Source organism: Brachypodium distachyon, chromosome 5 (assembly GCF_000005505.3).
Source record: "Brachypodium distachyon strain Bd21 chromosome 5, Brachypodium_distachyon_v3.0, whole genome shotgun sequence".
Lineage (NCBI taxonomy): Eukaryota > Viridiplantae > Streptophyta > Magnoliopsida > Poales > Poaceae > Brachypodium > Brachypodium distachyon.
In genome coordinates this window covers 16087329-16365963 of record NC_016135.3, presented here as the reverse complement: position 1 = coordinate 16365963, position 278635 = coordinate 16087329, and the positions used below count along the sequence as shown (strand labels likewise).

At 49.5% G+C, this 278635-nt stretch overlaps 22 protein-coding genes, 5 long non-coding RNA genes and 2 pseudogenes across 42 annotated transcripts in view; 17 read left to right on the top strand and 12 right to left on the bottom strand.

The window, feature by feature from the left end:
* The window catches only part of LOC104585355, a 4933-nt gene extending 1265 nt beyond the window's left edge, over window positions 1-3668 (top strand). The window contains exons 2-3 of one of the 3 annotated variants that reach the window (XR_002960757.1): window positions 1-124; window positions 3654-3668. The exon at window positions 1-124 is cut by the window's left edge and continues 692 nt beyond it. This is a non-coding gene — a long non-coding RNA (uncharacterized LOC104585355). Of the gene's footprint in view, window positions 959-3653 lie in introns of those variants that run through there. The other 2 variants (XR_002960758.1, XR_733096.2) reach the window with 2 other exon arrangements.
* Window positions 3669-54329: 50661 nt separating this feature from the next.
* On the top strand, window positions 54330-58313 carry LOC100825885 (annotated as a pseudogene).
* Window positions 57141-58042, bottom strand: LOC106865633. Its single transcript, XR_002961172.1, has 2 exons — window positions 57943-58042; window positions 57141-57456 (listed from the first exon to the last, which is right to left on the bottom strand). It is a non-coding gene; the product is annotated as an uncharacterized LOC106865633 (long non-coding RNA).
* Window positions 58314-61853: 3540 nt separating the features above from the next.
* Window positions 61854-62593, bottom strand: LOC112269379. The gene is made up of 3 exons (XM_024456055.1): window positions 62463-62593; window positions 62258-62358; window positions 61854-62176 (listed from the first exon to the last, which is right to left on the bottom strand). Exons 1-3 carry the CDS (start codon window positions 62558-62560, stop codon window positions 61854-61856), a joined length of 522 nt encoding a protein of 173 aa, XP_024311823.1. The 5' UTR covers window positions 62561-62593.
* Window positions 62594-64014: 1421 nt separating this feature from the next.
* Window positions 64015-67594, top strand: LOC100828953 (DNA-directed RNA polymerases II, IV and V subunit 12). Its single transcript, XM_003579878.4, has 3 exons — window positions 64015-64057; window positions 64197-64289; window positions 67352-67594. The coding sequence occupies exons 1-3, from the start codon at window positions 64015-64017 to the stop codon at window positions 67372-67374; spliced, it is 159 nt and encodes a 52-aa protein (XP_003579926.1). The 3' UTR covers window positions 67375-67594.
* Window positions 67595-68280: 686 nt separating this feature from the next.
* On the bottom strand, window positions 68281-73802 carry LOC100828653. 2 transcript variants are annotated; one of them, XM_010241700.3, is made up of 7 exons: window positions 73546-73801; window positions 72399-72538; window positions 71815-71861; window positions 70954-71711; window positions 70157-70237; window positions 69614-69676; window positions 68281-68696 (listed from the first exon to the last, which is right to left on the bottom strand). In XM_010241700.3, the coding sequence occupies exons 1-7, from the start codon at window positions 73591-73593 to the stop codon at window positions 68637-68639; spliced, it is 1197 nt and encodes a 398-aa protein (XP_010240002.1). In that variant the 5' UTR covers window positions 73594-73801; the 3' UTR covers window positions 68281-68636. The 2 variants fall into 2 exon arrangements, with proteins under 2 accessions (XP_010240002.1, XP_010240001.1); XM_010241699.3 differs by lacking the exon at window positions 71815-71861 and having other exon boundaries at window positions 73546-73802.
* A 22416-nt stretch (window positions 73803-96218) lies between these two features.
* On the top strand, window positions 96219-98906 carry LOC100825264 (MEIOTIC F-BOX protein MOF). The gene is made up of 3 exons (XM_024456156.1): window positions 96219-98193; window positions 98288-98446; window positions 98548-98906. The coding sequence occupies exons 1-3, from the start codon at window positions 97045-97047 to the stop codon at window positions 98803-98805; spliced, it is 1566 nt and encodes a 521-aa protein (XP_024311924.1). The 5' UTR covers window positions 96219-97044; the 3' UTR covers window positions 98806-98906.
* A 685-nt stretch (window positions 98907-99591) lies between these two features.
* LOC100824962 (CRM-domain containing factor CFM2, chloroplastic) lies at window positions 99592-106397 on the top strand. Of its 6 annotated transcripts, none has more exons than XR_001404873.2 (14): window positions 99593-100233; window positions 100806-101583; window positions 101671-101801; window positions 102927-103223; window positions 103329-103482; window positions 104050-104342; window positions 104431-104490; window positions 104579-104689; window positions 104779-104886; window positions 104984-105088; window positions 105307-105389; window positions 105468-105598; window positions 105686-106043; window positions 106152-106397. XR_001404873.2 is itself a non-coding variant. In XM_014896078.2 (13 exons), exons 1-13 carry the CDS (start codon window positions 99622-99624, stop codon window positions 105875-105877), a joined length of 3108 nt encoding a protein of 1035 aa, XP_014751564.1. In that variant the 5' UTR covers window positions 99594-99621; the 3' UTR covers window positions 105878-106377. The 6 variants fall into 6 exon arrangements, 3 of the variants coding, with proteins under 3 accessions (XP_014751565.1, XP_014751564.1, XP_010239997.1); XR_001404872.2 differs by having other exon boundaries at window positions 99595-100233; window positions 105164-105389; window positions 105686-106014; XR_001404871.2 differs by having other exon boundaries at window positions 99595-100233; window positions 105164-105389.
* Window positions 106398-110548: 4151 nt separating this feature from the next.
* On the top strand, window positions 110549-113182 carry LOC112269485. Its single transcript, XR_002961328.1, has 2 exons — window positions 110549-111297; window positions 111612-113182. It is a non-coding gene; the product is annotated as an uncharacterized LOC112269485 (long non-coding RNA).
* A 5509-nt stretch (window positions 113183-118691) lies between these two features.
* On the bottom strand, window positions 118692-120771 carry LOC100824659. Of its 2 annotated transcripts, none has more exons than XM_024456283.1 (2): window positions 119571-120771; window positions 118692-119062 (listed from the first exon to the last, which is right to left on the bottom strand). In XM_024456283.1, exon 1 carries the CDS (start codon window positions 120672-120674, stop codon window positions 119679-119681), a length of 996 nt encoding a protein of 331 aa, XP_024312051.1. In that variant the 5' UTR covers window positions 120675-120771; the 3' UTR covers window positions 118692-119062; window positions 119571-119678. The 2 variants fall into 2 exon arrangements, with proteins under 2 accessions (XP_024312051.1, XP_024312052.1); XM_024456284.1 differs by having other exon boundaries at window positions 118692-118993.
* A 2769-nt stretch (window positions 120772-123540) lies between these two features.
* On the bottom strand, window positions 123541-128116 carry LOC100827538 (plant UBX domain-containing protein 4). Its single transcript, XM_003579873.4, has 4 exons — window positions 127833-128116; window positions 125483-125771; window positions 124215-124310; window positions 123541-124132 (listed from the first exon to the last, which is right to left on the bottom strand). Exons 1-4 carry the CDS (start codon window positions 127997-127999, stop codon window positions 123755-123757), a joined length of 930 nt encoding a protein of 309 aa, XP_003579921.1. The 5' UTR covers window positions 128000-128116; the 3' UTR covers window positions 123541-123754.
* A 145-nt stretch (window positions 128117-128261) lies between these two features.
* Window positions 128262-161583, top strand: LOC100824356 (annotated as a pseudogene).
* A 3253-nt stretch (window positions 161584-164836) lies between these two features.
* Window positions 164837-169805, top strand: LOC100826926 (betaine aldehyde dehydrogenase). The gene is made up of 15 exons (XM_003579871.4): window positions 164837-165145; window positions 165289-165431; window positions 166316-166396; window positions 166483-166631; window positions 167065-167157; window positions 167228-167351; window positions 167497-167562; window positions 167700-167769; window positions 167954-168030; window positions 168107-168220; window positions 168542-168619; window positions 168692-168843; window positions 168924-168984; window positions 169093-169199; window positions 169413-169805. The coding sequence occupies exons 1-15, from the start codon at window positions 165031-165033 to the stop codon at window positions 169501-169503; spliced, it is 1521 nt and encodes a 506-aa protein (XP_003579919.1). The 5' UTR covers window positions 164837-165030; the 3' UTR covers window positions 169504-169805.
* Window positions 169806-171437: 1632 nt separating this feature from the next.
* On the top strand, window positions 171438-175963 carry LOC100824044 (pentatricopeptide repeat-containing protein At4g39952, mitochondrial). Its single transcript, XM_014896062.2, has 3 exons — window positions 171438-174159; window positions 174275-175095; window positions 175220-175963. Exon 1 carries the CDS (start codon window positions 171438-171440, stop codon window positions 173757-173759), a length of 2322 nt encoding a protein of 773 aa, XP_014751548.1. The 3' UTR covers window positions 173760-174159; window positions 174275-175095; window positions 175220-175963.
* Window positions 175964-176479: 516 nt separating this feature from the next.
* Window positions 176480-178998, top strand: LOC100826612. Of its 2 annotated transcripts, XR_002960970.1 has the most exons (4): window positions 176480-176772; window positions 176890-176956; window positions 177261-178576; window positions 178778-178998. XR_002960970.1 is itself a non-coding variant. In XM_003579870.4 (3 exons), exons 1-3 carry the CDS (start codon window positions 176710-176712, stop codon window positions 178178-178180), a joined length of 1050 nt encoding a protein of 349 aa, XP_003579918.1. In that variant the 5' UTR covers window positions 176480-176709; the 3' UTR covers window positions 178181-178998. The 2 variants fall into 2 exon arrangements, 1 of the variants encoding a protein (XP_003579918.1); XM_003579870.4 differs by having other exon boundaries at window positions 177261-178998.
* A 1815-nt stretch (window positions 178999-180813) lies between these two features.
* LOC100826300 lies at window positions 180814-183079 on the bottom strand. Its single transcript, XM_003579869.4, has 4 exons — window positions 182804-183079; window positions 181958-182282; window positions 181804-181876; window positions 180814-181724 (listed from the first exon to the last, which is right to left on the bottom strand). The coding sequence occupies exons 2-4, from the start codon at window positions 182264-182266 to the stop codon at window positions 181108-181110; spliced, it is 999 nt and encodes a 332-aa protein (XP_003579917.1). The 5' UTR covers window positions 182267-182282; window positions 182804-183079; the 3' UTR covers window positions 180814-181107.
* Window positions 183080-188145: 5066 nt separating this feature from the next.
* On the top strand, window positions 188146-191446 carry LOC100825988 (anthranilate synthase beta subunit 1, chloroplastic). The gene is made up of 8 exons (XM_003579868.4): window positions 188146-188325; window positions 188406-188581; window positions 189795-189865; window positions 189969-190006; window positions 190080-190190; window positions 190279-190378; window positions 190847-190982; window positions 191085-191446. Exons 1-8 carry the CDS (start codon window positions 188214-188216, stop codon window positions 191193-191195), a joined length of 855 nt encoding a protein of 284 aa, XP_003579916.1. The 5' UTR covers window positions 188146-188213; the 3' UTR covers window positions 191196-191446.
* Window positions 191447-193382: 1936 nt separating this feature from the next.
* On the top strand, window positions 193383-196287 carry LOC100825674 (vacuolar iron transporter 1.1). The gene is made up of 4 exons (XM_003579867.4): window positions 193383-193755; window positions 195411-195496; window positions 195593-195707; window positions 195872-196287. The coding sequence occupies exons 1-4, from the start codon at window positions 193523-193525 to the stop codon at window positions 196170-196172; spliced, it is 735 nt and encodes a 244-aa protein (XP_003579915.1). The 5' UTR covers window positions 193383-193522; the 3' UTR covers window positions 196173-196287.
* On the bottom strand, window positions 194694-195997 carry LOC112269371. Its single transcript, XR_002961222.1, has 2 exons — window positions 195855-195997; window positions 194694-195787 (listed from the first exon to the last, which is right to left on the bottom strand). It is a non-coding gene; the product is annotated as an uncharacterized LOC112269371 (long non-coding RNA).
* A 171-nt stretch (window positions 196288-196458) lies between the features above and the next one.
* LOC100823734 (putative pentatricopeptide repeat-containing protein At1g09680) lies at window positions 196459-198591 on the bottom strand. The gene has a single exon (XM_010241691.3). It carries the CDS (start codon window positions 198524-198526, stop codon window positions 196721-196723), a length of 1806 nt encoding a protein of 601 aa, XP_010239993.2. The 5' UTR covers window positions 198527-198591; the 3' UTR covers window positions 196459-196720.
* A 2027-nt stretch (window positions 198592-200618) lies between these two features.
* Window positions 200619-205544, bottom strand: LOC104585354 (protein FLOURY 1-like). 6 transcript variants are annotated; one of them, XM_024456273.1, is made up of 5 exons: window positions 204161-205544; window positions 202727-203869; window positions 202101-202202; window positions 201216-201528; window positions 200619-201091 (listed from the first exon to the last, which is right to left on the bottom strand). In XM_024456273.1, exon 1 carries the CDS (start codon window positions 205477-205479, stop codon window positions 204460-204462), a length of 1020 nt encoding a protein of 339 aa, XP_024312041.1. In that variant the 5' UTR covers window positions 205480-205544; the 3' UTR covers window positions 200619-201091; window positions 201216-201528; window positions 202101-202202; window positions 202727-203869; window positions 204161-204459. The 6 variants fall into 6 exon arrangements, with proteins under 6 accessions (XP_024312041.1, XP_024312040.1, XP_024312037.1 ...); XM_024456272.1 differs by having other exon boundaries at window positions 201641-203869; XM_024456269.1 differs by having other exon boundaries at window positions 201216-202202.
* A 20892-nt stretch (window positions 205545-226436) lies between these two features.
* Window positions 226437-229233, top strand: LOC100824756 (probable inactive receptor kinase RLK902). The gene is made up of 2 exons (XM_003579865.4): window positions 226437-228191; window positions 228286-229233. The coding sequence occupies exons 1-2, from the start codon at window positions 226829-226831 to the stop codon at window positions 228972-228974; spliced, it is 2052 nt and encodes a 683-aa protein (XP_003579913.1). The 5' UTR covers window positions 226437-226828; the 3' UTR covers window positions 228975-229233.
* LOC112269344 lies at window positions 229156-229790 on the bottom strand. The gene is made up of 2 exons (XR_002961106.1): window positions 229441-229790; window positions 229156-229329 (listed from the first exon to the last, which is right to left on the bottom strand). It is a non-coding gene; the product is annotated as an uncharacterized LOC112269344 (long non-coding RNA).
* A 6952-nt stretch (window positions 229791-236742) lies between these two features.
* On the top strand, window positions 236743-238124 carry LOC100825059 (prohibitin-3, mitochondrial). The gene has a single exon (XM_003579866.4). It carries the CDS (start codon window positions 236927-236929, stop codon window positions 237782-237784), a length of 858 nt encoding a protein of 285 aa, XP_003579914.1. The 5' UTR covers window positions 236743-236926; the 3' UTR covers window positions 237785-238124.
* Window positions 238125-240937: 2813 nt separating this feature from the next.
* LOC100824452 (dynein light chain 4, axonemal) lies at window positions 240938-244620 on the top strand. Its single transcript, XM_003579864.4, has 2 exons — window positions 240938-241622; window positions 244260-244620. Exons 1-2 carry the CDS (start codon window positions 241245-241247, stop codon window positions 244416-244418), a joined length of 537 nt encoding a protein of 178 aa, XP_003579912.1. The 5' UTR covers window positions 240938-241244; the 3' UTR covers window positions 244419-244620.
* A 12171-nt stretch (window positions 244621-256791) lies between these two features.
* Window positions 256792-260187, bottom strand: LOC100824144 (14-3-3-like protein GF14-B). Its single transcript, XM_003579863.4, has 6 exons — window positions 260039-260187; window positions 258865-259314; window positions 258704-258782; window positions 258427-258549; window positions 257322-257438; window positions 256792-257234 (listed from the first exon to the last, which is right to left on the bottom strand). Exons 2-6 carry the CDS (start codon window positions 259272-259274, stop codon window positions 257175-257177), a joined length of 789 nt encoding a protein of 262 aa, XP_003579911.1. The 5' UTR covers window positions 259275-259314; window positions 260039-260187; the 3' UTR covers window positions 256792-257174.
* A 4476-nt stretch (window positions 260188-264663) lies between these two features.
* LOC100823837 (lysine histidine transporter-like 6) lies at window positions 264664-267334 on the top strand. Its single transcript, XM_003579862.4, has 7 exons — window positions 264664-264873; window positions 265010-265137; window positions 265252-266035; window positions 266327-266432; window positions 266507-266598; window positions 266693-266761; window positions 266889-267334. Exons 1-7 carry the CDS (start codon window positions 264844-264846, stop codon window positions 266985-266987), a joined length of 1308 nt encoding a protein of 435 aa, XP_003579910.1. The 5' UTR covers window positions 264664-264843; the 3' UTR covers window positions 266988-267334.
* Window positions 267335-272167: 4833 nt separating this feature from the next.
* On the top strand, window positions 272168-274012 carry LOC100823433. Its single transcript, XM_003581270.4, has 5 exons — window positions 272168-272594; window positions 272976-273069; window positions 273165-273202; window positions 273281-273416; window positions 273491-274012. The coding sequence occupies exons 1-5, from the start codon at window positions 272286-272288 to the stop codon at window positions 273901-273903; spliced, it is 990 nt and encodes a 329-aa protein (XP_003581318.1). The 5' UTR covers window positions 272168-272285; the 3' UTR covers window positions 273904-274012.
* Window positions 274013-274080: 68 nt separating this feature from the next.
* Window positions 274081-275000, bottom strand: LOC100823127 (non-specific lipid-transfer protein C6). Its single transcript, XM_014896125.2, has 2 exons — window positions 274604-275000; window positions 274081-274448 (listed from the first exon to the last, which is right to left on the bottom strand). Exons 1-2 carry the CDS (start codon window positions 274977-274979, stop codon window positions 274216-274218), a joined length of 609 nt encoding a protein of 202 aa, XP_014751611.1. The 5' UTR covers window positions 274980-275000; the 3' UTR covers window positions 274081-274215.
* Window positions 275001-278635: the final 3635 nt, after the last annotated feature.

Here is a 278635-nt window from a genome sequence, read left to right as displayed (position 1 = left end):
CAGATTTCTGAATATTTCAGTTATTGTTTCAATCTGTAAAATATCCATGCGGGTTGTTGCAGATGCATTAGCCTTGTTCTGCCGGAGATGTTGCACGGCCTGAATCTGTATATCAAAATACTAGGTAAGAATAGCATAAGATAAATAGAAGGAACAAAATTACTTGAGCCAAACTACGTAACTAAACAGAGACGGTAGGCGTTTCACAAAAAAAGATGATAGGCCGAAGATTACTGCCATCCTATCAAAGATACTAAGAACAGCATGTAAGACAAGAAAAGAGAACCATGTAGCTTTTTATCTATCAAAGATAATGTAAAATGTTTGGTCTATGTTCAGAAGAAACGAGAAGTAGTGTAAAAAGTTTGATAGCCTTTTAGGGAAAATTTTGGTCTATGCACCTCATGCATTCAGCAGTACCAAAAAAAATACTGATTTAACATTTGTTAATGTTCTCTTCGCTAATGGTTATCAAGCTGCTTTGCCTAAGCACAATGACTCGCAACCCGCTATGAAATCTACTATTTGATCAACTAGTGGATTCCCCGCGCGTTGCCGCAGAAATCTAAGAGTTCCTCTATTTTCAAAAAAAAAGAAATCTAAGAGTTCCTTATGGCTGCATGGTTAGAAGTTAGAAACAAATAAGTCACTTGTCTTTCCGATCAAACTGATATGGGTATACAACCTGGCATTAACAATATGATATTGGTGTATGTACACATATAATTCAACACCTGAGAAACGATGACTTTCAGAAAACATTCATTAAAATAGACAAAACAATAGAGATTTTTACCAATCTCATTACTATAGGTGGTTTGCTGTTCGAGGCGACGACTCTTTCTGGCTTATTTTCTTAGGAAGCTAGTTTGGTTGGTTAGATCATCTTCAACAACTTTTTTTTATATTTGGTCGTATATACCAAGATATCGACAATAGTCTAAAAGGCTTCCTTGTCAACATGTTTCAATTTTCGGCAGTTTGTCAATGTACATATTGTATTCTCTCCCATATTTTAATAATATATTATAAATATCAGTCCAACTACTATTTTAATGATGAGTGCATACCATCTACAAACCATCCATGGAGACATAGCAGTATGCAATAAAAAAAAAGCTTTTCTCAGAAAAAGCAGCAAAGAAGCAATGCCTCACGTTACCATCAGGGGCTCGAGATTGGAGACCTTTGCCCGGCTACACTAGCTTAAAGAGGCACGCTGCCGCAGCGTCACCCGTGGGTAAGGCGCCATCGTTTCACGGGTAGAACTTGCGTAGGTGCTCAATATTCCAACTATTTGGCACCGGCAAGCCTTTTTCGGTTTTCAGCCGGAAAGCCACCGGTAAGGTCACCCGCACTACTTGGAAAGGGCGTTCCCAGTTTGGAGTCAATTTGTTTCCGGCCTTCGTTCCTTGTATCCGGCGCAGGACGAGGTCTCCAATCTCCAGCCCCCGGGGATGGACTCTCCTGTCGTGGTAACGACGGAGCCCCTGCTGGTAGCCTGCGGCTCGCACAGCAGCCCGGCATCGAATCTCCTTGATGAAGCTGAGGTCGTCAATCCTCTGCGCGCGTTGGCTGCCGTCGCCGAACGCGCATACCCGAGGTGACCCATGCTTGAGCTCGAGGGGCAGCACAGCTTCTGCCCCGTAGAAGAGGGCAAACAGAGTTTGGCCCGTCGCCCGACTTGGCGTGGTCCTAATCGACCACAGCACGGGCTGGAGTTCTTCGACCCAGTTCTTCCCGTGGCCCTTGAGCTTGTCAAAAGTTCTCGTCTTGAGCCCCCGCATCACTTCTGCGTTGGCGTGCTCCACCTGCCCATTGCTCCTTGGATGAGCGACAGAGGCGAAGTGGATCTTAGTGCCCATGTCCTCGCAGTAAGCTTGGAACACCGCACTAGTCAATTGTGTGCCGTTGTCGGTGATGATGCTGTTAGGCATACCAAACCGGCACACAATGCCCTTGAAGAACTTGATGGCCGCCTGTGCCGTGACAGCTCTCACAGGCTCCAGCTCAACCCATTTTGAGAACTTATCGATGGCCACGAGAAGGTACTCGTTCCCGCTGACAGCTCTCGGCATCTTGCCGACGATATCCAGCCCCCAGACTGAAAACGGCCATGAGGACGGAATGACCTGCAGGGCTTGAGCTGGCTGGTTGCTCTTCTTTGCGTGAAACGGGCAATCTTCACAGGTCTTGACTAATTGTTTGGCGTCGGTTAATGCTGTTGGCCAGTAGAAGGCGTGTCGAAATGCTTTCCCAGCCAGCGCCCTGGAGGCCACATGATGTGAGCATGTGCCTCAGTGGATATTCTCCAGCAGCGTGCGCCCTTCCTCTTGGGACACGCAGAGGAGCATCACTCCATTTGGACGCCTCCAGTAGAGATCCCTGTCCACCAGAGCGTACATCTTCGCTTGCCGGGCTACTTGCTCCGCGGCAATGTCTTCTCCCAGAAGGGTTCCATCCTTGAGGTAGCGAACGATATCTGCAACCCAAGGTGGTGGTACCCGGCTCAAGCATGCCACGAGTTGGGTAGCATGGTGCCCCGCGACTGGAGGGTCCCCTTGAGTTGCTGGAGGGGCTTCCCAGGCAACCGACTTGGGATCGACAGAGGGCTTTTGACGCACCTTTTGACGCGAACCGTTTTCTTTTTGGTGCACTGTAGCCCCTCGTCGCCGTTCACCCGAAGCCCGCCGTCGCCGCCGCCGCGTCCCAAGGAGCTAGGCGCCGTCTCTGTCGCCCCCGAGGAACACCGCCCCCGTCATCGCCTCCGCCTCGTCGTGCCGCCCTCGCTGACGTCTTCCCCAACGCCCGAAGGCCACATGAGCACCCCCCGACGCCGGCCACCCGAGCCACGCCGCCGTCGAAGCCCTTGCCGGAGACCTAGAGGCCGCCGGAGGTGAGCCCGACGCCTCCCGGCCGTAGGATCTTGGCCGACGGCCGAGATTAGACCACTTAAATCGAAGGGGTATCCTTAGATCTCAGACGTCCATCTCATTTAAATGAGATCTGACAGTCGCGTTTTATTTTCACCCCGAACCGGTACCGACGAATCACAGGACGCCACGTGTCATGTAATAAAATGTAAAACTTATTCTCGGACGAATTTAATGGTAAAATTACAGAAAAACCCCTGTAACTTCAAACGCTCATAACTTTTAAAACGTTTGGCGAAATTTGACGAACTGTACCTTTTTGGAATCCTCATGCCATGTACAATATTTTGGCACAGTTTATTTTCAGTTTTGATCAACTGGAACAGGACCAAATTACAGAATGCTTGACTCTGGACCTTATTCCACAAAAATTGATTTATAACCATTTTGGACTAATTATTCACTTATAAAATTACCTAGTTGTACCCTCTATCCAGTGGAACCAGGAAAGTAAATGTTTTTGTATAAAAATGCATGTACCACCAAAATTATCTTGTTCTATGCTTTCAAATGGACTAAACTGACATTGTTTATGCTTTTCCTTTCTTACACTATAAACACTATCATAATATTCATTACATGGTTAAAATCACTAGACATGTTAAATAAAACCAGAAATCAAAATAGGAGTGCATCATGTGCATAGCATCATGGCATATTTCCTTGAATGTTTTGTGTTTGGTGTGGTTGTTTATTTGTTGCTATACGCTTGTTTGTTAGATTGTTCGGAGTGCGAACCCTGTCATTGTGAGGAGTGTGAGAACAGTAACAACTTTGGACAAGGCAAGTTTCATCTTGATCATGACTTCCTACTATCGTACTTATTTTAAATCTTTATGTATTAGTGTTGTTTGTAGAATGCATTAGGATTAAATTATTGTATTTATGGTTGCTACGTTGTCCTAGTAGTGTAGATTTTCCTTGCCATCACATTCTCTACCAGTAGCCACCGCAGTAGTTGTACGCTTAGCCATGCTATGTCAATATACGTGGGAGGGAACCACTTCATTCTAAAATATTGTTGTCGTAAAAGTTATTTTTGAGGTATGGCTAAAAACAACTAATAATGAATCATCCTGGGTGGGCGGCTTTGAGTATTTTGGATGTATGCGATGTCAGATCCATTTCTGTGGGTCCATGTCTACGAGTCGTCTCTCCATATCTGTGGGAGCGCCTGCGTCGCAATTGTGGAATGCCACCCAGGGTAAGCAGAGACTAGACTAGGTTCCTGTTTATTTGCTTCCAGTACAACCACATGCTAAATGGGCTCTGGCGAGAATAGAGTAAGTTGTATGAACCTAGACCCGAAGAATTTTATTGATGTAGCCGTGTAGGTGGGAGCGTGATTCTTTCGTGGTCTAGGGAATTACTTCTGAAAATCTCGTAATCGACGCCGTTGCTACTCTACCCCGAGGACAGCAATGGATTAACCCGTCGGTTTCTTGTGGGTAAAGTGTACAACCTCTCGAGAGTGTCAAAGTAAGTACTTAGCCGTGTCTCCGGCTATGGACAATGATGAGCAGCTAGATTTGAAACTGTAAGGAAGGTCTCGCTCATTCAAATTTCATAATAAAATTTAATGGGATGAACTTGGGTTAGGAGCATTGGTGTGTCTATCCGGTGTCCAATAGATTAATAGGAGCGTCGGTGTATCTACCCGATGTCCAATAGATTAATTTTATCTTAACATCAATTGTAGTAGGATAAAATTATGTTATGCTTCCATGCCAAAAAGCTTAAACTCCACCTAGCCAGATACTGCATATACTTGTTAGGTATTGTTATAATCCTCGGTGAACTTGCCAATGCATTCCATGTATTGACCCCTAGTGGCTGCAACCTTTAAGTGTTGCAGGTAATTCCGACGATGAGTAAGGTTACGTTGTGTTGGGTCACGAGCCTGCATTCCAACATGCTCTCTTTGTGGTGTTGAATTGGCTCGTATTTTCTTCGTTTCTGCTGTCGAACAATTTATGTTATTTTCAAGGCTAACTCGTGTGGTTATGTGAAGTTGTAAGTACTTTAAAGTTCTGGATAAAGACGATGTAATAAATTACTTGACCTTTGTTTCTCGATATTTCATCTTTAACTGTGTGTGCTAGTGAGTCGATACAGGGACTAGCACAATAAGCAAAGAGTTCGAACCCTATATGGGCGCGGTCGCTTCAAAGGGCGAGCTGGACGCCGCCCGGAACGATCTTCGTCAACTTGACGAGGACAACTCAGAGAAGGTGTCGAAGATCTCCAAGCTGAAGGACGAGCTCAAGAGCCAGAAGGCCGAGACTGAGCTCACCCGCCGGAACCATGCGAAGCTCGGGACCCAGCGGCAAGAGAACATGGCCCTGCTCGAAGATGGGGAACGAGTCGCTGTCGAAGCTAGGGGTACCCCTGAAAGCCATCGACGGCAGCGACGTCAGCACCCTCATCCCCTTCTTCGCAGACTTCGTGGGGAGGTTGACGGGCGTGGAGGACCGCATCCGCCGCTTCGGGGACTGGCAAGTGACCATTGCTGCTTCACAAGTTGCCGATGCCATCCTGCCGCGGGTCCACCAAGCCCACCCGGACTTCCCTTTCGACACCATCTTCAATGAATTGTCGGCGGAGGAGAGCAAGGAGGGGCATGCTAGCGCTGTCAGCCGCTTCATCAACAAGATGGTGGCACGGATGACAGGGCAAGCTGGCGCCGATGGAGCCGAAGCCATGGAGGAGACCGTCGCCGAGGAGATGCCTGCCATTGAGACCACCACCCCGGAAGTGCCCCCTGCTTAGCCATTCCGTGTATCTTCTGTTCTTTTTGTTTTCCTTCAAGTGGCGCGTGGCGCCTTTTTAGTCCCTTTTGTGTGAGTCTGGACTATGTTCTTTGCTCACAACTGGGTTGCCGGGTAGTGTTACTCTGTTCTTTACGTGTTATTCTTTTTGTTTCTGGGGACTCGTTAACTGCGTGTCTAGCCGGACCCACGGTGCCGACCTGGGGCCAGGCAGCAGCAGCCAGCCACTCCGCCTACGGGTTAACTACTCCCAAGCACGTAGCTCCGGGACGAACCCGCGAACTCGCATGAGGAGTGTACTCTCCCCGCAAGCGTCCTTCTTACACTCCGGCCACCTAATGAAACGAGCCTACCTCGCTCAAGCGCCTGAAAAGAGGAAGCTAACAATCGCTTGGCGAAGTACTTAGCTCTCGGTCCCTTGTGGGTGTCTTCGCTGTAAGGGAAACCCTCGGTGGCGCATCAGCAATCTCTGCCTGACTACCAAGGCCGTCAAGCAAAAGATTACTGATGCGTCGCCGTGACACCCCTTGCTTGGTTCTTGAATGCCAGTTCTGATAAGGGAGAGTCTCAACGCCACACCAGCAATCTTCGCCTAAAGATCGGGGTCTTCAGGTAGAAGATTACTGATATGTCGCCGGGACATCCCTTGCTTGTTTCCAGCATGTTGGTTCCGGTAAGGGAGAGCCTCGGTGCCACATCATCTGCCCCGAAAACAACCTTCCACGGCATCATCCCAGGCAAAGCAGCTACGTCGCTAGGCAAAGTGTCGGAGCAAGGGTCTCCGGCAACGGGGATGCTGGACACCCCCTTGCTGTTCGGTGGAGGGCTAGGAGATTGCTTCGGCGATCGCCGGCGTGACCAAAGACACGAAGTGTCGACAAACAGATTTACCCTGGTTCGGGCCAGCCGAAGGTGTAACACCCTACGTCCTACCCTTCGTTGTATTCATGAATGAGTATGCTTTACAGGTCGCCCGAGGGGTTCCCGGGTTGGCTACTTGTTCCTCTAAGGAACTCTGCTATGGGTGAACACAATGTTGCTTACTACTGACTAGGGTTGGAACCCTTTGACCGGTGGCATTGGTCCTTCTTTTATAGCTAAGGGGATACCACAGGTGTCAATGCATGCAGCGCGACACGTTAGCTATCCGCGTGTCATTGCCACAAAACTTACACTACTGTTGGTCCACGCTGGGCGTCATGCAACGCTCAGGCCACTGTACATGGGAAATAAAATGAATTATAGGGTAGCCGCTCTACCCTTGCTGAGCAAGACTAGCCCTGCCGATGTGACCCCTGTCGGTGCATTAAATGCACTGTGTCCGCTGTCTCGTCCTGTCTTCACTGTTCTGCGGGCCCCATTTGCATGCCCGAGTGTGGGTTGTAGGGAGCCCCTTCCCGGCAAGCGCGCCTAGCTCGTTGCCGGGGCAGCATGCTTTCCATTTCCCGAGACCAGAGTCCTCGGGTACCCGCCGAAGCGGGCGCTTCTCCTGTTCTAGTTCTCAGCTTTGTCTTCGCCAATGACTGTCTCTTTGGGGTGAGCTGTCGGGTCTATCCTTCCTGGGAGGCCAACCCGGTGGGGCTTCATTAGTCGCGACCCATGCGTCCCGTATCAGTGGGACTCCGTGGGTCACTGGTACGACAGTAGCCCTCGGGCGTGGGCCGGCAGCCTTGAGGCCCGATGTAGCGCTATCCTCGGTCGGTTGCCGGGCTACGCCCCATCCGACGCGTGGGTCCCAGGAGAGCATCCCGATCCCCGGCCCTGTGGGCCACACTTCTAGTTCCACTCTTCTGAGCGAAACGGTCGGGCGCACGATCTCTTACCTTACCCCCCATAATCACCAGGGAGTTAAGGCCACGTCGCGCAACCCTATCTTAATTCCCGATGCTTTAGGAAAATTTATTGTTGATCGTGGGGGTGTCCGTTGCAGCCCGCCAGCCCTGATAAATACCCAAGGCTGGTGGCGGGCACCCCCCACTGTTTCCTGCCTCCGCCATTGCGTCCCAAGCTCTCCGCGCCCCAACTCTAGCCAAACTCACTCCCCACTCCCGCCAATGTCTTCCAAGGGCCCGAGCCGACCCAAGGGGAGCCCCAGCAAAGGAGAGAAGCACGAGAAGGCCAGCAAGAAGGGGCTGTCAGGACAAGCACGGAAGGATGAGGAGCTGCGGGCCAAGTTCACCTTCTTCTCCCCCGGGTACAACTGCGAGGGGGTGGAGAAGCTGACCTTGGCGCTCACCACCAAGCACAACGGGTACGGGCCGACGCGAGTTCTTCCCGTCGGCGCGGAGCGCGACCCGCAGTACTTCCGGATATTTGGGAGGTTCATCCTAGCCAGGTTTGTGCCGCCGCATTCTTTCTTTCTTTCTGCAATCATGGAGTCGTATGGGCTCATGATGGCTCAGGTTAACCCCATGTCGTTCTTCACATTGGCGGTCTTCCAACACCTCTGTGAAGCGTTCGTGGGAGTGATGCCGTCAGTGGCTCTGTTTCGCCACTACTACTACCCGAGGGTGGAGGTGAAGTCTCCCCTGTCCTCGGGAGTGGTTTTCCGATTCCACGACAAGCTCAAGTCGGAGTTCATCCAGCTGGGAAAGAAGAAGATTGAGAATGAGTGGTGCCGCGGCTGGTGCTGGATGCGCACCGACGAGCTCCGGGACTTCCAGAAGGAGCCCTTCGGCCCCCAAAGGGCTCCGGGGACTGCACGCTCCGCGACCCGAAGGACGAGGAGCTGGCCCCGATCTGTGCCAACATCAAGGCGCTCCGTGATGTCGGGCTCACAGACACGGATGGGGCGCGCCACTTCATTGGGAGGCGCGTGGCTCCCCTCCAACGGCGCTCACATCTGGCATGGATGTACACCGGGCCGAGCGACCGTACCCGGCTGCAGCACAAATAACTTGCGCTAGACGAGATTCAGTTTTGGGTGTGAGGCATCACCGGCGAGGACGACGCCTTCCGGCTAACGCCACTTGGAGCGAACCCGCTCCACGCCGAGATCCCGAACCCGGGAGCCTGGGATCTCCCACTCTGCGACGAGTGGGGGATCGTGGAAGACCCCTCGTCGCAGCCAGATCTCGCGCCGGCAAGGAGCCGGCTGCCGAGTCGGGGGAGGGTGGCCAGGACCGGGGCTCCGCCAGGTTGGAGGACTCGGACTTCGACGACTCTGCTCTAGGCATCGGAGGAGACTCCGATGATGACGATGATGACGCTCCCCCGAAAGCTGGCAGGGTCGCGCCAGAGGGGGATGATGATGAAGACGACGCCCCCCTGGTGAGTCGGTCCGCCGCAGTGAGAGTGAGCAGGCGGGAGGCCAGCCCGCAACCTCAGACGCCTCACATTGATGCGGGGACCGTGGCCTCCGCCGGCAGCGGGGCGGCTGCGGCAGCCGTCCCGGCTACCCCGGCGGCTCCGCCAGTTCCCCCCGCACGAAGTGGCCCCCGGCGAGGAGCATCCTGGCGGACAGGGTGCTCAAGCTCAACTCGCCGGGGTAAGTTCGTCGTTACTTTAATCATTTCAGTTTTCACGAATTTTAAATATTCTGCTAATTTACTTCTGCATTTCCCAGATCTTCGAGGAAGAGGGGGCAGCCCAGCACTTCGCCGGCGGCCCTGGCCGAGAAACCCCGCCCGGCATCGAGCGGTGGTGACAAGGATGCCGCTGATGCAGCTGACACATCGCCGGCGGCTGCCGCTGGGGACACACGAGTCCCCGACCCAATCTTGCAGGGTACCGGCCCGGCAGCAGGTATGCCCAGGCTCGAGTACTACCTATTCTAACTGATTTTCTCTGCTGCTTTCTGACACTGAATTCCCCGCAGGGTCTACGATAGCCGGCGGGAGCGTCCTGGCAACTGGCGGGGATGCGGTTGATAGAGCCGCACACTAGGCCGATGACGAGACACGGCCAGGTACCACTTCGTTCTTCATAGTGTTTCTTTCGTCCATCTGCAGTGCCGACCTGAGGCCAGACGGCAGTGGCCAGTCACTCCACCTGTAGGTTAACTACCCCAGCGCACACGCCTCCAGGGCGGACCCGCGAGCCACGTGTGGGGAAGCGACCGCCCCCGTACAGGGTTCGATCTCTGTGCTTATAGTGCTAGTCCCTGGATCGAGTCACTAGCACACACTGTTCAAGATGTAATATCGAGAAACAAAGGTCAAGTAATTTCTTACATCGTCTTTATCCAGAACTTTAAAGTACTTATAACTTTGCGTAACCACTCGGGTTAGCATTGAAAAATAACATAAATTGTTCAATAGCGGAAAACGAAGGGAAAATTGAGCCATTGCAACACCACAGAGAGCGCATGTTGGAATGCAGGCTCGTGACTCAACACAACGTAACCTTACTCATCGTCGGAATTCCCTACAACAATTTAAAAGTTGCAGCCACTAGGGTCAATACATTGAATGTACTGGCAAGTTCACCGGAGGTTATAACAGATTCCTATGAAATATATGCAAATATTGGCTAGGTGGAGTTTAGGCTTTTTGGCGTGGAAGCAATAACATAAGTTTATCCTACTACAATTAAATTTTACCGGAAGATAAATCTATTGGACACCGGGTAGACACACCGATGCTCCTATTAAAACTAAGGACTTTGAGTAGACACATCAATGCTCCTAACCCAAGTTTAAACCATTCATTTTATTCAGAAGTTTGAATGAGTGAGACCTTACTTAGTTTCCATATCTAGCTGCTGATAATTCGTCCATAACTGGGGACATGGCTAAGTACTTAGTTTTGACGCTCTCGAGAGGTTGTACACATTTCTCACAAGAAACTGACGGGTTAATCCATTGCTGTCCTCAGGGTAGAATAGCAACCGCGTCGATTACGAGATTTTCGGAAGTAATTCCCTAGACCACGAGAGAATCACGCTCCACCTACACAGCTACATCATTAAAGTTCTTCGGGTCTAGGTTTATACAACATACTCTATTCTTGCAGAGCCCATATGGCATGTGGTTATACTGGAAGCAATTAAACAGGAACCTAATTCAGCCTCTGGTTACCCCGTGTGGCATTCCACATTTGTGACGCTGGCGCTCCCCGAATCCACAGAGAGACGACTCAGCGGGCGCCATAGAAATGGACCTGACGTCGCATACAACCATAATACTCAAAGCCGCCCACCAAGGATGGTTCATTAGTAGTTGATTTTAGCCATACTTCGAAAATAACTTTTACATCAACAATATTTCTAGAATGAAAGTGGTTCCCTCCCACGCACATTTACATAGCATGGCTAAGCGTAACTACTAACGAAGGCTATTGGTGGGGATATAACGGCGAGGAAAAATCTATTCTACTAGGACAATATAGGTAGCATAAATGCAATAATTTAATCCTAATGCATTTCTACAAACAACTCTAATGCATAAAGGATTAAAATAAGTGCGATAGTAGGTAATTCATGATTTAGGTGAAACTTGCATTGTCCAAAGTTGTTGCTGTTCTCACACTCTTCACAAAGACATGGTTCGCACTCCGAACAATCTAACAAACAAACGTATAGCAACAATAAACAACCACACAAAACATACAAGCAATCAAGTAAAATATGCCATGATGCCATGCACATGATGCACTCCTAATTTGGTTTCTGTCACAATTAACTTGTTTAGTGATTTAATCTCTGTGATGGAAAAATTAGGATCACGTTCATGGTGTAAATAAGGAAAACATTAAACAAAGTCAGTTTAATCCATTTTAAGCTAGATTAAGCTAACTTTGGTGTTACATCCATTTTTATACAAAATAATTTTTCCTCTGGTTCCACTGGATAGAGGGTGCATCTGGGAAATTTTAAGAGTGGATAAATCGTCCAAAATAGTTTTAAATCAATATTTAAGTGATAACGTTCATAATTAAGCATTATGTCTTTTGGTCCTGTTTCAGTTGTCTAAAACTGAAAACAAACTATGCCAAAAGATTCTACATGCCATGAGGATTCTAAAAAGGTGCCGTTCATCAAATTTGGCCAAACGGTTCAAAAGTTATGATCGTTTCAAGTTACTGGGGTTTTTCTGCAATTTTACCATTTATTTCGTCCGGGAACAATTTTACATTTTTATTTACATGCCACGTGTCTTCACGTGATTCGTCCGTACCGGTTCGGGGTCCAAATAAAAGGTGACCGTCGGATTTCACTTGAAACGTGATGAACGGCCGAGATCGAAGATGCCCTTCGATCCTAATCTTCTAATCTTGCCGTTGGGCGAGATCGAACGGCCAGGGAGCGTCGGGCTCATCTCCGGTGACCTTAGGGTTTCGGCGGTGGCCTCCGGCGGTGGCGACGTCACGGGCGGGCGGCGCGCAGGCGTCTCGGTGGCCTCCGGGCGTGGGGAAGACGTCGGCCAGGGGCGGCACGGCATGACGAAGACGGTGACGGGGACAGCATTCCTCGGGGGCGACAGAGACGGCGCCTAGGACGGCGGCGAGTGGCGGCGGTGACGGTGAAGCTCCGGCGAGCGATGAAGGGGAGCTACGGAGTACAAAAAGGAGAACGGAGCGCGTCAAAAGTTGCGCACTGACGAGAAGAAGAAAGAGAAGCAAGTCCCGTCGGGTCTTACCCTCTCGGTCAGCGGCGACGACAGGATGAGCGGCGACTCCCGAAGCTTTTTCGCTGAGGAATTGCAGCGGCGTGGGCACGAGTGGAGTGAGGGGGTGTGGGGGAAAACAGAGAGGGGAGTGCCCTTTATATAGTGACGGGAGGGAGCTTTAAGATGGGGCTTCATGGCGCTCTAAATCGCATCTTCAAAGCTCAGGCATTAAGGCGCGTTTAGGCTAGATTCTGCTCTTATCTCTTTGGGGAAGAAGCACCTGACAGGTAAGCCCCACCTGTCAGTGGCTCAGCTCGGGCGCGCGGGCTGGCTTGTTGGCTGGGCTGGTCGTTCGCGCGGGGTGACTGGGCCGGTTCGGCCCATTCGGCCGGGCCGGTCCGTTTCCTTTTTTTTTGTTCTTTTCTTTTCTCCTTTCCTTTTTCTGTTTTTCCTTTATAACTTTTGATTTTGAACTCCAAATGAACTCATATAAATTCCAGAAAATTTGTAGAATCATATACTTATATGATTCAACTCTTGGGACTAAATTCCCTTCAAAATAAAATACTTGAAAAATACTTTTGTCTATATAATTGCCTCTAGTGCAATGTTATTTAAATACAAAATAGTTTTTCAACTGTAAATTAAATACCAAAAATTATGGGGTAGCTTATCTTATTGCAATAAACCCCTTTCTATTGTCAAAACCCTATGGGTTTGCAAAATTCCAAATAGATGCAAAGTAGAGATAAAAGGTAAAAGGCTTAATAAAAGGTTTTAAATTTTAAAATCTTTGGTTTAAGAGTGTTCAAGGTGCATAAAATGTATGATGCTCATGAGTGCAAATGCATGATGCAATGTTTGGAAAAAATTGGGATGTTACAGGGGGGCGTCCTCCCCCCGCAAGTGTCCTTCCTACACTCCGGCTACACGGGAACTGAGCTTACCTTGGTAAACCAATGCGATTAAAGGAAGAACTAAGGACTCGAAATGAAGTACTTAGCTTTTTGTTCTCTCAGCATTCTGAGAACCCTTTTGAGAGTCCCGGCAAGGACGCGGTGAGAATGCACCCTCCAGCGACACGCGCGGAGGGATGCACCACCGCCGCGTCTTCGCTACGCCTCTCGCCTTTGGTGTTTCCATCTCTGATATTCTCTTCCAAGAGATGTGGCAGGGCCGCGATGATGGGAACACCCTCGGCGACAAGCGCAGAGGGATGCACCATCATCGCCTCTCTGCGACATCACTTGCCTTCGTGCTCGTTGTTGGTATTGCACTTGCTCCAGTCTTTAAATAGCCGATGCGCTACCCTTGCCGCCACGCACGCGGAACCACCGGTGGACGCATGGAGGCACTGGCCCTGTCTCAGTTTCCTGCATCAAGCCTCGAAGTTATTGCCATATATGTAGAACTTACTCGTAAGACGACGACACCCGTGACCGCCCCATGAGCATCACAGTGTGCCTTCGTCCCCGTCTTTACCCTGTATGTCAGATTCTTGCAGCGCACAAGGTGCATAGAAAGAAATTCAAAATGCCGAAAAACAGCACAAACTCGATAACCTCCTCCCTCCCAGCTCCCGGGCACAGAAGAGTCGACCTTAGACTTGGGTGTGAGCATTTTTACTATTCCATGGTGCCTTGCTGGCACGTAGCACGTTGTGAACAGGTTCAGCAACTTCTAGGCCTCGTTCCGGGACGTCCCGGGAACGAGCTTGGTTTTCAAGGTTCCGGCAGCCCCCTGCTCACAGCCAAGGATGAAGAGACAATTCTGTGCACCTAGAGCAGGAGACAGAGGCAAACATTAACAGGAAACACAATATTCATTGAAACTACACTTATCTTTATTCATCTTTGTGCTAGTGGTTTACAACCGGGCCTTGCCCGGCTACACTAGCTTAAAGAGGCACGCTGCCGCAACGTTACCCGTGGGTAAGGCGCCACCGTTTCACGGATAGAACTTGCACAGGTGTTCAATATTCCAGCTATTGGGCAACGGCAAGCCTTCTTCGGTTTACAGCCGGACAGCCCCCGGTCTGGTCACCTGCACTACCCGGCAAGGGTGTTCCCAGTTTGGAGTCAACTTGTTCCCGGCCTTCGTTCCTTGTATCCGGCGCAGAACGAGGTCTCCAACCTCGAGCCCCCGGGGATGGACTCTCCTGTCGTGATAACAGGAGAGGCCCTGCTGGTAGCCCGCAGCTCGCACAACAGCCCGGCATCGAATCTCCTCGATGAAGCTAAGGTCGTCAATCCTCTGCACGTGTTGGCCGTCGCCGCCGTACGCGCGTACCCAAGTCGGCCCATGCTTGAGCTCGAGGGGTAGCACAGCTTCTGCCCCGTAGACGAGGGCAAACGGAGTTTGGCCCGTCGCCCGACTTGGTGTGGTCCAAATGGACCACAGCACGGGCTGGAGTTCTTCGACCCAGTGCTTCCCATGGCCTTTGAGCTTGTGAAAGGTTCTCGTCTTGAGCCCCCGCGGCATTTCTGCGTTGGCGCGCTCCACCTGCCCGTTGCTCCTTGGATAAGCGACAGAGGCAAAGTGGATCTGTCGTACCAGTGGCCCACGGGGCCCCACTGGCACGGGACGCGTGGGTCGCAACTGATGGGATCCCGCAAGGCCGGCTTCCCGGGAAGGGCGAACCCGGGAGGCTACCAGCTCGCTTCCCCGCAACTTGCCGGGCAACGGTACCAAGGCGTTTCCGGGGACCGGGGCTTCAGGAGTCGCAGGTGGGGCCGGCGGAATAGTGGAGACAAGACCTGTTAGCGGGCGCAGTGCATTTAATGCACCGACAAGAGTCACATCGGCAGGGCTAGTCTTGCTCTGCAAGTCTAGAGCGGCTACCCTAAAGCTCATTTTATTTACCACGTAAAGTGGCCCGAGCGCTGCATGAAGCCCAGCGTGGATCAACAGTAGGGTAATTCCTGTGGCAGTGACACGTGTGTACGAAACGTGTCACACTGCATGCATTGGCACCTATGGTATCACCTTGACTATAAAAGGAGGACCAACGCCATCGGTCAAACGGTTCGAACCCCAGTTAGTAGTAGCAAGGAGTATTGCTCCTATTCATAGCAAAAAATCTCTTAGGAGAACAAGTAGCTCCCCCGGGAATTTCCCGGGGCAACCTGTAAGGACACACACACATTTTTCGTGAATACAACTCCAAGCAGGAGGTAGGGTATTGCACCTCCGGGTGGCCTGAACCTAGGTAAACTCACGCGTCGACACTTCGTGTCTTTCGTCACGCCGGTGATCGCCGGAGCAATCGCCTCGCCCTCGACCGAACCAAAAAAGGGGTGTCCAACATCCCCGGTGCCGGAGTTACGTGCTCCGACATCTGGCGCGCCAGGTAGGGGGGCGTGCAGAGAGGTTCGGGTGGCCGGCGGTGCCATCGTCTTCACCACCGGCCTCTTCATCAGCGACATCGTCCACGACTAGCTCGCCATGCCACCCAAGAAGGTAGACGAGCCCAGGGTCGACTTGCGTGACACCCTCGCCATGGGCACTCGATCCCACGATGGCACACGTGCGTCGCAAGGTCAACGGGACCAGGGGTCCCCTCAACGGTAGTATTAGCAACCGCAGCTGCCACCCCCACCTCCTCGGCCGTCGACGGACAACCGTACGAGGGGGCCTGCGGCGCCCAGCGCCGGAGCCAGCCGCGCGAGCGACCTCAATGTCACACGCGCCAGCCACTGCGCCACGACCACAGCGCGTCACGTGCGACACCAACGGAGTCTCGGCCCTCACATCCAAGGGCACCGGGCGGAAGGTAGCTGGTCAGAGAATCGACAGCCTCCCGCCCAAACCCCGACGGAAGCTATCATCGCTGCGCGTGTCATGGTGCGCTATGAGCCACCGCAAGGCACGCCAGCGCATGACGCGTGGAGCGCGGAGCTGGACGCACTCCTCGCGCTCGCTGCCCAACAGCCGTAAGGTGAGGGCGGCCCGGCCGGTTCGGCGGGGGACAGAATCCGGGACGCGGAGACACGCCCCGCGTCTCGGGGCATGGAGAGAACCCTCCACTATCAGAAGGACAAGGTGATGAGGATCCTGAGGGCTACTCGGACACGTCACCGACCGTCACGCCAGGTGACGTGCGAGGCATCCTGAACGCCCGCGAGCAGGAAGATCTCTGCCTGTGCTTGCAGCGTCGGCGCCGGCGCGAGGTGGAGCGCCAGCGTCCAGAGGAGCAGAAAGATGCTCCCATGGGCGCCGATGACGGCTGCGCCGCGTTCACTCGCAAGCTGTGCCGGGTGACATGGCCCCGCAAGTTCCGAGCGCCAATGCTCGGGACGTACGACGGGACCGTGAATCCCAAGGACTTCCTCCTGACCTACACATTGGGCATGCACGCTATCGGGGCCGACGACAAGGTCAGGGCCAACTGGTTCCCGATGGTCCTAAAAGGATCAGCGAGGACTTGGTTGCTCAACCTGTCCGCCGGTTCCATTGCCTTCTGGGCTGACCTGCGCGAGTATCCTGAGGGCTACTCGGACTCGTCACCGACCGTCACGCCTCTGGGATGGAGTAGGAGAGGCAATGGACCCGGCGGACAGGTTCTCCAACCTCTCCTACTCCATCCTAGAGGCGGAAGTAGCCGCCATCATCAACACTTACGCCATCAATGTCCGTGGCCCGAAGATGCGTGAGAAGTTGAACACGCACCGGATCCGGACCACAAGGGATCTTTACGCTCTCGCGTACAAGTGCGCGATGGTTGAGGAAGGACGCTTAGTGCCTGAGCTTGCCGCCAAGGCGGCGGCAACCCCACCCGAGGGCTCCGGGAAGAAGGGCTCCCAGAAGCGCGGCGGGAAGCAAGTGCTTGCCGCGGAACCGGGGGTCCCCATAGGCCCACCAAGAAGGCGGCATCGGTGGGAGCACCGGGTAGCAAATCGGCGTCAGTCGTGCGCTGCCCCATCCACACCAACGCCACCCACGAAGCGCAGGACTGCTGCACTCTCTAGACCATCAAGGAGAAGGGCGAGCAGCGCCACGAGGAGCACCACGCTGCCGGGGCTTGCTTCAACCGCGGGGATATCGGGCACCTCTCCCGAGATTGCCCAAACAACCCCCGCAACGGAGCGGGCCGGGGCGCAGTCGGCAGCGACAAGGGAGAACCCGCAGGGGGTTGCGGTCAAGCCCGCGGTGGCAAGGACCGGCCTCCCCGGGGACGCGACAAGCCTCACGCCGAGCAGCGCGAGGACGACTGCAGTGACGATGCCGACGAGCCTGGCTTCCAGGAGCCCCGCGAGGTCGCCTACATCCACGGGGGAGCATACGCTCTCACGTCTCACGCTGCTGTGAAGCGGCTTACGTGTGAGGTTTGCGCTCTCCTCCCTAGCGTGGAGGCGCAGCAGCCGTTGAGGTGGTCGCATGTGCCGATAACCTTCAACTCGGACGATCACCCGATTCGTCCCTTGGGATCAGGGGTGCTCCCCCTCGTGGTGTCACCGATCATAAACAATGTGAGGGTGACCAAGGTTCTGGTGGACAACGGGACGAGCCTTAACCTCTAGTCCGCTAAGCTGGTGGATAAGTTTCAGCTGCCTCTGGAGCAGAAGAAGCCCACCGACTCGTTCTGGGGAATCAACCCCGGAGTGGTGCAGCCCATGGGGAGAATCACGCTCCCTGTGACCTTCGGTTCTCGGGAGGCGTTTCGGACTGAGCACGTCGTTTTCGACGTAGCTCACACCCTGTTGCCGTAAAACGGGATTATTGGTCGGCCGGCACTGATCAAGTTCATGGCGGCAACCCATTGTGCCTACGGCATGATGAAGATGCCGTCAACGTACGGTGTACTCTCCAGCAAGTGCGACCTGAAGGACGCTGCTTGGTGCGTGGGCGAGGTCATAATGGCCTCCGCAGTGGCGGATCCCGGCAACTACGACGTTGCTGGGAACGAGGATCGACTTGCGGGTGAACAACCCGCACAGAAGAAGGCACGAGCCGCTCCCGAACAGGACACCGGGGGCAGCTCCAGCTCCAGCCCGCGCGTTAGCAAGGGCGCGAAGATGAAGGAGGAGGGCACCAAGGTCAAGGAGGTGACCCTGCATGCCGGCAACAAGGAACGTACCGTTTCCATCGGTGTGAGCCTCGGCGACAAATAGGAAAGCGCCCTCGTCGCCTTCCTCCGGGAGAACTTTGACCTGTTCGCTTGGTAGCCGTCAGATCTTCCTGAGGGAGGTGATCGAGCATCGGCTGGAGGTGCGGCCAGATGCGAGGGCCGTCAAGCAAAAGGTTCGCCGCCAAGCACAGGAACGCAAGGACTTCATCCAGCAAGAAGTGGAGAAGCTCAAGAACGCCAGGGCAATCAGGGAAATGTTGTACCCTACTTGGTTAGCAAATCCTGTTGTCGTCCCTAAGGCTGGAAATAAATGGCGCATGTGTGTAAATTTCACTGATCTCAATCATGCATGTCTTAAGGACCCCTTCCCTGTACCCCGGATCGATCAAATAGTAGATTCTACAGCAGGTTGTGAGTCTTTGTGGTTTCTGGATGCCTTCTCCGGCTACCATCAGATTAAGATGGCGGTTGAAGATGAGGAGAAAACATCGTCCGCCTGAGCCACGTGCGAAGGGGGAGTTGTTGCCGGTGATCCCCCTAAGTCACGTGCGGATCTGCTCCATCGTCCGCCTGCCTGGCTGCAGCCTCATCCGGTCGTCTTCCCCCGAGTAGGTCCAGACCGGGTGAGTCCGGTGCTGCAGTGTCGCGATATGCCTCGCGATGAAGCTCCGGGCCACATCCAGATCCGTGAGCCCCGAACGCCGCAATGCCACGATCGTGTCGCAGATCGGCGTCCCTGGCGTCACGATCCCGCCAGTTGCGAGACTTGTTCGGCAACACGGTGGGCTTGGTGTAGGCCTCGTCGTGCTCCTCGATGTAGAGCCAGCACCAGTCCGTGCGCCATTCCGCCTCAATCTTCCGGTCCTCCGTGACGATGAACTCCGATTTGAGCCCATCCCGAAACCGGAATGAGACCTCGGAAGACATCGCTTCGCCATTCTCGACACGAGGATAGTAGTAGTGGTGAAACAATGCCACGGACGACATCACCCCCAGAACGCCTCTCAGAGGTACCGGAAGACGGCCAGCTTGAAGAAGGAGGTGGGATGGATCTGCGCCAGCTGCCAGCGGTATGCATAGAGGATGGCATGGAGGAAAAGGGACTGCGGCGGCACGAGCCCGGAGAGGATGAACCTCACGAACACCCGGCAGTAGTGCTCGTCGGGATCCGACCCAACGGGCAGGATGCGCGCCGGGCCATGCTCGTTGTGCTTGGTGGCCACCACCAAGTGCAGCTTCTCCACAGCCTCATTGTTGTAGCCGGGCTTGAAGAACGCGAACTGAGCCCTCTTCTCCTTGTCCCTACGCTCTCGCTCCGACATTTCTTTCTTGCCGCTCTTCTCTCCCTTGCTGCTGACGCCCTTGGGACGTGCTGGGCCTTTGGGTGCCATCAGTGGGGGGAGGGAGGAGAAAGGTGAGAGGCTTCTCGAGAGTTGGAGCACAAAGGGGGCTTGGGGGAGGCAATGGCAGAAGCTGTGGCGGAGGGGAGGCCCTGTGACGCGGCCCCTGGGTATTTATATCCGGCAGGCGGAATTGCAACGGGCGCCCCCCAATTGCTAATTAAGTGCCCTAAAGTTTTGGAGCGATCAAGGCAACGTGCACGACGTGGCCATAACTCCCTGCTCGCAGAGGGATAGTGGGGCCAGAGATCGTGCATCCGCCCCTACCACTCCGATGGGAGGAGGCGTAACGGCGGCCTACGTGGCCGGGTTTCCAGCTTGGCCTGGGGACCCACGCGTCGGAAGGGCGTAGCCCGACAATCGACCGAGAACGATACTGCCCGGGAGCTCAAGGTTGCTGGCCCACACCTGGGGGCTAATGTCGTACCAGTGGCCCACGGGGCCCCACTGGCACGAGACGCGTTGGTCGCAACTGATGGGATCCCACAAGGCCGGCTTCGCGGGAAGGGCGAACCCGGGAGGCTACCAGCTCGCTTCCCTGCAACTTGCCGGGCAACGGTACCAGGGCGTTTCCCGGGACCGGGGCTTCGGGAGTCGCAGGTGGGGCCGGCGGAACAGTGGAGACAAGACCACCCAGCGGGCGCAGTGCATTTAATGCACCGGCAGGAGTCACATCAGCAGGGCTAGTCTTGCTCAGCAAGTCTAGAGCGGCTACCCTAAAGCTCATTTTATTTACCACGTACAGTGGCCCGGGCGCTACATGAAGCCCAGCGTGGATCAACAGTAGGGTAATTCCTGCGGCAGTGAGACACGTGTAGGAAACGTGTCACGCTGCATACATTGGCACCTGTGGTATCCCCTTGACTATAAAAGGAGGACCAAGGCCATCGGTCAAAGGGTTCGAACCCCAGTTAGTAGTAGCAAGGTGTATTGCTCCTGTTCATAGCAAAAAATCTCTTAGGAGAATAAGTAGCTCCCCCGGGAACTCCTCGGGGCAACCTGTAAGGACACACAGACATTTTTCGTGAATACAACTCCAAGCAGGACGTAGGGTATTGCACCTCCGGGTGCCCCGAACCTGGGTAAACTCACGTGTCGACACTTTGTGTCTTTCGTCACGTCGGCGATCGCCGGAGGAATCGCCTCGCCCTCCACCGAACCAAAAAGGGGGTGTCCAACATCCCCGGTGCCGGAGTTTCGTGCTCCAACAGGATCTTAGTGCCCATGTCCTTGCAGTAAGCTCGGAACACCGCACTAGTGAATTGTGTGCCATTGTCAGTGATGATGCTGCTAGGCACACCAAACTGGCACACAATGCTCTTGAAGAACTTGATGGCCACCTGCGCTGTGACAGCTCGCATAGGCTCCACCTCGACCGATTTCGAGAACTTGTCATTGGCTACAAGGAGATACTCATAACCGCCGACAGCTCTCGGCATCTTGCCAACGATGTCCAGCCCCTAGACTGTGAACGGCCACGAGGACGGGATGACTTGCAGGGCTTGAGCTGGCTGGTTGCTCTTCTTTGCGTGAAACTGGCATGCTTCACAGGTCTTGACTAGTTGCTCGGCATCGGCTGAGGCTGTTGGCCAGTAGAAGCCATGCCGGAACGCTTTCCCAGCTAGCGCCCCGGAGGCCACATGGTGGGAACATGTGCCTCGATGGATATCCTCCAGGAGCCCGTCCTTCCTCTTGGGGCACGCAAAGGAGCATAACTCCGTTTGGACGCCTCCGATAGAGATCCCTATCCACCAGAGCATACATCTTTGCTTGCCGGGCTACTCGCTCCGCAGCAATGTCTTCTTCCGAGAGGGTTCTGTCCTTGAGGTAACGAATAATACCCGTAGCCCAAGGTGGGGGTACCCGACCTAAGCATGCCACAAGTTCAGTAGCATGGTGCCCCGCAGCTGCGGGGTCTCCTTGGGTTGCCGGAGGGGCTTCCCCGACAACCGACTTGGGGTCAACACTGCCTCTGTATGAATACCCCAGGAGGCACTCTGCTGCGTTCCGCTGCCCATTTGGACAGTTCATCCGCAACAAAGTTATCCTAGCACTTCCTGTGCTCAAACCGGAGCCCCTTGAACTTGGACTCCAGCTTTCGCACTTCTTCCACGTACGCTGCCATCTGGGGGCAATCGTAGTCCTTGTTCATTTGATTGATCACGAGTTGGGAATCCCCACGAACAACCAAGCGCTTGATGTCGAGGGCGATCGCCGCGCGACCCTAGCAGCCCTCGTACTCTGCTGTGTTGTTGGTGGAGTTGGCGAAGTCGAGCTGAATCACAAACTTGAGTTGATCTCCTGTGGACGACTCGATCAATACCCCGGCACCGGCACCCTGCAGGCTGAAGGCGCCGTCGAAGTACATGACCTAGTACCCTTCATCTAATTTGTCGGGAAGGCTTGCTTCCGGCTCTTCTTCTTCTATTCCCGTAGACGTCCACTCCGCGACGAAGTCGGCAAGAGCGGCGCTCTTGATGCTCTTGGTACTCGCGAAAAGTAGCCCGAACTCCACTAGCTCCATCCTCCATTCGGCCACCCTCCCGGTGGCTTCACGGTTGATGAGGGCCCGCTCCAAGCAGAAACCCGACACCACCGTGATGTTGTGTGCCTGAAAGTAGTGGCGCAGCTTCCGTGAAGCGAGCAGGATCCCAAGCAAGAGCTTCTGGACTTGCGAGTCCATACCCGGGCATCCCGCAACACCGTGCTGACGAAGTAGACGGGGTGCTGCACTAGCCGCTTGCGGGGGACAGCCTGAGTGGGCTGCCCCTTGGCTCCCAGGGCAAAGGCGGTAGCCGGGTGTCGTCGCTCGGTGCTCCGACACTGGGGGCGTGCAGCCACGTCCCCCTTTCAGGTTCGGTAGGGGCGTCTGGGGTGGAGACCAGATGATCGCCGGCACGGCCGACGAGGCCCTACTGGGCCGGCGAGGCAAAGTGCTAGGGGTACGTGCTAGATCCAAGAACAGACGTACACACGATTTTTCCCAGGTTCGGGCCACCCGGAGGTGTAAAACCCTACGTCCTGCCTGTCTGAGCTGATTTTGATTACGGATCAAATGTTCACGGCCTACTGGAGCCACTAAGCGTCTATCGAGCGAGCTTCCTCCGAACCAACTAACTGACCAACTGGCTAACCCGTCAAAAACCCCTCTCCCTAGACCGTTTGCATGGGTCCTCCTTTTATACACAAGGGGATGCCACATGTGCCATGGTGCATGGGCTACAAGTGTCAACGGGGAGGCATGCGACTCTCCCTGGTGAGTTAGTGGCATGCATGGGTGCCACCTCCGCTGCTAGGGGCCTAAGACCCTAGGGTAGGATTGGACAACCACTGTTCTTTCGACCCGACGGGTAACTACCCGTCGTTCGGCTCGTTTACTGAGCCGCGCACCTTACTCCTTGCCTTGGTGGGACCGCGCGTTCCGCGCCCGCCACGCGACCGTGTGGCGCTGTCCAGCGGGCCCCACGACCCGAGGCGGGGGCACGCGTCCGGGAGCCTCCAGTCCCCGCAAGTCGGCCCGGGAAGCACCCGGGCCCAACGCGCCCAGGAACCTCCTCCCGGGAAGCAGCTTCCCGGGAGGTGCCTAATCGGGAATATTCCGGGAAGCCCCGCTAGCCCATTTCGGGCTGGTAGCTTGCCGGGAAGCTCGTTGGCGCTCCCCGGGATGAGACCTTCCTGGGAACCCGGGGGAGGGGGCCACGCGTCATGCAGCGATGGTACCTCGGGTGCCACTGGTGCGACAGTAGCCCCCGGGCGTGGGCCGGCATCACCTATCCCCGGAAAGGTCTCTTCCTAGCCGGTTGCCGGGCTACGCCCTTAACCGACGCGTGGGCCCCCGATCGGTTGCGGGCCCGCGTCCCTTCGCTGCCCCGTGTACGGCACCGCCAAAAGCGGAGTAGTGGGCGCGAGATTTCCGCCCTAATCCCCCCCCCCCTAAATGGGGTAGTTATGGCCACTCCGCGCATTCTTCCAATGATTAGGAGTTATCCCCGCGCACCCGTAGGGTACGGAACCGGCCGTTACCAAACGACCGGGCGTCATAAAGCTTCCACTGTTGGCAACGGGGAACAACACTTTGCCCTTTCGCCTTCATCCTTTTTCGCATCTCGCATCCCTGCGCTCTTGCCAGCTTCCACCCTCGCTCCTCATGGTGCCCCCCACCACCAGAAAGGGGAAGGAGGTCCAGTCTTCGAAGAAGCCTGCGACCAGCAAGACCGAGGCGGCACTCAAAGCGGCCGCCGTCAAGGGCCAGAAGAGGCGGGAGATGCGTGCGAAAGTAGCCTTCTTCCGCCCCGGCTACAACGGCGAGGCGCTAGGGAAGCTCCGGCACGCCGTCGCCTCCAATTTCAACGAGCACGGGGAGACGCGGATCTTCCCGGCGGGCGTCGAACACCAGGATAACGACTTACGGGTGTTCGCGCGCTTCCTCCTCTGTGGCATGGTGCCGCCCTTTTCTCTGTTCCACCACGCGCTGATGGAGTCCTATCAGCTGCGGGTGGCGCAGCTCCACCCCACCTCGCTCTTCCTCCTCACCACCTTCCAGTTCCTCTGCGAGGCGTTCGTGGGGGTGATGCCATCGGTGGGGCTCTTCCGGCACTACTTTTACCCGCATATCAACAATGCGAAGGCGATGTCGTCGGGGGTGGTTTTCTGTGCCCGCGACCAGATGAAGTCGGAGTTCATCGTCCGGTCGGGGAAGAAGATCGAAAAAGAATGGCGGGGCGACTGGTGCTGGGTCGGAGTGGAGGACCCCCAGGAGTTCATCCAGCCGCCGACGGGGCTGCCGGTGCCCCAGATCGGCTGGCAGGATAGGTACCACCGCGACGCCGACCTCCTCCCCATCGTGGAGAAGATCAAGGCGTTGCGGCTAGCGGGGCTCACAGATGTCGACGTGGCGCGCACCTTCGTCCTTCGGCGCATAGCCCCGCTGCAGCTGCGTTCCCGGCCCGCGTGGATGTACACGGGCTCCGGGGACAGGACACGCCTGCAGGCGGACGGCATGGACTTGGCGTCCCTCAAGACGTGGGTGAAGGGGATCTCCGGCGAGGTCTTCCAGTCGATAGAGTTCCCGCCGGGGGTCTCCGCTCTCCACGGCGGCGTCAAGGCGCTCAGCGACATCGTCGGCGCCTTCCCGCCCTGTAACGAGTGGGGGCTGAAGGACGACACCCCCACCTGTGTCCCGCAAGCTCCCCCGCAAGCACCCCGCAGGAAGCAGGTGCTCGAGGAGAGCAAAGGCGGGTCCGAGCCCAGCGGGCCCTCCCTCCAGTCGCTGGACGACGAGGCGGGCCAGGTGGCTGCGTCCCCGGAAGTCGTCGCCGTGGAGGACGACGACGAGGAAAGCAGCGACAGCGTGTCCCTGATCCTGAGAAGGTCGAGGGCGTTCGCGGCGGCCGCAGCCACTTCCTCAATAGCGACGTCTTCCCCGGCAGCGGCCCCCACCCTGGCGGCAGCCGCCGCTCCTAGGGCGCCCGCTGGTACCACGATGGCATCCGCGGCAACAGGGGCCGCGAGTGCCTCAGCGGCGGCCGCCGGCTCCGCGGCGGGAACCGGCTCCGGGGTGCTCGACGGTACCCCGGCAACGTCAGCACCTGCGGGGGCCTTCGGCGCCCCGGCGACGGCCTTCGCTCCGGTAGCGGGGGCCTCCGCGAGCTTGGCGCCCGGCGGCGCGACGGCATCGCCATCGACACCTGGACCTCTCCGAGTCACGACGACACCGCGGGCGCCCACGGCGCCGCCCGCCCGGGGGGTCTTCCGGGGCTTCGCGCTCCGGCGCAACCCTCCGAAGTCCTCCTCGCCGGCGGGCGCAGCAAAAGGGCGAGGAGTGATTCTCCGACCGGCTCGCCAAGCAAGAGGACGCGCGCGGACACTGGCGGCGCCACCGACCCCGCTGCCTCGGGGGCCAGCGTCGGCACGGGCGCGCCCCTCGGCGACCCAGCCCAAGCGGAGACAGGGCCGGCACCAGGTATCTCTTCGTCGATTCCTTGCAACTGCAATTCCTGCTAGCCAAATTCACAAACATGCCTTCTCTTTCTGCAGCGAGCGGCAGCTCGCCCGCGGCACGACCCTTGGACGCTCCTGCTGGCGCAGGCGAGGTAGCGGAGGCTGCATCGGCAAGCCCGACGGCCGCACAAGGTAACCGCCCCTATTCGCCCCTATTCGCCTTCGATAACACCAACCATCGCCGACCCTCATGCTTCTCCAGGGGTGTGGGCACAAGCACGCCGGCGCCCGGAACGGGCGCGGCCGGGGTCGACCCCGACACGGTCGTCGGGGCCACGGGGGCGGAGGTGGAGTCGGAAACGGCTCCCGTGTCCGCCCCCGCCGCGACGGACACAGCGGCAACAGTGGGGACCGCCGCCGCCGCCGCGGCACCCGGCGACGGGCTCACCCGCCGTCCAGCAGGGGACGACCCCGGCCGGAAGCAGGGAACCCTCTCCAACCCCGGTGTCCCGACCTCGGCACCCTCGCCGAGGTCGCTTGGAATCCTCTTACCTGGGATCCGAGCGTCTTCGAGCGGAGGCACCGGTTCCTGGACGCCGTCCGGGACCAGCAGTTCGCCTTCGTCACCTCCTATAACGAGGTGAGGGAGCGCCACACCACCGCCAAGAATCAACTCGGCGAGGTGCGGGAGGCCGTCGAGAGAGAGCGGCGCGAACTCTCCCGGCGGCGCGAGGAGACGCGCCTCGCCGAAGAGGAGGCGCGGCTGGCCCGGCAAGCCCTGGAGGCTGCTCGGGAGCCGGTAGTCCCGGAGGCCGAGCTCCGTTGGCAACTGGAGGTCCAGCGCACGGAGCTCCAAGGTAGGCTCGACGCAATGGCGGCAACCCTAGAAGCTTCCCGGAAGGAACATGCCGAGGTGCTCGCGACGGCCCAGGCGCGGCTGGACGAGAAGAGCGAGCTGATCGCCAACTACCGTGGCGAGATCGAAGGCCTCCGCGTTCTGCTGGAGGTGCAGGTCAAGGCCGCCGAGGGCGCGGCGAGAGCGGCGACTCAGCACGAGGCCGAGCTCAACTCGGTTAAAGGCAAAGCGGCCGGGCTTGAGGACGAGTTGGCCGCCGTCCGGGAAGAGCTCGGCAAGGCCGGCGAGGCAACCGCGGCCCAGGCCTTAGAGCTTGCGAAGCTGGAGGGCCGCGTCAGCAAGGCCAAGAAGGCCGCGCAAGACGCCCAACTCCATCACAGCACGCTGATCGGGCAGCGGCAGCTCGAGACGGAGAAGCTGGCGAAGATCGCCGGGTCGCTGCGCGACTTGCTGCCCAAGTTCGAGCTGCAGGCGGCGAAGGTGGACGACACGGACGTCACGACGCTGATCCCCTTCTTCTCCGACTTGTTGGGGTAGCTCGGAGCGCTCGACGTCTGGATCGCCAAGTACGGCGCCAACGAAGTCGCCAACTGCGCCCGGGAGGTTGCCGGGACAATCCTCCCGCGGATTCATCTCCGGGACCCAGAATTCCCCTTCGAGTCCCTGCTGGACGCTTGGTCCGAAAGCGAGGACGAGGCCACGCACACCCAGGCAGTGCGCGAGTTCATCGATGAGGTCGTCGAGCGGATGCAGATGAAGCCGGAGCCTGAACCCCCCATCGACCCCCCGACCGAACACGACGACAACTAGCTGCCGCGGCCCCTGGCTATACTCGTTGCTTCCCCTGTACCTCTTTCTTGTTTGCTTTACCTGCAAGTATGGCACTTAGCGCCGTTTGGACAATGATCATTTGGTTGGTCCATGTAACCACTCGACACCTAGTCAATCAAGCTCGTTAGTTTGCTCAATTTTTGTCCTTTATTCCCGAGGCCGCCTCGTGGGGTGGTTCCCATAGCCTGTGCGTGTCTTGCCTTGTGTTGCGGGGGGACTCGCACACGCCTCACCCTTGACCAGACCAGGGACCCGGGACGGACCCGCGGTGCCGACCTGGGGCCAAGCGGTAGCGGGGAGCCACTCCGCTTGCGGGGTAACCACCCCGAGCCGTGCCCTCCCGGGGCGGACCCGGGAGCCACACGGGGAGCGCACTCCCCCCGCAAGCGTCCCTTGTAACACTCCGGCTACGCGCGGGATCCGGGACCGCACCCAGCGGGGCAGTGCTCAGTTTCGTTCAGCTCTTAGCGAATTCAGCGTTCATGTTCAGATACTTAGCTTTCCGTTTGGTCGAACGTTCCGCGATGCTCTGCGGTAGAGTGCAGACGGGGCGCCACCTCGGTAGGAAACCATCCGGGGTACCTGTTCAGGGGAAACGATCTCGGAGACCTGGGTTTTCTCTAGGGGACTCGCCCAAAGGGATGCGACGACCCTTGTTACCCGGGAGCTAAACTGCTCGAGGGCCGTGGCAGGAACGCGGTGATGGGCCGGAACGAGCGACGAGCGCCGGTACCGGCGCCATCACAGCGTCCTCGCAACGACCCGCACCCAAAAAAGACTCTCTCAAAGGGAATGCGGCCGGGTCTCTGTGGTAGTGCACCCGCCGGCAAAAGGCACGGATGGCACGCACTACCATCGAGTCTCCGCGGTCGACCCTGCTCCCTGCGGAGGTGTCCTACGGAGGGGGGCGACAAGGGCACTGTGGCAATGCACCACGTCGGCGCCGGACGCGGACGGGACGCACCGCCACAGTGCCTCTGCGGCGACCCTCGCCCCGGAACCGCCCCTTTGAGGAAGCGCAGCAGGGGCACAACGGCAGTGCACCTGTCGGCGCGGGACGCCGATGGCACGCACTACCCCCGTGCCTCTGCGGCGCCCCTCGGGGTGGGCTCGATGGGGTGGGCGGCAGAGGCGCGATGGCGGCGCATCCGCCGGCGCTAGGCGCCGGCGGGAAGCGCCACCTCCGCGCCTCTGGCGCACCACCTGCTTTCACGGCCCCGAACCCAGCTTCACTCTGAGCAATTCCGTGGTTGGGGCGCGCCTTTTATAGGCACGGGGGGGGGGGGGGGGGGGGGCTTGCCACCGCGCGTGACGGATCCGCACGGCACCGTGGCGCCTTTTCCCCGAACGCGGCGCCGTTTCCGCCGCCACGCTTACCGGGTAACCACGGCACACGTGGCGGCCAGCCGACAACCCAGAAGCCTCGGAGTGCGGTGAACCCCTTGTGTTGCGGTCCTCCTGCACCACAAGGCACCGGCGTATGGTGCTTCCCGTGGGCAGCTCACGGGCACCACAGTGTACAAGATTCCTCCCTTTCCTGCAGGTTAGACTCTTACCAGATCCGAGGTGCTGAAATTTTTTCGAAACTTATGAAAACAAGTAACACAGGTAAATCAGATAAATCTCATTTCTCCTGCATCCCAGCCCCCGGCACAAAGGGGTCGATGCCAAACTTGGATGTGAGCATTTCCTTCCCGGGCGCAGCGACTGCGCGGTGCGGGCGGCGGGAGGCCGAGCAACCGCACGCCTAGTGGTGCACGTTGCGGGAAGCGCGCCAACGGCACGACCAGTGATGCACCTTGCGGGAAGCCCGCCAACGGCATGTCCAGTGCCGGAACGATCCGGCAACGGGTTTTCGTTTCGGGGCCACGGCAGCCCCTTGCTCACAACCAAGTAGGGAAAGACACCTTTGTGCACTTAAAGCAGGAGGCAAGAGGGGGAAACAAGCGAATGAACAAGGCAAGAACAAATCTCAGGGGTGAAACACCTATCTTTATTCACAGTTAACTAGCGTTTTACACACGGGGGCTGCCCGGTTACTCTAGTTCGAGAGGTATGCATCAGAGGCATCACCTGAGGGTCGGGCTCCGCCGCTTCACGGGTAGAACTTGCGCAAGTGTTCAATATTCCAGCTATTGGGCATCGGCAAGCCGTCTTCGTTTTCCAGACGGACAGCCCCCGGCCCGGTCACCTGCACTACCAGAAAGGGCCCCTCCCATTTCGGAGTCAACTTGTTCCCGGCCTTCGTTCCTTGTATCCGACGCAGGACAAGGTCTCCGTTCTTGAGCCCCCGGGGACGGACTCGTCTGTCATGATAACGACGGAGTCCCTGCTGGTAGCGCGCGGCTCGCACAGCAGCCCGGCACCGAAGCTCTTTGATGAAGTTTAGATCGTCGACCCTTTGCTCGGGTTGGCTGGCGTCGCCGTACGCACGTACTCGGGGAGATCCGTACTTGAGCTCGACGGGCAGCACCGCTTCTGCCCCGTAGACAAGGGCGAAAGGAGTTTCGCCCGTTGCCCGACTAGGTGTGGTCCGGACGGACCACAGCACGGGCTGGAGTTCTTCGATCCAGTGCTTCCCGTGGCCTTTGAGCTTGTCAAAGGTTCTCGTCTTGAGCCCCCGCAGAACCTCTGCGTTGGCTCGCTCCGCCTGTCCGTGGCTCCTCGGGTGAGCGACGGACGCGAAGCGCAACTTAGTGCCCATGTCTTCACAGTAGGCGCGAAACGCTGCGCTCGTGAATTGCGTGCCGTTATCGGTGATGATGCTGTTGGGAACCCCGAACCGGCACACAATGCCCTTAAGGAAATTGATGGCTGCCTGGGCGGTCACCTTGCGCACTGGTTCCACCTCCACCCATTTGGAGAACTTGTCGACGGCCACAAACAAGTATTCGTAACCGCCAACCGCCCTTGGTAGCTTGCCGACGATGTCTAGTCCCCAGACCGCGAACGGCCATGAGGACGGGATGGCATGCAGGGCCTGGGCTTGTTGGTTGCTCTTCTTCGAGTGGAACTGGCACGCTTCGCACGTCCTCACCATCCACTCTGCGTCGGCCAGGGCCGTGGGCCAGTAAAAACCATGCCGGAAAGCCTTGCCGGCTAAAACCCGGGAGGCCACATGGTGTGAACATGTGCCTCAATGTATGTCCTCCAACAGTGCACACCCTTCCTCCTGCGGCACGCAGAGGAGTTTTACACCATTCGCACGCCTGCGGTAGACGCTGCCGTCTATCACGGTGTACATCTTGGCTCGCCTCGCTACGCGCTCCGCGGCGTCGTCATCCTTCGGGAGGGCCTCCCATTTCAAATAGCGGGCGATCTCTTCCGCCCAGGGAGGAATTTCTCTGCCCGTGCATGCCGCCATATCAGCGGCATGGACCCCTGCTGCTGCAGGGGTTCCCTCGGTTGCCGGAGGGGCGTCCCCGGCAGCCGTCTGGGGGGTGACTGAAGGAGCCAGTTGCTTCTGATAGAACACCCCCACCGGAGGCTTTCGGCGCTCTGCTGCCATCTTGGCCAGCTCATCAGCAGCGAAGTTGTCCTTCCGCTTGACGTGTTCGAAGCGTAAACCCTTGAAATTCCGTTCCAGCTTGCGGACCTCTTCCACGTACAGCGCCATTTGAGGGCAATCGTAGTCCTTGTTCACCTGGTTGATCACAAGCTGGGAATCACCGCGAACAACCAGGCGCTTAATGTCGAGGGCGACCGCTGCCCGCAGCCTGGCAAGCAGGCCTTCGTACTCCGCCGTGTTGTTGGTGGAGTTAGCGAAGTCGAGTTGGACGGTGAACCGCAGCTGGTCCCCTGTGGGTGACTCGATGACGACCCCGGCTCCCGCTCCCTGGAGACTGAACGCACCGTCGAAGTAGAGGACCCAGGGGCCCTCGTCCAGCTTGCCGGGAAGGCCGGTCTCCGACTCACTTTCTTCTACGCTCGTGGACGTCCACTCCGCGACGAAGTCCGCCAGGGCCGTGCTCTTGATGCTTTTGGAGTTGGCGAAGTGGAGGTCGAACTCCGACAGCTCCATCCTCCATTCGGCCACTCTCCCGGTGGCTTCACGGTTGGTGAGGGTCTTCCCGAGGCAGAACCCGGACACCACCGTGACGCGGTGCGCCTGGAAGTAGTGGCGCAACTTGCTGGACGCAAGGAGAATCCCCAGAAGGAGCTTCTGTACTTGCGGGTATCTTGTCCGCGCGTCACGCAACACCGTACTGACGAAGTACACCGGTCGCTGCACCAACCGCTTCCGCGGCGCCGAGATTGCCGGCTCTGGGGTGGTCCCTGGGCTTGAGGTGGTTGCCGGAGGCTGCTCAGCCACCTGCCCCGCTGCCCCAATCCCCGGGACGTCTTCCTCCCTCTCGGCAACCAGCACCGAGCTGACCACCTGGTCAGTCGCCGCTAGGTAGAGTAGCAGCGGCTCGCCCAACTTGGGGGCGACGAGGATGGGCGGTGACCTCAGGTATCGCTTGAGTTCCTGGAGAGATGCCCGATGTCGCCACAATTGAAGCAGGCGCCGGCGGCGCAGCGCTCCTCGTGGCGCTGCTCCCGCCGCTGCTTGATCCCTTGCAGGACGCGGCAACTCTGCGCGTCGTGGGTGGAGTTGTTGTGGATAGGACAGCGGGACGCGTCGCCCTGCTTCCCGCCAGATTCTCCCCCCAGCGAGGCCTTCTTCGTGGGCCTCGTGGCAGGAGCCCCCGAGTCCGCAGCGAGGACTGGCTTCCCGCTGCGCTTACGGGAACCCTTCTTCTGCGAGCCCGAGCCCGGGCTCGCGGCAGCCTGGGCTGCCAGCTCGGGCGCTAGGCGCCCCTCCTCGGCCATGGCGCACTTCTGCGCCAAGGCATACCGTCGTCCGGATCCGATGCGTGCTCAGCTTCTCACGCATCTTGGGATCGCGGACGTTGATGGCGAAGGTGTTTATGATGGCGGCGGCCTCCGCCTCCGGGATAGAATCGGAGAGATTGGAGAAGCGGTTGACGAAGGCCCGCAACGTCTCTCCCGGTTTTTGCACGATGGTGTGCAGCTCCGCCATGGTTCGCGGGCGCTTATAGCCGCCCTAGAACGCGCTCACGAATTGCTCGCGCAGGTCTGCCCAGGTGGCGACGGATCCGGCAGGCAGGTTGAGCAACCAGGTTCGCGCTGATTCCTTCAGGACCATCGGGAACCAGTTCGCCCTGACCTTGTCGTCGGCGCCGATGGCATGCATGCCCAGCGTATAGGTCAGGAGAAAATCTTTGGGGTTAGCAGTCCCGTCGTACGTACCCAGCGCAGGCGCTCGGAACTTACGGGGCCACACCACCCGCCGCAACTCGCGCGCGAACGCAGTGCAGCCGTCTTCTGGGCCCAGGGGAGCATCTTCTTGCTCCAGTGGGTGCCGGCGCTCCACCTCGCGCCTGCGCCGGCGCTCCAAGCGCCGGCGCAGATCCTCCTGTTGTCGGGCATTCAAGATGCCACGCGCATCGCCCCCTGGGACGGTGGGCGATGAATTCGAGGACCCCTCCGGGCTCCCGTCTACCAGGCCCCGCTGAGGAGGGGGCGGGTTCTCCCCCTGTCGTGAGGCGGACGGCGCGCCTTCGCGCTCTAAGTTTGGCCCGTGGCCGGAGCTTACTGGGGCGCCCTCGCCTTGCGGCTGTTGGGAGGCCAGGGCGAGAAGCGCCTCCAACTCCTCGCCCCACGTCTCGTGCGCCGGCGTGCCCTGCTGCGGCTCATACCGCACCATGACGCGCGCGGCGATGATGGCTTCAGCCGGGGTTCGCATGGGGGGCAACCGGTTTCCTGAACGGCTGCTTCCCGCCCTGGCCCCGGACGCCTCCGGGCGTGCAGGGTGCGAACCTCTAGGAGTCGCTCGGGACGCGGCGTGCTCCGGGTGCCGCTGCCGCGGGGCATCCTCGGGTAGCGTCTCCACCCGTTGGCTGGCCCGGGCGACGCCATGCGTGCTCGCTCGACTGCCCCCAGCGCGGGGGGCAGCCGGTCCCCTTGGCCGATTGTCGGTCGACGGTCGGGGAGGCGGTGGAGGCAGCTGCGTTTGCTGCACCCTCGAGGGCTCGGGATTCTCTTGAGCTCCCGATTCGGGTCACACGTCGTGCGACTGCGTGTGCGCCGCTGGGGCCTCACGCGGGTCTATGCGTGAATCACCAGCCCGCTTGGAGGGCATGGTGACAAGGCTCGTCGACGAAGAAGAGTGAAGCCGATGCCGATGGGAACTTCCGCTGCCGGCGATCTCCGGCGCCGTCCACTCCCGCGCCCCCTACCTGGCGCGCCAGATGTCGTCGCTCGGTGCTCCGACACCGGGGGCGTGCAGCCACGTCCCCCTTTCAGGTTCGGTAGGGGCGTCTGGGGTGGAGACCAGATGATCGCCGGCACGGCCGACGAGGCCCTACTGGGCCGGCGAGGCAAAGTGCTAGGGGTACGCGCTAGATCCAAGAACAGACGTACACACGATTTTTCCCAGGTTCGGGCCACCCGGAGGTGTAAAACCCTACGTCCTGCTTGTCTGAGCTGATATTGATTACGGATCAAATGTTCACGGCCTACTGGAGCCACTAAGCATCTATCGAGCGAGCTTCGTCCGAACCAACTAACTGACCAACTGGCTAACCCGTCAAAAACCCCTCTCCCTAGACCGTTGGCATGGGTCCTCCTTTTATACACAAGGGGATGCCACATGTGCCACGGTGCATGGCCTACAAGTGTCCAACGGGGAGGCATGCGACTCTCCCTGGTGAGTTGGTGGCATGCATGGGTGCCACCTCTGCTGCTAGGGGCCTAAGACCCTAGGGTAGGATTGGACAACCACTGTTCCTTCGACCCGACGGGTAACTACCCGTCGGTCGGCTCGTTTACTGAGCCGCGCATCTTACTCCTTGCCTTGGTGGGACCGCGCGTTCCGCGCCCGCCACGCGCCCGTGTGGCGCTGTCCAGCGGGCCCCATGACCCGAGGCGGTGGCACGCGTCCGGGAGCCTCCAGTCCCCGCAAGTCGGCCCGGGAAGCACCCGGGCCCAGCGCGCCCGGGAACCTCCTCCCGGGAAGCAGCTTCCCGGGAGGTGCCTAATCGGGAATATTCCGGGAAGCCCCGCTAGCCCATTTCGGGCTGGTAGCTTGCCGGGAAGCTCGTTGGCGCTCCCCGGGATGAGACCTTCCCGGGAACCAGGGGGAGGGGGCCTCGCGTCGCGCAGCGATGGTACCCCGGGTGCCACTGGTGCGACACCGGGGGTTCTTCCGGATTTCCGGGAGCCCCTTGCCCTACTGCCTCAGCCCCGGCACTTCCTCTTCTCTCTCGGCAGCGAGCACTGAGCTCACCACCTGATCTGTCGCTGCTAGGTATAGCAGCAACGGCTCGCCCGATTTAGGGGTGACGAGGATCGGCGGCGACTTCAGGTACTGCTTCATGTCCTGGAACGCCGCTTTTGCGTCGAGTGTCCAGTTGACTGGGCCCTTCTTCTTCATCACCTTGAAGAAAGGCAACGCTCGCTCACCCAACCTTGAGATGAAACGCTCGAGCAACGCAATGCAACTGTTGAGGCGCGGGACATCTCTGACCTTGCGGGGTGCCTCCATCTTCTCGATCGCCTCGATCTTCTGTGGGTTGGCCTCGATTCCCAGGTGAGATACCAAGAAGCCCAGCAAGTGCCCTGAGTCCACGCCGAACGTGCATTTCTCAGGGTTAAGCTTGAGCTTGAGCCTGTGGAGATATCGAACGTCTCCTGCAGGTCGCCGACGAGCGAGTCCCCACGCCGCAGCTTGATGACGATATCGTCCATGTAGGCCTCGATATTGCGACCTATCTTGGGTCCCAGACACTCGCGCAAAGCGCGCTAAAATGTTGAGCCCGCGGTCTTCAGCCCGAAAGGCATGCATGCATAACAGTAGCAGCCAACCGGGGTAATAAACGTTGTTTTCTCCTCATCTTCGACTGCCATCTTGATCTGATGGTAGCCGGAGAAGGCATCTAAAAAGCACAACGACTCGCAACCCGCTGTGGAATCTACTATTTGATCAATACAGGGTACAGGGAAGGGGTACTTAGGGCATGCACGATTAAGATCAGTAAAATCTACACACATGCGCAATTTATTTCCAGCCTTAGGGACTACAACAGGATTTGCTAACCAAGTAGGGTACAACACTTCCCTGATTGCCCCGGCGTTCTTGAGCTTCTCCACTTCTTGCTGTATGAAGTCCTTGCGTTCTTGTGCTTGCCAGCGAACCTTCTGCTTGACGGGGCGCGTCTGGCCGCACCGCCAACCGATGCTCGATCACCTCCTTGGGGACTCCTGGAAGATCCGTCGGCTCCCGAGCGAACACGTCCGAATTTCCCTGAAGGAAGGTGATGAGGGCGCTTTCCTATTTGTCGCCGAGGCTCGCACCGATAGAAACGGTGCGCGCCTCGTTGCCAGCTTGCAGGGGTACCTTCTTGATCTTGGCACCCTCCTCCTTCAGCTTCACGCCCTTGCTGACGCGCGGGCTAGAGCTGGTACCGCCCCTGACATCCTGCTCGGGGTGGCTCGCGCCTTCTTCTCTGCGTTCTGCTCGCCCGCAAGTTGTTCCTCGTTCTCGGCAACGTCGTAGTCACCGGAATCCGCCACTGCGTAGGCCTTCACGACCTCGCCCACGCACCAAGCAGCGTCCATCAGGTCGCACTTGATGGAGAGTACACCGTACGTTGACGGCATCTTCATTACGCCATAGGCGCAATGAGTCGCCACCATGAACTTGATTAGTATCGGCCGACCAATGATCCCGTTGTATGGCAACGGGGTGTGAGCCACGTCGAAGACAACATGCTCAGTCCGAAACGCTTCCTGGGACCCGAAAGTCACTTGGAGCGTGATTCGCCCCATGGGTTGCACCACTACGGGGTTAATCCTCCAGAACGGGTCGGTGGGCTTCATCTGCTCCAGGGATAGCTAAAGCTTTTCCACCAACTTGGCGGACATGAGGTTAAGGCTGGCCCCGTTGTCCAGCAGAACCTTAGAGCGTTTCTTTTCCAAAAGTAAAGCCTTCACAAGAAGGCAAGGTTACAAGATTACAATTTAGAGTCCGGTCACTACTACAAACAGTCACAACCAGACTCGGGGGCTACTCCCACCGGGAGCGCTGGTCACGCACCAGGTAGAACCTACTCTACAACAACTTACAAGTTACTATCTACGTGACCTGCCACGCCAGAAGATGAGTTCCTCCTCTGCTGTATCCTATCGCTGGATCACGTGCAGAGGTGCTGCCGGCACTACTTCTAGATATGGCTCTATATCATAAGCTTGACCAGTCTTAGCACCCTTCACAAGTTGAAGCCGTACTAGCTCCTTCATTTTGTCTTCGCCGTGGAACTTCACCATCAGACTCCCCAGACCTGGAGGCACATCTTCTAGGGGCCAGAAGGCTCGATGAGTCGAAGCCAGCATATCCCTGCATGAAGCAAAGTATCTCTTGACTTGTTCGACTCGATCGCATAACAGCATCAGGTCATATCCCCTCGATCGGTCAGACCAAAAAGACGAGTGATCGAGGGCCTGACGAGCATGCAAGGAAGTGCTCCCCTATCTCGCTCGGTACGAGGATCCCAACGGATATCTGTAGATCAGATTGAGAGCATGATTTTTCAGAATGAAAAAAAGAGCAAATCATGAGAAGTAACAAAAACACTTACATTGGAGTCGACTACTCAAGTCACGAAGTTCTTCAAAACTAAATTCCTCTCGATTGACTGCAGCCTTTAATTTGGCCTTATTGGTTTGGGCGTCACCCAGAGCGTCACGCTTTAACTTTGTCATTTGAGTTTTAGCGTCCTCCAACTGTTTTCGCAGAAGTTCTAAGTCGACTTGAGTTCTTTCACCCAAACCGGCTTGGGGTTCACTGGAAGGAGCAACCTTCGCAGTCAAAGTCGAAGAATTCGGTACTCCTTGTGGTTTCTGCACAAGAGACCCAGGTCACTAAAGTGCTAGCGAGTCTCCTTTCGTCGAAGTCGATTCACAAAAGAATTTTATTTCATTTCAAAAAGCTAAACCGGAGCAGTTCTTTACAAAAGAAGAAGAAGTTTACAGAGGAGAAAGAGAGCTAAAAATTCCTAAGGAAGAACCGCCCACCTCTGGGTCACCAGATAAGACCGAGCCTATCTCCTCGATCGGTTTGTTCGGTTGCCGCAATGAGATGTCAGCTAGTTCCTTGCTAGTCCAATGAAAGGCTTCAAGTTGATCTCGTCGCCCCCCTCCGATCGAGTCGATTGAGAAGTGACTCGGCGCAGGACATCCTCTCCGACATCATGGTGAGAGCAATAGCAAAAAACGACTCCGCATTAGTAAGGGCTTGGACTTGGTGGAACCTTTCTAGCGGGTCCAGGCTCGAAGTAAAGAAGTCAACGAGGCCGTCTAGCGACTCCGGCATTGGCCCATCAGGAAACATTTTCTTGATCGGGTTGGTCAGCACCTTCGTCACCTGGCGAAGTTTGCATTTGGCCTCAGCGCTGACACCTTCAATTGCCTCTAAAGCCTCGATGAAGGTTTTGCTTCTTCTACCAACTTGGACTTCAACAGAGGCGTCAAGTGTTCCTGTAAAGAAAGGAGCTAAATCAGCACTGATTATGGGACAGAGTTCATCCCACATGACTAGATCAAGTGCTTACCAGCAACAGACCGAGCGGCCCCTTCAAGTCGCTCGGTCCACACTTTTTCTCGCTCCTTCTCTGCAGAGAGGCAGGAGTCTGCGGGTTTTTGAAGACGGCACTTCTCAGCAGCCGCTTCCCCGAGTTCATGACGATATTGGTCCAGTTCTGCACGGAGACGATCGCGTTCGGTTTTCGTCTTCTCAAACTCCCTGTGAAACTCGTCATGGAAAGAATGATCGGCTGAGAAAATTGGCATCTCAAGTCATTACTTGATTATCACTCCCATTGGCAGATCAAAAGCAAAAATTATAAAGACTTCTATGTTGACTCGAAGCCGAAGTTGTCGCCTGAGGGTGAATCGACTCATCCGGTCGACTCCCTCTGCTCATTTCAGGGGGATTAACTGCTGAAGCTTCCCCGGGTTTGGCCGTCTTGTCGTGAGTTGACGGGCCTGATCCTTTTGGGTCCAAACCGGAGACTCAACTGCTGGAGCTTTTTTGCTCTCGCTTGAGCCACCCGTATGGCTGATGATATTTTCAAGAATTCAGTAAACTCCTAGAATGCTGAAGCAATTTGGCAAAATACGTACCTGCTACGGTCGAACCGAGCGAAAAGGCCATAACGACGGGCTGCGACGGGTCCGCCCGATTTGGTTTGGTTCTCTTCATTGCTGGTGTATACATTGAAGGCTCTACGTTCGGGTCCTTCACGCCAATCGATTGGGTATGTACCCGCGGAAGATTTTCTTCTCTGCCGTGCTTTGTCGCCAACGGTGAAGCATCGAACCCATCAACCACCTCGGTCGAAGGGAATTCTACTGTGCTTATATGGGTCGAGTCGCGAACTCGTTGATTGTAACATCCCAAAATTTTCCCATTTTTGAATGTTAATTAATAATAATTATTTTATCTAATTTTTTTGATTTGAACATATTCTGGTTGAGAATTTTTGAGGATTTTAAATTTTTCAGGACTTGTTTGAATTTTTCTCACCATGTTTGAATTTTATAACAAAAGAGTGGATTAATATGACTATACAAATTATATCACATGGTTGAAAGATTTTTACCAATTTAAAAGTATTTAAGTTGGATCCATTTTTGCATCTTATGTTGTTGTATGGGATTTCAAGAACCAAAATGAATCCTATTCCTTTTTAGGGATACTATCAAGGATTTATGGTATCCCAAATTTCCAACTTGGATGCCATGACCATTCGAGAGCATCATTGGAATTTTTAAATCAATTCAGAAGTTTCCCAACATTTATTAAATGATAAAGAGAGGGAGAAATATGACTTTCCCCAGTATACAGTTGGAAAACGTAATAGTTTATTTTGGTATGTTCGTTTCATTTTCCAAAGTAAATGATCAAATAAAGATGAGAGGGTAACATGACATCCTCGCGTGAAGATGATTTTCCGACATTTATTCAAGAGTGGGAATAACATGACTTTCCTAATCCTATAGTTGGGAAAACATTTTCAAAACTCTGCATGTTCTTGGTTTCAATTATATGATATTTTTTCCAACACATGCCTATTTGTTAATGAGAAGGAATAATGTGAATTTCCAAATTATAAAGTTGGAGAACATTCAATTTGGTACACCTAAGCTTTATTTTGGGTTACATACCCATTTGGCAATTTATTGGAACGTAGATATATTTTTCTGGATTTATTTGGAATTTATTTGTGGTTCATGTGCTATAAAACCTATTCAAATATTTTATTCCATGAGGAAATTACTTTTCTTTCGTTCTAAACAGTTAATTAGCATTCCTGGAATTTTCTGGAATTTTTCCGTATCCGTTTGTTATTTTATTTGCCTTATGTGAATTTCTGACGATTTAGAGACCCAGAAAAGCTATTTCTTTATTTCATTTTCTATTTCTTCTGCGGAGTACGTTCTCTCTACGAGGAGGCGTATTCTACTGAAACCCGTCTCCACTTAAGTGTACCGAAGAGGTATCTTCTAATCCTAGCCATCCATATCTCATCCAACGGCCCATTTCTTTTCTCTTTATTTTCTTTTCTTTTCTCTTTTTCTTTTCTCCTTTTTCTTTTCGCCTCTCTTTCTTCTTCCTCACGCACGGCCTGTTCTGGCTGCAGCACCATGGCCAGCTCCGGCCGTTGCTGCCGCTCGCCCCGCAGCCCGCCCGCGCTGCCCCTGCCACGGCCGAGCCCGAGCTCGAGCTCGAGTTCGTCGGCGTCCATGGCCGCCCCACCTCGAATTCCACCCTCTGAACCGTTTTTCTCCGTGATTTCTTCGCCAATTCGTGACCCACACGGCAAGGAATCCATCCCAACAAGAATCAAACCATCCCGGACTCTATCTCGTCCGAATTTTAAGCAAAATCAATCCTGTTCAAATCTCACCCGCCGCCGGCCTTATCCCGAGCGCCCCGCGTCCTATAAAAGCCTCCAACCGGATGCCCTCGAGAGCCCCGACCTATCCCTCGAAACCTAGTTCGAAGCCGCTGTCAATCCCGCATCTAATTTCAAGTTTTCGTTGCCGTTTCCATGCGAACTCCGGCGAGCAATTCCTACCACCTCGCCCCAAATTAGCCCGAGCCATCACCACCACTAGATCCTTCTCAAACCCTAGAACACCATCCACCACAGCCTCGCCTTCGGAAACCTCTTTTTCGCCGAATCACATCAACTCCGGCGAACTTCATCTTCTCTGGTGAGCTGCAGTCTGTTTTGATTAGCCTGCTTCTGTAGCTTGTAGATTATCGACCGTATGTCCTTTTTAGCCGATTCTTTCTGCTATGATTAGATCACGTCGTGCTCTTCATATTAGATCAGTTTGCATGCCCCGTATGGATTATCTTCAGTAGTTAATCTTTATCTGAAATTGCTATTCACAGCATCCTGCTTCTGGATTAGCCATGTTTCGAAATTCGTGTAGAATATTCCTTAGATTCGTTTGGTCTCAAACCTTCGGCAGATTATCAAGTTCTGTATCATCTACACTAGTGCATCGTCAACCGAAGTTGCTATCTGTTAACACTGTTACATGCTATCCGTGTTGAAACATTGATTAGCTATATTCCGAAGTCCCTATCTTTTGATACATTGCTCCAAATTAGATGATTCTTTCTGTTTTGACAATTATCCATCCAACCCCACATTCTGAACCTCTTTGTGCACCTTTTCATCTTCATCTACAGTATCCCATGATCCATAGAAGTTTGTATCTGTTAACAGCCAGAACTTCACCGTTTCAACTCCAATTCAATCCTAGCCTTTTGTATTGATTTCTAATCCAAGTTTCTTATTTCTAATCCGAGTTTCATTTGCATCTATCACATGCATAATCTGATAAAACATGTCCTTGTCTTCAACTCATTTAGATTACTTTTCCTTTCTCTATTTTGTCCCAAACAACTTAGAGATTCTTTTCTAATCTTGATTATCATAAACTCTAGGTTCTTTATCTATCTTTTCTAGGTCTGGGTATCACTAAAGTAGTTTGTTTTAAATCTATTTTCGTACCTATAAATTGCATCATGAGGTTTATGTCATAACTAGCCTTTGCATGTTAATAAGCAACAACTAATAAAATTAACTCTCATGTAGCTTTATCAATTTGCATTGATAAATTAAATGTATAGTTGTGTTTGCATTGCATAGATGCATTCAAATTAATTAATTTAACTAAATAACAGCAGCATAGCATGCTAGAAAAACAATTAACTTGATGCTTTCTATTATCTATCATGTTCACCTAAGATGCATAGTTTCCATGATAGCTTTGTCATAATGTTGCATATCTTGCCATAATTTAGTTGAATCGTGAGATGTGCATTGTTCATGTTTTCATAAATAAAACATGCGGGATATTAAGGGCTTAGTATTTATTCCTTAGTTATAATACCTATCAAACCATATCCATTCTTTCTAAAACCCTATCCTATGCTTTAGCAATAAAGATAATCGTTGATTATCACTTTTGGTTCTTCATTTGGATTTATTTGGAGTTATCGAACAATGTGGTTATTGTTGTTATTTGTTCTTCACGATAGATGATTCGGAGTGCGATTGTACCGAGTGTCGTGAAGAAGAAGTTTGTATCAACACAGGCCAAGGCAAGTGATACCTTTGATCATCTAGAATCCTATATTTTTGCATATGCTACTTTGTTCTAGAAATTGTAAGAATGCATGTGTAGGTCTTATTCTCTATAAAGTATTTTCAAAATGCGTTTGCAAATTATTAGTTATGACCTATGTAGTATGCCTACAGGTTGTTTGCCATCCCACCAATTACCCTAAGTTATTACTTGTATGTTTTTACAAAGTGCTTGCTACATTATTGTATCCGGAGGGACCCAAAACTATTTTCAAAATATTAAATGCTCAGTTTGAGCCGGTATATGTTTGGAAAAATATTTTCGAAATAAAACCAAAAATGTTTTCCACTGGACGGAGTGGTATGTCTGAGACCATTTTTGGTTGTCGACAAGGGCAGCATCCAGTTTGGCTCTGCAGATGCTCAGGAATTCGGTGGGGACCGCCGTCCAGAATCTAAAAGTTCAATTCTTTTCCAATGGAACCCAAAAGCTTACATGTACAACCACCTGCTATTATGGCTCTTGCTTACTCGAGTAACTAGCGGGAAACCCTTACTTGGGTATCGTCATCTGGAGAGGGGCCAATGTGCTCATATGGGGCGGGCGGTGCCAGGATTAAGTATAGGGGGCTTCTAGTGAAAGACTTCGTTACAATCTTTACCTGTTGCACACGCTTGTCGTTAGGCAACACTTTGGACTGATTGTTTCTGGTGGGTAAAGTGTACAAACCTCTGCAGAGTGTCAATCTAATCGATTAGCCATGCCCCTGGTTACGGCGAATTGAGCTACTAAGTCTGGTCAAGAGGAGATCTTCTAGTTTTGCTTTAAAAAAAAACTATTTTGACTCGAAGGTATCCACAGAATGAGTTTCTACTCGATGGAAGTATCCACATAGTCAGAGGGTTACTATGTGAGCGTCAGTTTGACCCAGAATGCATAGTAAGGGAAAGTTTTGTGAGTCATCGAAGCACTGATGACAGATCAGAGAGTTAAGTCTTGTGGTGCAGATTCCACTTGACATATTAGTTTTCAAAAACTATTTTCTACAAAATTCTAGAGTTAGATTTTTCCAAAGAAAAAGTATTATGAGTATTTCAAAATCCAAAACTGGCTTGTTGCAAAAGAAACCATAGAAGCCTATTTAGGACTTATCTTTAAGCATGTACTTGCATTTCTCCTAACCACACAGGTATCTACTTGCAAGTACATTCAATGTACTGACCTGCACCTACCATGTGCAGATGTTGATGTATGAAGAAAGGTTCCGCAGGGTCGCGGGTCTATACTCAACAAGCCTGTGGTGTTGATGGACTCATTGGTGTTCAATTTGATTTTCCGCTGTGTATTATAAAATAAGTACTCTGGATTATTGTTTATCGTTAATAAAAAGACATGTGTTTTTGGTATTTCATCTTGGACTGTGTGTACTAGCTATTGATCCAGGGACTAGTACAGAATACACAGAGATTCCGGATCCTTACGGGTCTGGGTCGCCACATTGATATGCCCACATAGGGTGAGCACGAGCCTGGAGAGGTTGGATTCTTCTTCTGATGAAGGCATCAATAAGATGGATTCCCATCACCTTAAGTTGAGGAGTCTCCATGAGGTACATGACTTGGGCCATCAGAGTCTCGGCCTCTTTGTCCTCTGCCTCACTCAACTTATACCTCCATGCTGTCGTCTTCTTCACTGAGGATGATGTGGAGAATTCAGGAAGACTGAAACTGCGCCCCTTGACTGGTGCATCCATGACATAAAACCACTTCGATTTCCATCGATGTGGCGGTTCCTTCTCTCGAAGGTCTAAGAATTTTGCATCTGCGTGGACTTGGATATACACGTAGCCGATTGCCTCCTTTCCTTGGCGCTTGATCATGAACATATTCTTCCAGACCCAAATGCGGGCTTACCCCAAGAAACCATTCACAAAGCGTCACAAAGCACGCGATGTGAAGGTAAGAGTTGGGAGAAAGATTATGGAGTTGCAGCCCGTAGGCCAACAATAGGCTGTGAAGAAAAGAATGAACTGGCAAGGCTAGCCCTCGGGTGATAAAATCATAGAGCACCACTGACGAAGGGGTGACTTCGACAATGTCCATATTGATAGACTTGTATCTAGGAAAGATTTCGAGTGTGTGTGTTGGCAAACTCGTCGGTTAACAAGAACATAGGGAACACGATTTACCCAGGTTCAGGGCCCTCGATGAGGTAATACCCCTACGTCCTGCTTGTCTGATCTGTATTGCAGAGTCAATTACAATGGGGTGCCGCAGAGGCTAGATGCACAGATTCGATCTAGCGAGTGCGTCTAGGCGACTTCTATCTAAGTTGGGCATATTCCCTTGGCTCCCCCTCCTGGTCCTTTACATATGCAGGAACTTAGGTCTCAGGTAGAGTCCAAGTCGGTTACAATGAAGCAATATACTCTAATTAATCTTCCTTATCTTGCGTCGCAAGATTTGGTATGTAGACTCCTGGAGTCATAGTAGGCTTCCTTGTGGGCCCCCAGCTAGGCCGTAACGGGTATACTCGAGTCGAGTACGTGGTTAGTCATAACCACGTCAGTAGCCCCAAGTGCCTAGTTGAGTCGAAGACTTGACTAGGGACTTTCCCCGTAAAGAATGAACTCATTTTGCTATTGAGCCAATCACATAGTGCTGCAGACTTAGTATTTCATCGATTTGTACTTCAAATGAGAAGTATTTCGACTCAGAGAATGACTGAGCCGATACTTTAGTGTTCGACTGTTAAGTAACAGTTTCACATATTATTTTGATAGCGGATCAAATCAAATGCAATGAGTAGGGGTCATAGGGATATATGCTTAATGTGCCCAGATACTCGAGAAGTCGAGTCCAGTTAATGGGTCTAGGGCGAATACAACACTAGCTGTCTTCAGTCTTCGAGTCCCCGGGCTCGAACCTGGCAACTGGTGAAATTCAACTTAGCCTGCCGGGGTCTTATAGAATCGAACTCCAATTTTTCAGTACTCGACTCGTTCGTCAAAATTGTATGTACTGAAAATATGCAGCCGGTACGTTTCCAGGCCCTATAGGAAGCCTACGGGTCTTATCTTCATGTAATGAACATGGTTGTAGGGAGCGACCCTTAAGTGAGAATTATTACTGGATGGACGCAGTCGATGCATATCCAGGCCTACTTTTTAGGGCTTACCTTCATACAATGAGTATGGATTCGACTGGAATAACGTGGCTGGTACAATTCCAGGCCCGATAGAAAACTCGGGTCTTATTTTCATGCAATGAGCATGGATTTGCTGAAATAACGCAGCTGGTACGATTTCAGGCTCGATGAAATGATCCATGAGACTTATCTTCATGCAATGAGCACGGGTAACTAGAGCGACGCAGCTGGTGCGGCTCCAGGCTCTGTGGATGAAATCCACAAGACTTATTGATATGCGAGTGAGCACAAACAACTGAGGTGACGCAGCTATGAAACTCAATTGTGTCGACTGTACGAAATCGACTGTTTTATGTCAGGATTGTTACCCTGATTTTACTAGTCTAAGTAAAAATAAACAATAGCTGACTGTATGAAATCTTTCACCAATATAAACCAACGGTTGGTTAGTTAGCGACTTGAATGAGAGTCCTTGTATTCACAATGAGACTCAAGACGAGTCTCAACATTTTTATGGCAAACTCCATCATCCTGTATGAAAGATAGTTTCGAGTCATGATATTCGAGTCAGACTTCGTCATGGATGATGTACCTGTTGAAGGTGAAGAGCCGTTTGGTCAGCCGATGTGACTGGATGCTCAGTCTAGCCTGACAGCTAGGCGCACTGTTGGCACGCGTCAGTGGGAAAACGATCACACTTCGCGCAGTAAATAAGGCACTGTTGGCACGCGTCGTTCCTATTTTCATCGTTTTGTGTCCCGATCGATGTGGGACACGTGGCCAAGATAAGGATCTTGCGTCACGGATTCTTCGCCCGGGTTCGGATTATATAAAAAGGAGGGTGGAAAGGGAATGCCTTTTTACCCTTCTTCTTCCTCGCGACCCAAGCTCAAGTGCTCAAGCTCTCTGCCTCCACAGCCAAAGACTTTTCGCGAGTTTCCCCAGCGGCCAAGAAGCTTACACCATCCAGAGATGGGCAAGACAAAGGCCACGAGTTCGAAGACCGACGCTGGCAAGGGAGATGCTGGCAAGGGAGCCATCCCCTGGCCGGGCATGGCTGACCATCGCATCAAGATCCTGGAACTTCAGGATGAAGGCTTGCTGCCGGGAGGCCCTGACGGGGTCCGCTTCCCGGAAAAGGAGTACCCGCGACCTCTGCTAGGTGAGCGAGTTATCTTCATTGACTACGTGCTGTGGGGACTTTCTTTTCCACTTCACGCCTTTATCCGTGCCATGCTGTTAGCCTATGGGCTGCAGCTACACGATCTTCCCCCCAACTCTTATTTGCACGTCGCGTGCTTCATCACGCCGTGTGAATGTTTCTTGGGGGTGAGCCCACATTGGGGGCTCTGGAAGCGGATCTTTATGATCAAAGGCCAGAAGGCGGACGCTGTTGGGAGCATCAACTTCCAGGTGAGATCCGACGCCAAATACTTCTCCCTCCAGCAGCGCGAATCTGTGCAAAGCTGGAGGTCGAAGTGGTTCTATGTCCAAGATGATGCCTCGGGTGCCGACTCGAGTCTTCCTGCCTTTTCAATCAAGAAGAACGTAAAGAAGACGGCGGCATGGAGCCATGAACTGACGCCTGCAGAGGAGTCGGAGGCGGCCTCCCTGATGGCTAGGATGCACTCCCTTATGGGGCAGGGGCTGACAGGTGTTCACCTCATGGCTCTGTTCCCTAGGATGAGGATCCAGCCGCTGCAACGTTGCGTTCACCCGATGTGGTCCTACGAAGGACTCGGGGATCCCACTCGAGTGAACGCAGAAGAACTATCGCCAGACGAAGTGGAGTCGCGGGTGTGAAGGTTGAAGAACCGGACTGATGCGGACGCGGTTATGGCGATCTTTCGCGATACGAAAGAAACAACAAGAACAGCAGAAACAACACTCAATATTCGATGGTGGATAATTAGTTCGGTTTACAAAAGACGCAACCCAAACTATAGTACTTGTGAACCTATGAAGAATCACAAGGGAGAATCACCAGGATCCTATCTAGATCAAAGGACGTACTCTTCAATCCACACACGAAAGCTAATGCTCAACGAACACGATTGCTCTCAGCACATGCACAACCACACGTGGGTGTCTACAACTCTCATATCTGAACCCCCTCTTAAGTAGAAGGGTCGGGAAATTTATACCAGGAACATCCCTCCTAGTTAGATGTGAAAGCAACCCAAAATAAGATTCAAAAAGGTGTGGCTCTGCCTTGGAATGGAGGAAACTTGTGGAGCCTCGCGCAGCAATCAATTCCTGATCACCTTGCATTGGAACTCTCATATCTTTTCACTTAGGCCTTCAAATCATGCTCCGTTTGTTGCGCCTGCAAGCTGACTTCAAGTACTAGTTATTATTGCGCTCTACACATGCTGGACCCTTCCGGAATGGTGTGGCAAGAGGTGGAAACTTGGAGCAAGAAATCTGAAGTGGTATCACTCCAATGTAGACAATTGTGGTATCCTCCTTTGGCTTTTCTGGCAATGTGACATCGGTAAGTACATGGTTTGCGACATTATCTTCCTTGATTATTACTTGGGCCATATCATCCTCCCTCCCTTCAAGCAAAACCATCCTCGGTTTTGAGGTCTTCTTGGGGGGCTTCCTCACTTCAGGAAAAATTTCAACCTTGATTTTCTCTTCCACCATGGCCTCTAGGACATGGTTCACTCCATGATGCATGAATGAATATTTATCAGACCTTCCATGATGAGTGGCATTATGATCAAATTGCCAGGGCCTTCCTAGAATAAGATGACAAGCTTGCATTGGAACCACATCACAAATCACCTTGTCCACATAAGTACCCACTGAGAATGGCACTTTAGCACGATGGGTAACCTTTAGCTTGCCAACACCATTTAGCCATTTCACATAATGGGGTGTGGTTGTCGCCATGTGGACAGTCCCAAAGCCTGCACAAGATCATTGCTAATGATGTTATTGTAGCTTCCACCGTCAATGATTACCTTGCAATCTTTGTTCTTGATCTTGCAAATGGATTGAAATACATTGTGCCTTTGTCACTTCTCAGCAACCAGAGTGTCATCACGAGCCATTTTGCGAACCATGAGATTGACACCATCTCCTTCATCTGAACTCAAAGGTGTACCGGTTTCAAATCTGCAGTGGGCTGGATATTTCCCCTCAGTTTCAGATTCATCACATGAATCAGCAGTGGCATAACCATCTTTGTGAGCAGCACTTTCTTCGCATTGGGACAATCCTTCATGACATGCCCTCTGCCTTTGCACGTATGGCACTGAATGTCGCACCAGTGGCACCAGGGGTACCACCGTTGCGCGACGCGTGGGTCGCGTCGCCGAGTTCCTAGAAGGATTTCGCCCCGGGCGGCCACTGCGGGCTGCCCGGCAAGCTACCAGCCCGGAAGGGCTAGCGGGGCTTTGGGGAATATTCCCGCCTGGGCACCACCCGGGAAGTCGCTTGCCGGGAAGAGGGGTTCCCGGGCGCCAGTTCCCGCCCGGCAACCTCCCGGGAAGCCACTTGCCGGGAAGGGGGGTTCCCGGGCGCCGGTTCCCGCCGTAAGGGCGGGGCCAAGCGAGCAAAGCAGCGGCGCCACGTGGGTTTAGGGGTAATACCCTTTGTCGTCTCACTGATCATCAGCAACATGACGGTGACCAAGGTGCTGGTGGACAACGGAGCGGGGCTCAACCTCCTGTCCGCCAGGCTGGTGGAGAAGCTCCAGTTGCCGGTAGAGCAGCTGAAACCCACCGACCCATTCCGGGGGGTGAACCCTGGGATCATGCGCCCCCTGGGGCGCATCACGCTGCCGGTGACCTTCGGGTCTCGGGAAGCATTTCGGACCGAGCACATAGTGTTCGACGTGGCTCACACCCCGTTGCCCTACAACGGGATCCTTGGTTGGCCTACGAATTACGCCTACGGCGTGATGAAGATGCCGTCCGTGTATGGAGTTCTCTCCATCAGGTGCGACCTCAATGACGCGGCTTGGTGCGTCAGGGCCGCCGCCGCAGCCGACACCGGTGATGAAGACATCGCCGTGGACGAAGGCTCGCCGGGCGATGGCCCGGCAACGAAGAAGGCCCGCGCTGCCCCGCAAGAGCTTGCCGGGGGAAGTGCAGGCTCGAGCTCGTGCCCCTACAAGGGCCAGAAGCTCTGGGAGGAGGCCGCCAAGGTGAAGAAGCTGCCCCTCCAAGCCGGCAACAAGGAACGCACCGTCACCGTCGGTGCGAACCTTACTGCCGAATAGGAAAGTGCCCTCATCACCTTCCTCCGGGAGAATGCCGACGTGTTCGCTTGGGAGCCGTCGGATCTTCCCGGAGTCCCCAGGGAGGTGATTGAGCATCGACTCGCGGTGCGCCCGGACGCCCGCCCCGTCAAGCAGAAGATCCGCCGGCAGGCGCAGGAGCGGAAGGATTTCATCAAGCAAGAAATGGACAAGCTCAAGGCTACCGGGGCTATCAGGGAAGTTCTGTACCCCACTTGGTTAGCTAACCCTGTAGTAGTACCCAAGGCGGGGAATAAGCTCCGCATGTGTGTAGATTTTACTGATCTAAACCGTGCGTGTCCCAAGGATCGTCTCCCTGTACCTCGCATTGATCAAATAGTCGATTCCACTGCTGGTTGCGATCTGCTGAGCTTTTTGGATGCTTTTTCGGGCTACCATCAAATCAAGATGGCAGTCGAAGACGAGGAGAAAACAACGTTCATCATCCCGGTTGGCTGCTACTGTTACACATGCATGCCTTTTGAGTTGAAGAACGCGGGCTCAACATTCCAACGTGCGCTGCGCGAGTGTTTGGGACCCCAGCTAGGCCGAAACGTGGAGGCCTACATGGACGACATCGTCATCAAGTCCAAGCGTGGGGACTCGTTGATTGATGACCTGCGGGAGACGTTTGACAACCTCCGCAGGATCGAACTCAAGCTGAACCCTGAGAAGTGCACCTTTGGTGTGGACTCGGGCCAGCTTCTGGGTTTCTTGGTTTCTCACAGAGGGATACAAGCCAACCCGCGGAAGATAGAGGCTATCGAGAAGATGGAGGCTCCCCGCAAGGTGAAGGATGTCCAGCGCCTCAACGGTTGCGTTGCCGCGTTGGGCCGCTTCATCTCAAGGCTGGGCGAACGCGCCCTGCCTTTCTTCAAGGTAATGAAGAAAAAGGTCCGGTTGACCGGACCCCCGAGGCCGAAGTGGCATTTCGGGAACTCAAGCAGTACCTGAGGTCGCCGCCCGTCCTCGTCGCCCCCAAGCCGGGCGAGCCGCTACTGCTCTACCTAGCAGCGACTGACCAGGTGGTCAGCTCGGTGCTGGTTGCCGAGAGGGAGGAAGACGTTCCGGGGACTGAGGCTGCTGGGCAGGGGGCTGAGCGGCCCCCAGCAACCGCCTCGGACCCGGGGACCACCCCCAAGCTGGCAACCCCAGCACCGCGCAAGCGGCTAGTGCAACACCCGGTGTACTTCGTTAGTACGGTGTTGCGCGACGCCCGAACGAGGTACCCGCAAGTGCAGAAGCTCCTTCTGGGGGTTCTGCTCGCGTCCCGCATGCTGAACCGCTACTTCCAGGCGCACCGCGTCACGGTGGTCTCGGAGTTCTGCCTGGAGCGAGCCCTCACCAACCATGAAGCTACCGGAAGGGTGGCCGAATGGAGGATGGAGCTGTCAAAGTTTGACCTCCTTTTTGCCAACTCCAAGAGCATCAAGAGTGCGGCCCTGGCGGACTTCGTTGCGGAATGGACGTCGACAAGCGTGGAAGAGAATGAGCCAGAGACCAGCCTGCCCGGCAAGCTGGACGAGGGCCACTGGGTCCTTTACTTTGACGGCGCGTTCAGTCTCCAAGGAGCTGGCGCCGGGGTCGTCATCGAGTCACCAACAGGGGGCCAGCTGAGGTTTGCTGTCCAACTCGATTTCCCGAACTCCACCAACAACACGGCGGAGTACGAGGGTTTGCTCGCCGGGTTACGGGCAGCGATCGCCCTCGACATCAAGCGCCTGATTGTTCGCAGGGACTCCCAGCTCATGATCAACCAGGTGAACAAGGACTACGACTGCCTGCAGATGGCACCGTACGTGGAGGAAGTCCGCAAGCTAGAATGCAAGTTCAAGGGTTTGCGGTTCGACCACGTCAAGCGGAAAGACAACTTCGCGGCTGATGAGCTGTCCAAGATGGTAGCAGAGCGCCAGAAGCCCCCGGCGGGGGTGTTCTGCCAGAAGCAAGCGGCTCCTTCAGTCGCCCCCAAGCCAGGGACAGCGGGGGTCCATGCCGCTGACATAGCGGCGTGCGTTGGCAGGGAGACCCCTCCCTGGGCGGTGGAAATCGCCCGCTACATGAAGGGGGAGGCCCTCCCGGAAGATGTCGTTGCCGCGGAGCGAGTGGCGCGGCAAGCCAAAATGTACACTGTGGTGGATGGAAACCTCTACCGCAGGCGTGCGAATGGGGTCAAGCTCATCTGCGTGCCGCAAGACGAAGGGCGTGTGCTGTTGGAGGAGATTCATCGAGGCAGATGCTCCCACCATGTGGCCTCCCGGGCCCTAGCCGGCAAGGCGTTTCGGCACGGTTTTTACTGGCCCATGGCCCTGGCCGACGCGGAGCAGTTGGTGAAGACGTGCGAAGCGTGCCAGGTCCACTCGAAGAAATGCAACCAGCCGGCGCAGGCCTTGCATGTCATCCCGGCCTTGTGGCCACTCGCGGTCTAGGGGCTGGATATCGTCGACAAGTTGCCGAGGGCGGTCGATGGCTATGAGTATTTGTTCGCGGCCATCGACAAGTTCTTCAAGTGGGTGGAAGTGGAACCAGTGCAGAAGGTGACCGCCCAGGCGGCCATCAAGTTTTTCAAGAACATTGTGTGCCGGTTTGGTGTGCCTAACGGCATCATCACTGACAATGGCACGCAATTCACGAGCACGGTGTTCCAAGCCTACTGCGAGGGCATGGGCACAAAGTTGCACTTCGCGTCCGTTGCTCACCCGAGGAGTAACGGGCAAGCGAAGCGAGCTAACGCCGAAGTGCTGCGGGCGCTCAAGACGAGAACCTTTGACAAACTCAAAGGCCACGGAAAACACTAGGTTGAAGAACTCCAGCCCGTGCTGTGGTCAACCAGGACCACACCCAGTCGGGCAACGGGCGAAACCCCTTTCGCCCTTGTCTACAAGGCAGAAGCGGTGCTGCCCCTCGAGCTCAAGCACAGATCTCCCCGAGTACGCGCGTACGGCAACACCAGCCAACACGAGCAAAGGGTTGACGATCTAAACTTCATCGAAGAGCTTCGATGCCGGGCTGCTGTGCCAGCGGCGCGCTACCAGCAGGGACTCCGTCGTTACCACGACAGGCGAGTCCGTCCCCGGGGGCTCGAGAACGGAGACCTTGTCCTGCGTCGGATACAAGGAACGAAGGCCAGGAACAAGTTGACTCCGAAATGGGAGGGGGCCTTCCGGGTAGTGCAGGTGACCAAGCCGGGGGCTGTCCGGCTGGAAACCGAAGATGGCTTGCCGGTGCAAAATAGTTGGAATATTGAGCACCTGCGCAAGTTCTACCTGTGAAGCGGCGGTGCCCGACCCTCAGGTGATGCTGCCGATGCATACCTCTCGAACTAGTGTGTCCGGGCAGCCCCCGTGTGTAAACCACTAGTTATTGTGAATAAAGATAAGTGCTTCTCCCTGAATTTTAAGGTTACCTTGTTTAGGTGAGGCGCCACAGGTGCTGCGCTGATCCATCGCGCGCGGTGGCAAAGCCCTCCCCCCACGCCTATAAAAAGGGCGTCTCGGCCATGGAACGACTTAGAGCGCAACCGGGAAAAGGAAGGGAGTAGTTACCCCGTAAGGGGAGTGGCTCGCCGCTACCGCTTGACCCCAGGTCGGCACTGCGGGTCCGTCCCGGGTCCCTGGTTCGGTCAAGGGTGAGGCGCGCGAGTCCCCGGCAACACAAGGCACAACACGCAAAGGCTAAGGGAGCCGCCCCGCGAGGCAGCCCCGGGAACAAGGAACAAGAATTAAGCAAATTAAAGAGCTTGATTAACTAAGTACTGAATGATTACATGGACTAATCAAAATGTAATTGTTCAAACAGCGCAATGCATTACACTTGCAGGACAAGAACAAAAGAAGATAAACAGGAAAGCAGCAAGGACCGGCAGGAGGCTGCGGCAACTAGTTGCCGGCGTCCTCCGCCGGGGGCTCCGGGGACGGCTCGGGGTCCAGCTTCCGCTGCATCCGCTCGACCACCTGGTCGATGAACTCGCACACCGCTTGGGTGTGGGTGGGCTCGTCCTCGTTGTCCGACCAGGCATCCAGCAGGGACTCGAAGGGGAACTCCGGGTCCCGGAGGTGTATCCTCGGGAGGATCGTCCCGGCAACCTCCCGGGCGCAGTTGGCAACCTCGTTGGCGCCATACTGGGCGATCCAGACGTCAAGCGCCCCAAGCATCCCCACCAGGTCGGAGAAGAAGGGGATCAGCGTTGAGACGTCTATGCCGTCCACCGTCGCGGCCTGCAACTCAGACCGGGGCAGCAAGTCGCGCAGCGCTTGGGCGATCTTGAGCCGCTTCTCGGTCTCTATCTGCCGCTGCCCGATCAGCGTGCCATGGTGGAGCCGGGCATCATGCGCGGCCTTCTTGGCCTTGCGGAGGTTGCTGTCCAGCGTTGCAAGCTCCGCGGTCTTGACCGCGACATCGTTGCCGGCCTTGACAACTCCATAGGCGCCATCACCGCTCGAAACAGCAATGCCGACCACTTTTACACCACCGGTGAGCTCAGAAGTTCCATCAACGCCGGTGGATGACGAAGGGGCAGAGTGTTTCACTTTATTTAAATTAGATGTTATTTTGATCACCGAAACTTGTGATAAATTTGGACGATTTGGTGATTTGGTCCAGCCTGTGAAGTGGCGGCAAAACTTTATTTGAATGGTATTTTTTGAGTGCTGCCGTTTGTGCGGTGGTGCGGCTAGGTCGCGACGGGGCATCAAACGAGCGTCGACACCCCAATATGTCCTAGCGTCGGACGCAAAAAAAAAAGGTAACGTGCTAGTACTAATAACTATTAAGGCCCTGTTTATTTGGGCTTCTGCTTCAGCTTTTAGTCTTTTTAGCAATCTCAAAAGCACTTCTCCCGTTTACACATGAAGCTGAGAAACACCTCCGGACGTGCTCTAAAAATGCGGGAGAAGTGCTTTTGAGATTGCTAAAATACCGAAGGAGAAGCCCAAACAAACGTCACCTAAGACCGACCGGCGGCAAAGAATCCCAAATCCAACTCCCAAATCGAAGACCAGCTGATTCCGAGATCTGCCGGTAACCTGTATCCATGGCCGCCGCCGACTACCCAACCATCGAGCCCACATCGTTCGATGTAGTTCTCTGCGGCACCGGTCTCCCGGAGGCCGTCCTCGCCGCCGCCTGCGCGGCCGCCGGCAAAACCGTCCTCCACGTCGACCCCAATCCGTTCTACGGCTCCCTTTCCTCGTCCCTCCCGCCCCTTTCCGTCCCTTCCTTTCTCATCGACTCCTCGTCCACAAACCCATCAACCACAGAAACCACCATCATCCATCTCCAGCGCCGGAGCTTGTACTCGGAGATGGAGACCTCGGGAACGGTTCCCGAACCAGGATCCAAACGCTTCACGGTCGACCTGGTGGGTCCCAGGGTGCTCTACTGTGCCGACGAGGCCGTGGACCTTCTTCTCAGGTCAGGGGGCAGCAACCATGTGGAGTTCAAGAGCCTCGACGGGGGCACCCTTATCTACTGGGATGGTGAGCTCTGCCCAGTTCCGGAATCGAGGGAAGCCATCTTCCTGCTTCAGGACACCGCACTCAAGTGTTTAGACAAAAAACAGTTTTATTTACAGAAGTACTACCTGAATGCCTTCTTCAAGCTTGTAGAGTCGCAACATTACCGCCACGTCAGTGTCCTGTAATGATGACATGGAAGCTTCTGCTGGCAAGAAGATATCTGAGGAGGACCTCAATCTCCCATTCATTGAATTTCTCAAGAAACAACACCTTCCACGCAAGATGATAGCGTAAGTAAGAGCATTTTCAAGTGGTCTCTCTATTGTCAGCAGTGGTGTGACTAAGACGGGCTGCTGCATATTATTTACAGGGTTATGTTATATGCAATTGTGATGGCAGACTACGACCAAGATGCCGCAGACTCTTGCGAAAAGTTACTAACGACGAGAGATGGAATCAAGAATGTAACTCTTCATTTCAACTCCACTGGGAGGTTAGTTTGCGTCTTTCAGCCCTCCTTGGAAAGACCATCTATGATGTAAAACTTTATAAACTTTATTTAGCTTTAGTAATATGAGTAGTCTAACACGTGGGAACTAAAATCAGTGCCATGCTGGTACAATCTTTTTACATATACTTATTATCTTTACTATATAGGTTTGCTAATGCACAAGGTGCTTTCATCTACCCTATGTATGGGCATGGTGAGCTGCCTCAAGCGTTCTGTCGTTTTGCTGCTGTTAAGGGTGCCCTATATGTAAGATGATGATACCTTCAAACTATAACTGGTTCTGATCTTACCTCTAATGTTGGCTTATTTATTTCTGTGTTAATGACATAGCGGTGTGTCAACTTTCTATGACCCATGATTTTGAAGTCTCTTTCAGTCTAATGCCAACCTATCATTTGGTAACGACGGTTTGACACCTCTCTACAGGAATGGCTTGCACTCATTTGTAACAAAAATATTGGAGAAACTACCCTCTAAACTATTATCTTTTATGATCCTTTTGTTACTTATCATCGGGCAATCTCTCTCTTCTGTCAATCAGGTGCTGCGGATGCCTGTCACAGGACTTCTAATGGATAAGGTATGATAAAATCTATGCTCTATGCTGGGTATGTTCTTGTGGTTATTTGTTTGCCTTTACCGAATAGATCCTGTATTGTGTCTTGCTTACTTTATGTACATTTCAATCAATAGCTTTTACTGTCCTGCTCAAACGCATGTTAGAAATCGGCATAGAATTTAGGAAGCTCACTTGGTTCATCAGAGATAGAAAGGATAATATTAGGAAAAATCTCTTATCACCATTGAATTTAAGAAGACAAGTTTGTACAGAGACGAGGTATATTTACATCTATTGCTCATGAGCTCAAGGCAAGACAAGAGCAATTCTCGGAAGCCTTTGTACCGCTAAGGCTTCATGAAGAGCATGGTTAGAAGTAGAGGCATGGGAGCTTTCTTGCGTAGGATAAACTGGTGATGGGTCTGGTTGTAGATTTCAATGCTCTAGATCAATTACCAGTATCAGCAGAAGAGTGATCGTTTTGTTTCTGTTTTTTTATATTCCACAAATGAAAGATGTTTTATGCTTTAGTGTTTTATTGCACATGTCTGTAATTTTTGTAACCCTTTGTTAGCAACCTCCAATAATCATCACTCTTGATCAGAAAAAACAGCACTGTATAGGCACCAGGTTGGCATCTGGTCAGGATATTCTGTGCCAGCAGTTGATACTTGATCCGTCATACAAAATTCCTTCCTTGGATTTGCCATCTGACGCTTCAGACTCAAACCCACCAAGAAAAGTTGCTAGGGGAATATGCATATTTAGAAGGTCTGTGAAACTGGGTTCGTCCAATGTTCTGGTTGTTTTTCCACCAAAATGTAAGAAAAATTGTTTCCCCTCTGTGTTTATGTTTGCGGTCCTTGAACTGGTCATGGCTGATTTTTTATGCCACCTGTTTCCTCCATTTCAGCTCTACAAGAGCAGCAGGTTGCAGCTCTTCGGGTGTTTCAGTTGGGCAGCAATGTAGCAGTATGCCCTCCTGGGATGTAAGTTATTTCCTATCAATCTATCATTACCGGCTACCATATGCAACTTCCTACACAAGACAATCTCACTCACAGGTTTATAGTATATCTGTCTATTCCCTGTGCTGATGCCTTTATGGGAAAGCTCTGTATAAAAAAGGCAATAGAGGTTCTTGTCAATTCCAAGGCTTCAAATGGTTTAGAAGGTCCATTTGGAGACAACCAGCAAAGATAATGAGGATTTGAAGCAAGTGCTAATCTGGAAATGCATTTATGTCCAGGAGATCACAGAGGTACATTTCTTTCATAATCATTATGGACTGCACTCACAGTTCAATACCGGTAAAAGAACTTTCCTGTTCGGATACGCGCATTTATGCCTTTCCATCACTAGCATCTGCTTTCCTGTCTTCCAACACCAGGGAACATCTGGCTCTGTATTGTCATGCCCCATGCCTGATGAATCTCTGGACTACAGAAATATACTGGAATCAACAAAAAGGGTATGCATTCTGTGATGTTGCATTTTTTTATTCTCGACAATCATGTACCTGCATCTGCATTAGAAAGTAGGTAAGTAGCAATCTTATTGAAGTAGGGAAATGATGGCGGTAATAAGCATGATACTAACTGTCCAAACCGTTTCTACGGCTCTACCAGTAACACCTCTCCTTTTTGGATAGATGTTTTTAAGTGCAGACAGTGTTGTTAAAACGGTTTATTTTTGGAATGTTGGTAATGGACAGCGGATTAATTTTCCGCTTGAGCTGTTCTGCCTATATCCAATGAACAACACATATCTTGTCTGAGGTTTGGGATGCTCATACATTGAAGCTTACGTTTAGGAGAACATTTAGACTTATGGACCTTTGGTCGGAATTAGAACATAGTGTAGACGACTCCTGAACGTGTATTGTTAGTTTACATCGTGTCAGCTGGTACTAGAATCTTCAGATGCCTAGGCTATTACTCCAGCGCCCGCTTGCCGCTATCCACGGATCATTACAGATCAACCCCGGAGGTTAGTATTGTACTATATATACCTTGATTTTCTTGAGCAGGTTGTAGCCGGTCATCTCCGGCATCCAATAGTCCGTGATGATCATGCTCACGTTCGGCTCCTGGATCCAAAACGAAGTTTGCAAAATGTCAACAAAAGAAGGTTCGATACGAAGAAAATGATCCAGTACGTCCAGAAGAAATAACGGCAGATCAATGTGTGTGTATACCGAGTCAAGTATCTCCAGCGCCCGCTTGCCGCTATCCACGGCAGTTACTGCACCTAGAAAGTTAAGTTAGCACGAACTGTCTTAGTAGAAGACGAGACTAGAAAATCTGGAATTTGTGTTTCTCTAATGTTGCTAATCTACTCTCTGAATGAATGGACGAAACAATGCTTTTGCATGCTCTGTTTTGTTGCAATCCTCAGTTTGTAGGCGAAAGAAACAGGGGACGATTTTGTCGCTACGCACGGCAGCGCATCTGGGGACTAGTAGAAGTTCGTGGTACCTTTGTACTTGGATCGGCGGAGCAGGGCGGTGATGACGGCGCGGTCGACGGAGCTGTCGTCGACGGCCATGACATACGGCACCACCTGGGCCATCTTGGCACTCTTCTCCTTCGCCTCCTTGCCGCCGCCTCGGCAGCAACAAGCCTCCTCTTCCGCCGCCGCCGCAGCCCACCGGCGCCGACATGTCCATCGATGAATCTACGTACGCGCTCTGTCTCTCTGTCTTGTCCCTCTCTCCCAGATTAATCAGCACGAAAGCAAAGCATCCGACCTTGACACGGCGGTGGCACCATATATATAGATGGGCAGCAGGATCGCCGCTTCGGGCCCACGCACGTGCCTGCCTGCTAACCCGCCCACAGTCCCTCTGCATCAACGGAGGACGACCACCCAAGGCGTACAAGGGTCAGCAGGATATTTCACGATGATTTTAACGGGAATTTCAGACGATCTTTTTTCAACGGATTTGATTAAGAAGTCGACCGATTTTTAGTTAGAGATCAAACCTTTAATTTAGCGATATCATGTGGGAGAGAAGACGGGTTGGCCCTCGGATCTTAATCCAACATACCTTTTACTTAAAAATCAAGCAACTGAGAAATTGCCACACACTTTTTTAAAATGTATATGTATCTACAACATTGTTTTGGTTGCAGGATATAAATATATGTAGTAAGAGTCGTGTAACTTAGGCACTTAGCCCCGGTCTACGAGTACAGCGGCCCTAAATCATGCACTGACCTGCGCGAAGGTAGCGCATGAGATCGGAACGAACCCTTGTCAGATACTTGGAAGGTACAGTATGGGTCTCACTCGTCTTGTGCCAGGAGACCTGTACTGTGTGACATGGAGTCATACAAACATAAAAAAAGTAATCATCATACCGTTCATATGAAAAAGTGGTCACGGGTCTGCGCGGGAGAGAGAGAGAGAGAGCAATCAATGCATTGCAGAGCGTACAATCTACATCACATTGAACCCGTCGGTCAGTAGACTCGCTTGGACACCCCCATTGTAAACACTTTTCTATTTTGAGTTCCCGATAATATAACAAGACAATGGTACAACTGTTACCCAATCGAAGAGGGCTGAACCTTGGTAAATCTCTATATTGCCTGAAGTCTCCCCACATCTAAACAAATCGCGCATGAGAACAATACCTATCGAGGTAACAATCTATCACCCCTTGATGGAACAAGGAACCAATCACTTGTTTGCAGAACCGTGGACCAATGGGGAGTGAAAGATAGGAAAAAATGGTTTTTATCGTCTTGCACTTGCTTTTCTTGTTTGTTTTTGATCCATAGCATAGCAACGAACTTATGATATGTTGGTATAGATAGATGTTAGAAAGACGTTATGATCCATAAAATTTGAACTAAAATAACGACAGTAATTTAGAATCAGAGTGAGTGCTATATCAGTGTTAACATTTTTAGTGGTTTCTTCACATTTGGAGAGTACTCCCTCTGTTTAAATACTCCTATAAAAAGTTCTAGCTTCATCCCAAGTTAAATTTCTTATCAAATAAGTACACTGTGAAAATATATATCGTGATGTGTATTATCGAATTAAACTAATTTGAAGTTATAGATAATTTCCTATACACTTGGTTAAAATTAAAATAGTTTGACTTAGAACAAAGACAATTTCTTTACATTCAGGAAGAAAGGGAGTAGTGTACTTCGGAGCACCGGAGCACCTAAGTCCGGACTATTGAAATACGTATCTTCGGCCTAGAAAGGATCCACGAAGACTGGTCCGGTATGGACCAGATTTGGGTATCGCGTGCATGTACCCTGACATGGTCGGCAGACTTACATATTGTTATTGCCAAATAAGTAGAGTAATGGAGAGCAGCAGCGTGTGGCACTGCTTCACGAGCAGATCAAGAAGTGCCAAAGTCAGTTCAGTGTCTTCCAAAAAAATTTGTCTTCCCGATTTAATAACTACCTCCGGTCCGAATTAACTGACGCAGCTCATTATATGAAGAGTGGCTGCTCCTCCGATCCATTTCGTTCCATGTTTTATTTCATGCGAAAATGAAAAACCGAGGGCCAGTCCCATTCGACAGGTTTCAGACCGTAGTACACACCCCCTGCGGCAACTGGCAAGCTCCAAGCTCGTTTTGAAGGCCGGCAGATCTGGCAGACTGGCAGCAGATCTCATAGGCCAGTGGCCAGACGGTACTTCCCGCTGCTTCCTGGATTTCGGACCTTTCGGTACCCTGAACGCAATCTACGACAGACAGTCCAGCACGGCCGAGCAGGCGCAGTCGTTAACGCCGCTCCTTTCATGGCACCGGCCTGCATTAAGCGGAAGGCGGAAGCAGACCCTGCAGTGCAACTGGAGCCGATCCTGCACGGCTGTAACCTGTGTGCCCTAGCGCCATGCCCCGGCGGCCGGCAGTAAATTATAAGCGCCACACTGCCACCGGCCCGCCGCAGCAATGTGTTCCTAAACTAAGATGTATGTTTTATTTTTACTTTTGGAGAAAGTGTCCCCACCAGTCTTGGTCATTCTGTACAGTGAGTCTCGAGTGACCCGACAGCTGAGGCAAAGGCCTTAGCTACGAAGCAGTCCCTTTGTCCTAGAGTTGTTCTTAATAAAACTTCGATCAAAAAAAAATATTCCATCCGTTACAAAATAAATGATGTGGATTTTATAAAAATTTATACAGATTCACACGTCACTTATTTTGAAAATGAGGAAGTATATGAAATATGTGACTCTAAATTATTTTGAATAAATCCATATATATTTTCATAGCAACTGCCTTAGCTACGAAGTACTCCTTTGTCTTAGCTTTGTTCTTAATAAAAGTTCTTAAGCTTTGTTCAAATTTATATATAAAATGTGAAATCTGTGACTCTAAATTAGTTTGAGTAAATTCATATGTATTTGCATAATATATTTATTGGATATTCTACATGTTGATTGGTTTTTTATAAGTTTGGTCACCCTTAAGAAGTTTGACTTACGATAAAACTAATGTTTCTTATATTTAAACAAAGGTGGTATTTATGTAAACAAGTAGTCCTAAATTCTCTTTTGCTTAAATGTATAGAAACCGAGAAAGTCAGTTCGGGCTCGTAACTCCTATTGAAGAATCAACCCGGTGGACTTCCTCGACATAGCAAAAGTACATCTACTTCAATACTACATTAAGGACCCGATTCTGAAGTCCCACAAGCTGCTCTCTTCCAGTTTTCTAGAAAAGCTGAACCCCAAATTTGATTAGGCTCCCAAACTGATTTAGGCTAAACTATGGACATTATTATGCCCGAGGACCTTGGAAGCGGTGTGTCATCATTAGAGATTCAATGATGGTACCGTTCAACTTGGAATTTCTGAAATTTCCTTGGTCGCTACTCTAGTGTCGAGGAGCCCGAGCTGATAGCCTGCATGAGTGGTCTCCCATTGCATTTGCCATACTCCCTCTGTTCAACAGGACAACCGCCGCAGCCTGTCCTTCTTCCTCTCCCTCACCGACGACGACCCCTCTCTCGCCCTGCTCCGCCTTCTCACGCTCCTCCCATCATCAGCATCGTCGTAGGAGTCCTCGGAGCCCTCTTCTTCGGAGCTCGATCCGGCGCGTCGTCCGCGGTGCACGCGCTTGGTGTCCCGCAGCTTGCGCCAGAGGAAGCAGGACGAGGCCCCCAGCACGCGGCAGCAGGCAGAGCACGCCGCCGCCGACATCTTGCAGCCCTTCTTCACCACGCACTGGATGATGCCCACTTTGCACATCAGGTACGCCAGCAACAGCACTGCCACAAAACAAACAAAGAATCCATTCTCAGCAAGAAACTCATGCAAGAGTTGGTGTGTGTGAGGCTGTCGACGCTTACTGATGTATGAGAGGACCAGCACCATGAAGAGCCTGGCTAGACTGGACACGCACAGGTGCTCCAGGAAGCAGGCCACGTCCCACGTCCCTGAACAAACGCCCCTTCAATGATTCGAGACAGAAATTGGTGTCAAACTCAAATCCATGCTCACTGCAAGGAAATCCACTAGAGACTGTAGATCGGGCGTTTTGATCATGGGGCTTACTCGCAGGACGCGCCGAAGAGACTCCTGAAGGGCGCGGTGAAGGCGTTGCCGAGGAACGTGCCGATGCCGTTCGCCGCCGTGCCGACGACGGACCCCATCTTTTAGTTTAACCAACTCCCATCAGATGCCTGAAAGGCGCTCGCGCACGGTTAACTCCCTCCCCGTGGCGGTTAATTAGTCGAGGGAGAAAGCGCTGACTCGTGGACATACCGTAGTGAAGTGAATCTTACATTATATTACTACTTAAATTTAAAATCGGTTAACTCGGAATGATCAATCAGCATTAGAAAAAAGTTTAAGAACATCAGGAGGAAGAAACAATATCTTACGGTTACAGCTCTCAAAAGCAAGTCTCTTTCTAGCGCAGAATCGAAAATTGTGTGTTCATTTTTTAAAAACAACGATCTGCCTTTATTTCATAAAAAAAAGTACCCTTTCCATCTCATATTAAGTGACGAAATATTACATGTATCTAGACGTTGTTTTGATATAGATATATTCATATTTGGGTAAATTTGAGTGACTTAATATGAGACAGAGGGATTACACTAGATCGGGTACAATCGACAAAAAACAAAAGTAACGAAGATCCTTTCTAAACCAAAAGCTTCATCATGGGCCTTTGAAATCAACACCACTAGACCCGTCATTCACATCTTGATATTCCTGCAGGTATTCGATTACGAAATTGCAAAACATCATTTTTGCACAAGCTGGACTAACCTTATGGGTTTTGAGAAGCCGCATGAGTCGACTATCTCAAACACTGAAAACCTTAGACCGTTGAATGTACCATAATTGGAGACACACACTTTTTTTTTGAAGTGAGAGACACACCCCTTGCAAGAGACAAGTTGTGAAACCGTTGTTTTATCGATGAATCGATAAAAAAGACCAAAACACAAAAGGATGAACCACAATAACAACTAACTTCAAGAAATAGACTGCGATGCCTCAGGACATCAATCTTCTAATGACATCATCTGCACGTCAAGATGGCACCGCAAAAAATATACAAACCCAATAAGAAAAAACAAGCTAGATGCCATCGAAACGCATGTAACTGGACTGGCGCTCATAATTTAAAAAAAAACTGGACTGGCGCTCAAACTACTGAACTAGGCCAGCGAGGTGCTTATTTACCAGCCCAGAGAAGAGGCCGGCCTGGTAACCTAGGTGGGTAGCAGCTCTATATAATAAATCTTCTTCTTCCCCTCTTCCCGTAGCTACACACTAACCAAACCCTAACTCGTGCAAACGGAAGAAGTCCACATAACCCCCTCACCTATGTCAAACCGGCTACTCCACCCCCTCAACTATAAAACCGGGCACTTAATCCCCTAATCTTTTCAAAACCGGCTTGATTTGGCCCGAGGGGGTGATTTGCCCGATTTTGAAAAGATTAGGGGATTAAGTGCCCGGTTTTATAGTTGAGGGGGTGGAGTAGCCGGTTTGACATAGTTGAGGGGGTTATGTGGACTTCTTCCTCGTGGAAACCCAACTCCAGCCGCCGCAGTAGCTTCTCCCTCTCCGTTACGAGAAATCCTACCCGATGGATCCGCAGCAGCCGGAGCCCGTCAGCTATCTGTGCGGAGGTTGATCTCTCTCTCTCTCTCTCTCTCTGGTGGTCGTATTGAGCTTCTGAAGAGAGGCAGTTGGTGTTAACTTCGCTCTTCACTGGATTCCTTGTTGTTATGCAGTATAAACAATCGAATTGATTTTCGTTATTTTCAGATTGCGGAGCTGAGAACACGCTAAAGTCAGGAGATGTGATCCAGTCCCGTGAATGTGGCTACCGCATCCTCTACAAGAAGCGCACCCGCCGAAGTATTGCTACATCCCTCTTCTGTACCGTTTTTTTGTTTCCTCTTCATAGTTTATTTTATTGTCTCTGCTGTTTAAATTGTAATCTAGTGGTTGCATGATGATAATGGTCATATGGGAAAATGCCTTCTACTGAGATTTTTTCCAGCCTAGTTGAGCCAACCTGCTACTTTTCCTAAATCATTTTAGAAGAACAAGTTATGGGGTGCATCTGGCCAGTTAAAATTATCTTAAGGCTGATCAAAATATAAACCTTATACATGCTTCCACTTATTTCTGCAGTAGTTATGCGATGCACATTAAATATCGTTAGTCAGTTACTGCTACACCTAGTACAACGTGTAGTGATGCGTGCACATTGGATGAAATATGTGCAAGTTGGATGTGCTCATAGAAGTGTATATAAACCTTGTACATGCTTCCATTTATTTCTGCAACAGTTCTTGACTTAGGATAGAATGAAAAGAATATTTTTGAAAAAGTCTACATAATTTCATGAATCAAAGTGAAAAGCCGCCTAACAGCATTAAATTGTATTTTGTTCCGCTATACCAAAGTTTTGTTCTACAATTGGTGTAGAATGTGCAAAATAAAGTTTAAGATGTTAGGCGGATTTTTCTCTAAGATTCATGTGGTTATCTGGACTTTCGTAACTTTAGCATTATGTATTTGTGCTTACTGGTTTCGTATAGCTGTTGCACATTAGATGAAAGTATGTGCCAAGTTATATGAGCTCATTGAAGTACATATGAACCTTATACATGCTTTCATTTATTGCTGCAGTTGTTATGGGATGCACAGTGAATAGTGTTAATCAGTTTTTGCTACAACCTGTGGTAATGCAAGCACATTGGTGGGAGCATATGCAAGTTATTTGTGCACATAGAAGCGCATATAAACCTTGTACATGCTTCCATTTATTTCTGCAACAGTTTTGACTTACGATAGAATGAAAACCATATATGTTTCATAAACTCTACATAACTTCGTGAATCTCAGAGAAAAGCCGCCTAACAGCATTAAATTTAATTTTGTTCTGCTATACCAAGATTTTTTCTGCAATAGGTGTTGAATGTGCAAAATAAAGTTTAAGATGTTAGGCGAATTTTTTTTCTAAGATTCATTTATGTGGTTATCTGGACTTATAGTAACTCTAGCATTATGTATTTGTGCTTTGCTTATTTAGTATAGCTGTTGCAAATTAGATGAAAGTATGTGCCAAGATATATGAGCTCAGTGAAGTACATATGAACCTTGTACATGCTTCCATTTATTTCTGCAGTGGTTATGGGATGCACATTGAATAGTGTTAATCAGTTATTGCTAAACTTAGTACAACCTGTGGTAATGCATGCACATTGGTGGAAGCATATGCAAGTTATATGTGCTCATGGAAGTGCATATAAACTTTGTACATGTTTCATTTATATCTGCAATAGTTCTCGACTTAAGATAGAATGAAAAAAATATGCTTGAAAACGTCTACGTAGCTTCGTGAACCTTGGGGAAAAGCCGCCTAACATGGTTAAATCGAATTTTGTTCTGCTATCCCAAAATTGTTGTGGTACAGTATAAGGTGCAGAGTAAAGTTTAAGATGTTAGGCGGATTTTTCACTAAGGTTCATGTGGTTATCTGGACTTTCCATAACTCTAGCACTACGCTTGCTATATTTAATATAGGTGTTCCACATTAGATGTAAGTATGTGCCAAGTTATGAGCTCATTGAAGAATATATGAACCTTGTCTATACTTACATTATTTTTTTATTAGTTGAGTCTAGATAGAATGAAGAACCATACATAAATAGAAAGTTTGAAAACGTGTACATTATTTCTTGAACCTGGTAATAGTCACATAACTTCATTAATATTGAAAACTGCTATCTCCTACCCCAAAATTGTACTTACAGTCTGTAAGGGTAGGACGCACGGTTTGAAGTTGATGATGTTATGCAGATTTTTCACCAAAGTTTATGTGGTTATCTAGACTTTTCATAAGAACTTCAATATAGTCGATGTAAGCAGGTGCAAGTTGTGCTCAGTGTAGTTCATATTTTCATCGTTCATTAGTTTAATGACTTACAATAGAATGGAGAACTTGTTGAAGGACTTCGAGGACCTTTAGTACAGATTTGTTATTGCTTAATTTAGTGAAATGTACTAATGCACATTAGGCCCAAGTATCTCTGTGGTATATGTGGTCTCTGAGGTTCATATAAACCTTGCACATGCTTCCATTTATGCGTGCAGTAGCGCTTTCTACAACCTTGAATGCTATGGATATTGGAAATTTGAATCCCTGAATCTAGGGAAAGCTGCCTAACACTAAAATTCAAAACTGGTTGTCCTACAACCATGTGTTGCTTTGTAAATTAGGTTTGAACTTTATGGGGTTAGGTGGATTTTCCACCAAGATCTAGGGTAGTATCTTGAAAAAAAATTCATATGAACTTGACTATTACCTGTTAAAGAGTAAAGATCAGCTATGAAAGTTGAAATTGTTGAAACTGCTGACTATGCTTTTGTTCTCAGATGATGATTTGGTTTTGTATACATGAGTAAAAGTAGAAAGGCGGCGATACACACCACCTTACCTCACTGTTGTACTTTGTCATGCCAAGCAGTTCGGTTTAATGGCCAATGAACTACTGTTTTTGTTTTAAATAATAATGCATACCAAACAAGGACTGCACCCTTACGAGAACAATGTATTTCTCTTCTATAGATGGAGGCAATATAGGTTAGCAGGCATCTGATTTTGTCAGACATTCATTTGTTTTGTGTTCCCAGTGTAAAGTTTACTGTTTATCACTCATTTGTGCATTTTATTTTCATGGCATAGTTAACTTGATCCCTGAGAATTTTATTTATGGGTCAACAAACATGACACAAAACCACTTTGAACTAACTGTTATTCATGTAAAAACGTTGAGAAAGATCTGATGTATTCTTGATGTTCGCAGTGGAGTTAACATTTTCTAGTTGTTAATTCCAAACTTGATTTTTTTTATTCAACATTCAATCATTGTTCAATTTTTAATCAATCAATCTTCTCTTGTGGGCAGTTGTTCAATATGAAGCGCGTTGAAGACAATCTCGCAATGCATTTAGTGCCCTGAGACAAATCTACAATGGTGGAATGTATAAAGTATTCGTAGGTTGTACCTGTCCATTTGACTTTGGCTTGAAGTTGTAACACTTGCTGTATTGAGTTGTGAGGTTTGACCAATATATCGAATTGTTGGCATCCTTTGCCAAATCATATCTGCTGCGAATTCATTACAACTTTGAGTATATATCTTGCTACATGGTAATTTGAGTAGTGCGCTACATTTGTCTTGGTTGGGCTCCGATACTAGCTTTTCATTCTCCCGTTACCAGACTCTAGGTTTGAAATCTCGTGAAGTTCCTGTGTTTTTACTGAGGACTCTTGTGCGTTTTATATCTGGGCAGCTGCTAGTCATGTTCTAGGTAGGTACTCTGGCTGTTTGAATGACTGCAGTTGACACGGTAATTCTATAAGCCGGAGGCCATGTTTTTTTTCACGCAACCTAGTGAAACACTGTCGGCAGGCCTGCAATATGCCTGCCTCAGCTAAAGTGTATTCGTATTACTATTTAGTTCCCTGTAAAAAGATTATTTTTCATACATCAGCCAGTTGTACTTATCAATATACGTGTGAATGATTTCGTTTGAAAATTGACATTTTCTGCAGGACTAAACGTGTACTGGATGGTCATTTGGCAGAGCCAGCTAATCGGTCTCCCCTCTGCTTGATTGGACCGTCGGTTGCACAGGATAGCGTGGCCGAAGACCCTCTAAACACTGTTGGAATTTGGAATGCACTCAACTAATTGGAAGCTGTTGTACTACTACTAGCAACACAGTGGATCTAACTGAGAAGCAGATGAACCAACTAATTGAGAACATTTTGGACCATTAACGTAACAAAGGATGGCACTGCATTCGACGCAGTCACGCAGGAGCAGTCAAGTTGGTAGAACCAAAAAATATGCTTCCTCATTCATACATGGATTGGATTGGATTAGTCGTCACCCATATAGTCATATGTTCCCAAAAGACAAATATCCAGAATGATAATGGTTCTAAACCATGTGCATCCACCTGTTTCAAAGCCTGCTACTCTTAACAATTACAGCAGGGCAGCAGATCGTGAATGGTAGAGTTGGGAGCATCAGCTGATAGATATACATGTCGATCTTAATCTATCAGCGAAAAAGAAGGTTAACTAAGACAGACTACCAGTGAGGATATACAAGATCCGAAATGGAGTTTGCTCACACCAATAAATTGCAGTTCCAAAATGTTCCAGGTCCCAGAGCACGGTGCTCACCTTTGCCGTTGTTTTGCATATGGTGCCGCCGCAAGGAGAATCTTCTTCCTAGGGCCCTGATTCATCACAGAATACCACACTAGTTAAAACTACTATAAGCAAGTCCAGGAAATACATCCTAAATTCTAGAAGACTAGAAAACAATACTCCCTTCGATCCTAAATTGTTGTTGAAATATTACATGTGTCTAGACGTTTTTTAAGAGTAGATACATTCATATTTGGGCAAACTTGAGACAAGAATTTAGGATCGGAGGGAGTATTTACTAGTACTCCGTACTACATTTCATGTTTGATTTGAGATGCTGTTTCTACTTTCTGATAGTAAGAGAAAGGCCTTCAATCGTGCAGTTTCAATTACAGAAGCATGCTAAAGAATTTACCAGGAGAAGGCAAAGCATGTAATGTCTCCCTCCGTTCCTAAATATAAGATGCTCTAGTTTTGTCCTAAGTCAAACTTCTTCAAGTTTGACCAAGTTTATACAAAAATCTACCAACATACATAACTCTATATTTAGGAACGGAGGTAGTACTAACTATTCCCGACAGTACCCAGAATGGTGGACCTATCAAGTTGGATTGTGCTGCAAGCCTGCAACTAATGTTACCAGCATATAATCAGATCAGTTGCTACGAAATGCCAGGCAGCAGCACATAAATCATCATGATAAAGATGTTTCAGCAAGAAATATGCTCAACTGACAAACATGAACGGCTTCTATGCTTGCAAGGACAATTTCTAGTGCATGATAAAACCCAATATCATTAAGATGAGTGCTGGCGCTAATTTCCATTAAATAATGAAATTATTTTCCTGACAGAAATAGTAGGATTTAACTTCTTGAAATAAAAGTTATGGCACTTTATTGTAATCGATTAATGACTAATAATCAAGTAAAGGAAAACAGAAAATATACTCAGAATAAGAACATCACTGTATCATGTAAAGGCGACAATTGAAAGACAAATACTACCATTGGTACTCCCATATCCTTGAGGTCACTATCTTTCATCTGACTCAGAGCTGCCATGTCCACCTGCAAAAAAGTGAATACAAAGGAAGAATGAACTATCAAACAATCGCTCCATAAAGCATACATGCATGTCTCATGAACTCGACCGTAGGCTCATATGGGCTGACACACGTTCTGGATCTTGGCAGAGAAAGACGTTGATGGTAATACAGTACTTAAAACATCCAACGGTGTGTCGCCAACAAAGGATTAGGCTAAGGTATGAAAAATCATAAAAAAAATTATTGAGCACACGAATAAAGCTTGTAATGAATTATCCAGTTAACAAAAGAACCACTAGAGCTCTTTTAGGAAACACAAATTCAGAACTCCATACAAAAGACCAAATATAGGCATCCAAATGCTAATATATTAGCCTCTGGGTAGGCCGTAGGCGATAGATAACAGATAACCGTTATTGACATGAAAACTTGAAAGAATGTCCATTCATCCATAGAAAAAGGAATTAAAGTTGGAAACGGATCAATAAGTACTGGAAATCACCTCCTCGGCCTGAAATAGGACAACATACTTCTCAAGTCCCAGTGAATTCAGTAATCCAGTAACTGTGAGTGGTACTTCTGTCTGCAAAATCGCATAGAGCAACGTCAGGAAATTCCAGAGTAAATGGTAGTTCTAGAGTTCATGACCAGAAACTGGCTAATATAATCGGAATAGCTTCCACCTCGAAAACAATTTACATGATGATGCTCAGCTTGTGGTCAGCATAATCAGATGTTGAACTCTCACAAACTATGTATGGGCAGAGTGAACAGATATTCAGTTTTAAGCCTGTAATGATTGTATATTTGGAAACAGGTTCCTTTGTCTGGTAATAACAAAAGTATCCTATGTATCACACGTATGTGACGATCACTTTTTAATGATGTCGACTTTAGAATGTTTATGTCATTTAGGCTCATATTGAGCAGCAACAAGCAAATACTCCCTCCGTCCCATATTAAGTGTCTAAAATTTGCCCAAATATGGATGCATCTATACCTAAAAGGCGTCTAGATACATGTAATATTTCGACACTTAATATGGGACGGAGGGAGTACATCACTGGAACCTAACCAAAGTGCAATATAAACTTTATTAGCAGATATGGTTCATAATTTCATTTTCAATTATAGTAGCCATGGCTCATAGCACCAACATAATTATAGGACAAACAATAGATGTAGTTTTGGGCAAAACTGGAACTGTAAATCACAGAATAAAGCAGTAAATTTTGCTCCCAAGAAGAAAAAACTCAGAAGCATGACTAAGTTCAGATATAGTATGAGAGAAATACAAACCATCACAGGGGCTGTAGGAAGACGTGGGCCAGATGGAGTGATTCCATTAGCTGGTTGTAGTGTATCATTTGAAATGGTAGATTTGCCTTCATAATGCTGATGGGTTCTTAATGTGTCAGGAGATTCTCTTGAGATATGACTTGAAGATCTTGTGGTACCGACAGATCTCAGGGGTGGAATGGACCTTATCTGACTGTAAGTTCCTGGGGGAGACATGCCTCTTCGAACACTTCTTGGGGGAGACATGCCTCTTCGAACACTTCTTGGGGGAGACATGCCTCTTCGAACACTTCTTGGGGGAGACATGTCTCTTCGAACACTTCTTGGGGGAGACATGTCTCTTCGAACACTTATTGGGGGGGACACGTCTCTTCGAAAGCTTGGGAGCTTGTCTGGGGACCTGCCCCAATCAGCATTCCATGACGGATAAGGTTTCCCAGAAGAGTCCATCTTGAACAGATCATCTGCACTTCTTGCAGAAGTCATTTCACTTCCAAGAGTAGATGCTCTTGACTCTGGAACTCTCTCCCTCAAACCATACCTAGATCTTGATTCTAGGACATCTCTCACGGCATAACTAGGCCTTGATTCTTGATCACGTCCTCTTGCTTCATATCTCAGTAGATTCTTTGAATTCCGGGAAAGCTTTTCACGGAGATCCACTCCATTCTGTTCTGTGTCACCATTGCTCTTCTTTGACAAGCCTTTCTTCATTAGCTTCAGCCTTAAATCATCCCTGCCAATCTGGCGAACTTCAACTATTATGCAGCCCAACATATACAAGAAAAAAAATGTCAGACAGACAGCTCACTATGTACATCCTAGCATATTGGACAGTGCAAATGAAATGTGTATCATCACCCAAACTATCATCTCCAAGCTGTGAGCTATTGCTTTCTGTTTGCCGTCTGCGAAAGAGCAACATAAGAAAGTAAAGTTCTAAGCAACACTTCCAACAGGTGCTCAAACTGAGGACAAAACAGAACAGAAACGGACATACAGAGAGCTAAAGCTTGGTAATGAACCGGAGAACAGTAAATGGACTCACAAATGCTATAGAAAGTGCTTTATTAGCGAGACAGGGTAAAGTAGTAGACAAATTGAAAGATAATTGCAAACTGAATTTAATATTCAAAGGAGAGACAAGCAGTGCAATGTACTAATTGAATCAAACAAGCCATGCAAGCACATGAAAGAAAGAAGGTAGTAGCTAGACTGATGGGGTTCTACTTCAAAACAAGTGACAATAAGATGCATAAAAACATAAACTATGGATAGTAAAACTAAGCCATGATACTGAAAACTAGCATCATAAAAGGGACTCAAGACCATCTGAATCATCTGAGTATCTGACATGCAAAGACCACTTTTATATTACAACTAGTTAATAGCTTTGTAACACTGGTTTCAACAAAGAATGGATATGATAGATTGATGAAATATACCTTTTGCTTCTCGGCTGCCCACCAAACGAATCAGAATCAACCACATTATTTCCCAATCGCTCTCTCACAGGCCTCTTTCTACCTGATACTGGCACTTCATCATCATTACCAATATCAGCAATAGCTTTCCTTTTGACGACCTACAGTAACCAAGATTAAGGTAAGGAAGCTAAAATGATATAATACATTAAGCATTCTGAAGACAAAAAGAAGAATAAATATGCAAGCAATATAAGAAATTGGCTTCCATACTAACATACACTCAAGGCGGGATAACTTAAAAATAGTTGCAAGCACCCCATTATGTCAGAGAACCAGTTAACACAACGAGGCATCAAATCAAGAGGTACACTGAGTTGGTCAGCTAAAAATTGCAAAAAGTGCAAACATGGACGAGATGGAACTAACATGCAATAAAGCACCTTGACATTAATATTGATACAACTCGACTCAGGATGTGCTATAATAGTAACCATCACTACAACCAACATATAGCAATGAACCACTCCTCCCACTAAAAAATGTGGTATAGCCGTATAGGCATAGTCACCCAAGTACAATTTGTCTAAGTACATATTTAGCAATGTAAATTGCGTAATTAATCTGCACCGACACATTCCCACTCAGCATTTCATCTAGCCATTCACTCGGCACAACATTCCTAGTTTCATCTCATTTCTCTCAGGGGACACCAAGGCAAAATATCACTCCCTTGTAAAGAGATCCAAAGACTCCTCCCATAAATCCCATATAACACTGGAACGCCCATAAACATCATGTCTGCTCACGCATTTGACAACAACAAACTAAGAGCTGTACACTTTATTCACAAATAATTCAGAAAATCACGACATCCCTACGTTGCAGCACTCACTTAGAACCTTCAGCGGAGATGAAATCTGAAGGAAACAGGGTGTCCCCTGCTTGACGCACCAAAATCGCAGCTATCAACACTTGAAACTGGGCATCTACCCGCGCACACTGCAGCTAAGGTTCGACTAACGCTGTACTCCTACATCCGATCATCCCTTTCGTTTCTAATCAACCAAAACGGCAGCAAGGCTACAGCGGCATCGAAAACGAAGAATCAAAACACAGCGAAACCGCACGGGCACTGGAGCCCGGGGGATCCGGAGCGAGGGCTCACCTGACCGCTGCGCCCGAGGGTGATGGTGACCTTAGCCGAGGACGCCATCACCGCCGCTCCGCGCAGATTATAGCTTTCGCCGTTGCCCTAGAAGGTCGAGGAGGACGGCGGAGCGACGGTGGAGTGGGGCGGCTAGGGTTTCTGGTGAATGGAGATTGGGGGCGTGGCGAAGTATACCGGCGCTTGAGAAGGGAGGGGGGTCGATTTGGTGGCACCGTGGCACAGAGGTGCGGGCTTCTTTTTTGCGCTTTGGGATTTGATTTTTCGTGTTTTTTTTTTCTTCGCCGAATTCAATTCGCTTCCTGGTGTTTATTGTTTGCCTTCTCCGTATCTACGACGTGTCTGCGGACGGTTGTGGTCTTGTGGCCAAAGGGATCGTGGGTCAGGGGCCCGGCAACGATTGAGATTGGTTCAACCCAGAATCAAACGGTCGAGGCGGAAATAGTCATGGAGGAAAAGACTACGCTAGATGCAGTTCACATGAATTTGGGAACGGAATCCACTACGTCACGGGAGGACGCACAGCAAAGTGCGTCAATTTGGTTTCGAAGTGCGTTAAAATTATATTCGTGTCATTTTAAAAGTGTTGAATATACTCGCGTTGTTAAAAATATTTGACATATTTTTATTGGCAAATCTGCGGTTGAAGTGCTGAAAGTACGGTTAAAAATCAAAATTAACTACATTCAAACAAAGTGCGGCTAGCATAGTGCGGGCAAATGTCTACCGTGAGATAGTGTTGGAGAAGAATCTCCCGTCTGGCACCAGGACAAGCTGACGTTCATGGAATAGTAAATCCAGCATCAACGTGGTCTGGCCTCAGACACCCAGAATGGCTCCGGGCAGTGACGTGGTCTCTATTGGGCCCGATCGGCGACACAGGGACTGGGATGACGTCGATGGAGGGATGCGGTGTATTGCGAGGGAGGGAGGTGGTCTCCGAGCATTGAGGGCGGTAGTGCGGCCAATGGCAGTGTCGGGGGGATGACCCCGGGTAGGGTCATGACGACACAACTTTAGCCGAAACGATGGAGCAAAGCCGGCATGGTTATGTATGCCGGCATCGTAAAGTCAACCTAACACTAAACCGGCATCCTAGATGTATGCCGGTATGACTATATTGTCTTATGAGCTTGCAGGATAAGGACAAGCACCTTGATCTCGGCCCACGCCGAGATCTCTCAACGGTCTTATCCTGAGCACGCGGCAGAGGATAAAGCAGCGTCATCATTATCGTGGAAAAGGCAGTCGCCGCTTACGAACCGATGCCAGGCGACTGCACAAAAGAAGCACCGAAAGAGAATCTCTGACGAAAGCCGGCAGAGGATAGCGGTACTTGCTGCAGGGTACCAGGGAAAAGTAAAATTGTCTTGTCCCCTACGGTGCCACTGGGAGGGAATCAAGCCGTGTGCCCGGGGGGGCCCAAGGAAGGTGACGTTAGGACTCGGCCCACATGTCAGTGTGACATGGGCGGTCTATAAATAGAACCTTACCCCTCTGTAGAAAGAGACGGAGCGGCATCTAGGGTTTCCCCTTCTTCTTCTTCCTCAAGAATACAGCTCAAGGAGCGCCATTGTAGAGCTTGTTTATCTCGGCTAATAACAAAATAGAAGTAGGAGTCTTACCTCGGCAAGAGGGCTCCGAACCTGGGTAAATCTGTGTGTGTTTGTGTAACATGTGCGTGTTTCCCTTCACGTCCTCCCTCCTCCGGTTCCTCCTTCGTCCATCGGCCCCAAGTTAAGCTATCCTATGGCATCTGCCGTGACACCACCACGACAGTTGGCGCCCACCGTGGGGCCAGCAGCGGCGCTGGCTGGAGTTTTCATCCGGACGGGAAGCTTTCTTGCCACCGGAGAGCGCGTGGTCTCCGGTTTGATCCAAAGATTCGGTTCTCTGGGCTTCATCGACAGGTTGCTTCAACGACGCACCGCTTCCCTACGCGGGCCGCTTCATCACCTTCGGCATGCACGAGGTTTATGTTACTGCTGACAGCCCCTGCAGGTACCCAGAGCAGGTGGTGGTGGCCGAAGACACCCCCCCCCCCCCGCCGTCCGCACGGTTCGCGGCCGGCATGTCGACTGCCCGCTGACCATGTGGAGGTCATGTTGACGGCTCATGGTGCCGATGCTGGAAGGGACTTTGCAGGAAGTGGCGCGGTCCCAACCAAATCCGGCAGAACGGCAAAACTCCCCTTGGAGAAGCCGGAAAACATCGCTGCTCAAGCCGGCACATCGGCCCTGCCGCTGAAGCCGACTCAACTCCAGGCCTCCATCGAATGGCTGACCGCGCCGGTGGCATCGAACGCTAACCCGGCCCAGCTGCAGGCGGAGTTGGAGTTGAAGCGACAAAAACTGCTGAAGGAAGCTGTTGACGTCGCTCACACGCGGCAACAACTTGATATTTCGCTCCGTGAGTATAACAAAGCCCATGGTCCTAGTTCTAGTGCAATTACTAACCCTAGCCGAGTTGGGGAGTTGCGTAACCGTGGCAAGAACTTGAATGCCGAGATGACTAGAGATGGCAGGGGTGTGCCAGCAGTGTCGGCAAGTTTTGCTTCAGCGCTGAAGCCGAAATACAATACCCCTACCAAAAATCTCAGAGCTGCTGAGGCTGCGGCCGAAGAGCTGCCGAATCTTACAGGAGAGGCACTCTAACAGCAGCAGCTGCGCGTGAAAGAGCTGCTCCGCCTAGCTAATGAGCAGAATGAGGCATACATGAGAATTCATGGCAAGCCCGGTGCATCTCAGGTAATTCACTCGGCAGCAGATGCTGGTGGCCGAGTTGACAAGAAAGCGTCCTCACCTGGTGGCAAACGGGACAAGAGCGTTAACTCTGGCCGGGATAAGCAGCTAGAGCGTTATGACCCGGCCCTGGCCGAGAAACAAATGGTCAGGAGGGTTGCTGACAGCCAAAGTGGTCTGCGTCCCGGCAATAATCGCCAAGACCAGCAAGAGCGTTACTCGTTTGATCATGCACACCGACCTCGGGGTCCGGCACCCAATACTGCTGCAGGTCAGCAGGGTGTTGGGCGCAAACCCCTGTATCGAGGTGAAGATCACCGGTATGACCGTTACGATGACGGATACTCAGCCATGGGTGACGAGGGTTATATCAGGCGAGAGCGTGATAATCTCGGCCCGCTCGGAGCCCGAGTTGGGAACAGGCAGGTATCGTCCCTGGATGCCCGACATCGGCTTGACAGAATTTATCTGTCCGAGCTTCTGGAGGAGCAAGGCCCTCCGGGACCGCGTTGTTTTGCGCATCGGATCATGAGGTAGAGACCAGCCCCGGGTTTCCAGCTGCGCAGGGGTACGATAATGTATGACGGCAGTACTAAGCCGGAAGATTGGCTGGAAGACTATGTCACGGCAGTGAGCATGGCAGGCGGCAACCGTAGATGGGCAGTACGTTATGTACCCCAGATGCTGGTAGGGCCGGCAAGGATATGGCTGAACAACTTGCCGGAAGGTAGCATCAATTGCTGGATAGACTTTGAAAAAGCTTTTGTCAGCAATTTCACTAGCACTTACGAGAGGCCAAATCGTCCTCAATAGTTGTCCATGTGCAAGCAAAGAGATGGAACAATCTCCGCAATTCCTGTGAAGGGATAGTGGAGTCGCAAGCCATAGCGTGGTTTGCCCAAGGATGTCGGCACGGCAGCATGTTGTGGCAGAAGCTGCAAAGAGAGATGCCGGCCACTCTATCTGAGATGATCAGAATCGCCGACATGTATGCGCTGGGTGATCCGACTCAGCCATCGCTGATGCCGGCAGAACCACAAAGGGAGCAGCCGACATACAATCCTGCTGGAGCATTCCGGAGGAACGATCATCAAGATCATCGCAATAAGAGAAGGGATGATAGCCGGATTACCGGTATGGGTCAGCCCATGTCGCCGCAATTTAGGATCAACCTGATGCCGGCTCCGGCCAGCGTCAGAAAACAGGAAATCAACAGTGGGTCAAAAAGGGAGAACAAAAGAAGCCCTGGCAAGATAAGCCAAAGTACATGTTCGAGGTGATGTTGGATCAGCCTTGTCGTTTTCACACGACTAACCCCAACAAGCCGACAAACCATACAACGCGGCAATGCAGCTGGATGCAGCGGGCCGAGAAGGGTGAGGCAAGTCGGTTACCCCCTCCTCCACCGCTCACAGGTACAAACGCACAGATCCAGGGACCCCCTCAATCAAGCAATGCTGTCAACCAGGTGGAAGACCAAGATATCCCGAGAAATGCCGGAAGAAATGAGTAGAAGGAGCATCACCAAAGCTACATGATATTCATCACTGAGCCGACTGATAAGCAAAATCAGCGCAGGCGAGAGATGGAGGTCAATGCAGTAATGCCGGCTATTCCAAAGTTCCTGTACTGGTCGGAGCAGGAGATCAACTGGAACCGGACAGACCATCCTAAGGTTATGCCCAACCCCGGCGGATATGCTCTGGTGGTTGACCCGACACTCATCGGGCCCAACATTAACGTCAAATTTACTCGGGTCCTCATTGATAACGGGAGCAGCATAAATATCCTGTACCGGGACACAATGCTTAAGCTCGGCATTACTGATAACATGCTTGAGCCAAGCCGGACTACCTTTCATGGTATTGTGCCGGGAGTGTCTTGTACCCCAGTAGGTAAGATCCGAGTCGATGTCTTATTCGGCACCCGGGAGAACTGTCGGACCGAGAACCTAGTGTTCGAGGTGGTGGACCTTACCAGTCCATACCACGCGCTGCTAGGCAGACCGGCACTCGCCAAATTCATGACGACTACTCACATTGGCTATCTGAAGATGAAGATGCCGGGATCCAATGGTACCATAACCATCACTGGCAACTACAAACGTTCAATAGAGTGCGCGGCGGCCGGGTCTGCTTTGGCCGAGTCACCGGTCATTGCTGGCGAAAAGAAGAAGCTACAGGAGGCCGTCACGATGGCTCAGGCGGCACAGATTGGTTTGCCGGCTATGACAAATCCTCATGGAAGTGTGGCTTTCCAAGCAGCCAAGGAGACGAAGAAGATACAGATTGACAGCGAGTTCCCAGACCGCACCATCATCATTGGTGCCGGTCTGGGTGAGAAATAGGAAGGCGAGCTCACCAGCTTCCTCCGTGAGCATCGGGACATCTTTGCAAGGTCGAATCAGGACCTACCGGGTGTGCCGAGGGAGCTGGCTGAGCACTCATTGCATGTCAGACCAGACGCGAGACCGGTGAAGCAACCCCTTCGACGCTTCGCCGACGACAGAAGGAAAGTCATCTCGGAGGAAATATCCCGGCTTCTAGCTGCCGGCTTCATCATGGAAGTGTTGCAGCCCGACTGGCTGGCAAACCCGGTCATGGTCGAGAAGAAGAAAGACGACCCAACTGCTGCCAAGCTGTGGCGCATGTGTATCGACTACACTAGCCTAAACAAGGCATGTCTCAAAGATCCATTTCCGTTACCTCGGATCGATCAATTGATCGACTCCACTGCCGGGTGTGAGTTGCTGTCTTTTGTAGACGCGTACTCTGGTTTTTACCAGATACCACTGAACCCTAATAATCAAATAAAGACATCATTGACCACCCCGTTCGGGGCTTATTGCTATCGCACTATGCCGTTTGGTTTGAGAAATGCAGGCGCGACTTATCAAAGATGCATGCTTGCACGATCAACTCGGAAAAAATGTGCAGGTATATGTCGACGATGTCGTCATAAAAACCAAGGAGAGCGCCACGCTCCTGGATGATATCCGGGAAACATTCGCAAATCTGAGGAGATTCTGAATGAAGCTGAACCCGGCCAAATGCACGTTCGGTGTGCCGGCAAGGAAAAATTCTTGGCTTCCTGGTATCGAGCCGAGGTATCGAAACAAATCATGTGAAAATTGCCGCCATAGAAAGGATGAAATTGCCGAAATGCCTCAAAGATGTGCAAAAATTCATTGGATGCCTAAAATTGGTAAGTCGTTTCGTTAGTCGGCTAGGTGAAAAGGCTACGCCCTTATACCAGCTAATGAAGAAAACCGACAAATTTGTGTGGACGCCACAGGCAGGCCTAGCTTTTCAAGAGCTGAAGAAGATGATCGCTACGGCACCGATATTAGCCTCGCCAATGGAGAAGGAGCCGATGTTGTTATACATAGCAGCAACCAACCGAGTTGTTAGTGCCGTCATCATGGTGGAAAGAGATGAAGATGGCAAGTCGATGCAAAGACCGGTATATTACTTGAGCGAGGTGTTATCATCGTCCAAGCAGAATTATCCCCACTACCAGAAAATGGCATACGGCGTCTATATGGCGGCAAAGAAGCTAAAGCATTACTTTGATGCGCATAATATCCGAGTTATATGTGAGATGCTTGTCTCGGAAATCATGAATAACAAAGACGCGAGCGGTCGGGTAGCAAAATGGGCTGTTGAGTTAGCACTCTATACACTGCAATACGATAGACGGGATGCCGTGAAATCTCAGGCTCTGGCGGATTTCTTGGTGGATTGGGCCGAGATGGAGTATGAACCACCGCTCCCAGAAACTAATTACTGGAAAATGCATTTTGATGGCTCTAAGATGAAAAGTGGGCTAGGTGCCGGCATAGTTCTGACCTCGCCAAAGCGCGATCAACTTAGGCACGTGTTGCAAATTCACTTCGCAGCATGCAACAATGTTGCCAAGTATGAGGCGCTCATGCACAGACTGAAAATGGCAAAGGAAATTGGGGTTCGCCGGATTCAATGCTTTGGTGATTCCGATCTGGTAGTCCAGCAAGCTTCCGGTAACTGGGATGCATTGGACGGCAATATGGCATTATACTGGTTCCATGTTCAGAAGATCAGTGGCCACTTTGAAGGGTGCAAATTTCACCATATACAGCGGGCGGAAAATGAGGCAGCCGAACACTATCGAAACTCGGCTCAACGCGACAGGGCATTCTGGCTGGTGGGGCATTAGAGCATTTACGCAAACCATCCATCAAGCCATCACCAGAATCGGAGTCGATATTTATCCCGGCAAGCTCAGAAGCCGATGTCACCCGCATGGACATTGACAGTGGCAACGGTTCCAGTAACCCGGGGATTGAGCGCCTTAACTCGATAGAAGCAATGGCGATTGAGCGAATAGAGATAGACGTACCGGATGAGCCGATTTTCACCACTTGTCCTGTGCCGGCTTGGGCGCAATCGATAATGTCCTACCTCAAAGATGGGAGTCTCCCGGAAGAGGAAGTGTCGGCAAGACAAATTCAGAGAAGGGCGAAAGCGTACAGCATCATCAATGGCGAGCTATACAAGAGGAGTGTCACAAATGTCCTGCAGCGATGCGTCGAGCCGGAAGAAGGGCAAGAAATACTCTGGGATATTCATCAGGGAGAGTGCGGCCATCATGCGTCTTCACGAACGCTAGTGGGCAAGGCATTCTGACATGGTTTCTCCTGGCCAAGTGCACTACAGGAAGTGTAACGGCTGCCAGAGATATGCCAGGAAGATTCATATGCTGGCATCCGAGCTCAAAACTATTCCAATCACTTGGCCGTTTGCTGTTTGGTGTTTGGATATGGTGGGACCGTTCAAGCGGGCGCGAGGAGGCATGTCGCATATCTTGGTTATGGTCGACAAGTTCACCAAGTGGATTGAGGTAAAGCTGATACGAAAGTGTGACGGCAAAACTGCGGTATCATTCCTGAAGGACAGTATCTTGAGATATGGGTACCCGCACAGTGTCATCACGGATAATGGAACGAACTTCGCGGAACGACCTTTCGCGCGATTTTGTGCGGACAAGAAAATCTGACTGGATATCGCTTCCGTAGCACATCCTCAATCCAATGAACAAGTTGAAAGAGCAAACAACATGGTTTTAGCCGGCATAAAACCTCGGCTAATCGAACCATTGGAACGTACTCCGGGATGCTGGCTGGACGAACTCCCGGCTGTTCTATGGAGTCTCAGGATGACTCCCAATCGCTTCACAGGCTACACGCCATTTTTCCTCGTATACGGGGCGGAAGTTGTCCTACCAGCCGACATTGAACATGACTCTCCACGAGTGACCATGTATACAGATGCTGAGGTAAAAGAGGCTCGAGAAAATGATGTCGACCTACTCGAAGAAGCACAGGAATTGGCTCTGTCTCGGTCGGCTATCTATCAACAGCACCTAAGGCGTTATCACAGCCGAAATGTCAACCCGCGGGTATTCCGGGAAAGGGACCTCGTTCTCTGACTTGTGCAGCGCACGGACGGCATGCACAAACTGTCACCCCCATGGGAAGGACCCTTCATTCTGAGCAAACTGCTTCACAATGATTCATACTATCTTATAGATGCACAAGATCCCAAGGCGAACAGGATGGACCGGTCAGGTGAGGAGACCAAGAGGCCATGGAATGTAGCTTTGCTTCGTCCGTTCAATACTTGAGAGATGAGTATTTGTATCGTTTTCTCTTTATGTTGAATGTTTTAAAACAATGAAATTATCCGCCGGGTTCTTAAAAGAAACTCGAGGACTTCCATGTCATTTAAATGTTGTATCGCAATTATCTTGCGTATGACGGCGTGGCTTAGTTGTGTAATCTTATGTCGGTTTAGTAGTGTATCAGTATTGAAAATCCCCTCTACAACTTCGCTGCTATCCGCAACCCGGCTTCATGGCAAGTTAGAGATAGGTACGAGATAACCAAACACATGAAAAGCGATTGCGGAAACAAGCAAAAAAGCGATCCGGGATGCGCATTGTCTTAACCCGGCATTTCTTTCCTAACTCGGATATTGCCAAGCAAATTCGTCGAGGTTATTTTTTCCAAAAGTGTAGTTTCATGACTTTGCGATTCATACGTCGAACGCCGATAAGGCAGACAAAGAACTGAGATCATAAAAATTTACTAAAAGGAAAAATAAACTCGGGGACTCGGTCGGGAATTCGATAAGCAAAAGACTTATATGAAATAAAAATACGATGTCTTAGAAACAAAAGTATATTATCCCGGTTACATATGTACCCGGCATCCCGAAGATTTTATAATTCTAAAGTTCTTTTTTCCGGCATAGCTAAGAAGAAAGAGAGGGGTTGTTGGCGCTGGAACTCGGAGCATCCGTTGCGGTGGAGGCCGACTCGACGACAATCTCCTCGTCCACTGCCTCTTCTTCATCTCCGTCGGCCATCTCGGCCTCAGCTTCGGATGTTGGGCCCTCCACAAACGTATGCACGTCGGCATACTGGATGAAGGAATAGGCCCGCTCCTTGCGCTTGGCAATCAGCTCAGGATCCGAGAGATAGGGGAGCCGACACGCATCGACTGCAGCACGTCGAGGTTGATGCCGTCGTACTAAGATAGTACGAATGTCGCACCAGTGCCACCCAGGGTACCAACACTGCATGACGCGTGGGCAACCTCGCTTGCTCCCCGGAAGGATCGCACCCCGAGCAGCTCTGCACAAGCTGCTCGGCAAGTCACCAGCCCGGCAGGGCTAGCCGAGCTGCGGGGGTTGCCTAGAAGGGCAACAGGAGAAATCCCGCCTGGGCGCTTCCCGGGAAGTTTACTTGCCAGGGAGGGTGTTCCCGGGCGCCACGTGATGCTCCGCAGGCGCCCTGTGCGCAGGGTTCGTCAGGACGAGGAGTGAAGCACACGCCAGTATTAAATGCTCCGACCAAAAGGGGATTCCCCGTCCTTTCAGCCTACAGTGACCCGCCTGGGGTAAATTTCAGGCGCCTAGACCCCTAGTTGCAGGGCTGCTCAGTCTGCATGCAAGCCAGCACACCGAGGAGGAGCTACCCTAGCTCTCTACTCGCAATTTGTCACCCATGCACCGTGGCACCTGTGGCATCCCCTTCGGTATAAAAGGAGGACCCCTGCCAACGGTCAAAGGGTTTGGTTCGTTCAGATTCACACTAGCTCACGCCAAGAACAGCAAGTAGCACTTAGCAAAATAAGGAGAGCACCCGGGGACTCCCCCCGGCAACTTGTAGTTCACTGGATAATAGGAAATATAGAAGAAGGACGTAGGGTTTTACACCTTAGGGTGGCCCGAACCTGGGTAAACGATCCCGTGTCCATTCCAGCTAACCCGTGAGGTTATGCGAGTTGTAAGTACTTTTAAATTCTGGATGATTCATTGTAATATTGAGACCTTGCTCTATGATATTACATCTTGAAACTGTGTGTGCTAGTGAGTCGATCCAGGGACTAGCACTAAAGCACAGAGATCGAACCCGTGTACGGGGGCGGTCGCTACACCCTTGATCTTCGCACGATCAGGGGCGCGTCGTCTTCGTCGTCCTCCTCCTCCTCCACGAGAAGGGCCGCTCGGACCCCAGCAACCTGGCCCGCCTCATCGCTAGAGGACTCCAGGTCGGGCCAGCTGAGCTCTGATTCTCCCCCACTCTCCACGAGCGCCCGGTTCCCATAGGTTGCCGGTGGAGGGGGACGCGGGGCCCGGGCAGAGGAGTCGGACATCATCCCCCACTCGTCGTAGGGCGGGTAGGAGCAGATGATCCTGTGCAGCCCCGGGACGCCGGCATGGAGGGAAGGAGCCCCTGGTGGCAGCTCCGAGACGGGGGCGTCCTCCCCGGTGATCCCCTTCACCCACGCCTGAATGGCCTTTGGGGCCACGTCCCCGAGCTGGAGGCGGGTGGTGTCCTCGGGCCCCGTGTACATCCACACGGGGCGGGAGCACAGCTGCAGCAGTGCTATGCGCCGGCCAATGTAGGTGCGCGCCACGTCGAGGTCAGTGAGCCCTGCTAGCCGTAGGGCCTTGATCTGCTCGACGATGGGGAGGAGTTCGGCGTCGCGGCTGTAGCGGTTCCGCCAGGTATCGTTGGGCGCCGGCAGCTCGGTGGGCGTGAAGATGAACTCCTCTGGCTCCTCCACGCGGACCCAGCACCAGTCCGCACGCCACTCTTTCTCGATCTTCTTCTCCGACCGGACGATGAACTCCGATTTCATCCGGTCGCGGGCGCGGAAGACCAACCCCAACGACATTGCCCCCGCCTGCTCGACGCGCGGGTAGAAGTAGTGCCGGAATAATGCCACCGACGGCATTACCCCCACGAATCCCTCGCAAAGGAATTGGAAGACAGTGAGGAGAAAGAGGCAGGTGGGGTGGAGCTGCGCCACCCGGAGCTGGTATGCCTCCATGAGCGCATGGAGGAACATGGAGTACGGAGGCACTAACCCGGCAAGGATGAAGCGAGCGAACACCCGGAAGTCATTTTCCTGGTTGTCGGCGCCGGCGGGGAAGATGAGGGTCTCCCCGTACTCGTTGAAACATGAGGCGACGGCGTGCCGGACCTTGTCCAGCGCCTCGCTGTTGTAGCCGGGCCGGAAGAAGGCGCACGAGGCCCTCAGCTCCCTCCTCTTTTGGTCCTTATCCGAGACAGGCTTCTGGGGAGTCGTCTCGCTCCTGCCGGCTGCAGGCCTCTTGGAGCCTTTCCCTTTCTTGGGAGCGGGGGGTGCCATAAGAAGTGTGGGCGAAAACTGGCTGGAGGCAGGGGTGCGAGGAAGATTGGAGACGAAGGGGGAAAAGATGTGTGGCTAAGTGTTTGCTCTCTAGCACAGCGGCAGGGTCTTATAGCGCCCCGCGCTAAGCAACGGTCGCATCCGCACCCTACGGGTGCGCTGGGATAATTACGCCCTACGAGGGGATAACGCAGGGCGTGGCCTTAACCACCCGTGTTTAATGGGGAGGTTAGGGCGGAAATTCCTCACCCACTACTCTGCACATAACGGCAGAGCCCTTGAAGCAGCGCATAAGCAAGCCTTGAAGCGGCTCGAGACCCACGCGTCGGTTAAGGGCGTAGCCCGGCAACCGACCAGGGAAGGTTCTACCCGGGAACAGGCGTTGCCGGCCCACGCCCGGGGGATACTGTCGCACCAGTGGCACCCAGGGTACCACCGCTGCATGACGCGTGGGCCACCTCGCTTGCTCCCCAAAAGGATCGCACCCCGGGCAGCTCCGCACAAGCTGCCCGGCAAGTCACCAGCCCGGCAGGGCTAGCAGGGCTGCAGGGGTTGCCTAGAAGGACAGCAGGAGAAATCCCGCCTGGGCGCTTCCCGGGAAGTTTACTTGCCGGGAAGGGTGTTCCCAGGCGCAAGTGTCCGTTACAAGAGCAGGAGCGAGCGGGAGTAACAGCGGCGCCACGTGGCCGCTCGACGGGCGCGCTGCGCGCAGGGTTTGTCAGGACGAGGAGTGAAGCACACGCCAGCATTAAATGCTCTGACCAAAAGGGGATTCCCTGTACTTTCAGCCTAAAGTGACCCGCCTGGGGTAAATTTCAGGCGCCTAGACCCCTAGCTGCAGGGCTCCTCAATCTGCATGCAAGCCAGCGCACCGAGGAGGAGCTACCCTAGCTCTCTGCTCGTCATTTGTCACCCATGCACCGTGGCACTTGTGGCATCCCGTTCGGTATAAAAGGATGACCCCCGCCAACGGTCAAAGGGTTCGGTTCGTTCAGATTCACACTAGCTCAGGCCAAGAATAGCAAGTAGCACTTAGCTAAATAAGGAGAGCACCCGGGGACCCCCCCGGCAACTTGTAAACCTTTATTCACTGGATAATAGAAAATATAGAAGCAGGACGTAGAGTTTTACACCTCAGGGTGGCCCGAACCTGGGTAAATGATCCCGTGTCCATTGTGCTCCGACGCTTAGCATTGGCCTCGCCAGCGATCGCCGGAGCGACCCCTGTCGCCCGCTGCCGAACCTAAAAGGGGGTGCCACGCATCCCCTGTGTCTGAGCCCCGTACTACGACAACGAACGACAACACCTCGTCGGCACCAATGCGCGCGGCTGACTCTCGCCAATCACTGAGGAGATCCTCCACCTCCAGCAGGCGCTTTGCCAGTTCCGGGATGTCCGTCAGAGCTTCTTCTCTCGGCCACAAATCTCGAAAGGCCCGGATGCCAGCATTCAGCATGTTAACGCCGAACGACTTCAGCGGCTTGACCCGGCTTGCAATGCTCACCAGGTAAGTCACCAAGTCGTACTCATACGGCACCGCTGCTCCGGCCGGATCCCTCTTTCGGCGGGCCTTCCGAGGGATTGGGGGAAGAATTCTGACAAAGGCAGGCAAATAGTAGTGAGTCTCGGCACCCTATTGCTATTACTCGGACAAATGATCAGATGAACAAATTTGCACCATGGCAACTTACTCGTCAGCATGTTGTCGATCTTGATGAGCTCGTGCCGGACGACCTTGAACAGCCGGGTCTTCTCGGCATGCTCTTTCTCGGCGGCAGTGGCGCGGGTCTCAAGTTGGGCGACTAGACCCTTGCACTTCTGCACCTTGCTTTCCAGGCGGATCTTCTCATCAGCCCGTGTAGAGAGGGCCAAGGTGAGTTTACCCACCTCGGCTTGCGCTACAATCTGCGCCTGCAGCCGGGTCACTTCTTCCCGATGCTGCTCTGCCAGCCGAGTCTTCTCATCTGTTTAGCAGACATATATCACAAAGGCTGAAATTTAATATGGATGAAACCGGAATAGGGATGAAGTGATACCTTGGACCTCGGCGACGCGCTTCAGGAGCTCCGCCACTTGAGCATTGTCCCCGGCTGTGAACAAGAGCAAGTGTTAGTTTTCGCAGAGCATTGATATTCGGACAAAGGTTCCATGCCGGTAAAATCTACTTACTCTGGCTCTGACGGTCAGCTACCAACGCCTTGTGTGCCGCTGCCAGCTTGTTGTATTTGGCTGACAACCCCTTGAAGGCGGCGGCGCGCTTGTTCATGCAAAGCTACAAAACAGCGATTCACAGATAAGTCTACTGCAGCAGGAAATCAACGGTTATAAGCTTCAGGCCGACTATTCTAAAACCCGGCCCGAATCTCGGGAAATAAGTGTTTGAAGTTTTTAAGCTTCAGGCCGACTATTCTAAAACCCGGCCTGAATCTCGGGGAATAAGTGTTTGAAGTTTCTAACCTTCAGGCCGAGTATTCTAAAACCCGACCTGAATCTCGGGGAATAAGTGTTTGAAGTTTCTAACCTTCAGGCCGAGTATTCTAAAACCTGGCCTAAATCTCAGGAAATAAGTGTTTGAAGTTTCTAAGCTTCAGGCCGACTATTCTAGAACCCGGCCTGAATCTCGGGGATTAGGTGTTTGAAGTTTTATGAGATAAGCTTCAGGCCGACTAATTCTTACTCGCCCTAAACCTCGGGGACTAGGAGTGTGGATACTGTACTGGGATTAGAAGTAAAGGTTTTTTAAGGAATTCTTCGTACCTCTGCAGCTCGGCTGGTCTCAAATAAGGCCACCCTTGCTTGGTACATCAGGGCCGACACCGACTCTGGAGTCGCTGCAGGTGGAGGTCCCACCAGGGGGCTTTGCCGAACCGACTGAAGGGTGCTAGAGGTCACCTCGTAGTTGTCGGCCCTGTTCCAGTCCATTACTAACTGGCCCAGCAACCCCTAGCTGTGCCCACTGGTCGTCCGGAGGGGAACTCCCTGGTGCCTTTCGGAAGGCTGCAGGCCAGAGGAACCCGGAGGCGCCGATCCCGCCGGGGTTGCGGAGCTCTTAGCCTTCTTGGCCCTTGCGGCAGCAAGTTGAGCGGCTTCCGGTTGTGGTGGTGACGATGGCGGCGTCGGAGTCGGCTGTGGCCCTTGGGGTTCTTGGGGCCCCGTTATCGGCTGTTGTGGTATCTCCGTGACCTGCGGCTCCATCGATATCTCGACTGTTGCCGAGGAAGGAGCAGCCTCGGCTGCCGAGCTCCTGGTCGCGGGCATCCCGGTTTGGTCGACGATCGTAGCATCGACGCTCGGGCCGACATCTCGGCTCGGAGATGTCGGATCTGCGGCAGTATCGGTCTCACCCGTGCCCTGGTTTGCAACCTCGGCACGGGGAGATGAAGCCGCCGGGATCTCAGACACAATGCACGTCTGAGATTGCGTGGCCGTCAAAGCCGCCCTATAGAAATAAAAGTTAGGCGTTGGCATGACAATAAAGAAGAAAACCGACATCAATGATTGAGGTAATATTGGCCTTACCCAGCGATCAGGGGCTTAGGTTTGGGTCCACGTGCCGCAGTTTTCTTCCGCTTCACGTTCTGCGGAAGATCTTTTTCGGCAGCGTGCTTCGAGACTGTGCATCTCTCCCGGACCGGCGCCACAGCGGCAGCCGGTTCCGATGCCTCAACAACAGGCTCGCCCGAGTCGGCTATTTCCGGGATAGAGGAAGATAAGTACTTTGGTGACGAATACTATAAGGACTGCGAGAAAATGTTGGAGACCCTTACATTCGACACGACGAGGGCCAGCATGGGCAATCGGCATAAAATCCTCGGAGTCCGGATCTTCGGTGTCAATGGACCTGCGCGGGGCTGCGAAGCGTTTGTCCGGGGAATTCCCGTCTTCGTTACGCTGAAGAGAGAACCTCTGCATAAAGAAATCAGGTTGAGCCGAGATAAGCCTTCGTCAGATAAATGCCGGCATAACCATGTGTCGGATATGAACAGGAGTTAAATGAGAACAAAAACTTACCGGAGGAGCGCGACGATCCCGGCGGTATGCCGGCATGCCCCATGTCCATCGCTCCGAAATGCTCGTCTTGGCGATCGCCTTGACCCGGCGCCGAACTTCAGCATGAGTGAGCTTGAAAGTTGACACTCTGTCCGGGTCAAACTGGCCACCAGAAAAGCACATCTTGTGTACTCGGCGCTGGAGCGGACATAGACGCCGGTATACGAAGGTGGCCAACAAGTCGTCAGCCATCATCCCGTTATCCTTGAGTTCGAGGATGCCGGCGTGGATCTCGTTGACCTCCGGGAGGGTTTCCTTCAGATCGTATGTCCAGTTCCTCTTCTCCTCCGGGGGGCCGACTTCGAATCCTGGCAAGTTAATCTTGTCGGCTTCAGAGGAGTTCTTGACATAGAAAAAGGTCTTGAGCCACTTTTTACAGGACTCAAGACCCTGAATCCAAGGGAAGGCCGAACCTTGGCGAGGTATAACGGTGGCGGCGCCACATTTGGTCATCGGCTTAGCGGCGCCGGGATACTCCTTGTCGAGAAGAACCTGGGGCCGGAACATGAAGTACCTGGCCCACAGGTCAATGGAAAGCCAGAGGCCGAGATAGCCCTCGCAGCAGGTGACGAATGACGAGAGAGTAAGGATGGCATTCGTCGGAAGGTAGTGCGGCTGGAGGCCAAAAAAATCTAGGAAGTTCCTAAGAAAATCGCTAGCCGAAAGAGCGAAACCACGTTCGAAGTGAGCAAGGAAAACGACATGCTCACCAAGCTCCGGAGTCGGCACGGTCTCGTCGCCGGGAATCCAGCATTCGACGTCCTCCGGAATCCGCCGGGAGCGGGGGAGCCACTCGATGTCCGCCGGAGTGACATCGGAGCCCTCCCAACCGGCTCGCTCCGAACCAGTCCTCTCCTCAACCTGCTGAGCAGCAGGGTCGATGGCGGGGTTGCGGGAAGAAGAAGCCATGATTTGGGAGTAGATCTAGGGTTTGTGTTTTCGGTGAGGAAGGCACTTGCGCGAGGCTCGGGCAAGCAAAGAAGTGCGGCGGAGACCCAAGCGAGTGCGAGCGAACTTGCGGTGGCGAGCTCGGTGGCGGAGAGCAAGAAACCGCAGTGGCGGAGAAGCTCGGAGCTAGCTGCGGCGGCGGAGTGCGCAAAGAGCAGAAGAGCAAAGGAAGGCGAAGAAGAGGAAGAGTGCGAAGGGATTTTTACCCTCACCCTCCCCCTTCTATTTATACTCACGGCGCAGTAATGGGGCGCGGATCCCCCGCGCCCACTACCTCTGTAGCCAACGAGAAGAATGCGCACGACTTGAGGGGCAGTTATTCCCATCAAAGCGCATACGCTTGGTTACCGCGCGGTGTGGGACAGAGAATCCCGTCGGATCCGGGAGGATAAGTGTCCGTGTGGGAACCAAAATTCCCCTCTTAATGGCTCTGTCGGCTTTGCTGTCCGATGGAACACTGTGCTCGCCTCAAAAAGCGCACCGGCAGTAAATCGGACCTTACCCTCCTGTTAGTTTAGAGGAGTGCAGAGTCCAAGTCACGGGTGACGTCAATATCGGCAGAAGTAAGTTTTCAACTGTCGGCCATGGAGAAGAAAAGAATCTCGGCTAGGGGTTGGATAAGCACGCCGACCCGGAATGTCGGAATGAATTGATCTTGGCTAGGAGAACTTGGGGCTGTCTCGGCATACTTTTCGGCTAAGCCCTAGTAGGCTTTGGTGGTTTGTCTATGGGAAACTGTCGTGGCCCGACATTCTTCCCTGCCGGACCGCAACAGTTTCAGGGACTAGTGTCGGGGGAATGACCCCGGGTAGAGTCATGACGACACAACTCTAGCCGAGATGACAGAAGCAAAGCCGGCATGGTTATGTATGCCGGCATCGTAAAGTCAAGCTAACACTAAGCCGGCATCCTGGATGTATGCCGGCATGACTATATTGTCTTATGAGCTTGCAGGATAAGGACGAGCATCTTAATCTCGGCCCACGCCGAGATCTCTCAACGGTCTTATCCTGACCACGCGGCAGAGGATAAAGCAGCGTCATCATTATCGTGGAAAAGGCTGTCGCCGCTTACGTACCGGTGCCAGGCGACTGCACAAAAGAAGTACCGAAAGAGAATCTCTGACGGAAGCCGGCAGAGGATAGCGGTACTTGCTGCAGGGTACCAGGGAAAAGTAAAGTTGTCTTGTCCCCTACGGTGCCATCGGGAGGGAACCAAGCCGCGTGCCCGGCGGAGCCCAAGGAAGGTGACGTTAGGACTCGGCCCACATGTCAGTGTGACATGGGCGGCCTATAAATAGAACCTTACCCCTCTGTAGAAAGAGACAGAGTGGCATCTAGGGTTTCCCCTTCTTCTTCTTCCTCAAGAATACAGCTCAAGGAGCGCCATTGTAGAGCTTGTCTATCTCGGCTAATACAACAAAGCAGGAGTAGGAGTCTTACCTTGGCAAGAGGGCTCCGAACCTGGGTAAATCTGTGTGTGTTTGTGTAACTTGTGCGTGTTTTCTTCACGTCCTCGCTCCACCGGTTCCTTCTTCGTCCATCGACCCTAAGTTAAGACATTCTATGGCATCTGCCGTGACACCACCATGACCAGCAGGGAGCGATGTTAGCAATAGGACCAGAGAAGTGGACAGAGACGGCAGGGTGGTGCCCACTAGGTTTTCTAGACGTCGCTGGAGTCTGCGGGAGGAGGAAAGACGAGGCCAGAAGAAAAGAAAGGAGGGACTTATGGGAAATTCTAAGTGCAATATAGTAATTTCGTGTAAAAAAACCAAAATTTTCATTTTAGGCCACATAGTGTGTTGTAAAAAATGTACCACGAAATTATAATGACATTGGTCAAACACATAGTCTGACGGACTGGCCGAAAAATAACGGTATCCCTCGACCAGTTTTTCCCTTAAAAAAAACTTCGGACCATCAGGTGAGGCTGCCTAAGCAGCATGTAAGCCCCGAACTTAATACTTCGATCCGTACATAATTTTAAACGGTTAAGATGGAAAAGCAGCCCGCTTTTTCGCTTTCGTTGTCAGATCCTTTGGTTAGCTTTTTCTGTTTTTTTTCAGCAGAAGCAAAACGTCCCTAAGTCAGCCCTGTCTTCTCACGTCTCCTCGTGGCTGTTAAGGACTTCGAGTTCTCAATCTCGAAATAAAATGAAAATCTTGGTTTGCGCTTGACGGGTCACGCTATCTGACGTACTTGGTTACGACAAACCACGCACTCGACTTGAATATATCCGGTACAACCCAGTTGGGGCCTCACAAGGAAGCCTACTTCAACTCCAAGAGTCTACATGCAAAGTCTTGTGATTCAAAATAAATAAGATTAATTACATTGTATCATCTCATTGTAACCGATTAGGACTTTACCTGAGACCTGAGTTCCTGCATATATAAAGAACCAGGAGGGAGAGCCAAAAAGATATCCCAACTTAGATAGAAGTCGCCTAAACACACTCGACGACTCAGTGCATCTAGACTCCGCGGCACCCTATTCTAATCGACTCTTCAATACATATCTGACAAGCAGGACATAGGGGTATTACCTCATCGAGGGCCATGAACCTGGGTAAATCGTGTCCGGCCATGAACCTGGGTAAATCGTGTCCCCTGTGCCCTTGTTAGCCGACGAGTTCGCCAACACACACTCGAAATTTTTCCTTCATACAAGTCCATCAATATGGACATTGTCGAAATTACATCTTCGTCACTATCAGTGGTTTGCAAGACTTCTGTTTTCATGCTCATGCAGCCATCACTGAGACCATCCCCAATGGCATCCGCCAAAGTTATCACAAATGTGTTATTTGGGGGATATGGACATTTTGTCTTCAAAATCATCTCTCAATGGCATCTCCTAAACAGATAAAATGTCATGTTTGTCCAGACACATTCCCTAAACTTGCCCCAAATTTGGAAGAGGTTTGACGTGTCCGGATATTGTCCGGTGCTCTCTTTTGTGCGCCTGGCCCCACAACAAGTGATGGGAAAAGGAGAAGAAAACGTGAAAATGAGAGGAGAAAAGGATAAAGAGAAGGAAAAACTAATTTGGGAGAGAAATTTGAGAGGTGTGGTTGGGTAATGAGAACGTACATGGGACGAACACATGTCCACTTGCTCTCCCAAATGACCAGAAAATGATGCTCCCTCCGTCCAACAAATGATGTCTCAAATTTGTCAAAATTTGGATGTATGTAGGCATGACTTAATGTATAGATATATTTAAATTTAATCAAAATTGAGACATTTTTTATTGGACGGATGTATGGTTGGGAAATTTTCGGACCCGTCGGATCTGCCAGGTCCGGTAATGCCAGACCTGGACCCACGTACTCGGATAGCCGCTCCTTACTCTGTCTGGACCCAATCTACTACCATCCATACCATGGAGGAAAAGGAATTTGGCCCGGCCAATTTACCCCACAGCAGGCAGCAGCCCACAGCCTCCCGATTCCCGTCCCGATCCACTTCCTCTCTCGGTCTCTCCCCAGTCCCCACGACCCCTCGATCCTTTCCCCTCTGTCCGTCTCTCCCCACGACCCACACTCCCGATGGACTGAGATCCAGTGCCTTGCCTCTGGCAGGGCACGGCGTGCCTTGCTCTATCATATCCACCGTTCGTTCAAATCAGACGGCTAATAGTGATTCACAGGCTGCAGGCCCCCACTCGCAGCTCTCCCGCCGCCGCCGTCGCGGAAAAGGGAAGGGAGCAAGCTCCGGCGGTGCGTGGAGCAACCTGACGTTCCACAACAACGCCGGCAGGGTGTTGGTGACGTCGCGGCTGCCCTCCTGCAGATCCCGGGCATGGTAAAGGCTGCGGCGCTTGCGGCCATGGCGTTTCGGCCGGTGGTGTCCGCCATGACCTCGACCAACAGCCGCCCGGAGGCCGCGGCATCGTCGTTCGCTGCCCTTCGTCAACGTAGCATCGCACGGTCGCCATTGTCCGCGAGCACTACGCCGCCGTTCTCAACCAGATCACCTCCCGAGGCTACCTAGTACCAGCGCGTGGTCCTCCTATGAGCACATCGAGGAAGTCGGCCAGCCGCATTTTGTAGAGCACCGACCTTGCGAAGCAGCTCGACTCTCCGTGAACTCTAGGAGCCATTGTCACCATCTCCAAATAACAAGCACGGAAGGAAGATGAAAGGGAAGATGGGGAGCGGAGGGAGCCGCCAGAGGTGGAAGAAGGGGGGGGGGCGTAGGAATGGGGTGGAGGGGCGCCGTTTTCTTTACTGGTGTCCGCCGGAGCTCCCTCCCCTCCCTTCCCCACGGCGGCGGCAGGGCAAGCTGCGCAATTTCCTCCGAGAGGATCCTACCTGCGCTCGTTAGAAAGGCTAAGGGGAACGAGAAGAAGACGAAACAAAGGGGATTAGTTGCTGGCCGTGCGATTTCAATGAACGGTGGATATGGTGCAGCAAGGCACGCCGTGCCCTGCCAGAGGCAGGGCACTGGATCTCAGTCCACTCCCGATGCCTAATCTCGGCCTCCGCAGCTTTTCTTCGCCTCCCGCTTGCAGCCGCCGCAACCTCCCCTCGCCTCCCACCTGCAGCCGCCGCCGCAGCCTCCCCTCGCCTCACGCCTGCATCCGCCGGCCCCGAGCGGAGCTGCCGCCTCGCCTCCCGCCGCCGGCCCGCACGCGCTGCTGCCGCCGGCCTCGCCTCCCGCCGCCAGCCCGCGAGAGCACCCCTCCAAGATCCGACGACGGCTTCGAGCGGCGGATTCCTCTCGAGAAATTTGTGTATGCGGGGGATTTCTCTTGAGAAATCTGTGTAATTTTTGTTCATTTTCTGAGAATTTTTTGTTCATTTCTGTCGGGTCGGATATACCGACGGGTACCCGAGACCCGATCGGGGCCGGGTCTGGGAAATTTTAGACCCGCTTCCGGGTCCAGGTCGTGGGACGGGTGGCCGGGTCCGGGTCTGGTATGTCCTGACTCGGCCCCGAAACTGCCGGGTGCCATTCATAACCGGGCGTCTGTGGCTGCAAGCGACAAGCAACATGGTCTCAGGGCTATCGTTGGTTGAATTCAAGTTGTGACGTGTTGTGCAAGCTCACTAGTACACCAAAAGCAAAAAGATTCACCGTCCAAGAATTACATGCTTTTAGAAAGCCATCTCATACTGCCCTAAGACTTCATGCGAACAGCGAGGATGCAAGTTGAGATAATTGGTTAGGGCCATTTTAATTCAAATTTTTATCGGAGTTCTGAATTATATTATTTATAAGAATTATATTAGTAACATTTTTAAACTTGAATTCTGTGACAGCTTGTTTGGTTTAACTTTGCATTCAGTTCTATTTTCATCGAGTGGAGCTTTTTATGAAAAAAAAATCTCTTTAAAGTTTATAGTTGTGGCATATTACTGCACTTAGGGCGACTCCAACGTGACGACTCATCCGTTTCAGGCCGGACGGACAGAACGCCGGCCCAGCACGACCCATTTTGCTCTGCGTCTCTTTTTCGGTTCGGCTGGACCCATTTCCAACCCAAATACAGGCCGGGTTTGCGTTTCCATGGACAACGAACGGACCAAGCGTTCCATCGAGTCAAAACTTTTCAGCTTCCTGGCCCAAATCTGGGCCAAGGTTTGCGTTCCCACGGACAACGAATGTACCAAACGTTCCATCAACCCCTAACCCGATCTTATCAAATGGGGACCCCGTCGTCCCCATTTCCCCACCCCACACCACTCGCTCCCGGTCCCCCAACCTTAGGGATCACCGCATCCTTTCGTCAATGAGCACTGTGGCCATGAATCCTCCTCCGTCGCCTCCTTTCGCGTTCTCCACGAACGTGCGCAGCCTCGATGCCCGCAAGATTCCCTATCCCGCCAGGGAGCAGTGTCTGTTGTCCGAAGAGCTGTGCCCGCGGACCGTCGAACTTGTGTAGCCCGAGGCACAATGCGGCCGGCTTGCTGACGCGTCGTCGCCTAGAGCCTGAGATGGAGGATGAAGAGGCGAGAGATGGGGATCGAGGAGGGAGGAAGCCTCGCACTGCTGACCCTTCCAGGAGCTGCATCGGAGAGCTCCCTCGCTCCCCGCGTGCGATAACGTTTTTGAGCGCGTGGATCCGACGAGCAAGAGGAGGGCTTGGTTTTGTACGCCTACAAGGCGTCGCTGAAGAACAGCGCCGATGAGGCCGCCTGTTGGGTGGTATTCAAGTCGAAAGGATTTATAGAATTCGCCCCTGTGCTCCTCCCCCCCCCCCCCCCCCCCCTCCCCTCTCATCTTCTCTCTTTCCATGGCGCCAAACCCGACCACCCTCACCCTCGGCTCCCTCCCCTCCATGCCTCTGCCTCCCTAGCGCCGGAGCTCCTCGCTAATTAAGTGTGCGTTCCGCATTTTCGGTATCTTGAAACATCCCCCGAGGCCCGAATCCGGCCCAGGCCCTAAGCTAGGGATTTTGATTTTGCTTTCAATTTTTTCGCCCCTGAACGAAATTACTGGATTTCCAGAAAAAAAAATCGCACGAAAAGTGCAAACCAAAATTTGAAATTTAAATTTCAGAACGGTAGTTAAATAAGCTATCGACTACCTAACAAACAGAAATTTAGTGGCTAGTAGCCGGTACTGTGTTCGAGTATTGCCGTTGAAAATTACTACTCGTATAATTTTTGAAAATTACAGGTATATCCTTATATCACTGTACATATGCATTGGCTTTGGATGTGTCTATGTTTCACATATTAGCGCACTGGCTTCTGGAAGAGGAAAGTGCGATCTTCCAGAAGTTGCCGCCGTGATACTAGCACTCATCTGGAAGTAATCCTTCTCGAAGTAGGAGTAATCCCTTCTGCGAGTATTTAGGTCCGATATCCACCGACCCGCTCACCGGGCATCGCGCTCGCACACTCCTTTGCGGGAACGGACGGCTGGATCCGTCTCGGGAGCCGGGAGGACAACGGACGGTTCCCATAATCCCATACAAAGCAACTACGAACGGACGAGCACCTGCTTGATCGAGGATCCAAGATCACACGCCGCCATCAAATTACCCCCAACCCCAGGCTCCGATTTGATACGAGCGGACAGTGTAGACAGAGATCCGCAAGCGCAACAGATGGAGAGGGCGGCCTATTCGATACGAGCGGATAGTCTGGACGGAGATCCGCAAGCGCAACAGATGCAGACCGAGGCGGCGGCGGCCTCCCCCACCGTCTCCCTCAAGCGCGACCGCGGGGACGCCAGCACGGGAAACACGGCCGCCTCCCCCATCGTCTCCGTCCGCAAGCGCCCCCGCGTCGACGTCGGCACGGGCACGGGCACGGACCGGCTGGGCGATCTGCCGGACTGCCTCCTGCACGAGATCCTCGCCTACCTCGGGTCCCGGCAGGCCGTGCAGACGTGCGCGCTGTCGCGGCGGTGGAGGGACGTCTGGCGCTCCGTGCCCTGCGTCGACATCGACCAGCGGGAGTTCCCCGCGGGCGGCGTCAGCAGCGCGGCCTCTTCCTCCGGATTTCGATTGGACCGTGAGAGGTTCGAGGATTTCGCCGACACCATACTGTCGTCGCTGCTCCCTCCTGGCGAGGCCCCGCCGCCGCCTCTGGGCGCGTTCCGCCTGCACCTGCAGCCTCAGGTCGACCGCTTCACCATGCGGACGCACTTCGAGAGGTGGATCCGCCGCGCCCTCAGGCGCCACCCGGCCGCTGTCGACCTCCACTGCATCCGGGACAGCGCGATCGAGTGGCCGCTGCCCTCGACGTCAGACCTGGACCTGGGCTCCGGCACCGGAACCTTCAGCCGCCTGAGGAGCCTCCGGCTCTACGAGGTGTGGCTACGAGACGCCTGCTTCGGCCAGCATCTTGGCGTCCAGTGCCCTGTACTCGAGGACCTGCGCATCGAGAGGTGTGTCTACTGGGTCTGCAGAATCGCCTCGCCCACGCTCAAGACCCTCGCGATCATCCGTAGCCGGAGCCATTACAGGGGCGCCTCTTCGGCCATCGCGGCTCCTCGCCTCGCGTTCCTCGAGCTCGTCCTCATATTTAGCAGCACGCCCGGCAGTCCTGTGATGGTTGCTCCAGAAAACGACGCACTGGCGTCGCTCGTCAAGGCGTCCATCTGTATAGAGGATGCGGACGACTTGGTGGTACGTGCCGCTGCGAACCGACGGCCGAATAAGCACAAGCAGGAGTTCCTGAAATCAATGTGCAGCTTCCTTTCCCGACTCACCAACGTCAGGACCCTAGCATTGTCGGGGTTCACGACGACGGTACGTAAGCATTCTTCGACTTGTCTCGACTGCTTTTTTTAGCAATCCAGTGTTTTTAACAATCTTATACGACTCCCTTCTTTCTGTATTTCAGGCATTGCTAGACCAAGAATCCCAAGACTTTCCAGCGTTCAAAAACCTGGAAACCTTGCTTCTCGACGGCTGCGATATTGGAGTAGAGAACTTTCAGGTGTTGACGAGAATTCTTGCAAACACTCCTAATTTGGAGACACTTGGATTGTACCAATGCAAGGTATGCATTACTCTTTAGAGAAAAGCCTTTGTTTACTTGTACAATATACATTAGCTCTTTGTTTTGACACATTGAAACCTTATTATACTACTGTACAACAGTTTTTAGGTCGTGCAAGGAAGAAGAAAGGAAAGGCCGAGGCGAATAGGAAGTCTTCCAAACAACGTGAACCGTCACTCCTTGCACAGAAAAACCTGAAGTCAATAGAAATCAAGTACGTGCCAAATGATTGTGATCACTTCATAAAGGCTTTCAAAACAATTCGTGATGGAATGCCAGGGAAATTGCAATCGTGGCGGCTTTTAAGAAATAGGGATACTGAGAATCAAAGATTATTACGATTAGTTAGAAAGGAATAACAGACAGACTCTGTGTTGACCTTTGTTTCTGAAAAGGAAAGCATCTCCGGACTCTACACGGTCAATGACTCAATGTAAACATTGCAAAGTATTACACGTCATGTTGAAAACTCCAGGGCTCTCGCGTTTTCCCTCTCGAGCGGCTTGAGAGGGCGACACCGCTGCTGCTGTCGCGTACCCGCCCCCCCCCCCCCCCCCCCCCCCCACCCCCCCGCTGCCCCAAAGGACGTGGCTGGCTAGCGTAGCTACCGCTGATGACGAGGGCGGCAGGGCGGCAGGGAGCAACCCGCCTGCGGATCTAGCACCAACCGTTTCCCTCCTTTATAGGAGGAGTCTTGAATTATATTACTTCATAATTTTTTGATCGGATCTCCTTTTGACTTGAATTTTGTGACAGAGCTTGTTTGGTTTGTAGGACTGAAACTTTGCGTTCAGTTCCAATTTCATCGAGTCGGTCTTCATGGATTTTCTTTACAGTTTATTTTCCAGTTCTATCATATTTCTGCAGTAATATATTTGAGTATCCGCAAAAACTAAATAAAAATAAAAATAATACTCCCGTCGATCCATATTAATTGTTCCAAATTTGATCAAACATGAATGTATGTATGTTTAAAAAACGTCCAGATACATGTAATATTTTGACAACTAATATGGATTTGAGGGAGTAATACATTTGAGTATTTTTCTGGAGTGCCCCTACTGCACACATCTCAAAGCAGCACTGTCCTTCTTCGTCCACCTCCAACGCCTTATCCTCTCGCCCCACGCAGTTAAACCCCTCTTGGCTCCCACACACCCCGCCCAAAATCCCAAATGCTCCCCCTGTCCTCCTCCCTCCTCCCCTCCCCTCTCCTCCTCTCTCTTCCCATCGCCACCTCCAAACTCTGCCACCCTCACGCTCGGCTCCCTCCCCTCCATGCCTCCGCCTCCCAAGCGCCGGAGCTCCTCGCCAAGTCCGCGCTCCGCCGCATCTCCGACAAGCTCCGCAGCCTCGGCTATCTCGAAACATCCTCGGAGGCCTCGACTCCGGCCCCGACCCAGAGCTCCGATGCCCCGTCCCCTGGAGAGATCTTCGTGCCCACCCCGAACCAGCTTCCTCGCCACCGCGTCGGCTCCACGCTAGACCCGAGCTGGGCCACGGGCGATGGCGAGGCCGACACAGCGCGGCGCAGGCGGAGAGGCGGGAGGGATGCCGCGGTCCCGTCGCCGCCTTCCGCGGCGGAGCTGACGCTTCCGCGGGACGAGCTGCGGCGGCTGCAGGGTGTCGGGATCCGGCTGCGGAAGAGGCTCAAGGTGGGGAAGCCCGGCGTCACGGAGGGGATCGTGAACGGGATACACGAGCGGTGGCGCAACGTGGAGCTTGTCAAGATCAGGTGCGATGACGTCTCCGCCATGAACATGAGGCGCACCCACGAGATCCTCGAGGTGAGCACTGACCTGTGCAACCGTGTTATGTGTTTCCAAGTCAAGTTTCCCCGCTAATTCCTTGCACAGGTATATCTTTATAGCACTGTATGTTTGCATTGGCTTGGATGTTTCTGTGTTTCACATATTAACACATTGAGAAAATTTGAATTTCGATGCCGGAAATCGGAAGAGTGCTACTTTATGTTCAATGCCACTGTGCACTGTATGTTAGTATTTGTCTTTCCAAACTGTGATAGGATAGTATGCTGCGTGTATACATGATTACACACTCTTGGTGTGAAACTAGCAAGGGGAAATGTACAGAATGTTAGGACGCAATGCTGCTCTGATAACTGTGTAATCATATGATCAAGATGGGAATATGTTATATGGTACGGGTTTGAATAAACTAATTTGACAGTGCACTAGCACATGCTTTGTTATTATATACTAGTGTTTACTTGTAAAGTGGTAATTCCATTTCACAAACAAAAGTCTATAACAAGAGAATGCTGTATAGTTGGACCTATTTTCATCTCAATATTATCTCCGACTTGTAATTTTCATGTTCTCTATGTTTCATTTGATAGAGGAAAACTGGAGGCTTAGTTATTTGGAGATCTGGAAGCACCATCATACTGTACAGGGGAACCAACTATAAGTATCCTTACTTCCATGACCAGAAGAGCAATTCTGAAGATGGCAAAGACCTTGGTATAGCATCAGTGCAACAAAGTAGTAGTGAAGAGGACGCTGAGAATCATGCATCACATGATAGTACTCTCGAGGAAGATGAGGAAGACGATAGTTTTGGCATAGTATATGGAGAACAGAGGACTATTGCAGAGGAGGACAAGAATCATGATGTAGTGTCTATGGAGCAGAGTGTCATCAGAAAGCAAGATGAAAATCATCCCACAATATTCTCTAAAGAGCCTGTTGTTGATACAAAGGAGGTAAATTTAGTCACTAGATCTACATTGAAAAGTAATTATGGAGCTGCAAACAAACATCATGCAAGATTTCTTGTAAGAACTAATGCAGATCCTCTTAGTGAGGTCAGAGCTCCAGCTAGGTCAACCTTAGTTATTGGTGTTGGTTCTCCGAATAAATTTCGGTTACAGTTACCCGGAGAGGTCAAAGTAGCAGATGAAGGTGACAAATTATTAGATGGGTTGGGTCCACGGTTTTCTGGTTGGTGGGGGTATGACCCCCTTCCAGTTGATGCTGATTTGCTGCCAGCTATTGTTCCTGGATTCCGTAGGCCTTTCCGTCTTCTTCCTTCTGGTGTCCCATCTAAGTTAACAGATAGGGAGATGACTATCCTTAGGAGACTAGCCCGTCCTTTGCCTTACCACTATGCACTTGGTAATGTTCTAATTTTCTATTTACCATCATCTTGCTTTACTTTTGATAAGATCTCTGTTATTAACTTTTGTGGTTTCTACTGTCTAGGAAGAAGCAGCAACCTTCAAGGATTAGCTGTATCCATGATCAAGTTATGGGAAAGATGTGAGGTCGCAAAGATTGCAATCAAGAGAGGTGCATACTGCATTGATAGTGAGCTCGTTTCTGAGGAATTAAAGGTAGGTAGGTGTTGTCGATTCATTGTACGTAGTTATGCTTGCATTTTATTCTATAGCACCTTTATATTTGTTTGACGGTATTATAGGTTTACCATATGGCATGCAATGTTTTTGGAGATTTAAGATGTTTATCCGTGTTCTATCATAATTGAAGTTGAACTGCTGCAACCTCAGACTTCTACGTGCTGAAAAATAACTGTTTGTACTCTGAGGAAACTTTTTGTTCCCAAGAAATTGGCAGGAGCGCTGCCCTTCAGTTAAGTAGAATTGGTTCTCCGAGGGAACTTAACAATTCCATCTTCATGACTTCATGGTGCATTACTTTTTCTCGCGACGGGGTACAGTTGATTATCACCGTAATCCTTGTTGGTTGGCAAGTCAGTAAACGAGTTACCAAGAGGCCCTGGGATCAAATTGCAGTAATCCACAAATAAGCCCACCTGAAGTGTAATTAATGGTGCTCGAGTCACAGCCACCAGCCACAGTTAGAGATGCCGTACCAGTCTGACGAGCCATCAGTTGTCTTCTCATCACCTTGTTATATGCTAGACCAATTGTGGAGGAACAACTCATACTTTGCTGCTGCAAGGTGGATACCACGGTTGTTGAAGATAAGGGTGTTCATTTCAAACTAACACTACTGAGCATCCTTTCTCGGTTTGGCCAAACTGACAAGGAACACCCGTAGTCGAAGACTTGAAGGAACCACTTGGGTTAAACTAGCACCCCTAGTGGCAGGAACCACTTTGATGTGTTGCACAACCATTACGTCTGTTTTCGATAGAAGATGGGTCTTTGAACCATTTTCTAATTAAAAAATAAATTTGCTTAGCTAGACATTGCCCTAGAGACCTAGGAATGCCAAAAGGGCAGAAATAGTTTAATCCAAATATCTGATAATACAAAATGGCTCACCAACATCAGCTAATACCAGAAATTAGAAGTGAACCAATGGGAAATTGGAATTTTCTTCTAATGTTTTGACATTCCATCATCAGCATCAGCGAAGACCAGCTTTACTATTCTCTACTATACCCTTGAATTTCCATTACAAGGCACCATTAAGAAGAATCTTCATCTCAGATCAGAATGATAAGTTACACTGTTACGTTTTGATTCTTGCAGGGCTTGACTGGTGGGACCCTTTTATCAAGGGATAACAAGTCAATTGTATTTTACAGAGGAAAAGATTTCCTCTCCCCAGCTGTCTCTCTTGCAATAGAAAAGCGCAGAAAGCACAGCAATTCTACAACCGGCAAGCTCAAGCCTGAAACTGAAGAAAGCACATCTACACAAGATGCTTCTGAACTCAAGATGACAAGTGACGCCTCAGTAAACGGACATGAATGCCATGAAGAGAAGAATGAAGGGGAAACTTCTCTTAATACAGTTGCACAGAACGTGGAGATAAGGTTATCTCAGGTATAATTTTTCCTGTAAATTTTGCGGTTACCATCTCTTGGCAATTTATTGTCTTTTTTATCATTTTAAAAATCCCTTCATGTGCACATAAAAAATATTTTCCAGGCTATAGTGGAGAAAGAGAAGGCCGAGAAACTTCTTGAAGAGCTAGAAAAGGCATCTCAGCCTTCAAAAGCTGAAACAAGAGAGCACATCTCAGACGAGGAGAGGTACATGTTGAGGAAAATTGGTTTGCAGATGAAACCATTTCTGTTGCTAGGTGGTTATTCTTCTCAACCTTCCATTACAACACACACATCTGTTCTCAGCATTACTTCCTTAGATTATCTGTTTTTGGTACAGGAAATTGGATTCTTAGATTGAAATGACATGCATAATATTTTCTACAATTGTCATACATGTTAATGGGGGGAGACGTATGTCGGTTTATGTCCCTTGAAATACACAAATTTGGAGTTGTTCTGTCATCTCTTGCGTCTAGAAAAACTTTTCATTTAGTACTCCGTACCATTTTATATCTATCCATGCCTTGGCTGTTACTTTTTAAGTATACCAACAACAACAATAGTCTGAATACTGGTTTGATAGAGAAGTAATAAGATTCATTGCTCAACTTGCACAACCTGCAGTGATGGTTTGTTGAAGCACATCTGAAAGATGTGAATGGCTAGAGAACATGAAGTACAGAGATCTTTTTATTTTTAGATAAGGTGTGTATTGCGTAGCTTGGGAAATGGAAAGGTTCTTCATAAAAAAAATCCTCACCCATTTCTGTCTTGCATTTTTATTATCTCTTATAATATCCTTGTTTTCTATTGATTTGCAGGAAGGAGAGGAGTTTTTGATGGAACTATTGAAAATATGCACCTTCACTGGAAGTATCGAGAACTTGTCAAGATTATATGTAAAGAACACAGCATGAAAGATGTTGAATATGCTGCTCGAACACTAGAATCTCAGAGTGGTGGTATTTTAGTAGCGGTGGAGAGAGTGAGCAAAGGACATGCAATCATAATGTATCGAGGAAAGAACTACCACAGGCCATCAACTCTCAGGCCAAAATCTTTGTTGAATAAAAGGGATGCTCTGAAGCGTTCTGTGGAGTACCAGCGTCAGAAGGTGAAACTTAAATGCACTTGTTCACAATGGTTTTTTCATACATATATTTTTAAAATCCTGAAATAATAATACCCCTTGTTTATTTTAGTCCCTGAAGCTTCATGTACTTAATCTATCCAAGAATATCGACTATTTGAGGGGCCAGATGGTGAGTTTTAGTTTGCTTCTTAACGTCTATCAATTTTGTCATGAGTGTCGTTAACTTCTTTTTAACTATAATAATGCAACGTGTTCAGCAAACAGAGGGTCATCCTGTGGCTCGGTCTGATCTGATGAACTCAGTCCATGAAAACAAAGGCATAAATGATCTCAGCAACAGCTCTGGAACATTAGAGGAGAAAAGTGAAGTAAACAATTTTCTAACTTGAATGTAGTTCCATTGCTTCCTAGTATATTCTGTACCCAATATTTATTTACTTAAATGTACATGGTCAAGGAAGTTGCTCCTGAGGGTTTCGACTCAGAGGGTCAGGATTCTACTTCAAGTGGAACAGATGGAACCTTGAATTTAACCAAATCTGGAGTTCCTCTGGATGATAGACAGGTCAAGAGTCACCCTTGCTAATGAAAACTCTATGTTGTAGTTTGGTCATTTCAATCAATTTATGGCGAACTAATATGCACTCACATGGTATTTGCAGAACAAATTATGTTTCAACAAGCATAAAGATGATTCTTCTGAAGCTTCAAGGCCATGCCTAAATGAGAGTTCAAGTACAGTTTCATCAAATGATCTGATCAAATATGTGAGTTGTTAATGTTGTCTACCCATTTAATGGCTTTTTTTGTTCCCTGCTGATGCTGTCGGATTGCTGCTGCAGCAAAATCGACTTAGCTCTGCCATAGCATGCCATTCAGACAATGATAGTGAAAGCTATTCCAGAGACGTTGAAATCGTTAAACCTTGCCAGGCACTAGATGAGCCAAAATTGGATGAAAAATGTACTCCTTACTTGCCTTTCAGAACCGCACCGCTATCAAATCGAGAAAGGCTTATGCTAAGGAAGCAAGCTCTCAAAATGAAGAAACGGCCAGTACTTGCCATCGGTATCATCTTAGTCTAATCCTCTGTGTAGTTTACAACGGCTTCAAGTTACTATGCTTATCATTTGATTCCTGTCACAGGGAGAAATAATGTCATCACAGGAGTTGCAAAAACGATACAAACACACTTCAAAAAGCACCCTCTTGCTATTGTGAATATTAAAAACAGAGCTGATGGAACTCCAGTTCAACAACTGATATCAGAACTAGAGGTTTGTAATCTACAACCGAGTATTGCTATCTCCCACTCCAAGTACTCTGACTTAATCTGAGTTCTTTTTGCTGTCCAATGGGAACAGAGGGCAACTGGATCAGTTCTAGTGTCGCGAGAACCAAACAAAGTGATTTTGTACAGGGGATGGGGAGCAGAAGTGACCCAGAAAAGCTCCAAGGAAAACAGCACAAATGAGGTAGAGAAGGAGGTGATATCACCTCAGCTCCTTGAAGCCATCAGATTGGAATGTGGATTGCACTCTGATGAATCACAGTAGCTGGATCCCGGTTAACCTCTCACCGACATATTTCGAGAAGAATCTTATCATCTCCACCCGTGATACGTGGAGAAACGGAGCAAATTTGTCTGGCAGATGTGGACGCAGCGAAGCTGTGCATCAATCTAGCCATCAAGGTGTGGAACTGTGCCGTGCAACCATAGTGGTGATCAACTAATCTTGCTTGTGTGCAAAATTGTAATTTTATCTACATGAATCATGATGCATCGAACTGATCTTTATTTTTTCTTTACTCTCTCTCTTTTTTATACAGGTCCCAGTTGAGCCTCTTATGTTGTTGAGATACACACGGACATGTTTCTGCATGCCGTGCATTCTTATCTCCCTCTGTAAATTTTACACGTTCGAGAGTCTGTCTGAATGAACTTTGCCATGAACCCAAATAAGATGCCACGGAAACTCTTGGTCGCTATAATCTGAAAAAAAGAAGAGGAAGAAGCTGGTGTTGTTTGCTGGAATTCAGCAAATTTGCAAGTGAAGTGACTGAGCAATTATCAAACCCATTTTCTCTCATAATTTGTCATGTTTAAAAATGTTTTTGCGGCTGGCCTACTACACAGTTAAAAATGCTGCGACCAAAAAGCAAAGGATTTGCCTGTTGATTTGTTTCAGCACTACCGACATCTAGCTTTATTGATAGATCGATGCCAGATGCCTAAAGCTCTCGCCCTCCGCAGGTTGCGTATTCGACTATAAGCGACTTCCAGTTTCTCTCCACAAAATCCCCCCTGCAAATCATCCGCTGCAAAGTGCCCTTGCATCTTTTCCTGCTAATTGTTCAACGTCGTGGCAACAGCATTCGGTTCTTCCTCGGTACTCCGTCGATGACATCACCTCACAGCGATCGCTGTTTCCTTTCATCCGCGAGGAGAAGACGGTATGAATGCAGCCGCGAGCTTTACCTTAGTGCATTGGCACTTCGCAGTCGTATCTCTTTTCCTTTTGACGCGAACGCACAACAGCCGTATTGAGCCGGAAAGAAGAAAGAAGAGCACGGCTTTAGCCTTTTCCAACCTCACCAACCCCAATGGCCAAAGCTTTACACATTGCAAGACGACAAAGACACGCCTTTTGGCTCTCTCAGCCTGCGTGGCAGCAGCGCCCCTGGATATACTGCGAGTACCTGTCTCCGACATGCAGGCTTGGAATCTTGGATGCAGGAAAAAGAGATGAAAAAAACTTGTAAAAAGAAGGCACCTTAGCGCAGAATTACCGCTTTGTTTGGCACACGCTTTATCGGTAAAGGGTAGAAGGAATCTACGCTCGTGTTGAGTTTAACTCCGTATAGCTCCCGCCTCCCGGCGGTAACTTTGCAGGTCCGAGTTTCACAATGAAAATTCGACAGATTAAATGCCGCCAGGTAAATATACAATACTTTGCGTACGCTGTAGCTTTTGCTTCAAATAACTCCGTCTGGTTTTCCGTCAAGAAATATAAGTACTCCCGTCGTCAATCGCTCGACAAGTTGACATGGGAGATGGAGGAACATCATGATAGCAGAAACAAAAGCAGTTTTATCGCCAGAAGGCCACATGATAAAATGAACGAATACTCTCAGTCTGTTTATAGTGTCATCTCGAGACACACTGAATTTACAGGTGACAGGACCATGGGCTCATGTCCATCCATTGTTTTCGCTTCACAGTAAACATCGGTCACACTGCTGGGGACTCCCCAAAAATTACACCGGTTCATAAAGAATCTCCCCTGGATTAATCCTACCTACAGTACTTCTGCTGCTACGTTGGAGTACGTCTGGAGCGTCCCCGCGTAGGAACGAGTCGCGGTTAATAAGATTGTCCTCTCAGATATGTAGTGTTCAAATGAAGGCCTCTATGATGCTCACAAGGATGTGTGGCACTGAAAATTCAAAGATCTCTCAAGATCCTTCGGTATCACAAAACAGACCATGCGAGGTGAGTCTGACAGGTGCGGCTTTTTTGACATTTCAGTCAGTGTATGATTTTTGAGATTCCACATCATCACCAAAGGGAGCCGGGTGAATTCATGCAATAGATTGACAGTGCCACCGCTACCCGGTGTGCAAGAAAATGCTGCGGGAGAAGAGAGACGGGCAGGCCTGTGGCAGTATTTTTTACCCCATGTGTAGATGTCAATTGGTGGATCTGTATGCCTTTGACTATAGCAAGCGTAAGATTTGGCGAAAAATGACAAAAATAACCTAAAGCTGAAAGAAATTTAAATAATTAACCTAAGGCGAAAGAATTTCACTGATCTAACCCTTTCGAATAGCATATGTCCCAAGAGCGCTAAGCTATGAAGAGTAACGCCTCTTCCTAATTAAGGCGCTACACTACTGCCAGCGTGGCAAAGCGGAGCCCGGCCTAGCCCCACCCGCTGGTGAAATTAGCCAGGGAAAGGCACAAAGGCGATGCAGTAAGGCTTGAAGCCTTTCTCCCAAGGGTGCTATGCTCTAAGGCTTGAAGCCTTTCCCAAGAGGGAGCTGCTTGAAGCCTCCAAGAGGCCTAACCATCACTGATCATGTTCCATATGTGTAAGGAGAACTGGCATTTTGAATAGAAGGTGTGTGGCAATCTGGTTCCCTCTTCACAACTGGCAGAGGTCACAATTCCACCAGGACGTACGTTCAAGGCTATGATTGATTACAAGCCAAGCAAAGAATTCGCACTCATCGCTTAGCTCCAAGCATCTGACCTTGATCGTTGTTCGTCATTAATCCAGTCGATTGCGCTTTATCTGACGGTCGAGACTGTGGAGCCAAGACTCGAAGCGGTGAAGCTAAAGAGATCTCATATGGGTTTCCCTCGGTAAGATGCATGCATGCCTACGAGGACGGACTAAAGGGAGCAAAACACCTGAAGATGCCGCATAGACAAGCCAACAACAATGCCGAGGTAATCTCTCAAGAGATGAAAGAGAATCCTGGAGATGCCATTCTAAGGAATTTGCATTCTTTAAAAGAGAACTTACACTTCTGCGCTTCAAACACCGCATATGTAATTAAGTTTTGCACCTAAATCAGAAACTTGAAAGGCTAGCTAGCTAGAGACTCTTTCAGACATAGAAAAGCTAAGCCCTTCATGCAAGGGTGTGCTAGCTAGACCGAACATCTGTTCCACACACACGTTGTCTAAGTTTTGTCCTAGTGAAACTGCATACACCCGCATACCATACTGGCAATGCTTACCCGCATGTTAACGCCTAGTTCACCATGCCAAGGGAGGCTAGACCGACGACCCAACGAGCATTGCCAACCGTATTATTAAAATGAGAAAGGCTGAGGATGGGAAGTGGTGAGAGACAACAACATCTTGGCCCTCCTATTGAGATTCAGTTGCGTGGTGGTGCAATAAAAGTGACCCCCCCTCCCTACATCATCGAGTGTTAGTAGGGACAACTGATAAATAAGGACTAAAACATATCGTTTGGGCAAGGTATATAGGAGCTACGACAAGACTAAAACTAAGAAACCTCATCTCGCTAAAAGTAAATACATATAGTAAACCCACCTACCCACTTCCCCCTTAGTTTATTTCTTTAAAGAGTAAAAATGTTAGTTTTTTCTTATGCATACTTTTTCAAAATGAAAATGTTTGTGTCGTACTATAGTTCTTCTCTTACTTCAAAATTTCACGGATCTTATCCAAATTGCAACTTATAAACTTGTAAATAACAATGATCCTAGAATATGGAGTAGTACTATTAATTTCCACCATATGTTTTCTTGGATTATCTATTTCTAAGTTGATTAAGAAATCCTCACTCCTAAGTCGACAGCCAATATCTAATTAATGAAGATTGGAACATAGCAACACTTTAGAAATATGTGAAACTCTAGTTTCAGAATTGTAAATTCTGGTTTTAAAAATGTGGAAAAATTGTTGGTTATCTATTCTTACACTTGAGGTTGTACATTTTCTTTAACACTCTAGGTTTTTATAATGTACAAATGGATCGACAACATAATATTTTTTTTTCTTTGACAACTAAAACCAACAATTTTCCGTGTCATTGTACTCTCGTTGGACCCAAACAGCAAACCCATATTTTTCTCCTTTGTGTTTTTCTTTTAACGGGTCCCAAGGGAAGCGCCAAGCTAAAGCCAGGCCATAAAATGCCCTAAAACCTACATGACTACATCACCATCCATCCAGTACCGTCACCATCAGAGCAGGGGGAGAGACAGATAGAGAGGGGAGGGAGACCCCTGGGAAAGAGGATGAAGAGCCCAAGAAACCACGAAAGGACGTGTGTGGCTTGTGCCGATGGCCTTCATCATTCCACACCATGTGATTGCAAGGAGAGTCTCCCCCTCTCGTCCTCTGCCCCTAGCTACTTCCAAGAAGCAATCATGCTGCCTCGAGCTGCTTGGGCCCTTCGCCATCATCACCACCACCACCACCTCCTCCTCCTTCTCTCACCTCCAGCGCGTACTTCCAAGAAGGAGAGGCCGGGGGAGCTATAGTTCATGAGGAGAGGGAAGAGGCCAGCCAGGGGGTGAGGTGTGTTAGAGAGAGACGATGGTGTGTACATGCTGATGATTTGGTCGGGTTCTTCTCTAGTACTCCTCATCATGTGAGTCGAGAACCCGTCGTCAAATCGCTGCACCGTACCTGCTAGCTGATCTCCTTCCATGCTTCATCTCCCTTCCTCCTTCCTCCAGATCGAACTTCGCTGTGCACTGCCATGGGGAATCAAGCGACTTGGTCCGAATCAACGTCCGCACGTACTGTGTTCTTTTATAGGGCTCTCTACTTAGGCAAGACAAGATGATATCTGCTGCTAATTGCTAAAGTATGCCATTTCGTGTTATGTTATGTGCTATATCTATATATATTGATTGATCTTCTATTATATATTTCTGTTCATATCTCCCCCTTATGATTTGTGCCTGTTCGTTTTGATCCATTCTTTGGAGATCTGATATATAGATACATGTGTGTGTTCTTCTCTAGCTTTTCTGGATCTCTTTCTCGAGCTATTCACATAGGATTTCTAGATCGATTTGGTTGGCAATTAATTTCGATGTGCTTCTTTGCTTCTTGATCCAAGGCATCGACATATGGCATCATCTGTTCCTCCTTTTTTTTTACTTCATATTTTGGTTGTGTACATAGATGAAGAACATGAAATGTCTCCATTATCTAGCTAGCTAGCACAAAACTCATGCTTCCCATTTGTGAAAAGGCGAACTACATTCATTATCTGCATGGCTCTAGCTTTAGTACTCGCACCTAGACACGCATTAAAGCTCAGCCACACACACAGCGGCGAAGATCAAGACCTGGCCTGTGAGCAAGATATATAGTCTGGCTGACTCAAATCTCTTGGCCGTTGCATCTTATAGCAAAGCTCGCTATCGCTCTGCGTGCCGATTGGAGTAATGTGCAATGATAGCTTGTTGGCCAATAGCTGAGGTAGTCCCATCTAACTTCACATGTTACCTCTTTCTTTTTTTCCAATGCAATCCTTTGTAGGAGTACGTTTTTTAAACAAATTCCAATTGTGACGATTAAATTCAGCTACATTTTAAAGAGTTATGTGCCGCACATTTTTTTTAATCTAGGGTTGGTAGAAAATATATGAAGTTAGTACAAAACATGGAGCATCCCTCAGGTTCCCTATATCTGTGTTCATAGACTAGAAACGGTACCTAGCTTGGTTCAAAGCATTGTAGTAAGGTTACAAATTGAAAATATAGCAATATCATAAACTTAATTTTTTTTAATAGACAGGTATTAATTAAAATTTGGTTCTTCTGGAGCCAAGGACGTCATTTAAAACGGAGAAAGTTTACTTATAACAGGTACACTTATTTCTAAGTAGGGATCCACCTGCGAAAGTCCCACTTCTAGTTCATTTCTCAAATCTTCTATTCAAAATTTTGCTCAAAATTAGAATAGGAGATTTGAAAATTGAACAAGAAGCGGAACTTTCACGGGATCCCGTTTGCATCCCTATTTCTAAGTCTCTTTTGTATACTTTCTTAATGTTGTAATAATATGTGCATTTTATAAGTGCATTGATACAACAAGTCAAATTAAGTTATGTCTTCCAGACCATATACATATTAGAACCACAGGAACCGTAAAACATGGGAAAAGGAATCATGCATGATAGGATGCCATGACATGTTGAATCATGTGGGTGAGAACACATGAATCAACAGTAGAAGTTGTTTTGTTGCACCACAGGAAAATACAGGAGTTTTGCATAGAGACTAGTGTATGTCATAATTGTCATAGACAAATATGAATTTTCAACCTAGAGGTCTCTAACCTCTTGTTGAATCCCTATCGGATTAGACTGTATGAAAGCAATCCATAGTAATTATGGAGGGCCCATTTCTTTCAATCAAAGAGCATGTGCGATTTTTTTTAGAATCCTACAAAAAATATGCTTTAAATTCCTTCGATTCAAAGAGACCATTATCTGATGCCCGAAGGTGTACATATATGCACCAACTAGCTAGTATTCATACCGCAAAATAGGTTAATTAGGCCTAATTTTGTATAGCCTTTTTTACTTCTCATGCATAGATTGGAGATCACTTGCCTTAGGGGAGTTGGGATTTAATTAGGTCTACCGTATTTGTATATATGACCATTATTTTAGTGCGTGAGTACGTAGGAGCTATCCTTAATTTGCAGATGGGTAGTTGCATTTCAAAATAGTGAATATCTATAGTTAAAAATAATCAACACTCTAGTTTCCAAAGTACTATGGTTGTGTGCATTGATCGATTCAGAGGCTGGAAAGCTTCCCTCCTTTTCGATTTTTTTCCTCCAAAGTACTCCAGTTCAATGTCGATACAATCGACCTCTGTTCAAGAATATATGACGTCTTAATAAATGTGCAATCAAACTGTTCAAGAGTATATTTAATCATCGGGTAGAACTTTTGCATGTTCTATATCTTTGATTTTGAGATTGGTGACCGTGCCTACACCCCTCCGTGTGTTTGCATGTCCTACATCTAGTAACATACGTTTTGTGCATATATAATCAACTTTGTTTCTTCTTTCGTAGTCTAAATGATATCGATGGGTACCAGTGACAAGAATGCACTTAGCACATTTTGATTTTCATTGTTCTGTCTTTTTGTTTTGCTTTGTCATTTTATCTGCTGTTAAAAGCCTGCTTCTAGGCTTAATCCCCATGCAAGAGCATTAGATCGAGGGTGTACATGTCATTCAACTTTTGATCTTTATAACTTCACCTGGCTTCTGCATTTGGCAGTGCAGTGCATGCAAGAGATATATTTTGAGATAATGGAAGAGAACGCTGAGTTGATCGCCTTTTACTTGCGCCTATTTTAGCTAATGCTTTGCTTGTACAATTTCATAAAAAACATCAAGGGAGATGGTTTTTATAGATATATGAGGGGACGCGTAAAACCCCAAAGTAAGCGCCTGGGGAGGGTTGTCTTAAGCATGATCCAGTTCTCGATAATAACTAGTATTCCATCCTTCTAACTTTACAAAGGTAATCATACGTTTCGAGAATTAACTCTGAGCATCAACTAGATAACTTATAAATGCGACTCAATGTTTTTTTTTTCATATAACTACGTTGCATTGGTCAAACTGACGAGTTCAAAGTTACTTGCTCTGATCCAAACATTTGTATATGCAGTCTTTTTCAGACCAAGTAAGTTAAAGGAAAAAAAAATATGTTTGATTTTCTATTGACATTTCGTAAGCAATTAATTTTATCATTCATTTAATCCTGCTCCAATTTCTTCTCATCTCCTCCTTGTCTTACCCAATACGATGATGTCATTAAAATTGTCTGGCTAAAAAAAATGATTAATTATCTAATGAATTAGGTTTTCAAAATTCAAATGTACAGATATTCTGAGAAAACTTGTCCCTAGATATCAAACTGGTTAAGCAAATTATAAATTGAGTAAGAAGGAGTCATGAGCCAGTTTCATTTGAAAAAGAGCATCTACGATATAAAGGACCTACATACATGAAAAGCAGCGGCGCTGCCATTCATTGATTAAGCAAGAAGAATACAGAGAGATAACGGACCTAGCTAGTACATATATATTGTCATCATGGATGTCGGGTCCAGCGTGACCTGCGCTGCTCTGATCTGATATGATCCGATCGATCAGTGTCAACCCCGGTCCAGCCGTCCAGGTCTGGGGTAAGGCCAGCCTTGTCGCCTGCTATTCCTATCCATCTCCCCGTTTCCTGGCTCGTAGTAGATGAAGTCGCCGGATTCCCTGTGTGCATTCATATCGTTTCTTTGTTCTTTAGCCGAATTGCCGTACGTTTGCCGACGAGTTAGCCGGCGGGGCAGCAGTTTCTGCCAGTGCCATCGTTTATTTGCAGGGAAATGGACCTCTCATAGCAGCTGGTTGCTACCTTACTCATGCACATGCACATGTCATGATTACCTTGCACACGAGAAACGAAAGAAACTACGTACTGCTAGCTGGCTGGCTCTGTTCGGATGAATGCATTCACGATGATGGATCGTCAACTAATTACAAACTTACCTTTTAGGCTTTGTTCGTTAATCTCATCCCTGTCTTAATCCAAGGAGAATGAAAGGGGTTGGAAAAGATTGTAGTACTCCGTAGTTCATTTCCCCTGAATCTCTCCTAATTTCGCTCAATCCCTGTGTTCTTGATGTGAGCCAAACGAAGCCTTACCAGTGATCTTGCGAGAAAAAAAAAAAGCCTTACGGTTACGGGTGATCGAGTACCTTTCAGAGAAAGAAAATAAAATGAAACAAGAGGGCAATGGATAGCGCCTGCAACACCGATCGACGCGAATTTCACGGAATACCACCGGGACGACACGGTGGGGAGGACGGCAGAGGGCGAGGGAACAGCGCAACGGCGGAGCGGGCGGAAGGCCCATCTCTCCATTAACTAGTTTCACACGTCGGCGCCGCCTGTGCGGCTGTGTCCGTGTGTGTTGCATTGCACGTACTAGTACGTACGGCGGGGCCGGCACGCATCCATCCACGCACCACGAAGAACCCGGCGCGCCGCGCGCGACGGAAGGACGGACCCAGCGCCTGCAAGTCTCGATCTCGCGAAAATTTATTACGGCTAAGAAAGAGTTCACCGTAGAACAGTTCAGCGTGCGGTACCTACAGTAAGCCGCCGCCGGCCGCCGCACCGACATAGCAAAGCCGCAGTATGCGCGGTGTGGTTCGTGGGACCTGGCGCGCATCGATCCGTTGCTCCCGATCGAGTCCCCACCTCACCGCGGTGTCAAATTTCAGCGGTTTACTTTCAGTCCACGGCCATTGAACTGTTCTACGGTGAACTCTTTCTTAAGGTACCACGATCTCGAAAAATATTACTCTATCGGATATATATGGTAACCACCTACAAAATTACACTAAAAGTAATACTAAAACGCTACACTTGCTACATATAGTCGGGATATCTCTCTTCTATTTTTTGTTGGCTCACCAACGGTTTCCTGTCAATTATTCAAAGCAGACAGTCAGAGAGCGAAACATGTTAACAGAACTCATTTAAATTGAAGGTGAAGTTTTAAGTATTAAACTTGCAGATTTTGCTCACACGTTTGCAAATTTGATCTTCTTTTTATGAAATTTTACAAGCACATAAAGATTGACTTCACATTTGTAAGATACACTTTACGTAGTTTCAAATTACTCTACTTAAAGTTTTTCATGAACCGCATAAGGAGGGCTACGTGGTTTTGCATTTCGAAGAAAAAGGAGAGAGTTAAGCCTCTTGTTCAAAACCATGTCAGAAAAAGTACTTCCTCGGATCCATAATAAGTGTCTCAAATTTTGTACTCCTTCCGTCCAACAAAAGATGTATCAACTTTGACCAAATTTGAATGCATCTATACACTAAGTCATGTCTAGATACATCCAAATTTTGACAAACTTGAAACATCTTTTGTTGCACGAAAGGAGTTCTAACTTTGTACAAAGTTGTACTAAACCAACAATACTTATTATGGATCAGAGGAAGTACAAAGTTTTGTCAGAGAAAAATCAGGTCAAAATATTGCCAACAACAAACTACCTAAGGGAAGGTATACCTACACTCCTGCGGTACAAACACAATGGCCGTGTCAGCAAAGACGAGCCAACACGGACACACAGTTTCGTTTTCAATAAAAAATTACACCAACTTTTGGAAAAGAGTTATGTGGCCAGCAAAAACTGCTAAATTTGGCTACAGGATAGTGGGGGATGGAACTAAAATCAAATTTTGGAAAGACTTGTGGTTTGGTTCCTCCTCTCTTGCTGTCCAGTTGTGGCCTCTATACATCATTTGTAATGAATGCGATGCTACTATTATTGCTGAAATCTGGGATGGACACACACTTAAGTTCACTTTTAGGAGATTTTTTTCCCAGTCCATGATGGAATCCTGGTATGCCCTGTAGCAAGTTGCACAAAGTATAATGCTTAGGGATGACACTGATTCCCTTATCTGGCAATGCAGAGCTTCAGGCCAATACACCTCTAGTTCTCTATATAGCATTATTAATTTCAGAGGGGTGAAGACCTCCCTCTGGTCTATTGAAACCCCACCAGGGTTCAGGTTTTTCTATGGCTGGTCTCCCATAACAAGATTATGACCAGAGATAACCTGAAAAAAAGGATGATTGAGAAGCCTGAAGACTGTGTCTTCTGCACTGAAAAAGAGTCTGTCCATCATCTGTTCTTTGACTGTGTGGTTGCTAGAATGATCTGGAAAACAGTCTCCCTTTATTTCAACAAACAGCTAGGCGCTGATTTAGAATTTATAGCCAGATTATGGCTTTCCAATAAGAAACATGGGGCTCTGAATTCTATATGCTTTGCAGTCCTATGATGTATTTGGAAATTTAGGAATAGCTTTGTTTTTAATAACGCTGTTTGGTTAAGCTCTAATCAACTCTGGTGGCTAATCCTTCAATCTATAAAGAAATGGAGAATTATCTTCAGGCATGAGGATTTGGGGCAGGTAGAGGATTTATGTACCCTCCTTCGCTCGGTGCTGAAGGCACCCCCTCTCTTGGGCTGGCGTTAGCAACAATTGAATCTACTGGAGGTATGATTTGCCCGCTGTCGCTCCTGAAGACGACCTTTCGGGAGATTATGCAAGGCTCAAGATCTCTGACGCGCTCCAGTTGTCCCCACCCAAATGCACTGAAGCTCGCCGGGCCCCTCTGCTGAGCCCGATGTCTCCTCTAGACGTCGACGGATCATCCCCCCAGCCATCTCCCATGAAGAAGAAGAAGCTGGCGGTGCTCCCATGCTCCACTTCGATGCCCTGTGTGGCTCCTTGATTGCCGCTCGCCGGCTTGTAATAGCTATAGTTCCTTTTGGGCTTTGCAAAGATAGAACTAGGAGTTTGGTAGCTTTTGGCCTGATAATTGTTCCGATACCTCACATTTTGCTACTCTGTTCTGTCTGACCTGTTGGGTCTCAATGAAAAGTTGGGGCCAGGGGAGATGGTCCCTGTTCATCTAAAAAAAAATATTTACTGTTATTTCGCCTCTGTCCGTGAAAGGCATACTATGAGTACATCTGTAACTACTGGTCTCCGTACAATTAAACTTCACCAACTTTGACTCACAATATGTAATTAAAATTGGATAATAATTTGTATTAGATTTGTCATGGAAAATATATTGTTAATACTGTTAACTTACAAACATATTCATGCGGGGAAAAAATGGTCAAAGTCACATGTTAGATATTCTGGTTATTTCTAGAACATGTAAGGAGGGAACAAATATATAAACATACTCAGTTCAGAAAAAAAAAACATATTGTCCATCCGATGTCCAAACCAAGTGTCAACAATGATATTAGAAATTCTGCTGCACTAGGTCCAAATACTCAGGTTGATTGCTCCAAAGTTCCTAGAAATTTGTCCATCCGATGTCCAAACCAAGTGTCAACAATCAGGCTAATCAAGTTAAGGGTACATCAGTTTCTAACTTGACCAAACTGTTTGGTATTGACTTCTCTCCAATGCTATGGAAACATATTTCAAAAGAAAGACGCCAAGATTGGTTACGTAAATCCTCGAAAGCAACGCCAAGCTCTTGTGATCACATCTAGACCTCAAGAGACCATCAGATCCAACAGCAATGGCGATTCAGATTATCGTAGCCAATAATGTTCGTGCACAGGCGAATCAAGTGATTGTCAAGCGGCAAAGTTGGTCACGGTCGCCGTCTGGCATGGTAAAACTTAATGTTTATTCGGTATTTTTTTCGAATCGGAGCTACTCCCCATTTTCCATTCAAACGAGAACGGAAACAACATTGTTTGATACAAAGAAGGGGGGGGGGGGGGGGTAGGTGAATTATCTTTATTCGGTATTTGATCGTGATAATTTCTCGGAACCGGAAATGTTATCAGAGACAACTGGGTGTGTTGGTTGCAGCTTCAAATCGTGGGTTACTTCACGCAGCTGATCTCTCAGAGGAAGCAATGGCACTGTATCACGGCCTCCAGCTTGTTCAGGACAGGAGATTGGGCGCAATCGAGTTATCCAGGCTAAGAACCACGGCGGACAGAGTGCAGGGACGGCTGTGGCGATTTTTGAGGATTGCAATTTCTGTTTAGCACAGAGACATGGTGAAGGCATCATTTTTTAGCATCGTGAGTTGTGACAGACAAGAGAAGCAGATTGTGTCGCTCATACTCTAGCAGGATTGGTTAGATCATCTCCCTCGGTCTGGTTAGACAATGCGGCGGATTCTATTGTACCTCTCCTGGTAGAGCCGTAGAGGGTATAGCAAGTGTTTCAAATCCAAGGGTGCCTAGCATCACTTGGTGTACACAGAAAGGCTGCACGATTCTAATTAATCAATTGGTGTGCATTTTAACCTCATTCCGATTCTTATATGAATCGATAAATATTAGTACTAGCCTAATGCAAACAAGGAGACAAATTTTATGCAAAAGCAAGGTTTGTTATAAAGTTTTCAAATAATCTAAAGCAACACTCTCACCCAGCATCACTTCTCGCGAGACCATCAGACTGTTTTGCAAAATCACCACTCAGCATTCAACGACCAATACGACAGCCCTCGAGATCCAACTCCAGATTCCACCATGGTTTCCCCTTCTCCAGCTTCCAGCATGGTTTCCCCTTGTCATGCTGCGGTGTCAATCACCCCATGTGGTATGAACAATGTATCACTTACTCTATGTAGTACTCCCTCCGTTCCTAAATGTAAGATTCCATAGCTTTGTCCTAAGTCAAACTTCTCAGGGTTTGATCAAGTTTATAGAAAAATCTACCAGCATTTATAACTTTAAATTAGTTTTATTGAATATGTCATATATATCTTCATAGTATACTTATTTGATATTGTAGAATGTTAATATATTTTCTATAAACATGGTCAAATTTGAAGAAGTTTGACTGAGGACAAAGCTAGAATATCTTATATTTAGGAACAGATGTAGTATGAACAATATTTCAGTAATATCTAGGCATTTAGCTATTGCCGTGATTTGAACACAAAATTTGCACCAAACAAGTCTAATGTTTCATGTGGATATAATTGATCAAGATTGGCTATATAAGTTCAAATGATATAAAGCAAAGCTCTTGCACAGCATATAACATCACCTCCTAGTCTCCTACAAGACCATCAGAGAGATCAGACTGAAACAAAGATCTCCACCCTATGGAATTACTTCTAGAGGTCTAGTACATGCAAAGAGATTACCTTGATCTTATGGCAACACTGTGTTGCATGATCTACAGTTCTTCTGATCTCCCAAGCAGAAAATGAACAAACACTGTTATGCAAAATTACTGGTCAGACGGTCAGCACTCAACCGCCAGTGCACGAGTCCTCGCCATCCGACTCCAGCTTCCACCATGGTTTCCCCTTCGCACTTCTGGCCAACTTCTCTGACCCATCGCCGTCACCATCCTCCTCAAACACCACATCTTCCTCCTCGTCCTCCTCTTCATACCTCCACTCCAACTTCTTAAGCACGTCCCTGTCCCGCCATTTCCCGGACATGGACGGTGCTGCCTTCCTGGCTTTCCCGGCGACCACCTCAGCCCAGCTGAACCCCACGTCGGCCCACCTTGCCAGCCCAGACTCCCCACCAACCACCACAGACCGCACGCCCTTCTGCCTAGCTAGCCGCAGCAGAGGGGCGAGCTCCTCGTGCGCCGAGACCAGGATCAGGCACCCCACGGACCTTTGGTCGAGCACCTCCTGGGCGCGCTCCAGGAGGGACGCGGACGGGGTCCGGGAGAGCTGGGCACGGACTCCGGCTCGACGGAGGTCGTCGGCGGGGGAGCCGGGGTTCGCCGCGGCGGTGAGCTCGCGGGCGGCCTTGGTGTACTTGGAGAGCTTGAGGGAGAGGGACGCGGCGAGGCGCACGCGGCGGTCGCCGCGGGAGGAGTCGATGCGCTCGAGGCGCTTGGCGTGCTCGCGGGTGTGGATGGTGTCGAAGTGGTGCAGCAGGGTATCGCGGGCGCGGAAACGGCGGCCGCAGACGCGGCAGAGGTGGGTGGCATCGGCGGACGGGTCGGGGGCGGGGAGGCGGTGGGAAGGGTGGAGGAAGGCGGCGGAGAGACGGAGGCGTCCAAAGGAGGAGGCGGCGAGGTGGAGGCGGACGGCGGCGTCGTAGAGGGCGAGCTTCGAGGGGGGGCGGGAGGCGGCGAGGTCCCAGAGGACGTCCACGGGGGTTGTAGGGGAGCGGGTTGCCGGTGTGGGACTTGGGGTAGTGGAGAGGTAGCGCAAGTGTGTCGAGAGGAGTTTGAGGGTTGCGGCGAGAAAGCGTGGCCGGAGGTTGGAGAGCGGCGGGATCATGGGACGGGAGATCTCACCTGGGAGAAAGGGGCGTCAGCGGCGGCGCGGCGCTTCTTATCGGTGGCTTCCAGTTCCACTTCCACAGGGCAAAGGCATCAAGCACGTATGGAAAACATTTTTAACAAGCATGTAATTTTTCCTTTTATTAAACGAAGACATCACAGTTGACCGAGAAAAAGTTGACAAAAAATGTGGATAAACCGAAAGCCACAATGACATTTCTTCCATGTTAACTCTCTAGCTTCATCTTCATCAACTCTCTAGCTTCATAATTTGGACCTTGATATTTCTCTAAGTCATTGGTGAAGAAATTTAAGAACACCAATCATATATAGAATTAACTAATCTCTCGGAACACCAAACATATATAAAGTTAACTAATCGTTTTGGATAGCTGTATAAGCTATCCGATCCAAAAGATAATTAGAGATTGTTGAATGTGTTGGGTTGCGAAAATACATGTAAGAATAGTTGTAAAACGGTTTAATTATCGTCACATAAATAAGAAAAAAATACCAAAATAAAAATCATAAGCCAATAGATGCATTGGTTCCATCGGGTAGATCATAATGGTGATGCCGAGATGGCACGGGAAGATGAAAGACCTTTATTTTGTGCTAAGCCATCTCCGCTGCTAGGACCCATGCACAGAAAAAAAAAGTTTTTTTAAAAAAATAGCCCAAACATCAGCTAATTTTTTTAAATAATATGAATTATTTAATCATTTTTTAAAATAATATGCGCTTTTAAAAAATTACAAAACTAAGTCGCCCTCGGCATGGCCCATACCAATTAGGGCCAGTCTGCCTGGCCCAAGCCGATTAGGGGCAGGCTTGGGCGAAGCTGATTAGTTGCGGTTGGCCTGTGCGAAGCTGATTAGTTCCAGTTGGTGTCGTCCAAGCCAATTGAAACTAATTAACTTCCCCAAGTTACTTAGCTGCATGATCAATACATATTTAAATGGACCTAGCTTGTGTTTCGTCCACAAGCCTAGCAATCCGACTGAAATTAATGCACGACTGAAATTAAGAGAGCAAATTAACAGAAGCTGTTACAGAACTGAGGCACAATTGGAGTGAAATGGAAAATTAAGAGAGCAAATAGTTCAATCGTGCCTTAGTTCTGTAACCAGCTTATGTTCAATCATGCCTTAACTTCAATCCAATCGTGCCTCAGTTCTGTTAATTTGCTCTCCTAATTTCAGTCGTGCCTTAATTTCAGTTGAATTGTTGGGTTTGTGGACGCAACACAAGCTACGTTTATTTAAACATGCATTGATCATGCAACTAAGTAACTTGGGAAAACTAATTAGTTCCAATCGGTTTGGGCGACACCAACTGAAACTAATCAGCTTCGCCCAGGTCAACTGGAACTAATCAGCTTCGCCTGACCGACAGGAGCTAATCCACTTCGGCCAGACCGATGGCGTATTATTTTTGAAAATTCTGAAAAAACACGTATTATTTTCAAAAATAATTATTTAATTCGTATTATTTTAAAAAAATTAGCCAAACATCGATCCATGGTTGCACACACCTCTCAGCGACGAATCAGTGATGTAAGGCTTATGCAATTTCTTAAAAAAAAACTAACTTCGAAACATAACACGAGAAATCCAAGGCAACCGTTTCCGAACATGACACGAGAAAGTAAAGGCGAATGTTCAACCCTAGGCTTACGACATGGATTAAGATGATTTGATGCCAGGAAAAGGGTGTCAAACGGGGCGCCCCGAAGAGTTAGAGGCACGCTTTGCTTGCTGGGCATGGCAATGACGCCTCTACCACCGAGATTGAGCGATAATAAAGATACTCTCTCCGTTCAACAAAGGATGTCTCAATTTTGACTAAAGTTGAATCCATCTATACACTAAGTCATGTTTAGATACATTCAAATTTTGACATACTTGAAATATCCTTTGTTGAACGAAGAGAGTATAAGAGAGAAACGAAATGAGGAGAAGGTGGATCTGCAACAGAGACATGGCACTTAGCTAGGCATAGCATGTACAAAAGAACATGGTCCTCCTACGCGTCCAGAGTTGTATCCTTATCTGAGGGATTGATTGTAATATGTTACTGAGTATTAAATGTTACCGTACATATTCACTCCATTCCAAAATATAAGGTGGTCTTGATTTATCAACTAATTTTATAGAAAATCTACCAACAATTATAATTCTAAATTATTTATATCAAATTCTTCATGATATATCTCCGCAGTATGTTCTTTGATGTTAGTAGTATATATTTTTATAAATTTGGTCAAACTTCAATAAGTTTGCATGGCAAAGTTAAAACATCTTACTGGAAGTATCGAATTAAACCACATGCTCCACCGCTTGTGCGGGCCCTCATCAATTCCTTTGAGTTTCGTTCTTGCGAACGCACTCCCCAGGCGAGATACTTAACGCGTTAGCTACAGCACTTCACAGGTCGAGTCGCGCTACAGCACTTCGCAACTTCACAGGTCGAGTCGCGCTACAGCACTTCACAGGTCGAGTCGCACAACACCTAGTATCCATCGTTTACAACTAGGACTAATGGGATCTCTAATCCCATTTGCTCCCCTAGCTTTCGTCTCTCAGTGTCACCAGCAGAGTGCTTTCGCCGTGGTGTTCTTTCCGATCTCAATGCATTTCACCGCTCCACCGGAAATTCCCTCTGCCCCTACCGTACTCCAGCTTGGTAGTTTCCACCGCTTGTCCAGGCCTGAGCTCTAGGATTTGACGGCGGACTTGAAAAGCCACCTACGGACACTTTAAGTCTAGGTGCGTGGCCGTTGAGGACACTCTACTATATCTACAACAACAACAAAAACAAATGACTCAACCAATCCACTCTCATTCCTGACTTAATTCGGCGACTGAAGAATGGAAATTACGCATAGAATTTCAATGGCACTTCATTAGCAACAGTATGCGGGTGCAGTGAATATCGACAAAACAACCGGTGTACTCTGGTAAATTGCAGGTTGCACGCAAGTGCAGTATCAGGTGACATGATAAACCGTTCGACACTACCGAGTTTAAAGTGCGGGAAAGATGATTCTGTGCGATGAGTCCCAGCTTGGTGAGAGAACTACATCTTCTGCATGATAACGGAGTTTGCAAGACCAGCTTGCCCAACAGTCTGTGTTGGATCAGTCAGCTGCTTGGGTGGGAAGCCAGTCTGCAACTGATATGGCCGCGCAGCTCCTGGCCGGGATGCATCGATGAAAGACCTGATGTCACCCACGGTGTGGTGAAGGTTAAACCGAGCCACCATGCGAGTGCCGTCCGCCAACCTTATTGTTATGGATGCAAACGGCTGTGAGTCATCCACAACGAAACCAATTGACCGGGGAGCACTCTGAGGCTCTTGAGTGACAGGAGCTGGTGCTGGAGTGTCATCTGCTGAAGATCCACCACCGAGGGTTCTCCCAACACCCTGGAAAAATGAGCGAGGCCTTGCAGGTTCCTAGATGAACAAAACCACAAACAAGGTCATGTTTAACTAAGTGCTGATATAACACAAACGAAGTAACCCATGAAAATCTTACCTCGTAATCTCCATATCGCTTTATAACGTTAACATGAACAGATGTCCTTCGATCAGCAGGCTCCAGCTCTTGGGGGCACTGGGACTTCTTGATGCTCTGAAATCAAGCATGAGATAAAATTAGTGGCAATTGCTTCAACCACAAATAATTCAGTGTTCACTTCCTCATGATCACATGTTCCACTGAAGGATCAGAAATTAAACAGTTGGTGGTTGCCCCAGTTATCATATATAAAACATGCAAACATGACTAAGCATCTACGGAGTGGATGAAATCTAGATAAACAACAAACTCAATAAAATCCATGTCTCACAAACATCAGCTATAAATAAGGAAAAAAAGTTGGTGACAAGAAATGGTATGAAAAAAACTAAGAACCTGAGGAAGTACATGACCAGTTCTTAATTTTTGTTTTCAGGTAAGAGTTGATATTTGGCGCAGTGAATCGCAATCTACTACAAGTTACAGTGTGGGCATAGGAGTGACCCAGACTGCAGCTTAAGGTTCCAACTAGAACCTGCTCTGTCCATAACTGGCAGAAACTAGTACTCCCTCCAGATGGAGTTTCAGATGTTACAGCTAGAACCTGCTCTGTCCATAACTGGCAGAAACTAGTACTCCCTCCGTCCAACAAAAGATGTCTCAAGTTTGTCAAAATTTAGATGTATCTAGACATTACTTAGTGTATAGATGCATTCAAATTTAGTCAAAGTTGAGACATCCTTTGTTGGACGGAGGGAGTACTAGACTACCAATGGCATAATAAATACTGAATCCAAAATAGTCTACTCATGAAAATTTCAGATGTTCTCGGTCCATAGAGTAGTACTCCCTCCATCCCATATTAAGTGACTTTCTATTAGATGTATCTAGACGTATTTTAGTATATAGATACATAGATACGTCCATATTTAGACAAATTTGAGTCACTTAATATGGGACGGAGGGAGTAGTTAACAACTGATGGAACTGAAATTTCGTCATGATAGACTTGCGAGTTATTACGAGTAAATGGTGTGATTTTGACATCAGAGGGACATATAAGCACTAAAAGCATAACAGGCATCCTTAAATATAAACCTAAATATAACTTAAACATCAAAACTCATGAAAACATAAAGGTGGTATGCAGAAACGTAGGGTAGTGCGCAAAAGGATTCTGACTTTGTTACATGACAACTTAAAATAGCGCAGAAATATCATGTTCTCTTGGTACATGACAACTTAAAATAGCTCAAAAATATCATGTCAAAAAGAGTCAGAGTAACCTCGATGAAATCTGCATTTTCAGGGTCATCATAGCCTCTTAGTGGACCATCATCTATAGTGAATCCATTGTTCCAGAAATGTATGTTGTGAAGTACATCCTCTGGTGGTTGAGGAACAGATGGTGTTGTCTCCCCTGAAAGCAGCCGACCAGTTCCCACAAAGCTTCTTGAGCTCGAAGATTGGCCCTCAAAAGGAAGTGGTGGAACTTGCTGACCACCCATCTCTCTAGCTTGTTCAAAGATTGAGTCTACATTATTTCTTTTTGTTGGATCTTGAACAAGCATCCCACTGCACGTACATGAGGACAGATAGAAAAAAAGAAGTTATTTTGAGTAAGAATGTAAAATCATTAAAAAGTGCTTGAAAATCCTGAACTGAATATTAGTGAGATCTGCTTGATACTCTGCATTAACTCCAGGGGTCAAGAAAAAGGGCCAGAAGTATAGACCTTAAAACGCTAATCCTGAACTGAATGTTACGACGATTTTTTCGTACTACCGGGTGTAGTTACTCTCATGTACTCCCTCCATCCCAAAATAAGTGACTTGGATTTGTATAGATTCTTATAGAAATCCACGTCACTTATTTTGGGACGGAGGGAGTATATTTTATAAGAATTAGGGAGTATGTAGTGCGATGAGGAGTATGTAGAATGTAGTATGGCCAACAAGTTCTTCTTGTAACACTGAGTATGGCCATTCTTTTCTTTTAATGGGACTCGCTATGAAATCTGAAGTAGTCATATGAAAAACTTAATATAGTGTAATGCTCCAGTGCTACTTGGCATACATGATCTATGGCATTGGACCTACTGACCCTACATGCTAAGAGAGGTCCGGCTCAAAGAAGTCTAGATGGATGAAAAATAGAGAAGGGGCTAAGGTCAATAGTCTAATACTATGGAGTAAATGGCCAAAGATGAAGCAATGTAATATCCAGTTATTGGGAAGGAATGCTAGCAGATGTTCAAATCAGGCAACCACACTATTATAATCTAGGATTATTTCAGAGTGCTCTCTTATAGTGGTCAAATAGATCCAAAATTTACTGTATTGATACAAAGCAGGCCATGCAAACTTGAATAATTTCCAAAATTCTCGGCAGAACTATACGAGCTGTCATCGATCAATGTGGAGTCATGAAGCTATTGAGTGACTGGTACTGCCATTCATAATTGTGAAGTACCTTGAGACCAAAAATTGTGAAGCTGATGGTTGCAAAAGCATACACGATGAACCACTACTTCACCAGTAAACTGCCGAAGTACTACATACAGCAGCTGTAGTGCACAAAGCAGTTTCTTGCTGCTGGTAACAGCAGGGGTATGGTAACATCACAAACTGATGATAGCATTGGAGTTTCAGATAAAATGGTTTGGAACGAGGAAAATTGGACAACCTATTGATTTCATCAATGTAATTGACTAATGCGATGGTATTTTGTGCCAAGTCATGCAAAAAGTGGAGTTTACCACGTGCCAAAAGCAAAAAATTCAATCTCTAATAGGGATGTTTGGTTTGAGGGGCCATCTCAACATAGGACAGGTTGGTCCATCATGGTATCATGATCATCATCATTTGAGAATTTCGAGACATTATGTCCATGCTAACAAGAGTTGATGGATTGACTAGGTCAGGCACCCAAATTATTCTATACATTAAACCAGAAAAGTATGTTAGTTTCAGATATATGATGAGATACCCAATCATTACAAGGTTTGATAACGCTCTACAGATTGATTTATAACAGGCTACTAATTGAGAACTTAAGAAGTGCTAGCAGAAGTACAATAAACTGGACTGAATCGGTTTGCGTTATTTCTCTGGGTAGATGTTTCACACATGTCACCATATAAATTTTCCCTAATGCTAATCTATATGCCAACTCCTAAACTTCATCAACACCAATACATAACCAAAATAAGCTAATCCGATCATGAATAAATTCAGTGCGAAAAGTAACACCAATACATAACCAAAATAAACTAATCCGATCATCAATAAATTCTGTGCGAACATTAACATTAGGAAACTCCCAGGAATTCGTAGCGATCAAATCCGAGTAGCATTGAACACCACAGCTACCGCTCAGTGCTCGGTGGTCGGCACTCACCAGCTTGACCTGTATCTCGCACTGTGCGCAAGCCAAACGCATCCAATCAACGTAAGCCGCGGATCAACCTCTAAACAAATCTAAATCCAACGATTTACGAGGAGGCCGCTCTTCAATCTAACCACTCGACCTAACCAGCCGATACAACTAGCAGGCGGGGATTCCGATGTCCGCCCACGATCGGCAACGAATCTCGACCAGATGATGCTTAGGCTGCAAAGAGGGACATGGGGATACCTCTTCTCGCCGCCCGTGTAGTACTCCTGGGGCTCGTCGGAGTCGCTGCCGCTGCCGCCTGCGCCTGGGAATCCGGAGGAGCCGCGGTTGATGTCGGCGAGGGTTCGGATGGTGGGACCCCCGCGCCCGCCGGACGCCGGCTTCTTCCCGGCGTTGGAGGAGCTCATCGCCGACGTGGTCGCGGTCGAGGTCGCGGTAGGGTTTGGCTGAGTCGCAGGTCGCCTCGCCTTCAGTTTTCTGTACTCGCAAGTCGCGCACTGCTTTTGCGTCGGGTAGGTTCGGAATATACGGAGCTGCGGTTGCGGAGGTAGCACGCAATAAATTGGGCAGAACAAAAAAGAAAAAGAAAAAGAAAAAGGGCGATGCCATTTTATCGTGAAACGTTAGGATTTAGGCCCATGTATGATCCAAGGGCCCTCGTTCGCTAACATGGCCCTCCCGGGTAGAAGCTCAAACAAGTACAGAGCGTCCGTCTTGTGCCTGTCTCGTTTCCTTCGTCGATCTTTTTGGAAGTCCGTTGGGTTCAGGTACATCTCCGGCTCAAAATATGCTCGTCGCCGCCGTGGACACGCACCAGTCGCGTCGACGGCCTGCCGTGACAGCAATCTCGCTCTATGCCTCTCTCCGCACCGATTTAAAGTTTCTGACCAAGTTGGATCGTTAATCGTTTAACCAAGTCATCTTTGATCAATTATTCCTTTGCGTTACACCAATTGTTAGAATCTCCACAACGTCAGGCCTCGTGGAATCTTTTCTCTGTGACAACTATGAATTGCACCTAACTATTTTCAAGTTTCAGTAAAAAAAATATCCAAAAAGTTACTAGTGCACATTCCTGTGGTTTGAATCAATTCCTACATAATTCTATATGGCACTGTACCACCGTAGTCCACCGTTTTTTAAATCACATGTGAAACAAAAGGGTACTCTTAACCTTTGGGTAAAATGTACCACCGTAGTCCATACATTTTCTCTCTCTGTTCCAAAATGCAGTTTGACCAAACTTTAGGATAGCAAAAAATATCAACATTTACAGTGTCAAGATATTATGAAAATATGGTTCACAATGCATCTATATTTGACACTGTAAATGTTGATCATTTTTGGTATAATAAAGTTTGACAAGCGACAAAAGTTATTTGTCTTGTTTATTGAAACGGGGAAGTACTAGCGAAGAATAAAAAGAGAACTTCTTAAAATCGTTTGCATTTTTCTCACCTCACCAGAAAACAACGCGCAAAGCAGAGAAAAAGGAATGCCATAACTAGAAAAGAGAAAGAAACGCACGGAAATCCTCCCAAACACGCTATAAAATCCCCACTTGCCCAACCTACGAACACAACAGCGCACACTCGGGCCTTCTTAGTCTATTCTCGATCGGCTCCTCGCCCGCGCGCGTCACAACATGGCAAGTGCACGCATGCTAGCTTGTTGGTGAAAACTTGGGGCAGTTGCAGTGAGTGGGTTTGGTTAATTGGTTTCGATCTTCTTGCAACCGTATGAGTGCACGTGCACGTTCTCAGGTTTCTGCCGGCGGCTACGAGTGGCGCCGACGACGGTCTAGTGGTGGATTTCAGGGGCAACCCGGTGGACAAGTCCCGCGTCGGAGGATGGCTCGGCGCCGGCCTCATCCTAGGTACACATTTGACACACTCATCATGTTGCAGAGTGTGATCGATCTCTTTGAACTCTTCAAAGAGATCGATCACGCTGCTGGAGTGTTGCCGTGATGCCGGCTCCATGCATGGTTTGCTCATGTCTGCATGTGTCAGGCACGGAGCTCGCGGAGCGGGTGTGCATGACGGGCATCTCGATGAACCTGGTGACGTACCTGACCGGCGACATGCACCTCTCCGGCGCCAAGTGGGCCAACATCGTGACCAACTTCATGGGAGCTCTCAACCTACTCGCCCTCCTCGGCGGCTTCCTCGCCGACGCCAAGCTCGGCCACTACCTCACCATCGTCGCCTCCGCCTCCGCCACCATCGCCGCCACCGTACGCACTACTACCTCCGTGCGCACACACGTTGCAATGCATGCACAATCTGCAGTAATTCTCAACAAATTCGACCGGCCTGGTCATTTATATGTGTAGGGCGTGAGCCTGCTGGCAGCGAGCACGCGGTGCCAGGGATGCAGCCACCACGGTGCGGCGCCGGCACAACCAAGTGCGTGTCGGCGAGCGGCGGGCAGATGACGATGTTGTACGCGGCGCTGTATACGACGGCGGCGGGCGGGGGCGGGCTGAAGGCGAGCGTGTCCGGGTTCGGGTCGGACCAGTTCGACGGCGCCGGGGACCCGAGGCCGGGAGGGACTCCTAGAGTTTGCGCGCGGGAAGCTGGCCCCTAGGCCATCAGCCGGAGGCCGTGAACCGCCTCCTCAGGGTGCTCTGTATGGAGACGACGAAGGTGCGTACCGCGGCTGCCGCCACCGCCTCCGCCCCCAGGGGGGGGCAACAGATGAGGAGGATTGCATCTCGGTATCGTCCTCTTCCTCAGAAGGCCTCCCGGTGGGGGATGCCCGCCAGGTCATTAACGAACGGGGCAACATCGATGCCTAGGTGAGCATCGAGCAGCAGCGCCACCGGCGTCGTGCGACAGCAGACCGGTAGCCAGAGCTGCCTCCGCTCCCGCCCACTGGATATGGCCACGGGTGCGTCACTTTCACCCTGGAGCTGCGCCAGGTGGTGTGGCCATGCAAGTTCTGGCCCTCTCTACCCCCGGCGTACGATGGCACCACCAACCCCAGCAGTTCTTGCAGTTGTACTCATTCGTCATGACATCCGCCCGAGCGAGACAGAAGCTGATGGTCAACTGGTTCCAGCTGGCACTTAAGTCGGGCCCGAGGACTTGGCTGATGAACCTTCCGCAGGGGTCCATCGGGTCGTGGGCGGAGGTGTGCGAGAACTTCTGCACCGCGTTCCAAGGCGGCTACGAGCACCCCGGGACCATGGCGGACCTGGACCGGTTAGTCCGAGATGTTGACGATGGCGTCGTTTCTAGCCCCCGTAATCCAGCGTCTGGGGGAGATGCTGCACAGTTTTATGCAGCGCTTCTCTCAGGAATGCTGCAAGATTACGGGGGCTAGAAACGACGCCATCGTCAACATCTTCCGGATCAACGTCCGAGACCATAGGATGTCAGAGAAGTTAGGTAACCGGCGGATTCGGACGACGCATGAGTTCTACTCGCTGGCGCACAATTGCGCCATGTTGGAGGAAGCCCGGCTGGTGCCCGCCGTGGCTGCGCAGGTGTCTGCGCAGCAGGAGGACGCACGCGGGCCCAAGGACAACCGCAAGCGTGCAGGGAAGGAGGTCCTCGTCGCCGTCCAGGGGCCTGCCCCGGGACCGGCGAGGAGGGCGAACGCGAGGGGGGGGGGGCAGAGGAGCTGCCGCTCAAACTCCCATGCCCGCTCCACCCGGGAGGGGACCATGTCCTGCGGGTCTGCCCGCTCCTAGACAGGACGATGCTAGTCCCAAACTACGCAGACTGCCGGGCCCGGGGTGCGTGCTTCCACTGTGGCAAACAAGGCCACATGTCCAAGGACTGCTACATCCCACAGGCCAGCCAGCCCGAGCGCTGCCGGCAGCTAGAGCTGCCTCCGCTACCGCACGCTGGTCGCTGGATATGGCCACGGGTACGTGGCTTTCACCCTTGAGCTGTGCTAGGTGGTGTGTCCAAGCAAGTTCCGGCCCTCTCTACCCCCGGCATATGATGGCACCGTCTACCCCCAGCAGTTCTTGCATATGTACTCATTGGCCATGACGCTCGCCCGCGAGAAGCTGATTGCCAACTGGTTCCCGTTGGCACTTAAGTTGGCCCCGAGGACCTGGGTGATGAACCTCCCGCCGGGGTCCATCGGGTCGTGGGCAGAGATGTGCGAGAACTTCTGCGCCGCGTTCCAGGGTGGCTACGAGCGCCCCGTGACCATGGCAGGCCTATACCGGGTAGTCCGGCGTCCGAGGAAGACGCTGCGCAGATTTATGCAATGCTTCTCTCAGGAATGCTGCAAGATTCCGGGGGCCTCCACAACGCCATCGTCAACGTCTTCCAGATCAACGTCCGAGACCAGAGGATGTTGGAGAAGTTAGGTACCCGGCGGATTCGGACGACGCATGAGCTCTACTCGCAGGCGCATAAGTGCACCATGATGGAGGAAGCCCGACCGGCGCCCGTCGAGGCTGTGCAGGCGTCTGCGCAGCCGGAGGGCGAAAGTAGGCCCAAGGAGAACCGCAAGCGTGCAGGGTAGGAGGTCCTTGCTGCCATCCAAGGGCCTACCCCGGGACCGACGAAGAGGGCGAACACGGGGAAACAAGAGATACGAATTTTAAGTGGAAACCCTTGCAGGAAAACCAAGGACGCACGAGCCGTCTTTAGATGTGACTACATGGAGTATATATAATAGAGCCCTGGTAGTATAAGGAAAACGAGTTCAACTCATATACGTCGGTACCAACACAAAACCCAAACACCTACTACGTCTAGTAAGGGTTGGTAACGGATTCGGATCACTTTTCAACAGTGTAGCAAACCATCTTTAACGAATTGAAAATCAAGAAAGATAACTGTCAAATGAATGATAGATTCCCTGAAGAACAGCTAATGAAAATCTCTATTAGGAATCGACGCGTCCCGCTGTCCTATCCACAACAACTCCACCCACGACGCGCAGAGCTGCCGCGTCCTGCAAGGGATCAAGCAGCGGCGGGAGCAGCGCCACGAGGAGCGCCGTGCCGCCGGCGCCTGCTTCAATTGTGGCGACATCGGGCACCTCTCCCGAGATTGCCCGAACGACCCCGGAGCAGGTCCGAGGCCGGCCGGCGGGGGTGCCGGCAGGGTCGAACCCCAAGGAGGGCGCAGCCAGCCCCTCGCTGTGCGGGAACGCCCTCCTCGCGGGCGCGACAGGGTGCGCGCCGAGGAGCAACGCGAGTCCGACCATTCCGGCGGCGACGAGCCGGGCTTCCAGGAGCCTCGTCGCGTCGCCTGTATCCATGGGAGATCTTACGCTCTCCCATCCCATGCCGCGGTGAAGCGCCTCACCCGCGACGTGTGCGCGCTGTTGCCGGATGCGGAGCCACAACAGCCGCTGAGGTGGTCGCACGTGCCGATCACCTTCTGCGCCGACGACCACCCGGTGCGACAATTGGGTTTCGGAGTAATACCCTTCGTCGTCTCGCCGATCATTAGCAATATGACGGTGACCAAGGTCCTGGTGGACAACGGAGCGGGGCTTAACCTCCTGTCCGCCAGGCTGGTGGAAAAGCTCCAGCTGCCGATGGAGCAGCTGAAGCCCACCGAACCGTGTCGGGGGGTGAACCCCGGGATCGTGCGCCCGCTGGGACGCATCACGCTGCCGGTCACCTTCGGGTCCCGGGAAGCATTCAGGACCGAGCACATAGTGTTCGACGTGGCGCATACCCCGTTGCCCTACAACGGGATCCTTGGCCGTCCGGCGCTGATCAAGTTTATGGCGGCTACGCATTGCGCCTACGGCGTGATGAAGATCCCGTCCGTTTACGGAGTCCTCTCCATCGGGTGCGATCTCAAAGACGCTGCTTGGTGCGTTGGCGAGGTCATCCGGGCCGCTGCTGCAGCTGACGCCGGCGACGAAGTTGTTGTCGAGGACGACGCCCTGCCGGGTGACGCCCCGGCAACGAAGAAGGCCCGCGCCACCCCGCAAGGGCTAGCCGGAGGAGGGGCGGGCTCGAGCGCGTGTCCCGGCAAGGGGTGGGGGCTCCGGGAGGAGGCCGCCAAAGTGAAGAAGCTGCCCCTCCAAGCCGGCGACAAGGAGCGCACCGTTATCGTCGGTGCGAACCTGACCGCCGAATAGGAAAGCGCCCTCGTCACCTTCCTCCGGGAAAATGCCGACGTGTTCGCCTGGGAACCGTCGGACCTTCCCGGAGTCTCCAGGGAGGTGATTGAGCATCGGCTCGCGGTGCGCCCGGACGCGCACCCCGTCAAGCAGAAGATCCGGCGGCAGGCACAAGAGCGGAAAGATTTCATCAAGTAAGAGGTGGGCAAGCTCAGGGCTGCCGGGGCGATCAGGGAAGTTTTGTACCCCACTTGGCTGGCTAACCCTGTAGTGGTGCCCAAAGCGGGGAATAAGCTTCGCATGTGCGTGGATTTTACCGACCTTAATCGTGCATGCCCCAAGGATCCCTTCCCTGTACCCCGTATCGACCAGATAGTTGATTCTACCGCTGGTTGTGACCTGTTGAGTTTTTTTGATGCTTTCTCCGGCTACCATCAAATCAAGATGGCGGTCGAGGATGAGGAAAAGACAACGTTTATCACCCCGGTTGGCTGCTACTGCTATACATGCATGCCTTTCGGGTTGAAGAATGCGGGCTCCACATTGCAGCGCGCCCTGCGAGAATGTTTGCGGCCCCAGCTAGGCCGCAGCGTGGAGGCCTACATGGATGACATCGTCATCAAATCGAAGCGTAGGGACTCCCTGATTGATGACCTGCGGGAGACATTTGACAACCTCCGCAAGATCAAGCTCAGGCTGAACCCGGATAAGTGCACCTTCGGTGTCAACTCTAGGCAGCTTCTGAGTTTCTTGGTTTCACACCGGGGGATACAGGCCAACCCGACCAAAATAGAAGCCATCGAGAAGATGGAGGCCCCCCGCAAGGTGAAAGATGTCCAGCGCCTCAACGGCTGCGTTGCCGCGCTTGGACGCTTCATCTCCAGGCTGGGCGAGCGTGCCCTGCCTTTCTTCCGGGTAATGAAGAAGAAGGGTCCAGTCGACTGGACTGTCGAGGCCGAGGCGGCGTTCCAGGAACTCAAGCGATACCTGAGGTCACCGCCCATCCTCGTCGCCCCCAAGTTGGGCGAGCCGCTGCTACTCTACCTAGCGGCGACTGACCAGGTGGTCAGCTCGGTGCTGGTTGCCGAGAGGGAGGAAGACGTCCCGGGGATTGGGGCTGCGGGGGAGGGGGCTGAGCAGCCTCCGGCAACCACCTCAAGCCCAGGGACCACCCCAGAGCCAGCAACCTCGGCGCCGCGGAAGCGGTTGGTGCAGCGACCGGTGTACTTCGTCAGTACGGTGTTGCGCGATGCGCGGACAAGATACCCGCAAGTACAGAAGCTCCTTCTGGGGATTCTCCTTGCGTCCCGCAAGTTGCGCCACTACTTCGAGGCGCACCGCATCACGGTGGTGTCCGGGTTCTGCCTCGGGAAGACCCTCACCAACCGTGAAGCCACCGGGAGAGTGGCCGAATGGAGGATGGAGCTGTCGGAGTTCGACCTCCACTTCGCCAACTCCAAAAGCATCAAGAGCACGGCCCTGGCGGACTTCGTCGCGGAGTGGACGTCCACGGGCGTAGAAGAAAGTGAGTCGGAGACCGGCCTTCCCGGCAAGCTGGACGAGGGCCACTGGGTCCTCTACTTCGACGGTGCGTTCAGTCTCCAGGGAGCGGTAGCCGGGGTCGTCATCGAGTCACCCACAGGGGACCAGCTGCGGTTCGCTGTCCAACTCGACTTCGCTAACTCCACCAACAACACGGCGGAGTACGAAGGCCTGCTTGCCGGGCTGCGGGCAGCGGTCGCCCTCGACATTAAGCGCCTGGTTGTTCGCAGTGATTCCCAGCTTGTGATCAACCAGGTGAACAAGGACTACGATTGCCCTCAAATGGCGCCGTACGTGGAAGAGGTCCGCAAGCTGGAACGGAAGTTCAAGGGTTTGCCATCAGCCCCCACTCGTTGCAGGGCAGGAAGGCGCCGACGATGTCGCTGAGCGCCTTGACGCCGGCATGGAGAGCGGAGACCCCCGGCGGGAACTCTATCGACTGGAAGACCTCGCCGGAGATCCCCTTCACCCACGTCTTGAGGGACTCCAAGTCCATGCCGTCCGCCTGCAGGCGTGTCCTGTCCCCGGAGCCCGTGTACATCCACGCGGGCCCGGAACGCAGCTGCAGCGGGGCTATGCGCCGATGGACGAAGGTGCGTGCCACGTCGACATCTGTGAGCCCCGCTAGCCGCAACGCCTTGATCTTCTCCATGATGGGGAGGAGGTCGGCGTCGCGGTGGCACCTATCCTGCCAGCCGATCTGGGGCACCGGCAGCCCCGTCGGCAGCTGGATGAACTCCTGGGGGTCCTCCACTCGGACCCAGCACCAGTCGCCCCGCCATTCTTTTTCGATCTTCTTCCCCGACCGGACGATGAGAGGAACAGAGAGAAGGGCGGCACCATGCCGCAGAGGAGGAAGCGCGTGAACACCAGGAAGTCGTTATCCTGGTGTTCGACGACTGCCGGGAAGATCCGCGTCTCCCCGTGCTCGTTGAAGTTGGAGGCGACGGTGTGCCGGAGCTTCCCCAGCGCCTCGCCGTTGTAGCCGGGGCGGAAAAAGGCTACTTTCGCGCGCATCTCCCGCCTCTTCTGGTCCTTGGCGGCGGCCGCTTTGAGTGCCGCCTCGGTCTTGCTGGTCGCGGGCTTCTTCGAAGACTGGACCTCCTTCCCCTTTCTGGTGGTGGGGGGCGCCATGAGGAGCGAGGGTGGAAGCTGGCAAGAGCGCAGGGATGCGAGATGCGGAAGAGGATGGAGGCGAAAGGGCAAAGTGTTGCTCCCCGTTGCCAAAAGTGGAAGCTTTATGACGCCCGGTCGTTTGGTAACGGCCGGTTCCGTACCCTACGGGTGCGCGGGGATAACTCGTAATCACTGGGAGTAATGCGCGGAGTGGCCATAACTACCCCATTTAGGGGGGGGGATTAGGGCGGAAATCTCGCGCCCACTACTCCGCTTTTGGCGGTGCCGTACACGGGGCAGCGAAGGGACGCGGGCCCGCAACTGATCGGGGGCCCACGCGTCGGTTAAGGGCGTAGCCCGGCAACCGGCTAGGAAGAGACCCTTCCGGGGACAGGTGATGCCGGCCCACGCCCGGGGGCGACTATCGCACCAGTGGCACCCGGGGTACCACCGCTGCGCGACGCGTGGCCCCATCCCCCGGGTTCCCGGGAAGGTCTCATCCCGGGGAGCGCCAACGAGCTTCCCGGCAAGCTACCAGCCCGAAATGGCTAGCGGGGCTTCCAGGAATATTCCCGATTAGGCACCTCCCGGGAAGCTGCTTCCCGGGAGGAGGTTCCCGGACGCGTTGGGCCCGGGTGCTTCCTGGGCCGACTTGCGGGGGCTGGAGGCTCCCGGGGGCGTGGCCATAGCGCGCACACCACGCGGTACTGTCGCGACCGGCGGGGGTGCAGCTGCATCGCGCGGAGCGCGGCGCACAGGGCACGTTGTGCGGGGTGCGGCACAGGCGCGGTCTGGTCACGCGCGAGACGGAGCGCCGAAGGCACCATGGGCTTGAGCTGGGTCAGAGCTTGGGGAGCGGGGCGAGCCCAGGGCGTCGGCCATTTGGCCGAACGCCTCGCGGGCATTTTCCCGTCGGCCTCCCTCCTCTTCTTCTTCCTCTTTTTTTTTTGATGGCGGTCGCGCATGGCCTTGCGACGTAGACTTTCCCTAGCCGCTTCCTTAGGAATTTTTGCGACTTGTACTAATCTTTTTGGCGTCTCCTTGTAGGTGAGACGGCGGGATTCGACGTGGAGCGTCGTGACGGCGCCGGCGGGAGCGTCGAGAGGGAGGCTTCCCATGGGAGCGGGGCCGAAGCGCGGACGTCAGGGGGCAAGCTGCGGAGGTCGAAGAAGGTCACCCGCCCGGAGAGAGGACCTTGGCCTGAGCCGTTTCCGGCTATGCAGGGACGGGTTCCCGACAGCCTTTCGGCGTCGATGACGACCGAGAAGGACTTGTCGGACCTCATGGAGGCGGGCTGCTTCCGCAAGGGCCTTGCCTCGCTTCCCGATGAGAGTGAGCTTCGACTGGAGCCGCAGAGGCGTCGAGGGCACATCGTTGTGTTTACCAGCTGGTTCCACGCCGGACTGTGCTTGCATGCGCACCCATTCTTCCTGGAGTTCCTGGATACCTATGGTATCGAGTTGGCGCAGTTGCTTCCTTCGGCGATCCTGCGCCTGAATGTGTTTAGGTGGCTTTGCGAGACCGCCTTGAGGGAGCCCCCGACGATGAGGTTGTTCTTGTTGCTGTTCATCGTCCACGTGGAGGAGCGTCGCACCTCCGACGAGAGTACTTGGAGTGCCTTTGGGTCGGTCGCCGTGAGGCTTCGTCCTGGCTTCCATGACGAGTTCCCCTGATGCCGGCGAAGAGTGCGGTGTGCCTGTTCGACGGGTGGGACTCGCAGTGGTTCTTCCTTGACATTTTGGAGACGAGCTTGCGTCACTCCGGCAGGCTCCCTCAACACTCTGGGCCTGGGGGGCTTCGGGATGTCGTCCGTCCCATGGGCACGTCCTTGGTTGAGGAGTGGGAGCTTGCCGGGATCAGGTCGGCTCGTTCGGAGCGTAGCTTCCGCGACCTTCTGGAGGAGATGGTGATGGCGGGCCGCTTCATGATGAGGGCGCGACCACAGGCGGAGCTGGGGATCCCTGTGGCCTTTCGTCACCCACGCCGCACGGCTAAGTGTGAGTTTCATGATGCTTGAGTCGTTGCCTCAAGTATTCTTGTTTGCTTGACACTAACCCTGGCTAGTGCTTGTGCTTGTTTTTCAGCGGCTTTTTCTCGAGAGAGGGTGGCTGAGTGGGCTTCCCAAATGGTCGGGCCGTACGACTCGGTGGAGCATCGGGCTTACGTCGATACCATCAGTGAGGGAGGATGCCACAACGTCGTGGCGGCGTGCTTCAATGACTTGGTACCGATGTGCCCGGATCCTAAGTTCGGGAAGCTCATCAAGGTCGGCGAGCGGTACTCTCGTCTTGCGTCTCCGTCGATGATCGTCGTTGGTTCTCACCTCAGGGATACTTGTGGGAAGGTGAAGCCTCAGGTCGTGCTTGGGTTGGGTGTGCCGGTGGCCCCAATGCCCAAGATCCCTCGTCCTCCGAGTTCGCGCAAGAGGAAGGCCCCTTCTCCTGACCTAGCTGACGTGGCTGAGTCGAGGTCTCCCTTGAGAGATTCCATGAACATGCACCTAGCCGGGAAGATCGATATTGAGAAGATCCTGCTCCGTCGCCTCACGAGCGTGCAGTTTTCACCCAGAGGACCAGGCTTCAGCTTGCGGTGGATACTTCCTCGGAGGCCAGCAGAGCGGGCGTTCCGGTGTTCTCCTTGACTCGTGGGCCTTTGGAGGAGGAGCTTCCCGTCACTGGTGAGTGCACGCTTGTTGAGCGTTTTAATTCCCTTTTGGGAATGTTCTCACGGGGTTTTCTTGTCTTGTTTCAGGTACGGAGCCTGCGGCGCCTGATGCTTCCGGGGCTGAGCCCCCGATTCTGGAGGAGGGAGAGGCGCTTCCGAGGACCGAGGGAGGGGCGAGAGATCCGCTCGAGGCGTTGGAGCTTGTGAGTCTGCTCTCCTCGTCTCCCTTCTTGCTAGGTCCATTTTGCCGGCCCGCGCTCATGATTCTTCTTCCTTTGCCAAGTGAGAGGCTTGGTCGAGACCGTGGGCACTCTTCCCGCCCTCAAGGCTCAGGTTGGGGTGCTTTCGGCGGCCTTGGATGCCGAGGCCTCGAAGGCTACCCTTGCCTTGAGTGAGCTGGCTTCGGAGAGGGCCCGGCGGGAGGCCGTTGAGGCTGAGCTTTCACGGGTGTCGGCGGAGCTTGCGGCCATGGAGGTGAGGGCTCGCCTTGCCGAGGAGGGCCAGGAGGATGCGATCGCAAAGACCCGTCGTGCCGAGGAGGAGTTGGTGGTGGCCAGCCTCAACGTGGAGCACGCCCGAGCGGAGGTCGCTTCTCTCAAGGCGGAGTCAGAGGGTGCCGGGTTCGGACCGCTGTTCGCTCCTCGTGCACGCGCCCCTTTGGATAGCCGCCCGGAGGTGGTCTCGCTCCTGCTTGCCGAGGTTTCGGAGATTCGAGAGATGGTACTCTGTTTGAAGGGCTCCCCTCAGCCGGATCTTCCCCCGTGTCGTACGATGGATGAGGCGAGTAGCGTGCTCACTTCACAGGTGGAGCTCCTTGAACCCGCCGTGAAGAGGTGCCTTCTGAGTACGGGTGCCCGACTTGTTTCGTCGACAGTCGCGGCTGTCCTGGACGGCGGTGCCGGGACGAGCGGTCTTGAGGGTGAGATGACTCACGGGGCGAAGAAGTTTCTGGCAGACCAAGGAGCTCCTCTTCGCGCTCTGGCTCGACGCTTCTTGCGTTGCCTTGAGCCTGCTCTTCAGGAGAGCGAAGGTGGGGCTTGAGTCTTGTTGCCCTTTGAGGCGACAAGGTACCCCAGCTGCTTACTTATGCGATGTTGCATATCCACTTATGACATAGCCTCATGACTTGCATGTTCTAGGCTTAGACATAGAGGTTGTAAGGCAGCCTTTTTGATGTGCTTTATGCTTTGCTATGTAGCCAACATTGTCAGGAATGTCAACTTAGCTCGGCATGTGTTTTCTTATGTTTTTGCCATGTGGTCAACATTATCGGAAATGTTAACTTGGCTCAACATGTGTTCTTTGGAGTACTCTATTTCCTTCTAGTGAAGTATTTTATTTCCTTAGTTTATACAGCTCGCGATCGTTCGCTATGATCACACTTTTGCGTAATCAATTGCTGTCGCCGTTGGGATACGACTTGGCTTCGGCGCCTTAGGCCATGGTTACGAGCCATGGATCCTAGTACCCTGGTGAGGGTCGCTATCGATATGCCGGTAGTGATCCGGACACTTTGACTTGCCGTTCGAGGAAATTCATGCGGAATTCCTCCTCTTCGGACTTCAGGAAGCTATGCTTTCCCGCGATTATTATGGAGCATTAATTCGGTTACTATCATGCAGGCCCGTGTGCGACGTCTCGCACGCGGGTAGCACGGTTCTCTGAGGCAAGTAAGCTCATGCATAACTCGCTTATTTACGGTTCCCCTTAAATGCGTTTTAAGGAGCCTCCGGCCCTCGGGGGACTTGGTTCTACTTGGCGGATAGCCTCGAGGCATGCTAGCATCCAGTAAGGAACGGGTCGCTGGTGGCGACATATGTCCGGAGACATTTTTGGGTGGTGTCTGAACCAACGTAGGCCCTTCGGCGTCCCTTGGCGAGCGGCACTAGGGCAGCAACTCGGTTTTGGGGATCGTTCCTTCGTGACATTGCTGTTCGACGGGGTTCCCTTTACGACGGTGGGTCGTACGAGTGTCGAGTGTCACTCTTTATCAAGGACTTGTTTTTATTGATCCCCCGCCTGCTTGTCTTAAGGTATGGCCCGATAGGCACTTACAAGCCTTAAATAGACGTGCCCTCGTTGGCGCTTACGATCCCTCGAAGTTTCGCAGGGAAGTGGCCGGTTGGGCGCTGATAGTCTTCCTTCGGGAGTGGCGAGGGTCGTCCTTGAGATTCCTCCTTAGGCGTAGAAGCGTCGGAGTTTGTCACCATTCCAGGCATGGACGAGGTTTTTTCCTTCCATGTTCTCGAGGTGGTATGCACCGTTGCCCAACACCGCGGTAATGCGGTATGGTCCTTCCCATTTAGGGTCGAGTTTGTGCTGGAGTTTTGGGTCGACGTTCTTTTTCAGCACGAGGTCTCCTTGGGAGAAAGCTCGTTCCCGCACCCTCGTGTTGTAGAAGCGTGCGGCGCTCTGCTCGTAGACGGCGTGCCTCATGAGGGCTTTGTCACGAGCTTCTCCACAAGATCGACGGCCGTCTTGTGATGCTCTTCATTTTCGATGAAGGCGAGTGGAGTAGCTTCTTGGAGTCTTTCGACCCGAGGTGAGCGAAAATCTACCTCGGCGGGAAGAACCGCTTCGGCGCCATACACCAAAGAGAATGGTGTTCGGCCCGTGGAACGGCTTACGGAGGTGCGTAGGCCCCAAACCACGCTGGCAAGTTCGTCCCCCCATGCTCCTCTTGCCTTGTTGGCTGTGTGTTCTACCCTTCGGCGGAGTCCTTGGAGGATTAGTCCATTGGCTCTCTCGCATGCGCCGTTGCTCTTGGGTAGGCCACGGATGCGAAGTGCAGCTTGATCTCGAGACATTCGCAGAATTTAATGAATTCCGCACAGTCGAATTGTTTGCCGTTGTCCATGGTTAGTTCTCGTGGGACGCCATATCAACATATGATGTTTTCCTAAAAAAATTCTGGATGGCCTGTGACATGATCTTGCCGAGTGGCGCAGCTTTTATCCATTTAGAGAAGTAATCAATCGTCACCACGAGGTACTTGCAGCCCCCGATGCATGCGGGGAAAGGCCCAAGAAGGTCCATTCCCCAGCGTGCAAATGGCCAAGTTATTAGAATATTCTTCAGGGTCGTCACCGGCGCGTGGATGGACTTAGCCATTTTTTGGCAAGCTTCGCATCTTCGCAATATCGTGATTGCGTCTTGCACCATGGTGGGCCAATAAAATCCCTGTCGTAAAGCCTTCGCCGCGATGGCTCTTGGCACAAGATGATGGCCGCACACTCTGGAGTGGATCTCCTGGATGAGCTCAGCCCCCTTGTCGGGGGTTATGCACTTGAGTAGCGCGCCTGCACCCTTCTTGTAAAGGATGCCGTCGAGGAGGACGTACATTTTTGCTTTTGCAAACAAAGTTTTGGCGCTCGGGCCTTCTGCCTCCTCATCCACCTCTCCTTTCAGGGCGCGGATAATTGGCGTCATCCAAGAGGGTGGATTGTTGATGACCATGCTAGCCTTTGAAGTTTCGTTAGAGTCATCGGCTTCTTCTCCTATGGAGGGGGCGCGGATCACCTCGAAGAATGCGCCGGGTGGCAAAGGTTCCTTGGAACCGGCCGTTCGGGCCAATCTGTCGGCGAGGTGGTTTTCTCCTCGTGGGATGCGTCGCGCCTCCATGCCCAGGAAGTACCGTTCCATCTTGCGAACTTCTTCAATATACTTCTTTATCCTTTCATCAAGGCATTGATCTGACTTGTCCATTTGGTTTATCACCAGCTGGGAGTCACCTTGGATGAGAAGGCGTCGAACACCCATGGCCTTAGCCAACCGGAGTCCGAGAAGCAGCGCTTCGTATTCCGCCATGTTGTTGGTTGCGTTGAAGTTGAGGTGGGCGGCGTACTCTAGGATCTTCCCTTTGGGGCTGACGAGTACGACTCCAGCCCCGGCACCGTTGAGGCGCTTGGAGCCGTCAAACCTCATTATCCAGTGCGGTTCGGGGGGCTCGGCCTTGGGCGACGTTTCTTCGGGCGGGGCTTGTGGCGCATGCCACTCGGCCAAGAAGTCGGCGAGGACCTGGGATTTTATAGCCGTTCTCGCGGTAAGCTCCAGCGAGAAGGGAGCCAGTTCCGTTGCCCATTTGGCGATTCTCCCGGTGGCTTCCTTGTTGCTGAAGACTTCTTTGAGGGGGAACGTCGTCGGGACCATGATGGTGTGGCCCATGAAGTAATGACGGAGCTTTCAAGAGGCCATGAGGAGCGCGTATGCAATCTTCTCGATCTGCGTGTATCGACCCTTTGCTCCTCACAAAGCTTCGCTCACGTAATACACCGGGTGTTGCGACCCATCTTCTTCCTTCACGAGGGCTGCACTAACGGCGACTGGAGTCGTGGCGAGGTACAGGAGCAAAGGCTCTCCCTACTTCAGGCTTGTCAGGAGTGGAGGAGTCGACAAATAGGCCTTGAGTTCCTCGAACGCCCTTTGAGCTTCGTCGGTCCACTCAAATTTGTTGAGGCCCTTTGGGACTTTGAAAAAACGAAGATCCTTCTCGGCTGATCGGGCGACGAATCGTCCTAATGCCGCCATCCTCCCTGCTAGGCGCTATACATCTTTGACGGAGCGAGGGGGCTCCATCTCCAGGATGGCCCGGATTTTTTCCGGATTGGCCTCGATTCCCCGTTGGGAGACGAGGAAACCCAAGAGCTTTCCTCCTCAGACTCCGGATGCGCACTTCTCGGGATTGAGCTTCATGCCGTATTTGCGGAGGTTGTTGAAGGTTTCCTGCAGGTCTTCGGGATGGGTACTCGCTGCTTAACTTTTGATGACGGCGTCATCAACATAGACTTCGGCATTTCTCCCCAATTGCTCTTTGAGGATAAGGCTGACGAGGCGTTGGAAAGTCGCACCGGCATTCCTCAACCCAAAAGGCATTCCTAAACCCAAAAGGCATTCCGCGATAGCAGAAGGTGCCAACGGGAGTGATGAAGCTGGTCTTCTCCTCGTCTTCCTTCGCCATGTGGACTTGGTGATACCCTGAATAGGCGTCCAAGAAGCTTAACCTCCCGCATCCCGCCGTGGAGTCGACTAGCTGGTCGATTCGCGGGAGAGGATAGTCTTCCTTGGGGCATGCCTTGTTCAAGTCGGCAAAGTCGACACACATTCGCCATTTGCCGTTGGATTTCTTTACCAAGACCGGATTGGCCAACCACTCGGGGTGCCAAACTTCTCGGATGAGTCCGGCCTCGGAGAGCTTTGTAATTTCTTGCTTGATGACCTCGCTTCGCTCCGTGGAGAGTTTTCGGAGTTTTTGCTTCACGGGTGCCTTGTCGGGCCTTACGGCGAGCCGATGTTCCATGACGTCACGTGAGACTCCTCCCATGTTGGAGGGAGACCAAGCGAAGAGGTCGGAGTTCTCCCGGAGTAGGTCGATGAGCTTCTTCTCGAGTTCGATCGAGAGGTCGGCTCCAATCTTCACGATGCACGTGGCGTCGTTGTCGGAGACGCGTATCTCCTTAAGCTCTCCCTCGGGAAGAGGCTTAGGGATGTAGCGTTCCGGGTGATCGGATTTGGACTCCCCTGCTCCCGAGAGCATGTGGACGCTTCTCCCTTCTCGGCGCACTTAGCCTCGTGGCGATATAGCGTCTTCCTATGGAAGGATTGTTCGCCACGGACCGTGATCACGCCTTTTGGGCCCGGGATCTTCATGCATAGGAAGTTGTGGTGGACGGCATCGCAGAGGCGGTTCAGGGTCGTCCTGCCGAGGATGGCGTTCAAGAAGGCCTCCATGTCCACCAAGTCGAAGCGTACGAGCTCGGTCCGATGATTAGTGGCATCCCCGAACGTCGTGAGGAGCTCAACTTGGCCGAGCGGCCGGATGGACTTGCCGGGGACGAAGCCGGTTAAGGGGTAAAGCGACGGTTGCAAGGAACTGTTCTTGTATCCTCCTCACGACTCCATCAGTTTTTTTTAGCGTGCTCAGGTACAAGATGTCGGCAGACCTTCCGCCGTCCACGAGTATTTTCTTGAGCTCGCAATTTGAGACGATGGCCGTCACGAAGAGGGCGTTGTCGTGTGGGAAGCATATCCCCTTAGCGTCTTCTTTGGTGAAGGAAATGGGTACACTTGCCCACTTGGGCGGTGGTGTCGGAGTGAAGGTTCCGACGACGTTGACTTCGCGCGCATACTCGTTGCGCTGTCTCTTTGACCCTCGGCCGGTGGCGGAGCCCCCGAGTATCACCCCGACATGGTGAGCGGGTTCTTGAAATGGGAGGTTCTCTTCCTTGGGCGCAAGGTCGGCAAGGATGACGTTGGCGGGGCGCGGGGCCTCGGGCGCCTTCTCGTCCTTCCGTCGGGCCTGCATTCGTGCTTGGAACTCTTCACGGGCTGCGATGAGGGTATTGCACTCTTCGGTGTTGTGGCTCACCGAGTTATGGATGAGGCATCTTCCGGCGCCTCCCTCGGCGGGGCGAGGAGGCTTCTTGGGCTGCCAAGTCTTTTGGGACGAGTTTTTCCCTTCGACGGCAAAGATCTTTCGAGCTTGGTCGCCTGGCGCCTTCTTCCCCCGCCTCCTCTTCCTCCTGGAGGGTGGTGCGGACGCCTGGGGCTGATCCGACGAGGGAGTTCCTTCGGGCGCGCCGCGCGGCGCATCCTTCTTGGCGATGTCTCCATCTTCGCCCCGAGCGTATTCTTGCAAGACTCGGTAGAGCTCTTCGGTCGTCTTTGGAGGATTGCGACTTAGAGCGCGGTTACTTCTCCCTGGAGAAGGCCTTGCATGCAAGTGTCGATCACAGTTGTTGACGGTGGGTTGGCGATTTGGCTTCGGACCTTCGCAAAGCGATGGAAGAAGCTTCGGAGGGACTCTCCCGGCCTTTGTTTCATGGCGTAAAGCTCGTGAGTTTGCACGGGTTCCTTGAAATTTCCCTGGAAGTTGGCGATGAAGACCTCCTGGAGGCGCTCCCACGAATGCACGGAATTCTTCCACAGGTTATAAAACCAAGTTTGCGTCATCCCAGTGAGCGCGAGCGGAAAAAGGTTGCACATCTCGGTGGGGCCTCCACCTGCCGCCCGTATGACGGTGGAGTAGACGTCCAGGAATTGAAGAGGGTTGGATTCTCCGTCGTATGGCCGTATCGTCGGTGGCTTGAACCTTGGTGGGAAAGCTGCGTCTTGGATTTCCCGCGTGAGCGGGTTACAAGATGGTCGGCCCTTTCGGTTTTTCCAGCGACGCGATTTTCCTTCGTCGGGGTCGCTTTCGTCGCTAGAGGGGTCACTCGGAGAGGGATCTCGGCGTCTTCTTGGGGGGTCGGAGCGTCGGCGAGGATTTCTTTCACCGCTGGCGAGGGCTCCGGACTCCGCCAACTGCTCGTTTCCGTGTACGCTGGGATCCCGATCCCCGCGGGGCGCACCTTGAGGCGGAGCTTGGTTGCCACCTTGTTCGGCCCCGGCGGGGGGAACAAGGGGCGCTTGCTGGGCACTCGCAAAGCGAGGTTGGTTCGGAGCGTGTGCGACTTGGAGAGTGCCATGCGGCGGAAGCCCCAACAGGAGTACGGGGTGCCAATGCACGATGGCACAAATGCGAGAGTAGTATGTAGGGGGTGTACGCCGGCCTTATAGCGAAGGTCGCCGTACACTTAGACAAGTTGACATGTCGATATTTTTTTTAATAGGTTCGGTCAACCCTGCGGGTACGACTTAGTCCTATGTTAGGAGAGGCTTCGAGGGGGTCGTTAGCCAAGTGCTTGGGCCGAACTCGTCTTCCCAAGTCGCCTATAGCGAGAGATCTCTAGGGGCCGCCACGGGCCTGGGCCGAACTCGTCTTCCCAGGTAGCGAGGTTGGGATACCCTCGAAACTCTAACCCGATCCCTCTACTTCGAGTCGAGGTCGTACTAGACGGCCCAGAACCTCGAAACTAGGCTTCTCAAGTCGCGTCCCCGAGGTCGAGTCGAGACTAGGCTCGACCCAGGCACTCGAGAGCAGGCTCCTCGAGTTGCTCTAGCCCTCTCCCTTTGATCTCATTCCAATGGAGAGTGAGTGATACATGCCCCCACGGGAGGATATTTATAGCCTAGGGGTCCATGACAAAAGACCATGGCTACCCTTGAGGGAGAGGGAAAGTGAGGGTAAGGTGGTAACTTTGCTCCTAGAGCTTTCTTGGTCCTTAATCTAGCTCCTTTGACCATGATATGGGGGGCTTGACCCCTTGACTCCTTTGACCGGCGCTTAGTTGGCATGGCTAGGCCTTGTTGGCGATTTGATCGGTCTTCGGCATTTGTTGACTTGGTCGTTGCCACGTAGGATTGCGGCCCGGCCCATGTAAGGATTTTATTATATTACAACAAAAGGCAAGCATGTTTAGAGACCAAAAAGAACAATGATTTAGTCCTCGAACTTTCTACGGTGACAAGAACCGGGTTAACTAAAAAGATTGGCGCAGCCATTAATATATAGCTAGGGATGGAGATGGGCCAGGTCAACCCATTGGGTCACCAGACTGGCCCACAAAACCAAGGCCATTTTGTCCTCCGATCTGTCCCAAATGGAAATTGCAGTGCTGGAGTGGGATTTGTTGACCCACCGGGTCATGGTCCGACCAACTGAAAGTAGCGATACAGCTTTTGTTGAAAAAAAAACACTGGTTAACTTTTAGTGATATCCGATCAGTCTCAGATTGAAGAGGATGACTGATTGCTACCTAAGCCACACAATATCCAGACCTTCAAATTAGAAAGTTATTACTCCCTCCGTCCGGGTTTGTAAGGCGTACGCGAAATTTTATGCCGAACTTTGACCAAAAATTACACTGGTAATATGAGATTATTGTGGCACAAAAGAACTCGTATTGGAAAACTCTTTCTAGTGATATAACTTTTATATACATATATTAAATATTATTTGTATAATTGTTGGTCAAAACTTGGTACGAATTTCAAACAGGCCTTATCAACCCGGACGGATGGAGTGCTTAATTATATATAAGTACCCCAAACATCACATGTGTGTATCAGGCCGGCACAATTCTGACAATCTAACATTACCACCGAAGTAAATCTTTTACCTCACAAAAGTGCGTACTTAGAATAGAACTGCGAGCATAATTAAACTACTTAAATAACCTAAGTACTTATAATTCTAACATTCAAATGTGTATGTGATGTACGACTTCCACATATGCAAATGTGCAGATCTTAGCCGCTTAAGCTCCAGCCTTAAATGGACCAAATACGCAATTGTCTTCCCATGGATTGGTTGACCAACGAAACAAAATGGCTCATAGTTGCCACGACAGCCTGTGTAAATAGGTTGATCCTCTTGACCTGTAACTACACTCTGGGTCTGCAGGATAGGTCCAGAGACCATAGTAATCAGATTTGTTGTTCGCACAGTTTGCAATTTGGGTCGGTGATTCATTAGTTTCTACAAATGGAGTTCAATAGGGGGCGTAAATCCGGCAACCAGTTCATGAATCAGATGATTCTAATTCGCTGGCTCCAACTCATGTCCTAGAAAGAATTATTAGATCAAAAGGTGAAATTGTTTCATCTTGATGCTATTGATTATCATGGCCCGATAATGCATTGGGTAGTCCTGACAAGAAAATGGATAACAAAGATGATGATGATCTGTATGATGATGAGGAATATGATGACTTGGAGGATCCAACAACTTCCAACCTGAATGCATCTACTTCCAATAGCTCTAACTCCTATGGTGCTAAGACTGTAACATTGGATCCCATTGTTCTGTTAACTTGAAATGAACTACCTGAAGGAAATGAGGACTATGCTATACCTACTCTGGATGGATGTGAATGTCCACCTGTTGAGCTGGCAACTCTTGCTGATGAAACTACTGCTACAAGTGACTACCTTGAGAATGTGGCTGCAAAAGAACATGTTGCAATCATCTGCTCTAAAGTGGATGCTACAACTGTTGTTCCAGAGTTGGTGAATGATTCTACTGATGACACTCCTATTTATCTTGATGATTTTGACCTGCCTGAGGAGGTCCAGGACTGGGAGCTCTCCATGGGTGTGATGGCTTCTGTTCAGTTTGTGCTTGGGTCTGATGCTGAGGAACCAGGGGAACTGGTAGAGGTGGAGGATGAGAATACCCCACCTGTTGACAACATTGATATTTCTACTCCACCAAAGCCTTCCAAGAGATGGGGTCCAGTTCAGCCCACCAGAATTAGCAAAAGAATTCCCAAGGATGGCAAGACTATTCTTGACAGAGCTAAGGAGCTTAAGGAAGCTAAAAATCTGGGCACAAATGTCAAAGGTATACTCAAAAACTCTTTTGCTTCTTGCTCAAACAGTGCTGATGTCTCATGCTTCATCTGTTGGTATTTCTTTGGGCCTACCCCTACTATTGCTATGAAAAATATCAATCAAGTTAAAAAATTTGAATCAGTTAGACTTCAAGATTTCCACCATGATCACCCTGATATGTTTCTCCCTAGATAAGATAGCCTACTTGATGAACAAATTCATAATAACCCTGCAAATGATGACACTATTGATGACAATTGTTATGATTTCATTGAGGATGAAGTTGATATCTCTGAATTAGCGTTAGCTGGTTCAGTTAGAAGAAGTGGTAGAGGTAAAAACAAAATGAAAAAGAATTCCATGATAGGACTAATATGGAATGTTAGGGGGCTTAACAACCCCACCAAGGTCTCTAAAGTCAAAGAATTAATCTAACTTCATTCTCCAGATTTAATTGGTTTTTCTGAAACAAAAAAGGCTGACTTCACACCCCATTTCTTAGATTCTCTTACTAGATATGGGGATTTCGTGTGGCACTGGCTACCAGTTGATGGTACAACTGGAGGTATTCTAGTTGGTATTAATACTGAAATATTTGAGCTGATTAGCTGGTCTCACAAACAATATCATGTTCTTGTCTCTCTTAAGAACAAGACTGATTGCTTCTGTTGGAATTTTGTTGCTGTGTATGGCTCTAGCTATGAGGAACACAAGCAAGAATTCATTGATGAATTGCATGATATTTTTATAAACACCTCCTTGCCCACTTTAGTGGGGGAGATTTCAATTTAATCAGATTTAGCTGTGATAAGAACAATGGACATATCCATCGGAACTAGGCTGACAAGTTTAATGACTGGGTCAATGCCTGTGGTTTTATGGAGCTGAAACTTGCCAATAGGCAATTTACATGGGGGAACAATCAAGACAATTTGGTTATGGCTGCTCTAGACAGGGTCTTCCTCACAACCTGTCTAGAGTCCCACTTCCCCCTTGCTTCTCCGACTGCCTTAAATAGATCTATTAGTGATCATACTCCTCTAGTTGTAGATTTTGGCCTTCTGGCTGAACATCCTAGACGCCTTTTTCGTTTTGAAAAATGCTGGTTGGAAATTGAGGGCTTTAGCCAGCTGGTAGATGAGAATTGGTCCCTACCTTGTACTGCTTATGATCCTGCGGAAACCTGGCAAACTAAAGTGAGAAGATTTAGGAAATTTGCTAGAGGATGGAGTGCCAATGTGGAATCTGCTCAAAAGAAGATTAAACAGGCACTGACTGCTGAATATACCTGCCTTGATATTCTTTCTGAAACTCAACCTCTCTCCCCATCTGATAAGGCTAGAATCAAACAGATCAGAGCTGATCTCAACTCTATCCGGTATAGGGAAGAGATTAAGGCCAGACAGAGATCCAGGGAGAGGAATATCCTTGGGGGGGGGGGGATAAAAACACTAAATATTTTCAGGCTTTAGCCAATCAGAGGAGGAGGAAAAAGAAAACCCTGGGACTTGAAGGTAATAATGGTTTGGTATTAGACACTGCTGGGATGTTACACATTGCTGAAGACTACTATCAACAGCTCTTTAGAGCTGAGGATCAATCTGATATTTGTCTTTCTCCTGATTTTTGGGATCCTGCTGATAGGGTCACTAATGAGGAAAACTCCCTACTGGTTCAGGAGATCTCTGAGGAGGAGGTCAAAACTGCTGAAGGTGCTCCTGGACCTAATGGCCTCTCTTTCCTCTTCTATCAGAAATTCTGGCACATTATCAAATCTGACCTTTTGGCCATGTTTAGGTGTTTTGAGGAAGGGGACTTGGACCTGTTCACGCTGAACTTCTCCATGATCACCCTGATCCCAAAAGAGGCTAATGCAACTAGTATTAAAAAGTACAGACCCATTGCAATGACAAATTGTAGTTTTAAAATATTTTCCAAACTATGTACAAACAAACTTGGCCCTTGTGCCAACAGATTAATTAGTCCCAACCAAATTGTTTTCTTTGAAAGACAGATACATTCTGGAAAGTGTGGTTGCTACTCATGAAATTATTCATGGAGCACACCAAGAGAGCTCACCAGGACTTATCCTGAAGCTTGATTATGAGAAGGCCTATGATAGAGTTTCTATTCCTTTCTTGAGAACCATGCTCCAGCAAAAGGGCTTTAGTCCTAAGTGGAGGAGATGGATGGATTGCCTAATGCTCAAAGGCTCAGTTGGTGTGAGAATCAATGATATAGATGGTAATTTTTTTGAAACTAGCAGAGGGCTTCGGCAGGGGGATCCTTTTTCCCAATTCTGTTTAATTTGGTTGCTGATGTGTTTACAAAAATCTTAATGAAGGCTGCTTCTCTCCAGCTGATTGCTGGGCTCATGCCAACTGCACAGCCAGGGGGCGTGGTCAGTCTGCAGTATGCAGATGATACACTCATTTTTTTTGCAACCTGGTTTACCTAAAGCTCAAAATCTTAAATGGTTCCTCTCACTTTTTGAACAAATCTCTGGCATGAGAATTACTTTCCATAAAAGTGACCTTTATTCTGTTGGAATGGATGATGATGATGCAAGACCTTTTGCTCAATCCTTAGGTTGTAAGCTAGGTGACTGGCCTATGAAGTATTAGTGGGTGCCTTTACACCATAGCAAGCTGAGAAAGGAAGATTTGCAACCTGTGATTGACAAACTGATTAAGAGGGTGGCAGGATGGAGGGGGAGGTTGTTCTCCCATAGAGGGAAACCGGTCTTACTTAAATCCTGCCTGACCAGTATCCCTACCTACTTGTTGTCTGTTATCAAATTCCCTAAGTGGGCCATAAAAAAAGTTAACTCTCATATGGTCCACTGCCTTTGGGACAATTATGAGGGACACAGGAAGAACCATTTTGGCAATTGGGACCTGGTTTCTATGAGACAGGAATTTGGTGGTCTGGGTGTGCCCAACCTTAGAGACCTGAACCTTTGCCTTTTGTACAATTGGATCAAGAGATATAATCATGACCACAATAAGCTTTGGAAGCAGATTATTGACATCAAGTACCACCCAAGTAGAACTAATATTTTTTCCTGTCCTGACTATAATGCTTCTGCTTTCTGAAAAGGGGTACTTTGGGCAGCTCAAGCTGCAAAGATGAGGTATGCCTGGAGGATTGGAGATGGGAAAAATGTGATGTTTTGGGAGGACCATTGGATAGGAGGCTCTAGCTTGGCTACTCAGTTTTGGGACATTTATTTCATCTGTAATGAACAAAAAAAACAGTGCATGATATTTGGGATGGGGTGAACATAAAGCTCACCTTTAGGAGAGGCTTTGATGCACATCTCATGACCCTTAGGTATGAATTAGTGGCTGTCATTTCTACTGTGCAGCCTGACCATTTGGTTTGGCAACTTCATAGCAGTGGTTTATACATCACTAGATCTTTATATGAGATGGTTAATTTTAGAGGGATCACCCCTGTTGATATCCAACATGTCTGGAAACTACATATTCCTCCCAAGGTTAAAACCTTTTTGTGGTTAGTTTTCCACAACAAGATCCTAACTAGAGATAACCTATGCAAAAGACAACATGTTGCTGACACCTCTTGTCTCTTTTATCAAGAGGGGGAAACTGAACAACACCTCTTTTTTCAATGCATTGTGGCTAAGAATGTGTGGAGTTATATTGAAATTATCACTGGGAGAAAGATGGGGCTTACCATGGAACAGATGTCCTCCTTATGGATGGGGAACAAAACTCATGAAGTTCTTAACATGATAGCTCCTGCTTTACTGTGGATCCTGTGGAAATTTAGAAATAATTTTTTTTTCGTTCTGTTTCTTGGTCTGGTATGCAGGTGCTGTGGCGAATGCTCCTTCTACACCTACAATCCTGGATAGTACTCTACTCAAGCGCAAGAAGGCAGGACCTGGAGCGTACGCTGCTGCTGCTGGAGGCCAAATCCATGGAAGTGACAATGCTACCCTGGCGATGAAGAGGCGCAAGGCTGTTATGATGCTCACCCTGTGCGCGTGCCAGGGGCTACAAGCGCTCTCCCTAGCTGAGGCTTCCACCTCATCTGGGTGACTTCTCCAACAGCTTGACATCAACTGACCTTTGGCGGGACACCGAGAAGCTGACACTTCAAGTTGCACAGCGAAAAAGAAGAAAAGGCTTCTCCGTTTGATTTTGGGCATGTAATAACTGTTCTAAAGTTCTAGATGGAAAACTTTGGGTTAGACTAGCTTTTGTTCGACGACGAAGGCTTGTAGGCCGAGAGAGTGCGTAACTGTCAGGTTCTAAGACATTGTTTCATTTGTCCGATGATGAATGGAACAGGGGGGAACCCTTTTGCTCTAAAAAAAAGTCGCCGCAAGATCTAACAAGAACCTAGCAAATCTCAGCCCCTGACCTGGCTCCTCGGCAGTGGGAGATACTAGCAAGGAAGGGTTTTCGGGGCTGTGAGGCGGCGGTTGCCCATTAACCAAAGACACCGCGAGATCTAACGCGAATCCGCGGCGGCAGTGGGACTGGGAGATAGCGATAGGGAGGGGGAGGCCTGCTCCGCTACGGTGGAGAACTTCGGCATCGTGCGCTCTCGCGAGGCAGGGAGAACAGGAGAGAGCGGCTGCTAACCCTCGATATGTATGTTATTCAACCACTACTTCTCTGCGCGGCGTCAACGACCGGCCACTACACCGCAGTGACGGCCCTGTTGATCTGGCCGTCGGTGACGAGGTGTCGCTGCTGCTCCCTGGCGCCAGCTACGGATTTGTGGCAGAGAAATTTGTCTCCTGCGGAAGGGGTGAGAAGGCAGCGGGGGCTCCGTAAAGAATTATGGGCGAAGAGGACCGAGGAGACGGGATGGGAGGCGAAGAGGTCCTACCAATCCACGTGGTGCTCCCACACAATTTTGCTATCTTCAAGAGCAATCTGTATCCCACCCATGCCCTCGGGATAGGTGGCTATCGGGGCGGGCGAAGAGCAATTTTGCTATCTTCAAGAGCAAGCCTAGCGGGCTTCGACCGTCTGTGCCTGACCCGGCCAGGCCCTGGGGGTGTGCCAGCGGTGCAGCCACACCATGCCCCCAAATTCAAGGGCCCCCACACCAAGGTACAGTGTATATGGTACGTAGCCTGGCCGAAGAATCCCGATTGTTTCCGCTCCTTCACTGCGTCGCCAGATCGTGATGTACATGAATCGATCGACTGGTCGTCGCCCCTCCTCAGCCTCGTCCCTGCGCTGCGCGGCCGCGCCCTCCCTGCCGCTGCGCCTCTGCCAGTATGCCTAATCGTGACCACGGAGAATTCATCGGCCCCCTGAAGTCCTGATCGACTGCTCTCCTTCAGTCTGCAACTACATAGCCTGATCGGTGACCTGCAGGCTGGCTGCATTCCCGTCGTTGGCTGTAGGTGAGCGATTGTAGTACGGAGTAGCTATCTTTCCATGCTTGCGTCTTTGATCTTTAATTCTTTATACGTTTTCAATTTGTAAATTTTATAGTATCATTAAATTTTAGAACTATGAATCAATCATCATCTAGAAAGTATTCATCTGGCGGTGAGAAAAGAAAAGGAAAGAAATGGGATGATGACGTGATAAAATTGCATAAAGGATAAAATGGACAAATTTTGCAACTACATAGCCTGATCGGTGACCTGCAGGCTGGCTGCATTGCCGTCGTTGGCTGCAGGTGAGCGATTGTAGTACGAAGTAGCTATCTTTCCATGCTTGCGTCTTTGATCTTTAATTTTTTATACGTTTTCAATTTGTAAATTTTATAGTCTCATTAAATTTCAGAACTATGAATCAATCATCATCTAGAAAGTATTCATCTGGCGGTGAGAAAAGAAAAAGAAAGAAACGGGATGATGACGTGATAAAATTGCATAAAGGATAAAATGGAAAAAAAATTGAAGAGTAACGCAAGCAGGTCAAGCGTAGCGAGAAATCCAGATGAATGTTTGTTGGTGAAATTTTATATACACACACATTAGTTATTGTTATGATATTGTATTAAGGCCCTCGAGTCATAATTGCGCACCGGGTCCTCAGGCCCGACGGGTCGGCCCGGCCCGATTAGCAATTGGTTTCTTATGTCAACGATCGAACCCTGGACCTCCTATTACTCCTTTGGCTTGCTGACCACTAGACCAAGGTACCTAGGGTGTGTTCTTTTCGGCTTCTAAACCCGGCTTCTCTGAGAAAGCCGCTCCAGGAAGCCGAAAAGAACTGGCCCCTATTACGCTAGTTATAGGCACAAGGCTGTTTTTGACCCATTTCAACTGGCTGGCACAATCTAAAAAGGCCGCTGGGCTGAGTTTTCCACGGGCTTTTCTTTCAGGCCCGTTGGGCTTAGGGGGGCGTGGCTGTCCCGAGTGGTTGGTGCCACGCCTGGGCCTTGAGATGGCCATTTGGTGCCGGCCCGGCCCCTTTATTGTCGGCCTTGGGGGGGCCGTGCCCGGGCTAGGCCCGTTTAGTTGGGGCCGGGCCGGCCTGATAGCCACTTATACTCAGGGCTGCAAATCTACCCGGGCACGTGGGCTGAGGCACAAAGCTCGGGCTCACGAACACTCCACCCTCGCGGGCCTCGCACAGATGTTGGGGGAATGACCCCGGGTAGGTCATGACGACATATATTGGCCGGCTAAACAAGAGCAAGGTCAGTGTAAGCAAGTAAGCCGACACAGTTAAGCCAACTTTCTAATAGGCCGGCATACCAAAAGTATGCCGGTATCTCTATCTTGCCGCATGTGATTGCAGGACAAGCACAAGCTATATTATGTCGGTTGGAACCGGGATATGCCAACAGTTTTATCCGAATCGCACGGCCTAAAGTAAAGCTACGCTCCTTTGATGACGGAAAAGCAGTCATTACTCACGTCGCCGTGTTGGATGACAGCACAGTGACGCGCCGTAGAAGGACGGTGACGAGAGCCAAAGCATGGCTACAGTGCGCGTCACCTCACGGTACGAAAAGCACAAAGCTGCGTTGTCCCCTCCCGGACAATCCGGAGGGGACCATGGGCATACCCGGCGGGCCCGGGGGTAGTTAGGGTTTTCCCTTGTCCCACTCGTCAGTGTAACTTTCCTAGCCTATAAATAGAGGCTTCACCTCTCCTATGAGAGGGGTTCCTCCCTTAGATACAGGAGGGCTCCGAACCTGGGTAAACATCATGTCCTCTCTGAGTTGTGCGTGATTACTCTACGTCATCCCTCCTCCGGATCCACCATCGTCCATCGGCCCCAACTCAAGTCATCACATGGCATCTGTCGTGACACCGCCACGACAGCGGGGGAGATGGAAGCGTGCCCACCCGAACTGGCAAGTGCCCCCGGCAGGGGTGGGCCCGAGGGGAAACTTGCGCGCGTAACGTGGGGCCGTAGCCGCGGGACGTTCAAGACCTTCGCGCACTCAAGTACGCAGGAGGTGCAGAGGCAGGGCCATTGGAGGCGCAGGGCAGGAATCCCTGATGTACATCGACAAGACAAGACCCTGCAGGCCCGCAGAACTGATCGGCGCATCCAGTCCCGTCGGTGCAGGGCCCAGGGAGCCGCGTGGAGCAAAGGCTCCGACGCCTGCACCGCCCCGCTTAGCCCACGACACTTGTTAAGCTAGCGTGCCCCGGTGTAGTATTCCCTTGTAGTCAGTGGCGGACACATGCCAAGTGATAGAACATATATAAGGAATAATTAGTGAGCAATGACATAATGGTGATATATTTAACTGCTCATAGAAATACCCAGTGTACATTTTTTTGTGAAAAAGAGAGGTTTTTCCTATTCGATTTCTTTTAGAGAAACCAGAAGTTTTTACAAAGGTCTTAGCAGCGCAAACAGAAAAGGAACAGAGCATCTCAGCCAGCATTAGGCAAGCTGCAAGCGGCAAAGTAAATAGGAAAAGAGCCCTAACCCAGTGCACATATATCTGCTTATCGTTCTACTTGTAGCAGCAAGCTGCTTCCAAGGTTGTTTCCCCATTTTTCTTTATATAAACCAGGAGCAGATTTATGTTCACCAATTTCTTCATCTCTTTTTCCTTTTGTTCAATTATGACCAATCAAGAATATCTCAAATATTCAGAATTCACAAAGAATCAAGGCAATAGGACATACTAAGCAGAAACAGTGCTCCCGCGGGCATCAGTCCTGCTCGTGTGTTGGCCGTAGGACGGGCTGGCGGTGAGCCGTGTGCGGGTGTGCGTGCTGCAGGCGTGGGTGTTCATCCAGGCCGTAGGACGGGCACACGTTGCCTGCCAGCGCCCAGCTTGAGTGCTGCTGCAGTCCGTGGATGACACCAGAGCGTGAGAACTGAGCAAGAAAGGAGGGGAATTAGGGATTTGGGAATTGGTAATAGCCCGTGCGTCGGTGCCTGGAGGGAGAAACAGGAAGCGGCGATGAGAAGACAAGGAGAACGTGCGAGGGAGAGGCTGCGTGCGTGGTGTTGGACTCCCTTGTTCATGGGCTGGGCCTGAAGATCCCTAGTTAATTAATTTTTGCACTTTTCAAAGGGGGGGTTGTGGCCCAGGTTAGCCTCCACGTAGCTCCGCCGTTGCAGTATAAAAGGAGGGCTAAGGCCAACATAGAGCCAAAAAAAAAAGGCAGCACGAAGAAAGTAGCAAGGAGCATCTTCAAGTAGAGGAATAGGAGGGTTGGGCAAGCGAGGCGAGCGGTATGACATTGATGGCTCCCCGGAAGGACTCCAAGGCTGTCACTGAAGACCCACCGCAAAGCACACCCGGTCGCCGGAAGCGCCCGGTCGCTCACGACCCCAAGAAAGGGGAGCGTTGCTGCCGCAGCCGCATGGGGAGCTGCCACCGCCTCCCCCGTTCCCCGGGGCTGGGACTTCTGCCGAGCGTGCGTTGAGGCTTGCGCCACTTCCTGGTCTGTCGAGGGGTGCCGGTGGAGGGGACGGGGTGAGCTAGGGCTGCAAAACCCCTCGAATGACCCCCTGCATGCGGCAGAGGACCCGCATCCCTGTCGTGGGAACGAGCGCCTGCTTGGCTCGCACCGCACGGGTTTGGCTGACTCGAACAGCCATATCCCCATCAACCAGCCGCGCCCGTCGTCAGGCGAGCGCGGAGAACGCCAGGAGCGACCCGAGGGGATCCGCACCAGGCCCGAGGCCCTCGACGCGCTCCAGGTGCTCCTGTGGCACGAGCCGCCTCGCGCCACCCCGGAGCACGACAACTGGACGCGAGGGAGCAGCGGGCCATGATGTTCTTCTTCAAACGCTTCTACTTCTGCATCACGGGGTTGCTCTTCGCGGTCACCGTGCTGATGTACGTGCAGGACAACGTCGGGCGAGGCTGGGGGTACGGCGTGTCGGCGCTCGCCATGGCGGCCGTCGTGGGCGTGCTCGTGGCGGGGGCGCCGAGGTACCGGATGCCCCAGGGCCGGGAGCCCGCTCACGGTGATCGGCCGCGTCCTGTGGGCGGCCTGGAGGAACCGGAGGCTGCCGTGCCCCGCCGATGCCCGCGAGCTCCGTGGATTCCATATGGCCAAACTGCCACACACGGACGCTCAGGTACGTAGTAATAATTCTAACGGAAATGACAATTGCTCTAGTTTTTTTTTAACAGCAAACAATCGCTCTAGTTAAAATACAGTACTAGAAATCAGAAATCATTTTTTTCAGAGTTGTTAGCATGCATGTCCAAACTTGGCTTTGGAAATTTTGAGTATAGTACATTTGGAGCATTTGGTTACTTCTGAGTTCTGAAGTAATTGTCTCGTAGCAAACAAGAGTTTTAGAGTATTAGCAGATCACCACACTCTCACACGTATATATGAGAGTATGAGACGTGCTCTGCGTTTGGATCCTGTGGGATGAAACGCAGACAAAAAGTTTGATACGTAGGACGTAGTCCATATGAAAGGAGTCCAAGAATAGAACTAAGCGAGTGTTTTCTTCCTCTCGTGAGTGGGAACAGAAGCAGCCGAAATTAATGGACAGGCTAAAGTCCAGAAGTCGATCGTGTTGTGCCAACACTGCGACACTTGCCAGGAAATGGGAACCAACATGAGAACCAATCCAAGACTAGTGGATCTTTTACTAGAACTGCACACACACATAACGTACGTCGACACATGGCATATTAGCACACGAGAGACGACTCACCCTTTGTCCGAAGCCAAACTAGCGAAGGACTTACGACCAATCGCGAGAGCCAGATCGCATATGAGGTGATGGTCAGTAAACTTCAGAACGCGGTACTGGAGATATCTTGGATGATGGCGTATACGTCATTGTAAAGCCAGAATCATACGAGACACATCTCGAAGCGCCCAATGCACGTTTGATGCATATGCAACTAAGCATTTGAAGTTGGAGACCGAAGGAGCCAGGCCGACATGCCATACAAACCCACCTCCAAACAAAACGGCCGGCGCCACTAGTGAACGTAGTATGCATGTTTGATGACAATTTTGGGGCCAATCTTCGATACATTTTTGGGAGCACTACAGATTATTCTGCTCCATACTGAAACCTTGCTGCCATCAGGCATGCATGCATAGCAGAATGCACCATGCATCCATGTGGATGTTTTGCATGCAGAATTGCAGCGTAGGAAAAAAGAAGAGTCGTCGAGGCTCGAGAGTTGTGTCTTATGAAATGATTTGCACTAAACATACTAACCGGATTCCTTGTTTGGCGTCTAACCGCGCGGCGCGGTTAGTTGTATCTGCAAAAAGTCCAGCGTGGGCCTGTTGGGTTTGCTCAAGTATCAATCACATAAAAACGCACACGCACACGACGATCACCGGATAATTGCAAGGGCACGTGACGTACCTTCTTTTTTTTATTTCTCTGAACTCAAAACTCACGACCTTACAACCCAGCATTATATGCATTATATACACACACACGGTTGTCCAGAACACCTAAACACACACGGACTACTAATCCCACTCGAACACAGAGACCCACGCTGAACCACACATGCACACGAACACTAACTCACGCATAGACACGCTCCTAATCTGATTAGGACACAAACACATGCGCCTAGCTAGACTCGACTCAGACTCAAGATTATCCTAACAGGGCCCCACCTCTTCCTTATCTCTCCCGATTCTCCTTCCCAGTTTCCTTCGTCATCTCTCCCGAGTCCTGATTCTCTCCCTTCCCAGCGATTGCTTCCCTCCCCTTCCTCCCGAGCGGCGCAGAAGAGAGCTCGAGCCGGAACGGCGACACCGCGGCTGGCCACGGCGGTGACGGCGGAGGCAAGCAGGTGATGGTGGATTAGAGCCAACCCTCGATGACCCTAACTTAGGGTTGGGGGTGAGGAATGTGCCGCCAGCGTCGGAGAAAACACACGATTTCCGGGCGTAGGAGGATGGCTGGGGCGGTGGCAGATCGGCGGTGGCGGCGGATGGAGCAAGGCAGGGCGGCGAGGCGTCGCGGGAGCACGCCGGCCACGGGTGGCGGGAGATAACCGGTTGGGCCAGCGCCGGCCGGCGGGTCAACGGCGGCGGCTCTCCTCCTTCCTTGAGTTGGTCGGAATCCTCATATTCACCTGGGCGGACGTCCGCCAACTAGCTCATGCATGGACGATTGGATCGTAAAACATGTTGGATCATGGACGATGGATGGAGCGTAGCTTGGGTTTTGACCGTCAATTTTCCTCTGTACAGGTGCCTGGACAAAGCAGCCATCGTGGAGGCCGACCTGGCGACGACGACGGCGGTGGCGGAGGTGGAGGAGGTGAAGATGCATGGTGGCGAAGCTGCTCCCCATCTGGTCCACGTGCATACTCTTCTGGACCATCTACTCCCAGATGACCACCTTCTCCATCGAGCAGGCGGAGCAGATGGACCGCCGCGTGGGCGGCGCAGGCTTCGCCGTCCCAGCAGGGTCCCTCTCCGTGTTCCTCTTCCTCTCCATCCTCCTCTTCACCTCGCTCAATGTGCGCCTCCTGGTGCCGCTCGCGGGCCGCCTCACGGGCCGGGCCCATGGGCTCACCTCCCTGCAGCGCGTCGCCGCGGGGCTCGCCCTCGCCACGCTCGCCATGGCCGTCGCCACGCTCGTCGAGAAGAAGCGTAGGGACGTCTCCGCCGCACAAGAGTCTTCGAACGGCGGCCCAGTGAGCGCGTTCTGGCTGGTGGCCCAGTTCTTCCTGGTGGCCGCCGGCGAGGCGTTCGCGTACGTGGGGCAGCTCGAGTTCTTCATCCGGCCGGGAGGCACCCGAGCGGATGAAGTCCATGAGCACGGGGCTCTTCCTGACGACGTTGGCCATGGGGTTCTTCTTGAGCAGCCTGCTTGTGCTAGCCGTGGACGCCGTTACGCGGGGCGCGTGGATTCGGGGACACCTGGACGACGGGAGGCTGGACCTCTTCTACTGGATGCTGGCGGTGCTAGGGGTGGTGAACTTTGCGGTGTTCCTGGTGTTCGCTAGCCGGTACCAGTACAAGCGCACGGGGGCATGAGCACGACGCGGCGACCGTGGGTGGAGCCGGGAGAGGAGGAGGACGTTATCAAGGAGTCCGTGACGGCGGGGAAAAAAATCGCGTGGGCGCTGGGCTCACCCGCGCGCGCGTGCGCTCCACGTCCGGATGGCCGCGACTTCGGATCGAACGTGCGATGCCGTCTCGCGGCTCGCCCAACGAGTCCCCCGCGTCGGCTCGCCCATCGCCAGCTCGCCCGCGTCGGCTCACCTGCGTCCGCTGCCTTCCCTGTCAACCGTCGATCGGATCGAGCGAGCGAGCGCAGCGCTGCACATACTTAGGGCACCCACGACGAAGTCGATCGCCAACACCGGCCACGGCTTCGCCCCGGCGCCGCCTCCGATTGTCGCCGCATCCATGATCTCATCTGGCTCCGCGCGCGCAGGATGCAGACCTCGCCGTCACCGGCTCCACCGCGCCGACCCCGACCCCAACCTCGTCTTCACAGGCTCCTCCATCGTGCCGACCCCGACCTCGCCGTCGCCGGCCCTCCTCGACGCCCGGCGCCTCCTAGAGCTCCACCGCCTCTACACAGTGCCGAGCTCGCCGTCGTCGGCCTTCCTCGCCTGCCATTGTCGACGCTAGTCGGCTTCTACACAGTGCAAGCTCCACCGCCCACGAGGTGTTCGGTCTTTGTCCCCAACAAGCTTTCTTGATAAATTAAATCTCAAACTCCGTCTGATGATTCTCTTTAGTATATTTTTCTCATTTATGTTGCATGATTCTGCTTGGTAGATCATGTCGGACGATCTTCAATTGATATTCAACAAGGAAGCTAGCTGGAGCTTCTTGTTTCTGGTTCAGTTCAGAAACTACAGCTTCAGGCCTTCAGTATCTTCTGTCAGTTCTTGTAAGCTTGGTCTATTGGTTGTGCATTGCAGCTTCTCCAAGCAAGTTTGGTTTCGCCTCCGAGCCTGGTCCAGAGCCAACTTCCCCATTCCCGTGAGGATTGGTGGACTACGGCAAGAAAATGTGCTCCCAAGCTGTTGTGGAGAGATTTCGACACAATTACCATCCTAATCCACTGGAGAATCTGGAAGGAGAGAAATGCTAGAATTTTTCTACAGGAATCATGCTCTGCGGACAGCGTTGTCGAGCTCATCATCGATGAACTCCAATCGTGGAAAGCTGCAGGATGAGCAGCAACAGCAGTTACCTGAGGACCAACGGCAACATAGCAGCGTGCGTGCAATCCAGAGCCGGCAACGGGGACGACGATGGCGCAGCGGCGGCCACGGCGACCGGCCGCGGCGGGATGACGATCACGCGATTCTCCATCCTGCGCGTGCGGAACCCGATGAGATCATGGGCGCGGCGGCAATCGGGGGCGGGCGGCGGCAATCGCGTTGGCGATCGACGTCGTCGTGGGTGCCCTAAGTTTATGCAGCGCTGCGCTCGCTCGCTCGATCCGATAGACGGTTGACAGGGAGGGCAGCGGACGCAGGCGAGCCGATGCGGGCGAGCTGACGATGGGCGAGCCGATGCGGGAGACTCGTTGGGTGAGCCGCGAGACACATCGCTCGTGCCGCCGTTCGATCCGAAGTCTTGGCCATCCGGACGTGGAGCGCATGCGCGCGCGGGATTTTTTTCCGACGGTCAAGGGGTTGCACGTGTAGGAGGGATAGCTCGGGAGACCGTGTGCTACACTGCTACTGCTGTGTGCAGTTGTTATTTACCGGTGTACTGTTGTCTGTATCTTTGTGGTAACTCGATGTTTTTTTCCCTCTTCGAGCTTCGCAAAATTTTCGAGTGGCAGCGAGCAAAGCCAACCATGATCATAAACTTGTAACTCTACGTAGAATTATGGATTGCAAAAACCTGGAAAGTGACCAGGGGCTCTGAGATGTTGTGCTGCCCCCTTGTCTGAAACTCTGAATTCGATGCGTCTCAAAGAGTTGCACTCGAGTTTCCACTGAGCCAAACATTGATTAGTTAGGGTGCCAAGATTTACCTGTAATCTGGCCCATACGGCCTACTGACATTTTCAAATCAGATGGGCCATAATACACTTCCGTTGCATCATTATCGGACTAATATTCTAGTCCACCCCATCAGACTTAATTACTTCTTTTGTAGCCCATCGGGCCTACATACTTTCTGTAAAGTAAAGAACATCAATCTTTACCTCCTCGTCTAAAAAAAATCAATCTTTTTTTCTCCTTTTTCCTCTAAATTATCATCTTTTTAAATTTTTTTGAAGAACATCAATCTTAATCTGTTCTAAAGGAACTACTACTATCCCTCTCCACACTCATCTCATCTCTCGCATCAACACATCTTTAAAAACGGTTTTGTTACATCTAAGTCACGTGATTTTAGTTAGAGATAAGTCGATTGCTTAGCTATCGAATCTAGTTTATGTTTTTAAGATTATTTTTTAGAGAAAAAGGCCTTGCCCTGTTCCATTTATCATCAGACAAACGAAACAATGTTCAATTCACACGACAGATAACGCACCCAGATGGCCTACATGCCCCTTCCTCACCAACAGGCGCTAACTACAAGTTTTACCAGGCGCAGAATAAAGCTATTTACACACCCAAAATGAGAGGAAAGAGAAGAATGTACATGCCACTCAGATAGTAATAGACGGTTTTGACATGCTGATTGAGATTTTAAAAAATAGACGATTGTGATATATGTACACCCTACCTTTTTTTTATCAAAACAGGTAGTGTAATACTCATGTTTCCCGTGAATACATGAATACATTAAGTCATGTCCAAATACATACAAATTTTGACAAAATTGAAACATCTTTTGTTGTAGGGAGGATTTTTTTTTTTCGAGATAATGATGTGGAATGCACACCATGTGACCCTGACAAGAAACTGGGAACAAATTTTAACTGGGACTCGATTTGCTGCGTCATGGAGAACAAAGCCGCAATCCTCGCTGATACGAGCGTGTGTGCATGGTCACGTTGAAACGGCGGATTTTCTGGGCACGAAAATCCTTTGAGCACCGACTGGACGGGGGAATCTTTCCCAGAAGCGCCTTTGAAACGATATGCATGTCGGCACGTGGAGAAGGCAGGTAAAAAGGTGACGGGCCTTGAAGAAAAAACACGAGCAAAGCATACTGGTGGGACTTCCGGGCCGTACACGACGCGCGCGTGCGACAACCTGTTCACGTGGCCGTGGTGGAAGTGGAACGTGGTTAAAATCCATCCCGTATCGTCGTCATCTTCTTCTTTCTCTCTTTTCTTCTTTTCAAAAAATAAATAAATAGAGGCGTCGGGGAAGATGCGACGCGGCCAACGCTTGATCGATTGATTGAGTTGAGATCGCCGGATCAAATCAAGGAGGCGTGCTCGCCCAAAGTCGAAGCAAAACTGCAAAAGCAACAGGAGCCACCGCAGCACAGCACTAGTCCGCCCGCCCCCTCTTTGCTACGGCACTACTACCAGTCCACCACCACAACACCACCATGGCTGCCCGACCGGAGATCCCCCGCCGCGGCCTCTTCATCGGCGGCGGGTGGCGCGAGCCGACCCTGGGCCGCCGCATCCCCGTCATCAACCCGGCCACCGAGGACACCATCGGTTCGTAACTACTTTTGCCATCCCCATCATCCCCCCTCCGTGTCCCTGAAACACGAGATTTTTGGTCACCGGTACTAGTACTAGCAGTAGTACCGTACTGACTTGAGCTTTTTGGTTTGTTGTGCGGTTGGTGATTGGTGAAGGTGACATCCCGGCGGCCACGGCGGAGGACGTCGAGCTCGCCGTCGCGGCGGCGCGGGACGCGTTCTCGCGCGACGGCGGGAGCAGCTGGTCGCGCGCTTCCGGGGCGGCGAGGGCCAAGTATATGAACGCCATCGCCGCTAAGGTGCCGATCTCTTATCTATGGCAAGGCCAGCTTAATCTCTTGGAAGGTTGATGTTACATGTTCTTAAAAAGTAGATTTATACACGGAATTGCGGAGCTAATGCGGTATCATTGTCTGAATGAACGAAGTTGGTTTCTGGGGGCTGAAGGAAAGGGTGCCCTTAATGCCGTGCATCTTCTCCCGAAATATTTGATCAAGTCCAATTACTATCTGTGTTTTATAATAAGCTCTACAATTGTTACACACTATCACTAATAAGAAAATCACTGGACCCGACCCTTAAATTGTTCGATCCTTTATAAAGGCTTTTATTTGATAGTTGCTTTATCAATAACTTGCAAGTATATCCGGAAAGAAAATAGGTTAGCAGTATGCTTAATTCGAAGGTAGAGGGTGCAAACCCTGTAGATGGTTCCACTAAACTTCTCTATCACGTGGTTATTTTCAAAATAGGGATTCCAATTGAGCATCCAGTCATGATGTTGAAGGATGTCACCTTCGTTTTCTCTGAAAACACCGAACCCAAAGATTTAAACTGCGCACATTATACAATACGGAGTACTACACTCTGCATAGTCACGCTGGTCAATCGGCTAGTTGTTGAAAATTATCAGTTTTTTAATAACTTTTTACCATGTGAACTTATTACATTCCTTTAGATCTTAATATTTGACAATAATTTCATATTCACATGAGACATATGTAACATTTACTATATTCATGTTGTTCTGCTGTATTTTAAATGGAAGACTGAAAGTCGAAATTTGTGTTAGCACGAGAGAGTTTCCTATTGTCTCTGCTTTCAATAATTGATGTCCATCTGTCCATTGGTACGCTTGTTATGACCGGCAGTAAATTTCCTGAAATATCGAATTCTGGTGCAGATTAAAGATAAGATATCATTTCTGGCATTGCTGGAGACACTTGATTCCGGAAAGCCCAAGGATGAAGCAATTGCGGACATGGTATTTTATTATTATTCACGTTATAACGTTTCTTGTGCCTGAAGATGCTCAATGTTCCATTTGATGCCTTTTCCATCTTATCTTAGGAGGATGTTGCTGCATGCTTTGAGTACTATGCTGGTCTGGCAGAAGCCTTAGACGCGAAACAACATGCACCAATATCTCTGCCCATGGAAAATTTCAAGTCCTATGTTCTTAAAGAACCCATCGGGGTTGTCGGACTTATCACACCCTGGTATAATCTTGGCTTTCAATCCATGACTACATGCGGATGTTGTACTATCTTTTATGTGTTCACTTGTCCTTTTTTCTTCCTAAGACTGTTTCGAAGCTGTTGTCCTTGAGATTTTGAGGGTGCTGTACTTCATGGTAGACATGTTTTTTTTGTCTTCCAACTTCCATAAGTACTTATGGTTGATCCGTTGATATTTGATGAACAAGCGGAAATTCTAAAATCCTATCATACAGAAGACTGTTGTTTAGTCTTCTACGAGCACATGCTGAACAAATGGGTCATTTCTTTTCTTTTATGGAAAAATTGGTCATTCTATTAAGTATTAAGAATCAAATTAATATAATTCTTTATCGGTTGACTTTTGTACTTGATAACACTGTGTCTCTGAAGTTAGAAATTCTAATTATTTTGACTTTTCCTTGTGTAAATGAAGGAATTATCCTCTATTGATGGCTACTTGGAAGGTTGCACCTGCCCTGGCTGCTGGGTGTACAGCTGTTTTAAAGCCATCTGAGTTGGCTTCTCTGTAAGCCTCGATGCCTTTATGTCCTTTACATGATTATTGTATCACATGACTAAAATCTGTTCAAAAACAGAACTTGTTTAGAACTTGGCGCAATATGTGAAGAAATAGGACTACCTTCAGGAGTCCTGAACATAATTACTGGTATGGGCCCTGATGCGGGTGCTCCAATAGCTTCACATCCCCATGTGGATAAGGTCAGACCTATTCTTCAGATATATATTTTCATATGCTCATGGTCGTACCGAGTTATTATCTTACTGACATAGTATCACATAATCTTATATGAATATCATCAATCCTCAAGCTCATCTTAAAATTATCTTTGGGTCCTGCATGTAGATTGCTTTTACTGGAAGTACCGAAACTGGTAAGAGGATAATGACTGCTGCTGCCCAAATGGTTAAGGTGTGTTCCCTATATCATTCAGTTGCCATAACTTGTGATCTTCTGTGCTTGTGCTAATTTTTGGTTCAAGAATTCCATGAATTTTGATTTGATATTCCCATTATTCTCATTCTGTTGTGCATTATCTTCTTACACAGCCTGTTTCACTGGAGCTGGGTGGCAAAAGTCCTCTTATTATCTTTGATGATGTTGCTGACATTGACAAAGGTATGTTCCTCCCTTGGATGTCACACAATGTTCGTAGTCCATTTACTTCCACTTTAACTCAGAGTCCACAATTCTCTGGGTTATGGAAGAACAAATGTCGATATTACATATTTCGTTGATAAGTAGTTTTAGCTAATTGTGGATTGATGTGTTAATTATTATAGTCTTGCTGAACTTGAAACAGCTGTTGAATGGGCCATGTTTGGCTGTTTTGTGAATGGTGGTCAAGTTTGCAGTGCAACTTCTCGTTTACTTCTCCATGTATGTATGCTCTCCTGGTTGTTTCGGACATTAAGTTATTTTCTATTACATGACATGAATATTCGTACTGTAACAGGAGAAAATTGCAGAACGATTTTTAGACAGACTGGTTGAATGGGCAAAGAATATAAAAATCTCAGATCCACTTGAAGAAGGTTGCAGGCTAGGGTCAGTTGTCAGTGAAGGGCAGGTAACACAAAAATGGAGCCCATTGAACTTAAGTTTGGTTGCAAATATGTACATTTTTGTAGACCTGTTAAGACTCTGGTGTAGAAGTTAAATTTAATCAATAATTGTTCAAAACAGTAGTGATAATTTGCAATGCAATATAACTATTTAGCTTTTGCAATATAACAGTAGTGAAACTAGCTTGTATAGAGTTTCCTTAGAAGTTGTGTGCATGTGGTATTCTATAACTAGTATTGAGATGTCTCTTGAACTGAATGCTGCACCACTATGTAACTCAGTAGTCGGTAAATCTTATTTAAACCACCACTTATTCTTATTTCAGTATGAAAAGATTAAGAAGTTCATCTCAACAGCAAGAAGTGAAGGTGGCACAATTTTGTATGGCGGTGACCGACCTAAGGTAAGCATGGATCATTATGTTACATGTTCTTGTCACCCGTTATTCATCCAAGCTACATTTGTGATTTGGCAGCATCTCAGAAGAGGGTTCTTTATCGAACCTACAATTATAACTGATGTTAGCACATCAATGCAAATTTGGCGAGAGGAAGTCTTTGGACCAGTCATCTGTGTTAAAGTATTTAGGACAGAGAGTGAAGCTGTAGAACTTGCGAATGATACTCAGTGAGTTGCTTGACTTTTGCAAACATGAGAACTTTTTGTAGCTTACATCATTGACATGACTTCTCTACCACTCCGTTCAGCTATGGTTTGGCTGGTGGTGTGATTTCTGATGATCTGGAGAGGTGTGAGCGCATTGCAAAGGTATATTGAACTTGACTTACAATGTACCCCATCGATTTTAAACTTGCAACGAAACCCAAGTATTCATTGATCTGATACATGTGGATCCCGTGAATCCCCCATTTGCAGGTTATTAACTCGGGAATTGTTTGGATAAATTGCTCGCAACCAACTTTGGTTCAAGCTCCATGGGGAGGGAACAAGCGGAGCGGTTTTGGTCGAGAGCTAGGAGAATGGTAAGCTTCCTTTTTGAGATGTTAGCTGTAAACATACACGTGTTAAAAAATGCAAACATGTAATTAGTCATACTTATACACCAAGTGCTAGATTCCACGAACTGCTGCTGGGCTGATGAAGCAATGACTCTGCAATCTATATCCTCTGAATCGTTTGTTGTTGTTAAAGTTACTTGGTATATCCCTCTAAATTTTCTTTGCTGTTGCTTTCAGGGGCCTCGAGAACTACTTGAGCGTGAAGCAAGTCACCAAGTACTGCTCAGATGAGAAATACGGATGGTATCTGTCTCCATCTAAGCTGTAGATGACTAAGATGAACCACTCATGTCAGGAGAATGGAGCCATCAAATTCTGAAAACGAGATACATCAGTGAGCACGGACTGAATCTTCTGTACATTGCTCTCATAATAAGCCATTACATGGCGAACGTGCTTACGAATTACGATAGTGTGCCATCAAGCCTGTGACAGATGTATTTGCCAAAATATTGCTGAAGTGCTAGGACGTTAGGGCAAAGTCCAGCAGTTTCCCTAAAATGTCTTCCTATATATATATATATATATCTCAAAATAGGTGATTCCCCTAAAAAATTTCTCCTCTAAAAATTGTTCAACTCTAGCAGTTTCCCTAAAAGATCTTCCCTATTCTATTTGAAATCCAACGCTAGTTTTTAAACGACCGGATTTCTAATGGCTAGTTTTTTTTATCTATATATACATGATTGGCTTGCTCTCATATCTTTCACAATCTTGCTTCTGCCCCCTTTTCCCCTAAAAATTATTCAATTCCAGCAGTTCCCCTAAAAGATCTTTCCTATTCTATTTGAAAACCAACGCTAGTTTTTAAACGACCGGATTTCTAATGGCTAGTTTTTTTTATCTATATATACATGATTGGCTTGCTCTCATATCTCTCACAATCTTGCTTCTGTCTCCTTTTCCCCTAAAAATTGTTCAACTCCAGCAGTTTCCCTAAAAGATCTCCCCTATTCTATTTGAAACTCAGTGCTAGTTTTAAAACGACCGGATTTCTAATGGCTAGTTTTTTTTATCTATATATACATGATTGGCTTGCTCTCATATCTCTAACAATCTTGCTTCTGCCTCCTTTTCTATTTCGTTTTCACCGCTCTTGCATCTTTCCACAACAAAATGAGTCACCGCCGAAGCTTGGCATGGCAATTTTGCAAAGATTCCTCCTGAGGATCTCATGATGGTTGCGGTCATAGCTGAGGAAGAACATGCGGGGTTGGATGCTCCGCGCCATCGAGGTTCACTTTCAGGACGTCATTCTCATAATGTAGTGTATGAGATCTCTAATATGTTTTTAAATCATGGTGGGGTGTAAGCGGTGCCTGTATTGTTTTCTACGTAATGCAATGTTTCTCTTGTAATGCACACAAAATTGCAACAATTTAATCTATTTCTTCCCCTCTCCTTCTGTTTATCATCTCTTTCTCCCTCTCCACCTATTTCTTATCTCTTTCTCCTCTCCCTCTCTACTTCCTCTCCTTTCTTCCCCACCGAGCAGCCCGCGCATCTTCCTCTCTCTCTTCCCCACCGAGCAGCCCACATTGCTGGCCGCCGCATCTGGCCGCTGCCGCCCCCCCATGCTGGCCGCCGCCCCTCGTGTCTGGCTTCGGCTGGCTTGTGGCGGGAGAAAGGAGAAGGAGGGCCGGGACGTGGTGCCAGGCTCGTTTTGGCGGGAGGGATTGCTCCTCACGCGGATAGGGGAGGCCTCGGTCTCCCCGATTTGTAGGGGAGAAGGAGGGCTGGATCGGGGACACGGATATTTTGGGGAGGCTATCGGGATCTGGTGGACATCGTTTTTTGGGTTTTCTCCCCTAAAATTGGTATCAGGGATGCTATCGGGGAGCTGCTGGACTTGCTCTTATATTAGTACGTTACTTTCAGTGGGTCTTTCCATTTTCTTTGAGCGTTACCTGCGAATGTGGATGCATCTGACGAGTTCAGCAAGCTGCTACGTGATCATTTGCGAATACGTTGATCTGCTATAAACTCTAGGTCATATCACGTGTTACGGAGTACAAGTCTTTTATAAAAAAATCCGTGAAAATTAGTTTTGAGAAAATTTACATGAAAAAAAATGCAAATAGAAGCGGTGTGCTGCTGCCCATGGACACCAAATTTCAGTTATACTTGGAAACTTGTGCCTGTGTTTCATTCGACACGCGCAATTTCCAGAACAACCTGTTTGAAAACAAACGACAAGCCTCCATGCCGCCTTCTCGTCCTCCTCCAATCCCCAGCACTCTCGGCCTCCTCTACCGATTCCTAGCCTCGCCGTCGCCCCCGCCGCTGATCGCGCTCCTCCGCCTGCACGCCCTAGCATCAACCTCCGGCCTTTCCTCTCGCCCCGACTTCGCCGCCAAGCTCGTCTCTGCCTACTCCTCCTCCGGCCTCCCCGGCTTCGCCACCCTCGCCTTCTCCGCCTCCCCCTGCCCCGACACCTTCCTCTGGAACTCCCTCCTCCGCTCCCACCACTGCGCCTCCGACTTTGATTCCGCGCTCTCCGCCCATCGCCGCATGCGCGCGTCTGGCGCGCGGCCCTCCCGGTTCACCGCGCCCCTTGCCGCCTCCGCGGCCGCCGAGCTCGCTGCCCTTCCGGTCGGCACCTCCGTGCACAGCTACTCCGTCAAGTTCGGCCTCCTGGCCGGCGATGGTTCCGTCGCGGTCTCGTCGTCTTTGGTGTACATGTATGCCAGGTGCGGCAGCCTTGGCGACGCTGTCAAGCTGTTCGACGAAATGGTCGAGAGGGACGTGGTCGCATGGACAGCCGTGGTCTCGGGGTGCGTGCGGAATGGGGAATGTGGGAAGGGGATATGCTACTTGGTGCAGATGATTAGGCTCGCAGGTGATAGCGGGGCGAGGCCGAACTCACGGACAATGGAGAGTGGGTTGGAGGCCTGCGGAGTGCTAGGGGAGCTATCTGCCGGGAGATGCTTGCATGGGTATGCGGTGAAGGAAGGGATTAGAGATTGTGCATTGGTGGTTTCTGCGCTTTTCTCAATGTACTCAAAGTGTGACATGACTGAGGATGCATGCATTTTATTCCCAGAGTTGACAGAGAAAGATGTGGTTAGCTGGACTGGCTTAATTGGAGCCTATTGCAGGAGAGGGCTTGCCAGGGAGGCCGTGGAGTTGTTCCAGGAGATGGAGCAGTCTGGTCTACAGCCAGATGAGGTGCTTGTTAGCTGTGTACTTTCAGGGCTGGGAAGCAGTGCTAATGTAAATAGAGGGAAGGCATTTCATGCAGTTATAATAAGGAGAAACTTTGGAGATAGTGTGTTGATTGCCAATTCTTTGATCTCAATGTATGGAAAATTTGAATTGGTGGATGTTGCAGGCACAGTTTTTGGAATGTTGCATCAACGAGATGATGAATCATGGAGTTTGATGGTTGCAGGATACTGCAAAGCTGGACTTGATGTCAAATGTTTGGAGTTGTACCGACAAATGCAGTGCAGAGATCATGATGAATTTTTGTGTGACATCACCAGCTTAGTTTCTGCAATCTCTTCTTGTTCACGGCTAGGGAGACTACGATTAGGCCAATCAGTTCATTGTTATTCAATCAAGTGCTTGCTTGATGAAAATTCAATTACAAATTCGTTAATTGGGATGTATGGAAGATGTGGGAATTTTGAACTCGCATGCAAAATATTTGCTGTGGCCAAATTGAGGAGGGATGTTGTCACCTGGAATGCACTAATATCCAGCTATTCTCACGTGGGACGTTCAAATGATGCCTTATCACTATATGGTCAGATGCTCACTGAAGATGTCAAACCCAACTCCTCAACCTTGATTACTGTCATTTCGGCTTGTGCGAATTTGGCTGCACTGGAACATGGAGAATTGCTACATTCTTATGTGAAAAATATGGGGTTGGAATCTGATGTATCTATTAGTACAGCACTTGTTGACATGTATACTAAATGTGGGCAACTTGGAACTGCAAGAGGGATTTTTGATTCTATGCTCCAACGGGATGTTGTTACATGGAATGTGATGATATCAGGCTATGGGATGCATGGCGAAGCAAATCAGGCATTGAAACTATTTAGTGAGATGGAGGCAGGAAGCATTAAGCCTAACAGTCTCACTTTTCTTGCCATTCTGTCTGCTTGTTGCCATGCAGGACTTGTTGACGAGGGCAGGAAGCTTTTCATCCGTATGGGGGGATACCGCCTTGAACCTAACCTGAAGCATTATGCATGCATGGTAGATCTCTTAGGAAAATCTGGGCTTCTTCAAGAAGCAGAAGATCTGGTTTTGGCTATGCCAATAAAACCTGATGGTGGGGTATGGGGAACTTTGCTTAGTGCCTGCAAAGTGCATGACAACTTTGAGATGGGATTAAGAGTTGCAAAGAAGGCATTTTCTTCTGACCCAAGAAATGATGGATACTATATTTTAATGTCGAATTCATATGGCAGTGCTGAAAAATGGGATGAGATAGAGAAACTGAGAGACACGATGAAGAATTATGGAGTGGAAAAGGGTGTAGGCTGGAGTGCTGTTGATGTTTGGGGATGAGTTAACAATTATGCATAAGGCTGCAGCTCGGCCTGTAGAATGGTAATGTAACCAATTGACTACTCGTACTATGTGTGTAATGAGACAAAATTGATCTTGCAAAACAGAGAGTTATAGTCATGTAGCTGGATCAGAAGATCAGCTGATCATTGACAGCATTGGCTCATTACTGAAGGTAACTGTTGAGGGAGTGGTGGTGGTGGGTGCGGTGTTGGACTGCTACCTCGTAAAAAAAAGTGTCTAGCCCAGTGTCAGAGAAAGAGAAGGCTGACATATGGATCAAAATCGAAGGGTCACAGAACCAGGCCAATAGAACAGCCAGAGAGGTGTTCTGTTGTTCTCCTACAAAAAGTGTCCTAGATGCATCATTAGGTGGCAGGTCTACTACTTATACTTCCTGGTGAGTGATTAATGGTAAATTCAGTCCATGTTCGTCATGTTTCTTCATGTGTAGAGTTTACTTTTGTCGAACCATTTTTTGCTAGGAATAACGCTGATCAGTGTTCTTTTTCTAGCTAACCTTGAGGTCTACCACATAAATAAGAAGCAAAGTGTCTTGAGCGGATTACATGTGTATGTGTAAGTGCTTTTGAGCATGAATTTCTTTATGCACTGCATATGCATTTTTGTGAGGTAAAAATTTGCATGTCTGTACCAATGCATTTGTCAGCCTCTGCAAATTGTGTCCACATGTCACAATTGCTGCAGTTCTTCTTCACCATGGTACTTAACAAAAATGACTGTAACCTTCATGTTAAAATTTTGTTTGAAGATATAACAGCTTCCTTCAATGTAATTTTGTATACCTGAGTTTTTTCTTGCGATATCTCTTGGGAATAAGGAGGAAGATATACAGGTCAAGCCTCGGATCAAATACTGATATTTTGTGTTTGTTTGAAATTCCTTGACCTTACAGCGCATTAAGCAAATTGATGCTTTCGTATTAGTTTGGAGTGATGCCTGTAAGTTTCCGAGGATTATGAATTTGTATTAGTTTACATCAAGTTTTAAAAGAAAGTAACACTGCTTGTGGAGAATGCCTCTCACTGATCCATTCTCTCTGCATGACTTCAGTCTTCATATGAAAGAAGAGGAAAGTGTTGTTGGTTCACCCTGCCCTTGGAGGATGGCAGGTTCGTAAAAGGGTTTTGATGGTTCAGACAAGGTGGATCCCGTGCTTACTGAATACTGATATGCTTGCATCATAGCACTGATTCAGACTGGCTGGATCCAACAGTCACGAGATCTTTGTCCATGTTTAGTTTTCTGCCCCCAACCATTAATTGCAAAAGCATTTCACATATGCGAAGATGTATGTCCCACAGCACATGACATGGTAACTCACTATCCCATTTTATCTGGCATATTTGCCTAGGAAACTAAACATTCTTTCATCATCTCTTTCTTCTGTTATTCCACTTTCAACATCGTATATCCTGAACGAATTGTTCTGTGCGCAGGTTACACACAGCCCTGATGCAGTGGAGTGAAGAAATTTACAGGTTCAGCAAATCCAGTATCCCCTTTTCCTTGGTTTTGCGAGACATTGTCCATGAATCCGCGATGCGCTCTTTCTTTCTAGTGCTAATGCAAACATCGTCCTTGAGTCCTTAAAATGGCCATTCAGGGTAAATGTTTATTTGATGACCTTAAGATGGACCACAAGGAGGGTTAGTTAATGTTCAGTTACATTTAAATGCGAAGTGACACAGAGTAATAGCGGATTGCAGGTTTGATTTCTTCTTCGCTTCGTCCTGCTAGATGAACTTGGGTATGGTATTCGTCTGCTGCTCATCTCGCCCCAACTTTTTTTTGTTAAAATGTTAGTATGGGGAAGCACAGAAACTGCCATGTGGAAGGACGTGCTAGATACCTCGTACCAGAACAATGATGTACGGTTGGATTGGTCTGGTTGCCGTACCTGATCTCCACATGCTTTTAGTGCCGTGTTGATGCAGAGCTAGCTGTTTCATGGCTTTCATCTTTACTTCGGGACTTCTGCACCGATTCTTTTTTCGATGCATTTGCAGGGGGCAAGGGAAAGGAAATTTTGAACATGGTGATATACAACGCCAGTATGTTGTAAGATAGGGTCTGGCCGTCTGGGACACTGCATTAATATTTTTTTTGGATGAATCCCTACATTTTTCTCTGTTACGTAAGAGAATCCAATTTGCCTTACAAAGCAATTGTTACTTGTACTAGATTTGGCTTCATGTAGGTCATCGATGCCAAACTTCTGTTACAACGCATTTCTCATCGAGCTGTTGTTCGACAAACTCAAATAAGCTAGAGCCAAGCATCCAGCATGCCCTAGAACCTTCCAGTTCTGCAGTTTACCAAGCCCTTCTAAAAATATCCTTTTCCTGGTTGTAGGCTTGTAGCAGAAGCCCGGGCATCTTGAAACTGATGGACTCAAATATTCGGACGGTCGCAATCGAAGCGAACGTGGTACTGCTACACCAGAGATAGAACGCACTCCCAGCACAACGCTCGTCTCCGCAGAAAGAGAAAACTAAAAAAAAAGCATACTCCCGTTCCGTTCCGTTCCGCTTTAGCCCCACCACGTCGGCACCCAACCGTATCAACCTGACGGCCGAGATCTCTCCTCCCGTGCGCCGACCCCAGCTCCCAACCGTCCCTACCCCGAGGGCAGGATCGTCATTCTCGTCGCCACCTGCGACCTGTCCGGCCCGGGATTTAATAATAAACGCAAAGCGAGAAGAAACGGAAACGCCAAAAGCTCCGAAAAGATTTTGCTTCCTCCCCAATAACTCCGCCCTCGCTCGTGCGCTGTGTTATCTATCGCCCCCCCGTCCCACGCATCCACCCATCCCCCGCTTCGCACCGCCGCCTCCTCTCTCCTCCTCGCCGCTTTTTAGGGTTTTTCACGAACGCTCCTGCGCACGCCGCCGAGGAGGCAAACTGGTACTGCGTGGTCTTCGCCTAGATGGGATACGACGACGCCCACTCGCACGCATCGGCCGCCGCGCGCGATGCCAAGAAGAAGAGGGTAAGAGTTTGGGATTTCGTTTCGCCGGGTTCTGATCTGCGATTTTTGATTTGGGGGTTGGGGGTCCGGAATCTGTCGCGGCGGTGATCTGATCTGAGGGGTTTTTGTGTTCCGCAGGGGAAATCGTCGGCGAAGCTGAAGCAGTGCAAGCTCGACGCGCGCCGCGAGCAGTGGCTGTCGCAAGGTCTGATCTCGTGTTCCTGGTCTGATATAATTTTTTTTTACCTGTTGTTTTTCGGTGTTCCTCATCGGGGTTTGGTGGGGATTGGGTGGTGCGTATGCGGAAGTTGGGATCCTGGCACGGTGGATCGTAGTTCGTCCCATCTTTTGGGTGGCCGGTTGATGAGGTAGAGTACCTATGTGGAACTGCTTAGAAAAGCGGATGATCTTGTTCTATACTGCGTTTGGGGTTGATCTAGGTGTTGACTTGGTGTTTTAATTAAAATTGTGTTCACATTCTGATCCTTTTGCGTTTTGGATTGGTCTAGTCAAGGATGGGAAGGAGACCAAGGCTGCCGCTTCGCCAGCAGGCGGAGGATCGAATGCTGGGTCTCCAATCCTAGCTTCGCCACACCCTCCACTTCCCCGTCGGCGTGTGGATACAAGGTCAAGAGGTGGCGCTCCGGAGGAGGCTGGTGCTACCGTGCAAGAAGTAGGCAGCAGCGACCTTGACTCCCCCATGCACAGTCCTGGCTCGGACAACTCCAGGGGTGGTGGCTGCACTCAGAGGAACCGCTGCTCCAGCAATGGTGGTGGTCCCAGCCTCAGCAGTGTCAGCAGTCTATGGTCTAGTTCCAGAAGTGTGAGTGACGCTGAGGATGACGACACAGGCAGTGGCCCTGAGGAGGAGAATGGGGTGTTAGATGATTGGGAAGCTGTTGCTGATGCACTTTCGGTCGATGATAACAGTCATCGCCACCAGTGTTCAGGTGCCATAGTGGTCCCAGCAGCCACAAGTGACTCCACGCCTTCTGCTAATGCAGCAAAAAGAAAAGATCCGATTTGTAGCAACACAAGAGCTTGGACACCTGATGATATGTTCCGTCCACAGAGCCTGCCCAGTATCTCAAAGCAGGCAAGCTTCCCAGCAAACATCGGCAACTGCTGGGTGGGGATGGGTGCAGCACAGCAGAGCGTCCTCTCTTTGCCATTGTCTTGTCCAATATGCTATGAGGATCTTGATCCGACGGACTCAAGCTTCCTCCCCTGCCCTTGTGGGTTTCACCTGTGCCTCTTCTGCCACAAGAGGATACTTGAGGCTGATGAACGCTGCCCAGGGTGCAGGAAGCAATACAATGCAGTGCCTGCAGGAGGAGTCAAAGCACCAGCAGTTGGAATCGGACGAGAGATGGCAAATGGAGTGCCATTGCGTCTATCCCGTTCTTGTAGCATGGGTCCAAGATACTAGTCTGTGTGATGGTTATAATAGCTCTATGCCGTAGTTCTGTTCCTTTGGATGTTACTGCCCTGCCGGATATGCTAGTTTTGTTGCGTATCGTCTGCTTTTGGTATAAAGAAATGTGAATATTGGAATAGATGCTGAATCCATATAGAGCCTCTGGAAACTTGGTATCTTTTTTTTTCTTTGGACTGTTTGCATTGTATCTGATGCATATGTTGCTGGTGAGGACCTTTTGTTGTTTGCAGTTCTTGAGATCATATATAATAGCTATATACGGTGACTGTTATTTTCTTATCAACTACATCATGACTAGTTAACTCGTGTTTGCTTGATGTTTAAACTGGAGGTCGAGCTCTTGCACTTTTCACTTGTGTGATACAATCTTGTGACTGCTCTTCTAAGGTAACTGAACGATCTCCTACATTAAACTCTTCTATGTTCTATCTAACCTTTGAAAGTCTACATACAGTGTTGATGTTTGACCTACAAGTATACTTAGCTGACCAAATGCAATCTGTGTCTTAGTAGCACTCCTGTAGTCCTGTCTCCTTTCATCATCAATATTTTGGTTTTTCATATATGTTCACTATATGATCTTTTCAGGTTCTGTTTCATCAATAGTCTGCGAGAGTGGTCTTTCTTGACAAGGAAATGATTTTCTGTTGTAGTGGTAGTATGTGTGGCGTGCTGTCTTTCTACCTGGTTCCCTGATTTTAGTTTAAACTTCATACTAGTATGTTTTAAGTCAGCCTGACAAGTCTGATGTAAATAATGTAAACTGAAATATGACTTAGCATTAAACTTAATACGGTGTTGGTTACAAACTTACACGATGTTCACTTGTCACATTGGATCTTACAATAAAAGCCATGTCATGTCATACTATTCTAGTCATGTCTTGACTTGTCTAAAATTTCTTTGAATGCACGGGAGGTTTGGGTTTCTCTGGCATGGTTATTGAGTATCAACTTTGTTCCCAATGTTTATCAAAATGGTCCGTGAACTAAATTAGTAACTATATTTGAGAAAGACTTTATGTTGAGCATATGATAACCCATATGCTATTGAATTGGATAGTTTAAAAATCCTTGGATTTCTGAGTATGCCCTGCCCTAGCAAGTACAATTTTGAAGCATCATAGAAAGCAGTTTTGTCTAGAGGTTGATATTTGTGGTGCTGAGATATGAACTAACTCTGACCTAGCCTATTATTTGGTGAGGATTGTCTAAAGCTTCAAGCTTGGGACTACAATGTCCCAGAAAACTTTGCTCCTGTTGTTGCGCATGGCACATTACCAAAAATCTAGCATGGGCTCTGCTTGGGTTACTCGTCGAAGGTACATTACCATGGGAGTATGGGACCTGTCATGGATGTGAGCTCCATTACCTGTTGAACCATTGAATTTTGATATTTTGTACTATCTTGTGTCTTGCAACGTCTTCAGGAATTGAGCTGGTTAGACAATCTGCATTCCTGATTGTAGAATAACTAAGCTTTTGTTAGAATGTTTGTTGTGGGAGTTGCCTTGCACTTTGTAGCCTCCTGATATGTTACAAGGCTTTTGTAGATTGCATTAAGTTCATGGAATGCGTATGCCGCACTTCTCAAGGTAACACTTTATAAGGAGGATTCTGCACATGAAAACATGGAATGATGCTTGCCGAAATCTCAGCTCCTACAATTTTGTTAATATACACTATTAGTTTGCGCACATGCTTGAACTCTTACAGAACGCTGAAATATTTTCATGTTGTGTGACTGATATTTGCCTAGTTGCAAGAGCATTTGGAAGCGTGCGCCTCCGAATCACCATTCTGATATTTTGGTAACATATCTACGGCAACTGGCGGAGTTCTTTTGCTGCCCTGTGCGCCACGCTCTTGATTCCGATCGTTCGTTTTCTGTTATGATCGCAGCTGCAGTAGCTGACTGTTGAAACTGAGCGTGCTTGTCACTGGTTACTGAATCAAGGGCAGAACTGCTTGACTCCCTTGTTTGGGAATATTGCTGCTTTGCACCATCTGAATTCACTCGACTAAAGTTCCATATAATGCTTACGGCTAGACGATTGTTGCACGTATGTAAGGGCATCTCCGACAAGGTGAGTCAGTCGTTACTAAAATATAACATGACAGTTTTTTGATGATGTGGATGAAAAAAGAAGAGCAAAGAGAAAGAGATGGTTTCTCCCCAGAGAAACTGGTACTACACGAAAACCAATGTCTAAGTAACCACTAAATCATCATTGAAGAATGAGTTGTTACTTAGCATCATGTTTTGATGGGACCAACCATAATAAACAATAGATATCTTTTGAGTCTTAGTAACAATGTGAAGAAACAAACAATAGATATCTTTTGAGTCTTAGTAACAATGTGAAGAAACCAATTGTTGGAGAGGTTGTTACTATCTTTGAGTTTTGTTATTCTTTCTCATCTAAGTATCCGCCTTAGTAATGACTTGTTGAAAATGCCCTAAGTGCTGTGAAAGTTGTGAAAAGCAAGGCCGTATAGGTGTTGTGAAAGTTGTGAAAAGCAAGGCCGTATAGGTGTTGTGAAAGTTGTGAAAAGCGAGGCAATAATTTCATAAATATCAATGAAGGCTGCATGATGTTTTACAACAAATCAATGCGGATCAAGTTGTTCTCGCCACAATTCAAAGGGCAGTCTAAAGTGAAACCATTTATCTTTTGGGCACAAAGTGGTTAGTCAAAGCAATGACGCCAGAGAAGATCAAACAGTAAACATCAACACGCTATATGCCGCTACTGATCACGACTGAGAAACATTTGTAGACCTTGGCCTTGGAACCTAGAATCAATAGTTCACTCTGAACTAAGACAAATGTTGCTACAACCTACACAGAACTGCAGGGGACTAATTCTTTTTACATTCATCTGGAGACAAAACTAAACCTTGATGTATGAGATCTGATTAATAGAGTAACCTGTTGACTTCCCTCTTCAACCACAGAGCGCGAAGCCTGGGCTCATAGGAGAGGAAGATCTCGCGGTTCGACGCATCCTTGAAAACATCAGCAGCTAGAATCCTGATCTGATCAGAGACGTCAGTTATAGCATGTAGAGCCTTGATACACCTTGAAATAGAGAATTGTTCCCCATCCTTTTTGGTTTGCTCCTTTGTCCGAGCTTGTTTCATTCTGAAGTCTAGATAAGCCTCCATGGTTTGTTGGATGTCAGGGGCCTTGCGCTTCTTGCGCTTGTCCTTTTGTGGTTCAATGCAGGAACTCGAATGCGCGGGTTCGTCAACTCTTTGTGGCTTTGGAGCCGAACCAGGCTGTTGTCTTTCCAAGATCTCCTCGGTGTGATTTTGCAGGAGATCAAGATCATCCAGACCTTGCGGTCCTAGTTCCAGAGTTCTTTGAAATGTACTGATATTGTTCTCTTCCTCATCAATACTTCCAATAACCAATCCACATGGTCTTCCAGACAAGCTTGGAAGTGTGTTGATGTTGCCTTCCTCATCAACATTTCCAAGAACATGCTGAGGTACGCTGGAAGTTAAATTGCGATCCCCTTCAGGAATATCCCCTGTCATGATAGCAGATTGGTTAAGCTGTGTTTCCCTCCAACAATGCTTCTGGACCAACTAGACAGGGAAGAAATTTACTTTCAAATAATAGTTCCAGCGACTGAAGCAATGGAAAACTCTTGCTTTGGTACTTCCTTGCCTTGGGTGCTTCCTACAAAAGATAAATGAACAATTAAAATTCACTCAGCTTCATAAATAACTACTACTACTATAGTAGGAGTTAATATCTCACATCGATTATCTCATCCCAGATTTCATCTGTTGTTCTAATCATAGATGCATTTTGGTCCCATGAAACACCATCACGCTGGAGAATGGATTTTATCAATTTATAGTCTTTCTTCAGTTGGGTCTCATGTTCCTGAATTTGAACTTTACTAAATCCTGCATCTGGGTGCCTATCATTGAAGTCCTTCACAATTTTCCTCCATCCCTCACTTTTCCATCCATTTGGAGTCCGGTAGTGTGAAACATTGTTCTCATGCAGTATATCAACAAGCCCTTTTTCATACTTCATCACCCACCTTGCTCTGTTTGCCATTTAACCTTGGGGCAAGCTACAAAGCATCCAGAATATTGCTCAGATGACGCAGTAAACCACCGAGAAATCAAGTAGAAACTAATCACTAGTGTAGTGATTTGTGAGCTGAACAGTAGGTTAACATAAAGAAAACTGAATAGGCATACAGTACTTAAACAATAACTCAAAATGTCAAAGCAGAAAGAGAAAGTATATGTTCTTTGCCAAAATAGTATTGGCTTCAGAGACAGGAATATGAGATCTCAGCAACATACATAGTCATAGACTTCTTGCTAGTTGCTACCGCTGCTACTATCCACAGACGACGAGCAACCAAAACAGGGTGGAAAACAAACTGCTGGAGTACTTTGTCATGGTTCAATTTCACGGTAACAGCCACCAAAATACATGCGGATGCACCCGCACCTTGGGTAATCCTATCGGCGGAATGCGGTCTACTGAATCGATCTTGAAGAAGAAGATCTAGTCGGTTCGATCGTTCACAGGAAAGAAATTACCGGAGAAAAAACGAACAGCGATCCAGCTAGGGTTTCTTACAGAGGAATCGCGTCGGGCGGAGCTTTACTGTAGGTCGATCCAGTAAAAGGGAGGGCAACGCCTGCCAGGAAGGAAGAGCTCGTCGCTTGGCAAGCGCGCTTCGGTGGAGGTCTACGGCGGGTTTGGCGACGAGGGCAGAAGGGGCGGCGTCGTCGCTCGGGAAGAGGATATTTTTCCCCTTCCTCGATAGACTAGCTGAGTCTGGTCACTCTGGTGGGGTTCCGTGGGGCTGGGAACGGAAAATGTTTGGTTCAGCATGTGCGATCTATTGTTTGGGTATCTGGGTTGGGTTGAGGGAAAGGTGTCTCCTATCGCCTAAAACTATGGATACCGGGATCAGGCCGGGTACTCCGGGCTCTGCTGCGACCGTTTAGGACAAAAATGGAAGGAGAAGGTTTGTTTGGTTTAACCCCAAGTCCCCCACTTGCCGTGCCAAATATTTTGCTAGCCAAAATTTTGGTGAATGTTTTCTTTGTCCTTGAGTTGGTCAAAGTTGGCAAAAAAAAAAAAAAACTAGGATCCGTAAGGACACATTTGGTTTGCCAAAAAAATTAGGCACCATCCAAATAACACCAAAATTTGGCCAAAATATTGGTAAGGTAGGACTTGTTTGATTTTTGTCCCAGCCCACCACGCTAAAACTTGGCCCACCCAGGATTTGACAGAGGCCGCGCGTGGGCACAAAAATGAGGGTGATTTTTTGCGGGCGCCGCGTTGGTGAGCCAATTTGCCGACACTGGACCAAACAGCAGCCCGTGGGGTCTTGGACGCACCAAAGTTGGCTTGGTGTGCGCAGGTACAAAACCAAACAGCCCCGTAGACTTTGGTGATCATCCAAACACATCCAACTCTCTTCTCTCCCGGGAGAAGGCTACGAATGAGAAAATATCCTGTGCTCCTATCCCTTAGTGTGCTACCGTGCTCCCAACGCACGGTTGCACCCCTAAAAAGTTTTCAAAAAATTTGAAATAAATTGAGTAGGTTCATGTCACAAAGTTTTCTTGCTTTGTCTAGCATGTCACAAAGTTCCAAATCCAAATTCATTATATGCATAGAGGAACAAAGAAGACAAATTCAAATGTGAATAGGTCGGAAAAAGACAAAAACGCAAAAGACAAAATTTCTGACACTATTCATGTTTGCATTTATCTTTTTTGTTTTTCTCTGTGTATAATGAATTTGGAGTTGAAACTTTGTGATATGGTAGACACATATATTAACCCACTCAATTTATTTCGAAATTTTTAAGAACTTTTTAGGGGTGCTGTCGTGCGTTGGGAGCACTGTAGCACCCTAAGATCTGGGAGCACTGATATCTTCTCGGCTACGAATCACCCCGCAGTTGTTTCTGTTGGCATCTTCGAATCCATTGACATTGAGCATTTCCCGCAAAAAAAGACAGGCATCATCACTATCATCTTCATTATAATCAGCAACACTTACACCACCGCTATCTCATCTTTTGTGTTGTCGTGCGATCCATGAGTTTAAGGCCAGTGATGGTTTCTCGGTGACAATTTGCATGATGTTTTATCTATATTCACTTATTGATGAATTACCATCTTCTAGATCGGATTGTGTTAGCACAATATATACCTCACCATGTTATGTTTTTGAGGATAATATGAAGAATGCCTGTTAATCGGTTTTTATATATCTTGAAACAAAATCGTGTTTGTTTTACTCTTCTGTTGTAGTAATTCTCTAATGGTGAGACTGCACATCACTTCACCAATCAAGGGTTAGATCATACAATTATTAGTGGTATTTGCATTGAACTATCTTTGGGCCAGTGGTTTATAAAAAAAGAATCCACAGCTAGTAATTAGGTGTAAGCTGTCTAAAATTGTGACAGATCACCCTAGGGGTCCCACCAGTTAAAACGCGTTGAGACAGGGATCAACGTTATTTACATCGACATGCCTGTTGACCGATGCTTCATGAAAAGTTCTAAAAAATTGATATTCCATAGTAGATTAATTTTAAAGACAACACTTTGACCAATTATTCGCTAATTGCAATTATTTTGTTTTACGAAAAAGAGGTCGTAGTACCTTGGTTCATTGGTTGTAGAACGAAACGCTGCATATGGTGGTTTTTGTGTAATTTAATGACATTACACCTAGCGGCTGACTTATTATGGTTGGTGGAAGAAATCTTGAGAAGAATGAATTTTGGGCACCTTATTATGGCTGACTCTTGCAACAAAGCAAGAAACCGAGAAATTTCCATCGGGCGCCTTCAAACAAACGTGACACACAGACACAGGTGAAACAGGCGATCTCGGGTCGTCATAATTTGAAACAATCTTTGTCTGTGCTCGTGCATCAGCAACTGAGCAAAGCAAAGAAAAACAACTAAGAGGCATTCGAAGAGCTTTCGTCCGCGGCTCTGTAACATTCAGGGCGAGATCGTTTTCTCCGGCTATCCAAATCGCCAGTGTACGTTACTTGTTACTCCCGGCCGTCTCGGGGTCCCAATCAGCTTGATGTAGCCGCATTTGCCTAGGACCGGGTAAAAGTGCAGCCCGACATATTGGTATTAATTACTACCTCCCTTTCATAATTCTTGTCTCAAATTTACTAAAAAATGGATGTATCTATTCCTAAAAAACGTTTAGATACATATAATATTTCGACAAGAATTATGAAACGGAGCGAGTACTTCCAACCAAGTAAGACATTGGTCGCCGTCGCCGTAAAATGCTTTTGCGTTCAACTGAGCCATGACCTCTCCGTTTCAGAACTTTGCGTTTGCATGGATGCGCTGTAGCTGGTGGCTCATCGTCAGTGATTATTGGGCAGTGAACATGAAAGATACAGTGACTGTTTTTGTGCGAGTGTGCGACTGAGACATCCGATTTCTTTTGTAACGAGACTTCGATGGACTCATTATAATTTCTGGCGAGTAGTGTGGGGGTGGGGGGCAAGAGATTTTCCGGCCCCACATGTAACTCAAGCGATTATAAAACGGAGCACACGCACAACGCGTTGCTACGTTTTGATCGTGGCATCTATCTTCCCCGTAGGTAGGAATAAATGCTATTATTACCTTTCTACGGCTGGGCCGGCCCTGATGTGGAGATAAATCCATTTTTATCGTGTTTTTTGCTTAGCAGCTGCATGCACATATACTGAGCTCGGCACCGCCGGCTGGTGATCGATGAAACAGCTGATCAATCCGCTCGCTCGCCGTGAAAAATAAAAAATTGAAGCCAAAACACCGATCTACCTGGACCGGGAATTTCCAAAAATTGGACGACAAGACACGACGGAGCCAGCCGTAGCCCGTAGCCGCCTCCCCACCTACTTCCCCCTTGCACGGTGGAGGAGCAAGACCGGCGTCTCCCATCCCGATGGAGACCTCTGAGACCTGCAGCTTCTGTTTACTGGTCGCTGGTCGCTAGGAAGCCGGCACCAGTGGGGGGAATCCTTTTGATTCCAGCGCGCGCGGCTACGAGGGTTCTTCCAAGAGGTTCACGAGAAACGGCTTTTCCTCGTGGCGGAGTGGCTAAAATACAGGCGCCGGGCACGAGTGAGCGTCTGACCACGTTTACCAGGCTACCACACGACTTTTTGAACGGGCGAAATGTTCCGTGCTGGATCTCGTAGTACGTTTTGGCTTTTTTTGTTCCGTTGTCATGTTCTAAGCAAGCCCTTTTCTTTTTCGGATGAACCGATTTCGCCGATGCGTCAATCAGGACGATGGGTGGGATAAAATCCTCTAGATTTCATAGAGAAATTCAGTGCAGCGGTACCATTTTGTATGTTTATCCTAGATTCCTAGGCGAAAACCAGTGGAGGAGCGTCGGTGAAACAAAATGAGTAGTCATTCAAGACCTGGAATTGAGAACTGGAATGTGGGATGTATGTATTCACACGTGGAGTTGGGAACTGGAATCGAACATCTTTCAATTCCAGCGTTTGGGTGGTTACAGAATTTGCCTGTAGAATTCACTCTCAATACCAAACGGTATAGGGGAGATGTCCCACTTCGTAAGCCAATTTGGAGCCACCTCGCTCCGTATTGGGGAGAATTCGATCTCAATCCCACAAGTGACTTATCGGTTCAGCCTCCTCCTAAATCGTAAAAGAGAAAAGAAACAGAAAGAAGAAGCGGGAGGAAGGCGAGAGGTCACTTGTCTTTTCCATCGGCTATCGTAGCAAAGATTAAACTTTGTGCCGATTGGGCAAACGGGTAGTCGGTATTTGGCATGGTCATACTATCTCTTAATTAATGAATCGAGACAAATATTTGTCTTAAATTTGAGTGAAAAAATAATTGGGCAGAATTTATCCACCGTCATTCAACTTAATTATGTGGTTGACACACTTTGGTACCCAAATTCGATAATGGCCGTCCAACTCGCTAAATGTGGTAATAAGTATGGTGTTGTTCGTAAGGCTGCTTTTTCGGGAGGTATCTTCTTCGACTACAAAAAACACGTGATGCGTGAACACAGAAGCGCTTGCATGGGGTGTTTTGGAACATATTAATGCAATATGCATTGTCACATATCTCTTTCATGCAAATTGGTTAGTTCCATATTAGGAACCATAATCAGTCTTACTTATTTCCAAAGCAAACTGAAACTTTTGAATTTTAAGACATGGCTACAACAAAAAAAAGAAAACGCAATAGTTCCATCGTCTGCCACTTTCCTTTCTTACGGAACAATGATTTGGATAACTATTCGTAAAAATAGCATTGAAATCAATGCCTATCATATATGATGCTTAAATACTGCTACCTTCTTTCCGGTATACATGGCCTACGCGTATCTCTAGATTGCTAATTCGATCAATATAATATAAATCTTATATCGCAAAGTTATATCATTAGGAAATAGAACATTTGAAATTTATAATGATATAACTGGTGTGATATAAAATCATGTTATCCCTGTATACGGAAAAAGAGGTAATACTATTACCGTGGACAACACAACTGCTCAACGAGTTTGCCTTAGTATTTCAGTAGAAAAGGTTTATTGATGTGCTCCCTCCATCTCAAAATAAGTGACTTGAATTTGTATAACTAAGCAAACATCATTGTTACACCGATGAAAAATATATTTTAGAGGTATAAACCTGAACTACAATTTGGTGGAACTTGCTGGCAAGGACCCATACAATCCTTCACATGTCTTGTCAACCCATATATGATGGTCTTCCGTCTTCAATTCAAACAGCCAAGTGTTTTATACTACATGCTAGTGTTTTTAAACAAAAAAACAGTTCATTTATGCAAATGCAAAAAATAAGCGGGGTAGGTAGAAATTTCGTCCAAACCCAACCCAAAATCTTCCCTGGCTTCTATATAACCCCAGGCAGCACCTCACTCTTCTTCCCCGTTACTTCCGACAAAACAAAACCCGCAAGCCGCCCGCCTCCTCCTCGCCGTCGCCGGTATGGCCTGCTCCCAACTCGCCGCCGCCTCTTCACCGGCGGCCACCGCCTCCGCGTTGCGTTCCCGGGCGACATCCCCCACGGTTTCCTTCGCGCGCATCCCGGCGACCCTCCGTACGAATCGCTCTTTCTGGTTTTACCATCCCCTTCCCTATCGAGCGCATCTTAGATCGATTGGACCTTTCCCCTCGCAGGTCCTGGGAGCGGTGGATTGGTCATCAGTAGCAGGAGGGCGGCGGCGTCGGTGGTCGTGGCCGCCGGACCGGCTGCGGCGGCGCCGGTGTCTGACCTGGACGGACGCCCGGCCACGGTGAAGCGGCCCATCATCGTCATTGATAACTACGACAGCTTTACCTACAACTTGTGCCAGGTATACGGTTTCACATGTTATTTGTGGGCTTCTCCCTCTCGAATTGCTGGTGAGATGATGTCTGTGTGCGATATTTTATCACCGTAGAGGATTGCTGACGACCTGTTTACTGGCCGACCGCTGAGAGCCTGAGATTGTCTTGCAGTGTTTCATAGATTCTTTTTCCTCCCATTTTTCTTGTACGGTATTCTGTTTATGGAGCGTCCATTGCACGTTCAACCGAGATTTTCTTAGTTTCCTTAGATCCTGATAGGATAGCCCTGCTCTAATCTTTTATTTTTCAATCTCAAGTCTAAGATGATTGACTGTAAAATCCACCCTCTTTCTTGGGAATTCCAAATTACCTTCCTAAGATGCAATGTTTTTTAAGGATTCAGATTTATATGTGAGCTGTCCGATCGACTTTGAGATTTGCGCAACTGCAATTTCTCATCTGACTTTGCCGTGTCGGACCCAAAAGAATTTATCTTGATTTCTGAACCTTTTGGTGTTTGTTCATAATGTTCTTTAAGAAAAGAAGTGCTCTCATAGTGATTGAAGTAATTTCTATTTTCTGCTACTATGAATTCCTGATAACACGTCATCTTAAAAATCACATGGCAGGAACAATGACCAGGCTGTTGTTTCTCTCTTGAGAAGCAACATGCTTGTCAATTTGTGAACTTCTTTTTGCCAGTTGCCTGTTTTTTGTTCGATTTCTTATTTCTTTGTTTGTTTGTGGATTAGTTGTAAGAAAATTCCTTCTAACACAGAATGGCACACATCTGGGTGTGTGTTTCAGAAAACAAATCCTGATAAACTTGATGGTAGACTAAGATTAGTTCTTTGGTTGTGTTTGTACTAAAATCAAATGATGGAGTAAGTGCCTGCAAAGATGCATTTTCCGTATTCCATGATCATATGATAACATATAAGAACCTTCTTAAGTTTGGCAGTTGGCAATATGAATCTGCTAAATATGCTGTGAATTTGCTTACCTGTTCTCTGAAGTCTTCAAAAGTAATGGTAACTTACTGACAAACAAAGTAGCAAGGAATCATATGAAATCTATCCTAAAAACAACGAAATTTCCATTTCAAAAGGCACCCTTTCTCTGAAGCAATTAAATGTTGAAGACTAGCCCCCATTGATTATCAAAAAACTTGCCGCAGTTTATTTCAATATGACATGCTATGGGTAAACATGTCTTGCTGACATTGAGTTTTTGATGCAGTATATGGGGGAGCTTGGATTAAATTTTGAGGTGTACCGTAATGACGAACTTACCGTGGAGGATGTAAAGAGGTATACTTCTCTGAGCAAATGTACTATTTTGATGTAGTTCCTTTCCAAAAAGGGCTGTATTAAATTATTACTTTGCTGACGATGTTGTTTTTATCTACTGTAGGATGAACCCAAGAGGAATACTTATTTCTCCAGGACCTGGTAGGTATCTCTTATCGAACCTTGTATCAGTACAAGTTTCCGAGCATAACAATTATATTATTATTTTCTGTAGGTGAACCACAAGATTCAGGTATATCATTGCAGACTGTTCTGGAACTCGGGCCAACCATCCCGATTTTTGGAGTTTGCATGGGTCTGCAGTGCATGGGAGAGGCTTTTGGAGGTTAGATTTCTTTATCATTACGGAGACAAGGTTTCCCATCACCTCTGCTTTTGTCATACTGAAAGTATGCATGTATTTGAATATACAGGGAAGATTGTCCGCGTTCCTTCTGGTGTGATGCATGGAAAAAGCTCCCCAGTTTACTATGACGAAGAATTAGGAAAGGCCATATTTGATGGATTGGCAAAGTATGATTTCTCAACCTTTTAGTCAACCATGCATCATTTTGGTTTCATGCAACTGATACTGATGTTGCAAACAATTACTGCGCACATCTCGTGATTACTTTTTTTTATACTCCCTCCGATCCATATTAATTGTCTCAAATTTGCCCAAATATGGATGTATCTATGCCTAACAGGCGTCTAGATACATGTAATATTTTCGATAATTAATATGGATCGGAGGGAGTACATAGGAAGCTGCTGGGCTCTGTTCACCTCTTTAAAGCATTTAATTTTTATGAGGAATTCTGTAACACGTGCCATGAAATTGCTAAGTCAAACAATCATATTTGAGAGCTTGTACTTTTTCCTTACTTGAGATGTCAAAAATTATGGTTTTGTTTATAATATTCAGTTGTTGATACAATTCACTTTGTCGCACTTCTCCATAGTGGGCTTTTGATTTGACATAATCATCGCTTCCTTGAACAGCCCTTTTACTGCTGCAAGATACCATAGTTTGGTCATTGAGAAGGAAAGCTTTCCACATGACGCCCTGGAAATCACGGCATGGACTGAAGATGGACTTGTCATGGCTGCTCGCCACAAGAAGTACAAGCATATCCAGGTATTTCTCAACTCCTCTATATGTTAAATTAGGCACAGGTTATACCTGAGGTGTTTAAAGGGAGTTCTTGCGGATGCTAATTGCAAAAGGTAACTATTTCAGGGGGTTCAATTCCACCCAGAGAGTATCATCACCCCTGAAGGCAAGAGAATCATCCAAAACTTCGCTAGATATGTGGAAGAGTTTGAGAAGGAGAGCTCCAAGGGTAACTAGAAAATATTTTGAGAAGCAAAGCACAAAGGGGAACTAGAGGTTATTGGTGACATATCAGGCAGGCAAGCCGATTCAGAAAAGGAATAAGCTAAAAGAGCATAGGCTGCTATTTGTTTGGTTCATTGTAATATATCATTGTAGATCTAGATCTCAAATAAACTTCAGATCAACATTGTGCATCGTGGTGCTCTTCTGTTAAATAATGAGTGGAAATTGAGCCTGTTTTAACAAAAAAATTACTGGTTTTCTGACCTTCTGGCCGTTGGGCTTGAGCAACAGGTTTGGGCCTGGTTTTCTTGACTGGTTTTCTGGCCTTCAGGAGGTTTACTATTTGTTGTTTTAAAGCTATTAAGCTTCACCGTGAACTCCCACGGGCCACGGCTGCTTGTCCCAGCAGCATGTTTGGGCAGCGTCCGGGAGAGGGATCCAGGTCCGTCCGTACCATATCACATTGCTAATCCCAGTCCCAATTTCTGCCAGTCACTACGAACAAAAGGAACACAACAAATGAATGTACTCGCTCCGTCCAACAAAAAATGTTTCAAGTTTGTCAAAATTTGCATGTATCTAAACATGAATTAGTGTATAGATGCATTCAAATTTAATCAAAATTGAGACATCTTTTGTTGGACAGAGGAATATCATTTTTAGGAGAGCACAGCACTGTTACGTGACCAAGTCATTTGTCTTGAATTTGGTTCTGACAATACAAACCGCTAGCTGTATCTTTCAAATACTGTATCCATTTCACTATTATCTGAACCTTCGTGTACACCCTCAGCTCCTTGAAACAAGACCAATATTGTAGTAGCTCAGTTCTGCGCAGGAGTATATTTTATCCATAGTGATCAAACTAAAACACAAGATCTACCCTATTGAGCATATATTTTTTTTTAGGTAATAACGCTGGAGGTGCATGAACTTGGCACGCATGTGCAAACTGGTGCATCAAGTGGAAAATGGTCCGTTCGGGTGCTTAAACTTGGCACGCGATTGCATTTTGGTTCAAAATAGTCAAACCGGGCCGGACCAAGGCCACGTGGCATGCCAAGTAGCCAAAAAGCACACGTCAGGCGCACGGGTTTTTTCGTTTAAGCCTTTTGTGGAATTGGTACATCTAGTCCATATCGCTTTGATTGAAAGGTAGGGAGGAGAAATGAACCGAAATCACTTGAACAGAATCTCCATCCGTCGGCCCTCTCCCAAATTCTCAATCCCTCTCGCACCATCGATCTCGCCGGCCGACGTCCATCGCTATGGCATCTTCGAGCACGTGCAGCTCCATACGCCACTGGAAGTACGGACCCCTGCCACTGATCGAGTGCACTAGCTGCCGGTTCCACGTGGTGGAGAGGTACACGTCTGGAACGCCAGTAAAGAAAATGCGTGATTTCGTCAAGTGCAACAACCACGATGTAAGATCTCTTTTTTTCTTCATCAATTTCTGCTACTTCTTCGGATTTGTGATCCGGTAGCCGCGGCGACGACCTCCCTCCCTCGCCGTCCCCGTACACCAACACACATGAAGGCGCAAGGACTTTGTTATGCACAGATAAAAAATAGCAGGGCCTAAATGCAAACTTACCCTCCCGAGCGAACATCCCGTGTGCCTAGCATGTGCTCTTTGCCTATGTGGCACGCCACGTGGCCTTGGTCTGGCCCTGTTTGACCCTTTTGAACCAAAATGCACTCATGTACCAAGTTTGATCACTCGAACAAACCAATTTTTCACTTGATGCACCAGTTTGCACATGCGTGCTAAGTTCATGCACCGTCATCGTTATTACCTCTTTTTTTTATTATGGAAACGTATCAGGTGAAAATCTCCATTTAGTGAAAACTTTCGATCATATCTAATGGGTTCCATAGGTCAGAATCAGATACGTGCCGCATCACCAAAATACATATGCCTTCGCTATAGGATCATATTGCACCATATTTTAAAGTCTGATGACCCTTATTGGTGTTTTCAGATATCAAGGACTAAATTGTACAGTCAACCCAAGTTCAACAACTAAACACCCCATGACAGATGACCCTTATTGGTGTTTTTTGTGGTAGATGGGCCAAGCCTGTGGGCGAGGAGAGTATACACTGCTTGCCATAAGTACCTACCACACAAAAAAGTACCCATCACACAAATATACGCCAGCCCTCCGCCGCCGCTGTGCTACTAACTTAAGCCAGCTCTATAAATCGAGATTGCCAAGAGACGGGAGTCCAAACTCCAAACGCACCGGAAGCCCGGTCGACAGACTTGTAGCTCCCGTCCTTTCCATCTGTCTCGCTCGTCGGCTTTGCTTCTGTTTCTGTCTGTCGGCGGGGCGATGGACGGCGACGTGGAGCAGCCGATGCTGGCCAAGGGCCCGCCGAGCCACCGCGAGCGGCACTTCACGGCGGGGGAGGTGGTGCGCGACGTCATCATGGGCGTCTCCGACGGCCTCACCGTGCCCTTCGCCCTCGCCGCGGGCCTCTCCGGCGCCAGCGCGCCGTCCTCGCTCGTCCTCACCGCCGGCCTCGCCGAGGTCGCCGCCGGTGCCATCTCCATGGGCCTTGGAGGGTAACCAATTAACGCTGACCCCCTCTGCTTTCCTCTTCAACAATCATGCACCGTTATTCGTCTGGCGAAGTTATCGATGTTTACGTTACAGATTGTTTTGTCCTTTTGTTCTTCTTTCTGAACTGTAACCCTTTAGAAAAACTTTAACTGCACGCACGGGTAATTTGTCCAGATCGCGTAGACATTAGAGATGCATACTCCATTGCCCCTGCTGTTAGGATTATAGATTTCTGGTACTACCTCTGTCCGACAAAAGATGTCTCAAGTTTGTCAAAATTTGGATGTAGCTAGACAATATTTAGTGTATAGATGCATTCAAATTTGATCAAAGTTGAGACATCTTTTGTCGTACGGAGTGAGTATTAGAATGCATCTGCAGCTTATCGTGAATGTACGTCTGTATTTCTGCATATCCTAGTACTTGTATGTAGAGCACTTTTAAGATGCTTCCAAATCGATACGAGCCGATAACTTTTGGTGATCTAGTGGCTAATATTGCCTCTATGAGGTAAGATGCTATCAAGATTATGTAGGGGTGTCATGGACTTTGAACTTCTACAAATAAGGAAACTATATCGTCATTAAAGAATGGAAACAAATAAGGAAGGTTATAACAGTAGTACTAATTAATTAATATTAACTCCATTCCAATTGTGGTTTCCTTGCAAGCTGGCACCATGCATGGAGTTATTTTGTTTTTTGGGACACACATTTACCAATTTTAGATGAAAAACTGGATGCATTTTGCTAGAAATATACGCTTGTAACATATCAAATACTCTGTACCTATATACATGATTGAAGTACACCGTTCTATGGACTACTAATTACTTAAGGAATTTAGACATAATGCACATTTACGACTGAAGTACATGTGCACATCTTAAGTATGTAAACATAATTTATATTCGAACGTTCTTTAAATGTGTAACTTTGGATGCTTCTGTGATAACAATACATAAATATATTGTTTTACAAATTTCACTTGGTAATAACAAAAATGAGCATATTTCAATGTACGAGGTAAAAATGAAAATAAGAGTGCGTATACAATGTTTTAAATTGTACCAACATGCATAATATGTATGGGAATCTCTATACTGGAAGGAGTGAACACTAAATCTGTCAAATACTTGTTGTACTCACCATGCTTATATAGCCAAATTTACCTTTGATCACTTGACAGCTAGGATTAAATACTCCTCTAATAGGGAGCATCTTAAATATTCTTTCGTACCTGACCTGCATATATTCACAGGGTCACGGGTGTATTTGCTGAATCTTGTTTTGTTACCTCATGAACACCCCAGTGTTAATTGTTCTGTAGGTCGCACACTGCATTCCTGTCTGGCTGACAGTACTTTGCTTTAGCTTCAACATCAACTTGTAACTTACACTTATCTAAACCCAAAACGTTACTGGCGAAAGGTTAGCCTGTGATAGACAAGTATGTGGGCTTGTGGTCCTCTTCAACGTGCTATTGTAGCATACTTTATATGTATCACAGCTTTTCAATTCAAAAAGTGCCCACAAGTCATAGTGGAGAATCTCGCTTTAAACTGTGGAACAAGACAGGATCACATTGTTTTCAATTCAAAAAGTGCCCACTAATGTATTATTGTGAATTTCTGATTCGCCACTGTGCCATGTGTTAGGTACCTGGCGGCCAAAAGCGAGGCAGATCATTACAAGCGGGAGATGAAGAGGGAGCAGGAGGAGATCATTGCCGTCCCAGAAACCGGTACATGGATATAGCAAGAAAACATGTTCCCAGATTCCTCCTTGTATGACTTGCAGCCTTACTTTTGGTGTTTTGACTTCTTTACTGATCATCCAGAGGCTGCTGAGATTGGAGATATCATGGCAGAGTATGGGCTTGAACCGCATGAGTATGGACCTGTCGTGGAGGGCCTCAGAAGGAACCCACAAGCTTGGCTCGAGTTCATGATGAGGTATGAATAGCAGCTGCTGACACTATGTATTGCTCCGTTTCTGATTGTACTTGATTAAAAATGTGGATATCGCCACATAGCTGTGAAGGAAAGAAAAATACTGTGAGCAACCAGAAATAGCATACTGCACATGATTGATTTACTAACCGGAGCATCGTGTTCAGGTTTGAACTCGGATTGGAGAAGCCGGACCCTAGAAGAGCTTTGCAGAGTGCTTTCACAATAGCGCTATCTTATGTCATCGGTGGATTGGTCCCTCTCCTGCCCTACATGTTCATCTCCACAGTCCAGGACGCCATGCTCACATCAGTCGTAGTCACACTTCTTGCGCTCCTCGTCTTTGGGTACATAAAGGGTCGCTTTACTGGAAGCCGCCCGTTCCTTAGCGCTATACAGACTACTATAATTGGTGCTGTTGCTTCTGCTGCAGCATATGGAATGGCGAAGGCTGTGCAAGCTAGATAGGTTGTTCAGGGGCCTTTCTGCATTTGTATCCAAACTTTTGACTAGTCTGCAATGAATTCAGATCCTTTGAACAATGCATTACATTATCAATTGCCGACGAAGCTAGTCTTGTTTACCTTTCTCTTAGTCATGAATAAATGTTGATAAGATAAAATAAAAATATTACGAGCTCTCATCCGGCTATGCAGAGGGAGAATCATCTCAGCCCTTGTAGCCTATATACATGGGCCAGCAACACATCATTGGTACATATGACAGGTAGACCAACTGCTCAAGACGTCTCAAATTTCAACCTTGGAGTAAACATCTGTCACCATCTTCATAAATTTACTGATCAGAGAAGTGAAAGTACATAATCAAGAAACATATGTGGTATTCTGGTTGTCAATATTTTAGAATCCTGAGCTTCGAGGAGTGGATTGGCATTATTCACCTGCCTAAACTTGCTGACCCTATTCAGTATTCATATTCCATTTTTCTGTCTTCCAGATCAAGGGCCGTTTACTGACGAGTGAGTAGTCAAAATACCTTTACCCACTTCAGCAACCTTATCTATCGTGGTAGTTCTTAGCTGGCTTCTTCTTGGCGAGTTCGCTGATTAGTGAAGTATAGACAGCAAAATCTGGCACCATTCCTTTTGAACTCTCCAGTTCTTCAGAATTGGCAACTTTTCCATGCTTGCATTGCCCATCCAGAAGAATGTTGTATGTGATATCATCTGGGGACACACCTATATTAAGCATTGCATGCAGAAGCATGTCAGCATTCTTCATCTGCCCCAGCTTGCAGAGCCCATTCATAATCACATTATATGTCACAACTCCCGGTTTTTTACCCTTGTTCTGCATCTCCTTCAGTAGTTTGAAGCCTGTCTTCACGTCACCTTTTCTACAGAAGGCATCAATCACCATTGTGTAGGTCGTGTTGTCAGGCTCCAAAGCAGCTTCCATCATCTCACGCAGAACCCTCTCAGCATCGACTGGCCGTCCTGCTTTGCTCAGCCCCGAGATGAGCGCTGTATATGTCACCTCATCCAATGAAACCTCCTTTTCTGCCATCTTCTGTTTAATATCCATTGCCATGTCTAGTTTGCCGTCCTTGCAACAACCATCAATGAGGGTAGTGTAAGTCACCTTATCCGGCTTGAGACCCGCATTCTTCATCTCTTCCACGATGCTTTCAGCAGCCTTCAAATTTCTCGCCCGACAAAGCCCGTTCACCAGTGCGTTGTATGCCACCAAATCTGGCATGACGCCTCTTACTCTCATATCCTGGTACAAGTCCATCCCAGCATTCACATTCCCCTCCTTGCAATGTGCATCTATCAACGTTGTGAACACAACGGCGTTGGGGTTCACGCCTGTATCACGCATTTCATTAAACATCTTTACCGCGTTCTCCATCCTCCCTGTCCTGCAGAAACCCTTTATCAGAGCACCATAAGTATAGACGTCCGGTTTGACGCCCACATCCGACATTTCCTTATACAGACCATCTACAGCGTCCAGATCACGTGCCCTACACATGCCTGAAATCAAGGTGTTGAAGGTGACCACTGTCGGCTGCACGCTCCTCCGCATTTCGTCGAACACCTTGCGTGCACTCACAAGCTCCCCGAGTCTAACAAAATCTCGCATCAGCACGTTGAACAGTCTGGTCTCCGGGGCCATGCCCGCGTCAAGCAGCTGCAGGTAGAAGGTGTATGCTTCGGGAGTACTCGGGAGCCGGCTCATGAGGCCGGAGCACACGGGTGCCGGTAGGGAGATGCCGCGGCGGAGGGCGAGGAGGACGAGGGAGCACGCGTCGGGCAGGAGGCCCTCGTCGGCGTATGCCGCGGCGAGCTCCGACACGAGAGGGGCGGGGTCGCCGGGGGAGGCGGCGGGGAGGAGGTCTGGGAGAAGGCGCGGCGCGGAGGAGCGGCCGAGCCGGGAGGCCAGGAGGCGGAGGAGCGGGCGGGCGAGGTGCGGGAGGCGGTGGACGAGGAGGTGGTGGGACATGGAGAGGAAGGAGGAGGGCGTGTGCCGGAAGAGGCCGGGAGGGGAGGCGAGGAGGAGGAGGCGGAATAGGGAGAGGATCGGGAGCGGCGGGAGGGAGAGCGGGTTGCGGCGGAGGAGGGAGAGGAAGTGGCCGGAGGTGAAAGCCGGGAGCAGGCGGAGGAGCGGCGGTGGAGCGGTGGCCGGGAGCGGGGCGGGGTGGACCGGCAGAGCGAGGGCGACTTCGGAGGCGGCGACGATCAGGGGGTCGGCCTCGGTCGTGGACGGCGAGTGCGACGGCGGCGGCTGCGGCGGTGGGGCGTACCATGGGAGAGAGGAGGGTGGCGGGGGGTGCTGCCGAGGGCGGAGGGCTCTCCGCATTGTGTATGGTGGGGTGGGATCAGAGGGAGTGGCCTCAGAGTCAGGGGGAATAGCTCGGTTCAACGGATGGAGAATACACTGATACCGTTCCATCAGTTCTACGCTCCATTCCTTAAGAGCTCGGTTCGTTTAAGAGTTCAGATCGTTAGGCTCATTAACCTTAACGATCTTCAAATCATGTTCGGTTCAGTTCGTTAATATTCCCAAGCGCTCGTCGGACGCTCGTTAACAGTGAAAAGAGAGTAGACGTCGCCCTCGAGTCTTCGTTGACGAGTCTATTGTAAGGTCAAGGTTGCAAGACGAGAGGAAGAGGTCAGAGGGTGGGAGGGGAGAGAGCCGAACTATTCGATCGGCACGCACATGTGATAAAACTAACAAGCATGCTCGTTGCTCGTTAGCTCGTTATTGTTAACGGGTTTCACGAGGTGCTCTAACCGGTTTGTTGGTCTAACACGCCAAGCTCTAAATAAGCCGAGCACGGAACGAGCAGAATTGCTCGCTGAGTACCGTGTAAAAAACCCAGCCCATGCCTACTCTCTTTTTCAAAAACCGGGAGACCCTCTTCGACAGCTCGGTTCAACATTGCTTGAAGTGTGATTGAGCATTAAGACGCAAAGGTTTTATTACGTTTTATTTGAAGTACTTGTTCCGAGTACAGTTCTGATAAATCTGCCTCGTCCTCAGGAGAACTACCAAGATTTGGTTGGTTTTAGGGAAATTAAACATTTGGCTTTTGCAAATCATGCAAGTTGAATGACGGCTCTTTCATTCCTTCTCAAAACAATCAATGAATTTGCAGACATGATCCCATATTGAACAGGCAAGCTCCAGAAACATTAGACTTTGTTCGCATTGAGGAAGTTCCAGATATTATCTTTGCTCGCGCAGGCCAGCTTACGACCAAACCGTGGAGCACGAAATGCAGTGAAAGGTCGAAAGAGGTCAAAATCAAACATGACAACAAGGGTAGTACCTGAGCAACTGTATTCAGCCCAACAAACAACTACAGGTGGAAGTGAGACAAGTGACAAATCGTTGTGCTGCTGGACTTCTCCGTGAGTTTACAAACGAACTGATGGAACACCTCAACCAATCCAAGAGAATCAGAGGATCTCAAAGCAGCCACTGACACAAAAGTTGAACAAATATCGAAGTGAAGAAATAACAAGTCAGCGAACACACGAAGAATTATGTCATGGTTAAACCGAATTGAGGTTCAAAGAGTGGTATAGCGCACTGTCCATTTGCTGCTGTTGTTGTCGAGCTCAGAAAATGGTATGCATCTCAAGACAAATAAATCTGACAGAGTTTAGGGCCATCGTAGTATTTATGGAACCAAAGAGGCACGTCTTGACTTACGAGAGCAAGATCGATCTTGGCTAGACTTTAACGAGGGCAGCTACAAAATTAGAACTAGAAGTGTGCTTCCTTTGCCAATGAACAAAACCACAGCAAGAAGATTGATGAATAAAGGCGTATTTGTGCAGGCAATGGTGGCTTTCTACCTATAAACACATCTAGAAATGGTTGAGAAAACTGGACAATCCCGCCAGAGGGTATTCTCAATTACATAAACAGGAAGGAGAATCTTGAATCCAAACTCATCAGTCTAATGAAGTACAAAGTACTTCACCACGGATGCCTACCACTAGATGTATGTTTGCGTATGAGCATGACAATCAATCTATAACACACCACAACACAAACTACATGGCAAACAGATAGGAAAGGTGGATCATCGAACCAGGTCTACGTTGGTTCTGTTTTGCTGCTTCATTGATCTCCGTTGCGCAACATTCAAACACAACTTTCACAAATTCCCTTGCCAGTTGGTACCAATTGGGTTAATAAAATGTTGAATTACAATAGCTGAGATCACTGAAACCAAGAAACTGTTGCAGTAAAATCGAACTTCACGTTCTCAAGGCTAATGTGATTACATACCTAGTTTGTGGATGCATAGAATTTATGAAGTATAATTCCTACAGAGATGGGTGCTGACTTTTTTGCTAAACCAATTGAAGCAGCAAATGGCTTCAGACATACCGGTCAATGATTTTTCAGATTCCTTCAGACCAATGACTCTGGCTAATTAGAAAAAAGGAAATAAAATATCACATGCTATAATTGATTACAGTGTGCATCAAGAATTCAAGATAAATCCTGAAACAGGATGTGTTACACAACACTAATGCAAAGACTGCTATAGGAATCTACTTGTAAATAAGATACACGCACGACTAAGCAAGTATCTAGCTCTTAAGTTTTCACAGCAAAAACTTTTGGAAGCTGCAGCAAATGATTGCAATCTAACAAATTTTGTGAATTGTCTTTGGACATAATAAGATGTCGTCGATTCATGCACATAGATGTCCAACAAATTAAAAGCTGAGTACCATTCGAAGAGAGCACTCTGCTCATGTGGAATCCACTGTTGAGCAGCTCAACATTGAACTGTTTTGTATGTCCATACCCCATCTGAGACAACTAACCCGTCCGAGTAGGTCACATCACGTATTCGTCGCTCATGACATGACCGACTCCCTGACAAAAGGCCCCTTCCACCTGACAAAAAGAGCTCACGGGAACAAGTTAACAAAAAGAAGACCCATAATAGGACATCAACTGAAGAAATTAACAGTAGAATAATGAGAAGCTACTTCTCCTTGAAGAAAGTTTATAATAATACCTTTCAACATATTCAATCGCAGTTCTCTTTGAACTGGATCTGGAAATAAAATGCTCCAATAAGCTCAAGGCCTGCAAAGACAAAACCTCTTCACTGGTGACTATCAACTTTGTGTTCTCTGAAGTCTCTAGGCTCCAGAGTCCAGAAGACCGTGATCATTTATTTCCGCAGTGCCTTTCAGCAAACCGTCTTGGAACTCCATTGGCATCGATTTTACTTCACTCCATGATCACAACGCCCTCTTGACTTAAGTCAAGTCTAGCTTCAGCAAACCTTTCTTCAGAGAGGCTTTTATCATGGCAGCTTGGCACATCTGGAAGCAGCACAATAGCAAAATCTTTGATAGAATCAGTCCTAGTTTAGGTTCTTGGCGAGTACTCTTGAAAAGAGATACTTATTTGCTTTCTTTTAGGCTCAAGTCAGACCTTGCCAATTGTAGTTGCCGGGCTGGATTCCTCCATCCCTTCCTTCTGTTTTAAATTTCCCCCCTATGTACAGCTATCTTGTAATTATTTCCTCTTCTAATAAAATATTACTATTGGGACCTCCCCTACAGTTTTCCCGTAATAAAAAATGAAATGGGTTTCTCCGTCTACCTCTACGTTGACATAATTTGAACTTACTGGAAAAGGAATTAACAACCAACACCAACACTAGAAACTAAAAGGCATACAGTAAACCAATAGTAGATAGTATAGCAAGTAAATATGCTGGCGCTGCAGCCTCGAAACTAGATTATAATTCGTAAGTGTAATACGACACTATTAATCCATGATCTGCGGTATCTGAAATGAGCTGAAGACTATAAAGCTGGCTTACATTTCTGAAAGTAAGTATAAATACCCAGATGACTCATCTGTTAGAGAAGATTGAGACATACGATACCTATCTGTCACAATTCCACAGCAGGATGAAGCTCTGCCCAGAGTCGTATATAAGATCACTATCCAAAATCCTTATGTCTACAGTAAGAAAATCAATATCTACCTGCAGTATCCAACATGACAAATCTTGGTGTAAGTGCATGATCGACCAAAGGAGTCCCATTCCTATAAAACCATTTCAGCAAACAAGTGGTCGACGGTATATACTGGAGCTAAGCTGCTAGAAACGCTCAAAGATCAGTCCAGTGGAGCGGCATTTGGAGGGAATCGAGAGGTGGGGAGAGAGAGGGAACAGGTGGTGGACAGAAAATCAGGAGATTGTGAAAGAGAGGGAAGGCGAGCAGAAAAATATCTCTTCCCCAAGTGGTGCACATACAGGGATATGAGAACATTAATTGCGAGAGCATTACGTGGCGCCACGGTAAATGCGGTGCCAGGCTGAAAAATCGGAGAAATTAGGAAACCATCCGTCTTTAGAAGTGGCTAATCATACATGCACAATGATAGATCCAGGATGCTTCCCTTGTTTCCAAGAAAGAAAATAACATAGATGAATGGCCTAACTGAAAGGATAGTGTTATGCTGAACCTAGACAAACTAGTGGTCTACAAATTGTTTCACTCCTACCTGAAATGTGCATAGTCACTGATGGCCTTGCCACATCGGAAGCAGAGTGCCAGAGCGACTAACCACAGTTGCCGCACTCCATTTTATTGCACCTGCCAAAAAGGCCAGATTTGCTGATGGCCATTTGGCATTATGGAAAAAATCAAGCATCGTTGTACACCATTTCTATGCTCAACATTTCCTCCACCATGTCCGTCGCAGTCATCCCGCCTGACGCCTCAAACAGAAATTTGGAGACAGCAGATGGCAAACAGTTCAGTACATTGGGACAAATGGTTGTTAATATCTACAATGTACCATGAAAGTTCAGCCAGGTGTAGGCTACCACTATGGCACAGTTAAACAAGAATGTGGCATAGACTAAGTTGTGTTCTTCCAAACGAGACTCAAGATGATTCCTTATAAATAGCAAATAATCTTTCGGTGTGACTAGGCAGTATTTTTTTTAATGTGTACGCCGGTAGGCATACACTACTTGTATTTATACGAGTCGGAAAACAGTACAAACATAGGTTACAAACGCGTACAAATTACAAATACGAAGGAAGAAAACAAGCCATATGGCTGGCGGCACAATACTTCAGAAAACACCCTCAACAAAAGGAAACAAGCAAAAAAAGGTACCTTTGGTCTGGTTAAGGCATATCATGCACATATTGAGGTCCTCAAGAAAAGATTGATAGCACTTCTAACTCTAACTTATCATTGGAGGTATTATAGAATCCAAAGAGAGACTTCTTGAGAAGCACAGGTATCTCCTTTATGCGATATAATATCTGGACCAGAGATATGACAAAGAAGAATTAAATATCCAGTAAACCCACTGTTATACGGTACCACAACCTGCCCCAGTCGCTCGCTCTGCCCAAATGGTGTCATGACACATCCATTTAACCATGCCTGTAAAAGAGGTTCATTTATTTTTGCTTGGGCAGGCCTGTCCGACCGTGGAAGTAACCATATCAATATCAAAGAAGGCAGACATTTAAAGAAAAAATATGCAAACTACCAAAACTAAAATTCACCATCCCAAAGCAATTCAACAGCACTGATGGCCAGAACAAGAAACTTGGGAATAGTTGAGCCACCTTTGTTTCCAAATTCAGCCAGATCATCTCCATATATTGCTACCAATGCCATCAGCTGCAGTGAATGAAGACATCAGGTGAGCAAACAAATAATCGATGCACAAAGTGCAAAGCATTCATCTTTGTGTTGATGAAATGTGACTTGTAACTCAACAAGTCCCAATTCATAAATGCCTTATGAGGTACTCCACGGCAGGATCTTACAACTAAACAGAAGATTTTATCATTATCGGTTCCAGCATCATGTACCAAAGGACTACTACTCCACTACAGAATTCATAATAATAGACTTAAAGAGTTATGCAAACAACATCTGAGCGTTGGCGCAGTTGAAACCATCAATTACCATTGTTAATCACATCTTAAGAGTTTGCAAAGGATAGTATATATACAGGTGGCTATTACATATCTCTTCTGCAGATTTTGCCTGCTTAAGGATTATCACAAGTTCACAACAGCACCAGCTATCAAAATTTGAGCACTGGGAGGCCCTATATGGCTGCTGACCGCCGATCATAAAATGAGGAACCTGAACGGCCAAGAACATTCCCAGCTTCAGGCTGACGTTACTGTTCCATTCAGCTACCAGGGAAGCAGGATCTACAACCGCTTGTCTCGGTCATCCTCGCTTGTCTCTGACAGGGCTCAATCAAATGTCAACTCTTGCTCCCCACATTGCATGCCAAACTTATTGATCATCCACTGAAGAGACTCTATCACCTGCCGGTCATACAGCTGCTTCTGCTGAGCCATCTCCCTGAACTGACGCGCCTCACGCTCCACCAGCGCCTTCTCATTCCGCAGGCACGCAATCTTGGCCATCGCCTCATCGGCTGCAGAAGCCGACGCACGCCTCTCCTTCTCCAGCTCCTCTAGCGCTGCCTCCTTCAGCCTCCTCTCCCATGCAAGCCGCCGCCTCAGCCACTCCATGGTGCCCTCTTCCGCGCCCTTCACCTCGCTAGCATTGCCCTCGTCCTCCGTGTCGGCCTCCTGCTCTAGTTCCGAAGCCAGCGACCTCGCAACCAGCTTATCGGAGCAGCCGCTAGAGCGGGCGCCCTCCGCGGTGGGGCCCAGGCTGCCATTTTGCATACCCCGTGTCTTCGTCCCGCACACGGTGCAGACGACGCCTCTGACGCGCAATGCTTTCACCGTGGCGCCCGAGCTTCCGACGATCTTCTCCACGGCATCGCAGCGCTTGCCGAGGCGCCAAACAGCGATTGCCAAGAACAGAAGGGTCATGGCAAGAAACAGTTGATGGGCGCTCACGGAGCGAGAAAGGGAGACCCAGTGCGCGGCGGAGGCCCACTCGCCGCCGACCTCGGACTCGGAGGCGTGTAGCATCGCGAAGAATCCGAGCGCGGAGCCGACGATGAAGTAAACCGCACCGACGCCGGGCATAAAGGCGAAAGAGACGCCGGAGAGCGGCTTCAGGAAACCGGCACTGGAGATGCGGTTCCAGCCACCCATGACGAAGAGACTGGGGCCAGGTTCGCTCCAATTCGGATGAAATTTCGGTGGAAATAGGCAAGCTTTAAGGGCGGCTGCGGGTGCTGTTCCGATCGAATTGCTTGGATCCCAAGGAGATCTTGGAGATCCCGGGGGTTCTAGGGAGGGGCGTGGGGATTGGGGGAAGACGAAGAGTCTGGTGAAGCCGAAGCTTGGCATCCGGCGGCACCGCGGCAGTAGGGTTCTGCACTTCTGCTCGAGTAAAGGAGATTTTCTGGATAAGTTGTGGGCGGTCTCGCTGCCTTGTGGGTCTCATGACTTACATGGTCCCAGATTGTCGGTTTGTGGTTTTCGTGATGTGCCGGGCCCAGGAAAATGAAGGGACATGGGGGGGATAGTCGTATCGGCTTAGGTGATTCTTTACACACGGTTAAAACGATGACAATTGGGCCAAAACATAGGTCGGGCCCACATGTCTGAGGGCGGTGAGGTTGTAATCCGGAGAGAATCTAGCACAGGGGAATTGTTTAAATAAACGTGGTTAGGAAGATGATGCGGGATGTGGTCCAGATAAACGGTGAATTACAGGTGCAATTAAGGGAGATTGTTGTGGGAGAGTCGATTGATAGATTTGACCTGCTATTCTAATTTTTATTTTATTTTTTCTTGAGGAAAAGACCTGCTAGGAAGACATGAAAAGTCTCGCCGCGTGGGCGAAGGTTTTTATACAAGTTTACTTCCAAACGTTAATCTCACTGGCAGGATGTCCGTGCGCTGCCACGGTCCAGGCAAACCATTTTTAGGTTTTTCTTTCTTTTTTTTCTTCTTTTTTTTATTTTTTTTAGTCACACCTGTTTTTTCTCTTGGGCCAGTTTTTTCGAGAGCGCCAAGCCCATGTCCGCGGTAGCACTCGTACACGTCTTCCTTTTCGTGCCACAAGCAGCACACACACGTGTCGTCCGCAGCAATCTTCGCCCTCGACGATGCCTCCTCGGCCCGTGATCCGTCCAGGTGCTCTGAACCGTATCCGACGGTCCTTTCCTTTCTTTTCCCCTCCTCAATTATCCCCCATAATCACGGCTGAACCGCCTTAGCGCACGTTATCGTAGCGGCTCCCATTGGCCCAGATCAACACGCCAGGGATGAGAGCTGAGAGAATGAACCCGTTCCTTTGTTTTCTCTGAATTTAAACGGCGTTTGATAAGATGGAGCCTGCATGCCAGAGCCGTCGGCACTCGGATGGAAGGAGGCACCACATGCTGGACCATATGGTACATCGCAGGATCAATTTGCCGTTGCAAGGTCGAATGTGTAAAGAGATATCATTGGGTTTTTAATTGTGTTTTCTCCGCTGCGTCACGGGAAAATATTTTTGTTGGATTAGGAAGGGTCTCCTATTGGGTTGCGCCAGGAGAGGGGAGCTCAGCCATCTAAAACGGACAAAGGAGTGGTTTGCGGGCGGGCGGACGAGGTGGGTCTCAGGGGCTTGACAAAAAAAAAGGGAGTAAATAAGGTGGAACTAGGGCTGCAAAAGGGTGACCCTCAGGGTACCCTTTGACCCTCCTTAGTTCAAACAAATGAACTAAAATTTTAAAAAGACACAATTTTTTTGGAAAACTAGTTCATTTGTTTAAACTAAGGAGGATCAAAAGGTACCCTAAGGGTCACCATGTTGCACCTCTAGGTGGAACGGTCCGTATCTTTTACTCTCTCCGATCCTAAATTGTTGTCGAAATATTACATGTATCTAGACACTTTTTATGAATAGATACATCCATATTTGGGCATATTTGAGTCAAGAATTTAGGATCAGAGGAAGTACATTGGTACATATATAGATATAGATAGATTTGGTCCAGGTAATGGGTCAGCCGGCTTAGTAGGCCTGATACACATTCAATCTTGAGGGCCCATAAATTTTATGGGATATATATAGATATATTCGGTGCAGGTAATGGGCCAGACGGTTTAGTAGGTCTAATATACATATAATTCTGATGGGCCACTAATTTTATGGCAAGCTTGACAGACGACGGTGAAGAGAACAGTTCATATTTTTTAGATAGTTATACATTTTTTTTCCCAGGTACGTACGCGTGCCCATCCTATTTTTCTGAAAAAGGAGGTAGAACTAGCACGTATGTACTCACACAATCGAAGACTCGATCCACTTGTATGTTCTTTGCTCAAAGCAACATAGAAGGATGAGTACACGACGATTATAAATTGCAATTGCGAACCGTTGTGGCCGGGAAACAGATACCTTGACGAATTTGACAACTACAATTTTACATCACACAAACCTTAAGTATCATCGCCTACACGTTGCCGCCGCCGCCGCCGCCGCCGGAGCTGCGCCATCCTTTTAGGAGCGCGAACAGCACCACGACGGCAATGCCCAGGAAAAAGGTCACGGCAGTTCAGAGTGTTGGTTGTTGCTGGAAATCTTTTGCAGAGTTCACGTAAGCAGGTCGACGCCGATAAATGCTGGACGATGCGGTCAGATTCATGGTGCTTGTACTGCACGATCCTTCTGGTATCTGGTCCATCTATTTTCTCGTCGGACACTCATGCTGGGCCGGACCCTATTAGTACAGCAACCTGTTCTTCTAGTATGTCCGGTATTTCCGGTAGCCCACTTAATAGTTTATTGCTCTACCGGTCCAGGTCCAGCCTGCATAAACATGCGTCGGCACAAGTGGCTCCCCCAATTTCAATTTATGTACTTATTTTTTATCTTTCGTTTTTGTCTCAGCCATGGTTCAAAAGAGCGTTAAAAAACAGACGCTTAAGGGAGGCAGTAGCAAACCGCGTCGATTTGCACTGAGCGCGAGATTGCACGCTAACCACGATTAAGCGTGGCGCTTAAATTTGAGCGGGCGCTTCCGCGCGCATTAGCGATGCTTTTCTGCAGAAGCGTCGGCCTGAGCGCTGATGGTGGCGGGCAGGAGACCTGAAATTGGTGGGCTGGAGGGATGGAAACCGAGGTAGAAAAGGAAAGAGATTTCCAGCGATGACGGTGGTGGGCGGGAGACCTAAAATTGGCGGCGCCGGAGGGAAGGAAACGGAGGTAGAAAAGGAAAGGGAGGGAAATTGCAGCCGGGAAAATTGGAGATAGAAAAGAAAAGAGAGGGAAATGGCTGCCCGGGAAATTTGAGGTAGAAAGGAAAGAGAGGGAAATTGCGGCCGGGGAAATTGGAGGTAGAAAAGGAAAGGGAGGGAAATTGCGGCTTCTCCAACGCCTCCCTCCACCTCTGTCGGGGGGATGACCCCTGGCAGATTCATGACGACACAACACTAACCGAGGTGACGGTGGCAAAGCCGGCATGGTTATGTATGTCGGCATTGTAAAGTCAAACTAACATTAAGCCGGCATCCTGGACATGTGCCGGCATGACTATGTTCTCTTATGAGCTTGTAGGATAAAGACGAGCACCTTGATCTCGGCCCACGCCGAGATCTCTCAACGGTCTTATCTTGACCACGCGGCAGAGGATAAAGCAGCATCATCATTATCGTGGAAAAGGCGGTCGCCGCTTACATACCGGTGCCAGGCGACTGCACAAGAGAAGCACCGAAAGAGAATCTCTGACGGAAGCCGGCAGAGGATAGCGGTACTTTCTGCAGGGTGCCAGGGAAAAGGAAAATTGTCTTGTCCCCTACGGTGCCACCGGGAGGGAACCGAGCCGCGTGCCCGGCGGGGCCCAAGGAAGATGACATTAGGACTCGGCCCACATGTCAGTGTGACATGGGCGGCGTATAAATAGAACCTTACCCCTCTGTAGAAAGGGACGGAGCACTTAGGCATCTACGATTTCACTTTCTTTTTCTTCTTCCTCAAGAATACAGCTCAAGGAGCGCCATTGTAGAGTTTGTCTATCTTGGCTAATACAACAAAGCAGGAGTAGGAGTCTTACCTCGACAAGAGGGCTCCGAATCTGGGTAATCAGTGCGTGTTTGTGTAACTTGTGCGTGTTTCCCTTCATGTCCTCCCTCCTTCAGTTCCTACTTCGTCCATCGGCCCCAATTTAAGCCATCCTATGACATCTGCCGTGACACCACCACGATAGTTGGCGCTCACCGTGGGGCCAGCAGCGGCGCTAGCTAGAGTCTTCATCCGGACGGGAAGCTTTCTCGCCACCGGAGAGCGCGTGGTCTCCGGTTTGGTCTAGAGATTCGGCTCTCTGGGCTTCATCGACAACAACGCGGGCTGCTTCAACGACGCACCGCTTCCCTGCGCGGGCCGCTTCATCAACTTCGGCATGCACGAGGTTTATGTTGCTACTGACAGCCCTTGCAGGTACCCAGAGCAGGTGGTGGTGGCCAAAGACCCCCCCCCCCCCGCCGTCCGTACGGTTCGCGGCCGGCATGTCGACTGCCCCGCTGACCGTGTGGAGGTCATGGTGACGGCTCATGGCGCTGATGCTGGAAGGGACGCTGCGGGAAGTGGCGCGGTCCAAACCAAGTCCGGCAGAATGGCGAAACTCCCTTTGGAGAAGCCGGAAAACATCGCCGCTCAACCAGCACGTCGGCCCTGCCACCGAAGCCGACCCAGCTCCAGGCCTCCATCGAACGGCTGACCGCGCCGGTGGCGTCGAACGCTAACCCGGCCCAGCTGCAGGCGAAGTTGGAGTTGGAGCGACAAAAACTGCTGAAGGAAGCTGTTGACGTTGCTCACGCTCGGCAACAACTGGATATTTCACTCCGTGGGTATAACAAAGCCTATGGTCTTAGTTCTACTACGTTTACTAACCCTAGCCGAGTTGGAGAAGTGCATAACCGTGGCAAGAACTTGAATGCCGAGATGACTAGAGATGGCAGGGGTGTGCCAGCGGTGTCGGCAAGTTACGCCTCGACATTAAAGCCGAAATACAATACCCCTGTCAACAATCTCAGAGCTGCTGAGGCTGCGGCCGAAGAGCTGCCGAATCTTACAGGAGAGGTACTCCGACAGCAGCAGTTGCGCGTGAAAGAGCTGCTTCGCACAGCCAATGAGCAGAATGAGGCATACACGAGAACGCACGGCAATCCTGGCGCATCTCAGGTTATTCACTCGGTAGCGGATGCCGGAGGCCGAGTTGATAAGCAAGCGTCTTCGCCTGGTGGCAAGCGAGACAAAAGTGTCAATTCTGACCGGGATAAGCAGCTGGAGCGTTATGACCCAGTCCTAGGCGAGAAACAGATGGTCAGAAGGGTTGATGACAGCCAGAGTGGCCTACGTCCCGGCGACAATCGCCGAGACCACCAAGAATGTTACTCGTTTGATCATGGACACCGACCTCGGGGTCCGGCACCCAATACTGCTGCAGGTCAGCAGGGTGTCGGGTGCAACTTCCCATATCGAGGTGAAGATCGCATGCATGACCGTTACGATGACGGATACTCGGCCATGGGTGAAGAGGGTTATATCAGGCGAGAGCGTGATAATCTCGGCCCACTCGGAGCCCGAGTTGGGAACAGGAAAGTGTCGCCCTTGGATGCCCGACATCGGCTTGACAGAATTTATCTGTCTGACCTTCTGGAGGAGCAAGGCCCTCCGGGACCGCGTTGTTTTGCGCATCGGATCATGAGGGAGAGACCAGCCCCGGGTTTCCAACTGCCTAGGGGTACGAAAACATATGACGGCAGTACTAAGCCGGAGGACTGGCTGGAAGACTATGTCACTGCAGTAAGTGTAGCAGGCGGTAATCACAGATGGGCGGTACGTTATATACCCCAGATGCTAGTAGAGCCGGCAAGGATATGGCTAAACAATTTACCGGAAGGCAACATCAATTGCTGGATCGACTTTGAAGAAGTCTTCGTCAGCAATTTTACTAGCACTTACAAGAGGCCAAATCGCCCTCAGCAGTTGTCCATGTGCAAGCAAAGAGACAACGAGACTGACCGGGATTACCTGACAAGATGGAACAATCCCCGCAATTCCTATGAAGGGATAGTGGAATCGCAAGCCATAGCATGATTTGCCCAAGGATGTCGCCACGACAACATGTTGTGACAGAAGCTGCAAAGAGAGATGCCGGCTACCTTATCTGAGATGATCCAGATCACCGACATGTATGCACTTGGTGATCCGACTCAGCCATCGCTGATGCCGGCAGAACTACAAAGGGAACAGCCGACATACAATCCAGCCGGGGCATTCCGGAGGAACGATCATCAAGATCACCGCAACAAGAGAAGGGATGACAGGCCAGATTACCGATATGGACCAGCCCATGTCGCCGCTATTCAGGATCAACCTGATGCCGGCTCCAGCCAGCGTCAGAAGACATGAAATCAGAAGTGGGTTAAGAAAGGAGAACAAAAGAAGCCCTGGCAGGATAAGCCAAAGTATACGTTTGAGGTGATGCTGGATCTACCTTGTTGTTTTCACACGACTAACCCCAGCAAGCCTGCGAATCACACAATGCGGTAATACAGCTGGATGCAGCGGGCGAGAACGGAGAGGCAAGTCGGTTGCCCCCTCCCCCACCGCTCACCGGCGCTAACGCCCAGATTCAGGGACCCCCTCCGGCAAATAATGCCGTCAATCAGGTGGAAGACCAAGGTATTCCGCAACATGTCGGAAGAAATGAGTACAAGGAGCATCACCAAAGCTAGATGATCTTCATCACTGAGCCAACGGACAAGCAAAGTCAGCACAGACGAGAGATGGAGGTTAACGCTGTTATGTCGGCTGTTCCAAAGTTCATGTACTGGTCGGAGTAGGAGATCAACTGGAACCGGGCAGACCATCCTAAAGTTATGCCCAACCTTGGTGGATATGCTCTGGTGGTCGACCCGACACTCATCGGGCTCAACATTAACATCAAGTTCACTCGAGTTCTCATTGATAATGAGAGCATCATAAATATCTTGTACCGGGACACGGTTCTCAAACTTGGCATTACTGATAACATGCTTGAGCCCAGCCGAACTACCTTTGACGGTATTGTGCCGGGAGTGTCTTGTGCCCTGGTGGGCAAGATCCAAGTGAACGTCTTATTCGGCACATGGGAGAACTGTCGGATCGAGAACCTAGTTTTCGAGGTGGTGGACCTTAGTAGTCCGTACCATGCGCTGCTTGGCAGGCCGACACTCGCCAAGTTCATGGCTACTACTCACATTGGCTATCTGAAGATGAAAATGCCGGGACCAAATGGTACCATAACCATCACTGGCAACTACAAACACTCAATGGAGTGCGCAGTGGCCGAATCTGCTTTGGCCGAGTCACTGGTCATCGCTGGCGAGAAGAAGAAGCTACAAGAAGCAGTTGCGATGGCTCAGGCGGCACAAATTGGCCTGCCGGTCATGACCAATCCCCATGAAAGTGTGGCTTTTCAGGCAGTCAAGGAGACAAAGAAGGTACAGGTTGACAGCGAGTTCCCGGACCGCACCATCATCATTGGTGCCGGCCTGGGTGAAAAATAGGAAGGCGAGCTCACCAGCTTCCTCCGTGAGAATCGGGACATCTTCGCATGGTCAAATCAATACCTGCCGGGTGTGCCGAGGGAGTTGGATGAGCACTCATTACATGTCAGACCAGACGCAAGATTGGTGAAGCAGCCCCTTCGACGCTTCGCCGACGACAGAAGGAAAGTCATATCGGAAGAGGTATCCCGGCTTCTAGCTGCCGGCTTTATCATGGAAGTGTTGCATCCCGACTGGCTGGCAAACCCGGTCATGGTTGAGAAGAAGAAAGACGACCCAAATGCTGCCAAGGTGTGGCGCATGTGTATCGACTACACCAGCTTGAACAAGTCATGTCCCAAAGATCCTTTTCCGTTACCTCGGATTGATCGAGTGATCGATTCTACAGCCGGGTGTGAGTTGCTGTCTTTTGTAGACGCGTACTGTGGTTTTCACCAGATACCGCTGAACCCTAATGTTCAAATAAAGACATCATTCATCACCCCATTCAGGGCTTATTGCTATCGTACTATGCCGTTTGGTTTGAGAAATGCAGGGGCTACTTATCAAAGGTGCATGCAGAAATGCTTGCACGACCAACTCGGCAAAAATGTGCAGGTATATGTCGACAATGTCGTCATAAAAACTAAGGAAAGCGCTACGCTCCTGGATGATATCCGGGAAACATTCGCAAATCTGAGGAGATTCCGAATGAAAGTGAACCCGGCCAAGTGCACTTTTGGTGTGCCGGCAGGAAAATTGCTTGGGTTTCTGGTATCAAGCCGAGGTATAGAAACGAACCACGTGAAAATTGCCGCCATAGAAAGGATGAAATTGCCGAAAAGCCTCAAAGATGTGCAAAAATTCACTGGATGCCTAGCATCACTAATTCGTTTCGTTAGTCGGCTAGGTGAAAAAGCTATGCTCTTATACCAGCTGATGAAGAAAACCGACAAATTTGTATGGACGCACAGGCAGACTTAGCTTTTCAAGAGCTGAAGAAAAAGATTGCTACGGCACCAATATTAGCCTCGCTAATGGAGAAGGAGCCAATGATGTTATACATAGCAGCAACGAACCGAGTCGTTAGTGCCGTCATCGTGGTGGAAAGAGATGAAAACGACGAATCGGTGTAAAGGCCGGTATATTACTTGAGTGAGGTGTTATCGTCGTCTAAGCAGAATTACCCCCATTACCAGAAAATGGCGTATGACGTATATATGGCGGCAAAAAAGCTGAAGCATTACTTTGAGGCACATTAGATCCGAGTTATATGCGAGGCGTCCGTCTCGAAAATCATGAGTAACAAAGACGCGAGCGGCCGGGTCACCAAGTGGGCTGTCGAGTTAGCACCCTACGCGCTGCAGTACGACAGACGGGATGCCGTGAAATCTCAGACTCTGGCGGATTTCTTGGTGGAGTGGGCCGAGATGGAGTATGAATCACCGCCCCCGGAAACTAACTACAGGAAGATGCATTTTGATGGCTCTAAAATGAAAAGTGGGCTTGGTGCCGGCATAGTTCTGACCTCGCCAAAGCGCGACCAACTTAAGTACGTATTGCAAATTCACTTCGCAGCATCCAACAATGTTGCCGAGTATGAGGCACTCATGCACGGACTGAAAATGGCAAAGGAAATTGGAGTTCGCCGGATTCAATGCTTTGGTGATTCCGATCTGGTAGTCCAGCCAGCTTCCGATAACTGGGATGCATTGGATGCCCATATGGCGCTATACAGGTTCCATGTTCAGAAGATCAGTGGCCACTTCGAAGGGTGCGAATTTCACCATATACCGCGGGCGGAAAATGAGGCTGCTGACACATTGTCGAAACTCGGCTCAACGCGACAGGCCATTCCGGCTGGTGTGGCATTGGAGCATTTACGCAAACCATCCATCAAGCCATCACCAGAATTGGAGTCGATATTTATCCCACGAGCTCAGAAGCCGATGTCACCCCCATGGACATTGACAGTGGCAACGGTTCCGGTAACCCGGGGACTGAGCGCCTTAACTCGGCAAAAGCAATGGCGGTTGAGCCAATGGAGATAGACGTACCGGATGAGCCGATCTTCACTACTCGTCTTGTGCTGGCTTGGGCGCAACCGATAATGTCTTACCTCAAAGATGGGAATCTCCCGGAAGAGGAAGTGACAACAAGACAAATTCAGAGAAGGGCGAAGGCGTACACCATCATCAATGGTGAGCTATAAAAGAGGAGTGTCACAAATGTCCTGCAGCGATGCGTCGAGCCAAAAGAAGGGCAAGAGATACTCCGGGACATTCATCAAGGAGAGTGCGACCATCATGCATCTTCACGAACGCTAGTGGTCAAGGCATTCTGACATTGTTTCTACTGGCCAAGTGCATTACAGGAAGCAGAAGACATAGTCAGGAAGTGTAACGGCTGCCAGAGATATGCCAGCAAGATTTATATGCCGGCGTCCGAGCTCAAAACTATCCCAATCACTTGGCCATTTGCTGTTTGGTGTTTGGATATGGTGGGACCATTCAAGCGGGCGCGAGGAGGCATGACGCATATCTTGGTTATCGTCGACAAGTTCACCAAGTGGATTGAGGTGAAGCCGATACGAAAGTGTGACGGCAAAACTGCGGTATCATTCTTGAAGGACATTATCTTGAGATATGGGTACCCGCACAGTGTCATCACGGATAATGGAACGAACTTCGCGGAAGGACCTTTCGCGCGATTTTGTGCGGAAAAGAAAATCCGACTGGATATCGCTTCCGTGGCACATCCTCAATCCAATGGACAAGTTGAAAAAGCAAAACGGCATAGTTTTAGCCGGCATAAAGCCTCGGCTAATCGAACCATTGGAGCGTACTCCGGGATGCTGGCTGGACGAACTCCCGGCGGTGCTATGGAGTCTCAGGACGACTCCCAATCGCTCCACAGGCTACACGCCATTTTTTCTCGTATACGGGGCAGAAGCTGTCCTACCAGCCGACATTGAACATGACTCTCCACGAGTGACCATGTATACGGAAGCCGAGGTAAAAGAGGCCCGAGAAAATGATGTCGACCTGCTCGAAGAAGCACGGGAATTGGCTCTGTCTCAGTCAGCTATCTATCAACAACACCTAAGGCGTTATCACAGCCGAAAGGTCAACCCGCGGGTATTCCGGGAAGGGGACCTCGGTCTCTGACTTGTGCAGCGCACAGCCGGCATGCACGAACTATCACCCTCATGGGAAGGACCCTTTATTGTGAGCAAAAAGCTTCACAATGATTCCTACTATCTTATAGATGCACAAGATCCCAAGGCGAACAGGATGGACCGGTCAGGCGAGGAGACCAAGAGCCCTTGGAATGTAGCTTTGCTTCGTCCGTTCTATACTTAAGAGATGAGTATTTGTATCGTTTTCTTTTTATGTTGAATGTTTTAAGACAATGAAATTATCCGCCGGGTTCTTAAAAGGAATTCGGAGACTTCCATGTCATTTAAATGTTGTATCGCAATTATCTTGCGCATGTCAGCGTGGCTTAGTTGTGTAATCTTATATCGATTTAGTAGTGTGTCAGTATTGAAAATCCCCTCTACAACTTCGCTGCTGTCCGCTACCCGGCTTCATGGCAAGTTAGAGATGGGTACGAGATAACTGAACACATGAAAAGCGATTGCGGAAACAAGCAAAAAAGCGATCTAGGATGCGTATTGTCTTAACCCGGCATTTCCTTCCTAACTCGGATATTGCCAAGCGAATTCGTCGAGGTTATTTTTTCCAAAAGGATAGTTTTATGACTTTGCGATTCATAAGTCGAACGTCGATAAGGCAGACAAAAGAACCGAGGTCATAAAATTTTACTAAAAGGAAAAATGGACTCGGTGACTCGGTCGAGAATTCGATAAACAAAGGACTTATATAAATTAAGAACACGATGTCTTACAAACAAAAGTATATTATCCCGGTTACATATGCACCCGGCATCCCGGGGATCTAACAATTCTAAAGTTTTTCTTTCCGGCAAAGCTAAGAAGAAACAGAGGCGTTGTTGGCGCCGGAACTCGGAGCATCTGTCGCAGTGGAGGCCGACTCGACGACAATCTCCTCGTCCACTGCCTCCTCTTCATCACCGTCGGTCATCTCGGCCTCAGCCTCGGATGTTGGGCCCGCAACAAACGAATGCACGTGGGCATACTGGATGAAGGAATAGGCCCGCTCCTTGCACTTGGCGATCAGCTTCAGGTCCGAGAGGTAGGGGGAACCGGCACGCATTGACTGTAGCACATCGTGGTTGATGCCGTCATACCAAGACAGTACGAACGACAAGGCCTCATCGGCGCCAACACGCGCGGCTGATTCCCTCCACTCGTTGAGGCGATCCTCCACCTCCAGCAGGCGCATTGCCAATTCTGGGATGCCGGTCGGAGCCTCTTCTCCCGGCCATAGAGCCCGGAAGGCCCGGATGCCGACATTCAACATGTTGACCCCGAATGACTTTAGAGGCTTTACCCGGCTAGCAATGCTAACCAGATAATCCACTGAGTCATATTCAAAGGCTTCACTTGTCCCGCCTGGATCCCTTTTCCTACGCGCCTTGAGCACGGCAGCTTGGGCGGTCTCGATCGATTGTGGAAAGAATTCTGACAAAAGTACAGAAGATAATAATGAGTCTTGGCATCCTCTTACTATTACTCGGACAAGTGATCAGATGAAGAAATGTGTGTCAGGGCAACATACTGGTTAGCATCGTGTCGATCTTGACGAGCTCATGCCGGACGACCTTGAACAGCCGGGTCTTCTCGGCTTCCTATTTCTCGGCGGCCATGGCGCGGGTCTCAATCTTGGCGACCAGACCCTTGCACTTTTGCACCTCGTTCTCCAAACGGATCCTCTCATCAGCCTGGGTAGAGAGGGCCGAGGTGAGTTCACCCACCTCGGTCTTGTGCGCCTCCGCTTGCGCCCCGATTTGCGCCTGCAGCCGAGCCACATCCTCCCGGTGTTGTTCTGCTAGCCGAGTCTTCTCATCTGTTTGGCAGACATACATTACAAAGGCTGGAGTTTAAGTTGGGCGAAACCCGAAATAGGGAGGAAATGATACCTTGGACTTCGGCGACGCGCTTCAGGAGCTCTGCCACTTGGGCATTGTCCCCGGCTATGAACAAGAGCACATATTAGCTTTCGCAGCAAATTGATACTCGGACAAAGATTTTACGACAGTAAGATATACTTACTCCGGCTCTCGCGATCGGCTTTCAAAGCCTCGTGCTCCGCCTCTAACTTCTTGTACTTTGCTAGCAAAGTCTTCAAGGTAGCGGTGCGCTTATTCATACAGCACTGCAAAATGATGATTCACCGGTAAGTTTAGTGCAGTACAAAGTCAACAATTAAAAGCTTCAGGTCGACTATTCTAAACCTGGCCTGAATCTCGGGGATTAAGTGTTTGAAGTTTCTAAAGCTTCAGGCTGACTATTCTAACCCCGGCCTGAATCTCGGGGAATAAGTGTTTGAAGTTTCTAAAGCTTCAGGCCGACTATTCTAAACCCGGCCTGAATCTCGGGGAATAAGTGTTTGAGGTTTTTAAACCTTTAGGCCGACTATTCTAAACTCGGCCTAATTCTCGAGGAATAAGTGTTTGAAGTTTCTAAAACTTCAGGCCGACTATTCTAAACCTGGCCTGAGTCTCGGGGGATAAGTGTTTGACGTTTCTAAGTGTTGCAGAGTGTTTGAAGTTTTAAGGGGATAAGCTTCAGGCCGACTAATTCTTACTCACCCTAAACCTCGGGGACTAGGATTATGGATACTATACTGGAATTAAAAGTAAAATATTTTAAGGAATTCTTCGTACCTCCGCAGATCGGTTGGCCTCAAACAAGGCCACCCTTGCCTGGTACATCCGAGTAGCCACCGACTCTGGAGTCGCTGCAGGTGGAGGTCCCACCAGGGGGCTTTGCCGAGCCGACTGAAGGGTGCTGGTGGTCACCTCGTAATTGTCAGCGTTGTTTCAGTCCGTTACGAACTGGCCCAGCGACCCCCAGCTGTGCCTGTTGGTCGTTCGGAGGGGAACTCCCTAGTGCCTTCCGGAAGGCTGCGAGCCAGACGAACCCGGAGGCGCCGATCCCGCCGGAGTTGCGGAGCTCTTGGCTTTCTTAGCCTTTGTAGGAGCAAGCTGAGTGGCTTGCGTCTGCGGTGGCAGCGATGGGGCTGTTGGAGTCGGTTGCGGCCCTTGGGGTTCTTGGGGCCCCGTTGCCGGCTGCTGCGCAGTCTCTGTAGCCTGCAGCTCCGTCAATGTCTCGGTTACCGCTGAAGAAGGAGCACTCCCGGCAGACGAGGTTCCGGCTGAGGCGACGTTCGGTGCATCGACGCTCGGGCCGACATCCTGGACGGAGGATGTCGGATCCACGGCGATCTCGGTCTCACCCGTGGCTTGGGTCGCAGCCTCGGCACGGGGAGATGGAGCCGCCGGAATCTTAGACGCGATACACGTTTGAGATTGCGTGGCCGTCAGAGCCGCCCTGCAGAAATAAAAGTTAGTCGCTATCATAACAATAAAGAAGGAAACCGACATCGATGGTTGAGGTAATATCGGCCTTACCCAACGACCAGGGGCTTAGGTTTGGGTCCACGTGCCGCAGTTTTCTTCCGCTTCACGTTCTGCGGAAGATCTTTTTGGGCGGGGCGCTTCACGAATGCGCGTATCTCTCGGACCGGCGCCACAGCGACAGCCGGGTCCGATGCCTCAGCAGCAAGTTCGCCCAAGTCGGCTATTTCCGGGATAGAGCAGGAATAAGTATTTTGGTGACGAATACTATAAGGACTGCGAGAAAGTGTTGGAGATCCTTACATGACGAGGGCCGGCATGGGCAATCGGCATGAAATCCTCGGAGTCCGGGTCCTCGGCATCAATGGACCTGCGCGGGGCCACGAAGCGTTTGTCCGGGAATTCTCGTCCTCGTTCCGCTGAAGAGAGAACCTCTGCATAAAAAGATCAGATTGAGCCGAGATAAGCCTTCGTCAGGTAAATGCCGGCATAACCATATGTCGGATGCGAACAGGAATTAAATGAGAACAAAAACTTACCGGAGGAGCGCGGCGATCCCGGCTGAATGCCGGCATGCCCCATGTCCATCGCTCCGACATGCTCGTCTTGGCGATCGCCTTGACCCAGCGCCGGACTTCAGCATGAGTGAGCTTGAAGGTTGACACTCTGTCCGGATCAAACTGGCCGCCATAGAAGCACATCTTGTGTACTCGGCGCTGGAGCGGATATAGACGCCGGTATATGAAAGTGGCCGACAAGTCGTCAGCCGTCATCCCGTTGTCCTTGAGTTCGAGGATGCCGGCGTGGATCTCATTGACCTCCGGGAGGGTTTCCTTCGGATCATACGTCCAATTCCTCTTCTCCTCCGGCGGGCCGACTTCGAATCCCGACAGGTTAATTCTGTCAGTGTCGGAGGTGTTCTTGACATAAAAGAAGGTCTTGAGCCACTTTTTACAGGACTCAAGACCCTGGATCCTAGGGAAGGCCGAACCTCGGCAAGGTATAACGGTGGCGGCGCTGCATTAGCTCATCGGCTTAGCGGTGCCGGGATTCTCCTTGTCGGGAAGAACCTGGGGCCGGAACATAAAGTACCTGGCCCACAGGTCAATAGAGGGCCAGAGGCCGAGATAGCCCTCGCAATAGGTGACGAATGCCGAAAGAGTAAGGATGACATTCGTCGGAAGGTGGTATGGCTGGAGGCCGAAAAAATCTAAGAAATTCCTAAGAAAATCGCTAGCAGGAAGAGCGAAACCGCGTTTGAAGTGAGCAAGGAAAACGACATGCTCACCAAGCTTCGGAGTCCGCACGGTCTCGTCGCCGGGAACCCGGCATTCGACGTCCTCCGGAATCCGCCGGGAGCGATGGAGCCACTTGATGTTCGCCGGAGTGACATCGGAGCCGTCCCAGCCGGCTCGCTCCGAACCAGTCATCTACTCAGCCTGCTGAGCAGCAGGGTCGACGGCGGGGTTGCGAGAAGAAGAAGCCATGGATTTAGGAGTAGATCTAGGGTTTGCCTTTTTGGGGAGAAGGTGCTGGCGCGAGGCTTGAATGAGCAAGGAAGAGCGGCGGAGAGCCAAGCGAGCGCGCGCGAGCTGGTGGCAGCGAGCTTGGTGGCTGAGAACTAGGAACTGCGGCGGCAGAGGAGCTTGAAGCTAGCAGCGACGGTGGAGTGCGCAGAAAGCAAAGGGGCAGAGGAGAACGAGGAAGACGAAGAGTGCGAAGGGTTTTTTACCCTCGCTCCTCCCTTCTATTTATACTCACGGCGCAGTAATGGGGCGCGGATCCCCCACGCCCACTATCTCTGTGGCCAACGGGAAGAATGCGCACAACTTGGGGGCAGTTATTCCCATCAAAGCGCATACACTTGGTTACCGCGCGGCGTGGGACAGAGAATCCCGTCGGATCCGGGAGGATAAGTGTCCGCGTGGGAACCAAAATTCCCCTCTTAATGGCTCTGTCGGTTTTGATGTCCAATGGAACGCTATGCTCGCCTCAAAAAGCGCACCGGCAGTAAATCGGATCTTATCCTCCCGTTAGTTTAGAGGAGTGCAGAGTCCAAGTCACAGGTGACGTCTATATCGGCAGAAGTAAGTTTTAAACGGTTGGCCATGGAGAAGAAAAGAATCTCGGCTAGGGGCTGGTTAAACACGCCGACCCGGAATGTCGGAATGAGTTGATCTCGGCTAGGAGAACTCGGGGCTGCCTCGGCATCCTTCTCGGCTAAGCCCTAGCGGGCTTTGGTGGTTTGTCTATGGGAAACTGTCGTGGCTCGACATTCTTCTCTGCCAGACCGCAACAGCTTCGGGGACTAGTGTCGGGGGGATGACCCCGGGTAGGTTCATGACGACACAACACTAGCCGGGGTGACGGAGGCAAAGCCGGCATGGTTATGTATGCCGGCATTGTAAAGTCAAACTAACACTAAGCCGGCATCATGGACGTGTGCCGGCATGACTATGTTGTCTTATGAGCTTGCAGGATAAGGACGAGCACCTTGATCTCGGCCCACGCCGAGATCTCTCAACGGTCTTATCTTGACCACGCGGCGGAGGATAAAGGAGCGTCATCATTATCGTGGAAAAGGCGGTCGCCGCTTACGTACCGATGGGAGGCGACTGCACAAGAGAAGCACCGAAAGAGAATCTCTGACGGAAGCCAGCAGAGGATAGTAATACTTTTTGTCGGGTGCCAGAGAAAAGTAAAGTTGTCTTGTCCCTTACGGTGCCACCGGAGGGAACCAAGCCGCGTGCCCGGCAAGGCCCAAGGAAGATGACGTTAGGACTCGGCCCACATGTCAGTGTGACATGGGCGGCCTATAAATAAAACCTTACCCCTCTGTGGAAAGGGACGGGGCACTTAGGCATTTAGAGTTTCTCCTTATTTTTCTTCTTCCTCAAGAATAGAGCTGAATGAGCGTCATTGTAGAGCTTGTCTATCTCGGCTAATACAATAAAGTAGGAGTAGGAGTTTTACCTCGACAAAAGGCTCCGAACCTGGGTAAATCAGTGCATGTTTGTGTGACTTGTGCGTGTTTCCCTTCACGTCCTTCCTCCTCCGGTTCCTCTTTCGTCCATCGACACCAAATTAAGACATCATATGCCATCTGCCGTGACACCACCACGACAACCTCTTCCTCCGTCCCCTGTCTGTCACTTATCTTCCTCCGTCCTCATTTCCACTCCACGATCTGCCGCGCGCCGCAGGTCTAGATCGACGACCAGCTCTATCGTCCCCTGTGCGTCGCTCCATCGCGCCTCATGTTTCCTCTTCCGTCCAGTTCGTGCTTGGCTTGAGTTGTTTGCTACTCTTCTGCCCAGTTCTTTTCTTGTCGGTGAGGCCTCCGTATGTGGAGTATCCGTACAAACGCTAACGCTTAAGCGCCGCTTAATATCGCTTAAGCCTAGAGCTGTAATTTTGTGGCTCTCAGGATACCCTCTGACCTTTTTTAGTTCAACCAAATGAATTAAAATTTTAAAATGACACAACCTTTTAAAAAATCTAGTTCATTTGTTTAAACTAATGATGATCAAATGGTACCCTGAGGGTCGCCTCTCCTTAAGCTGCATTTCCTCTTCACCGATCAACCTGGGCTACACACACAACCAGCAAACAGCTCCACACTTTGACACGACAACCTCATGGCTGGCCGAAAACACTCGTTGTACTGGTGGCTCTCAGACGATGAATCTCCATCGTCCCCAAGGCCGGCACGAGCTCGGCCTGAGAGTGTCCGTGCTGGTGGCCAGCGCACTCCAGTTTCGACCATAAGGCCCGGGCGTTCAAGTGCTGGGAGTGCTTGTGCCGATGGCATTAGATGGTGGAAAAATTTGTACTGGAATTACATGTTATTTGAAATGGCCCATCATCAACATGCACCTCGTTCGGAATGGCCCATCATCAGCACCTTTCATATGCCCATCACACAAAACTCGCAGACCTGCACCGGCCTGGACCGAAAATTCAAACGTTCTCACCTTTGAAAACATGGGCGGCCCAGTATCTCAGCATTTTTTCGTACATACTACTGGGCCAAAAAGGTTCGGGCTGCTCTGCCACCAACGCCCAAACCGAAGAAATTGATTGATCCACGTTACCGTGAGCACCGGGTCTCAAGTGCCAAAAATCCATGTCCCGGCGAAACATCATATTGCACAAGTAGAATGAGCTCAGGAATTTTCTTTTGCGGATTACTGGAATGTGATCTTCTCAGTCTGAGACATCATCAAAAAGTTTTGTGAGTGGTGGGCCTGCCCGCGCCCCCCAATAGTCCCCATTTTTCTTAAAATCACCTAGCTTTGGTTTCGTTTTCTTAACAGTGCACCCAATCATCTTTTGCCATGGGTTCCCCCCTGCGTGATACATGAAACTATATTTAGTTTAACTAATTGTCTTATTTTATAATAAAAGGGAATATCATGAGAAACGAAGCCAGCTAACCTGAATTAGTAAATCATATGGCATGAGGAATAAAATAACAATACTTTGCATTTTGTGTGTAAGACATAATTTTGTTTAGATGAATAATCTCCTATAACAAATTGCTAGCTGCGCAGTCCATGCGGGTGACCAAAGCTATTTTATTTGTCTGTAAAAGTTTACAAGTATAAAAGACTTTACAATTTTTGTACTTCCTCCGTCCAACAAAAGATATCTTAATTTTGACTAAATTTAAATATATCTATACATTAAGTCATATCTAGATACATCCAAATTTTAACAAACTTATGATATCTTTTGTTGGACGGAGGAAGGATGTACAACTCAAAATAAACAGAGCGAGAAGTTGATATAGCGAAGTCAAACGAAGCTTAAAAAAAAGTTGGAAGCCAAATCTTAAGAGGACTCACTGGCGTCACCAAACGCACCGGCACATCTGACACAAAACTTGTACGCTCAACTGTACTACGAGTCCTCTAGGACCGTTCTAGACTATAGGACCGTCCATAGCATGACTCCCCTGAGCTGCTGAGCACGGAGCATCAGAGTCGACACGATCCTACGAAGACATGGATCACATCTACTGTTCATCAATGTACTCCCATGGTTTCCCTAAAAAGAAAAATACTCCCATGGTCCGTGGAATCCGCGACACGCCATCGTCCGAGCCACATATCCATCCTTTCATCATGATTCAGCCGTTCATTTGGTATTTTGGTTCAGGTCAAGCAAGTCCAAACGGCTGCCACGAGGTCAAGTCATTTCCTACGAGGATGGAATTTCTAAACACAAGTATTGCAACAACAAAGTGCTGCCACACGATCGAGTTCCGGAACGGATAATAATCTGATCGAAAGACCGAAAGCGACCTCTGCTCAAACTCCGTCAGATATTCGATCCTCATTCATTATCCACCGGATTTACTGGAAGTAGATCGCCAAACGAATCTGTTGTCGATGTCATGGAAACCGACCGTGCGGTGAAAAACGCGTCCGGAAAGTGAGCACCATCAGGACGTCCGCACGCCAGGCCGGGCATCGCATCGCCAGTGCGTACGGCGTGTGCCAAAACTGGAGACACACGTACCTACGGTACTCCTACCTCCTAGTAGCAGCAAGCTTGTGAATCCCGAACAGAAGATGACGGCGGATACTTTCCCTAACTCTCCCCCGACGAAACATCCCTCGTGTGGCCGTCTCATCAGCCGGCAACCAACGACCTAAAGCCACGCTCTGACGCGTGTAGCGTGTGTGGAACTGTTGATGCATGTACACTCCTGTGTGTGTAGTGTGTACGGGTCTCATTTACTCTTACCATTTCTATCACTGGTCCGCTTGCTTTTATAAAGCGAGCTTGGCGATCATCTTGAGATCCCAGATCGAGCATTAATCGTAGCTTTGGAGTACCACTATCTCATACTAATAGCTAGAAGAAGGTCTATGATCTATGCTCTGCATTTTGCCAGTACAGCAGGGATTTCGTTTCGCGATCAATGCTCCCCACTCATTGACAAACTGGTTGCCACCTTGTTGGAATCTATACCGACTGTGACTCTCTGTTGCATAATTTTTGTCTCAAATTTGTCTAAAAATAGATGTATCTATTTCTAAAAAATGTCTACATACATGTAAGATTTCGACAAGAATTATGAAACGGAGAGTACTAACAAATCTATATTCACCCTGCATTGCTGGGGAAGTTACTTGTATAGTTGTATGTACAGTGGTCATTCAGCAAAAAATTAAGGCTCTGTTCATCTACGGCGTCCGTAAAAAAAGAAGCAGCAAACGAAGCATACAATCAGAATATCAGATTGTTGGCTCCTAATCCCGTATGGAGATGACTATATCATCATACTATCAATAAAACCTTTTCACTTTACAGTACATACGGTTGAAATAAAGGTATCTTTTGGATGGAAGCCAGGAGAGCGGTTGAAGGAGCCCCACCAAGCAGGTTCATACAGAAGGTCAACGGCTCCGTGGCCGTGGATTAGAGCATGACCAAAGTCCACGATGGTGCTGTGTATTGCCCTAAGTCTAACTTTAATACCAAGAGGTAGAGGAATCTTTATGTCTGGCACCGCCGGAATGATCTTTAATTCTGTATGACTATGTGTGCGCTATCCCTCCAGGTCTGTATGCGTCAAGGCCAGGCAAGTTCTTTTGTGCCAAAGGTGCCACACTGTCACAACAAAGAGCCAACTATCGGGACTTCCGTCAGCAAAGCGCCAAAGGCCAGTATATAATCCGTGCCGTGACATTTGCAGAATTTCATCCGTGCAAGTTTGATGCTCGACCATGTTTTTGCACTAGGTTATTACGCCTGCCAGTGCCAGAGGCGAGCTTTCTGTAACGAGAAGAGGGCCGGAAGCTGCAGTTGGAAAGGACGTGACTCGGTGACTGACTATTCATCAGCCGCTATTCCTACGACTAGTTTGGGCAATTTAATTCTGCAGCACGACGCGGCTTGTGTATAAAGAAAGTTACGTTGCCAGTTCAACGCTGCTGAGGAATAAATCCTGAACTAATGATAACAAATACAATTTGCAAACGATTACACCCCCACGGCGTCATGACATTAACAGGCCACCACGCTCATAACCTTCCCGACAGTTACGGAGCAGGACTTGGTCGCACGTCCGTTTACTTCGTCGTGGTGCAGAGCGCGCGCCAGGAGAAAGTCTGCGTCGTCTATCCAGTTTCTGCACCACCGAGAAGCCCTGCACCGTCCACATCCAACAGCTCCTCACATCAAGCGAGTCGCATTTTTAGGGCTATATGCAGCAGGTGACAAAAGTCCAAACCGGCTGCTAGCTGCAATTGCGCGGATCATTTTCACGCACTGTTGTGTTGGAGTACTACTCCAGGATTATAATCTCACGCTGTCAGCATCAACACGCAGGACTCGGAGTAGAAGCGTAGGTAGGATCGATCAACAGCCGCGGCAAGTGTGTTTGTTGTGAGCTGAACCGTCCACACGTTTAACTGGACGGCCATGAACACGTCCAGGTCTCGACGTGCCGTTGCGAGTTTGGAGACATCATTCGTGGAGCGAGTCCTCTAGCCCTGACCTACCTCCCCTTGTCGCTAAACAGAGAAGGCATTCATTTGGGTTTGGGAAACGTTCTTTCCATCTGTTAATCTACTTTCTTGCTTCTCCCCTCTCCTCTGTCATCCCCACACATGGTGTGATCAGCCAAGAGAGACTAGACTAGATTACTCGCGCAGCCATGCCTCCGCCGCTAGCCACCGTGCTGACGCTGCTCCTGGCGCTGTCCGTCGGCGCGGCCCGCGGCGCCGACGACCTGGCGTCGGACACGGCGGCGCTGCTGGCCTTCCTCGCGCCCTTCGGCTCCGCGTCCGTGTCGTGGAACACATCCCAGCCGACGTGCGCCTGGACTGGCATCATCTGTTCCGGCGGCCGCGTCACGCAGCTCCACCTCCCAGGGGACGGCCTCCGCGGCTCCTTCCCCGCCGGCGCCCTCGGCCGCCTCAACAAGCTCGCCGTGCTCTCCCTGCGCTACAACGCGCTCTCCGGGCCCATCCCGGCCGACCTTGCCTCGTGCGTCCTGCTGCGGGTCATCAACCTGCAGTCCAACCACCTCTCGGGCGAGCTCCCCGCCGCCGTCCTCTCCCTCCCGGCGCTGACGCAGCTCAACCTCGCCGAGAACCGCTTCTCGGGGAAGATACCGCCCACCATCGCCAACAACGGGAAGCTGCAGCTGCTCTACCTGGACGGCAACCTTTTCACATCCGAGCTGCCGGACGTCACCATGCCGTTCCTCACCGCTCTAAACGTCTCCTTCAACAACCTCACGGGCGAGATCCCGAAAAGCTTCGGCGCCATGCCGGCCGCGTCTTTCCTCGGTATGCCGCGCTTGTGCGGCAATCCCCTCCCCTCGTGTCAGACGCCGTCTTCCCAACCGCCGTCCACGGCTCCCGGGCTCCCGCCGCCCGAAGCCACGGGAGCCACAAACAGCCCCGGGCGAGGCCGGCGGCACCTCGCGGGCGGCGCCATCGCTGGCATTGTGATCGGCTCCGCTTCTGGCTTGCTGCTCCTCGCGGCCGTCCTCGTCCTCGTCTGCGGCGCCATGCGCAGCAGCGAGGCGAGAAGAACCCACCGCAGCCAGGACGCCGTCGCGGCGGAGCTGGCCCTGCACAGCAAGGAAGCCATGAGCCCGAACGGGTACACTCCACGGGTCTCCAACGCGAGGCCGCCACCGCCGCCTGTAGCAGCTCCAATGCCGCCTCCGGTGGCCCCCGTCGCCGTGGGGCGGAAGAAGCTCTTCTTCTTCGGGAGGGTGCCGAGGCCGTACGATCTCGAGGACCTGCTGCGCGCGTCCGCCGAGGTTCTCGGGAAGGGCACCTACGGCACCACGTACAAGGCCGCGCTCGATTCCGCGCCGGCAGTGGCGGTGAAGCGGCTCAAGGAGACCTCCCTTCCGGAGCGCGAGTTCCGGGACAAGATCGCCGGGATCGGCGGGATGGACCATCCCAACGTGGTGCCCCTGCAGGCATACTACTTCAGCAAGGACGAGAGGCTCATGGTCTACGAGTTCGTCGCCACCGGCAGCCTCTCCTCAATGCTTCACGGTACGTAACGCTCGTCGTTCAAGCTTTCGTGGTTAATCGACACTTTTATTCGAACCGGATTGAAGATTTCTGAACTGGTACGAAACAATTTCAGGCAACCGTGGCTCCGGGCGATCGCCGCTGAGCTGGGAGTCGCGTCGGCGGATCGCGCTGGCGTCGGCGCGCGGCCTGGAGTACATCCACGCGACGGGGTCCAAGGTGGCGCACGGCAACATCAAGTCGTCCAACATCCTCCTGGGCGGCGGCGGCCGGTCGTCGGGGGGCGACGCCGCGGCGCGCGTGGCGGACCACGGCCTGGCAGGCCTCGTGGGCCCGGCGGGCGCGCCGTCGATGCGCGTGGCGGGGTACCGGGCCCCCGAGGTCGTCGCCGACCCGCGGCGGCTGTCGCAGAAGGCGGACGTGTACAGCTTCGGGGTGCTGCTGCTGGAGATGCTGACGGGGAAGGCGCCGACGAACGCCGTGCTTCACGACGAAGGCGTGGACCTGCCGCGGTGGGCGCGCTCCGTGGTGCGCGAGGAGTGGACGTCCGAGGTGTTCGACACGGAGCTGCTCAGGCACCCGGGGGCCGAGGAGGAGATGGTGGAGATGCTGCGGCTCGCCATGGACTGCACCGTGCCGGTACCCGAGCAGCGGCCCGCCATGCCGGAGATCGTCGTCCGCATCGACGAGCTCGGCGGGCCGGCGTCGTCGGGGCACTCGATGTCGCGGCCAGGACGGAGCGTGTCGGTCGACGAGGCCGACGACCGGCCGCTCAAGCCCGCCGGCTCGATCCGGGATAGCTGAAGTTTGCTCCACATTTCACGGTGACTGCTCGGTAACTTATGGAAGGTTCTGCGGGTAAAGAAAGAAAGAAAATATTTTCTTGTGTTTGTGTTAGGGCGGTTACCGTGTGCTGTTTTATATTCTTTTGAAGTTTCATGAATTTCTTGATTCTTCTTCCTTCAGAATTCTTTCGATTAGCTGCGTGTGTTGAGAGATGTTGGCGATAGGAGACGGACCTGTGCAATATGTAATTACAGCATGATTGAGTTGAATTTGCTTCGATCGTGCGCGGGTCACACACACATATATAATCAATCACCTAACAGTTATTCAGTCACACCGACGTGAAAAAAGAGAGCTTCAAGTAAGAGATGACCTGAATTCGTCAAGAAAGGGAGTGTAATCAATAGCACAATCTCAAAACGAACAAGCACGACTTTTCCGTACCGCAAAAACAAAAGATTTTATGTTAGAAAGCAACACGAACATGGACGTGCGTACGTTGGCAGCACATCGGTCAGATTGCCCCGAAGATCCGAGTGTGCTGCTGCTCCTGCCCCAAAGGCCAAATCTCAATGATGAAGAACGCGTCAATGCGTGCCAGTATGTACGTATGTATGGTTAGGCGTACTTGCCGAGCATAACTTCCCCTTCCCGGTACACCTTCCTTCCTGCCTCCATCAAAAAACAAAACAAAACCAAGAAGAACGAGATGGTTGCAGTTGGATACACAACAGATCATCCGTTGCACCCGCTGCCTGTCATTAGTTGGCAAGCTTTTAAAAAGGACGGCAGGAGAGGCCGATCAATGGATGGATGGATCGAAGCCGGAGTCGCTTCCCCACTACTAGACCACAACAATCAATGGGCTCTCTCTATATCGAATCGATCCTTCGCAACAATAATGGTGGACGTGAATTATTGGCTGGTCCTTGCAACAGCTTGGCCAATCCAATCCCAGCCCAATCTATTTGCACTACTACACATGTATCTTTCATGCTTTCAGCACAACACTTTCTTCAGAGATCGGAGCACATGCCTGCCTGCAAGGCCCTTTCTGCTGAATTGGGTCGTGTAGACTGTAGTACTGTACAAGTGTACAACTACCATGCCATGCACCGCAGTTCACAGTGGAGTGCAGTACTGTTTTTCCGTGTAGCAGGGTAAAGTTATGGCATGGGACTGGGAGGCACATGACATGAGGACGCATTGAAGTGAACTGTTGTTGAAAGCAGGCAGGCGTCGTGGAGTGCGTTCAATTGACGCGGCCTCTGCCTGCCTGTACTCGCTGCACGGCGGGGCGGGGCGGATCGATCGATCGCTTTTCGTTGCGCCGGTCCCTGGCCCCGCCCGGGGCAGCCGGTTAGGGTGGGTGACTGGTGGAGCCCTTGCCCAGCTTCCCTTCCCGTCCAGCTCCAGCAGCCGCCGCACTTGGCAAGTGCGTGCCACCACGTGCCCGGCGACATCCCAATATCCCATCCCCGCGCAGGTCGCACAGCGTGCAATGTTGCGCTCGGGCGAGCGCGGCGCCACAGTGAAGTGCAATGCAATGCAAGTACGGGTGCGATTGCCTGTGCCGGCCACCTGTGGGCGCGCGTGTGGCGCTGCACTAGCGGCACGGCACTACAGCGTCGGTGTTAAAACTTTGTTTCAACCTCGGTCGGTGGCCGCGGCAGCGTGACACGGATGTACTCGCTCCCATGATTCTTGTCGAAATATTACATGTATTTAGATTTTTTTAGTAATAGATAGATTTATTTTTGGACAAATTCGAAACAAGAATTATGAAACGGAGAGAGTAGTACTGAGTAGTGGCCGTCGACGAAGCGTGTTCAGAGTTCAGACAGGTGCCTAGCTCACTGCTCCCTGGTATACTTAAGATCTGCAGTTTATGCTCCTCATCAGCATAATTCCATTCATACTGAAGTTTATGCTCCCCATCAGCACAATTCCATTCTTGATACTGTAGCTGCTATTGTTTTTTTTGCATCAACCGGGGCGGGGGGGGGGGGGGGTTGGGGGGTTGAAAACCCCACCCGAATATATTCTGAAAAGAAACCCCAATGGGCAATACAACTTGCCGAAGCAACAAACATAGGAAAACCAAAAAACCCAGTACATGATTACAACACAACACCAATAAACCCACTACACAGGAGCTAAGCATGTAACATAGGCTATATTGTAATCAGTGAACAGGGTATCACGAGCAGTAGGAGGAGGACTGTCGCAGACAACACCAGAGTGCGGGGAGGGGGGCGGGGGGATAACTAGAGAGCTCAAACCAAAGCTTTGACACTAAGCCGGAAAAACCAACACATCATCATCAGGAAGCCGCACCGATGCATCATTGGGAAAAACAATAAACAGCGGGGCTCATCGAGCACGCGTAAATGTCGCACAAATCATCCACCGGAGGGTGGTTATTCCGAGAGAAGGAGAAGAGTGACAGGATGGTCACATGCTCTCAAAGAGTGCCACTAATGAAAGGTATCTCCCCAAAAGGGGGTGGTTTACCGGAGTTTAGAAGAAGGGCACATACGACGACTATAGGATGACATCAAAGGCAACCAAGCAAAGGTTTGTTGGAGATTTAGAGTAGCTAACTAGAGGTGGATGGATCTCAGATCGGCCGTTAACGGCACACACGCACTCTATCACGACCATCTCCATCAGGAGGATGTCGCCTCCATGGCCGCCATCTGCAAATCCATGGATCCTGGAACAGAAACGGTTGTATAGACACCTCCAAGTCCTAGACTAAACGGTGCCGCCACCAAAGCTGCCATCTACAAACCATGGTTACCGACGGCATGCGCGGTTGAGCCACAGCCGACGGAGGGAGAGACGAGGAGGGAAAAGAGTTGTATACAACATCACTCTAATCAACATGAAAATTAGATAAATATAGCAATCTGAGAAGGGGTGGCTCGGTGGGGTGGAGGATGGCGAAACAGAGGATGATACCGGCGTTGGAGCCACAGAATCTGCATCGGGCATGGGGGCCGTGGCAGGCACGCCGGAACTAGTCGGGCGAGGAGGACAGCAGGATGCACGGACCCGGGGAGGCGAGGTGGAGGAGCAGGGACGGCAGGGTGGCTGGCTGGGGTTGGATGCGCACGGGCCGGAGGTAGGGTACCGGGCTTGCGGTGGTGCTCCTCCCAGGTCTTGCCCGGCAGCCGCCGGATCCGGGGAGGAGGACGGAGGATCTGGCCTGGGAGCCCCACAACGGCAACGAGCACCATGGCGGGTGTGGAGGAGGCCTTGGGGTGCGTGAGGACGAAGGCCGGCGGCGCCGACGACCAGATGCAGACCAGGCCAGCACGTTGCAGGTCCGGCAGCTGCCAGATTCGAGACATGGGAGCCGCCGCCGGAGATGGGGAGCTCATTGGGGCTGCGCGGGACGCGGAGGACGGCGGCCAACTGCACGGGCTGAGGCTCCCACGGATCCGGATTTGCAGCCGCCGGATCCGTGGAAGGGGATGGTGGAGCTGCCGGGAAGCGCCTCGACGACGACGAGCTCGAGCTTCAAGGATGGCCGGCGAGACATGGGCGCGCGAATCCTAGCAAGACCTCGCCGCCCCCTTCGTCAGCCACGCGCCGAGCTTTGCCGGCGAGTGCCTCAGGCGGCGGCGAGGGAGGAGAGGGGGCGGCGGTAAGGGCTGGGGTGCTCCCCGGAGTCGCCCAGGAGGAGCGACGCGAGGGACGACACGTTTTTCCTTTTTCGTAGCTGCTATTGTGAGATCTGGACATCCCTAGGCTTCTATTCAAAACATTTTCACCTTTCTTTGGTGTATTTGGAAATCCAGAAACAATTTGCTAACTTAACAAGAAACTTACTTCTCCTCTACAAGTGTTTCCAAAAACCAGATGCCTAATTGTAGGTACCAAGATGGAGAATGAAGCAGCAAAAGATCACGAGAAGGAGCAATAAAATCTCGGCCAAAATGACAAAACTGACCCTTTTGTGGAAGTTGAGCCCGAAATAACCCCTCTTCGAAACTAATTCCAAAAACGACCCTTTTCGGCAACGCCACTCACGCTGGCGTTTCGCTTCTAGCGTTGCGTCCGACGTGGCGTTGGGTCAGCGGAGCGAGGCTCGCTGTTGACTCGGTCTACGTGGCATCCGCCGAAACGCCAGACCTTCTAGCGTTGCCGCCCCATAACTCTCGGCCCACCACCTCTTTCCCATCTCCTTCCTCTCGGTTGGACTTCACAGGCGCGGCCGCCAGGGAGGCGCGGCTCTCGGCTTCCTCTCCCCCCCCCCCCCCCCCTCACGAATCCCCCTCCTAACCACCCCAAATCCAAGTGAGTTTTTGAGGGATTTTCAAATCTCTCAATTCCTAAGGTAAATCGCACCCTCTTCTCTGTATTTTGCCGGTTAATTTTGTCCACATCGATTGATTTGGTTGAAACCCTAGACTTGTAAGATTTGATTTGTTGAGATGTTCAAACCCTAGGCATGGTAAGATTTGATTGGTGTAATGGATGTATTGAACGTTTGTATGTATTAGCCTAATGCAATGTGTGGTTCAGATGCATGTTTGTACAATGTTTATTTGCTTTATTTTTTTCCTTGTGCAATTCCTAGGGATGCAATGTATGTATGTGATGAATTCATAGTAGAAATGTATGAATGTAAGTTTAGATATCTGTGTAGTCAATATATAAATGACATCATGCCAATTTTTCAACAATTCCTAGGTATGCAATGGGTGTGTGATGAATTTATAACAGTAACATATGTATTCATATTCGCAGGATGGGTGATAGGACACGATATCCAGGGCTTGATAGTACCTATGATTATAATGATCGTGGTGCGGCGATTGAAAATGGAGAGGTAATAAGCAAGATCGTTACATTTTCACTCGTTTGAATTAAACAAGTTATTTATTAGTTAAATGTGTTTTGCAGATTTTTCCTCCTATCCGGATGAGGGGCCACAATGCCTCCCAAATGATATATGATTCACGGTACGCCCCCTTCTTCCGCAGGTTGGGGGTTCTTGGCTTCGTCCTCTAGTTCAAGCAGGTCCTGCCAAAGTTCAACTCCACGGTTCTCTCCGCTCTGGTGGATCGTTGGAGGCCGGAGACGCACTCTTTCCACTTGCCGTGTGGGGAGATGACGGTCATTATGCAGGATTTCGCGATGATCACCGGGCTTCCAATCGATGGAGAAGCTCTCATAGGCGTGGTCGTTCCTAACGGGTGGCGGCAGCGGGTCACAAACTTGATAGGTGTTTGCTCCCCCGCGCCTGAAGAAGGAGTTAAGGATCCGAGGCCATCCGGTGCCTTGTACACTTGGCTATGAGCCAATCGAAATGGATGCCCACCGGATGCGGATGAGGCTACTGTGGAGCAGTACGTCCGAGCTTACCTGTGGTACGTGCTTACGACGGTGATGTTTCCAGATGGGACAGGGGAGACCTTGTCCTGGATGTATTTGGATAAGCTCATAGATTGGGACGCCAAGATTAGTTGGGCTTCAGCAGGGCTTGCATATTTATATCGCAGGTACTTGCTTGTATCGTCTATTTCCTGTTTAATATTTATCTATGAATATCATAAACTGACATGTGTTCTTGAACTTGCAGCTGGACCATGCATGTTGTAGGAAGATAGGCTCAGCGTGGGAGCGGATGCGGTTGGACGCCCTTGCAAATTGGATCCGGCTCCATTTGAAGAATTGGATGAGGCGGACCCGGAGATGTGTCCCACCGTAGCGTACTCGTGGGATAGGTGGAGGGATACACCTCGTCAATGGCGCGGTACAAGTCCTACATCAATGAGCTGGACACACTCACTCACCAGCAGGTAATGGTATATTAGTTTTCGGTCAAGTATGATGTGACGCCTTACTTAAGAAGTAATGCCATATGTTGTAGGTCAACCGGATGCCTTACTCAGGTGAGAGGCCTTGAAATTTGAATGAAATGTGCATGCGTGATGAACACCTTTGGAGTGCAAGGGTGCAGATGATATGCTTTTACACTGTCGAGTGGCACCTTCCACAACGGGTCGCCGCTCAATTTGGTATCTTGCAACGCACCCCGCCGGAAACCCAGGTCACTGGTCTTGAGCTACATCGGTGAGTGGTCGTACGATTATGCATATGCCTTCAATAAAGGCATCACAGTAGGGGATGTCGCGGTCCATGTCCTCTTCTTCCACATGTGCCTCCACATCACCAACATCATTGTCATGAATCTCATCCTCCCTCTCGGAAACATCATCATGCGTGCCTTCATCATATTCCATTTCATCAATTCCATCACCCTCCGTGTGAACATTGACCTCAACTTCTTGTTCATCGACATGCTCACTATCATTCATCTTCAATTAAAGTTGTTGGCTCAAAAGCGGTGGTTGGCTCATAGTATCAGGGACATACTCCTCAAAACTATCATCAACTATGGACTCGTTTCGACACGGATTCATAGCATTGTTTGGGGAGGCACACCGGTTCAAGTCGATTTGCAATCGGGCGCCTATGAACTTAGTGGCAAAAACTTCGAGAAACTTATCTTGTGAAGCCGCTACAACTTCCTTGTACGCCTCCCACTCTAACTCTGACGTGATAGGCATTATGTTAACTCGAGATCGAGGCCCCGACCCAACATCATACCTTCCTTCCAATCAAAATTCCTCATTTCAATCAATCCATTTTGAAACATCTCTAATCCTTCCCACAAGCTCATCATAGCTAGGACTTGTTACAAAGACCAACACTTCCTCTTGAGTTTCCACATTATCAGAATTGTTACTTAGAAATACCGCCTTGTTCACATGATGGACATTTATGATTCTCGCCATCTAAGAAGTACAATATAGAACAAACATAATACCTCAATCACAACTCTACCAAACAAACTTGGACATAAATTTCACAAAATCTACAAGGCAAAAACCCAAACCCTAGCGCTACCTCACATCCTTACAAGTTAACCCTAACCCTAACCCACATCCAATGCCAAGAACCTAACCCACATCCATATTATCCTTTAGGAATAACATTTGAGAGAAAATCCTTAGAACTAGGTTCAAACCCTAACCCTAACCCACCAAAAGATTGAGCAATGCCAAGAAATAGTTCAAGTTCAACCAACCAAATCGTGAGAGAATAGAGAGATTACCTCAAACAACGCAAATGAGATCCTATTGCACAAAGAAATGCCTCCGATTTGAAGGATTTGAGAGGGATTGAGAGGGGCAACTGCGAGAGGGGCGAGAGCAAGAACTGGCTGAGAAAACGAAGTGGCTGCGGGCCACTTGACTCTTCAGACCGGCAACGCCAGAGGTTCTGGCGTTTCGCTCGGGGATGGCAATGCCACGACCTCTGGCGTTTCCCCTGGCCACGTCAGCCAAGTCAATGGCCGCTGTCTCTCCCCTGACCACGCGCCACGTCATCCGTAACGCCAAAGGACGTGGCGTTGCCTTCGGAGCCGAAATGCCATAGTGAGTGGCGTTGTCGAAAGGATCAGTTTTGGAATTAGTTTCGAAGAGGGATTATTTCGGGCTCAACTTTCAGAAAAAAGATCAGTTTTGTCGTTTTGGCCCAAAATCTCGTTCTATCCTGTACAGGACTACAGGTACGGCTACTAACTGGCCCATGTATGAACCGAGTTTGGGAGTGTAGCCCATTCTAGCCTGTACATGGAGATCGAAATGGCCCAAATGGCCCGTTCTCTCGAAGCTGCTGAGGCCCAAACACAGCGAGGGTCAGCCGAAAATCTCTTTCTTCTTTCCCAATCCAGAAAATGGAAGGGCCATCACCTGTCATCCAGCCAGACGCCCACAGTCTAGCTTCTTCTCTCCCAAGAAATACCCACACAAAACCACTACTCCAACACACACAAACGGTCAGATCCGGCCGCCCCCAAACTCCCCAAGACAAGCACACAGAGACCAAATCCTCTCTAGGGTTTTACTCCCGCGCCGCCGTCCTAAAATCTCCCCACCCAAAAGGCGACCATGGCCGGCAGTCCCGCGGCGGTGAAGTTCCTGACCAACATCGCCAAGGCGGCGGCTGGGCTCGGCGTCGGGGCCTCCCTCCTCTCGGCGTCGCTCTACACCGTCGATGGCGGCGAGCGCGCCGTCGTCTTCGACCGGTTCCGCGGTGTGCTGCCGGACACCGTCGGCGAGGGCACCCACTTCATCGTGCCCTGGCTCCAGAAGCCCTACATCTTCGACATCCGCACGCGGCCGCACAACTTCTCCTCCAACTCCGGCACCAAGGACCTGCAGATGGTAAACCTCACGCTCCGCCTCCTCTCCCGCCCCGACGTCGCCAACCTGCCCACCATCTTCACCTCCCTCGGCCTCGAGTACGACGACAAGGTCCTCCCCTCCATCGGCAACGAGGTGCTCAAGGCCGTCGTTGCGCAGTTCAACGCCGACCAGCTCCTCACCGACCGCCCCCACGTCTCGGCGCTCGTCCGCGACTCCCTCATCAAAAGGGCCCGCGAGTTCAACATCATACTCGACGACGTCGCCATCACTCACCTCTCCTACGGCATCGAGTTCTCCCTGGCCGTGGAGAAGAAGCAGGTCGCGCAGCAGGAGGCCGAGCGGTCTAAGTTCCTCGTCGCCAAGGCAGAACAGGAGAGGCGTGCCGCTATCGTGCGTGCTGAGGGAGAGAGTGAGTCTGCACGGCTCATTTCTGAGGCCACGGCCATCGCTGGGACTGGACTGATCGAGCTGAGGAGGATCGAGGCTGCCAAAGAGATCGCAGCGGAGCTCGCTCGCTCGCCGAATGTTGCCTACATCCCCTCTGGTCAGAACGGCCAAATGCTGCTTGGTCTCAACGCTGCCGGGTTTGGCGGCCGGTGATTTAGCACTCCCGTTTTACTCCTTTATCAGTTGCCCAAACAGGTGTCTTGCGTTATGAGGGACTAAAACTATGGTTTGGAGAACAATGATATCTGTTATTCTAGGTGGCATTATGTTTGAGTGCCATGGGACGAAATGTGGTAGTCTTTTGATCCAAATAAGGTCTGGGTCTGGATATCTCGTATGATTTGTCGGATTAAGCTTTCTGGTGTTGTGGAATCTGCATGCTGCTTATGCTTATAATGTTTGCTTGTTTCGATTTATCGTTCTTAATGTCACAGGGTTGTATGTTTGATTTTGTAGTTACTTAACTAATGTTGCCTTATTGCAGTTCGGTCAACTGTTTTATGGATGCCATCTTTGTTTCGAAATCACTAGATTCTGTGTATTGTCCTGTCATATCTTGAATGGATTTTCCTTAGAAGAATTGAATGCCCAAGGGACTAAGAGGTGACGGTGCTTTTGCTGTTGATAGTGTCCATGTTCTGAATTGTTGTTTTGAAGCTTTTTAGCTCCTTCGTCTTGGAGTTTGCTTCTCTTGTGTTTTACAAGTCAATTCTGGATATGATATGCCAGTGGGTGGCAGGTTGATGCTGTCATGTTTTTTTTAGCTCAACAGTATGGTTTGTTATGGCATGGTCGAATATTAGCCTTTTAGGTGATAGTTTTCTTCTTCTGGAACTCATGAATTGTTATTTAGAAGAAATTTAGCTCTTGTGAAGCAATGCATCCATTTAACTTCTGTGTTTGCTTTCCTCATGTTAAATTAAAACTTGAAAGAGCCACTTCTGGATAAGATAATGTGAGTGGACAGTAGATTGAGATCCTGATGTTCAATTTAGCTCGCCACTATGATTATGCCTTTTCTCATAAGGTCTAGTGCACTGTTGGAGACTTGGAGTTTGTCTCTACAATTCGCTCTTAGTACAATCCTGTTATGCTTGCATTTGTTCTAATTTCCAGCAATGTATGTTGAATGATATCTTTGTTGATCCCATAATTGTTTCTCGGGACATGTATGATGGCCGTTATTTCTGTTCAATTCCATTACTGGTGCGATTTGGGCTTCATGATGATTGCTTTTATATGCATTTATTTTTAATCTTTATAGTTGCTATTTGGGCCAACCAGTTTTACTAGAGTCCTTTTCTCTGGAGTAACTAACTTAGAGGTTATAAAATAAATACCTGGTGCTATTAGTTTCCAGTCATTCATATCCTCAGCCGTGGGTGTTATACCCCACAACTTCAGCATTCTGGTGCTAAGCTAAAAATAAGCAATGAATTTTTATGCCCTTTAAAGTAGTGTATATGTGTGCGTATACTTGTTAAGAAAACGTTTTGAAGTCAACCAATGGAAACAAGCTGGCTGTTTCCACATTGTGAACTCAAACAACTTTTGAAGACACCTTATCTGCCAGTAGACAGTTTGTTGATACTGTGGCATTTGTATTTAGCTCGTTTGGATGGTTAAGCTCTAGAATTGTGGTCTAGGAATGACCATGTAATGCTCTTATTGTTAATCTCCATTTACTTGTATTTATTGACTCAAGGGCTGTCTGTTCCTATTGAAAGTCTTTTGGGAACAATCTGGATGGCCTGATGATTGCTGTAAAGTGCCTTAGATTTTTACTTTCCATAAGTTGCTGTTGATACTGTTTTTTGTATGGGCTTTACTGCTTGTAGGATATGCTTAACTTCATTGTAATTTGTGTTGATATTGTAAGTCAAGTTTGCAATGGCTACGTTGTAATCCATTGCTGTTATTCCGTTCTTTTGATGGCTTCTGTGATTGGTGGTGACAGGCCAACAAGTGTTCTTGTCTCAGATCATGTCTTCCATGCGAAGATACATCATGTTTTCTGTGCAATGATGCATCGGCTAATTGAAATTTGCTTTTACCCTGCTTCTCACAACTTTGTTGCACTCTGCTTCTAACTCTTGGGCTCCTGTTTGTTTGCTGATCTATGTCCTGGTCGTGCTTTTGCCTGTTCTCTTTATGTTTATCTTCTGGATTTTTTAAGAACTGAAATTGCAACATTTTACACTCATTTTATGTGTCATTGTTGGTAAGATTGTCACCTGCCGTGCTCTGAACTCACGAAGCCTCCCTTGATCTGCGTCCTATTTTGAGTTGCACATATTTCTCTTGGACTGCATGTTCGGAATCAGATGCAAATGCAAACCCCTGCAGTATGCTCTTGCTTTATACTTCTAAGTTCTAACAGAATCATGGGTTGTTTATGTGATGTGGAGTATTCGGCTTCTGACTCACTCTGGTCTTGCACCTCAAAGTCTGCAAATCCAAATGCCGTCGGTTGTGAGTCTGCGTGTTTCATACTTCGTATCTTTCCTACTTATAAAGTTTGGAGTTGGTGGTCGTCAGTTCACTTCTTCCTAACCTTTCTCTTGTCATTCCTAACAAGTAGATTGTGAAACTCACGAGTTAAAACTTCTAGTCATAATCCTCACGTACATAGTTTCTGATTCCTCTCCTCTCCAATCTCCATGAGTTTGGGTACAGAGTTCAAATTCAACAAAACCTATCATTAGGATTTATGACATTGGTTCATAAACTGACTATCATGTTTTCTTTCGGTTGTAAATTTTCTTTTATCGATGATCTATGACAGTAAACTCAGCTAGGCCCACGCGGAGAATACGGTGTTTCCAGCATTTATATATTGTGCCATTTGTCCAATTAACCAGCTATTCTTTAACAGGAAACTAAAGAAAAGAACTCCTTGCAACACAGTTTGATCATCAACTGAACTTAAATATCCTCGAAATTTGTCTCCTCCCAGCTGAGGCAGGCATCTTTCGAAGATTGCGGAAGGCAAAGTCAATGGCGGGACGGTGGGGTGATGACTGATGACGCAGGAGCAGCAGGTGGTGGTGGTGTGGTGGGGCTAGCCGAGCCCGACAGTCCGTCAAACTCCCTGGGCACATATCGACGGACAGTCGAGTTTTCCCTGGGACCCATGTGCTTAGATGGTCCAGATTTCCAGGCGTAATGGAAATCACTTTCTCTAACCATCTATGCTATCTGCCCTGAAACCAGGAGTTCTGGACCAGATAAGCTATTGGCTCATCTTCTCCCGTGAGAACGAATGCCGCACAAGCTCTCCGCTGGATTCGACCCGGGGAATGCTCCGAACTCTCCCAATATTCAGACAACACCGCTAGCTAAACAGGCTTTAAACTCTGGTAAAAAAGAAAACGGGCTTTAAACAAGTGCATGTACTCACTGCCCGGAAAAGAAAACAAAGGCTTTCTCTCAAAAGTTGCTCCCAGGAATTCCAGGAGCGGCAACCAAGCGCGCACTCGCACCCCAACCGGCCACTGCCACCCGGCTCCGAGACAAAACCACAAACACCTCCCAGTCTCCCACGCTCGGCCATGCCCCCTTGCCACCGCCGCTGCTAATTAGCCGCGCTCGCTGGAAAATCGGAAGTGCTTCCATGGACCCTGCCTCAGAGGAGCTCGAACTCCGCAGCCGCTACCTCAGTTCGCTCGTTCGGCGCACCAGGCTCGCCGATCCACCCAAGCCAGAGCCGGAGTCGCAGCCGGAACCGGAACAGGAACCGGAGTTGAAGGTGGAGCCAAAACCGGCGGCGGAGCCCAACGGTGAGGAGGGCAAGGGCGGTAAAGTGGAGGGCAAGGACAGAGAGGTGAAGGCCAAGGGGGAGGCGAATGGGGAGGAGAGGAAGGTGGCCGTGCGGGTGAGGGCGGCGGACATGCCGCTGGCGCTGCAGCGGCGCGCGATCCGGATCGCCCGTGAGGCCGTTCTCTCCATGCCACGGCTCGAGAGCAAGCGCCTCGCGCTCGCGCTCAAGAAGGTATACTAGTAGTACTACACTTACCCCACGACGTTTCTTCCTTTTTGAATTCGTTGGTTAGTATTCGTAGTCATTCTAGTCCAAACTTGTGTCGACATTTATTGCTGCAAACGAAACGACCATGGAGTGGAGACAGGTGTGCAAAACAGAGAATCGCAGTTGAAGGGCTGGAAGTAAGATCTAGCTACAGCTTCATTCTAGTAGTAGTGTTCGTTGTCTACTTCAGGAAATTGTGCATCTAAATTTAGAGGCTCACGAGTGAAGTTCTTTCGTGTTCATAGTGAAGTTTAATGGTAAGGTTAGTTTGACCTTTATGAGGGATAGTCCACTACAGCACCGGTAATACTATTGGAAAAGCAAATTATGTGATATTGAATGCTGGGAGGACATGCGATGGTTAGCTATAGTTTGCTGCTAGAAGTAATAGTTTACTAGTTGCAACCATATCTCTTAGGAACTGAAAGGAACACCGATGCATAGTTGTTGACTTTGTGCGAATAAGGGGGCCTATAATCTTGTGAGTTAGATTTTGTAAATCTGCTCTCACTGAGCACTGGTTGTTTGACTGGATGGTCGATGATAGTTGTTGACAATTAAAGACGACTGGGAGAATAACGGGGTGAGGATTACATGTTGGAAACCAGAAAAAAAATGCAATAGGTGGCTGACTGACTTAGATCCACTAAATTTATATGCACAATTTCCTGACTTACACAATGAACATTACGTGCTAATGCCTTCAATGTAGCAATCAGTACGTAGTTCCAAGGTAAGTCATCTGATCAAGGAATCAAACAGCTGAGATCATCTGGATGAATTGTGAGCTGTTTCTCGTGGTTGAGCGATCCTTGATCACAGCTGTTGGTTCCATGATCTGATGTCTGCTCTAGTTCAACAGAGAACTTCTATCGTGTTCGTAGACTGGAGAATTGGTCCTGAAAATTCTGAAAAATCCTTGGAGTTCTTTGAACCGGACACATCCTCTTTCCATTACTTTCATAACGGAAATACAAAGTCCACGGACAGCAAGGCGAAGTGCGAGTCCGGCAGTAGTAGAAAACCCACTGCTTCTTGCCTGTTTCGGCGCAGTATGGGGCGAAAACCTACTACCACCACATATTAAAGATTAACTACAGAACCTACCATGGAGAAATAAGGCAACAGACGGGGGCAAAAGGCACAACCCCGCAAACAAAAGCAAGACAGCTGAAAAAGCTAACTATCAGGTTGGGAAGGACCAACAGGCTGAATCTGCCCAGGCACTTCGTCAATGACCACCGGTCTCTCTGTCACCAGGTTGATTGCAGCATCCATCAACCACACAGCTCCAGCATGAAAAATCCTTGGAGTTGGAGCATTAATTCTGAAACTAGATACTATCTATGAGCTTGCTTATGAGTATTGGAAATTATTTTCGTGCCCAACATTAGTTTTTGGTTAGTTATTAATTATTCATGTCCTTACCTGCAATATAGTGTTACTTCTTAAGTTAGTTATGACTTACTAAGAAACAATAACTTCACAAGTGTGTATGTTCTTTTGATCCCTTGTCACATCAATACTAATGCACGTGATGTGAAGCGAATCATCAAAGGCTTTTTCCATACACAACACCCTAAAAGTGAAGCAATTTAGGTTCTATAGCAGTGTTGTTGTTCCATACTTCATCTAGAGTGTTTCTTATGAATGGAAACAAGAAACTAGCATCAGAGGAAATGGATTTTTCAGAGAATTGCACAACAGAAGATGTTTTGTGCACTCTGGTTCTCGAGTGATGGTTATTATTTGTTTGCATAGTTTGACAAAGATTTTCCTTTGACCTGCCATCTTAAATTTATTGATGAAATGGATGTCAATTCAAGCAAAAGCAGGCTTCATGTATCGTCCTGCCCCAATATGAACATGCTAATGCTGAATCTTTTTTATAATGAAAATTTAAAGATAGCTTACCACGTTTGTCGCATGGTTGCTAATGCTGAACCTTTATAATAAAGAATTGTGATATTTGTGTGCAAGACGAAATAAAGAATTGTCATATGCCAGCTACTTGCAGACTGCAAAACATTATGATCACTTGTTTTCAGTATTCCCCTGAAAATGTGTTTTCAGTTTGCATCTAGACTCTGGACATAATCTGGAACAGAAGTTTGTGATGTTGTTCTATCAATATTTCTGTAATCAAAGTAGGTCTCATATTCTTTTGGTTTGTGGTGCCATCATTTTGTGGTTATTCCTAATTGACAAGTAGCCGTGTGCAATTTCCTTCTACCCTAAGGTTCTAGTACCTATTCCCTCTGTCTCTTTTCATAGGACGTTTTTCCTTGCTTTCAAATTTTTCCTGATTGTTAGACGTATTTTCGTCCCGACAGGATTTTTTGGGGATCTCTTCCAAGTTTGCCCCTCTGAAATGACTTCGGGCGGATGCCCATATTTTTGTGGATCTCTTCCAAGTTAGCAGAATTTTGAGCACGGTAACTCTCCTTTGAAAGGAGATTTAGCCTTATGAAGAGATCCGGAAGGAGTACTTACCTAGTTACTGCAAGATGCTTGCTGGCTGACTGTCCTGCTTTTGTTTGATGAAAAAATGGTGGATGCTCATGACACTAATAGCTGGAGATGGTCTTCATTTGCTTACAGGAATTTGATGTGACATACGGGCCTGCTTGGCATTGCATTGTTGGAACAAGCTTTGGCTCCTACGTCACTCACTCCTTGGGAGGGTTCTTGTACTTCTCTGTTGACAAGGCGTACATTCTTCTCTTCAGAACTGCTGTGGAGCCACTGAGCCACCCGTGATAAGATCTGGAATCTATCTTCTCTCACACAAGTGTAGATGCAGCGCAAATTTGTAATTTAAACAGCTGTAATACATGCTCAGCACAGCAAGTTAAGTACTAGAGAAGGGTCGTGTCTCTACGTACAGAAACTTAAAACAAACATAACATGCCCCTGTCAATTCTAAGTATCTACGCAAGCAGCTGCTGTGTAAGGGCGTGTATAATGAGGTGACGTCAAATTTCTCTTAGCGATGCCACATAGGATAAAATCTGATGTGGAAGAGAGAGAAACGAAGAAAAAGCACAAGCCTTCTCTTAATTAAGAGATGATCTCTTCACAAGAATGATAAGTCAAAGATAAGACAAATTTACCATTGTACTAGATTTCACCTTTTCTTAGCATTTACTTAGTTAATTTTATTCATCTAAACATCAATTCTAAGATAGAATACTAAGAGATAACCCATTGTACAAGTTTTGTTGTCTTTTCTAATTGACTAAGATAAGACAGTTTTATCGACCATTGTACATGTCCTAAACTCACTTCCCAGTCTTGTTGGCTTGCAAAGCTATAGTCTGACGTAAATCTGCAGATTTGCCACATTTTGTAGCGCGGTCTCAACAGTCCCCGACTCCTCCGAATCCAAAATGTAACAACCTACTGCTCCCAACTGAGACAATTTGGATGGATGCAGTGGGTGTTGCAAGAACTACTGTAGGAGTTAAACAAGAGAAGCCACCGATTCTCTGGTGTGATAATCTTTGACTGCAAATCCAATATTCCATGCGCAAAACATATTGAGATTGATTTTCATTTTGTCCGTGAACGTGTGTCATCTCCTCAGTTGATCAGCTCGCCGATGTGTTCACCAGCCGAATGGCGGACTGATTCAAACACAATCTGAATCTTGTACATAACGGTTCAGATTGAGGGGGCATGTTAAATGAAGGAATCGGTAGATTGATTTCTATGTGATTGTAGTTAATTTGTACCTGCAATACCATATCCATATGTATGATGTATGTGTTGCTATATACAGACAAGAGATTGGCATGCGGGCCACTTACGGTAAAACACTATACTTTTCTCTGCTGTTGCCCGGACGACGGCCCAGCACGTCCCAAAGTTTCATGTCTTTAACGGGATAGAACTGAATGAAGTCTTTAACGGGACAGAACCGGATGCATGATAGCTTAATCTTCCTTTCTTAGGGAAGGATGATAAGCTGATGTAACCCGATTTATGTGACGGTAACCAGCTGTAGGCTGTACCAGCGTGATAGCGAAAGTTCCATGTCTTCAGTTCCCGCGTTCCACCTAGCTTGTTGCCGCCAAAACGATCGGAAATTCGAAACCGAGTCCGGGACGAACTCGATGAAGCTCAGCGTGACCCCCACGCGACCATATTATCCCCATCCATCCCCACCTCCATCGATCTCAATTCAACTCATCCCTGCTCCCCCTCTGCACTTGTTGATCAACACGCCTCTAGCTCGCCACACCACGCCCGCGCGAGCGATCGAGATCCGGACAGACAGAGATGATGGGGCTTTCGTCCGGGTTCTGCTGCAGCGGCGATTCTGTCTCCTCGCCGCCGTCCTACAGCCCGGGTACGTCCCCGTCGCCGTACCAGTACGGCGGCCCGCCTCTGATGTCGAGGCCGACGGACGCGCCCTTCTTCTTCCTGGGCTTCCGCGTCGGCGGAGAGTCCTACACCCCGTCGTCCGCGGAGTACTACGAGGAGTACACGCCGTCGAGCTCTCCTCTTCGCGCCGCGTCGCCGTACTACACTCCGGAGAGCCCTTCTCCGAGCGCTGGGTCGCCGGATCACACGCCTTCGAGCCCTTCTCTCCGCGTGGGGTCGCCGGATTACACGCCGTCGAGCCCTTCTCTCCGCGCTGGGTAGCCGAACTACACTCCGGAGAGCCCTTCTCCGCGCGCGAGGTCGCCGGATTACACGCCGTCGAGCCCTGCTCTTCGTGCCGCGTCGCCGCACTACACTCCGGAGAGCCCTTCTCCGCGCGCCGTGTCGCCGTACCACACTCCGTCGAGCCCTTCTCCGCGCGCCGCGTCGCCATATTACACGCCTTTGACCCCGTCAGAGCACGCCGTCGCTGACTACACTCTGTCGACTCCTTCGAGGCGTGCTGCGTCGCCGGACTACACGCCCAGTACGCCGCCTCCGTCACACCTGGTGTCCGACGCCGAGTCACTGGCATCTCCATACTACACACCATCGACGCCGGACTACACGCCGAGCATGCCGCCTCCGTCAACCCTTGCGTCCGACGCCGAGTCTCGCACATCTCCAGCGCCCCGCTGCAACCATCCGTACCAGAGGAGCGGCGCCTACAGCCGGATCAGCCGTGGCCGGCATCAGCGAGCCTTCGGATATTAGCATCTTGTAATAGGCCAGATATTGGATTCTCTGTGTACGAATCCTCGCACAGTTGCATTTCTATTCCTTCTATGTATGTAACCTCGGCAAATCTTGTATTATTCCACACGAATCATGAATATATATATATATATATACATGTATCGAATGTTTTGTGTGTAATCCATTTCGCGTTATGCTATTCCTGTCTATTGTTCTTCATTTCTGAAGTGTAAATGTTTCCATATATACAGTTCTGGTTGAGTTAAGTACTTCAATGGTATCAGACCGGATCATTGTGTATGAGCTTGCTGTTCGATGAATCTTGAACAACGTCTGCCTGAATTTTAGCAGGAGCCCTGCCCTGTTTTCCTCTCGTTTTTTTACAAACCTAGTAGGTTCTCTGTTTTGAATTAAGGATAGAGTCCAGAGGCTTTAGCTTAGCCCAGTGGCAGAACTGAAAAGAAAAGGTCCGGCACTGCAACTAGGAAGCAGCTCAGCTGTGCAAGCGATTAAACCGCAAGAGGTACTGCCCTGTTAAACCAAAGGCTGATATTTTGAAGGACGCATCTAGGAGATTCTTGTTAGAGTGATCTCCCATCCCTGTGGGCCCAATGGTCCATCTGGACTAGATCTGACGCGCCCTGATCGGGGACGTCCAACCCAATATGGTTGGCGGCCCCTGTCGCGCTGCGCTATATTAAGAGGTGGGGGACCGGGGCATGCATTACGAGGTTCGTTGCGTTGCCGTCCACCCCACTGAAATACCCCTACCGATCTAGGGCTTGCGCAGACAGCGACGGGAAGCTCCGCCGCCGCTGATGCCGTTGCTCTCTCACCGTCGCCATGGCTGCCCCGTCGAGCTCCTTGTCGTCCCAGGGAGAAGGTACACGTTCCCCTTCCTCTCTTCCTCTCTGTCTCTCTCAACCTCTACCCGAATCCCAACATGTTTCACAGAAAGAGTTCATTCCCCGTCTAGATCTACACCTACTTGATCCTAGGAATATAACATTGGTATCAGAGCGATCTAGGCTTGTAGATCCATCGGGAGTGAAAGAGAAAGAAAAAGAAAAAGAAAAGAGGAAAAAGAAAAGGAAAAGAGGAAAAAGAAAAGGAAAAAGAAACCCTAACCCTAGTTCTTACCCGAAAGAAGGGAGGCCGTCGGCTCCCTGTCTCCATGGCCGCCGCCGCTGGAGAAAACTCCACCGGCCGTCGCAAAGACGCCGGCAAAGGGCACCGTCAGGGGCACACGTGCGCCGGCAAGGGGGCCAGGGGGGGCGCCGCCAGCTCAAACAGAGGGAGGCGGAGGCGGGCCGTGGGGGCCTGCGATGCGCCTCGCCGTCGCCGGTGGGCGCCCTCCGCTCGAGAGGATATCCCCGCCGCCGCAGAGACAATGGGAAAGGAAGGGAGGAAGAAAAGAAAACAGGGTTAGGGTTTCAGCCGGAACCCCTTTTATACGGCGCTATCTTCGCGCGCGACCGTCGGACGGAGACGGACGGCAAGGAACGGCCGGGCGCGGGTGGAGTGGGCCGCGGCAGGCCATAGGCCGCCGCTGGGCTGCGGCCGGCTGCACAACAGGGCATGGGCCGTAGCAGGCCGCAAGCCTGGGCGCGCGAAAAGGCAAAAGAAGGCCTCGGGCCAGAGCGCAAAGGCACGTCAGGCCGTGGGCTCAAAAGTTTTTATTTTATTTTTTCACAGAAGTATTCTTTTACAGTTTAAGTTCAGTTTTTGCTGAAATTTTGTCTAGTTTTCTCCTATTCAAACTGAACCAACGAAGATGTTTGTTTTAGGAAATAGAAAGTGCAAATTAATGCTTCTGAAAAGTATAAAGTTATGAATTTTATTCCGCTGCAAATAGTTTAAAAGTGTTGTTTAAATATGCAAAGAACATGATTAAAAGTGTTTTATGTCAATTGTGATCCTGTTATTTTTTCTTGACCAACGTCATTAATAAGCATTATCATGATTAATGGTTAAAGGGTGCATTGAATTCTATTTTCTGCCCAACAGTGATATAGATTAAATTGCACAAACAGTTGTATGAATTAATTTTGACCAACGTTGGATTAGTGCATGCAATTGTTGTTATCTTCTCACGTCATTGTGGTTTAAGGAGGGTACTACTTGATGGGATGCCTCAAGGACGTACCAACCCTCAGGGGTGACAACTACACTAAATGGAGAAAGAAAGTTGACCTGGCCTTTGTTTGTGCCGAGGTGGACTGGGTGGTTGACACTCCACAGCCACCAAAGCCTACAGAGCCAGTCAAATTCTTTACAGGGATTCCGTTCGACGCAGACTACGCAAAGAAACGAAAGATGCATTGAAGTCGCAAATGGAGTCCAAGCAGACGTAGAGGTTATCGGCAACATCTCCTTGGAGCTTCCCAATGGATTTACGATCCAGCTTAGAGATGTGTTTTATGTTCCTTCATTACACAAAAATTTGATTAGTGTATCACGTTTGTACAAAGTTGATTATGAATGTCATTTTGGACATGGCAAGTGTGCCATATGGTTTAATAATGATTGTGTGGGTGTTGCCTTCCTTCACAATGAGCTTTATTTATTATCCATACGTGAAAAAGTACATTCTGTGTGTAAAGTGAATGAACATGTTGCCGCGTCGGAGAAAGTACAAAAAAAAGAAAGAGGACTAATGAATCATCGAAATTATGCCACTGTCGTTTTAGGCCATATTTTGAGGGGAGAATAGAAATATTTGTTAAAACAGAAATTCTTCCTCCATTAGATTTCTCAGAAATAGAACAATGCGTAGATTGCATTAAAGGAAAGTATGTAAAACAAATAAAAAAGGGTGCAATATGTAGCACCAGCACACTCGAAATTATTCACACTAACATTTGTAGACCATTTCCTGTGAAAAGCGTGGATGGTTATGATTCGTTCATAACATTCACAGACGACTACTCCCGTTATGGTTACATTTCTCTAATAAAAGAAAGGTCAGAAGCATTGGATAAATTTAAAATATTCAAGACTGAAGTGGAAAATCAGCATGATAAAAAGATAAATATAGTAAGATACGACCGGGGGGGGGAGTACTACGGTCGGCACACCCCATACGGCCAAGTCCCTGGACCTTTTGCAAGGTTCCTATAGGAGACTGGAATAGTTGCCCAGTAATCAATGCCGGGCGAGCCTCAGCAAAATGAAGTAACTGAGGCCAAAGTTTTTAACCCAAATATTGCAAAGTTGGATACCAAGACAGTAAGTTGCCATTTCATTGGCTACCCTGAAAGATCAAAAGGTTTTCGTTTGTACTGTCCAGACAGATACACAAAGTTTGTGGCAACGAGACACGCCGTCTTCTTAGAGGACGAAATGATGAGGGGGAGCACGGTAGCTCGAAAAGTTGATCTTGAGGAGAAGAGGGTGCATGCACCTAATCCGATGACTCAAGAGCCATTCTTTTCACTACCTGTTGTTGCCGCACCGACAATCTCTGAGATTGTGGTGCCGACACCTGTTGCGACTCCACACATGGCAACAATGAGTGAAGGTCCGGAACCTGTCCTTCAGGAGCCGACTCAACCCATTGTTGCACATGAAAGGGAGCTGCTGAAGCCCGAACAGGCGCCACATGTAGAGACACAGAACGTGCCAGAAAATGAGGCCTCTAGAAGGTCTCAAAGAGTTAAAAAGTCAGCAATTCCAAAATATTATAAAGTTTATAATACAGAAAGAGTTCATATGGAGAATGATCCCACTTCATATGAAGAAGCCATGAGTAGTTCTCACTCATCGAAGTGGCTGGAGGCCATGGAAGATGAGATGAGATCGATGAGTTCTAACGAAGTCTGGGACTTAGAGGAAATTCCTAAAGGAGCCAAAACGGTAGGCTGTAAATGAGTCTACAAAACCAAATATGACTCTAGAGGGAATATAGAAAAGTACAAAGCACGACTCGTGGCAAAATGATTTACACAAATAGAAGGATAGATTACAATGAGACATTTTCACCGGTCTCATGCAAAGATTCTTTCAAAATAATAATGGCACTAGTGACGCACTTTGATTTAGAGTTACATCAGATGGATGTAAAGACGGCATTTCTAAACGGGGATTTAGAAGAAAATGTCTACATGAAACAACCCAAGGGTTTTATCATGGAAGGCAAGAAAAACATGAGATGCCGCCTAAAGAAATCCATTTATGGATTAAAGCAAGCCTCTAGACAGTGGTATCTAAAGTTTAATGAGACTATTAAGAAATTTGGGTTTAAAGAGAATGTTGAGGACAACTGCGTTTATGCAAAGTTTAAAAGTGGGAAATACATTTTCCTAATCTTGTATGTGGATGATATTTTGCTTGCCAGCAGTGATGTTAGTCTACTACTAGAAACAAAGAAGTTTTTGTCCTTAAATTTTGATATGAAAGATCTTCGTGAAGCGTCATATGTCTTGGACATAGAAGTTCACCGAGATAGGAAAAATGGGATGTTAGGACTATCGCAAAAGGCATATTTGGAAAAGATTCTAAAGAAATACAATATGCATGCGAGCAATGCCACACCTGCTCCTGTAGTCAAGGGCGACAGTTTTGGGAAATTTCAATGTCCCAAAAGTCAATACGAGAGCGATCAAATGAAAGCGGTTCCATATGCTTCGGCAGTTGGAAACCTACAGTATGCACAAGTGTGCACTCGCCCTGACTTAGATTTTATCACCGGGGTACTCGGTAGATATCAAGAAAATCCAGGCATAGAGCACTGGAAAATGGTAAAGAAAGCATTGCGTTATGCGCAAGGCACAAAAGGCCTCATGCTAACATATAGAAGATCTGATTCCCTAGAGATAAGAGGGTATTCAGATGCAGACTTTGCGGGAGATAAAGATGATAGAAAATCCACGTCAGGATATGTATTCACTCTCGCAGGCGGGGATATTTCGTGGAGAAGCTCCAAACAGTCAATAGTTGCATCATCCACGATGTATGCAGAATTTATAGCATGTTATGAGGCCACGGGGCAGGCGATATGGTTAAAGAAATTTATACCCGACTTGAAAGTAGTGGATTATATTGACAAACCACTAAAGATGTACTGCGACAATCAGCCCGCAGTGTTTTATACTCACAACAACAAGTCGAGTAATGCTATCAAACCAATAGAGATAAAGTATTATGTTGTGAAAGATAAAATCCAGGATCACACTATAAGTCTCGAGCATATAAAGACAAAGGATATGCTTGCGGATCCGCTTACGAAAGGCCTACCACCCAGTGTGTTCAAGGAACACTTAGCCGGCTTGGGTTTAAGGGAAAGCCTATGATTCCTGGATAAAGAATGGCCCGAAAAGAACAGAATTTGTTTCAACATTGAAAGGTACGTCGTAGCTGTCTGATTCTATCGGCAATTGAGCTGAAACGATGAAACATGCTCTACGTGCTAATCGGTGGTGAAACGAGTAAATCAAAAGGTATATAGTTAAAAGAAAGTTGAGATCAAGGGGGAGAACGTTAGAATGATCTCCCATCCGTGTGGGCCCAACGGCCCATCGGGCCTAGATCTGACGCGCCCTGATCGGGGGCGCCCAACCCAATATGGTTGGCGGGCCCCTGTCGCGCTGCGCTATATAAAGAGGTGGGGGGGCCGGGGCACGCACTACGAGGTTCGCTGCGTTGTCGTCCACCCCACCGAAGTACCCCTACCGATCTAGGGCTTGCGCAGACAGCGACGGGAAGCTCCGCCGCCGCTGACGCCGTCGCTCTCTCACCGTCACCATGGCTGCGCCTTCGAGCTCCTCGTCGTCCCAGGGAGAAGGTACACGTTCCCCTTCCTCTCTGTCTCTCTCAACCTCTACCCGAATCCCAACATGTTTCACAGAAAGAGTTTATTCCCCGTCTAGATCTACACCTAGTTGGTCTTAGGAATATAACAATGCTCATATATTTGGTTTTTTGATGGAAAACAGTGGTTGAATTATGCTTCTGTGTGCAACTTGGATGGTGGTGGATACATCAAGCTCATCATTTGCTGAGATATGATATGTTGTGCACAGAGCAGGTAGGTCTCTGGTGGAGTTCCCGTGTGTTACGCACTAGATCGTAAGTGTTACGAAATCCGGCAGATGCACGATCAAGGATGACACCGAGGCACGATATTTGTTAACGAGGTTTGGCCGAAGCCTACATCCCCGGTGCATGACTACGGGCGCTCCTCCCCCATAATACCGCAACACCGGCCACCCTGGGCGTCGGCACAAGCCGCCGGCTCTCCCTGCAAGCCTATTGTTATTATGTTGTCATCGTCTCTTTGGGCTACCCCACGGTGCCTTTATATATTAGGCCTGCGTTACACATGTTCGACTCCAACACCTAACCCTCCGCTATCTAAGTCCAACTATAACCCTACTCGTACACATATTCGACACATATCTCAACAAATTCCACCTTGGCGAATATGTCCCTCACCACCTTGAAGCCGTCATGCACGAACCTCCGTGTACCTTGGACTTGAACATGTGCTTCACTGCTACTTTTTTGACATCACATGACTCCACCGGCAACCATAGTCCCTTCCTTTTCATCAACAGTCAATGCTTCCACAAAAAATAAGTTCATCCAAACTCTCGCCTTGTGTTCCTAACTTCCCGGAGTATCTGTTCAACGCAATCACACACCGATCATAAGGTCACCATACTCGACAACACCATGTATCGTCATCCTGATAGTCTCTTCCTTGATCTATGTGAAAGTGAACAACTCACATGTTAGATGCCACATATAAGAGTTACCTAAACTCATCATCCTCGCAATCGTTGACTGTCTTCGTGAAACTTGAAGGAATTTCGCCGTCGCCCTTCAGTCACCTTGAGTCAAATTCACAGTTGTCTCACCCTTTTCGGATAGTCTTCTACATGTCCCACAGCCACAGCACTCCGCCTCCTTCTGCATCCCGTCACCTGCACTTTGCCATGTGCATCGAACATCACAGAATATACAGCCATGTGCTCTCTAAGCTTTTGACAATTCAGACTTTCCTAAAACACTTTCTCAGATTCCCCATGGTCGACTCTTGTCCATCACTTCAAACGTTCAGGCCATCCCGATAGACCCAGTCACCAATTTGACCTGGTACTCGCCAACACTGCTTCAGCACCCCTGCACACATGTCAAACCACTGTCTGACCGCATACACCCTGGTCTGTTACTGTGTCCCGTATTTATTGCACACCTCGCCGCTATCACCGTGTCGAGCATCCGCAATCTTGGCCAAGATCTACTGGGTAGCATACCCACACCATCTCAGGCCTCACTGCGCCATGTGTTGTCACGTCACAGAATTCGGACACCATCAACCCTCACGCTCCTACGTCGTTGTCGCCGATTTCATCATCCTCTTCTGTTCCGACCGACATCTTTATAGATCCACCAGACTGTCGTCTGACCCCAGCCGAAATTGTCCGACTGTAACCATGCTTCACCTGCATCGTGCCATCCAACACCAAGTGTATTGCTCGACGCCTTGTTGACACACGATCCTCACGACTTGCTCCAGGCTACTCTAGGCTTTATACGCGCGTCGTCTCTCGTCGCCTTAAGACACGCTGCACGCACCTAACGTCCTGCCAAAGCTCCTGACAAACCACACTAGCCTGTTCTTCAGAGAAACTCGTAAGATCCTTCACTTCCGTATGCAATGACCTCTTTTCCTTCTTGCAAAACACTGCGCTCGAAAAAATATGATCCCCAACACAGAAGAACTTGATCTCTTGTTATCTCTGACCCGCAGCTTTCCGTGGTTTTCTTTGCTTTGCCTCATCGGACGTCCCCTGGATTAGCTTTATGAGTCCTGCTGTGAACCCGGCCTGCCGTACCCAAGTCCAACGCGTGTGCATCGCTCCTTTTCCTTATGCAATCCGCGCAGAGCACTGCACCGAAGCTCCGTTCCTGTGCCTCTGCCTTCGTTCTGCCCCCGCTGCAACGTCACGCGCGCCTGCACACCTAGCCACTTTTTCATTTGGAGTCCGACCAGAACATGGTCTTCCTTTCTTCCTTCTAGCCAAGGACAGCACCTAAGCCATGCAATTATTTTTCTCTTCCTTTTCCAATTCCAAATTGAAACCGAACGCGCATGAGCAGTACGGTACGCCCGTACCCTCACGTGGTTCCGTCCGTCCTGCAATTCTTCGCGTGCTGCGCCGCGCCCACGACGCCCTTGCTCATATTTCCAATCCACCGTCGCAGCCGATCTGCTTGAGATAACTCCGGTCTGCCGATGCCGGCACTTTGTCCAAGTTGCATGCTTGTGCAAATTACATGCACAAACTCGTGTTGCATGCTGGACACCTGCATCGTCGACACAACTCGTCCACCGTGCCACCATGCCGCCCTGTGTTACACCCGATCCATCGCTATACCACGATGCATCCCGCTCCGATCAATCTGGTCGCCCCTGCGTCTGGTTGCCGGTCTGATCGCAAGCCGAAGCCGTCGTCCGATCCGCGACGTCTTTCCGGCCACTGTGTCAGCCCAATCACCACGCCTGGTCGATCCTTGCCAACTGCAGCCCATCGAACAGTTCAGGCCGCCTGATGTGTCCGACTCCACCGATCGGAAATCCGATCGCCGCCATGCTCCACGTTGCACCGCATTGGACGTTCCGCTGCACCCGTTGAGCATGATTCTCGCACCTCCCACAAGATCTCCCGCATCCCCTCCAACCTGGCTTTGATACCACTTGTTACAAAATCCGGCAGATGCACAATTAAGGATGACACCGAGGCACGATATTTGTTAACGAGGTTCGGCCGAAGACTGCATCCCCGGGGCATGACTACAGGCGCTCCTCCCCCATAATACCGCAACACCGGCCACCTGGGCGTCAGCACAAGCCGTCGGCTCCCCCTGCGAGTCTATTGCTATTATGTTGTCATGGTCTCTTTAGGCTACCCCGCGGTGTCTTTATATATTAGACCCGGGTTACACGTGTTCGACTCCAACACCTAACCCTTCACTAATCTAAGTCCAACTGTAACCCTACTCGTACACATATTCGACACATATCTCAATAGCAAGGAAGAATGCTAGAAATATTTGTGAAAGTTTGGATAGTACAACTTGTGTGATAAATTGAAATGATATGTGGCACTGTGGAAGGCTAAGCTTTATACGAAACTCACATCCTTGCTCAAAAAAAAAAAGAAACTCACATGCATCATCTCTTCTAAGGCTGCTTTTGTCATTGGATTATGATAATCCAGCTTTTCCAATCAGCTCTCGCTGGATTAGGATCCAAAGGACACGTTGACTTGATCCATATCTAAAAATCATGCAACTTCTCAATAGCAAAACAAAAAAAAAATTAAACATTCCTGAGTTGTTTGACAAATCAACACGATGCTTCTAACAAATGTACCCTAAGAGTCCACGGAAACAAACCCTATTTGCCACCGGGCGTGTCCGTCCGCCGGCGGATCCACCGGTCTGGCGGTCTCCCTTGTCTCCGACGCGGGGCGAAGTAATGCTACATTGTTACTCTAGTTGCGTCCCAAAACTAGCGAGTTTAGCTAATCCGCCTTGCCTAGTCTGACGAGTTTGTTTTGGTCTCCACTCTGTTTTATCCTTGTTACTTCCTTTCTGCCGATGCTTTGTTAGCGAGGCCAAGAAAATCCAAGCTGCAGCGATCCAAATTCTGGTTGGCTTTTCTCAGAAAGGAACTTCGTGGTTTTCCTCAGTTTTTCTTCTTCTCCATGTTCAAAGAAATTTCTGGAGGTATACCAAGTTTTCGCCGTCTTCAATGGCCTACTGGCCGAGCGAGGCAGTGGCGAGCCTCGTGCTGGGACAGTGGACGGGAGCGGCCAGCGTCGTCCGCCACCACCAGGATGAGCACGGCCCGGACTACGGAAGTAGGCAAGAGAGAAGCATTTCAGGTCAGTTTTGCAATTTTAGGTCCAGCAAAGATTGCCCATTCCCACCCACCGAATAATCAACCCAATTTTACATAGATTCCGTCTTATCCAGAGCAAACACCCCAGTCTCGCATTCAGCCTGAAGCAGAGCAACTATCGATTGGCGCCCTCACGAACATACCACAAAAGAACAGAAGCAGAGGATAGACATAGACGCCAGACCAATCACAATAACAGCAATAAAAAGGCAGACCGAAAATACGAACTGCCACCAACAGTGCAAACGGGCTCCCATCCCCGTCCCCATCCCCGTCCCCAGCCCGTCTCCGTCTGTTGATACAAGCGGCGACAACTTTCCCCTAGCAACACCACATACGGGGAGCCCTGAATTTTGCGGACGATAACCATACCAAGGCTAACAACAGTGCACCAAAGAAACCAGGACCCGGACTGTGCATAGCGTCATTAGACAGTAAGCAAACACTAGCTAGTAGTTTCCAGCCCAGGGCAGGTAAAACTGGCTTTACTGCCCATCACCAGAGTCACCCTTCGGAGCCTCCCTGATCTCCTCCGCAGTGTCCTCCTGAAGACAAAAACGACAGTACCGATTGTTCAGGGATCAGGAGGATTTAGAAAAAAACGGAAAAAGAGTCGGGGTAATGGAAGATACCGTGATGTCGGAAGTCCACAGGGTCAGGTTGTCACGAAGGAGTTGCATGATCAATGTGCTGTCCTTGTAGGATTCCTCGCTCAGGGTGTCCAGCTCCGAGATGGCCTCATCAAAAGCCTGTAAATTGAAAAGTGAGCTAGGAACATCATTATGATGCCAACTTGCAACATACTTATGTCTCAAGGAAGATGCACGCTTTTAAAGAATTTTAAAAAATAACTGGAGACTTTAGTCCCAAATGCACCAATCGAATTACTTACTGAAACGGTATTAGCTATGAAAAGTTGGATGTAAAAACATGTTGCTAAATACTCAAATTTTGCTGCGATGAGAAGATTAATTTGGGTGCTTTCAAGAACACTTCGTGATGAACAGTTGGCCAATTTTTTCTTTATCCAGTATACCGTAATATATGCACTTCGATGGCTAATGTAAAAGGCATTCTGAGAACAGGTCAAGTGCAGATTCAAAGTCACGACAGCTCATAGAAACACTGTCAACCAATAATAAGAGGGAGACTTATAATGATTAATAATAATCAGAGATTAGGTACACCAGCCACACATTTCTTTTTGTGGACACACTCAGCGTCACAGTTGACGAACAACGCAAAGATTTTGTTGTCACCCAAACAACTGCTAAAGGTTATGGAAGATCCATTGCTTTCACAAGTCAATGGCCAAATAGTAAAGAAATCAACTAATCCAAAGTGCAGCGTGCTCTGCCCATGATCACAAGCAAAAGTGGTCACAAACATAAAGCAAGGATGGGTATCAAATTCACAACTGCTACGCAAATGGGTTCTTAGTGATAAGTAACGATTCCAGTAGCAGAAGATCAGATTGCTTTCTTTCTCGGGTTGTATACTGCACCCATTTATCTTGAGCGGTTAAACCAACATGGAAGGTGGGAATGTAAAGCTAAGAAAATGAATATGCCATCTGGATCAAATAATACCCGTATTCCGTATTAACAGTTCACCACATCAAACATGTAAGTATCATTCATAAAATAATAAAATTGATTCATCCATTCAGAACACATATATTGCATATTCAGAAGGGCACAATAAAAAAGAGCATCTAACTGATGCAGAAAAACTAACCTGCTTTGCAAGATTGCAAGCACGATCAGGGGAGTTGAGGATCTCATAATAGAAGACCGAGAAGTTTAGTGCCAGTCCAAGCCTAATTGGATGAGTTGGAGCCAGCTCAGCCAAAGCAATATCCTGGCAGAATTATACCACAAACCAAACCTTTCTTTAAAAAGTGAAGTGCAACTTGTAATAAAATTCCAAAATAAACTTCAAATAGGAATGAGAAGAATGATTCTTCAGCAGCATATTTTCTGATATTGATAAATATGAAGAAAAAATGATCAACCTGAGCAGCCTTGTATGCCACCATGGTATTCTCAGCAGCATCCTTCCTCTCAGCCCCACTCTTGAATTCTGCCAGATACCTATTCATCACAATTGATTCAGCAAATCTAAAATTCACGATCCCATAATTAATAAAAGATTCTCTACTGGCCAAAGTATTACCTGTAGTAGTCACCCTTCATCTTAAGGTAGAAGACCTTGGACTCAGGGGCAGTGGAAGAGGGGACAAGATGGGTTTCGAGCAGCTTGAGGATGCCATCGCAGATCTTGGTAAGCTCAGTCTCGATCTTGCCACGGTAGTCCTTGATGAGTGTGACCCGGTCCTCGTTGCCACGGCTCTCCTCCTTCTGTTCGATGGAGGAGATAATGCGCCAAGAGGCACGGCGGGCGCCAATCACATTCTTGTACGCAACAGAGAGAAGGTTGCGCTCCTCCACGGTGAGCTCCTCGGAGTCAACTGTCTTGGCCACCTTCTCCATGAACTCGACCATCTCCTCGTACCTCTCTGCCTGCTCAGCGAGCTTGGCCATGTACACATTCTCCTCACGGGAAAGCTCCGCAGGTGCCGACATCTTCAAAGTTTACAATTGGAAACTTTTCAAATGGTCAAATCTGCAAGATCATACATAAAACAACCGATCAGTTAATCGCTGGACCCAAATCTTTTTCTCTGAAGATCGATATTTACAAATATACAATACAACACTGGGTAATCAGCGATCCACACATAAAGAAACAAATTAAGAAACTAAATTTCTAAAGGTACACATAATTGAGCAAATATTTCTCCCCCGTTTCCTGAAAAGGGCTGAACTGGTTTTTGAATTATGTACTGTACACTAGTACCTTTCGAAGAACATTTTTCAAGTGGTAATCTGCTCGGGGCGAATCCAAGTGAAACTACATCTCCCACTAACAGTACAAAGCCTCGGATCCGGCTATGCTAAATCAAAACGAGAGAAAAATAAAGACGGCAAATTCCCATAAGCAAACATAAACCAGAATAAAACGACCTCCCCACAAAACGCAGGCTTTGACGGGATCCGAGCGTTCTGAAAAGTGAAAAACACATCTAACCAACCGCACACAGATCGCAACGATCCCACGATAGTACCACTAACTAAGCACAGCACAATTTCGTACGAAACAACGGGTTTATTACAGGGAGAAAAAACAAGTACTAGATGGGAAAATCCCCGTCAAACACAACAGATCCGGGGCGAGTGAGGAGGCCTACGAGTGAAGATCTAAACGAACAACAAAGGGAAGGGAAGAAAATTAACACGGAGAACAAGATTTGAGGGCCGAAATCTCGGCCGGGCGAAGCGAGCGATACCTATGCTTGGCTGCTTGCGTCGCCGCTTGTCTCGTGGCGCTGGGGGCTTTCGAACTAGGGAGAGGGGGGGAGAGGAGGCGGCGCCCGGGGCGGACTAGAAAAGGAACGCCCCCAGGTCCGCTCTGTCCAATGGCGCACCGACGCGTGTCCACGGTCGCCGCTGGTCCCACCGTGCAGCGGTGCAGCCGAGCGTTTTTTACCCGGGCGGCGGACAGGCTTGTCCACATGTCAGTGACCGTGGGCGGCTACTTTGTGGGTCGTGAATACGATCAGAGGGCCCAGCTGTGCTGATAAGCTCGGCCACCGCCGCGACAGGGTGGATGGAGGCTAGCGTTGTTGGACTGGATCGGGCCTGGCGGCCGGTGGGAGCGAAAAGGCTCTCTTCTCTGTATACAGGCTGCAAAGCGACCCCGCGCTTCTGTCCGGTGGGACCCCGCGTGACGACTGAAGACTTTTGGAGGGTGTGGACGGGGCGCTGACGAGGCCGCGGGGCCCCTGTGGCGGGGGGTGTCACGTGACGCGCGTGTGACGCAGGCGGCGCGGACAGACGGGCAGGACGGCGGCGGTTCGTTCGGGGCCTCGGGTTTTGGTTGGTGGTTCGTTGGACTTTTGTTAGCCAGCGTGACGACCGGCGCGCGGCCCATTGGCGTTTTCTTCGCCCGCTTCGGAGGGAAGGAATTGCTCCTCGTTTTCTTTCCTGTGGGCTGTGGTCGTGCTAGTAGCTGCCTGCGTCCCCTGCAGTCGCTGCCGACGCCGACATACACGAGCCGTATAGCTAGAATAGCTTTTTCACCGCCGATCCGGAGACGAGTTGAATCACGGTTTTTTTTTGTTTGTTTGTTAGGTTTGTGTGTGTTTTCTCGGTGACGTCTTGGCTATGAAAAAGCCGTCGTCTAGAACATTGGTATTTTGGCTCATTCATCGTTCTGATGCAGGCGTTGCAACCTGTGATATGTAATCAGTGGTTCTCATGGCACGTCTTTTCGTGTTTTTGTTCTTTTCCTTGCTGATGCATCGACGGAGAAGCAGTTTTACAGTTTGTATTGCAAGGAGTATGGCACTGGTCATCATGCGTTCAATGATCTTAAGTTCTCACCGTTTGAGATGGACGGTTCATGCGGCTTTTCAAAACCTATGCGAATAGTTCAGCTTGTGCAAGTATGATATTCTGCAATTCCGTCAACGAATACGTGGAGAAGCATCAAGATGCGAAGGATGAATCAGGAGAAGTTATTTCCAATGACTACAATGAATCATTTAATTTTGTTGAATATCTTTGTTATTTGTGTTCGCTCGTGTATCGTTGTACTTTGTCTCTTGAATCAATAAAGTCAGATTGTTGCTCTAAAAAAAAGCTAGAATAGCTTTTTGTTATGCTCCAAAGAGGACTTAAAAAAATGACCAAAGAGTGCATATAGTCTCAAATCAAACATATGTCTTAAATTTTAAAATGGATGAAGTGGCTTGGTTCTTTTTTACATAGAAAATCATGCTAGTAACTTCTCCGGTTCAAGTAGAATTTAAAAAATGGATGGAGTGGTGTCCCTCCTTCAGGTTGGTGATGTGAACATTTGCCAAAGCGATGATCAATGGCCTATCTCATTATATAACCACAAGATTACACAAAAAACCTAACATACCCTAACTAACAAAATTGTTTTCTTAGATAGAGCGCCTAGGCTGAGTTGTTGCACAAAAATAAGGTGTGCTCACACGAAATGGCCTTGAACATTCCCCGGAATTATCTAACACCTTCAGTGTTTTCACCCAGGCTTCACCGGAATTGTTCCTCGCTCGTATTCTAAGTCCAAGAGACCAAATCAACTCATCCACCAACGACTCAATTGATTTACTCCTTTTGTAATCGGGCTGTTCATAGACAGTTATTAGCGATTTACTTTGGTGCAAACCAACCTCAAACCGTAATTAACAGTTACGCCCTTGTGGTCTGCTCGGTTTTTATAGGTTTCAAGGGTGGACAAACAGCGGAGTGCTTCTTCCGATCCATAAAAAATGTCGGCGCTTGCTAACTTAGTACTAATTAAGTGGCCGACATTTTTTATGGATCGGAGAGAATTTTTTTTTATCAGCCAGGCATCACGCTGACAGCCCGCCGGCCATGAATCAGCTACACAAACGCGCGCCCCTGCCTGCAATCTCCTTCGTGTGCTCTTCTAATTTCATACTCCGGTAGGACTGTAGGAGTGTACATTTTCATACCTAACAAAAAAACGTCTCGGTTAATTCGGTATACGAGAACAAATCCCGGTCAAACTTTTTTGAACGGAACGTTCCGTCGAATGGTTTCATTTTTCCAAAAGGGAACTCTACCCCATGATAAACAAATCATGTAGGCTGGTAACGGGTCGCCGTTAGCTAGCTTTAAAAGATGTCGATTATCCTCGTCGTCATGGAAAACCAGCATGTCGAAGTATTTTATTTCATCCGGAAAAAAAAAGAAGTATTTTATTCCTGGTCTAGTTTTACGGCTCATGATCGAGGGTTAATAAAACGTAATCGATGATGATGCATCGCACGACGCTACCACCAGCCCACCACCGTTTGTCTTCTTTTGTGTTTTTCTTTTAGAAACGTTTTTCTTGTTTCGCTGTGTCATGCGGAAAGACTGTCTGCCGCTTGTGGTTTGCTTCTTCTTTTTTCGTTCAGAATGCCGTTTTTTTAGGCCTGGATCCCCGAAAGAAGTTGTGCGATTGTTTCATTGGGGTCCTTGTTTCATTTGCTTCGTTTATCCTCCGTACGAACCAATACCAATGTACTGCAAGACCGGTGTGTTTCGGCCTTTGGGCCCCTTGGGCCAAATAAGCCCAGCCGTCCTAACATGTCCGGTCATTGCTGGGCCTGTACTGTCGACAGTGTTGATTTTCGTCTACTGTTGCACTTAATACTACAGTACAAGCCCAGCTCTTTTGCTGGCTGTAAGATGCAATTTTAATCACACGATGAAGGTTCCAAAGGGTACGTGTTTGCGTACCGTGTTGTCATGTACTCCTTCTCTCTTTGGTTGGTGAGCAGAGGAAGCATTTTGACTAGGGATGTTCTTAAGGCCAGGTTTGGGAGGTAAAATGGTACTTCTTTCGTTCCATAATTCTTGTGTTAAATTTGTCAAAAATGGATGTATCTATTCCTAAAAAACATCTAGATACATGTAATATTTCGACAAGAATTATGAAAGGGAGGGAGTACTTGTCTCTTCTGTGCTAGACAGGAAAGCATAGACCATCTCCTGTTTTCCTGTTCTTTAGCTCGTTATATCTGGCGTGTTATCCAGTGCAGTACGGGTTTTCAGACTGTTCCTGGCTCTTCAGGACTTGTTTGATCACTGGTTGCTGCGTTTTAGCTGTAAGGAAAAGAGGATTTTGTTAGTTGGGACTGCAGCTGTGCTCTGGACCATCTGGAAAACAAGGAATAATGCTTGTTTCAGGAATGTCTGGCCTAATGATCCTGTAGCTGTAATGTTTGCAATCTGTTCTTGCATTGATCTATGGGCTGGTTTACAGAGAGGACTACCCGGGGAGCTGATGCATCTGTCTTCTCGGCGGTTTTGGCAAGTGGCGAGTGAAGCCTTCAGTCGATCGCAAGGTTGGGCACCGCTGACAATGCGCTTGACTGGTGGTTAAGCATGACAAGTGTTGAAGAGGCTGTTGTCTGCTTTGGTCAGAGTAGTGTTTAGACTGCTGCTTGAGCTGGCTTCGGAAGATCTGTGATCACAGGCTTTTCGGTTTATGTTATGTTTGCAAAACTGTTGTATTAAGACAATTGGTTTCCTTTAATGAAGCCAGAGGGATGCCCTCTGTATGTCAAAAAAAAAGTACTCCTCTCTGTTCAGCAGTACTGCAGCAGCACCAGTAGGTAAATTCATTTTGCAGTTGCAAATTGCCCATATACTGTGACGACTGCTAGAATTCGTGTGTTGCTCGTGTTTTCACGAACCCGAACCTGAGATTTTTTTTTTCCTTAAACAATATGAATGGTGCACTTCTGCACTGCATCTGCATGCATGTGCGACATGGGAACTTGATCCCCTAAACAATCCAAGTGCCTTGCAGCCGTGCCTCGTCTTTAGGTGTTTGTACCTAACCTAAATCCGTGAATCGTACGACTTAGCTACCTCGAGTATTAGCTTAGCCATGCACTAACTACCGAAAATTCCCACGACCGGAATTCCCGTGGATCTGGACGGCGAATGCTCTCAGTCTCTCACTCAAGTGAAGCAGCTAGAAAAGTCTCTCGTGCGCCATATGGCCAAATGATCCACTGACAGAACACCAAATCATCATCGCCCCTATGTAGCAGAAGAAATCAAATATTCGCTTTAAGGATTTTATAAATCGACTTGGCCTGAATTGGAGGCACCGAGATTCCATAGGAGTATTCTGCGCCTCTTCTGAAGCCGCGATAAGTTTTGATTATTCCTGAGTGAACCGACGCCGCTCCTTTTGTTTGGGCACCTAATCATTCTTACGGGACTAATGATCGACCTGCGTTTCAACTTTGTGTCCGCATCGCAAGTTGCAGGCACTGAAATTCTGGAGCTCTTTCCACGTACTTCCTCGGTTCTGTATATCAAAGTGTCCCAATCTTGTTTAGATACACTAAACGCATTGCATTTTCATGTTTATCTCGACAAAGTTGCGACGTTTAACGTGGAACGGAGAACCGACCACTGACTGTCTATGCAGTATGCACTGGTATAAATACCCCCCTCTGCAGCTGCAACTTGCATATGTCCTGTCACAACTAGCCGGCGGCGGTACGGACGTGCGTCGTTCGATCCTTTGCTGACCATGGCGTCCCCTTCATCGGTACTCCCCAAGGTCTGGGATTGAGTACTTACCCACTTGGTGATTTGGATACTGAAGCCAGTCACTTTGCTTCCACTAGTATCAGACATCACATATATAATCTGACGAACTCTCGCTATGCATGATCTGGTGTTTATTTCTTGATCAGGTGGTCGACGGCGAGAACGAGGCCACGGGACGCCGCGCCAAATGGTGGTACGTGACGTTCCACAACGTCACGGCGATGGTCGGCGCCGGCGTGCTCAGCCTGCCGTACGCCATGGCTCACTTAGGATGGTACTTACTAACCAAGTTTTATGACCGTCTTATATCTGGTTCTCAGCCTGTATGCAAGTAGTAGCAATATCATATCAGGAGAGTCGTGTTCGATGAACCGTTGTGCGTGTTCAGGGGCCCAGGGATCGTGGCGCTGGTGGTGTCATGGGGGATGACGCTGTACACGCTGCGGCTGCTGATCCTGATGCACGAGTGCGTGCCCGGGGTGCGGTTCGACCGGTACCGGGACCTGGGCGTGCACGCGCTGGGGCCACGGCTGGGGCTGTGGGTGGTGGTGCCGCAGCAGCTGATCGTCCAAGTCGGCTGCGACGTGGTGTACATGGTCACCGGCGGCAACTGCCTCCAGAAGTTCTTCGAGTCCGTCTGCCCGTCCTGCTCGCCACGGCTCCACGGCTCCTACTGGATCTGCATCTTCGGCTCGTCCCAGTTCCTCCTCTCCCAGCTCCGGGACCTCAACTCCATCACCGCCATCTCGCTCGCCGCCGCCGCCATGTCCCTCAGCTACTCCACCATCTCCTGGGCCGCCTGCCTCGCCAGGGGGCCCGTGGCCGGGGTGAGCTACGCGTATAATAAGGCTGGGACTGCGTCGGATGGAGTGTTCAGGGTGTGCAGCGCGCTGGGGCAGGTGGCGTTCGCGTTCGCCGGGCACGGCGTGGTGCTGGAAGTGCAGGCGACCATCCCGTCCTCGGCGACCAAGCCGTCCAGGGTGCCCATGTGGAAGGGCACCGTGGCGGCGTACCTGGTCACCGCCGCCTGCTACTTCCCCGTGGCGTTCGTCGGGTACTGGACGTTTGGAAGGGACGTCAGTGATAACGTGCTCGTGGCCCTCGAGCGCCCGCCCTGGCTCGTCGCCGCGGCTAACTTGATGGTGGTCGTCCACGTCGTCGGCAGCTATCAGGTACGTACTTGGACTCGTTGGTTAAGCAAAAAACGTGGATTGACCCGTGTAAAAAGGGAAAAGGTGATGAGAGAAGAATCATCGAAAAAGCCCTTCCACCCAAGTTGAAATACGTTTCCGGAAAGAATGACGCAGAATACTGAGATATCCGTAGCCGCCCCGTGCCAATTGTGCGTACGTCACCAGGCAGCAGCTAGCACCATGGGACGTTGACTCCGTAACTGAGCCCCGGCCGGTGGGAGTGACGAAACATTTTTTTGGAACTAACGGACGTACGTTACGTGCTTGCAGGTGTACGCCATGCCGGTGTTCGAGAGCATCGAAACGATTCTGGTCAACAAGTTCAGGGTTCCTCGCGGGGTGCTCCTCCGTCTGGTGGCTCGATCAACCTACGTCGGTAAGCATCCACCATCAAAATGATCCTATTCACCCATGGCCTCGATCGATCTAATCTCGACCATTCGGTTCCAGCATTCACGCTGTTCGTGGCGGTGACGTTCCCGTTCTTCGGCGACCTCCTCGGCTTCTTCGGCGGCTTCGGGTTCACGCCCACGTCCTTCTTCGTAAGCCCCGCCGATCGTCTCATCAAGTTCAATCTGCATTTGTGTATGAGCTAATAATAATCTTCCGTGGATGGATTTTTACTGCTGAGTACAGCTCCCCTGCATCCTGTGGCTGAGGATCAAGAAGCCTCCCAGGTTCAGCGCCTCGTGGTTCGCCAACTGGGTACGTAACATATTTTCCGTGATGCCTAAACTGACAAAATTCAGGTTTTCAAATCGGACCAAGTTTTTCTTTTTGTGTCAATTGTTTGACTTGTGTTGTTGTGTCGTCTGCCTTTTTTTGGGTTCAGGGGTGCATCGTCGTTGGGGTGATGCTCATGCTGGTGTCCACCATCGGCGGGTTAAGGAGCATCATTCAGGATGCCTCGACGTTCCAGTTCTACTCTTGAATCTTGATGGCTTATGGCTTAGCTGCATGTAAGACGAGGATACTGACAAACTTGATGTACGTCGTGGCCAACAGAAGCCTCTTGATCACTGAAGGTCGTTGGCCCCGATTTAGAGGGTGGTAATTAACTGGTGACCTGCTCCTGCAGAGTGTCAATCTTTTTCTCTTTTGAACGCTGCATCCAAGCAAATTACTGAAGATCGTGAAGCTAATGCCGTGGCAAGCGAAAGATAGGTGATGTTCCAGTGATGGTTATCTTAGCTAGCTTTTGCCCAGGACTTAATAAACCTTGTCTGTACAGTGCTGCGACACAGATGAATAAATAGGAAAAGGGTTGAGTTTAGAGTTCATCGTGTGATTGTGGATCTAAGAACATCTTCAACGGGACTCCTAAACAGGGTCACAATTCCGTTTTAGGGGGTTAGAGGAAAAAACATCTTCAGTAAGGCCTCTATTTGGGTCCCTAAACTAGAAAGTCCCTTAGATCAAGCCATCCAGCCTCCATTCCATCATTTTCCCCCGTGCACATCTTCCTCCTGCAAGTCCCGATCCTGTCGGCCTCCTCCAATCGCCACTTCCCCTCGCCGGCGGTCAACCCGCTGCCACCTCCACCTCGCCTCCCGCCACTAGTCCACCTCGCGTCCGGACGCTGCCCTTGGCCGCCACCGTGCCCTAGGCTGTCGACACCCCACGCGCCCTAGCAGCCGCCGCACCGCCCAACTCCGTCGCTCCTCTCGCCGCTGCCCTGCACCTCGCCCTCGGCCGCCCCTTCGTCGGACGCCTGCTCCATGGGGAAGAAGAAGATGGGAGGAGAAAAAAGAAAAAGAAAAAAGAAAAAAGAAAAGGCAATGAGCCACTGACGTATGGAACCCACTAGTCAGTGTAAATGCAAAACTAAATAGGGGCTGAAGTTTAGAAGGTACTGCCGAAGCTCTAGTTAAAATAAGGACTAAATTTTTGAGGAGAAAACCCCTTAACATGATTTAGGGATCCTGTTTTAGGAGCTACTGCTGAAAATGCTCTAAAGATTCAAACAGTTGATCACTACTCCGGCGAATAAAAATCGTTGGTTCTTGCACTTGAAATACATATGGCACTGATCTGAATCTCCTGCAGCAGGTTAAGGGCCTCTTTGGATCATGGGATTTTTGAAGGAAAAATGGAGGATTCCAATCCTAACCTACAGATGCCATTTGGATCATAAGATTTGCACCAAAGGAATTTCATGGGAAAGAAAATTTTCCTCCAAATATTGGAGGTATCCAAGCATGTGATCTAACCTCTTTGAAACTTTCCTTTGAAAGTTCCAATGCATCTCCTCTCTATCTCTCTCCTCTCTTGCTCCATCTAATCTAAAAAACCCTATATTTTTCCTATGGAACATCCAAATACTCTTTTATAGCAATTCATATGTTTTGAATCAGCATGGCATTCCAATTCTATGTTTTTTCATATTCCTATGTTTTTGCAATCCTTTGATCCAAAGAGGCCCTAAATAAGTTTGATTTTTCACGGGCGGTCCTTTGATTATACAATTGGCGCTATGAATCTGGGATTTACTGTCTAGCACACACAAAATGCACCACGAGTAGTGTCCATCGCACGAAAAACTGAAGGAGGGGAATACCGCGCGGACGTACGTGCTGTAGTTTGCTCGCGCGACACAGTTCGCGCTGTAGCTCCAGCACGCGACGCTAACTGCCGGCAATTAACCGCATGCAAATCAGCAAATGAGTGACTGCACTGGCCACGCCTTTAATGGCATGCATCGGATCATCGCATCATGTAGCCATGCATTGTGTTACCATAGTTTGCACTCCATTAATTCATGCACACGCTCATATACAAACAACATTTTATATTATCTTGAAGGGACAGAAGAGGACGTTTAATTAATCAATAATTCTAATTCTTTATGGGTTTTGGACTAGAGCACGAGGTCGCACAACGGCGAGCGGTTGGGGCTGCGACGGCGTGCGGCGCACGGCGGCGGGGAAGGCGTATGGCGGCTGGGATGGCGCACGATGGCGGTTCGTCGCGGGGCAGTAGTGGCGGCGGCTCGGCGCGCAGAAGCAGGCTCAACACAGGCCCCGTGCGCGACGTCCGGCAATGATAAAAGAGTAGAAAAATTAAAAAAAACTCATGTTTATGACATGTAAATATTTTTCGCAACCCGCTATTGAAAAAATGCCACCTCTAATGAACACAAAATAACCGTGTCAATCCATTTTCGGTCAAAATCTACCAACTACTACTACATGACGCATCTCCGGCACTTCAAATCAAGCTACCGTCTCCATTTTGAACGGACCTCACACACGCCTTATCTCCTTTTGCTTCTGTCAAGCTTCATGCGCTAGCCAACGCAACCAAAAGACCGATCTGATGGAAAGGGCTAGGCAATCCACTTATACACTTTAACACCCCCCTCACGTGTGAGGGTGAAGAGAAGTCAACACGTGTAAACTCAGAGGTATAATGGCTCAAGAGGCCAATACATGGACGGAGGGGGTAACATCAATTTTTAAGATAAATTGTGAAAGCCAGGACTTGAACTTGAGAACTTTGGCTCTGATACCATGTCAAGCTTCATGCGCTAGCCAACGCAACCAAAAGACCGATCTGATGGAAAGGGTTAAGGCAATCCACTTATACACTTCAACACCCCCCTCCTCACGTGTGAGGGTGAAGAGAAATCAACACGTGTAAACTCAGAAGTATAGTGACTCTAGAGGCCAATACATGGAAGGAGGGGGTAACAGCAATTTTTTAATATAAATTGTGAAAGCCAGGACTTGAACTTGAGACCTTTGGCTCTGATACCATGTCAAGCTTCATGCGCTAGCCAACGCAACCAAAAGACCGATCTGATGGAAAGAGCTAGACAATCCACTTATACACTTTAACAGTTTCTAATTAAATAATTGCCGCCTCTAATGAGTACAAATTGACACCCCTGCTTAATACAAGTAGCCACCTCTAATGAACAGCTTAATACAAATTGCACCCTAATTAACACAAATTGCCACCCACAGTTAATACAAAGGTATCACGGATGGAAATAGGGAGCGAACGTTCGCTCTCTAACCTTCTGGTGCGACAGGTCAAGTTGCCAGCTTCGCAGAACTAAAGTTGCCACTATCACAGACTAAAGTTGCCAGCCTCACAGAACTAAAGTTGTCATCTCATGCAACTAAATGTTCGCTCCCTAGTGTTCTAACGTGACGGGACAAAGTTGCCATCAGTATATAACTAAAGTTGCCATCTTAACGGGCTAAAGCTGTCACTCTACATAACTAAAAGTTGCCATCCACAGACCTAAAGTTGCCATCCCACAACAACACGTGGCACGATCCCAGTCATAATCTTTCCGGTCGAATGGCCAGTAGAGCGTTCGCTCCGAAAGACTAAGAGCGAATGTTCGCTCATTATAAATCCTGTAATACAAATTGCCACCCTTAATTGCCAACCCCGTTTTAAAACAAATGAGAAAAAATTGTCACTCATAATGAGCATAAATTATCACCCACTAATGAATACAAATTGCTACCCAGTAATGAACACAAATTGCCTCCCCATGGGTGAACATAAATTGTCTTCCGTAATGAACACAAAATTGACATCCTTAATGAACATAAATTGCCAACCCCGCTTTAAACAAATTGGCACTCATATTAAACAAAAATTATCACCCACTAATGATTACGAATTGCCACCCCTTAATGAACACAAATTCCGCCCCCCCCCCCCACACACCCCCAAACGAACACAAACCGCCATCCCCGGTGATCCCCAAATTGCCACCCCTGGTGATCACAAATAGCCATGCGTAGTGAACACAAATTACCATGTACATCAATTTCGGTCAAAATCTACCATGCACCACCGCATCGTCTTCACTCCAATCGAGCTATCACTTCCATTCAAAACAATCACACACAAATCATATTTCCATGTTGGCTCTAATGAACACAAATTGCAAAACCTATTGAATATAAATTGCCACTCGTACCAAACAAAAATAACCATCTCCATTAATTTAATTACATTGAATTGCCACTTGTAAAATAAGTGGAAATCGCCATCCCTAATGCACATGAATTGACATTATCCGCTGTAGCCGAGACACATCACCCACAGGAAGGGCCAACCCGTGTGCCATCTCGGCCTCCTCCTCCACCGACAACACCGCCAAGCTACCCCGTGAGGCGTACACGATGGAATGCGGCGAGCGCGCGCCAGCCACCCGGTGCAGTCCTCCGCCACCCTAATCATGTCGATGTGAGCGTCAACGCAGCCTCCTCCTCCTCGAGCTCGATGAGAGGACCCACGGGGATGAGCGGCGGCGACGCGGGATCACGTCCGAGAGTGCGTCCACCGCAGCCCGCTCCAGTTGGTAGAGTAGTTGACGGAGATTTGGATCGCGGCAGCAGCAACATTGACCGCAGGGGGCAGCGTGCGGCAGCTTGGGCAGCACGCAGCGGGGCACTCGCTGGTGGGTAGCAACGCAAGGGCAGCAGCACGTGGTGGGGGCGCTAGGTGGCGCGCGCGGCCACTGAGAGGACGCTTGGAGGCAGCGGGGACGGAGCTCGGCGGCGAGGGGCAGCGCATGGCGGCAGCGGGAGACAGGGGAGCTCGACGGCGGCAGTCACGGACGGCAGGCGCAGCGCGCGGCGGGGGCGGGGGCATCGCACGGGGCAGCACGAGGCGGCGTCCAGGGCGGCGGGGACCGTGCGCGCGCGAGGCGGCGGCGGGCGTGTCAGGGGCAGGGGCACCGTGCGTCAGCGGGATTGGCAGCACCAGGCAGCATTGGGGGCGGCGGGGGCATCATCGTCCGGCAGCGCGAGGCAGCAGCGGGAGAACATCGCGAGGCAGCGCCGGTGCGGGGCGTCACGCAAGGAGATCGAGAGGCCAGCGGCGCGTCGCGCTAGAAGGCTCTAGGGAGAACGTCCACTCTATATAATTTCCCAAAAATGAATACTCCGTAGTAAAATCTGGCAAATCTCAACGTTTTTTGTTTACGTTGCCGCACAATAGACTCAGCCTTTCGACAGAAAATCTCAACGTTTCATGTAGTTGGCGTCTATCGATGATGTACACCCTCCGATTATCCAATCGGACGACCGCTCTTGTTTCCTCCGCACTTTCCATGGTCGTCGTTCCAGTATAGCGTGCCCAGGAAGGCCACGCATGCTTTGCCGTGCAGACAAATCGTGCGCCACCACGTCGCGCCCCGCCCAAAAACGCTTTATCTCCGCCTCGGCGCGCCGCTCTCGGCTCCACCCCGCCGCCCGCGGCCATGGCGGTGCGACCGTGCCCCCATCCCCTCCTCCTCTGCACCGCTTCGCCCTCGCTCCTCGCAGCGCCCGCTCTCCCCTACCGGGCGGCCGCTCGCCCGATGGTCTCTCTCTGCTGTTCCCCCCTGCGCGCCGCTCCCTCGCTGCGGCGAATAGGGGCCCCTCTGCCGTGCGCGGCCAAGCGTGGCGGTGGCAGCGGCGGCGAGGTATCCTCGAGTGACGGGGAGGGCACGCGCCTGCTGCTTCAGGCTGCGCTGTGGGGCGCCGAGGCCGCCTACATCATCTGGCTCTTCCTGCTCCCGTACGCCCCGGTCCGTACTGCGCACACAAATCTTTACTAGTCTTCTTTTCATGCCGCTAGCTCAAATCCCATCCATTTTTGATACATTTACTTCTATAAACTGGAGTCATTGACACGTACTGATACACTACGTAGTACATGTTTAAAGAAAGTTTTATTATCATTTATTGTCTCGGATCAAATAATCCGTATATGTTCTCCTCTCAATGGCTTTTGCCAAATCAATGGGGGGGGGGGGGGGGGGGGGGGTTCTGAATGTGACGGACAGTCACCACCGAATTGAGATCTTTTTATGTGTAAAGATTTACGTTGGTAATGCCTAGTGCATCCCGATCTGCTTGTAGCATTTGTACTGTCTGCCAATCATTGATTCGTTAGCGTCGTAATGCAGGGCGACCCGGTGTGGGCTATCTCGCAATCCACCATCACCGACCTCGTTGGCCTCTCGCTCAACTTCTTCTTCATCCTGCCCTTGATCAATGCCGGTACGCCCAAATTTCAGTATTTTCAAAACTACACAAATTCAAATGTCACAGCATTACGGCCATGATTCTGTTGGTGAGTTTGCTGGGCAGTGTAGCTGGAATTCACCTGCTGGAATCCCCCGTGCTTCACCCAGTAAGAAGCTGGCATTGATTTTTCTTGCGACGTTATCATCGTCTTTGTGTGTTCACTAATTCAGCCCTGCTCGGTTAGATGGCGGAAGGATTGTTCAATTTTGTGATTGCCTGGACGCTGTTGTTTGCACCACTTCTCTTCACGGATGCTAGGAGGGACCGGTATAAGGGATCACTCGACGTCTTGTGGGGCTTTCAGATGTTCCTTACAAACAGTATGATCTCCATGACCCAAAAATGAACATGCAAAACAGATAAGATTATGTAACATCTATTTTTGTTTATGTAGCTTTCTTGATTCCTTACATGGCAATCCGACTCAATGATCATGACAAGGACCAGCCTCTACCGCAAGCATCAAAATTAGGTTCAGTTCTGGTGAAAGGCGCATCAGTTGTAGGCATAACTGGTGGTCTGGTCTGCATTTTTTCCATTGTTTGGGCATTCTTCGGCCGTGCAGATGCTGACTTTGGAGGGATTTTGGACCGATTGCAGTTTGCGCAGGATTATATCTTATCTGAGCGGCTTGCTTATGCATTTCTCTGGGACATATTGCTATACTCGATATTCCAGCCATGGTTGATTGGTGACAATCTTCAGAACATGAAACCAAACACTACCGAGTTTGTGAAAGTAGCAAGGTTTCTTCCGGTTGTTGGCCTTGTGGCCTACCTCTTCTGCTTAGAAGAGAAAAAGGACTAGATGTTAATGTTATGTTGTCTTGCTGTAAATTCTTTCATCATATGGATTATGTTACTACCGACTGGTATGCATTCGAAAGAATTCTGCGCATACTTGCAATTTTTGCCCAGTTTTCTGTTTTCAAGTGTGCCTTTTCTTGAATGGCGATTCCGTGACACCAGTTTGAGGGAAAACAGCTTATTCTGACAGAACATTTTTCCTTCAAACCGCTAAATCCTTTTGTTGTTACAGATGCTAAGAAAACCATCTAGAGCTGGCGCAACTAAATTTCTCCAGGACATAACTAACTTGCAGCAAATCTAGATGGTTTCTTCAGAAAGCTAGAGCTGGCGCCAGTGCAATGAAACCAAATGCGACAGAAATGCCATCAGCTATCAGTTTGGACCCGCTGCTATATCCAGTAACTTGGCTGCTCGTCCTCGGTGAATCGGTCGTCAGTGGTGGAGTCGGTGTCACCGGCATCGGAGTCGATGGAACAGTGGAATTCACTGCCGGATGTGGCGAGATCACCGGCGCTGACGGTGCTGGCCCCACTGGAAGAAGCCCTTCAAGAGAGTTCAAAAGAGAATTTACAGTAAGTACCCAATCACTGACAGAACAAAAGCATTCTGCACATATAGATTGAAGACTGCATGCATAGGATCGATGGAATGGATGCAAGACTCGAGAGGCTGTGATGGCAAAGCACTCAATTAGTTACCTGCGCAGGCGCCGGCGGCGGGTGGGAGATCGAGGCGGCAGAGGGGAGGCAGCTGGAGGACGCGGGACATGTTGACAGAGACCGGGGACCTCCCGGAGCCGGACTGGTTGAGCGCCTGGCAGAGGCACAGGGGCTCGTCGTGCACCATGCTGCCCAGGTTGGCGCAGCACGTATCGGGCGGCGCGGCGGCGCCGCCGTCGAGGAACGGCAGGCAGGGGAGGAGGCGGAGGAGCTCCGTGCTGCAGCTGGACGGCGACACGGACGTCGTCTGCGGCAGCGGCGGCGCCGGCTGGGCGCCATCGGCGAGGGAAGAAACCAGCAGCAGCGCCACGCAGAGAGCAGCGACCGAAGCCGGCGCCATTGTTGGTGTTGCCATCTTACTCCTCTGCGCGAATTCGGTAGCTTGTGGGTCTGAGGATTGGCTTCCGTGGAGGTTCCGGGGATTTTATATCATGGACCGATCGGAGGAATTGGGGCGCATGGCAATGGTGTGCTTCTGGTTCTGGGGGTGATGGTTCCCGTGAAGCCAAAACGCTGCATGCGTAGATTAGCGTGAACAGCTGCGTGAACTGGAGCGTTGGGATTGCGTTGGGGGAATAGTAGTGGGCTTGCATGGGAATGGTGCTTTGTACCTTGTTGTACGTTGGTCGTTGGGGGTTCATGTGAAGTGGAATTGACTGTGTTACCTTACTGGCCACTTGGAACTGCTGACCAAAATGTCCTAACTGATTAGAACGCGTGAAGAAACAATCCAATTTTGTGTGTTACTAAACTATAAGGGCAGGGCCCTAAATTCGTGCCCGGGTTTTGGCAAAGATTAATGCACGGCTCCAACAGTAAACCAAATACTCACATAAAACATATCCTTAGCACAGTTTAAGTTCATATAAAGAAAGAGCACCTAAATTTGGTCGAGGTTGACTCTGAGATATAAAGAAAGATTAGCATCTAATCAAACAGTAGCCAAATTTTGCTGGTCAAGGAAACTTATGGGCATGAAGAAGATACATCCCACATTTTTCATATTTTTTTCCCTGGTAGAAGAGTTTATTGGTTATTGAAAATATGGGTAAAATCAAGAAAAAACAAGTTTTCGTTCCCTCAACTAGCTAGCCAAAGGTAGGCAAAATGTCCCTTAATTTCTTTTCTCGTATACTTTTCACCCTCGGTTGTCGAAACCGAACAACAACAAGTTCTCCTCCCATGCGAAGTGGTTTTAGAGCTAACATGTTATTGCTTTGGCCTCGAAATACGACACTGACTTGGTTGTTTTTTGTTTTTTTGGCAGAAACAAATTGACTTGGGGGCTAATAAAAAAAGTGACGCCAACTAGGTAGGTTGACATGGCAATTTTGGGGCCAAAAACATGATTTGACGGTACTAATACCATTTTGGATCGGGTGAGGGACAGCTTGTGTCCAGTTTCAATAGTTATGTGGTGAAAAGTATACGAAAAAACCATTGAGGGATGATCGGCATACTTTGACATGTCGAGGGACGAAGAGTATATTTGCCTCTAAAATCATTAAGTACAAGCGCATCGTGTATAGGTGGGTAAGGCAAGCTGCCAAACCATGGGATGCATATTTCTCCTAGCTAATACTGCGAGTTGACGCACGTGTTTTACGGTCTCATATTCGCAGGCACGAAAGGCTTTGGACGTGAATGGGTTTAACCTAGGATTTCCGTCGTAGATCGTGAGAAAACCAACCCCGACAAGGATTTTAACCAGGGAAAGGCCCGAGAGACCACTTGCGGACAAGCGAGGGGTTGGAGGACTCCGAACCAGCGTGGAGGAATCGGGATCGGGAAGGGGCGCTATAGCATTTGAGACCCTAGCACTAGCTCTATCCTGGAGACTTAGGGTTTCATCTCTGTCAAGGTCTTCTTCATTTAGCAGGTTCCGGACGACAAAACCTCACTTCTAGGCAAAGCTAATTGCATTGTAGTGGTGAGATCGAGTACAAGTTGTAAAAGTGTACAACTAAACAACAACTAGAGAACTAAGCTCAACCCAGTGGTCATCGTCGCCGTCGTGCATGCATGGCCACACGAGTTCAATCCCCGGTGGGGACGAATTTCGTGTGTCGGGATTTATTCCCTCCTTGGTTGCTTAGCCTCTCTCACGCTAGCTTGTCCCTTGGTGGCTGAGCAACGTACCTGTTGCCGACAGAGTTCGATGACTCTGAGAATGAGAATCTAGTATGCGTGATTAGGTATAGGTTGTAGGTCTAACTTTCGCACTAGGGGTAGTGTGTGTGAATGTGCCGTGCGTGTGACGTGTGTAAGTGCGGGAGTTCAGATACTCCCTCCGTCCAACGAAGGATGTCTCAACTTGACTAAATTTGAATGCATCTATACACTAAGTCATGTCTAAATACATCTAAATTTTGACAAATTTGAGACATCTTTTGTTGGATGGAGGAGTTACTACATCTGTACTGCAGTGCTGAAAAAAACAACTAAACAACGTGTTCTAATTTAACACTAATCATCTCGTGATTGCCAATGATCCACCGGGCACCGAAGTCGGATACGCACGGTAATTGAAAATTCACACAACAACTCTGTCGCCTCTCAAAAGAGAAAAATGCCCGTGCCTTAATTTGCTTTGCTCATCCTTATTTGCTTTGGCCAGAGTCATTCGGTCCAGGTGCTCGTTGGCTTCGTCAATTTTATGCAGTGTATGTAGGTGCCCAGCTAGCTAAACGAGCAGGGCACACGTTGCGCGCGACCGGACCACCTATGCGGGCATGCGGCCCTTAAAACGGAGGGCAACACGAACGTAACCCAGAGCCAGCGGCAGGTCAGTACTGTCAACATAAGGCTCGACCGATCAACAAGAATCCACACGCAGCAGCTTCAATCAGGCGGTACCGCCATCAATGCGACATGCAAAGAGAGAAGACGATGGCATGGAGAGTTTGGTAAACCAAACCGCCGTGCTAATCATGCAACTAACTACCTTTCGATACTTTTATTAGGAGCAGAGAATCAAGTCAACGTCGATGGGGAAGACCTAGTTTCCGTACAACAGGACCTCGTTTGTTACTGCAGAATGCCGAGGTCAAAATTGTACTCTCTCGGTTCAAAATAAATGACGTGGATTTATATAAGAATGTATACAAATACACGGCAGTTATTTTAAGACGGAGGAAGTATTTAGATCTAGGGAAAATACCTATCACAAGCATGCAAAACGGGATCTAATATCTTCACAAAGTTCACTTTAGAACTACGAAAAACACACACTCAATATTTTCTCTTCAATTGTGAGATGATTGTTGGAGTTGCATCTCAGTGGTGTCCCTTCATAGATAAGCAAGTTCAGGGCTTCAGGCTACACATATTCGACTCAAACTGTCAAACATTGACCTTATCTGACACAATGCCAACACTACTGTGAGCTCGTTTAGTCCGCAAATTGAGCAACTCGTACTTTTCTTCCGTTTCCAACAATTGAGATTTAGAAAAACCATGGCTTAAAAAGCCTTAAGATCCAGGGGATACCCACCTTTTCGAAAAAAAAAGAAGTCTTAAGATTAGCTGCTTCCATCAATCTCACAATCGTGGGCGGAAGGATGCCCCGAGAATGTATCGATCTTCATTAATACCATGACAAACATATAGAATAAAGGCAAATTTGAAGATTTGTTTTCTCACAATGGATGTTGAAGTTCAAGAAATTAGATGTTGGGAATATTTTCTTTTTTTTGTTGGAAAGACTGTAGTGAGAACCCCTAAAACATAATCGTGAGCACCAGTATTTGAACCCGATGGGTGAAGTCATGCACCCACGACTCCACCATTGCACCAAGAGGTGAATATTTTTTTCTAACCGGTGAGTCTCGAAAGCAAGTGCTAGAGACAAAATTAAGGCTGCGTTTTGCCTTCCGGTATATTTTCGTAACCCTGTTTGGTCCACCTGTTTTTGTCTATTTTGTTGCTTGGCTAATCAACTTTTATGTGCTCTCTTACGTATATTTTCATCACAGCACAATTAACCAATTAATCGGGAACAAAGGCTAACAA

Coding starts and splice junctions, on each gene's coding strand:
- LOC104585354 (XM_024456268.1), bottom strand. CDS start 205,479: ATGCCAAGCTTCGGCTTCACCAGACTCTTCGTCTTCCCCCAATCCCCA.
- LOC100825988 (XM_003579868.4), top strand. CDS start 188,214: ATGGCCTGCTCCCAACTCGCCGCCGCCTCTTCACCGGCGGCCACCGCC. Junction 188,582..189,794: donor TTACCTACAACTTGTGCCAG/GTATACGGTTTC, acceptor TTTTTGATGCAG/TATATGGGGGAGCTTGGATT. Junction 190,379..190,846: donor ATATTTGATGGATTGGCAAA/GTATGATTTCTC, acceptor TTCCTTGAACAG/CCCTTTTACTGCTGCAAGAT.
- LOC100824452 (XM_003579864.4), top strand. CDS start 241,245: ATGGACCCTGCCTCAGAGGAGCTCGAACTCCGCAGCCGCTACCTCAGT. Junction 241,623..244,259: donor TCGCGCTCGCGCTCAAGAAG/GTATACTAGTAG, acceptor ATTTGCTTACAG/GAATTTGATGTGACATACGG.
- LOC100824962 (XM_010241695.3), top strand. CDS start 99,622: ATGCTCCCCCTGTCCTCCTCCCTCCTCCCCTCCCCTCTCCTCCTCTCT. Junction 101,802..102,926: donor TCGTTTCTGAGGAATTAAAG/GTAGGTAGGTGT, acceptor TGATTCTTGCAG/GGCTTGACTGGTGGGACCCT. Junction 105,390..105,467: donor ACGGCCAGTACTTGCCATCG/GTATCATCTTAG, acceptor TTCCTGTCACAG/GGAGAAATAATGTCATCACA.
- LOC100825059 (XM_003579866.4), top strand. CDS start 236,927: ATGGCCGGCAGTCCCGCGGCGGTGAAGTTCCTGACCAACATCGCCAAG.
- LOC100828953 (XM_003579878.4), top strand. CDS start 64,015: ATGGATCCGCAGCAGCCGGAGCCCGTCAGCTATCTGTGCGGAG. Junction 64,058..64,196: donor CGTCAGCTATCTGTGCGGAG/GTTGATCTCTCT, acceptor CGTTATTTTCAG/ATTGCGGAGCTGAGAACACG. Junction 64,290..67,351: donor CAAGAAGCGCACCCGCCGAA/GTATTGCTACAT, acceptor TCTTGTGGGCAG/TTGTTCAATATGAAGCGCGT.
- LOC100825264 (XM_024456156.1), top strand. CDS start 97,045: ATGGAGAGGGCGGCCTATTCGATACGAGCGGATAGTCTGGACGGAGAT. Junction 98,194..98,287: donor TGTCGGGGTTCACGACGACG/GTACGTAAGCAT, acceptor TCTGTATTTCAG/GCATTGCTAGACCAAGAATC. Junction 98,447..98,547: donor TTGGATTGTACCAATGCAAG/GTATGCATTACT, acceptor ACTGTACAACAG/TTTTTAGGTCGTGCAAGGAA.
- LOC100823734 (XM_010241691.3), bottom strand. CDS start 198,526: ATGCGGAGAGCCCTCCGCCCTCGGCAGCACCCCCCGCCACCCTCCTCT.
- LOC100827538 (XM_003579873.4), bottom strand. CDS start 127,999: ATGAGCTCCTCCAACGCCGGGAAGAAGCCGGCGTCCGGCGGGCGCGGG. Junction 124,311..125,482: donor AAAATGCAGATTTCATCGAG/GTTACTCTGACT, acceptor GCTTGATTTCAG/AGCATCAAGAAGTCCCAGTG. Junction 124,133..124,214: donor AGCGATATGGAGATTACGAG/GTAAGATTTTCA, acceptor TTGTTCATCTAG/GAACCTGCAAGGCCTCGCTC.
- LOC100828653 (XM_010241700.3), bottom strand. CDS start 73,593: ATGGCGTCCTCGGCTAAGGTCACCATCACCCTCGGGCGCAGCGGTCAG. Junction 72,539..73,545: donor CCCTCGGGCGCAGCGGTCAG/GTGAGCCCTCGC, acceptor TGGTTACTGTAG/GTCGTCAAAAGGAAAGCTAT. Junction 71,712..71,814: donor GCTTGGAGATGATAGTTTGG/GTGATGATACAC, acceptor GCTGCATAATAG/TTGAAGTTCGCCAGATTGGC.
- LOC100823127 (XM_014896125.2), bottom strand. CDS start 274,979: ATGGCAACACCAACAATGGCGCCGGCTTCGGTCGCTGCTCTCTGCGTG. Junction 274,449..274,603: donor CGCCGCCGGCGCCTGCGCAG/GTAACTAATTGA, acceptor ACTCTCTTGAAG/GGCTTCTTCCAGTGGGGCCA.
- LOC100824044 (XM_014896062.2), top strand. CDS start 171,438: ATGCCGCCTTCTCGTCCTCCTCCAATCCCCAGCACTCTCGGCCTCCTC.
- LOC100823837 (XM_003579862.4), top strand. CDS start 264,844: ATGGCGTCCCCTTCATCGGTACTCCCCAAG. Junction 264,874..265,009: donor CTTCATCGGTACTCCCCAAG/GTCTGGGATTGA, acceptor TTTCTTGATCAG/GTGGTCGACGGCGAGAACGA. Junction 266,599..266,692: donor TCACGCCCACGTCCTTCTTC/GTAAGCCCCGCC, acceptor TGCTGAGTACAG/CTCCCCTGCATCCTGTGGCT.
- LOC100824756 (XM_003579865.4), top strand. CDS start 226,829: ATGCCTCCGCCGCTAGCCACCGTGCTGACGCTGCTCCTGGCGCTGTCC. Junction 228,192..228,285: donor CCTCTCCTCAATGCTTCACG/GTACGTAACGCT, acceptor AAACAATTTCAG/GCAACCGTGGCTCCGGGCGA.
- LOC100825674 (XM_003579867.4), top strand. CDS start 193,523: ATGGACGGCGACGTGGAGCAGCCGATGCTGGCCAAGGGCCCGCCGAGC. Junction 193,756..195,410: donor ATCTCCATGGGCCTTGGAGG/GTAACCAATTAA, acceptor GCCATGTGTTAG/GTACCTGGCGGCCAAAAGCG. Junction 195,497..195,592: donor CATTGCCGTCCCAGAAACCG/GTACATGGATAT, acceptor CTGATCATCCAG/AGGCTGCTGAGATTGGAGAT.
- LOC100824659 (XM_024456283.1), bottom strand. CDS start 120,674: ATGATCCCGCCGCTCTCCAACCTCCGGCCACGCTTTCTCGCCGCAACC.
- LOC100824144 (XM_003579863.4), bottom strand. CDS start 259,274: ATGTCGGCACCTGCGGAGCTTTCCCGTGAGGAGAATGTGTACATGGCC. Junction 258,783..258,864: donor ATGAAGGGTGACTACTACAG/GTAATACTTTGG, acceptor TGTGATGAATAG/GTATCTGGCAGAATTCAAGA. Junction 258,550..258,703: donor TGGCATACAAGGCTGCTCAG/GTTGATCATTTT, acceptor TAATTCTGCCAG/GATATTGCTTTGGCTGAGCT.
- LOC100826926 (XM_003579871.4), top strand. CDS start 165,031: ATGGCTGCCCGACCGGAGATCCCCCGCCGCGGCCTCTTCATCGGCGGC. Junction 165,146..165,288: donor GGCCACCGAGGACACCATCG/GTTCGTAACTAC, acceptor TGATTGGTGAAG/GTGACATCCCGGCGGCCACG. Junction 168,620..168,691: donor ATGGCGGTGACCGACCTAAG/GTAAGCATGGAT, acceptor GTGATTTGGCAG/CATCTCAGAAGAGGGTTCTT.
- LOC100823433 (XM_003581270.4), top strand. CDS start 272,286: ATGGCGGTGCGACCGTGCCCCCATCCCCTCCTCCTCTGCACCGCTTCG. Junction 273,203..273,280: donor AATCCCCCGTGCTTCACCCA/GTAAGAAGCTGG, acceptor CTGCTCGGTTAG/ATGGCGGAAGGATTGTTCAA. Junction 273,417..273,490: donor TCAGATGTTCCTTACAAACA/GTATGATCTCCA, acceptor TTGTTTATGTAG/CTTTCTTGATTCCTTACATG.
- LOC100826300 (XM_003579869.4), bottom strand. CDS start 182,266: ATGGCAAACAGAGCAAGGTGGGTGATGAAGTATGAAAAAGGGCTTGTT. Junction 181,877..181,957: donor TCTGGGATGAGATAATCGAT/GTGAGATATTAA, acceptor TATCTTTTGTAG/GAAGCACCCAAGGCAAGGAA. Junction 181,725..181,803: donor GCTGGAACTATTATTTGAAA/GTAAATTTCTTC, acceptor CTATCATGACAG/GGGATATTCCTGAAGGGGAT.
- LOC100826612 (XM_003579870.4), top strand. CDS start 176,710: ATGGGATACGACGACGCCCACTCGCACGCATCGGCCGCCGCGCGCGAT. Junction 176,773..176,889: donor GCGATGCCAAGAAGAAGAGG/GTAAGAGTTTGG, acceptor TGTGTTCCGCAG/GGGAAATCGTCGGCGAAGCT. Junction 176,957..177,260: donor CGAGCAGTGGCTGTCGCAAG/GTCTGATCTCGT, acceptor GGATTGGTCTAG/TCAAGGATGGGAAGGAGACC.
- LOC112269379 (XM_024456055.1), bottom strand. CDS start 62,560: ATGGGGTCCGTCGTCGGCACGGCGGCGAACGGCATCGGCACGTTCCTC. Junction 62,359..62,462: donor CTCTTCGGCGCGTCCTGCGA/GTAAGCCCCATG, acceptor GAATCATTGAAG/GGGCGTTTGTTCAGGGACGT. Junction 62,177..62,257: donor GCTGGTCCTCTCATACATCA/GTAAGCGTCGAC, acceptor GTTTTGTGGCAG/TGCTGTTGCTGGCGTACCTG.